This window comes from Gnatocerus cornutus, unplaced genomic scaffold (assembly GCF_029298725.1).
Source record: "Gnatocerus cornutus isolate USDA-ARS CGAHR unplaced genomic scaffold, icGnaCorn1.1 ctg00000023.1, whole genome shotgun sequence".
Taxonomy (NCBI): domain Eukaryota; kingdom Metazoa; phylum Arthropoda; class Insecta; order Coleoptera; family Tenebrionidae; genus Gnatocerus; species Gnatocerus cornutus.
Window position 1 is genome coordinate 369,709 of NW_028275375.1, and position 279,727 is coordinate 649,435.

The 279,727-nt window shown below is 34.5% G+C and overlaps 9 protein-coding genes, 1 long non-coding RNA gene and 1 other non-coding gene across 17 annotated transcripts; 6 read left to right on the forward strand and 5 right to left on the reverse strand.

Moving 5' to 3' along the window:
* The first annotated feature begins 6,384 nt into the window (after positions 1 to 6,384).
* LOC148166168 (small nucleolar RNA SNORD36) lies at positions 6,385 to 6,461 on the forward strand. Its single transcript, XR_015771053.1, has one exon. It is a non-coding gene; the product is annotated as a small nucleolar RNA SNORD36 (small nucleolar RNA).
* Positions 6,462 to 24,037: 17,576 nt separating this feature from the next.
* LOC148166169 (carbonic anhydrase-related protein 10-like) lies at positions 24,038 to 183,676 on the forward strand. Of its 2 annotated transcripts, none has more exons than XM_088049020.1 (10): positions 24,038 to 24,426; positions 93,472 to 93,519; positions 131,044 to 131,180; positions 131,482 to 131,673; positions 143,480 to 143,575; positions 151,485 to 151,551; positions 173,629 to 173,783; positions 174,761 to 174,892; positions 182,630 to 182,672; positions 182,732 to 183,676. In XM_088049020.1, the coding sequence occupies exons 3-10, from the start codon at positions 131,064 to 131,066 to the stop codon at positions 182,797 to 182,799; spliced, it is 870 nt and encodes a 289-aa protein (XP_087905146.1). In that variant the 5' UTR covers positions 24,038 to 24,426; positions 93,472 to 93,519; positions 131,044 to 131,063; the 3' UTR covers positions 182,800 to 183,676. The 2 variants fall into 2 exon arrangements, with proteins under 2 accessions (XP_087905146.1, XP_087905145.1); XM_088049019.1 differs by lacking the exon at positions 24,038 to 24,426 and adding an exon at positions 51,679 to 51,863.
* Positions 183,677 to 190,932: 7,256 nt separating this feature from the next.
* LOC148166170 (double-stranded RNA-binding protein Staufen homolog) lies at positions 190,933 to 193,024 on the reverse strand. Of its 2 annotated transcripts, XM_088048576.1 has the most exons (8): positions 192,827 to 193,024; positions 192,734 to 192,781; positions 192,576 to 192,688; positions 192,268 to 192,525; positions 191,949 to 192,216; positions 191,304 to 191,884; positions 191,133 to 191,254; positions 190,933 to 191,085 (listed from the first exon to the last, which is right to left on the reverse strand). In XM_088048576.1, the coding sequence occupies exons 1-8, from the start codon at positions 192,924 to 192,926 to the stop codon at positions 191,010 to 191,012; spliced, it is 1,566 nt and encodes a 521-aa protein (XP_087904702.1). In that variant the 5' UTR covers positions 192,927 to 193,024; the 3' UTR covers positions 190,933 to 191,009. The 2 variants fall into 2 exon arrangements, with proteins under 2 accessions (XP_087904702.1, XP_087904701.1); XM_088048575.1 differs by having other exon boundaries at positions 192,576 to 192,781.
* An 80-nt stretch (positions 193,025 to 193,104) lies between these two features.
* LOC148166171 (DNA topoisomerase 3-beta-1-like) lies at positions 193,105 to 196,193 on the forward strand. Its single transcript, XM_088048572.1, has 9 exons — positions 193,105 to 193,341; positions 193,388 to 193,795; positions 193,843 to 194,191; positions 194,240 to 194,440; positions 194,487 to 195,084; positions 195,130 to 195,347; positions 195,396 to 195,620; positions 195,668 to 195,823; positions 195,869 to 196,193. The coding sequence occupies exons 1-9, from the start codon at positions 193,251 to 193,253 to the stop codon at positions 196,179 to 196,181; spliced, it is 2,559 nt and encodes an 852-aa protein (XP_087904698.1). The 5' UTR covers positions 193,105 to 193,250; the 3' UTR covers positions 196,182 to 196,193.
* A 250-nt stretch (positions 196,194 to 196,443) lies between these two features.
* Positions 196,444 to 198,525, reverse strand: LOC148166172 (chaperone Ric-8A-like). Of its 2 annotated transcripts, XM_088048574.1 has the most exons (8): positions 198,485 to 198,525; positions 198,305 to 198,390; positions 198,116 to 198,255; positions 197,650 to 198,070; positions 197,249 to 197,596; positions 196,961 to 197,204; positions 196,684 to 196,907; positions 196,444 to 196,636 (listed from the first exon to the last, which is right to left on the reverse strand). In XM_088048574.1, exons 2-8 carry the CDS (start codon positions 198,383 to 198,385, stop codon positions 196,463 to 196,465), a joined length of 1,632 nt encoding a protein of 543 aa, XP_087904700.1. In that variant the 5' UTR covers positions 198,386 to 198,390; positions 198,485 to 198,525; the 3' UTR covers positions 196,444 to 196,462. The 2 variants fall into 2 exon arrangements, with proteins under 2 accessions (XP_087904700.1, XP_087904699.1); XM_088048573.1 differs by having other exon boundaries at positions 198,305 to 198,505.
* A 2,003-nt stretch (positions 198,526 to 200,528) lies between these two features.
* On the forward strand, positions 200,529 to 201,426 carry LOC148166173 (uncharacterized). Its single transcript, XR_015771002.1, has 4 exons — positions 200,529 to 200,620; positions 200,669 to 200,832; positions 200,883 to 201,009; positions 201,262 to 201,426. It is a non-coding gene; the product is annotated as an uncharacterized LOC148166173 (long non-coding RNA).
* A 1,728-nt stretch (positions 201,427 to 203,154) lies between these two features.
* Positions 203,155 to 204,696, reverse strand: LOC148166174 (uncharacterized). Of its 4 annotated transcripts, XR_015771024.1 has the most exons (6): positions 204,450 to 204,696; positions 204,121 to 204,396; positions 203,711 to 204,072; positions 203,558 to 203,663; positions 203,493 to 203,504; positions 203,155 to 203,438 (listed from the first exon to the last, which is right to left on the reverse strand). XR_015771024.1 is itself a non-coding variant. In XM_088048901.1 (4 exons), the coding sequence occupies exons 2-4, from the start codon at positions 204,133 to 204,135 to the stop codon at positions 203,654 to 203,656; spliced, it is 387 nt and encodes a 128-aa protein (XP_087905027.1). In that variant the 5' UTR covers positions 204,136 to 204,396; positions 204,450 to 204,696; the 3' UTR covers positions 203,155 to 203,653. The 4 variants fall into 4 exon arrangements, 1 of the variants encoding a protein (XP_087905027.1); XR_015771023.1 differs by lacking the exon at positions 203,493 to 203,504 and having other exon boundaries at positions 203,155 to 203,492; XR_015771022.1 differs by having other exon boundaries at positions 203,493 to 203,663.
* A 35-nt stretch (positions 204,697 to 204,731) lies between these two features.
* On the reverse strand, positions 204,732 to 208,061 carry LOC148166175 (regulator of telomere elongation helicase 1 homolog). The gene is made up of 8 exons (XM_088049237.1): positions 207,078 to 208,061; positions 206,725 to 206,910; positions 206,595 to 206,680; positions 206,180 to 206,549; positions 205,876 to 206,133; positions 205,227 to 205,829; positions 204,943 to 205,178; positions 204,732 to 204,883 (listed from the first exon to the last, which is right to left on the reverse strand). The coding sequence occupies exons 1-7, from the start codon at positions 208,059 to 208,061 to the stop codon at positions 204,960 to 204,962; spliced, it is 2,706 nt and encodes a 901-aa protein (XP_087905363.1). The 3' UTR covers positions 204,732 to 204,883; positions 204,943 to 204,959.
* A 22,976-nt stretch (positions 208,062 to 231,037) lies between these two features.
* Positions 231,038 to 231,520, reverse strand: LOC148166176 (uncharacterized). The gene is made up of 2 exons (XM_088048809.1): positions 231,441 to 231,520; positions 231,038 to 231,390 (listed from the first exon to the last, which is right to left on the reverse strand). The coding sequence occupies exon 2, from the start codon at positions 231,385 to 231,387 to the stop codon at positions 231,046 to 231,048; it is 342 nt and encodes a 113-aa protein (XP_087904935.1). The 5' UTR covers positions 231,388 to 231,390; positions 231,441 to 231,520; the 3' UTR covers positions 231,038 to 231,045.
* Positions 231,521 to 235,482: 3,962 nt separating this feature from the next.
* On the forward strand, positions 235,483 to 241,703 carry LOC148166177 (fatty acid synthase-like). Its single transcript, XM_088049267.1, has 5 exons — positions 235,483 to 235,516; positions 235,575 to 237,313; positions 237,368 to 238,266; positions 238,318 to 240,060; positions 240,109 to 241,703. Coding segments are annotated over exons 1-5 (5,970 nt in total). The 5' UTR covers positions 235,483 to 235,514; the 3' UTR covers positions 241,696 to 241,703.
* A 1,852-nt stretch (positions 241,704 to 243,555) lies between these two features.
* LOC148166178 (fatty acid synthase-like) lies at positions 243,556 to 249,765 on the forward strand. Its single transcript, XM_088049239.1, has 4 exons — positions 243,556 to 243,567; positions 243,606 to 245,454; positions 245,502 to 248,137; positions 248,182 to 249,765. Exons 1-4 carry the CDS (start codon positions 243,556 to 243,558, stop codon positions 249,763 to 249,765), a joined length of 6,081 nt encoding a protein of 2,026 aa, XP_087905365.1.
* Positions 249,766 to 279,727: the final 29,962 nt, after the last annotated feature.

Consider the following 279,727-nt stretch of genomic DNA (forward strand, 5'->3'; position numbering starts at 1 on the left):
ATTTATTGTGACAAATTTTTGCCGTTTCACTTTTATCTGTTGAATGATGGTACCAACCCTTACTATTACAACGTAGCTCGCAGGTAGTACTCTCAGCGTGTAAACAATCCCGGCCCTGTGGAATATCGGAACAATATGATTTATTGTGGGTACGGTCAGCTCTCGGAGGGCTGTGGTAATGACTAGATAATTTTTATTTCGCTGCCATAAAACCAATTTCTATCTGCAAAACTGTATGACTTAATAAGGTACTTATTACACAAAAAGAGTACATCATCTGAGTTAGTTTTGTTATTTATGAGTATTTATAAGTACCGACATCCACTCCACACCCTTTGTCACCAGAAAAAAAACGACCATCAGACAGGGATAGTCGGGTGGCACATTTTACCGATGTTTTTCATCAATAACAAAATCTGCTATTCGGTAAATTGGTACTATTGTGTAGTGAGTTTTAAAGTAATGCCGACAACTGTTCAAGCGGAGATAAGAAGGAGGTATATGAGAATTGGATAAATAAAAGTGACTTTGCTGTTCGCAATTTTGCATACGCTACGCTTCGCCTTGCTACTACAATTTAATTGCTCGACAAAAAGTAGCACTTTTCTGCCGTCTAAAAAAATCTATTTTTTCAAACGTCAAAAATTTGACAGTTTTCACGACCGAACTATTCTATTCTATACTATTCTCGCTCCTTTTGCCCTTTTGCCGACGAGTTTCCAAACTAACAAAGTGGCGGGTTTTCGTCCTCTTCGGCCGTTTGATTTTAGCAAAATCAATTTTTAAATATCGCGGTACGTCGGTCGTCGCGGGGACAAAACCATAACCATAATGTGGAGAGAGTCATAAAGATCTATCACCGTTCCAAAAAAGGGTCTGATTTTTTGTATACATAACAAGTACGGTAGCTGCTTTTTTTCTCGGCACTTATTTCAATCGGTCCGAGCAACGAAGAAAACATCGGTGGAGATTGATTTATTAATCGAGTTCGGCTTATTTTTAATACAGAATCTTTTTGACCGTCAAGGTATGTATGTGTATCTTACACTTGAACATCTGAAAGCATGTTTCGAAACTCCTCTTTACAAGCGCGAATTAATTGTTCATTTGATGAACAAACATTTGTCGACACTCTGTATAAAAAATTTGCATAGATAGCAAGTATCTAACCAGGTCTTTTTTGAAATTTCGACTATCAAAAAATAGATTGCCGTGATTTTATCGAAAGTCAAGGCAGATCTCCACGGTCCACACCCATCCTCACCTGAAAAAACGACCATCAGACAAGCGACTGGTGAATTTTACCGAATTTGCTAATTTACCGGTTTAATGCTTTTGTGAAGTGAGTACTCTAATTAAGCCATAAAATCACTATTTGGTACCTGCTGTAACTGTAACTTGACAGCGGAGCTTCAAGTGTTGCCCGAGTATTATGACCAGTATTTTTTACCTCTTTTCTTGGGATTTGAAGTGGTATAAACAAACTTGACCGCCCTTTCTCGGTGACGAAGACTTTATTACTTAAAGCATAATCAAAGAACCGAACCTGTAGTGAATTTCGTTTTTCTAAATTTTAATCCATTCCCGACCCACTACAACAAAGTCGTACTTTATTATCTCTGGAAACCGTAGCGTATCGAGACAAATACGATTTTTCATTCATTTTTCGCATATTGGGATATTTCTCGAAACAGTTACCGATGGAAATTTTATTGCAAGCGTGTGATTTTGGTACGAGGAGAAGTTACAAAAAAAAATCTTCAAATGAATCCTAACTTATTCTGTTCTGATGATATAAAAAAATATTCTTCATTGTATAATAATGAATGAACGGATAAACAACTCGAAGAAAACAAAAAATTCTCAAGGAGCCTGTTCGGCGCTTATTTTTAATATGTAGTACACAATATTGATACATTTTCAATGCCAAGTAGCAAGCTATTTTTTTCAAAGTGTCAATTCCGACTAAATATCAACAAACAGATTTGCACAATCTTATCGAAAGTCAAAGCAGACGTAAAAAGGATACTATATACTTGCAGTTAACAATATTTCAACAGATAAATTAAATTGACGCGACGAGTTCAAATTTTGGTGAACATTTACGATTCGGTCAAATTTTTAATCGTTGTGAGACAGCAGATATTAGAGGGATTAAACAAATTAAGCGAATTTTACCGATGTCTTTAACAATGAGAAAATTTTAGAATCTGCTATTTGGTGGTTTTGTTCTATTGGGTAGTGACTACCCCAATTAAGCCATAAAATCATTATTTGGTACCGACAACTAGAAGTTCATAGCCGAGCTTCGAATGTTGTTCGATTCTTTCGCGGGGTCTGTAGTATTTTGAGAGGAACTGATGGAATTAATGATGTACGATCGAATAAAATAATGTTCATTACGATTGAACTGATAAACAAATATGAACTCCAAGAAAACAATAAAATAACAAGAGATAAAGAATGCTAAACCTATATAAAAAATGCGATCGGACGTCCTGATAGTCGTTTTATTTTAGTTTAAAAAAAACAGAATCGTTGAACATAAATACCCCAAAACTAAGTACTATTTACGACTCGGCCGATTTTTAATCGTTCTAAAGCAGTAGATATTAGGGAGACTAAAAATGCAAGTATGTATGGCTTAATTGGGGTACTCATTACACAAAAAGAGTAAACCATCACACTACATGATTCTTAATTAGTTTTGTTATTTACGACAAGTATCGAGATCACTCCACACCCTTTCTCACCAGAAAAAACTGACCATCTTGATGGTCGTTTTATTGTAGTTCAACAAAAAAAAAACAGAACCTTTGGACAAACCCCAAACCGTACATCTACAATTACACGATGTTTATACAAAATGTTTAAATACATAAAATATAGTTTACGGTAGCGGCTTCTTTTCTTTGAAAGAATCTCCACTTATTAAAATCAGTCCGAGCTCTGAAAAAAACATAATTTGACATTAATTAATTACGAAACCGTACTCTCAATTTACAAGAAAATACGATTTTTCATGCATGTTTCGGATACAATTATTTGCTTTGGGTGTGCTAAATGAGTTCTTTAGGTCCTTATTTCGGTAAAAAAAAAGAATATTTTGGAAGGTACAGGCGATTTCTGAGTTGGTGTCCTCTAAACCATAAAATGGAGCTGCTGTAAATCAGTAATAATCACATCCTATTTACCCTTTTCTTTTGTGAATGTGGTACGGGTACGACTCTCGATTAAGTGTTTTTCATCTTCGTTCATAACTTATGATAACAGGGGTTGGAAAAGGAAAACAATAAACCACCTAAACGGTATTGATAATAGAACAGCAGTAACAAAACTTATCCAAAAAAGGTTGTCAAGAATAACAGAATTCGCCTTCTGCCTACATTTTCATATAAACATAGAAATAAAATAATACAAAATAAATAGAATATTGAAGTAGCAATGATGTTATCGGGGATAATTGAAGTTACAAAATTTGTTCAATTTTTTGCTGTCGGTTTTGCGTTTGAGAAGGTGTGAGACCTGTCATGGGTTCCAACCATTTTATGACTTAGCGGACACTAACTTAGAAATCGCCTTAATTACTGTGGAATTCTATGAATTGAACTGTCGTCATAAACAAAAATTATCAACAGCGTAGTACTGTTAAATTTTTAATAGCGAAGTCCGTTGGTTATTTTTTTTAAACCTTTCAGTCTGTTTTTTCTCTAATATTTTCAGAAAATTCTTCATTTTGCCATGCGTAGTTATTTGTATCAGAGTTTCAAAAATCAAAAAACAAAAAATATTTTTAAAACTTTCTTTGCTAAATGTTAAATGACAAAATACAATTAAAATTTTACAAAATGGCCCTCGGAATTCTGTAAAACTCGCCTTTTTTGTTTCTTAATCTAACAAATAAACAATTTCAAATTAATATGCAACGCCACGGAAAAGCGAGGTCCACGAAAAAAGCGAGTCTACAGAATTTCGAGGGCCACCTAGTTTTCAATATAATGTGTTAAAAATATCTCAGTTGTCATTTTAGATTCAATGTAAATTGTCTTCAAAGTTAGAGAAAAAAATGCTGTTTTATCAAGTTAGTTTCCAATTTTATTACGTCAAAATTGATAACTACGTTTACACCCATCTGTCAACTTCTTGTGTCACAAATGACATCTGTCCTTTGGTTCGCTTTAGATTGTAACAAAAGTATTACTTGGTGAAATTGTCGTCTTGTCGATGTAAATTAATGAATTCTGGTGTCCATAAAGTGCAACATGCCCGTGATAATCAAAATTAACCTTTATAAGAGTGAATGAAGTGACTTGTGAAATTTTGGTGTAAACGTAGTTTGCCAATGCGCTGTCATAATATTGAAAACTAACTTGATAAAACAATGTTTATTTCGCAAATTTTAAACACAATTTGCATTAGATTTAAAATAAAAACTCAGATATTTGCATCACAGTTATGTTGAAAAAAAATTGAATTTGCGAATTTTTCCGCAAAAACTCAAAAATCGCTAAAAATTATACTTCTTAGGCGTCGCGACGCCAAACAAACCGTGATAAAAAATAAATTTTTGCGTCAGCTTCTAGAGCTTTGTCAACTATGAGCGTATGCGAAGTTTCAAAATTTTATCTTTAAAATTAAAGACGATTTTAGGGGTGGACACAAGTGTTGCCGGACCCTGTATACAGGATGTCCTAGAACTCATGACCCATAGAGCAAAGGAGGGTGCCGACAGCAATACAGATGGTTAATTTCAAAACAAAAATAGATTAAGTTTAATAGTATTCGAGAGACGATAAAATATTAACAACCAATCCCAGACGCCTATTATAGAGATGGAGTAAAATATCCTAGGCAACCAGAGTGTAATGTTCATTTGACCAATGAAAGATAGTATGTGTCCATAGTTACCGATTTTCAAATACTGTTCTGCTTCGGGATTGGCTACCGTTTTTTCGTCTCAACTCGGTTATTTTTTGAGATAAAAAATTTTTGTTTCGAAACTTTGGTTCAGAATTGTTGCCTCCAAAGCATTTTTTCTTTGAGTCACGAGTTCTGGGACACCTGCATAGGACAGCATAATTTACGACCTATTATTACTATACAGGGTGATTTTGAAATATTGGCGAAAAAATAATCACGCCTTTACGGAAAATTTTATTAATTTTAAGGTAAAGGTAAAAATTCCAAAATCTAGACCTTACTCGGCGCCACTGATATGCACAAAATAACCTTAACAACAACGGCAGAGCATTTTGTTCGTTAATGATGTACATATGTATAGTAACCTTAGTAACCTTAGTAATCATTGGCGTAGCATGAAAGATGGAATCAATTGCTTTAAATTTTTTCTTAAAACTGAGACAGCAATTTAAAAAACGAAACTTGCCAACTTCCTTTATTTACAATAAGCTGTAATAGATTTTTTCCCGCTTCTATTTCAAAATTATCCTGTATACAGGACAATGGGCGGTAATTGGTTAATTCTGATAGTGTGGGCAAGTTTGATCAACAATTTGCATTACGCCTCCGGTCGTTAGAACTGTGCAAATGATCATATTTTGGGAGTGCGTTTTAAGGATCGGTTTTATTGCGGTACCGAGACTGTTATAGAGATATACCGCCATTTTATAACTTTTTTATTCCGTTATATCCAATCCCTTATATTGGATTCTCTCTCTTTGAGAAAGCGCTCGCCCGGGAGATATTGTATAATGCCGAGGGTAGTAAAACAATTTATACTCGTGTAAGTTAGACTGTAGCAGGATGTCATTAGGTCATCATCGAGAAAAGACAGACACTTCATGACTGCGGCAGCGGCCACATTCCATTAGACAACTTTGAACGCAATACCTTGTGAATATTGATGGAGCTTCCAAAGCCAGTCTCGTGCCATGAATACTAAAAGCTTCGAACATTGTCTCTTTTTTTAGCTCGATTTGCTCTTCATCACATGAGACTTGGACGGACGGACGTCTGTTCTCGATAATTTCGCACCGGGAAAAAAGTTAATTATCTTAAGACGAGAGAGAAATTAAAATTTATTCCTTTCTAAATCCAATATCCTGCGGGGTGGTCTATTTAACGTAACATCTGGCGCGTTTCTCAACTTATCAGCTTTGACTTATGCACATTGAAAATGAATACTTAAATTATTTCGAGAGTTAATCCTTTTCTACCGCAGCGTTTTGTACACTTCACTTAATATTAAACGGCGCTGTTACCCTCGAGATCACGATAGGCTATTAAAGCTTCCAGGTTTATCAGCTAAAGACGACAGTAAATCGGTTTATCGCCAGAATGCTTCGGGATGAATAACATAACAGGCTGCAATTGATGGCAGACATCTGCGCCGCGAATAAAATCGACTTTTCAACTCGACCTCAACTATTAGTGATGTCACAAAAACTCCCATTCGACATACACTGAATTACAAAGAACGAGACTTTTTAACACTGAATAAGAGAAAAGAACTCGCACGCTCCTCTGAGAGGCTGCTCCTTTGTCTCTAGCGAAGCGACAAGTCTCTGAATAAAAAAAAATGGAAAAGTCATCTGTAACTGAGAAAAACAGTTTAACTCGGTTATTTGTTGTCGTACGTAAATTTCGAGTACAATTTTAGAAACTGCGCGAAATTTTGGGTAATGTAAGCTCAAATATCGCACGTTTGCCCTAAAAATCAATAAGATATCGACCTCAGTTTTAGTCGTGCATTTTTTCTAAAAAAGTCAAATTTTCGACTTTTGGAAATCTAAGAATTATTTATTATGTAAAAAATCGCGAGAAAAACGATGGAGCAAACCGTATCTCAATATCTTTAATAGTTTCCAAGATATCGAGCACGAATGGTTTCGAACCTTCAAAAATTTGACCCTCCGGCGACAACCCAACATTTCAAACGGCCATAACTTGGTTATTTGTTGAAAATTTTTAAAAAATTATCATATTTTTGGATTCAGAGTGAAATTCTGGGTAAAATGAGACCCAAATTTGTTGAGTTTGCTTAATAAATAAACGAGGTATTGGCCAAAAACTGTTTTGAAAACATTATTTTAGGGTGATTTTCAATCAATGTTTTCAAAATGAAAATGACGTTTAATAGCATTGAATTATACATCAGTCGAAAGAGGAGCTTAAAATCCATCTACTGGCCAAATTTGAGATCTATAGGACAACTAGTTTGCGAGTTATGGCCAAAAATAAAAAAAATGGAAAATTTTCATCGTTTGAGTCGCAACTTTTTTTCGCGAAAAATCGACTATCGAATTTTGGGCTTTTAAGCACTTTTTCTAACGTAAAATGAGCCGAGAAAAACGATGGCGCAAACCGCATCTCAATATCTCTAATAGTTTTCGAGATATTTAACTTTGAAAATTGGGAAAAATGAAAAAAAATGAAAATTAACTATCCGAAACTTTGATCGGGCATAACTCAGTTAATTGTTGTCGGATCTGAATTTAAATCCCAGATTTGAAATCTGCGTAAAATTCTGCGTACACTGGTGTATAATAACTCAAGTTTACTCTAAAAAATAAGCGAGATATCGATATGAGACATTTGGTATAGTTTTAATCATGAATTTTCGCGAAAATTTGCAAATTTTGACTTTTGGAAAATCTGAAAACGATTTCTTATTTAAAAAATTGCGAGAAAAACGATGCCGCAAACCGCATTCCAATATCTCAAATAGTTTCCGAGATATCAAGCATGAATTGTTTCAAACCTTCGAAAATTTGACCCTCTGGCGACAACCCAAAATTTCAAACGGCCATAACTCGGTTATTTATTGACAAATTTTAAAATATTATCATATTTTTGGATTCAGCGTGTAATTCTGCGTAAAATGAGACCCAAATTTGTTGAGTTTGCTTAATAAATAAACGAGGTATTGGCCAAAAACTGTTTTGAAGACATCATTTTAGGGTGATTTTCAATCAATGTTTTCAAAATGAAAACGACGTTTAATAGCATTGAATTACACATCGGTCAAAAGAGGAGTTCGAAATCTATCTACTGGCCAAATTTGAGATCTATCGGACAAATAGTTTACGAGTTATGGCCAAAAATAAAAAAAATGAAAAATTTTCATCGTTTGAGTCGGAATTTTTTTTCGCGAAAAATCGATTATCGTATTTTGGGCTTTTGAAAACATTTTCTTACGTAGAATGAGCTGAGAAAAAGAATGGCGCAAACCGCATCTCAATATCTCAAATGGTTTTCGAGATATTTAACTTTAAAAATTACGAAAAATGAGGAAAAATGAAAATCAACTTTCCGAAACTTTGATCGGCCATAACTAAGTTATCTGTCGTCGGATCTAAATTTAAATCCCAGATTTGGAATCTGGGGAAAATTCTGCGTACACTAGTGTGCAATAACTTAAGTTTACTCTAAAAAATAAGCGAGATATCGATATCAGAAGTTTGGCCATAGTTTTAGCCATCAATTTTTGCGAAAATTTGCAAATTTCGTTTGAGGATAAATCAAAGAACTGTTTCTTATGTAAAAAATTGCGAGAAAAACGATGGCGCAAACCGCATTCCAATATCTCAAATAGTTTCCGAGATATCGAGCATGAATTGTTTCGAACCTTCGAAAATTTGACCCTCTGGCGACAACCCAAAATTTCAAACGGCCATAACTCGGTTATTTATTGACAAATTTTAAAAAACTATCATATTTTTGGATTCAGCGTGAAATTCTGCGTAAAATGAGACCCAAATTTGTTGAGTTTGCTTAGTAAATAAACGAGGTATTGGCCAAAAACTGTTTTGAAAACATTATTTTAGGGTGATTTTCAATCAATGTTTTCAAAATGAAAATGACGCTTAATAGCATTGAATTATACATCAGTCGAAAGAGGAGCTTAAAATCTATCTACTGGCCAAATTTGAGATCTATAGGACAAATAGTTTGCGAGTTATGGCCAAAAATTAAAAAAAATGAAAAATTTTCATCGTCTGAGTCGGAATTTTTTTTCGCGAAAAATCGACAATCGTATTTTGGGCTTTTGAGAACATTTTCTTACGTAAAATGAACTGAGAAAAAGAATGGCGCAAACCGCATCTCAATATCTCAATTGGTTTTCGAGATATTTAACTTTAAAAATTACGAAAAACGAGGAAAAATGAAAATCAACTTTCCGAAACTTTGATCGGCCATAACTCAGTTATTTGTTGTCGGATCTGAATTTAAATCCCAGATTTGGAATCTGCGTAAAATTCTGCGTACACTGATGTATAATAACTCAAGTTTACTCTAAAAAATAAGCGAGATATCAATATCAGAAGTTTGGCATAGTCATAAATTTTTGCAAAAACTTGCAACTTTCAACTATCATAAAATCTAAGAACGATTTCTTATCTAAAAAATCGCGAGAAAAACGATGCCGCAAACCGTTTTGTTTTATCAATTGTAGTTTCAAAGATATCGAGCATTCAAAATTTGAAAAATTAAGTGCGACCATCCAAGACTTTAAACTCGGTTATTTGTTGTCGTACGTAGATTTAGATTCTGCGTAAAATTCTGCGTCAAATGAGCACCCACAACTTGATTATACTCCAAAAATAAACGAGAAATCGACAGATAACTGTATGCGATGAGCAAAAATCTTGTCATTTGATTGTGCCGCCATCTATGAATCAAAATTGACATGTACCCCTTTAAAATTTCGCTCGTTTCCAAAATTGTCCTTTTGTAAATCGGCAAATGGTGAAATTTTTGCGTTAAATATCGGTGGTTATGCAACCAGTAATTCAGGCTTTTCCGGCGATAATCTCGTACTTTATGTACGCGAATGCAGCCTTTAATCGGCTAATGTTTGTATAAAATGCGGTTATCGATTCTTCGTCGGTATTATGATGCAAACAAAGTGGAGTGTGAATTATTCCGTGAATCAGATAAGTCGGAAAAGGAGTGGAGGCGGCTCTAGATCAGCAACACATTATCTCGGTGAATAAGCTAAACATGGCAAAGGGGTTGGTTTGAAAAAGTCGATTTAGAGTATCGAACTCTAAAATATCTAATCTGGAATCTTTGGAGAGTCGTTTAGCGGGCTGCTTTCCCGCTGGAAACGTATATCGTCGGCAATCACTTCCGTTTACGCAGTTTGCATAGGAGTCTTAGTAGCTCTCTTTGCGATCTTTAGAAATCGCGCGTTGCCTCTTTTATTCGCCGGTGGATTGTTGAGGTCGGACGAAAATATTGATAAAACCTCCTTTAATTACTTACAGACTGCAAGTTTTTTAATTTGTGAAAAGTGTGTATCTAAGAAATGTAGTAATTAAAATGTAGCCCAAGTTGGCAAGTAATTATCTCGACACTAATGAGATCCCTGTCTATAATTAACTCGCTCTTCAATAGATAACAGGCATCCACTATTTTTACTCCTGACATTCTGAAAGTAATCAACGTGTAATGGAGTGGAACGATGATAAAAGCAATTTTATTACTGGCGATATACGACGGAATATTCAAATTGAACCAACGACATTAATACCCAACACGCTGCAGTTCCTGGGAAATCCTCGCCGAATTATCCACTCACTGATCGTAAATTCCTAAAATAAATTGGCGGCGGCGATGACTGTTATTATCTCCTCAACCGCCACATATAATAATTTTATATTTTTCCACAGCTCGAGCACACAATTGTACAAGGACCGAAGAAACGCGACTGAAAATTTACGATTCTTCGTCTAGTTACGTCATATTCATTGATTTGCCCACAGTTCGTCAATGTCAATTTTTAGAAAATTCTCGGGTGTAAATCCGGCTTTGAATTAGGGGATTTTTGTCGGTGCTCATTTCGCGCAGAATTTCGTACTTCATGAATACCAAACTATTTCTCGAGTTATGAAATGTCCCTAAATGAGTGAATGATGGCAAAAACTGAAACTTTGTTTCGCCGGCGCTAGTAAAGCAAATTGCGTACAATTCGTTCCCGGCAATTACTCCCCGACTTTTTTGTCCGCGGTCAATTCGTCTACTTGAAAATTATGTTGGCAAATAAATACGTTTAAGGCAACAGAATTATTTGGAACGTTTTTTTAATTTAAAATATATAAAAACTTTAACAAAATGTATCAACATCTTAATAATAACAATTTTAAAAATTAAACGAAATTAAAACTCGACTATTATCAGACATATAGCATAAAAGCAACTATTCTGTAGTAAACAAATCTAGTACTTTCATTTACTTCTTTTTTGGTCTCAAAATTTCCTTTGTCACTTGAGTTTTTAGTTTCCTAAATTATGAAGGTTTTCATTGCAAAAGAATATATTTCAAGCATTTTTTTAAAGTTTGCGAACATTATACTATTCAAAATTGCAAGAAAACAGCAGAATTCTGCACGAAATCATCAAAATTCTTAGAGAAAACCGCATATTTCGATGCAAAACGACGATTTCTCGCCGATTTTCGTTGTTTTCTAGCTTGAATTTGCAAAGAAGATTTCGTGCTCTTTTTTGCGAATTCAAGCCAGAAAACAACGAAAATCAACGAGAAATCGTCGTTTTGTATCGAAATATGCGGTTTTCTGTAAGAATTTTGATGATTTCGTGCAGAATTCTGCTGTTTTCTTGCAATTCAGCCGTTGAATCTTGGTAAAAAGTCATGATTTTGTAGATTTCGTGCTCTTCTTTGCGAATTCAAGCCAGAAAACAACGAAAATCCTCGAGAAATCGTCGTTTTGTATCGAAATATGCGTTTTTTTCTAAGAATTTTGATGATTTCGTGCAGAATTCTGCTGTTTTCTTGCAATTCAGCCGTTGAATCTTGGTAAAAAGTGATGATTTTGTAGATTTCGTGCTCTTCTTTGCGAATTCAAGCCAGAAAACAACGAAAATCGGCGAGAAATCGTCGTTTTGCATCGAAATATGCGATTTTCTCTAAGAATTTTGATGATTTCGTGCAGAATTCTGCTGTTTTCTTGCAATTCAGCCGTTGAATCTTGGTAAAAAGTGATGATTTTGTAGATTTCGTGCTCTTCTTTGCGAATTCAAGCCAGAAAACAACGAAAATCCTCGAGAAATCGTCGTTTTGTATCGAAATATGCGTTTTTTTCTAAGAATTTTGATGATTTCGTGCAGAATTCTGCTGTTTTCTTGCAATTCAGCCGTTGAATCTTGGTAAAAAGTGATGATTTTGTAGATTTCGTGCTCCTCCTTGCGAATTCAAGCCAGAAAACAACGAAAATCGGCGAGAAATCGTCGTTTTGCATCGAAATATGCGGTTTTTTCTAAGAATTTTGATGATTTCGTGCAGAATTCTGCTGTTTTCTTGCAATTCAGCCGTTGAATCTTGGTAAAAAGTGATGATTTAGTAGATTTCGTGCTCTTCTTTGCGAATTCAAGCCAGAAAACAACGAAAATCGGCGAGAAATCGTCGTTTTGCATCGAAATATGCGGTTTTCTGTAAGAATTTTGATGATTTCGTGCAGAATTCTGCTGTTTTCTTGCAATTCAGCCGTTGAATCTTGGTAAAAAGTAATGATTTTGTAGATTTCGTGCTCTTCTTTGCGAATTCAAGCCAGAAAACAACGAAAATCAGCGAGAAATCGTCGTTTTGCATCGAAATATGCGGTTTTCTCTAAGAATTTTTATGATTTTCTTTTTGCTCTCTGCACTGACTTAAATCCCATTAAACTACACCAACTGTTACTGAAATTCCAAATTTTAAGTTTTCTAACATTGGAAGCAAAAGTACGAAGTAGTTGGTCTTTGATTTGTGTGTTTTTTGTAATACACGGCTAATCGAACGAACACTCTTGCACGGATAATCCGCATCCGGATAATCGAGGTTCTACTGTATTGCAGGAAACTAATGCGCGAATTCAAAGTTATTTTTTACACGTTCTTTGCATCCAATCATCAAAATGTTCTTCTTAATATATTACGGATTTACTCCTTTTATGTAATTTTTATTTTTGCGAACATGGAAAAAATTGAAAGTAAAAAATTTATTTGCAGATGTTTGTTCTTAAAAAAACATTTTTTTTTCGGTCATTGAAAAGGATTTAGAATATTTTTCAAACTATAATAATAATTATTTAATCCTTCGTCAGACTCTTATTAATTTGTAATCCATCGTTATTATTATTTTTGTATGTCTTGTATATAAATGTTTTAATTTACCAGAGACAATTATATCATAATTGATTTTTTTAATTGTAATAAAACAAATTTGCTTAGTACTTAGCTACCTTGTGTTGCAGATATCAATTTTAAGTAAAATTATATAAATTACATTCTTCAATTATTACACTGCGCAACAGTACTTTTTTTTTCAAACATGTAAAAGAGGTTTCTGGATATACAGGGCGTTCTGATTACGAAACAGTAATCGTTTTTCAAGATCAGCTCTAGTTTTCGAAAAAATAGCAACATTAATGTCAATATTCAAAATGTAAAAAAATACTGTTTTTTGAAAAAAATCTTCAAATTCATTAAAAATCAAACTGTGCCATTAAATGTTAGAGCAACAGCGCTTAGAAGTGACAATTGTCGAAAACGCAAAAATTGGTCTCTAGGAACATGAAAAATTTTATGATTTAAGACTAAACACCGGAAAGAGATCGATGAAAATCGTAAATTTACACTTAAATAGATTAAATTGGATAGTCTGACTTTTGATTTTCCTTTTCTTGTTGCCAAAATCTCTTCTTCAAAATTTGGAAAAACACTTAAAAATCAAGATAACTAGAGCTGAAAAGATAAATTTTACGACAGATTCTTACACAATAAGGTCTAAATTATGAAGAACCGTTGAGACATTTTTGGAAAAAATTGAAAAGTTAAATTTTGTTGGACTGTAATTTTATAATTATTTGGGAAAAATCAAATCGACAAGTAAAGTGCAACAAATACGTGTTGAATTATTGAAAATGAATGAAGAAAATTTGAAGTTTTCTGAAGGATTTATAAATATATAATTATAAAATTAATAATTATCAAAGATCACACGAGGACGAATTGACCGGGGGACGAATTGTCGAGGGCAAACTGGTCGTATTCCTGTTCATTTTGTGCAAGCTAAGGGCAAGCGAGTGAAAAAATAAAAAACAAATTGCCCTCTCCCTTTTCACATCTTGCAACGGTTTCACATCTGGCGCATATAATTCAAAGACTCTCTGATAGAAGATAATATTTCTTGCGGCCGGGACTCATATCTCTGATGTGACAAACCGCTAGCTCAGCGAGTCCAAAGAGTGGATTAGCCCTTCTTGCGGTGTAATATGCCGTGTGATGAGAATAATAACAATAAGTCAATGGCTGATCCAATCCCGTCCTCTTCCTGCCGGAGATTCGCTTATGTCTTCAACTTCTTTATATGGAATCAATTCGACCGTTAAAAAATTTTATAGCTGGAGATTTAATCTACAGCGCGTCCTTAATTATCATTTCTCCTTTGTTTCAAAACTTTTCCCACAAACGTAATAATAAAATGCTTTATTTCGTGCAAATTTTGTCGCAGCCACCTAATTTCCTAGGTTTAAAAAATTACGACTATAAAAGATAACAACCGCTTGTGAGACTAAAAACTCCCTGATTAAATTGCTGCACTTGAAAAATGTAATATTCATCTACATAAGTAGATTGTGTTTACAACATAGAAACGAAATTGGATCGATGCAGATGTGGAGACATTCGGAAAAACTCGGAGGAGACGATTTTATTTTTTCCAATACGAAGAATTATTCACCAGACTTTAATTTCTTTCTGGTACCAATTACGGGTCTCGCAGTCCTGGAGAAATAATTCTCGGGAAAGAACAAGACCGACCAATTGCTTTTCGACATCAACTATTAACTGCCGAACATGGCGCTGGCTGGCCTAACTTTCATTTCGTTTGCTCTGCACATAAGTGTCGCTTTCGGGGGCTTCTTGGAGAAATATACTCGCTTTTGAGGTTGCTGCTAAACCGTACAGAGATAAAGTCATCTGTTGTGGTCTCAAGCCTTTCATTTATTTTTATTTTTAAAACTGCAAATTTTCAATTATTTTTTATAAAAATTGGTAATTTTGACAATTTTAGCCCTAAAATCATGAAATTTGGGAAGATTGGTATTTAGGACATGCTCATTAATTGTGCTAAATCTCAAAGATATTTAGTGTGAAATACCAATTTTAGAAATGTTCATTTTTCGAAGGAACTGAAAATTTTCAATATTCTTTATAAAAATTTGTAATTTCGACAATTTTAGTCCAAGAGTTATGAAATTTAGAAAGATTGGTATTCCGGACGTGCTCATGAATTGGGCCAAATCTCATAATTATCGAGTAAGAAATACCATTTTTTAAAATTTTTGATTTTTAGAACAAACTGAAAATTTTCAATATTTTTTTAAAGAAAATTGTAATTTTGACAATTTTATTTCTAGAGCCATGAAATTTTGAGATATTAGTATTTAGAACGTGCTAATGAATTGTGCCAAATCTCAGAATTATCAAGTGAAAGACACCAATTTTAGAAATATTAATTTCTAGAGGGAAATGAAAATTTTCAATATTTTTTATAAAAATTTGTAATTTTAACAATTTTAGACCAAGAGCTTTGAAAATTAGAGAGATTGGTATTTCAGACGTGCTCATAAATTGTGCCAAATTTCGAAATTATCGAGTGAAAGAAATCAATTTTAGAATTTTTCTATTTTTGAAGGAACTGAAAATTTTCAATATTTTTTATAAAAATTTGTAATTTTGACAATTTTAGCCCTAAAGTCATAAAATTTGGGGAGATTGGTATTTGGGACGTGCTTAATAATTGTGCCAAATCTAAAAAATATTGAGTGTGAAATACCAATTTTAGAAATTTTCATTTTTAGAAGAAACTGAAAATTTTGAATAAAAAAAAAAAATAACCGTAATTTCGAAAATTTTAGTCCTAGAGTCATAAAATTGAAAGAGATAGGTAATTCGGAGGTGGTCATAAATTGTGAGAAATCTCAAAATTATCAAGTGAAAGACACCAATTATAGAAATTTTCATTTCTAGAAGGAACAAAAAATTTTCAATATTTTTTATAAAAATTTGTAATTTTGACAATTTAATTCGTAGAGTAATAAAATTTTGGAAGGTTGGTATTGCAGACGTGTTCATAAATTGTGCCAAATTTCAAAATTATCAAGTTAGAGATACCAATTTTAGAAGTTTTTATTTTTCGAAGAAATCGAAACTTTTTTAATATTTTTTATAAAAACTTGTAATTTTGACAATTGAAATCGTAGAGTAATAAAATTTTGGAAGGTTGGTATTCCAGACGTGTTCATAAATTGTGCCAAATTTCAAAATTATCTAGTCAGAGTAACCAATTTTAGAAATTTTCGTTTTTTGAAGGAAGTGAAAATCTTTTTTATAAAAATTTGCAATTTTAACAGTTTTAGACAATGAGCCATAAAATTTGGAGAGATTGGTACTTCGGATGTGCTTATAAATTGTGCCAAATCTCAAAATCATCAAGTGAAAGACAACAATTTTAGAAATTTTCATTTTTAGCGAGAACTGAAAATTTTCAATATTTTTTTAAAAAAATTTGTAATTTCGACAATTTTAGTCCAAGAGTTATGAAATTTAGAGAGATTAGTATTTTGGACGTGGTCATAAATTGTGCCAAAGTTCAAAATTATCGAGTGAGATATACCAATTTTAGAAATTTTCATTTCTAGAGATAACTGAAAATTTTCAATATTTTTTATAAAAATTTGTAATTTTAACAATTTTAAACCAAGAGCTATGAAAATTGAAGAGATTGGTATTTTAGACGTACTCATGAATTGTACCAAATCTCAAAAATGTTGGGGGTAAAATACCAATTTTAGAAATTTTCATTTTTCGAAGAAACGGAAAATTTTGAATATTAAAAAAACTTAATCGTAATTCCAAAAATTTTAGTCCTAACGTCATAAAATTTAAAGAGATAGATAATTTAGAGGTGGTCATAAATTGTGCGAAATCTCAAAATTATCAAGTGAAAGACAACAATTTTAAAAATTTTCATTTCCAGAAAGAACTGAAAATTTTCAATATTTTTTATAAAAATTTGCAATTTTGACAATTTTAGTCTTAGAGTTATGAAATTTGGAAATATTAGTTTTTCGGACGTGGTCATAAATTGTGCCAAATTTCAAAATTATCGAGTCAGAGAAACCAATTTTAGAAATTTTCTCTTTTCGAAGGAACTGAAAATTTGCAATATTTTTTATAAAAATGTGTATTTATAACAATTTTAGACTTAGAGCCATGAAATTTGGAGAGATTGGTAGTTCGGACATGCTAATAAATTGTGCCAAATCTCAAAATTATCAAGTGAAAGACACTAATTTTAGAAATTTTCATTTTTAGAGGGAACTGAAAATTGAATATTTTTTATAAAAATTTGTAATTTCGACAATTTTAGTCTTAGAGTTATGAAATTTGGAGAGATTAGTATTTCGGACGTGGTCATAAATTGTGCCAAATTTCAAAATTATCGAGTGAGAGATACAAATTTTAGAAATTAAAAAAAAAATTGTAATTTCGACAGTTTTAGTCCTAGAGTTATGAAATTTGGAAATATTGGTATCTGAAATTGGCAATTTTACTTTTCTTAATGCAATTTTTTTACTAAAGCATTAATAACATAAAATTCCTACAATAGCTATGAGAATAAGAATTCTCTAAAACTAAATTTGAATGTTTGGAAGAGCAGAAAAAAAAATAAAATTCAATTTCCCATTTGCGGAACACCCGGTACTGCAGGTTTTTAGGGTGCAACTATCCACTTCGACAGTTATTTCTTTATGTAAAGTTGGAAACTTGATAAATTAACTTTGGAAATTTGAACATGACAAGGTTGGCATCATTGTTCGTTCCCTCAGAATTTGACATTTGACATGAGATGCGACTGCTGTTTAAAAACAGTATGTAAAAAACAAACTTATTTCCGACACAAAACCGACTTTAGAAATGTAAAAAAAGCGTAAAGATCGCCTTGAAAAAATGCAAAATAATTTGCAGTTTTGATTATTTTTATCAAAAATTTTTTTTCTAAACGTCTGTCTGGGTCCTCGCTATCCCATCGTCGTTTGATTTTTTGTCCCGCGTGTCTGTAGTTTTTGCGCTCTTTGACTTTCCTCCGCGTCTGAAAATCTCCATAAAATCCATTTTCCATTATTAACAGTGGCCTTCGTGTCTGCACAGACAAAGAATTCCATGTTTGCAACCACGTCCTCCCGACTTATTGATAATAAATCTGGGAGTCACGTAAAATATAACTGAAACATTCTACCGGTCTCTTCATTAATCACAATTCTGTTCACGGACGATAACGACTCCGTGTAGACATGAGAAGTCGTTAATATTCGACACTCTTAACGGATTTTTCAGTGTTGGAACTGGTCAATAAAGGAACAGAGAAAAATCCAGCGAAAATATGAGCGGGTTTATGAGCCGGCGGACACACAACATGAACTGCGAACGCTTTGTCAACTGCTCCTGGTTATATCCCATAAATATCGACGGAACACACGGGGTTTGTCGGGACAGCACTAAAAGTGAAAAATTATATTTCTTCGAGTCTGAGACAAAATGGAACATCGCAGAAATGGCGGAGGCGCCGGGACGAATTTTTGCGCAATTTCCACGCAATCAAACGGAAAACTGTTGTCTAATCTTCGGTGATTTATGGGTGGGAATCGGCCACTCTATTTATGGGCATTCACGATATCTCCGGAACATGTAGCTCGAAAGTCAACTTCATAAAATTGTTAAGAAGTTTTGTTATTAAACTTTCTCGCTTATCGTAGGAAAGTAAAAAGCTGCACAATTACGGTTGTGTTTATTTTCTCTTGATAAGAAGTATCCGGCGATAAATCTATGCGACCCACCATAAAAAATCCATCGATTGTACAATAAAACTCCGGGTGTCGCTGCTCCGGTTCAAAAATGCGTTTTGCGAATTTTCGTCGAGATTGTGCAAAAATACTGGCGAAACAATAAAGTTAATGATCAAGATAAATCTTCCGACGAAAAGCAATACTTGAAGTAAGTGATAAACAGCTCTAGTGGATATAAATTATCAATTCCATCAGCTCCTAGACGCGATACCAACCCGTCAACTCTGACAGACATTTATAAATATCGCTTGCGAGCTGAAATAAGAACGTATTTCCATTTATTAGAGTTCTTAAAAGATAAAGCGAAGACATATGCCGGGAGAGTTTGTGCAAAAAATGTTTGTTTACACGGGAAAACGCGAATATTAACTTCGCTTTGTTGTTAATTTCGAGTTGAAAAATTCGCAATTATAATAAAGTCGAGAGGGAGAAAGTTTCAAGTTGAAAGCGATGTTGACTGTTGGCGAACTTTGAACCTCATTACCTCAATTTAGTTAAAACATGATTCGTCATTAGGGAACACAATAACATGGCTCTCAGGCTTACGAAGCCAATTGACTTCTGTCAAACCCATTCTGTGTATTATGAGAACCACTGAATATTTTTATGGGAGTTCAAATTGCTACGAACGTGCGGGAGAATTAAAGCGAGGACGGCTAAAGTGCAGTTAGCGAACGCTAATTTTTATTTCGTCGTTTTCATTTTAAATTATTGCAGGACTTTTTAATAAATAAACACAAAGTTCTCTTGTCGATGCTAACTTTTAACTTATAAATTGTGGAAAACTGGTGCAACATCCATTGGACTATCATTTTCTTCTTTGTTTTTGGCATTTGATTAAAGGAATTGGTGGTCTTGAGGAACACAATTTTACAAGTTTGGAGATATTGATACTTTATAGATAAAGAGATTAGGTTTTTGCCATTGTTTTTCTCGCTATTTTCGGTTTTAAATTTGGTATCTTTCACTTGATAATTTTGGCACATTTCTTTAATACGTCCGAGATACAAATCTCTCCAAATTTCATTACTCTAGAACAAGAATTTTCAAAATTAAAGATTTTAATAAAACATTTTAAATTTTTAGTTCCTTCTAAAAATAAAAATTTTTAAAATTGGTATTTCTTGCTCGACAATTTTAGTCCTGGAGTCATAAAATTTAGAGAGATTGGTACCTCGGATGTGCTCATAAATTGTGCCAAATCTCAAAATTATCGAGTGAGAGACACCAATTTAAGAAATTTTAATTTTTAGAAGGGATTGAAAAATTTCAAATTTTTATTATAAAAAAAATTGTAATTTTGACAATTTTAGTCCTAGAGTAATGAAATTTGGAGAAATTAATATTCTAGACGTGCTTATCAATTGTGTTAAATCTCAAAATTATCGAATGAGAGAAACAAATTTTAGAAATTTTTATTTTTAGAAGGAACTGAAAACTTTCAATATTTTTCATAAAAATTCGTAATTTCGGCAATTTTAGTCCTAGTGTCATTAAATTTGGAGAGATTGGTATTGTAGACGTGCTCATGAATTGTGCCAAATCTCAAAATTATCGAGTCAGAATTACTAATTTTAGAAATTTTTATTTTTAGAGAGAACTGAAAATTTTCAATATTTTTTATAAAAAATTGCAATTTCGACAATTTTAGTCGTAGAGTCACGAAATTTGGAGAGATTGGTCTCTCAAACGTGTTCATAAATTGTGCCAAATTTTAAAATTATCGAGTGAGAGATACCAATTTTAGAAAATTTTATTTTTAGAAGGAACTGAAAACTTTCAATATTTTTTATAAAAATTCGTAATTTCGGCAACTTTAGTCTTAGAGTCACGAAATTTGGAAAGATTGGTCTTTTAAATGTGTTTATAAATTGTGCCAAATTTTAAAATTATCGAGTCAGAATTACCAATTTTAGAAATTTTTATATTTAGAGAGAACTGAAAATTTTCAATATTTTTTATAAAAAATTGCAATTTCGACAATTTTAGTCTTAGAGTCACGAAATTTGGAGAGAGTGGTCTCTCAAACGTGTTCATAAATTGTGCCAAATTTTAAAATTATCGAGTGAGAGTACCAATTTTAGAAAATTTTATTTTTAGAAGGAACTGAAAACTTTAAATATTTTTCATAAAAATTCGTAATTTTGGCAATTTTAGTCCTAGTGTCATGAAATTTGGAGAGATTGGTATTGTGGACGTGGTCATAAATTGTGCCAAATTTTAAAATTATTGAGTGAGAGATACCAATTTTAGAAAATTTTATTTTTAGAAGGAACTGAAAATTTTTAATATTTTTCATAAAAATTCGTAATTTCGACAATTTTAGTCTTAGAGTAACAAAATTTGGAGAGACTGGTCTCTCAAACGTGTTCATAAATTGTGCCAAATTTTAAAATTATCGAGTGAGAGATACCAATTTTAGCAAATTTTATTTTTAGAAGGAACTGAAAACTTTTAATATTTTTCATAAAAATTCGTAATTTTGACAATTTTAGTCTTAGAGTCACGAAATTTGGAGAGATTGGTCTCCCAAACGTGTTCACCAATTGCGTCAAATTTTAAAATTATCGAGTGAGAGATACCAATTTTAGAAATTTTTATTTTTAGAGAGAACTGAAAATTTTCAATATTTTTTATAAAAATTTGTAATTTCGACAATTTTAGTCTTAGAGTCACGAAATTTAGAGAGATTGGTCTCCCAAGTGTGTTCATAAATTGCGCCAAATTTTAAAATTATCGAGTGAGAGATACCAATTTTAGAAAATTTTATTTTTAGAAGGAACTGAAAATTTTTAATATTTTTCATAAAAATTCGTAATTTCGACAATTTTAGTCTTAGAGTAACAAAATTTGGAGAGACTGGTCTCTCAAACGTGTTCATAAATTGTGCCAAATTTTAAAATTATCGAGTGAGAGATACCAATTTTAGCAAATTTTATTTTTAGAAGGAACTGAAAACTTTTAATATTTTTCATAAAAATTCGTAATTTTGACAATTTTAGTCTTAGAGTCACGAAATTTGGAGGGATTGGTCTCCCAAACGTGTTCACCAATTGCGTCAAATTTTAAAATTATCGAGTAAGAGATACCAATTTTAGAAAATTTTATTTTTAGAAGGGACTGAAAATTTTTAATATTTTTTATCAAAATTTGTAATTTTGAAAATTTGAGTCCTAGAGTCACGAAATTTGGAGAGATTGGTCTCTCAAACGTGTTCATAAATTGTGCCAAATTTTAAAATTATCGAGTGAGAGATACCAATTTTAGAAAATTTTATTTTTAGAAGGAACTGAAAACTTTCAATATTTTTTATAAAAATTCGTAATTTTGGCAACTTTAGTCTTAGAGTCACGAAATTTGGAGAAATTGGTCTTTTAAATGTGTTTATAAATTGCGCCAAATTTTAAAATTATCGAGTGAGAGATACCAATTTTAGAAAATTTTATTTTTAGAAGGAACTGAAAATTTTTAATATTTTTTATCAAAATTTGTAATTTTGAAAATTTGAGTCCTAGAGTCATGAAATTTGCAGATATTGGTTTTCCGGACGTGTTCATAAATTATGCCAAATCTCAAAATGATCGAGTGAGAGATACCAATTTTAGAAATTTTTATTTTTAGAAGGAACTGAAAATTTTCGATATTTTTTATCAAAATTTATAATTTCGACAATTTTAGTCTTACAGTCACGAAATTTGGAGAGATTGGTCTCTCAAACGTGTTCATGAACTGTGCCAAATTTTAAAATTATTGAGTGAGAGATACCAATTTTAGAAAATTTTATTTTTAGAAGGAACTGAAAACTTTTAATATTTTTCATAAAAATTCGTAATTTTGGCAATTTTAGTCCTAGTGTTATGAAATTTGGAGAGATTGGTATTGTGGACGTGGTCATGAATTGTGCCAAATTGTAAAATTATTGAGCGAGAGATACCAATTTTAGAAATTTTAATTTTTAGAAGGGATTGAAAAATTTCAAATTTTTATTATAAAAAAAAATTGTAATTTTGACAATTTTAGTCCTAGAGTCATGAAATTTGGAGAGATTGATATTCCGGACGTTCTCATAAATTGTGCCAAATCTCAAAAGTATCGAATGAAAGATACTAATTTTTATTTTTAGAAGAAACTGAAAATTTTCAATATTTTTTATAAAAACTTGTAATTTTGACGATTTTAGTCCTAGAGTCATGAAATGTGGAGAGGTTGATAATTCAAAAGTGCTCATGAATTGTGCCGAATCTCAAAATTATCGTGTAACAGATACCCATTTTAGAAATTTTTATTTTAAGAAGGAACTGAAAAGTTTCAATTTTTTTTATAAAAATTTGTAATTTCGACAATTTTTTCGGGTTTTTCATACTTCATTCTTTTTCTGGAATAGCGCAGAATTGTTCAAAAACACCCAGTATATTTTGAATTTCGCGAAACATCGGTAAACATGGTTAATTTCCCATGACAACGTCACCATCACAACGACCGGACATTCCCGAGACTTCCCGAACCACCGGCGTCTTCCTAACCTTCCGCGTCGTCTCGTGTTCAAAAATCCGTTTTTTGGGTATTTTTTGAGTTTCCACCCGCGAAAAAGTGTTTTTTAGTGCAGGTTTTGTGACAAGAGTGAAGGTGTTGTGTGCAAACCCCAGTGTTATCAGTTTTATCAGTTTAGTGTTCGAATTTGTTTAGTGCTTTGGGGCGGAAGTGTTTCAAGTCTAAACGCGAAAGTGGAAGTGTTCTATCACTAGTTAATCTATTCTGGAGGTTCTGAAATGGAAGGATTCAGCTGGGATTTGTTTATTTTCAAGAATTATCATCAATTTTGGCACATAACTGGTCTATTCGGTGCAGGTGTGACGTCATCACTTCGAAGGGTAAGCGAACCTGTTTTTGTCTGGCGTCTGACCTACTTTGATCATTGCGAATATAAATTGAAAAAGTCGCGTTAGTTTCGACTCCGATTTTCAGGAATTTTCGAAATCAATTTTGGGCTCCGATACATAACACAACTTTTTTCTGCACCCAATGGGGTAACTTGCGCTTTTAATTAGCCAATCGTAAATCACCAAAAATTTTTCTCAATTTTGAATTACGCTCAACATAGTTAAACAATGTTAATTTCCGGTGGCAACGTCACCATTTCAAGAGCCGAACGTTGTCGAGACTTGCCGACAGTCTATGACGTTTGGCTTCTCTACTGCGTCGTCTCGTGTTCAAGTTTCCATTTTTTTGAGTATTTTCGAGTTTCTAACCGCGAAAAAGTGTTGTTTGGTGCAGTTTTTGGTGTTCAGAGTGAAGGTGTCGTGTGAGAACCCCAGTTTTATCAGTTTTATCAGTTTAGTGTTCGAATTTGTTCAGTGCTTTGGTGCGGAAGTGTTTCAAGTCTAAACGGGAAAGTGAAAGTGTTTTATCACAGGTAAAACTCTCCTGGAGGTTCTGGAATGGAAGGATTCAGCTGGGAGTTGGTTATTCTTAAGAATCGTCGCATAAAATCGGCACATAACGGAAAATCAAGTCTGGTCTAGTCGGTGCAGGTGTGACGTCATCACTCCGAAGGGTAAGCGAACCTGTTTTTTGTCTGGCGTCCGACCTACTTTGATCATTGCGAATATTAAAGTACAAGTAGATTTAAAAGTAGGTTAGTTTAGACAAGGTCGGGACAACGTCCTAATTTTCAGTAATACCAACTTCGAAATTGTACACTGCAATATTTATGTCTAAATTCACCAATGTCATATGATAACCTTAATATCTTAAAATTCTCAAAGCAAATTTATCAACATTTTAACTTTTAGTAACGAAAATAATGCAAATTTTTGAATGACGGTGTTATGTGAATTGGGTTTTGGGGTACAAAAGACGATCGCGTAAGTTCCGTCAATGTAATGTGTCAAAATGGCAAATGTCAAATTGTGGGGACAATGGTGCCAACCTTGCCACCTAAAAATTTCCAAATCTATTAAAATTCATCAAGATATAAGAAAATACCGCTAATTAATAATTTGTAATTTTGAAAATTTTAGTACTAGATTCGTGAAATTTGGAGAGATTCGTATTTCGAACGTGCTCATGAGTTGTGCCAAATCTCAAAATTGTCGAGTCGGAGACACCAATTTTAGAAATTTTTATGTTTAGAAGGAACTGAAAATTTTCAATATTTTTTATAAAAATTTGTAGTTTCTACAATTTTAGTCCTAGAGTCATAAAATTTAGAGAGATTGGTATTTCGAACGTGCTCGTGAATTGTGCCAAATCTCAAAATTATCGAGTCAAAGATACCAATTTTAGAAATTTTCATTTTGGAAGGAACTGAAAATTTCCAATATTTTTATAAAAATTTGTAATTTCGACAATTTTAGTCCTAGTGTCATGAAATTTGTATTTATTTCGGACATGCTTATAAATTGTGCCAAATCTCAAAATTATCGAGCAAGAGATACCAATTTGAGATATTTTCATTTTTAGAAGGAACTGAAAATTTTCAATATTTTTTATAAAAATTTGTAATTTTGACAATATTAGTCCTAGAGTTATGAAATTTGAAGAGATTGCTATTTTGGACGTGGTCATAAATTGTGTCAAATCTCAAAATTATCGAGTCAGAAATACCAATTTTAGAAATTTTTATTTTTAGAAGGAACTGAAAAGTTTCAATATTTTTTATAAAAATTTGTATTTTCTATAATTTTAGTCCTAGAGTAATGAAATTTGAAGAGATTCCTATAATGGATGTGCTCATAGATTGTGCCAATTCTCAAAATAATCGTGTGAGAGATACTAATTTTAGAAATTTTCATTTTTAGAAGGAACCGAAAATTTTCAATATTTTTTATAAAAATTTGCAATTTCGACAATTTTAGTCTTAGAGTTATGAAATTTGGAGAGATTAGTACTTTGGACGTAGTCATAAATTGTGCCAAAGTTCAAAATTATCGAGTCAGAGATACCAATTTTAGAAATTTTTATTTTTAGAAGGAACTGAAAAGTTTCAATATTTTTATAAAAATTTGTATTTTCTATAATTTTAGTCCTAGAGTAATGAAATTTGAAGAGATTGCTACAATGGATGTGCTCATAGATTGTGCCAATTCTCAAAATTATCGAGTGAGAGATACTAATTTTAGAAATTTTCATTTTTAGAAGGAACCGAAAATTTTCAATATTTTTTATAAAAATTTGCAATTTCGACAATTTTAGTCTTAGAGTTATGAAATTTGGAGAGATTAGTACTTTGGACGTAGTCATAAATTGTGCCAAAGTTCAAAATTATCGAGTCAGAGATACCAATTTTAGAAATTTTCATTTTTAGAAGGAACCGAAAATTTTCAATATTTTTTATAAAAATTTGTAATTTTGACAATATTAGTCCTAGAGTTATGAAATTTAAAGAGATTGCTATTTTGGACGTGGTCATAAATTGTGTCAAATCTCAAAATTATCGAGTCAGAAATACCAATTTTAGAAATTTTTATTTTTAGAAGGAACTGAAAAGTTTCAATATTTTTATAAAAATTTGTATTTTCTATAATTTTAGTCGTAGAGTAATGAAATTTGAAGAGATTGCTATAATGGATGTGCTCATAGATTGTGCCAATTCTCAAAATAATCGTGTGAGAGATACTAATTTTAGAAATTTTCATTTTTAGAAGGAACCGAAAATTTTCAATATTTTTTATAAAAATTTGCAATTTCGACAATTTTAGTCTTAGAGTTATGAAATTTGGAGAGATTAGTACTTTGGACGTAGTCATAAATTGTGCCAAAGTTCAAAATTATCGAGTCAGAGATACCAATTTTAGAAATTTTCTCTTTTAGAAGGAACTGAAAATTTTCAATATTTTTTATAAAAATTTGTAGTTTCTACAATTTTAGTCCTAGAGTCATAAAATTTAGAGAGATTGGTATTTCGAACGTGCTCATGAATTTTGCCAAATCTCAAAATTATCGAGTAAGAGAAACCAATTTTAGAAATTTTTATTTTTGGCAGGAACCGAAAATTTTCAATTTTAATTTTGACAATTTTAGTCCTAGAGTAATGAAATTTGGAGAGCTTGGTATTCCAGACGTGCAATTTGTAAATTTGCAACCTAAAGCGGCTAATTAACAATAATTTTCGAATTGAAAAGTGAACATTAATCAGGGCTAAATCCGAAAAGCCCGCATTCACATTCGCGTTTCATAATTATGTTAACAAATATTTATGCTCTTCAGACTATTAATTTTAGTTTTTGGGTCACCACAAACGCAATCGGTGCTTGCAAATTAAAAGACACTTGTGTGTTAACATAAAATATTGATACATTTTCTGTCAGTTTCAGTGGTTTATTGTAAATGAGCGCATTGACGAGAATATTGTTTCATGCTGGTCCATTCATTGTGGGTCATTAACAAAATAAATGGAGGTTTATTTATGTCCAGTTATAATGGACTTAAATTAATGGAAATATTAAACAGTGCGTTCTTCTTTATAGTCCATAGCTACACGAAATAACAGAAAATTGCAAATCTGCCATTGCGACTTAACTCGCCCGTTAATCTCGTAGTTTTGAAAGTGAATAAGAAAAAGTTACTCGCATGTATCAAATAACTGAATAAGAGAATATGATGTTAGTGATTGATTCCCGACCAATTCACATTCAATCAAAGTTAGGAGAAGTTCTTGATTCGCAGTGACCGCTAGATTGTGCACGAGTGAGTGTAATGGAATTCCCCGATAGTAACGACTCCAAATCCCTCGGGAACTGACCCGGCACTTCGGTTTGCACTCGCCGCCCCTAACAAAACAATGGTTCCCGTACAAACTAGATCAAATATTTAAACCTACAACTACTTAGTTTGTGCATTAAACGCATCATGCACTCTAATTAAACTGAAAATGGACCTTTCTCGTCGAGGGAAACATTAACGAGCTGGAGTCGGACAAAATTCTGCCTTCTTCGTGCAGCAATGGAGGTCCGAAAAGGGGCGAATTTCAATATTAAACAAGAAAATGGGTAATTCAGCCGGTCCAGACGCTGCGAAGACGAGGGACCTGTCGGGGCACCCATATCAAAGTGTTTATTAGATATTTTTCCAGCGATTTCTCTTTATTCTTTGGAAGGAATATTTTTCATTTGAATGATTTAAATGGTAAATATAAACGCGAACATGATTTCCCCGAGCATTTTTATTTACGTAGTTGCGAAGCCATCACCACCTGCATTTCTACACAAAACTATCGAACCGCCATTCTTCATAAATAGGTCAAAATGTATTTGACAAAGAACGGACGTGTTTGAGTGGCCCACACGAGTGATAATTTGACAGAGCGTGATTTATTGAAATAAAAAACCAGCAGGTGGATTCGCATTCTCCACTTCATTACGCTTTGTTATTCAAATGCTGGAAGTATTTATATTTCATTTTTATGTAAAAGCGATGTGTAACTTGACAGTGAGCCGTCAAGTCGGGAATTCTCCGGCTTGAAGTGGTTAAAATTCAACGTTTTATTTTTGATAGAACGAAAAGTTGGTAACAGGTTTTAAGATTAAATTTAATTTATTTGGAAATGGAGAAACCTAAGATTTCACATTATAGAAGATATTATCGGCTCCGAATGCAATTAACTTTGACAATGAATGCCGCGAATTTCATCTCGAGAAATATTTGTGACAAAGAGTTTAATTTAATATGTTTTATATGCAGAAACTGTCATGGAGGCGAATACGTAAACGCGACACGAGTCGCTCCTTAATTAATTAACTCAGAAAACGAATAAAAGTGACCGTGTGTTGGTAGCACTGATTAACTCGTTGGAATCAAAACACCTCCTGTTTTGGCTATAATGTCCTGTCTAACCAAACGTGCGCGAAATCCAAAAGCAACGAACGATAGAAGCAAAGAAATTAGATTGCAGAGGTCAAGTCGCAACATTGATAGTGGAAGCAGATTGAAGAAATATCTAATGAAATTAAATGAAATTGGGCGAAATAATGACGCTAGTGTCCGTGATGTACGAAGGGGATTTAACCGGAGATAAGATGATTGCCGGAGTTGATTATAGATTTGCGCAAAGAAGCTATAATCCTGATGCCGGACTGTGCAGTCGCTGCTAAATAAATCACTCGACCCAAGTGCTACGGAGCTAACAAGAGATCCGACGTCCTAATGAAATGCCCACTGTGACATTTTTAATCTAAACGCCCTTTTTCGACGGTTATTAAATTTGATCGGCGCAGTTACATATCAAGCTTGTCATACTTTTATGAGATTAAATTCCGGTTTTCTGCTCCTCATCGAAACTGTTCTTCACGCATTTGAACTCGCATCTATGAGGGTACCTGGCAATCAAATTCTCTTTGGGACTGTACTTTGAGGTTATCACTTACCTAAGGGCAAAGTTGAGGGTCCGGTTGATAATTCGTCAAGTCAAAATTACCAAATTCTTGCTCGTTTCTTGAACAAAGTAAAATTTCTGTCGAATTTTTTACACTACAAATGTCAACTGCGCATTTAGTTAGTTACCACTCTCGCCAACTTACGTTTAGGGTGTATTGTTTTCGCCAACCTCAGTAATTTAAATCGACTAAGTATCCATAATTTAGGTCGTAATTCAATTTGGATAGTTCCAAAAAGATGTTTAAAAGAAAAATTGTCTGAAATTAATTCGATTTAAAAATCCCATTTCTAGTACCTTTGTTTGTGTTAAATTTGTGGGTTGGTATAGATCTAGTGACAAAAATGTCAACGGTTTTTCGCGTTGCGCAGTTTGTGGTCATAAATTGTGCCAAATCTCAAAATTAACGAGTAAGAGAAAGTAATTTTAAAAATTTTTATTTTTAGAAGAAATTCAAAATTTTCAATATTTAAAAAAAATTGCAATTTCGACAATTTTAGTCTTAGAGTCACGAAATTTGGAGAGATTGGTCTCTCAAACGTGTTCATACATTGTGCCAAATTTTAAAATTATCGAGTGAGAGATACCAATTTTAGAAAATTTTATTTTTAGAAGGAACTGAAAACTTTTAATATTTTTCATAAAAATTCGTAATTTCGGCAATTTTAGTCCTAGTGTCATGAAATTTGGAGAGATTGGTATTGTAAAGGTGGTCATGAATTGTACCAAATCTCAAAATTATCGAGTCAGAATTACCAATTTTAGAAATTTTTATTTTTAGAAAGAACTGAAAATTTTCAATATTTTTTATAAAAAATTGCAATTTCGACAATTTTAGTCTTAGAGTCACGAAATTTGGAGAGATTGGTCTCTCAAACGTGTTTATAAATTGTGCCAAATTTTAAAATTATCGAGTGAGAGATACCAATTTTAGAAAATTTTATTTTTAGAAGGAACTGAAATCTTTTAATATTTTTCATAAAAATATTGTAATTTCGGCAATTTTAGTCGTAATGTCATGAAATTTGGAGAGATTGGTATTGTTGACGTGGTCATGAATTGTGCCACATCTCAAAATTATCGAGTCAGAGATACCAACTTTAGAAATTTTTATTTTTAGAGAGAACTGAAAATTTTTAATATTTTTTATCAAAATTTGTAATTTTGAAAATTTGAGTCCTAGAGTCATGAAATTTGGAGAGATTGGTTTTCCGGACGTGTTCATAAATTATGCCAAATCTCAAAATGATGGAGTGAGAGATACCAATTTTAGAAATTTTTATTTTTAGACAGAACTGAAAATTTTCAATATTTTTTATAAAAATTTGTAATTTCGACAATTTTAGTCTTAGAGTCACGAAATTTGGAAAGATTGGTCTCTCAAACGTGTTCATAAATTGTGCCAAATTTTAAAATTATCGAGTGAGAGATACCAATTTTAGAAAATTTTATTTTTAGAAGGAACTGAAAACTATTAATATTTTTCATAAAAATTCGTAATTTTGGCAATTTTAGTCTTAGAATCATGAAATTTGGAGAGATTGGTATTGTAAAGGTGGTCATGAATTGTACCAAATCTCAAAATTATCGAGTCAGAATTACCAATTTTAGAAATTTTTATTTTTAGAAAGAACTGAAAATTTTCAATATTTATTATAAAAAATTGCAATTTCGACAATTTTAGTCTTAGAGTCACGAAATTTGGGGAGATTGGTCTCTCAAACGTGTTCATGAATTGTGCCAAATTTTAAAATTATCGAGTGAGAGATACCAATTTTAAAAAATTTTATTTTTAGAAGGAACTGAAAACTATTAATATTTTTCATAAAAATTCGTAATTTTGGCAATTTTAGTCTTAGAATCACGAAATTTGGAGAGATTGGTCCTTTAAATGTGTTTATGAATTGTGCCAAATTTTAAAATTATCGAGTAAGAGATACCAATTTTAGAAATTTTTATTTTTAGAAGGAACTGAAAACTTTTAATATTTTTCATAAAAATTCGTAATTTTGGCAATTTTAGTCCTAGTGTCATGAAATTTGGAGAGATTGGTATTGTGGACGTGGTCATGAATTGTGCCAAATTTTAAAATTATTGAGTGAGAGATACCAATTTTAGAAAATTTTATTTTTAGAAGGAACTGAAAACTTTCAATATTTTTTATAAAAATTCGTAATTTCGGCAACTTTAGTCTTAGAGTCACGAAATTTGGAGAGATTGGTTTTTGTATGTGTTTATGAATTGTGCCAAATTTTAAAATTATCGAGTTAGAGAGACCAATTTTAGAAATTTTAAAATTTTCAATTTCATTCGTATGTATGTTTATTTTGTTATTTTCGATCGCAATCGTATAAAAAGTGTAGTACGTAACTCGAGAGTAAGCGACTATTCTTTAATATTAAAATGTCTGTCCATGTTGTTATTTTCTTGTTCTTATTCTTCAGTTCGCTGTCTTTAAGGGATGTTTTTATAGCTCACGTGTGGGGGTCAGCCGACTGAAAAGCCCGCCTGGACATTGTTGTCGAAGTTGGCTTAATAAAAACCGGTTTATGTCTGCCAATTACTAAAACGGCTCAGAATATAACGTATTTCATTGTCAGTAATGCCCCATTAAAACCGCCATTACCGTCATTAGCAAGTGCTACTATCGGGCATTGAATGACAGTAATAATTGTCGCGGTGTGTGAACCTCGCTTTATGGGTGGCTCATTCGGTCTGACAAGGGATTTCGAGATTTGAGAGAGCCGCTTGAGATAGCTCGAATTTGTATATTTTACGAGGGTATAAAGCGGCCCTGCTGATGTATTTAGAGGGCGCAGGAAGACGGCCGAAGATATCCGTTATCCTGTGGCGGATACACATTCACACGTCTCGGGTGATTTCCACTTTGTGCGGTCCGCGGAGGAAATCTGCATGCACAAATTGCTCTTCGCTCAGACTTGATCCGCAGATCACTCGAGCTCGACATCGCTTTGAAGTTAAAACGTATTTTCATAACACCAACCGACATAACACACACAGACAGGAAAACTGGAACTTGTTCGCGCGGAATGCTGACGCTTCTTCAGATCTTACACCAACCACCTCTCTATTTACGCCCCATTAAAATGCGCCGCAAAACTCACTGACTGATCTCAAACGATGAAATGTTTTTTGATTCTTCTCCGCACGGAATTAACAGAGCCGAATTTTCATATAAATTAGACGGGGTCCCTTGGTGCTTTGCTTTCGGAACTGACCTGTCATCAAATCATTTTAGAGCCACTAAAACAGCCCCGAGGCCTCAACCAATTTAAGGCGCCGGACGGGAAACTTGCTGATACTTTGCCGACTTTACACAACATATTTACTCAATCTCGAAGAGTATAAAAACGTCACGCGCTCTGGGTTACAAGTTACTCCACCATTTTTCATGCTAATACTTGGCTTTATTTCGCTGGTTGGCATCACTGCACAAATGTCAATTGTCGGCTTTCAATTAGGGGAATATTGTTGGTGCTCATTTTGCGCAGAATTTCGCGCTGAATCCAAAACTGGACGACATATCTGCGTACGTCATGAATACCAAACGATTTCCCGGGTGATGAAATGTCCCTAAATCAGTCAATGACGCCAAAAACTAAAATGACTTCGTCCCCGACAGTTTGTCCCGATTAATTCGTCCCCAGTTATTTCGTCCACTTGAAAATTTGTCCCCCGAGAATTTGTCTCTGAAACCTGTGTTTACATGCGATGTAATAATAATAAGAGCATCAACTGCACGTATTTGCGGTCACATACAATGAAAATGTAATCTGTTTTTCATAATTTATTATCTGCCTAGCGTCTGGCAACCCCAAAAAATTGTCGTTAATAATAATAATTTATTTTTTGTCATCCGTGAGAGTTTAAACAACCAGCATTTATTTTATTAATACAGTGCAACCTCGATTATCCGTGCTTCTCGGGACCAAACCCAGCACGGATAATCGAGTTGTTAAATAAACATGCGTTTAATAAGCAAACAGAATTATTTGGAACGTTTTTTTAACTTAAACTATATGTATAAAAACTTTAACAAAATGTATCAACATCTTAATAATAACAATTTTAAAAATTGAACGAAATTAAAACTCAACTCTTATCAGACATACTATTTTGTAGTTAAAAAATCTAGTACTTTCATTTATTATTTTTTTGGTCCCAAAATTTTCTTCGCCACTTGAGTTTTTAGTTTCCTGAATTATGAAGGTTTTCATTGAAAAAATATTTATTTCAAGCATTTTTTTAAAGTATGCGAACATTACTACTCAAAGACAAAAATTTTAACTCATAATTCTGTTTTTGCTCTCTACACGGACTTAAATCTCATTAAACTACACCAACTGTTACTGAAATTCCAAATTTTAAATTTTCCAAGATTGGAAGCAAGAGTACGAACTACTTCGAACCGTCTTCGATTAGTGTGTTTTCTGTAATACACGGATAATCGAACGAACACACTTGCACGGATAATCCGCTCCCGATAATCGAGGTTCTACTGTATTGCAGGAAACTAATGCGCGCATTCAAAGTTATTTTTTAGACGTTCTTTGCATCTGATCATTAAAATGTTTTTCTTAATATATTACGGGTTTACTACTTTTATGTAATTTTTATTTTAGCCGACATAGACAGAGTTAAAAGTTAAAAATTCATTTGCAGATGGTTGTTCTTAAAAAAACATTTTTTTCGATCATTGGAAATTATTAAAAATATTCTTAAACAATAATAATTATTATTTAATTCTAGCCAGATTGTTATTAATTCATGTTTATTATTTTTTGTAAGTCTTCTCTATAAATATTTTCTTAGGCGACGTGAACTGAAAATGGAATTTCTAGGCCTCAAAAGCGGCCTAAAAGTAAGTCTTTTTTGGCCGATCTACAAATTGTGAAGCTTCTAATGTCGAAACTGCAAATGTAAATAAAAAAAAAAAGATTTTTTCTGAAGTATTCATAAATATTTCCAACTATAAATTAATATTAAATCAATAAATCATAAATAAAAATTAATTAACTTGTAAATTTAATGATGTCTAAAAAATCTTGTGTGTATCACGACCAAAAAGTGCCATTTTGCCCTCGCCTTCATTCTGGCCTTGGCTGTCGCTTCTCGGCCATTAAACAAAGGCTCGGCCAAAAAAGAAACACTTTTGGGTCTTGATACACAAATAACTATTATTTACCAGTGACAATTTTATTATATTTAATTTTTTTAGTATGTATACACAGGGTGATTTTGAAATAGTGGCGAAAAACAAATCACGGCTTTACGGAAATGCGTACAAGACGTTTTCGATGATTTTTATTAATTTTAAGGTAAAGGTAAAAATTCCAAAATCCGGACCTTACTCGGCGCTACTGATATGCACAAAATAACCTTAACAACAACCCAGAACATTTTGTTCGTTAATAATGTACCTATGCATGGTAACCTTAGTAACCTTAGTAATCATTGGCGTAGCATAAAAATTGGAATCAATTTCTTTCATTTTTTTCGAAACCTGCCAACTTCCTTCATTTACAACAAGCTGTAATGTATTTTTTGGCCTCATGAATTGTAAACGTCAAATTAACATTCAATTGACATCTTCGGAAACACTAGATTTACAAGCGCCCTGGACGTTTACACACGCCGTGCTGTAAAAATTGCCCAAATCGTCTGCTCTTCACATGCGTTTATAAATTAAAATCACTTTACCATAATGAAGATTGTTCACCAAAATGGAATCTACCTAAATTATTATCTCAATTAAGACAATATTTCTATTTTTAAAGTAATATTAAAACGTTTTTTATACAGCGCCATCTTGTGTACTTTTTGTGCACCAACTACAAAATTGACAGAATTGACAGATGATGAAATTTATAAATGTCAGATGTGACAGTTCTCATCAATTTTGAAAAACCCAATTATTTAAATTAAAACTTTTCGGCCAAAAAGTTTAATACAACTCTTGTGCGTTAACCATTTTACAGCGCTCAATCATTAAAGCATCAAACTGATTTCGCGCTGTAAAATGTAAGTTACCACACGCGACTGTATAATGCATTCACGATCTTTTTAGACCGCGGCAAGCCATGGAAATCTAGTAACTTGGTTGGTAGTCAACCTTTGCGAGATAAAGTTTCCTGAAAATAATTGACATTCGTTCTGTCGATTGGAGTTGTCACATTTTTTTGGTTATGCATTGTGTCTGAAACTTTTCCTCTGTTGCCAGTTTGAACCGAACATTCAGAACTTGAGAATTTTATTGAGAATTTTTATCTAAAACTTTGAAATTATTTTTCAACAAATGCAATATTAATCAGAATGGAAGACATTACTGCTGATACATTCCATTGGCAAAAAATTTACCATTCTCAAGAAGCACTTCTGCCAAGTCTTGATTCTAGTCATAAAACCTTAAAAAAGTTTATTTGATCGAATTAGCATTTGACCCAGGGTTTTATGTTATGGAATCTCACACTAAAACCAAACTTTGGCGAATTTCGTTAACTAAAAAGTGCCGCAATTTAGAATTTAAATTGTTTTTGTTTACATAAAGTCTTGTGATCGTTCACTTCTCTATGTTTGTAACTCATAGACTTAATAATTTTGATAAGTGTTGTTCTTTCGGCTTAAAATTCTAATTGTTGCCGCTTATCAGCCAAAAGTTTTCATCTTTGGTGTCCAGAACTTTGGAAACGGTTGCACACCGCACCTAAAAATATTTTGAAAACAAACGTCTACGGGACTTTGTACCTTACAAAGAAGATATTTGTAACACCTCAGATCATTTGTTCCAGTCTTAAATCAGGCCAATCTTTTCGAAACTGCAAGTAACACTTTTTAAAGGCAAATTTGGTTCGAAAACGAAATCACTTTAGGCATTTTATTGCAATATTTTGAAGATAATGCCTTTACACTGTTACTTTCACGATTAAAAGGAAACACACGATTTTTCCGGTATCAGAAAAGTGGCAAACTAGCATGCATAAAAGACACATGTCAGATGTGACAGTAAAAAAACTACCCCTGTCAGTCATTGTAGCCAACAAAAAGAAAAAAAAACATGGCCTACTCTGGTCTAAAAAGATCGTGAATGCATTATAAATAACTATTTTTTCGTCTCTATTTTAAAATCACTCTATAGATAGCTACCTTGTGTTGCAGATGTCAATTTTAAGTAAAATTATATAAATCACATTCTTCAATTATTGTCAAAGATCATGAATTAAACTGGGGGCAAATTGCATCCGGGACGAATTGTCGGGGACCAAAAAGTTCGATACCAAAAAGTGCGCTTTTCACTAGTGCATAAAAGTGCACGTTCCGTGAAAATTTAGAGCCGTCATTATGGAGCAGTAAAAGCGACGGCAGCGTCTCGTAATTAAAAGACATCTAAACTAAGTTACCGGTCGTGAGTATAGTTGGTGGAACTTGCATATTGAAGACACTCGTAAACCAGAAATATTAAGTTTTAATTCAATTCTTTCGGTTTCATCGCGGTCTGGCAACGACATTTATGGCGTGTTCCGCGGTGAAATACAGAGTTCATTTTCAGCGACATCGCAGCAGGCGACTCCAACTTCCCGAGCTTTTTTTTCACGGAAAATAAAGCGAAATTGCGCCTAATCGGACGTATTTATCGTAATATCGGCAAATCCCATTATCGATATTTTTAAGGGCGCAATTTTTCGGGAGGAAATACATAATAAGTTCAAAGGAAATTGAAAGGCGCCCTCCTTGAATATAATCGCGAGGATTCAGATATAGATACGGATTAGAGTTGGCTAAAAGTAATTCAAGGAAATTAGCTCGATAATCGCGGCCGAGGATCTGACACGAAATTATTTTTTACTCGGAACGCCGTCTCGCATAATTTATTATCTTTTCGCGAGCCGACGGAATCATCAGCGAAAAATTCCTATTTATTATATTTCACTCTTGTAAAGAACATTTAAAATAGCGAGCCTCTTACGGTTTAAAATTTAATTTTCAAGAAACAACTGGAATTTACTACTTCCCGAGATTAAAGAAAAACTCATCACACTAAAGGATATTATAATGCTTGTTTTATACATTTGTGGATTATGCTCAAGTTGTTAAAATGATAAATTGGCCTCTAAATGTCCGCTATAATTACCTTTGTAATGAAAATCGCATTCCAGTGAAATATTGTAGTTTCCGACTCTATAACCTATTAAAGTTTGTTTTAAATTTAATTTCACGCCCGTTATAAGCACAGCCGCGCTTGCTAACTCGACATTAAAACGATCCCGAATTATAACAATGTAAAAATCAAAATCTTTGGCGGAGTCTCGCCGGGTGAGCCAACGCGCGACCTTGACCCCTCAGCGATAGCCATTATCTCCCAAAGCTCGATTTTTGTGTCGTGGATCTCGGAAATCCGACAGTGAGTTGGGCTTGTTTTGGTTTCTGTAAGAAGACGCACTAATATCTCCCACGAGGATTTGTTGAAACTCGACACAGCAAAGTCGGGTCAAAGCGCATTAGATACTTCTCTTAGAAAGTAACTACCACCTATATCCACGACATTTAACTTTAGATAAACCGGTCGTTAAACGAACCACCCGAGTTATAGTCGGCTGCGGTAATTTTTCAAGGTGAGATGTTGGATTCGGCACGTCACAACAGACCTCGTTATGTCACTAAATAACCTCCGTAATTAATTTATGCAGCAAAGCGCGAATTGCTTTATCAAAACCAATCCGTTAATAATATCTGACAGCTGATCTATCATTTACGTCTAATTGACTTCGAGAGTTTGTTGCCATCAACATGGTAGAAAGGAGACTATCAATAATGCAGACTTGTATGCTCGTGGGGACGCCACGTGATAAGGAATTAAACTAATTTTCGCGGTCCGTCCAATTACACACAACTTTGCTTAATCTACTTTGCCATTAGGCGACCGCGAACATGGCCACTGCTTAACACTAATCTGACACTGCGAAATTCTTATTTGATGTTTCGACCGCGTTCATTTGCTGGGGGATGCGACCAGTTCGTCCCTCACCAATTTGTCCCCCGGTCAATTCGTCCCCAATGCAATTTGCCCCCCGTTTAATTCGTCCCGGTGTGATCTTTGATAATAATTGAAGAATGTGAGTTATATAATTTTACTTAAAATTGATAACTGCAACACAACCGGCAACACTTGTGTCCACCCCTAAAATCGTCTTTAATTTTAAAGATAAAATTTTGAAAATTACTACGTTTACATCAAAATTTCACAAGTCACTTCATTCACTCTTATAAAGGTTAATTTTGATTATCACGGGCATGTTGCACTTTATGGACACCAGAATTCATTAATTAACATAGACAAGACGACAATTTCACCAAGTAAGAGTTTTGTAACAATCTAAAGCGAACCAAAGGATGTATGTCATTTGTGACACAAGATGTTGACAGATGGGTGTAAACGTAGTTCCCAATTTTGACGTAATAAAATTGGAAACTAACTTGATAAAACAGCAGTTTTTTCTCAAATTTTGAAGACAATTTGCATTGAATCTAAAATGACAACTGAGATATTTTAGACACATTTATATTGAAAAAAAATTAAATTAGAGGTTGATATCACAAACCCTCACAATTACCTAAAAATTACACTTTTAAGGCGTCGCGACGCCAAAACTATTGGTGATAAAAAACAAATTTTTGCGTCAGCTTTTAGAGCTTTGTCAACTATGTGCGTATGCCAATTTTCAAAATTTTATCTTTAAATTTAAAGACGATTTTGGGGGTGGACACAAGTGTTGCCGAACCCTGTACATATATACAAGGTGTTTATAAATGTTTCTAGAATCAAGGGTGCTCTGGAATTCCTGTCGTACACTATTTTGCCGCTTTGTTTTCATAGTGAATGTAACTATCTAGAAAATTGTTTATAACGTTATTTACGTCAATGACGGTTCAGTTACAATTTTATGTCCAAGTTTTTGATTTTCAGGTTTCAAACCACAACTAGAACAGTTTATTTCTCAAAACTTACTTTGCTCCATATTTGAGGTTAACTGCAAATGTCAGTTGAAAAATGGAAACCCACATTTGTATTAAGCGGCAAAATTTTTTGATATTGCATAGCCACCCTTGATGCTAGAAACATTTATAAACACCTTGTACTATTTTTTTGAATTTGCACCCTTTTTTTAATAAAAAAATTTAATTTTCCAATTCTGAGAGTTTTCGTGTTACACGATTGGTAATGGTTTTGTAGCCACGACTTGCCACTTGATTTTCAAATTCAATTTAAAATTTGACATTTATTGAGTTTCACTATCATTGAGTTTTGACTTAACGTAACCTAACCTCACAGCCAGTATTCACATCTATTATACAGGGTGATTTTTTAAAAACGACAGGCGTTGTAAAATTTTTATTTATAAACCGATTTCAAAAATTTAAAAAACAAATTAAATGGTTTTTAATTTACTATAAACTGATGATTTTAGAATTTTTGTAATCGTCATAGTATCTTTTGGGCGATATTCAACTTTCTTATTTTAAATTGTTTAATTATTTCTTGATTCAGAAATATGTAGTATTTTCTACTTTTACAAAAATATTTTTAAAAAAATTATCAAAAATTAAAAAATTTAGGCAATAAAAGTTAATAAAATCTAGGTGCGTGCTGTCAAATAACACAATATCATTATTGTAATGTCAAAAAGCAGGAAATAACAGAAAGGATTGGCAATCTTTTTTGAAATTATTGATAACAAAATTATTATGATTTTATTAACTTTTATTGCCTAAATTTTTTCATTTTTAATATATTTTTTTAAATATTTTTGGTAAAAGTAGAACATATTACACATTTCTGAATCAAGAAAATTAATATCTTCCAAATTATGAAAAAAAAAATGGGTTCCAATTTAAAATAAGAAAGTTGAGTATCGTCCAAAAGATAATAAGACATTTAGAAAAATTTTAAAATCATCAGTTTATAGTAAATTAAAAACCATTTAATTTGTTTTTTAAATTTTTGAAATCGGTTCATAAATAAAAATTCTACAACGCCTGCCGTTTTAAAAAAATCACCCTGTATTTATAGATACAATTATTGTTGGCCTCAAAGGACAATTCAATTATATTGATACATTTTTTATTCACGCAGCAATTTATTAAACACGAATCGTAAAATCCGTAATGTGAAATTGACCAAGAACTTGACAGGAAACGGGTGACAGCCAGACTAATTAGTTCTGTCAACTTTAAAAACAAAATTTCCTACTTTGAGTTCTCTTATAGATACCTATAAACGACTCCAAATTGAGTACTCTAATGGACCTGTTAAAACGGCAAATTCGTAAAACTAATTTTAGGGGTGCCACAATTGTTGAAATAAAGTAAATAAAATAAATAAAATGAATAAAACTTAAAAAACGGTTTACATTTACGGAAAACAAATACAAATTTGTAGGGGACGAAATAACTGGAGACGAATTGACCGGGCCAAAAGAGTCGGGGACCACTTGCCGGGGACGAACTGTCCGCAAATCGCCGCTAACGTGATGGTTGAATTATAAATTCGAGCGGTGATGAAACCGAGTGCGTCCGGATGTGCGGGTCGTAAAAAAATCGCAAAGCTTTTTCCGGCTCTGCATCGGTGTGGTGGTGGATTCTTTAATTGCAGTTATCGTAAGTGGTGGCATTAGCGCTCGCGATTTAGCGGTTTTCGGTCGCTTTTGATTGGTGACGGCACGTTTCCCGTTATTTTGGTATATGTGTCCGCAATCGCATCACAAATCACAAAACGACGAGATAGCGTGGCGGTTCCGCGCCATGAAACGTGCTGAAACCGGACGATGATCAGGACGGAACAGAATGAGCATCAATTTTAATTTGGTGAAACAATATATATCATAGATGGTTTGCATTTCTGTAAAGCGGAACGAGAGTCCCTATCTCAATCGACGGAAATTAACCGGCCTACCCATTCGTTCGCGTTTTGATTAAGTAGCTCATGCTTGTTTGGGGGCGTGTTCTTCGTCGGGCAATATCTCATGATATCGTGCGCTAGAACTAACCATTTGTGAAAAAGCTCGGTCGAGCTTTTTAATCACTCAAACCTCGACCGGACGCGGAACCTAATTGATTTTCGATTCCTTATTCAATCCGACTTCTTTGCCGACATATTACACCTTTCACCCAGCGCGGATTTTCAGTTTTTATTTCGTCCAAGTTTGAATTTTGCGAAAATCTAAGTAATTTGTCAATGAAATTAGTGGCGTACTGCCATTTGGTTTGAAAAATGAAAATCAAAACTTTTCGATAACATCAGAATTTTGATCAATACAAACATGCAGCCGCTAGAAAAACGATATTTTCACAATTATAAACAAACTACGCCGCTGGTTTTAAAATAATAACTGTCTGTTTGACGTTTATCAAAAAAAAATCCAAAATTTTCGAATATTTTATATCAAAATTCGAATTTCCGTTAATTTTAGGAATTTAAGAATCAAATTTAGGGGCATTACTACTTTTGACACACTTATTCACACTGTCAAATTCCCAATTTTTAGGACGAGAATCAAATTTTTTTTTTAATTTTTGATTTTAAGAACCAAACTTTTCCAATATTTTATATTAAAATTCGTATTTTCGCTAATTTTAGGAATTTAAGATCAAATTTGAAGGAATTACTGTTTTTGACACGCTTATTAACTCCGCCAAATTTCAAAATTTTAGAACAAGAAACAAATTTTTTGTAAATTTTTTATTTAGGGATGAGTAGAAAATTTCCAAATTCCGTCTTAAATTTCGTATTTTCACTAATTTTAGGACTATTTAAATGAATCTTAAAGGCATTACTACTTTTAGCACGCGTATTTATTGTGTCAAATTCCAAAATTTTAGAACCAGAAATATGTAGATTTTTTAGAAATTTTTTCTTTCGGAACGAACTAAAATTTTCCATTATTATATATTAAAATTCGTATTTTGCTAATTTTAGGAATTTAAAGATCAAATTTGAAGGAATTACTGTTTTTGACACGCTTATTAACTCCGCCAAATTTCAAAATTTTAGAACAAGAAACAAATTTTTGGAAATGGTTTATTTTGGGATGAGCTGAAAACGATCAATATTCCATCTTAAATTTCAAAGTTTCCCTAATTTTTGAAATATGAGAATCAAACTTGGAGGAATTATTAATTTTAACACGCGTATTTTGTCTGCCAAATCCCAAAATTGTAGAACCAGAAACAAGTGTTTTAAAATTTTTTTTTTGGGACGAACTAAAATTTTCCGCTATTTTACATTAAAATTCATATTTTCGCTAGTTTTAGGAATTTAAGAATCAAATTTGGACACATTACTACTTTTGACACGCTTATGGACTCCACCAAATTCCAAAATTTTAGAACGAGAAACAAAGTTTTTAGATTTTTTTTAATCGCTCCATTTGCTTCATGTAACTTCTAAATGGTAAGAGGTAATAACTTGTTTGAAATTAGAGCTGTTTATTTTTTCTCAACGGATTGGAATTTTGTAAGGACTAAATAAATCCAGAGTTTAACTTCTTTTGTTTTGTGCGTTTTTATACCATGTGATCTCCAAAATTTGTATATAAGGTAGGCCATGAAGGAGAAAAAAAAAGACCATAGGAAGTCATGTCGAAGTGTAACTTTTGTTTTTGACATAACCTCAAGTCTGTGATAAAAATATCATTACAAAGGTACGAATATAGAGAAAGAGAATTAATTTTTTTCGACTTACGTCTATTTAATAATTAACACCATCCAATGAAGCTTTCTTTGAACACGCCTTAATTAGCTTAGAAATATGTCCAATATAAACATCTGGCCAATGAACGAAGAGTTACGATCGAGTAGGTTGCTTGGGTGCGTTTTTTGTTATAAAAACTACTTTGATAAGGACGACGCCAGCCAATAGATTGAATTCTTTTTTTGGGTTTTAATCCGATTCCAATCACATTCTCCATTTTGTTATGAGAAAAGGTGTCGCCAAACAGCAACGCAAATATTAGGATCAAAAAAATGTTCATCAAAAACTAACTTTCCCGGCGACTTCTATAGTCCGTTCTGAAGCTTATTCAATTAAATTACTTAAATGTTATTAATTAAAATAAATATCCGCAATATCTCCCTCAGATGGCCCTCAACTGTCTTGTCTTGAACAAGCGTTTTCATACGAACCATTTAATTTGGTGTGGCCATCAATTTTTCTATCCAATTTAAAGTAACTGTCGGATCGGTTTTGAGATGACAGGTCTGTTAAGGGAATCTCGTGAAAAATAGGTGCCGAAAGATGCAAGCGCTCAATCACTGCTAAAACAAACATGTAATTGTACGAAAAAATGGTGGCCTCAAAGCGCCTGATCATCACCGAGTCCGTCCCTGTACGTAATCCTGCTTCTTGAAGAGCAAAGTTGTGCCTTTGAGGCGTCGGATCGATGCTGGGGATGTTTTCATCAGTAATCATGGCACCTATCGCACCTATTTTAAGGACGTAAAACCCACACACACCTTCGTAAATAAACGCTTTGAAAGCATCTCGAAAAGTTTTATTGTTGGCAAGTGTTTAACCCGAGTTAATTTACGTAGGAAAAAAGAAACTATCTTAACAAAGAAGAAAATCAATTAGAAGGCCTGCCGAAGACATTTTTGTATTTGTTTTGCCCGCAGTCCCCGATGTGGCTCTGCCATCCTAAACATGCGAGGAATTTTCTTTCACAAATATTTATTTAAATGACAGGATTGTTAATAGTTTCGAACGAACGGCTGGCCTAGATTTCGGGATTTCGCCTGGAGAAATCTGCGAAATTGGCTTCAGACTAGCCAGATCGATCTTTTAATTCCTTTTTAATGAACAGTTGGTATTGAACAAGGAAGAGAGTTTGAAGAAACGAAATTAAATTGTCTAAACAATTTCCAAGTGGGCGCCCACAAACACATTCGGCGTAATTATGATGAGAATTGATTAAGGGTGTAAAAAGCGCCGCGATCGATTTCTAATGGATATTATTTATCGGTTGGCGCAGTCAGTCGATAAGAAATAGGAAGGAGAGAGCATAATGAGCAAAGCTCTATAATATTATCGGCTCATCCGGGTCTCTAGTGGCCGATAAGCCTTCGCGAGAGATTTCACAGCCAGAACCGTCGACAATTCCATTAATTTAACGCGGCCAGCGATGAAACTCCCAAAGACGAGATATTATTGCGCACAGAAAGCAATTAAATGAATACTTTTCTTAATTAGTTTCGAGTTTAACACGCCGTTTTAAATATTAAATATCGCAAATTACACATGACGCGCATCGCTCACACCAAAACCAGAACAAGATTATTCCATTATGTGACTCCCTTATGGTCAGATTAGACAAGTTAATGGCCAGCCAACAGGTTCGAGCCCTTTCAATACAACGTTGCGGACACTGAAACACTGAATTAATGGCGGTACCTTTGCGTTTTCATCGTCCGAAAAGTACAGCAATTAAACGAATTTACAACGAGGAAATGGGATTCCTGAAAATTACACAAAATAAATTTAAATTATTGCATTATCGGATAAATTCTACAATTGGATGAACTTGGTTAAAATATAAAGCGTGCGCTGAATTTTGATGACTTTCTGGTTGACTTCAAAAATTCAATTGTCAAGCTTCATTGTTTCTTGTTCTAAAATTTTAAAACTTCATTTAATAAGCTTGTCAAAAGTAGTAATGCCTCCGAATTTCTTTTTATATTCCTAAAACTGGCAAAATTAGGAATTTTAACATAAAATATTGGAAAATTTCGATTGTCCTAAAATAATTTTTTTTTAAATTTGTTTCATGTTCTAAAATTTTGAAATTTAAAGGAGTTAATAGGCGTGTCAAAAGTAGTAATGCCTTTAAATTTCGTTTTAAAATTCCTAAAACTGGCAAAAATACGAATTTTAAAATAAAACATTGGAAAATTTGGATTGTCCTAAAATAAAAACATTTTGAAAAATTTTGTTTCTTGTTTCAAAATTTTGAAATTTAGAGGAGTTAATAGGCGTGTCAAAATTAGTAATACACCCAAATTTCATTTTAAAATTCCTAAAACTTTCGAAAATACAAGTTTTAATTTAAAATATTGGAAAATTTTAGTTTGTTCTAAAATAAAAAAATTCCAAAAATTGTGTTTCTTGTTCTAAAATTTTCAAATTTGGCGGCATTGATAAGCGTGTCAAAAGTAGTTATGTCTTCAAATTTCAATCTAAAATTCCTAAAACTGGCGAAAATACGAAATTTACATTAAATTATTGAAAAATTTTGGTTCGTTCTAAAATAAAAAATTTCTTAAAAAATTATTTCTCGTTCTATAATTTTAGAACTTGGCATTTAATAAGCTTGTCAATAGCAGTAATGCCTCCAAATTTCATTTTTATATTTCTAAAGCTAGCGAAATTACGAATTTTATTATAAAATATGGTAAAATTTTAGATTGTTCTGAAATAAAAAAAAAAATTTAAAAAATGTGTTTCTTGTTCTAAATTATTGAAATTTAGCGACGTTAATAGGCGTGTCTAAAGAAGTAATGCCTCCAAATTTCATTATAAAATTCCTAAAACTGGCAAAAATACGAATTTAATATAAAATATTGGAAAATTTGGACTTTCCTAAAATAAAATTAAAAAAATGTTTTTTGTTCTAAATTTTTGAAATTTGGCGGAGGGAATAGGCGTGTCAAAAGTAGTAATTTCCCCAATTTTCATTCTAAAATTTCTAAAACTGGCGAAAATACGAATTTTAATTTAAATTATTGTAAAATTTTTGTTCGTTCCAAAATAAAAAATTTCTAAAAAAATTATTTCTCGTTCTATAATTTTAGAACTTGGCATTTAATAAGCTTGTCAAATGCAGTAATGCCTCCAAATTTCATTTTTATATTTCTAAAGCTAGCGAAATTACGAATTTTAATATAAAATATGGTAAAATTTTAGATCGTTCTAAAATAAAAAAAATTCTAAAAAATTTGTTTCTTGTTCTAAAATATTGAAATTTAGCGACGTTAATAGGCGTGTCTAAAGAAGTAATGCCTCCAAATTTCATTATAAAATTCCTAAAACTGGCAAAAATACGAATTTAATATAAAATATTGGAAAATTTGGACTTTCCTAAAATAAAATTAAAAAAATGTTTTTTGTTCTAAATTTTTGAAATTTGGCGGAGGGAATAGGCGTGTCAAAAGTAGTAATTTCCCCAATTTTCATTCTAAAATTTCTAAAACTGGCGAAAATACGAATTTTAATTTAAATTATTGGAAAATTTTTGTTCGTTCCAAAATAAAAAATTTCTAAAAAAATTATTTCTCGTTCTATAATTTTAGAACTTGGCATTTAATAAGCTTGTCAAATGCAGTAATGCCTCCAAATTTCATTTTTATATTTCTAAAGCTAGCGAAATTACGAATTTTAATATAAAATATGGTAAAATTTTAGATCGTTTTAAAATAAAAAAAATTCTAAAAAATTTGTTTCTTGTTCTAAAATATTGAAATTTAGCGACGTTAATAGGCGTGTCTAAAGAAGTAATGCCTCCAAATTTCATTATAAAATTCCTAAAACTGGCAAAAATACGAATTTAATATAAAATATTGGAAAATTTGGACTTTCCTAAAATAAAATTAAAAAAATGTTTTTTGTTCTAAATTTTTGAAATTTGGCGGAGGGAATAGGCGTGTCAAAAGTAGTAATTTCCCCAATTTTCATTCTAAAATTTCTAAAACTGGCGAAAATACGAATTTTAATTTAAATTATTGGAAAATTTTTGTTCGTTCCAAAATAAAAAATTTCTAAAAAAATTATTTCTCGTTCTATAATTTTAGAACTTGGCATTTAATAAGCTTGTCAAATGCAGTAATGCCTCCAAATTTCATTTTTATATTTCTAAAGCTAGCGAAATTACGAATTTTAATATAAAATATGGTAAAATTTTAGATCGTTTTAAAATAAAAAAAATTCTAAAAAATTTGTTTCTTGTTCTAAAATATTGAAATTTAGCGACGTTAATAGGCGTGTCTAAAGAAGTAATGCCTCCAAATTTCATTATAAAATTCCTAAAACTGGCAAAAATACGAATTTAATATAAAATATTGGAAAATTTGGACTTTCCTAAAATAAAATTAAAAAAATGTTTTTTGTTCTAAATTTTTGAAATTTGGCGGAGGGAATAGGCGTGTCAAAAGTAGTAATTTCCCCAATTTTCATTCTAAAATTTCTAAAACTGGCGAAAATACGAATTTTAATTTAAATTATTGGAAAATTTTTGTTCGTTCCAAAATAAAAAATTTCTAAAAAAATTATTTCTCGTTCTATAATTTTAGAACTTGGCATTTAATAAGCTTGTCAAATGCAGTAATGCCTCCAAATTTCATTTTTATATTTCTAAAGCTAGCGAAATTACGAATTTTAATATAAAATATGGTAAAATTTTAGATCGTTTTAAAATAAAAAAAATTCTAAAAAATTTGTTTCTTGTTCTAAAATATTGAAATTTAGCGACGTTAATAGGCGTGTCTAAAGAAGTAATGCCTCCAAATTTCATTATAAAATTCCTAAAACTGGCAAAAATACGAATTTAATATAAAATATTGGAAAATTTGGACTTTCCTAAAATAAAATTAAAAAAATGTTTTTTGTTCTAAATTTTTGAAATTTGGCGGAGGGAATAGGCGTGTCAAAAGTAGTAATTTCCCCAATTTTCATTCTAAAATTTCTAAAACTGGCGAAAATACGAATTTTAATTTAAATTATTGTAAAATTTTTGTTCGTTCCAAAATAAAAAATTTCTAAAAAAATTATTTCTCGTTCTATAATTTTAGAACTTGGCATTTAATAAGCTTGTCAAAAGTAGTAATGCCGCCAAATTTCATTTTTATATTTCTAAAGCTGGCGAAATGCTAATTTTAATATAAAATATTGGAAAATTTTGGATCGTCGTAAAATAAAAAAAAATCTAATCTAATCTAAAAAATTTGTTTTTTGTTCTAGAATTTTGAAATTTGGCGGTGTTAATAAGCGTGTCAAAAGTAGTAGGGCCTCTAAATTTATTTCCTAAATTCTTAAAACTAGCAAAAATACAAATTTTAATACAAAATTTTGGATTGTCCTATAATAAAAAAATTCTAAAAACTTTGTTTCTCGTTTTAAAATTTTGAAATTTGGCGGAGTTAATAAGCGTGTCATAGGTAGTAATACCTCCAAATTTCATTCTTAGATTCTTAAAATTAGCGAAAATTCGAATTTTAGTATAAAATATCAGATAAATTCAACAATTGATGAACTTGGTTAAAATATAAAGCGCGCACTGAATTTTGATGACAAGCCAACACCATTTCTGTATCTGTATTTTCTTCTGTATCTCCATTTCTAATTTATTTTGCCTCTTTATACGCTCTCAAAATTAGTAAACAAACCCCCACAAGTCTCTTTGCTTCACATGCATAACCTCCACCTCTCTCATCTTTGCAAAGTTTTAAATGTTATTTCAGTCCCTGACTACTTTGAAGCCGAGTCGCTTTGAGCCATCCCGATCCTGAGTGTGTTTCAGTTCAGGTCCGTATTCGTTTTTTTTTCCCATCTCAAGGAGCGAGGTCTCCGAAGAGCGCGCATGTTTGTACGAAATCAAACAGAACGCCACTGGAAAGTTGACACGAAAATTTCCCGATTGGGGAGGAAAATGCCAACGTGTGAATTGAATTTATTTCGTCGTGGAATTTTTCGCGTCTTTCATTATAAAGCTCTTGATTCGTCGAATTTAGAATAATAAAGTGAAAAATGGTATTCATCGTCGCATTTAATTAACGAGCCATTTCGTGTCCCCCAAGTATCGGTTGTTTCCCTTGTCGATACGAAACTTATTACGGTTTCGATTTTTCATTAGGGATGCGCTATCTTCACTGCTGCCATGTTTAATGGCAATGGTGCACACTCGGCGTGTTAGAAAGAGTTAAGTGAAAACGCGGAATTTACATAAATACACATTTCGCGGACTGTAATTTGCGGAATTAGCGAAACCGAACACTGCAAAATAGATTTCATTAATGAGAGACTTGCTTGAATTTATCGATTCAGGGAAATTCTATTTGACGCCTTAATTGATGCAGAAAAGAGTTATTTTCAAATTGTCAGTTTCGACTTTATAAAATATTTAATTCAAGCTGAATAATCTAAATTTGGAAATTTTGGAAAAACGAATTAACAAGCATCGTCTGAAAATTTTACGTTTATTTAGCGCCTGACAGTACAAACTGCTCGAGAGCTCGTAAAATTTTCATCTTCACTGACGCAAATCGCACCAAATTCAATAAAATTAAAAAATGCCGCCGCTCTACGAAGATAATGATTTGAACGGTGGTTGTATAACCTCAAAGTACTCAATCTCTGTCTAATTTTGCTGTTTGTTGTTTTATATTCTTCCGGGTTGGGGATTTTGATGTTTGACAAATGAAACTTTTAGTTGATCCCTAAATAAAAAAAATACAAAAAATTTGTTTTTTGTTCTAAAATTTTAAAATTTAATGTAGCTAATAGGCATGTCAAAAGTAGTAATACCTCCAAATTTCATTCCAAAATTCCTAAAACTGGCGGAAATACGAATTTTAATATAAAATATTAGAAAATAAAAAAATTCTAAAAAAGCGGTTTCTGGTTCTAAAATTTTGAAATATGGCAGACTAAATACGCGTGTTAAAAGTAGTAATCCCTCTAAGTTTCATTCTTGTTCTCCTAAAACTAGCGAAAATACGAAATTTAAGACGAAATATTAAAAATTTTCAGTTTATCAATAATAAAAAATTTTCAAAAAAATTGTTTCTTGTTATAAAATTTTGAAATTTGGCAGCGTTAATAAGCCTCGCAACAGGAGTAATGCCTCCAAAATTTATTCTTAAATTTCTAAAACCGGGAATAATATGAATTTTAATTTAAAATATTGGAAAATTTTGTTTCGTTCCAAAATAAAAAATTGATAAAAAAATTGTTTCTGGTTCGAAAAATTCGAAATTTGGCTAAAGTAATAAGCTTGTTAAGGGTAGTAATGCCTCCGAATTTGATTCTTAAATTCCCAAAACTAGCGAAAATACAAATTTTAATATAGAATATTGTAAATTTTTAGTTCGTCCTAAAATAAAAAATTCTAAAAAAGCGATTTCTGGTTCTACAATTTTAAAATTTGGCACACCAATTATGTTAAGAGCAATAATGTTTCCTAATTTGAGTTTTAAATTCCTAAAATTAGCGAAAATACGGATTTTAATATTGAATATTAAAAATTTTTAGTTCGTCCTAAAATAAAAAAAAATTAGAAAAGCGGTTTTTGGTTCTAAAATTTGGAAATTAATTAGACTAAATAGGCGGGCGAAAAGTAGTAACGCCTCCAAGTTTCAATCTTATTTTTCAAAAATTAGCGAAAATACGAATTTTAAGATAAAATACTGGAAAATTTTGGTTCCTCTTGAAATAAAAAAATTCTAAAACATCTGTTTCTGGTTCTAACATTTTGAAATTTGGCAGACTAAATACACGTGTAAAGGACAGTAATGCCCCCAAATTTCATTCAAAAATTCCTAAAACTGGTAAAATACGAAATTTAATATATGTAGATAATTATTAATTACCCACCAGAAAATGGGGGCGAAATCCGCAGTTTTGTGGAAACTCAGTACAAAAATCTTGGCGTTTTGCTCGCTTCAAAAAGTGAGAACGGACTAACAGAAATAAGTATGGCTTAATACAATTGTTCCTCACGTTGAAACTTGAAAAAATCCAATTCAATGCACTTTTTATAAACCGTGATGAGTTTTTCCCATGTGTCGTTATTTCAATTATCGCGTTTTTATAAATTCGGTCGCATATTTTCCGCTCTTTACTGCAATTACGAATTGAAACTTATTACTGTGTTGACAATCAGAGAGGTGATTAGCACGACACAATTTGAAAATTCACTCCAAATGTGAGAATAAAATGACAATTCCGTCGTTGCAAAATCCGCTAATGATACTCCGGTAAACAGAGTCTACAATTACTTAAATTCCAGCGTTGTTGCTTAAATTTATTATGAGTATATTGATCGGATAAGATTCAACTTGTTTACTCATAATAAAATAAAAAAATTCTCCCCTGCTTTGAATCAACTGTCACCTCTTTCATTGAAATGTAATTCGAAAACTTTCGGTCATTTCCCGCCTTACGAAATCCCGACTTTTTAATTTTCCCGGATAATCCAGAAATTAATTCCTACAACTATCATTTAAGCTCCGGCCCAATGTTTCGAAAAAAATCAGGTAAAAAAAATAGATAATCTGCGCGTTATTCTTCGTCCTCATTGGGCGAGGTGTGCTTTCTCCGCCAATCCAAATCCGGGCCGATCTCCGGAGCGCACATTTCTACTCAACTCCGGCAGTTTGCGCCCGGACTCTGTCTGCAAGGGGTGTTTCACCAGATGCTCTGAACACATTTTCACGCGACTGCTATGCTCATCCGGAACACCAACGTGAGAGTTTTTCGTAGGTTAGTTTGTTCTTGAAAAATGTGTCGCTGAAGATGCGAGCTGCGACGAGCTTCGTTCTTCTAGTCACCTGCGTTTTCTACGGTAAGCGAGTTTCTGTTTTCGGTAAAATAAATAAATAAACGATCTTTTCGTGGTGCCGTAATTTCCGAGCTTGATTATTATTGAAATTTAAACGGTTTATTTCGCCGCTTTGCTAAAAATTTAAATAAATTTATGCAGCACGCGACTGTATTAGTGCTTTGTTTAAAATAGGGAATAAATTAAAAGCAGAGGCGGATATTTTCATAAAAAATACCATTATGGTGAGTAACGTGGAATTATTTGATGTTACTTTAGATTTTTCGTGCTTTTGATAGAACCAATCAAGTAATGTACTTTTTAAGTGTTTACACATTTCATTCCCTAAATTACTTATTGATTGTAAGAACTCGAAAAATTTACGTACCAAAACACCAAATTTACTCATTTTTGGTTCAGAAACTGCAACTTTTTAAAACCCTCAAAGTACGCTTTTGCGGTTATTAACATTTTTCCGGGAAACCCCCAAAATCTACATGAAATTGGTGCGACGGCGATTATGAAAATTTTAGGTGCTTTCGAGTTGTTTGTATCCTGTCAGACCCCAAATTAACGACTGTTAAATTTTCAGACGGAGCTTGCTAACTCGTTTTTTCAAATTTTCCAATTTCAGGTATTCGGGTTCAATCAAATGTATTATTTATGTTGGCAGTTTCAAATAAGTACTTAAATTTAAATGTTTAAAAGGGTTAAATATACTCGAAATGTTCAATTTTAGAAGCTCTTTTTGTTTAGGAATCCAAAATGATGTGAAATTTTTCGGATTCAGATTCCGGGAGTCTTTCAGATTCCTAAAATTTTTCGAATTCTCCAGTTCCTTTGCGTTTTGCACATCCGTCAAATAGTTGAGATTCCACTGATGCCGACAGTTCCTTTGCCCTTTCTTATTCTTTAATTTGTCTATTATTCGTTTTATTTATTTACTGTCTAACACTTTAGTTTCTTTATAAACATTTAGATTGTCTAGATTTGACAGATTTTGTAGGCGCCAAATTTAAAATGCGACTCTGTGATTGGTCGTTCAGCAGAGCTAGTTACCCACTGCTGATTTTTTAAACACAATTCCTGTGAAATGTCAAACAAGAACTGTCACATCTGTCAAATTTTTACCAAATTGTGTTATTTTTCCTGCAGGAGGTTTTGAAAGGGAGAAGTTAGATACCTGTAATGACTACATGTCAATTTTGATTAATAGATGGCGCCACGAGCAACTGACCAGTTTTTTAAAATCAAGTGGTAGAGTTCTTGAACGACATTTTCCACTACTGTTGAACTACTAATAGGAGGTTATTTTAACTACCAATAAATGATACTTAATAATTATTGACCTACAAGGGGTAATTTGTGTCTACAATGTAAATGCAGTATGATATGTAACAAGTGTTTAATGTCACATTAGTCACGAGCGGAGCGAGTGTTTAAGTACAAGTGTCTAGATAATTTTAAACGTGTTACATACTATACTTTTTCTACGATCTTAAATTTGAAACCACAAATCAATTTCCAACCAACTGTCAATTTCAACTCGTGACTAAAATGGCAACTTAAAACGGAAGTGGAAAATAGTATATTGTGTAACAAGTTTGTTAGTCACGAGTTTAATTCGGCACGAGCGGAGCGAGTGTTTAAAGTACGAGTGTCTAGAATAGTTTACAAACGTGTCACTTACTATACTTTTTCTACGATTTCAAATTTGATACCACCGGAATCACAAATCAGTGGCTAACTTCAACTCGTGCTAAAGGTATTTTACAGATTGCATAAAAATAAAAAGTAAAATAAAATAAACAAACCGCTCTATAATTAGTCAATGTAATTTTTTCTTTTGTTTTGTTAATGTCATTGATAAACCTACAACAGTCGTCATTATGCTTGAACTTTCAATTTATGAAAAAATGTGGTCCAAGACTTTTTCTTTTTGCCCGCCACTGTCCATCTGCAAATAACAAAAACAAATTTATTGCTGATGCTACTACAGTTTCGTGACAATTTGACAAATGACAGTTCTTGTTTGACATTTTACAGGAATTTAACAAAAACAGCATTGTTTAACTGGCTCTGCTGAACAACCAATCACAGAACCGCATTTTAAATTTGGCGCCCCTGCAGGAAAAGTGAAATTAAGCGATTTCCGTGAAAAATCTGCGAAATGACGACCGAACTGATTTGAAATTCATGATCTCTAGGAATTTTTTAGCTTAGAATCTAGGGATAATTGAAATTTCGATTTGACAACACTGAAAATAACCTACAAATTAAATTCAGTTCACAATCTGACAAATGTGACAGTTCTTCTTTGCCATTCCGCAGATGTTTTTAAAAATCAGGGTTGTGTAATGCGCTCTGATATCGACCAATCACACAGCCGCATTTTAAATTTGACGCCTTAAAAAAATTATCTGCAGGAAGATGGAGGTTAGGTTTAAATAAAATCTGATAGCCATGTATCTTTAATTAAATTAGTTATATTCGTTAGCTCCTGGCTAAGAATGGTCGCGTTTATTTCTGTAGTCTAGTAAAATATTTATTAACTACATAATTTAACATTTCCATTTATCACGGTACAAAGGGAGCAAAAGATAATTTTCTCATGAAAAACAATCCTCGTAATTAGCAAACTGTTGATAGAACAAACATTGTTTTAAAACTAATAGTGAGTTAATTGAGAAGAGAAATAAAAACAAACATTTTGATAGGGATCTACATAAATATGAATAAAGAAACAACACAGACTAATTAAAAGAGTTTATGTTGAAACACCGAACTTTTAATTAGGGACAAAGTATTTGTTTATATAATCGGAAAAATCAATACTAGTGAAACTAGTGAGAGAAAAACGCTTGTGAAAATGTCCACAATTTACTTAGTTTTTCGTCGAGCGAAAGATTTTCTCCGATACCGGCACTCACTTTCCATGATCCGGAGGATTAATATAATTTATTACATCGGAGGAACACGGAATTTTAATTCTTTAATTCTCTCGGCGAACAGTTTGTTTTATTTCTCTCTCGGAACTTATCGACGCCATCCGAATATGTTTGGTTATCTAATAAGTCGTTAATTAATGAGACTCGATAATTTATTTAATTTGAAGAATAAAAAATTCGTTCCAGTTCTGATTTCGAGGATTAATGAACTGTGCGGAATCCTGGCACACAATTGTGATTGCAATGATAAATAATAAACATCGATACTCGTACGCCATAATCAGTATCAACAAAATTTGAACATTCATTTCATTACTAGTCGAATCTACAAAATAATTAATGAGTCATCGATGTTTAGGACTTGCGGAAAAATCATTTCTACTTTCGAAATTCATTTGGATTATTTGGTTATTATGAGTGTAATGGCATATCCCATTAAAATTTATATTCGTATTACCGGCGTTAATTTATTGTGAGCGCTGCAATCAAATCTGCGTCCTAATCGGATTGCGCTTGAAATATTTTTTCCAGTGAGCTTCCAAGGAGTGTGTCATGTCTAGTTTAGTGTTTCAGATAACAAATTAGCAATTCAAATGAGTCTCTTCGCCGTCCTGAGGATTTTAATGTGCATGCATGGTCAGCCTGATTTAATACACTCACAATCTGCATCTACTTAAACTCGCGCAAGGAAAAATCGCAGACTTTATGTCCTCCTAGTAAACACAATAATGGAAATTAAACTTAATGCTGTTGTTCCAGGTAACTAAAACTTTCGTTAGCCGAGAAAGAAACTTCCAACCAAAGCAAACATTTAAAGTTAATTTGCTCCTCGGCCGTCTTAATGACCAATTTTTGCTCTAGTTTCTTTACGAACGCCACGTTTGCTGTCAATGTTTCCCGAAATTGAAGATGACAACTCACAAATAATTCGACGTTTGCATGGAAAAATGTATGACTGTGGGCGATACCTGAATGTTAAGCAGACGCTTATTAACGGTAAAATGATTTTTGTTTGTGCATCAATATTGGTTGCAAATATCTGTCATGCTTTATTAAATATTTAAACAGAATAAATGAACTTCCCGTCGGCGGAAAATTGGTGATGATTTGGAATTTTCATGTCAGCTAGAGCGCTCTCGACGTATGATTTTTCACTCATAGAATATAAACCGCGCGTTTGTTTAATTTAATTACATTAGGCGATACGAAATGTTGTGCTTAAAATTTGTTTTCTATCACTGTTAGTTTGGCTACTCGTTAATTCAAATTCCGGTCTACATGGCTGTGATAAAAATATCTCAGTTTATAATTTAAATTTTATGCAAATTGTGATTTAAATTTGAGAAAAAAGTTTCTAAATCGATTATTTGTTGATATTCGGAAAAAATAAGGACAGTTTTGGAATCAGCGTGAAATTCTGCGTAAAATGAGCTTAAATTTCCTTAACAAATAACCGAGATGTCGACCGAACTAGATTTTCTGAGGGTGTTTTTAGAGTCATTTTTAAGACGCTGTTTCGGGGCGAAAACTGCATGTAATATTATTGAATTATTTATCGATCGAAAGAGGAGCTTGAAATCTATCTACTGGCCAAATTTCAGATCGAAAGGGCAAATAGTTTACGAGGGGCGATCGAAAAACGAAAAATTGAAAATTCTTCATCGATTGAGTCGCAAAATTTATTTGCCCAAAAAAATTACCACCGAATTTTCGACTTTTGACGGCGGATTTTAAAGTAAAATGACTAGAGAAAAACGATGGTGAAAACCGTTTCTCAAAATCTTTCGTAGTTTCGGAGATGAGCTTTGAAAATTTTCCAAAATTTAATATCTGAAACTTTGATTGCTCTCAACTCTGTTATTTTTAGGCCGCTCTTAACGATTCTCACCTTTTTGGATTCTACGTAAAATTCTGCGTAAAATGCGTATTATTATAGATCAAAATTGATTCATTAAATAAACGAGATATCAACTGTATTAATCAGAGACGAAAAGTAGCCAACTTCCAACTGAAAAAAATAAAATTTCGTCATAATTCCGTAGGTATCGAGCGAAAATCTTTTCCGAAGCTTTAAAATTTTGGCCCTCCAATTTCAAACGTCTCTAATTTAGTTATTTGTTGACAGACAAGAAAAATAAGGGCCGTTTTGAAATGAACGTGAAATTCTGCGTAAAATGAGCACTAATAGTTTAAAATTACTTTGAGAATAAGCGAGATGTCGAGTAGTTTACCAGACGCGGTCAATAATCAAAAAATGTATTTTTTTTCATAGTGGGAGCCGTAATTTTTTTTTAACCAAATTGACTATCGAATTTTGGATATCTGCGACCGCTTTCTAGACAAAAACATCGCGAGAAAAACTATGGCAAAGACCGTTTTTTTCTATCTGTCGTACTTTGGAGATATTGAGCATTGGAAATTTCGCAACTAAAATTCATTAACTCAAACTTTAATCGGCCATAACTCAACTATTTCTTGTCGCATATAGATTCTGGGCTCGGATTTGGAATCCTAGTGAAATTCTGCGTAAAATGAGCACTATTAACTTATTTTTTTTCCAAAGATGAGCGAAATATAGACCGAAATCGATTTTTTTGGGCTCAATTTATCAAGATTTATGCACTTTTTAAATTTGGCGGGACCTAATATCCTATTGGAATCTATAATAATAAATAATAATAAATCTGTATTTGTGGTAAAAAAACAACAACAAAAAAACTTAGACAAAATAAAAATAAAATAAAATATTCAAAAAAAAACCTTTTTATCACAAAAAGGGCCAAAAGGCAGTAGAACTGATCAAGGTTTTGACCCTATGACATAATAGAAAATACAAATTTTTTAATAATAACAAAAAAAATATTATGGAGACATGAAAGAGAAAAAAAAATAAACAAATACATAGAAGAAGTATAAACAACAGAAAAATTAATTAATAAACATTCGATATTTTTTTTTAAAATTGCTGATAAAAGTGCTATTCAGGGACATTGTTAATAAAAAATACAAATCCTCACAATCCGTTAAAATTCTAATTTTTAAGGCGTCGCGACGCCAAAACTATTGCCGATACATAAAATTTTTTTTTGCCAGTTACTGATAGTCGGCACGTGGCTTGGCGGTGCCTGTGTACAAATATCCAAAATCCTTCATGTCCATTTTCCGCCTTAGATAACAAACGACGTACTAATTCATAATCCTTTTAAAGCGATGTTTTATGTCACTTAGAATTTAATAATGTGAACGCCGCCGTTAAACATTCTTGCATTTGAGATGACATTGACAAATGCAATAATTTATTTTCGAGAAAAATGCTTCGGCAACAGATTTCCCTGCAAAAAACCAAGTCGTGGTTAATGCAATTTTTGCACTCTAAAGCAGTCAGTTCTGGTGATGTGTTATTAAGTAACAATTCTAGACTGTGCACTTGTCGTCTACAAGTCGTTGAAAGATAAAACTGACATCTTACAGCCTTTGCTTTCGGCTTCAATTTTCGCTCGTTGTTGAATTGCGGTAATAGTTGGGGGCCTCGGAGTCTGTACGATGTCAAACCGACTTCCTGCCAACGATTTATAACAGTTTGGTTGGATATTCGGCGACCAGTTGTGGTTTGCAGATCTTGTTGCAGATGGTGCGGCATTGCGAAGGATCCGGAACTTGAAAAAATCGCGAATTTAGACCGGCGCATCCACCATTTTCGCCCCATGGCTTTGCGCTAATTACGATTCGTATTAACAACGCAATTTCCCCCGAAAAATGCCCCACAACGAAAATAAAAAGAAGCTTCGAATATTACCCTCAAATGACCCGACTTTTGTATAGCAGATTACTCCTATTCAACATTTCGCTCTCATTTTCATGGGGAAATGAAACGGCGGAATAATATTATTTCGTTAAGGTTTAAATAACAGTTGAATTTACTGTGTAAAATAAGAAGTAGGTAATAAAACTGCTTTTAAAAAGACCACCTCGTTTCGTAATTTTCCTTTGCAACATTTTATCTCTTCAGTAGCCAGCTGAGGATCCCAACATTTATCAAACTGCGTTTAACGGGTTGGGGTGGTATTAGATACAAATAAAACAATTTCCATTTTGGCCCAGAAACTGGAAGTTGAAGTGGACGTGGCGCAACTTGGCGAAATTGGGGCGGCGAGGGGGTAAAAATTGGAGAATTAATCATTGAGGACACTACAGTCACCAAAATTTCACCATAATTCCGTTGAAAACTAAAAATGTTGCGCATAGAAAACTTTTTTCCAAGTCTCTGGGAAAGTTATTTGAAAAAATTTCGAAAAGCAAACAATTTAAAAAAAAAATTTGACACTTTTTTGCAAAGAACTCCTAATTGGTCCTTTGATTTTTTTATTGTAATACGTCATTATAAAGGTTGAGATTTCTGCTTTTTAACGCAGTGTTAAACAAATTTTTATCTCTTGCTATCTAGAAGTTACAAGACAAAGAGTGGAGCGATGTTAAAAATGTTTAAAAATGGTGGATGCGCCAGGTTAATTTTTCATTTTAATTAACAAATTTTGGATGGAATTTGTACCGCAGCACTTCAAAGTCATTTCTAAAGCAGAATTGTCTCTTGATTCCAAATCAGGAGCCCGTTTTGTTCTACCAGGTCAGGACTCTGAGATATTTGTAAATTAAATGCCCATCACTTTTGGTTTTTTTAGTTTTGCTTAACAATTCGCAATCTTGTAAAACTCTATTAATACATCATCGGAAAAGTATTAAAATAAGCTTCGCAACAAACTAAAGAAGTTACCGGGAAAGTTAGTTTTGGCCAAGATAATTGAGGAAAACTAATGAAAATTTCGAAAAACGAATAATTTTTGACGCTTTTTTGGAGAAATTGGAACTTCCATTTTTTATTGCAATACGCCTTCATAAAGGCTGAGATCTCTGCTTTCTAATGCGGTGTTAAACAAATTTTTATTTTTTGCCATTTGGAAGATTCAAGTCAGAGATTGGAGTAATGTTAAAAAAAGTTTAAAATTGGTGGAGGCGCCGGATTAATTTATTTTATTTTAGTCAACAAATTTTGCATGGGATTTGTAGCGCAGCAGTCGAAAGTCATTTCTAAAGTAAAATTGTCTCCTGATTCTAAATCTGAAGCCCGTTTTGCTTCATCAGGTCAGGATTCGGAGATATTTGTAAAGTAAGTGCCCCGCGCTTAATTTTGATTTTTTTAGTTTTGCTTAACAACTCGGAGCTTTATGAAACTCTATAATACATCATTACAAAGAGAATGTCCAACAAACTATAGATGTCGTTAGTTTTGGCCAAGATATTTGAGGAAAACTGATGAAAATTTCGAAAAATGAACAGTTTTTGCAAAGAATTCCTGAATTTTTATTGTAATACGTTATTGTAACGGTTGAGTTCTCTGTTTTCTAACGCGGTGTTAAACAAAATTTTTCTTGCCTTTTAGAAGTTGCAAAACAAAAAAAAAAGGTTTTGTTAACTTTCGAAGATTTTTAAAAATTTTGATTTGACCCCACACAAAATTGTACTTTTTTGATAAATTTGATTCACTGCTCATAATGGAAGATCACAGATAAAAATTCTACAGCAACTGTTAAAAAGTTGTTGGTCGCGTTTTTTTATAATTTAATGAAATTTAAACACGTTTTCGTTTCAATTTTGATAAAATTTTCCGTAGAATTTATGATGATTTTCATTGGTTGCTGCCATCAGATTGTCCGGAAAATAAGTTCTAGCAGACACAAATATTAAATTTTTAGTGCCATCCACCTCTTCATTTTGTGCCAACTTTCCAACTGCTTAGCGAATATTTGAGTCTAAAATTCTGAACAATTCTTTTTAAAGATTTCCACAATTTTTTTTGGTCTATAAGCAAACTAAGAGCTATTCATCATCTTCAAGAAGTTTCTAAAATGTGTTTTTCAGTGCTGCGTTAGCATTGAAGTCATTTTAAAACTCAAAATGTGTCTAGAAATTTGAATTTTTTAGGCAACGGCGTTGAGTTTTTAAAAAAATTGTCTCAAAAATAAAAATGTTTTTAATTTTTTGGAAAACTTCTGAATGTTTTTTGTTTTGTAACTTCTAAGCCATAAGAGATATCAATGCATTGGTCGGCGAGTCAAAAAGGCAAGATCTCAGCTTTTTCAATGAAGCATTACAATAAAAAATCGATGTAATAATTCTTGATTTACATGCAAAATTGCATATTAAAATCACTAAAATTAGCGAATTTTTGGACATTTAAAAATACCATGAAAAGTACTCATTCTATCGCTGAGTTTTATAGGTCGTTTAAAAGCCAATTAAATTAGCTTTCAAAAACTTTGTAAGCAATCCCATAACTTTGCAAGTTTCCAAGAAAAAAATGACGAAAATAAAGTTTTGTGCAGTGGAACCTAAAAAAATATTTTTTCAAGATCATCTCTGAATCCAGACCTGTGTTTGTGTTCAAGAAAACGCATAAGTTTGCAAACGTGCAACACGAAAACTCGCAGTAGGTAAATCTAGCAACAATAGAGAATACAGGGGATATGCAGAATATAGGGATTAGAATGTTTCCTAGTTGTAAGCCGTTCCTCTGGGAATGTTCTTCCCTATTATAAATTAATAACAACAGATTTTAAATGGGAGAGAAATGGAAATTTAGTTGATTACAATCAGGGAGTGACCTGCGGCCATTATTGGAAATATTCAGTTCAGTTCATTTTTTTTTAGTTTGAAACCGACATTGCAACGTAATTTCTTAACCGCCATCCCCTCGTAAAGAATTAGCGCGTCCATGGCGCCTTCGATCGCGCCTAAACACATCAGAGGGAAAGTAGATTCCCGAAATAATTGCCGACATACTTAAGAGGAACAGTAAGCAAAGCGGGGTATCTGTAATCTGCACCCTTGTTTCCTTCGCTATTTGCGGCCGACCGAGCCATTTTCAGTCCTTCCTTATCAGCCGCTGGTACTATCCCCCATTCTGTCTTTATCCGTTCTTCCGCCAACACTTCATGCGGAATTTCCATGTATAGTGAAGGCTCTAAGGTGCTCTTAACCCGGAGCTGCTTAAACCACTTGTCAATTTACAAGGTGTGGATTTTGGTTTAAGCAGGAGTTGCTCTGTAAATTGTTGCTTTGAACTTTCTCCATCGGTTTAACTGAATTATTACCGTCTTTGCAACTCCATTTCGATAAATACTTGGCGAGAGATCGATCGTGACGCGTTTTTAGGGAATTTTTGGTTCGTGTCTGCACACATTTTGTGTGCGTATTATCAGTTCTGATACAACAACTTAAACACGATAGTCTTCATAAGTAAATGTACCGGAAGACGGATATCTTTGTGCATGCTTAATTGCTGTTCCTATGTTGCTATTGTAGGCTAGATGTAGATCCTCTGATAACTTTGAGTGAATAATGCGCCCCTAACAAACTTTGGTCAATATACAAGGTGGTACTGGTTAAAGCGCCAGTCTACAAGACAATGCCAGCGAAATGTGCAATTATTTATTATAGTCCAGGCCAAATAAACATGAACTTTGGAATAATTCGCATAAAGCTGAATTTTTGTGTGGACTTTGATTTTATTGTTCTAAACAAATTGTCAAAAGTTTCTGAGCAATTCTTGGTACACAAAATAGCAAAAGTGTGTTTCACGTGTACACTATTTCAGTTTCAGGATAAAAATTTGACAAAGTTACGAAATTTAAGTGAAAGTCATGAAAATTTTTAGTTTGTCTTTGAAATAAAAATTTCTAAAAACTTTATTTTTTGCTTAAAAAATTTGGAATTTAGAGCAATAAATTAGCAAGTCCATAGTAGTAAAACCTCTAAATTTTACAGATTTAAAATGTAATCTGACAAAGTTACGGAATTTAAGTGAAAATCATGAAAATTTTTAGTTCGTCTTCGAAATAAAAATTTCTAAAAACTCTATTTTTTGCTTAAAACATTTGGCATTTAGAACAGTAAATTAGCAAATCTAAAGTAATAAAATCTTTAAATTTCACAGTTTTTAATTGAGGTCTGACAAAGTTACCAAATTTAGGTAAAAGTCATGAAAATTTTTAGTTCGTCTTTGAAATAAAAATTTCTGAAAACTTTATTTTTTGCTTAAAAAATTTGGAATTTAGAGCAGTAAATTAGCAAGTCCATAGTAGTAAAACCTCTAAATTTTACAGATTTAAAATGTAATCTGACAAAGTTACGGAATTTAAGTGAAAGTCATGAAAATTTTTAGTTCGTCTTCGAAATAAAAATTTCTAAAAACTCTATTTTTTGCTTAAAACATTTGGCATTTAGAACAGTAAATTAGCAAATCTAAAGTAATAAAATCTTTAAATTTCACAGTTTTTAATTGAGGTCTGACAAAGTTACCAAATTTAGGTAAAAGTCATGAAAATTTTTAGTTCGTCTTTGAAATAAAAATTTCTGAAAACTTTATTTTTTGCTTAAAAAATTTGGAATTTAGAGCAGTAAATTAGCAAGTCCATAGTAGTAAAACCTCTAAATTTTACAGATTTAAAATGTAATCTGACAAAGTTACGGAATTTAAGTGAAAGTCATGAAAATTTTTAGTTCGTCTTCGAAATAAAAATTTCTAAAAACTCTATTTTTTGCTTAAAACATTTGGCATTTAGAACAGTAAATTAGCAAATCTAAAGTAATAAAATCTTTAAATTTCACAGTTTTTAATTGAGGTCTGACAAAGTTACCAAATTTAGGTAAAAGTCATGAAAATTTTTAGTTCGTCTTTGAAATAAAAATTTCTGAAAACTTTATTTTTTGCTTAAAAAATTTGGAATTTAGAGCAGTAAATTAGCAAGTCCATAGTAGTAAAACCTCTAAATTTTACAGATTTAAAATGTAATCTGACAAAGTTACGGAATTTAAGTGAAAGTCATGAAAATTTTTAGTTCGTCTTCGAAATAAAAATTTCTAAAAACTCTATTTTTTGCTTAAAATATTTGGAATTTAGAACAATAAATTAGCAACTCTAAAGTAATAAAATCTTTAAATTTCACAGTTTTTAAATGAGGTCTGACAAAGTTACCAAATTTAGGTAAAAGTCATGAAAATTTTTAGTTCGTCTTTGAAATAAAAATTTCTAAAAACTTTATTTTTTGCTTAAAAAATTTGGATTTTAGAGCAGTAAATTAGCAAGTCCATAGTAGTAAAACCTCTAAATTTTACAGATTTAAAATGAAATCTGACAAAGTTACGGAATTTAAGTAAAAGCCATGAAAGTTTTTAGTTAGTCTTCAAAATAAAAATTTCTAAAAACTCTATTATTTGCTCTAAAATTTTTAAATTTAGAGCAGTAAATTAGCAAGTTTGAACTAGTAAAACCTCCAAATTTCATAGTTTTAAAATGAAATCTGACAAAGTTACGGATTTTAAGTAAAAGTCGTGAACATTTTTAGTTCGTCTACGAAATAAAAATTTCTAAAAACTCTATTTTTTGCTCTAAAATTTTGGAATTTAAAGCAGTAAATTTGCAAGTCTAAAGTAATAAAACCTCCAAATTTCATTGTTTCAAAATGAAATTTGACAAAGTTACGGAATTTAAAAGTCATGAAAATTTTTAGTTCGTCTTCGAAATAAAAATTTCTAAAAACTCTATTTTTTGCTTAAAAAATTTGGAATTTAGAACAGTAAATTAGCAACTTTAAAGTAATAAAATCTTTAAATTTCACAGTTTTTAAATGAGGTCTGACAAAGTTACCAAATTTAGGTAAAAGTCATGAAAATTTTTAGTTCGTCTTTGAAATAAAAATTTCTAAAAACTTTATTTTTTGCTTAAAAAATTTGGAATTTAGAGCAGTAAATTAGCAAGTCTATAGTAGTAAAACCTCTGAATTTTACAGATTTAAAATGAAATCTGACAATGTTCCGGAATTTAAGTAAAAGCCATGAAAATTCTTAGTTCGTCTTCGAAATAAAAATTTCTAAAAACTCTATTTCTTGCTCTAAAAGTCTAAAGTAATTAAACCTCCAAATTTCACTGCTTTAGGATGAAATCTGACAAAGGTACAGAATTTAATTGAAGTGAAAATGAAAATTTGTAAAAATTTCTTAATTTTTACGTGTCCGAAAACTTTCAAACTTGGCAGTTTTACTAGTTCTGTAATTTGTAATCACTGTAATAAATTACAGAACTTTAGAACAAAAAGGAAAAATTTTAGAATTTTTTTTCAAGAACGAACCGGAAATTTTCTATTACAATTCGTAGCTTAGCTAGTTTTAATGATACAACATTCAGATTTGGAGGTTTTTCTACATTTACCATTCCAATTAACTGAGCTAAATTATGAAATTTTAGAACAAAACAGAACAATTTTAGATTTTATTTTGGAGGACAAATCGAAAAGATGAAAATTTTCTTTACAAACTCATATCTCGGGTATTTTTAATGTTACAACATTCTAATTTAGCGGTTATTCTACTTCTAACATTCTTATTGACTGAGAGAAATTACAAAAATTTAGAACAAAAATGGACAATTTTAGAACTATTTTTTTCGAAAGCAACCCGCATAAATTCAAAATTCCCTTTTCAAACTCGTATCTCGAGTAGTTTTACTATTACAACATTCAAATTTAAAGGTTTTCCTACTTATAGCGTTCCGATTAACTGCGCAAAATTAGAAAATTTTAGAATAAGAGGGAACAGTTTTAGATTTTTTTTTTCAAGGCCAAATCACAAAGATGCAAATTTTTTTTACAAATTCGTATCTCAGTATTTTAATTATTACAACATTCAAATTTTGCGATTTTTATTGACTGAGAAAAATTACATAAATTTAGAACAAAAATGGACAATTTTAGAATTTTCTTTGAGAGCAAACCACAAAAATTCAAAATTCCCTTTTCAAACTCGTATTTCGAGTAGTTTTACTGCTACAACATTCAAAATTGGAGGTTTTCCTACTTTTCTCATTTTTAATAACTGAGCCAAATTACAGAATTTTAGAACAAAGAAGAACAATTTTAGATTTTTTTTTAAACCGACATGATGCAAAATAAATTTACAAACTCGTATCTCGGGTAGTTTTAATGTTACAACATTTCAAAATTGGAGGTTTTTTTTACTTCTACGATTTCTATTAACTGAACAAAATTACAAATTTTTAGATCAAAAAGGAACAATTTTAGATTTTTTGTTGAGGACAAACCGAAAAGATGCAAAATTTTCTTTACAAACTTGTATCTCGGTTATTTTTAAAGTTACAACATTCAAATTTGGCGGTTTTTTTACTTCTTACCTTCCTAGTAACTGAGCAAAATTACAAAATTTTAGAATAAAAAGGAACAATTTTAGATTTTTTTTTCAAAGACAAACCGAGAAGATGCAAAAGTTTTTTTACAAATTCGTATCTGGGGTAGTTTTAACGTTACAACATTTATATTTGGATGTTTTTTTACTTCTAACATTCTTATTGTCTGAAAAAAATTATAGAATTTTAGACCAAAAAGGGACAATTTTAGAATTTTTTTTTCGAGAGTCAAACCGGAAAAATTTAAAATTCTCTTTTTAAACTCATATCTCGAGTAGTTTTACTCTGACAACATTGAAATTTGGACGTTTTCTTACTTCTAACATTCTTATTGTCTGAGAAAAATTACAGAATTTTAGAACAAAAAGAATTTTTTTTAGATTTTTATAAGCACGAGTCAGAAATATCCAAGATGTCTTTTTCAAAGTTGTATTTCGAGTAGTTTTAATTCTACAACATTCAAATTTGATAATTTTACAACTTCCAAAACTCTAATTAACTGCCAAATAGAGAATTATTAATATATATATTATTAAAAAACGTATTAATGACTGATGGTAAAATTGTAAACATTTTGTTTGGAACAATAAAATGAACGTCCACACAAAATTCCGAGCTTTTGAAATTTTTGTGTCTATTTTGCTTAGACTATTACTGATCGTAACCAAAAGGTGGCGTTCGGTAGTTTTAACACTGCCATTTTCGATGTGCTCATAAAGTGTGACAAATCAGAAAATTGTCGAGTCGAGGAAACAAATTTCCCAAATTGTCACAGTTCATGGGATTCGCGTTGGGAAACCCCTCACTCCCCTCCCGTCGCTCACACTCTGTGAAGTACAAGAGCCAATTAAAAGAATTTTCTTGTTTATAAAATATCCACTTAAGTAAGTAGTTGTCTTTATTTAAAGTTTCAATAGAGCTTATTAGAGAAACTCGTTATGTTACCTCACTCAAACTTCGCACAAACTCCGCATTGTGTTGAAACGAATTTTTCTGCAATTTCGCCCTAAATACTACTAAACAGACAGCGACTCGTCGTGTTGACCTGATAATTCGCCGCCTAATCATCGACAGAGGTGCACTTCCGGCTTCAGCTTGCGTATGCACAACTTAGAGCTTAATTTCCCCTTTCAATGGGGCGCTTTTAAGTAATTTATGTTGCATAAAAACATGCAGTGTCTGCACTACGTGCACGTTACTCGCCCATGTGTGAATATGATCCCGAACCGTCCTGATAAGACCTGTTAATATTTCTCATTATCCCGTTTTATGACGGGGAACCCTTGTTAAGGGCTCAGCATTCGGGTTTTACCTCTCTTACTTCCTTATCAGTTTATTCAACCGCGCCGTTGCTTAATCATATTTCTAACATTGGCGTCGCACAAATAAGACGAGGCAACGATTTCAAACAATTATTGGGCGGCGGCTTGGAAGGATTTATTTTAATTCTCTTTGGCGGGCGATGCGGATCGGCTCCATTTTCTTCTTATTTTCAACACTTTTGGAACGAAATTTCAGGGCCGTCTGAAAGAGCAGCTCAAATTCTATGAGTGCATGAAATTTGACAACTATCCGTCAAGTATTTTAGAAGAGATGGGCAAAAAACGAAGAGATTGTTGCTACGGAGTGATTCTTTTCAATATTAATCAAAGGCGGCGTTGAAATTTTTGGTTGACATTTCTTAAACTAAGTTTGTCTGATGACAGGTTCATGACAGTTACTTTTTGGAGGCATTGGCGTAACATTTCGCCCCCAAACCTCAGTTGATTCTACGCTCATGTGTCAACTCTTCAATCAGTGTGGGAATTCGCTAAGACCTACGTGCTAAAATGCAAAGCCACTCTGATTAGAATTAAAAATAATAAGAAATTGTTTGAAAAATGGTGGATGCGCAGAAAACTTTTAATAGTCAAGAAATTTTGAACGAGGTGAAAGTCAATTCTTAAGAAGAATTTTCTCCTAAATCTAAATTTGAAGCCTATTTTGCTCTATTAGGCCAGGAGATATTTGTAAATTAAGTATTTTTTGAATACTCCTTGTTTACTTTTGTATTTTTCGGTTTTGCTCTATACTACTCTATAATAAATTATTGGAAAGGTAATTAAATAAGCTTTCTAACGAACTATACAAGTCCCCGGGAAAGTCAGTTTTAGTCATGATATTTGCAAAATTTAAAAAAAACCTGACACTTGTAATCTTGTAATTTTGACAGTTTTTATACCCGAGTGATAAAATTTAGGGAACTTGGTACCTTTGAGTCATTAATTCTCTGTTCCAAATATCAAAATTTTGGAGCAACGGAGACAATTTTTGGGAATTTTTATTTGTAGAATGGACTAAAACTTTTCAACATTTTCTATTAAATCTTGTAATTTTGACAGTTTTGACGCCAGAGTGTCAAAATTTGGGCAACTTGTTAACTTTAAGTTACTATTTCACAGTTCAAAATTTCAAAATTGTAGAACAACGCGGACGAATTTTAAAAAATTTTATTTATAGAATGGACCAAAAATTTCTAACATTCTAGATTCGCACCTTTCTTTTTGGTAATTTTGTTGCCAGAGCAACAACATTTAGGGAAGTTGCTGCTTTTGAGTTGGTAATTGACCATGCTAAATTTCAAAAATTTAGACCGATGGGGACAAATTTTGGAAATTTTTATTCATCGAGCGGACTAAACATTTCCAACATTTTCTATTGAATTCTAGAATTTCAACAGTTTTGGTGCCACAGCAATGAAATTTTAGGAACTTACTTTTTTTTAGTTGATAATAGATTGCCTTCAATTTCAAAATGTTGAAGCAACAGGAAAAATTTTGAAAATTTTTATTTATAAAATGGACTAAAAATTTTCAACATTTTCTATTGAATCTTGTAATTTTGACAGTTTTGACACCAGAGTGTCAAAATTTGGACAACTTGTTAACTTTAAGCTACTATTTCACTGTTCAAAATTTCAAAATTGTAGAGCAACGCGGACGAATTTTAAAAAATTTTATTTATAGAATGGACCAAAAATTTCTAACATTCTGGATTCGCACCTTTCTTTTTGGTAATTTTGTTGCCAGAGCAACAAAATGTGGGGAAGTTGTTGCTTTTGAGTTGGTAATTGACCATGCTAAATTTCAAAAATTTAGACCGATGGGGACAAATTTTTGAAATTTTTATTTATCGAGCGGACTAAACATTTCTAACATTTTCTATTGAATTCTAGAATTTCAACAGTTTTGGTGCCACAGCAATGAAATTTTAGGAACTTACTTTTTTTTAGTTGATAATGGATTGCCTTCAATTTCAAAATGTTGAAGCAACAGGAAAAAATTTTGAAAATTTTTATTTATAAAATGGACTAAAAATTTTCAACATTTTCTATTGAATTCTAGAATTTTAACAGTTTTGGTGTCATAGCAATAAAATTTGGGAAACTTGCTATTTTTTACTTGGTAATTGATTGCCTTAAATTTCAAAATGTTGAAGCAACGGGAAAAAAATTTGAAAATTTTTATTTATAAAATGGACTAAAAATTTTCAACATTTTCTGTCAAATTTTGTAATTTTGACAGTTTTGACGTCAGAGTATCAAAATTTTGGGAACTTGTTAACTTTAAGTCACTATTTCACTGTTCAAAATTTCAAGATTGTAGAGCAACGCGGACGAATTTTAAAAATTTTTATTTTTAGAATGAACCAAAAATTTCTAACATTCTGGATTCGCACCTGTCTTTTTGGTAATTTTGATGCCAGAGCGACGAAATTTGGGGAAGTTGCTGCTTCTGAGTTGGTAATTGACCATGGAAAATTTCAAAAATTTAGACTGACGGTGACAAATTTTGAAAATTTTTCTTCATCGAACGAACTAACCATTTCCAATATTTTCCATTGGATCTCAGAATTTTGACAGTTTTAGTGCCACTGCAACGAAATTTGGGGAACTTGCTATTTTTAAGTTGATAATTGATCGCCTTAGATCTCAAAATGTTGAAGCAGCGGGGGCAAATTTTAAAAATTTTTATTCATAGAATGGACCAAAAATTTTAAACTTTTACCATTAAATCTTGTAATTTTGACAGTTTTGATGCCATGGTGATAGAATTTGGGGAACTTGTTTTGCTTGAGTCATTTAATTCCTGTTCAAAATCTCAAAATTTTAGAGCGACGTGAGCGAATTTTGAAAATTTTTTTTCATCGAAATAAATAATTTTTGACAGTTATATTCACTATGTCAACAAAGCGGCATGACGAAATTCCAGAGCCACCTCATCAAATTTGGCAGCTATCAGTCCAGTATTTCATCCGAGACGGTCAAAAAACGATTGTTACTAAGCCACCTCATTAATTATTTCGTGCAGCGTTGAATTTTTGTTGATACGAGTATTGATATCCATTACTATCATTGTAAACACAACATTCAGTGCAGTTAATTAATCAACTATAACAATCGTTGTCAGGCTGCATTGTTTTTGCACGTTGCTAGTTGAAAATTCTGACATTTGGGAAATGTCAGTGTTTAACCTCAAACCGGAACACGTATTAAAATTTTAATCATCAACATTACAAAATTAAACAAAATAACGTATTACATTCAAATTGAATGCCTTCATGCGATGTTGGACGTAACAAAGCGGAAAATTTGGAGTAAATTATTTGAATTACAAGACCGTGCATGAACTTATGCAGTTCCATTATATTGTATTCTCTCGCAGAGTAAAAAATTGTTTGTATGCATTAGTTTGCAATGGTTTTTAAACAAATAAATTTTATTTATCTAAGTGATGTATTCCAGCAGGCCTGTTCTCTCTGGATGATTGGCGAAATGAATTTGTTGTGAAATGTTGTTAATAGATGAAAACAAACCATTTGTTACAAATTCACTCACATGTTGAATCCTTATATTAATATTCGAGTAAAATATTTCGATAATTGACGATGTAGATTACCGCAATGTGAGTCTTCATTTGTTCCGGTTATTGCGTTTTAAATAAATAACAATTTCAGTATGGATCAGACAGTTACATGTTCAACAACCTGTTTATTGATTTTGGCGCGAATTTATTAATTATTGATTATGTCTTGGATGATTAATGTTTATCCACTACGTTAGGCAAGATTATATCGGTGGTAATTACGGAAAAAACGTAACCTCATCGGCGGCGGCGGCGTGATTTCACGTCGTACACTCAAATTAAAAAGGGATGGACGTACGATTTGTACCACCATGGTAATATCGTGGGGGTGATTAATTAAAAATTCATGGTTGTTAAAGGTTTACTAGGTAGCTCGCTTCGCTCGCTTGTTCCCAAAAAATGAGCTCAGATAAAAGCCCCAATCACTGAACATGAAATATAAAAACTCGCACAAGAACAATTCAATTAAACGTTCCATATTTTGTCGTCTGGAATTTAAAAACAAGCCCCGACAAAATGTCCGCGCGGCCTTCATCAGCTGAAAAAACATTTCGTATAATGAGAACTGGACACGTGCAATCAATCACAATTAGGGAAACCGTCATAGCTGACATTGCGCGATTGTAAATTAGCACTTAGTGCATCGGAAAAATAATTACCGCAGTTCTGCATTCTTCTTCTTATCGCTCGACTGACAGTGGAATGATCAATATGTCGTATCGCCGATATGAAAAGAGTGAAAAGAAACTCGATCTGGAGATTAGGAAATATAGTCGAATAAACTTGAACAGTTTTCAAGAATTACGGCGAGCTCGGAGTGGAGGTTTAATAACTTCCGTGCACATTTTCGATTATTATTATTGCGGTGCATGACGACGAAGCTTATTGGAATGCACATGGGAATCGAGAGGAATAGGGACACCTAAAAAGTCATAACCTACCTCTAAACACATTTAATCAAAAGCGTAAATATTAGATGCGGCATCAACATAACGTGGCTGAAAATATGGTGCTAAGCCGAAACGGGGAATAAGAAAGTAATCCGCTGAACATGACGACACGGGCGTTCGTTCATTCGGGATGCGCCGTTTGGGGAAAAAAAATTATAAATGAGGAATAATAATAAAGTTCATAAGATTTTGAAAATTTAAGAAGTTGGACGACACTACGTTTACACCAACTTTTTACAGGTCACTTCATTCGTGTGAAGGTCAATTTTGGACACTTAAAATTGATAATTAACATCGAAAAAGCAAGAATTTTACTAAGGATAACTGTTGTTACAATCTAAAGCCAACTAGAGAATAGATGACAAGTTTTCGACAGTTTGGTGTAAACGTAGTTTCTAATTTTGACGTTATAAATTCGGAACTAACTTGATAAAACAGCATTTTCTACTCAAATTTTTAACACAATTTGCATACAATCTAAAATGATAATTGAGATATTTTTCACACATTTATCGTCAAAAAAAATTAAATTAGCAATTGGTTCCACAAACTTTCACAAATCGCTAAAAATTACAATTTTAAAGCGTCGCGACGCTAAAACTACCTGTAATATAAAACAAATTTTTGTCTCGGATTTTAAAAGAGTCTTATTTATGTTAGCTGCCGCGGTTGTGGATAAAATGTTGTATTGGATTCGTGTTTTATTGACTGAAAACGCTCAAGAAAAGGGGGGAACAAGTCGTATCTACTCTTTTATTTTGTGTTTTGTTGACCTAATCAGACACAATAAATAGCTATAAATTATGAGTGCGAAAACAGAAATTTTGGTTCATTCTATAAATAAAAATTTCCAAAATTCGTACCTTTCGCTCTAACATTTTGAGATTTATGGCGATCAATTATCAGCTCAAAAATAGAAAGTTTTCCAAATTTCATTGCAGTGGCACTAAATCTGTCAAAGTTCTGGGATTCAATAGAAAATGTTGGAAATGTTTAGTCTGTTTGATGAATAAAAATGTCCAAAATTTAATCTCGTCACTTCAAAAATTTTGAGATTTTAGGGGTTTAATTATTAACTTAAAAATAGCAAGCTTCTTAAATTTTGTCGCTCTGGCATTAAAACTACCAAAAAAACAGGCGCGAATACAAAAGGTTAGAAATTTTTGGTCTACTTTATAAATAAAAATGTCCTCCGCGTCGCTCCAACATTTTAAAAATCTTTTAAAAATAACAAGTGCGCAAAATTTTATTGCTGTGGCACCAAAACTGTCTAGAATTCAATGGAAAATGTTGGAAATTTTTAGTCCATTCGATGAATAAAATTTTTCAAAATTTGTTGCCGTCGCTCTGAAATTTTAAGATCTAGAGCAGTCAATTACCAACTTAAAAGAATCAAGTTCCCCAAATTTTGTCATTCTGGCATCGAAACCACCAAAAAGACATGTGCGAATACTGAATGTTGGAAATTTTTCGTCCACTTTATATATAAAAATTTCCAAAATTCGTCCCCGTCGTCCTAAAATTTTGAGATTGGGAACAGTACATTAAAGACTCAAAAAAAACAAGTTTCTTAAATTTTATCACTCTGGCATCAAAACTGTCAAAATTACTTGAATTAATGAAAAATGTGTTTAAAAGAGACGAATTATATGGGCGATTTTTTTGTTGCAAACTCATTTAATTACATTTGCAATGACATATTATAGAGTTTTTGATTTTGCAAGTTGTTGAGCAAAACCAAAAAAAAAACAAAAGTGGTGATAGGTTACTCAAAGAAAAACTTATTTTACAAATATCTCTGAGTCCTGACCTGGTGGAGCAAAACAGACTTCGTATTTAGAATCAGAACACATTTTTACTTTAGAAATGATTTTTGACTGTTGCGGTACAAATCTCGTCCAAAATTTGTTGACTTAAATTAAATGAATTAATCCGGCGCCTCCACCATTTTTGAACTTTTTTAACATCACTCCACTCTTTGTCTTGTAACTTCTAAACGGCAAGAGATAAAAATTAGTTTGACACCACATTAGAAAACACAGATCTCAATCTTTATGATGGCGTATTACAATAAAAAATCAAAGTCCTAATTTAGAAGTTATCTGCAAAAATGTGTCAAATTTTTTTAAAAATTGTTCGTTTTTCGAAATTTTTTTTTGTTTTCCTCAAATATCTTGGCCAAAACTAACCTTTTCCGTAAATTCTTTAGTTCGTTGGGAAGCTTATTTTATTACTTTTACAATGATGTATTATATACAAAGCTTCATAATTTTGCGAGTTGCTAAGTAAAGCTGGGAGAATGAAAAGTAAACGTGGAGGACTTAATTTGCAAATATCTTTGAGTCCTGACCTGATGAAATAAAACGAACTTTGGATTTAGAATCCACCATTTTCCAAAAAAAATGTATGCAAAACAATTTAGTTTTCAATAAAATTATAGTAAAATTTTTAGTGTCCTAAAGAGCCATATTTCTGAATGATGCAAATATTGAAAAAAACGACAATTTTAAGAAAATTTAGACACTTTTTGCCAAAATAACGTACCAATATTTCCGAGTCCTGACCTGGTGGAGCAAAACGGCGCATCCCCCATTTTTCAAAAAATATTTTAAACGCAAAATTTTAGATTTGAACGGAATCACTGTGAAATTTTGGTGATTCAAAGTGATCGTTTTAATATAAATCAAAGGTGGCTTAGCAGACTGATTGAAGTATTGACACATGAGCGTAGAATCAACCGGCGTCAGAGGGCATAATTTAACATGATACGCCAATGAATTTTCATTTTTGATTTGACGGATTTTAGTTATTAGAAGTATGAAAGCCGATTTTGGACGAGAGTCTCGTTTCCTAGCGCTTGCTTGCGCTTCCCTCTGCTTTAAAATAGCACGAGTTCATCGCGTGATTAACAATTCGAGTTGATCTCCGATTCCGGAGCGACGATAATGCAAGATTACAGCTTTAGGCGAAGAATTAATCAAAATCCCCGCGCTAATTACAGCGAAATAATTCATTAATTCTGTGCTAATAACGGCGGTAGATTTGTACAATAATTAGTCCGAAAACAGGGAGCGATTAAGAATAGTTGATGTTACGACACCACAGGGACGGATAATTGCAAAACAGGTTGGATACGTGTTCGAACACGTGCGTCGTTTCGAGGATTCCAACTTTTGCCGGGCTTTAGTTAATAGTTCTTTATTTTGTTGGGTTTTATAGCTAGCTAAAGTTGAATGGATTGATCCGGTATAAAGTTTTAACTCGTGCAACACGTGATTCGTAATTTCAACCCAATTAACTAATAAAGACTGTACGAAGGATGATTTGTGCGAGCCGAGGGACTCGTGAAATCACGACTACAATCATTTGCGTTTTACCGCTAAAATATGCGAAACATTTATTGAGAATTTAAATGTAATTAACGTCTCTTTATTATATGAATAAACAGACTCCTTGATTAAATGGAAATCCAGCGGAGGGTCGTCACGCAAGCCACCATTTAGTCCTTATATTAGTAATTACACAGGGCTATATTAATTCCGAGGTTTAGATGGTATTGTATTATTATAATATAACACCCTCAGTCCTTGTTTATCCGGCTGGATTCTGAAGAGGACATTTTTTTAGCGCGCGCCTCGAGAGGATCGTTATGAAATACAAAACAGACGGAACTTGTTGAATTTAATTCATAATTTTAATGGAATTTTCGAGCGCTACCTTGTTTAGAAACCGACGACAAATCACTTGCAAAATCTTCCTCATCAAAAATTGTTAATTCTTAATACAGTTCGTTGCAAAATGATGAATATTATTATTTTAAAACTTACATGCGGATATTTGAAATTTTTATTTTTCCCCAACAATTACACCTCAAAAATTACGAATATACTAGGTGCATTTTATATTATATACGAGTCAAAAATCGATTTTTAGTCGTTGAAAAATGAAGTAATTTACTGCTTTTACTAAACTTTAATATACAAATTTAACAACTTTAATAACCAGGAAAGCCACCCTGCTTTTTAATTAACTTAAAAATTATGTTTTCCATCGAATTATATAGATTTATCAATACATAAATCTTCTCAAAGTTCAATTATAGAGCGTTTTAAATCTTCCGTCTGATAATACTGGATATTTTTGGCTTAAACCTTTCTTGCAATAATTCCCCAAACATTCTCGGTGGGATTTCAATCTAGCCTGTGATAAAATTGCCCCCTAAACGAATAATGATCCACCTTCAAAATTTCGTTTGCTAAAATACAAAAGTTTTTATTTTGAAATCGAACCGAAAAAATCCGAAATATTACTTTAAGATTTGTAATTTTTTGAATTTTGATTGGATTTTAAACAAATTTAGCTAGATTACTAATTTAAACTTTCCAATTAATTAAATCAAATTACCGATCCACCGAGCAAAATAGAACAATTTTAGAAATTTTTATTTTAAAATCGACCAGAAAAAATCCGAAATACTAATTTAATGCTTGTTATTTTTAGAATTTTGATTAGATTTTAACCAAATGTGGGTAGATTACTAATTTGGACATTCCAATTAATTAAACCAAATTACAGACCCACCGAGCAAAATAGAATACATTTAGAAATTTTTATTTTGAAATCAAAGCAAAAAAATCCGAAATATTATAATAATACTTGTAATTCTTAGAATTTTGATTCGATTTTAATTAAATTTGGGTAAATTACTAATTTAGATTTTCCATTTAATTATACTAAATTACAAAACCACAGAACAAAATAGAACAATTTTAGAAATTTTTATTTTAAAATCGACCAGAAAAAATCCGAAATACTATTTAAATACTTGTAATTTTTAGAATTTTAGTTAGATTTTGACCAAATGTGGATAGATTACTAATTTAGACTTTCCAATTAATTAGACGAAATTACAGATCCACAGATCAAAATAGAACAATTTTAGAAATTTTTATTTTGTAATTGAACCGAAAAAATCCGAAATATTATTTTAATACTTATAATTTTTAAAATTTTAATTAGATTTTAACCAAATTTGGTTAGATTACTAATTTGAGCATTCCAATTAATTAGACCAAATTACAGACCCATAGAGCAAAATAGAATAAATTTAGAAATTTTTATTTTGAAATCGAAGCAAAAAAATCCGAAATATTATATTAATGCTTTGTAATTCTTAGAATTTTGATTCGATTTTAATTAAATTTGGGTAAATTACTAATTTAGACTTTGCAATTATTTATACTTAATTACAAAAACACAGAACAAAATAGAACAAATTTAGAAATTTTTATTTTGAAATCGAACCCAATAAAATCCGAAATATCATTTTAATACTTGTAATTTTTAGAATTTTGATTTGTTTTTAACCAAATTTGGGTAGATTACTAATTTGGACTTTCCAATTAATTAGACCAAATTCCAGATCCATAGAGCAAAAAATAACAATTTTAGAAATTTTTATTTTGAAATCGAACCGAAAAAATCCGAAATATTATTTTAATATTTGTATTTTTTAGAATTTTGGTTCAATTTTAACCAAATTTAGGTAAATTACTAATTAAAACTTCAAAATTAATTAGAATAATTAATGATCCAATTAATGATTGTTTTTCTTTACTTTGATCATGCCAGTAGTACCTACTTATTAAAATCTGGTCTATCAAAATTAATTTTTTTTCGTCACTAAATATAACTTGTAAGTCAAAAAAAGAAGAAATTAACTTCTCAGAATCAGAGTTTTAAATCTAATTATTTTATGAATTTATTTTAGATGTAAACTTGAACATACCAGGTTCCATTGAGGTCTCTTGCAAAATTTAACCTTCTAAGTTTGTCATTACGACTCAAGAGAGGCCAGCGAATTTATTTGCTGACGACGAATATGGGGGCTTCTTTTAATTATTCGCCAAACTGTAGTTTTATGACTTCCAAATTCAGCCCTCAACAAATTTGATTCTCACTTTTTAAAGAATTTTCGCAGCACTAGTGCTTCAATTTAGATATTTTTTAACGTACTATTAAAGTTTAATTCTCTGGTGTCTTGTGACAAAACTAAAGCACTAAATTTGTCAGAAAATAAAAAAAAATAAAAAATGGGGGTGCGTCTATTATTATTATGCAACGCACTGTATGTCCATGGACGCCGTTCGCAGATGGCAATTGGACCGTGTGTTCGGTTATGGTGCACAATACAGGTCATGCATATACAATACTCATACATCTAATTTTAGTAATGCAAGGGGTATTCAGGACAGCAAACAAGCCAATTTAATTGAATCGGCTCGTAGCTTCCGAATAAATTATCCCCAGGATATCGAATCCTCATTATAAATCACTGTTTCTTCCACTAAAGAAAGATGTGCGCCACGCCGATTGGAATGTTTATTTAAAACAAAGTTGCAAATCTCGGAGAAAAGAGAGTGAAAAGATGATTGGCTTGGTTAGCGTGCGATTTATATTATGAAGGATTTATCGCGTCTTTTTATTTTTCGACGAGAAATAATGCTCGTTCAAAGTACTAAAGCTGTCATACTACCTCCCTGTATTTGATATCCTTTCAGAATTAAATGTCGTTCACACCCGCGTGGAAAACTTATAAAAATATTTTATATGGTGCTCTAAATTTATAAAAAATGACGCGCCACGCCACATTGTCAAGAGCTAATTTTAGCTTGTCATCTTTTGCGGGGGTGAGCTAATTAATTTTCGGACTGATCTGTTTGAAAGTTAAAATTAGTAAGACATAAAATTTATTGGGTACTTGGGTCCGCGAAACTTCTCAGTTTCTTATTACAAAAGTTAAATGTGTCATTGTTCGCCAGTTTATTTGGGGGTATTTCGCCACAGTTTACTACAACAGACTCATAAAATTTAGTTCCATCCTATTAAGGGATAAAGAGCTCGTTCTAAGTCTGTCTTTCAGAGAATTTCAGCTGCTTGACAGAACCCTTTTTGTGTCCAAATCTGTTTTATCGTCCACAAAATAAAGCGTCTATTATGTTTAAAATTCCCCCCCGAAAACCCCTATTATGTTACATATCGTGTTCGATATTTCCCCCATTTGGCAAAGTTTACGAAAATCTCCATGAAAATTGATCGAGTTTTCGAAAAGTGGCGCATTCCGAGAAATTTAATAGTTGCGAGGAAAGCACTTTGTGCGTTCGATTTTTCGATCGGATCTCAATTAGAGCCGGAAATGGCTAAAGCGAATTTCGTAAACAATATCGTGGGGGCATCGTGGTGCGCCTTTGTGCTGCGTTATTCATGGCGTCGTCCACGACTATTGTCCCACCTGTCCTCGCCATACCGCGCTCAATTAATCACTGCCCGGTTGATGGATGATTTTATTCTGCCCTCTTCATCGAATCTGACGGATTCGAACAACAGCTGAAGATTCGCTCTTATTATATGCAGGCCTCATACACACCCACGGGAAAATTACACGCTAATTCACACGCGTGGAAAGAAAATTTAAAAAATCCGAAAAACTGACTTCTCCGGCGACTAGAGTTTTTTGGTTTTACAAACTTATTTTACCAATATCTCCAAGTCCTGACCTGATGGAGCAAAACGAGCTTCGGATTTGGAATCAGGGGGCAATTCTACTTTAGTAATGACTTTTGACTGGTGGTGTACAAATCCCGTCTAAAATTTGTTGACTAAAATCAAATTAATTAATCCGGCGCCTCCACCATTTTTTAATATTTTCTTGAATATTGCTTTACTTTTTGTCTTGTAGCTTCTTAAGGGCAAGAAATAATAACTTGGTTATTATTGCGATGGGTAGTAGCTATTTCAAGCTTTAAAATGACGTATTACAATAGATCTTCGAAGTACCAACTTAGGAGTTTTTTAAAAGAGTGTCAAAATAAAATTTCAAAATTTGTCTGCGTTGCTCTAAAATTTTGAGATTTAGAACAGTAAATTAGTGACTTAAACGTAACGAGTTCCCCAAATTTTATCACTATGGCATCAAAACTGTCAAAATTACAAGATTTAATGGAAAATGTTCGAAATTTTGAATCCATTCTATAAAGAAAAATTTCCAAAATTTGAACCCTTTGCTCCAACATTTTGAGATTTAAGACGATCAATTATTAACTTAAAAATAACAAGTTTTACAAATATTGTTGCAGTGGCACTAAAACTGTCAAAGCTCTGATTTTCAATGGAAAATATTGGAAATGGTTAGTTCGTTCGATGAGTAAAAATTTTCAAATTTTTTTAAAATTTTCAAATTTGGAACAGTGACTCTAAGGCAACAAGTTTCCCAAATTTCATCACTCTGGCATCAAAACTGTTAAAATTACAAGATTTAATGGAAAATTTTAGAAATTTTTAGTCCATTTTATAAATAAAAATTTACAAAATTCGTACCCTTTGCTCCAACATTTTGAGATTTATGGCCATTAATTATCAACTCAAAAATGTTAAGTTCCCTAAATTTCATTGCAGTGGCTCTAAAACCGGCAAAGTTCTAGGTTTCAATAGAAAATGTTGGAAATGTTTAGTCTGTTTGATGAATAAAAATGCCCAAATTTTGAGATTTTGAGGGTTCAATCATTAACTTAAAAATAGTAAGTTTCCCAAATTTTGTCGCTCTGGCAACAAAACTACCGAAAATACAGGCGCGAATACAAAATGTTAGAAAATTTTGGTCCACTTTATATATAAAAATGTCCAAAATTCCTCCTCGTCGCTCCAACATTTTGAGATTTAATGCGATTAATTAGCAACTCAAAAATAGCAAACTTTCTAAATTTCATTGCTGTGGCAGTAAAACTGTCGAATTTCTTGGATTTAATGGAAAATGTTTGGAAATCTATTTGGTTTTTGGTTTATTCAATGAATAAAAATTTCCAAAATTTGTCCCAGTTGCTCTAAAATTTTGAAATTGGGAACAGTGAAATGGCGACTCAAAGGCAACAAGTTCCCTAAATTTCATTACTCTGGCAACAAACCTGTCAAAATTACAAGATTTACTGGAAAATGTTCGAAATTTTTAATTCATTCTGTAAAGAAATATTTCCAAATTTTGTACCCTTTGTTCCAACATTTTGAGATTTATGGCCATTAATTGTCAACTCAAGAATGTCAAATTCCCTAAATTTCATTGCAGTGGCTCTAAAACTGCCAAAGTTCTGGGTTTCAATAGAAAATGTTTGGTCCGTTTGATGAATAAAAATGTCCAAAATTTGATCTCGTCACTCTAAAATTTTCAGATTTTTGGAGTTTAATCATTAACTTAAAAATAGCAAGTTTCCCAAATTTTGTTGCTCTGGCATCAAAACTGCCAAAAATACAGGCACGAATACAAAATGTTAGAAATTTTTGGTTCACTTTATAAATAAAAATGTCCAAAATTCCTCCCCGTCGCTCCGACATTTTCAGATTTAATGCGAGTTATTACCAACTTAAAGATTGCAAATTTCCCAAATTTTATTGCTGTGGCACCAAAACTGTCGAATTTCTTGGATTTAATGGAAAATGTTTGGAAATCTATTTGGTTTTTGGTTTATTCGATGAATAAAAATTTCCAAAATTCGTCCCAGTTGCTCTAAAATTTTGAAATTGGGAACATTGAAATGGCGACTCAAAGGCAACAAGTTCCCCAAATTTTATCACTCTGGCATCAAAACTGTCAAAATTACAAGATTACAAGTGTCAGTTTTTCGAAATTTGTTGACTTAATTTACAAATATTTTTGAGTCCTGACCTGATAGAGCAAAACGGGTTTTGAATTTAGATTTAGGACACAATTCTCTTTCAGAAATGATTTTCCACCGCTCAAGTACAAATTTCTTGATAAATAAATTTTGGGCGCATCCGCCATTTTTCAAAATGTTTCCTCTGCGCAAAACTTCAGTTTTCAATGGAATTACAGCGAATTTTTGTTTAAAGCGACAATTTGAAGCTCCGTGAATTTTTCCTTGGTTAAAATTGTAAAATAATAACCTCTTGAAATGATATTAACCCTCGTAAAGCCTCGTAAAATCCGCTCATTCGAACTTGTTTATGACCGTAGGAAAGTACAGTAATTAAGTGATTACCTCCACTAATCTCCCTAAAATCGTGTCATCTCCGTTGTTTCGCCGTAATTTTTGACATGGGGAGTTTTATCGGTCGGTGTGCCAACCTGACATCTTATTAGAACCCCGATATCGGCACACCGCAATGTGTAGTAGACGTGCTAATCAAGTCCTCGTTAACTCTCACCCTAATTTGAATTGCATACTGTGGATATTAGCATGCCAGAGCCGGGCTGCCATCGATCTGTAAGTAATCTTCTCGGCCCTGTCTTATTACTCCTTACCTACACAAGGGGCGAGATGGGAAAAGTTTCACGCCGGGGACGCGGACGGGGTGATTCAAACCAAATTGTGGCGACTATTGTATTCTATTGCTCCGCTGAATTTCATTTCTTACTTCTTTAACGGACTCTTATAAACGCTAGACGAGCAATCGTGCAAAAGGTGATAAGCTCTGATTGACGTTTCATAACTTGGAGCTGTCAAACAAGCAGAGTTACCAACCCCCAAGATAAAGCAATCAAAGCCGCTTCTTAAATTTCACACTTGCGTACATTTATTGCTTTTCGCGTGGTTAATTCCCGCCGTATTTTCGTCGCGAATCATAGAAAGCCGTAGACACACACACAAATAAAAAATGATGGCGAAAAACGTGAAATACGCTGTCACTAAAGTGAATAATAAAAGTTGGGAGTGCTGCCTGTGCTAATGGTGCTCTTAGTGGTAAGATTGATTACCGAATTACACGCGAGAAGTCGCAGGCCGTGGAAGAACCTTTAAATTGTAAAAAAGCAAGGATTTTTTCCGTCGCTGGCTTTTGTTGCAAACAACACACCCTAATTAATTAACCTTGCAAGAAAATTTTGTTTGTTGGACCCCGATCAAATCAGAGTTTTATTCAAACAAAAAAACGAGAAGAAACGGACGGAAAAACCGACGCGCTTTATTTTTCTTTGGAAGAGTGTAAACGTGGACACACACTCATCAATGTTGGATGTAGTTCGCAGTTGTTCTTCACGATTGGAGGAGAGACGACCGGTGGTCAGTCTAGAGCTCTGATAACCCTTGGCAAACTTTTAATTGGATTAGAATCTAATTTAGCCGAAGTGACCGCAGCAGGAAGAGGACCAGAACAAATCAATTTATTCGTTAATAAATTATATTCGCATTGTCCGAATGGAGCTTTCACGACCAAAAAAAATCTCATACGGAACATCCAAGGGTTATAAAAAGACCAAATGCGGCTCTGCGATTGGTCGAGCGGCAGAGCGAGATGCGGAATGTCAACAAATTTTTGGTTTTTACGTCATATTTTGCGATTATTAATAAATTTGACATTCAGTTGTCTATCGTCTATTAAAAATAAAATAACTTTACAGGGTTTCGAGTTACTTTTTCTACGATTTTAGAGAATTTTAGAAATTTTTGCTCCGTCTTAAAAACGAAAATTTTTAAAAGTCGTGTCTTTCGCTCCACAATTATGCAAATTGGTGGAGTTAATACTTGTTTCTAAAATAGTAATCTCCCTAAATTTTAAATCTGTAGCACTAAAATTACCAGAATTACGAATTTTAGTGGAGAAGCTAGGAAATTTTTGCTTTGTCCTAAAAATAAAAATTTCCAAAACTCGTGTCTTTTGTTCTACAATTTTGCAATTTGGTGGAGTTAATCCTCGACTTCAAAATAGTAATTTCCCCAAATTTTAAATCTGTAGCACTAAAATTACCAGAATTACGAATTTTAGTGGAAAAGCTAGAAAAATTTTTGCTTTGTCCTAAATATGAAAATTTCTAAAACTCGTGTCTCTTTCTCCACAATTTTACAATTTGGTGGAGTTAATACTTGACTCTAAAATAGTAAATTCCCCAAATTTCAAATCTGTAGCACTAAAATTACTAAAATTACGAATTTTAGTGGAAAAGCTAGAAAATTTTTGCTTTGTCCTAAAAATGAAAATTTTCAAAACTTGTGTCTTTTGCTCTACAATTTTGCAATATGCTGGAGTTAATACTTGACTCCAAAATAGTAATTTCCCCAAATTTCAAATCTGTAGCACTAAAATTACCAAAATTACGAATTTTAGTGGAGAAGCTAGGAAATTTGTGCTTCGTTCTAGAAATAAAAATTTCTAAAACTCGTGTCTTTTGCTCCACAATTTTACAATTTGGTGGAGTTAATACTTGACTCCAAAATAGTAAATTCCCCAAATTTCAAATCTGTAGCACTAAAATTACTAAAGTTACGAATTCTAGTGGAGAAGCTAGGAAATTTTTGCTTCGTAATAAAAATAAAAATTTCTAAAACTCGTGATTTTTGCTCTACAATTTTGCAATTTGGTAGAATTAACGGCTCTAAAATAGTAATTCCCCAAATTTCAACTCTGTAGCACTAAAATTACCAGAATTACGAATTTTGGTGGAGAAGCTAGGAAATTTTTGCTTCGTCCTAAAAATAAAATTTCCAAAACTCGTGTCTTTTGCTCCACAATTTTGCAATTTGGTGGAGTTAATACTCGACTCTAAAATAGTAATTTTCTAAAATTTGAAATCTATAGCACTAAAATTACCAAAATTATGAATTTTAGTGGAGAAGCTAGGAAATTTTTGCTTCGCCCTAAAAATAAAAATTTCTAAAACTCGTGTCTTTTGCTTCACAATTTTACAATTTGGTAGAATTAATGCACGGCTCTAAAATAGTAATTTCCCTAAATTTCTTTCAAATCTGTAGCACTAAAATTACCAGAATTACAAATTTTGGTGGAGGAACTAGGGAATTTTTACGTCGTTTTAAAAATGAAAATTTCTAAAACTCGTGTCTTTCGCGATAAAATTTTGCAATTTGGTGGAGTTAGTAGGTACAGGAGTCTAAAATAGTAATTTCTCTTAATTTAGTTTATAAACGTGTTACATACTATACTTTTTCTAAGATTTTAAATTCGAAATCGCTAATCAATTTCTAACCAACTGTCAATTTCATCAATAGCTTTAACTCGTGACTAAAATAGTAACTTAAAATAGCATTTTAAATACGGCAGTAGAAAATAGTATATTATGTACCAATTTTTATAAACGTTTTTTTAGGCACGAGCGGAGCGAGTGTATAAAGTAGTTTATAGACTATTTACTTATTATACTTTATCTACGATCTGGATTTCTACGATGTATTTTTTGTCTTTTGTTTTATTAGTGATTTATTATCATCATTGTAAGCCGGTTTTATACAACTCAATTTTTGAGAAAATGTGGTCCAAGACTTTTTCATGTTGACTGCCACTGTCAAAAATACCTGTCAATCTGCAAATAACAAAAACAAGTTTATTGCTGATGTTCCGACAATTTCTTGGCAACTTGACAAATGACAGTTCTCGTTTGACATTTCGCAGAAGTTTAAAAGATCAGCATTGTGGAACGCACTCGCCGAACGACCAATCACCGAGCCGCATTTTAAATTTGGCGCTTCTGCAGGAGAAACGAGATTTCGAATTTATCAGGGATTTTTCATGATAGAATCTATTTCGCCTTGACAACACTAAAAATGAAACAGATTCGCCGGCTGAAGGATTTAATTAATTTCAAAACTTTCCGCTTTGATTTTTTACCACGCAAACTTGGTAAACATCACCTCAGACTAAAACTGACCTAGTATAAATAAAATAAAAACAACGAAGAATCGATCGTCGCGGTTAACAACTTTATGCATCCTGTAAGTTGGGTGAGTTTGTGGCTTGGTCTCGCGGCTGTACTAATCATTATTGATTTTTGTTGTGTAAGTTATTTTGTAAAAACTTTCAGAGAGTAATTTTCATACAAGCGTTTCGTACTGAAAACATAATGTTATCTTTAATTACAGCATGGATATTATTTCAGGCGAGCAACGGGAATATTCTACATTAAGTTAGATCTGGCGATGACGTTGGAAATTGATCGAAAGTAAGAAAAACAAGCGGGATTTATTATTCACGGGGGCTGGAGTTGTAGAACAAAACGTTTAGCCAAGGGAGTAAGAAGCAAGATCTAGACACGTTAGTGAAAGTTGTTGAATACGTCTCTGAAAAAGCAAACGTATGAAGTTTGCCGGTTTATTATTCGGTAATATTTCTAGAATCTGTTGGAGCAAAAAGAGAATCGAACAAAGTTTGACAACTCGCGCAAATACACTTGTTTTTGTCGCGTAATGTTTAGCAGAGTTCAAGTTAACGAACGCTCTGATATAGGTGGCAATATTCAGTGAATGTAATCAGAAACTAGTTCTCGTAATTTCCAGTTTTAATCGTCGTGACTCCTTGGCAAATATTTGTTGTAGTAACCAAGTTGAATTAGGTTGGTAACGCAATTGTGATGACGCAATGGTGAGGATGAACATCGCTCGAGTAAATCGGTCGAAACGTCGTGTCAATCAGAAGTTGGAATAATTTCCATAATAGAACAGGGTCGATTATTTTTGCAACCAAAAAAATAGTATTAGGATGAAACCCATTGGAAATGGAAGAAAATATAACAAATATTAAAGGAAAAATAAATTACGTGCGATCTGAGTTCAGGAAGAAGAAGGGGGTGAGTGTTAAGGATAAAAAACGGTTTATCGCGATTTTTGTTTATCATTGTAACATGAAATCTTTCATTTTTCCCGTAATTAAAGTATAAATTTTAATAAACAGCTCAAAATTATGCTTTTGGATTCGCGTTTTTTCGTTTTTCATTTTCTGAGAAAATTTGTCAAAGTAATGTAATTTTTTTTACATCCATTAGAAAGTAGAGATTTCAACGAACAAAAAGCACATCGAGTTTTTTAAAAAAGCAGATATTTTGACGGAAGAATTTTCGATTGAAAATTAGGGTGTTTTTTCGATATTAAGTCAAAATAAGGGGAAAAAATTAATATTTTGAATCAAAAAAATTACAGTGTGTTTGGGTCATAAAAAGCTACATTTCATATTGAAAATAAAATAACTACAGGTTTTTAAAGGCGCCAAATTTAAAATCCGACTCTGTGATTAGCTGTTCAGCAGAGCGAGTTACTTTTTCTACGATTTTAGAGAATTTTGGAAACTTCTGCTTCGTCTTAAAAACGAAAATTTTTAAAACTCGTGTCTTTCGCTCCACAATTTTGCAAATTGCTGGAGTTAATACTGGTCTCTAAAATAGTAATTTCTACAAATTTCAAATCTGTAGCACTAAAATTACCAGAATTACGAATTTCGGTAGGAACTAGGAAATTTTTGCTTCGCTTTAAAAATAAAAATTTTAAAAACTCGTGTCTTTCGATCCACAATTTTACAATTTGGTGGAGTTAATACTCGACTCCAAAATAAGAATTTCCCCAAATTTCAACTCTGTAGCACTAAAACTACCAAAATTACGAATTTTAGTGGAGGAGCTAGGAAATTTCTCCGTCGTTTTAAAAATGAATTATTCTAAAACTCGTGTCTTTCGATCCACAATTTTGCAATTTGGCAGAGTTAATGCACGGCTCTAAAATAGTAAATTCCCCAAATTTCAAATCTGTAGCACTAAAATTACCAGAATTACGAATTTCGGTAGGAGCTAGGAAATTTTTGCTTCGCCCGAAAAATAAAAATTTCCAAAACTCGTGTCTTTTGCTCTACAATTTTGCAATTTGGTGGAGTTAATGCTCGACTCTAAAATAGTAATTTCCCCTGATTTCAAATCTTTAGCACTAAAATTACCAAAATTACAAATTTTGGTGGAGGAGCTAGGATATTTTGTCCTATAAATAAAAATCTCCAAAACCCGTGTCTTTTGCTCTACTATTTTGCAATTTGGTGGAGTTAATACTTGTCTGCAACATAGTAATTTCTCCAAATTTCAACTCTGTAGCACTAAAATTACCAAAATTACGAATTTTGGTGGAGAAAGTGAAAATTTTTGCTTCGTTCTAAAAATAAAAATTTCCAAAACTCGTGTCTTTTGCTCTGCAATTTTGCAATTTGGTGGAGTTAATGCTCGACTCTAAAATAGTAATTTCCCCTAATTTCAAATCTGTAGCACTAAAATTACCAGAAATATGAATTTTGGTGGAGGAGCTAAGAAATTTTGGCTTCGTCCTAAAAATAAAAATTTCTAAAACCCGTGTCTTTTGCTCTACTATTTTGCAATTTGGTGGAGTTAATACTTGACTCTAAAGTAGTAATTTCCCCAAATTTCAAATCTTTAGCACTAAAATTACCAAAATTACAAATTTTGGTGGAGGAGCTAGGAAATTTTGTCCTAAAAATAAAAATCTATAAAACCCGTGTTTTTTGCTCTACTATTTTGCAATTTGGTGGAGTTAATACTCGTCTGCAACATAGTAATTTCCCCAAATTTCAACTCTGTAGCACTAAAATTACCAAAATTACGAATTTTGGTGGAGAAAGTAGAAAATTTTTGCTCCGTTCTAAAAATAAAAATTTCCAAAACTCGTGTTTTTTGCTCTACAATTTTGCAATTTGGTGGAGTTAATACTTGACTCTAAAGTAGTAATTTTTACAAATTTTAAATCTGTAGCACTAAAATTACCATAATTACGAATTTTGGTGGAGAAACTAGAAAATTTTTGCTTCGTCCTAAAAATAAAAATTTTCCAAACTCGTGTCTTTTGCTCTACAATTTTGCAATTTGGTGGTGTTAATACTCGACTCTAAAATAGAAATTTTCCCAAATTTCAAATCTGTAGCACTGAAATTACCAGAATTACGAATTTCTAAAACTTGTCTCTTTCGCTTCACAACAGCTCAAAATTTTACATTTTCTGAAAAATTTGCCATAGTATTGTATATGTTTTTACACCATCAAAAAGTAGAGATTTTAACGAACAAAAAGCACATCGAGTTTTTTAAAAAAGCTGATAATTTGACTGAAGAATTTTCGATTGAAAAATTAGGGTGTTTTTCGTTATTGACTCAAAATAAGAGGAAAAAATAAATGTTTCAAATCAAAAAAATCACAGTGTGTTTGGGACATAATAAGATTAATTATATAATAAATTTCGTGAAAAAAAAATTGTAGAAGATAAAAATATAAAACCGAAAACTCGATTATTTGCATGTTTTGCATACATTTTAAGGTTATGTGAAAAAAGTGTAAAAACAAAAGTGGTAAATTTTGTTATTACCAACAACTTTTTTTCATAGAACTTATAGTTTTGCCGGAAATCGCAATAATCCGTTTTTTAGCGTTTTCAAGGGCTTCGACCCTGGGCTACGAGCGATTGACCTGCGAGTAAATCGGTCGAAACGTCGTGTGAGTCAGAAGTTGGAATAATTTCCATAAGAGACATGTTTTAGTGAGTTAGCATCCAAGCGCGCGTCCTCAAGAGACGGTAAATTCGCCCCGTTCAATACAGTTAGGAGTTTTATTTAACTGTATAACTTTTCAATTTCCCATCGCGCATCACATTGTATATACTATATACATTTTGTCACTAGCCGTACGTATTTGAATTTCAAATTGAAATCAAATATTCAGGAAACGTGCATGTCTGGTTGACATTCCTGTTAAAACATTTATTTCACAGCTTCCATGATTTGATGGAGCACGTCGATTGACCCAATCATAAAATTTCTTGTTCCGACAGCTTAAGAACGCCGGCGCCACTATCGGAACTAAAACCATTTGTTGGGATAGTTTTTGCGAGCGTCGCGGCGCCGAATGTCTGGCGCCGTCGTTGGGTTTAAAATATTTCGAGAATATTTGCCGGAGAGCTTGTTGTTGCACAGATTGGGAGAGATGGGAGCAAATAGAAGCGAGGGCTATGCCAAAGAAGTCACAATGACTCGAGAATGACGTAAAGAAAAGGCGATCGATCAGACTTCTTCCATCTTAAATCCAATTCAATTATAGACTGATAAGATCGGTTGGAAAAATTAGAAGAGGCATTCTCAACCGACTCAAATTTATCTCTTTAAGCCAGCAAAAATGCCCACAGATCCCACCTTGCGAGGAGCTACTTTTATTCTTTCAGGCGAATGACTGACCCGGCTTAGATTTCGGTAAATAACTTTTGATAATTGTTTGTCTTCACTCCCCAATTGATATCCTAGCCAATTTCTAATTGGATTTGACAAAGTGCCTGTACCAATTTTTCAACTAACAAAGTTATGGAATTTAATGGAAAATTTTGCTCTTAAAAAAATTCTAAAATTCTTGTTTTTTGGTCGAAATTTTTGTAAATTGGTACAGTTAATTAGACTGCCGAAACTAGTAATTTCCCTAAATTTTGTAGCTGTAGCACTAAAATTATCAGAATCACGAATTTTGGTGGAGGCGCTTGGAACTTTTTGCGTCGTCTTAAAAATATTTTTTTTTAAATCTTGTGTCTTTCGCTCCACAATTTTACAATTTGGTCAAGTTATTACACGACTATAAAGTAGTAATTTCCCCAAATTTCAGAGTTGTAGCACTAAAATTACCAGAATTATGAATTTTAGTGGAGGATCTTGCAAATTTTGCTTCGTTTTAAAAATAAAAATTTCTAAATCTCGTGTCTTTTGCTCTACAATTTTGAAATTTAGTGGAATTAATAATACCCGACTCTAAAGTAGTAATTTCCCCAAATTTCAAATCTGTAGCAGTAAAATTAGCAGCAGTACGAATTTTAGTGGAGGATTTCGGAAATTTTCTCTTCGTCTTAAAAACAAAAATTTCTAAATCTCGTGTCTTTCGCTCTACAATTTTGAAATTTAGTGGAATTAATTCTCGACTCTAAAGTAGTAATTTCCTCAAATTTCAAATCTGTAACACTAAAATTACCAGATTAACGAATTTTGGTCAAGGAGCTCGTAAATTTCTGCTTTGTCTTAAAATAAAAATTTCTAAATCTCGTGTCTTTAGCTCTACAATTTTGAAATTTTGTGGGGTTAACACACGACTTTAAAATAGTAAATTCCCCAAATTTCGTTTGTAGCACTAAAATCACCAGACTTTTGATGGAGGATTTCGGAAATTTTTGCGTCTCCTCAAAAACGAAAATTTTTAAAACTCGTGTCTTTTGCTTTACAATTTTGCAATTTGCTGGAATTAATAAGCGGCTGTAAAATAGTAATTCCTCAAAATTTCAAAACTGTAGCATTAAAATTACCAGAATTACGAATTTTGCTGGAGGAGCTAGGAAATTTCTGCTTCGTCTCTTAAAAATGATAATTTCTAAAACTTGTGTTTTTCCTTTACAATTTGGAATTTGGTCGAGTTAATACACGACTATAAAGAAGTAATTTTCCCAAAGTTAAAATTTGTAGCACTAAAATTACCAAAATTATGAATTTTAGTGGAGGAGCTAGGAAATTTTTGCGTCGTTTTAAACATGAAAATTTCTTCTAAATCTCGTATCTTTTGCTCCACAATTTTGCAATTTGGCAGAGTTAATGCACGACTCTCAAGTAACAAGTTACTAAAATTTTAAATCTGTAGCACTAAAATTACCAGAATTACGACTTTTGGTGGTGGAGCTTGAAAAGTTCTGGTTTGTCTTAAAAATGAAAATTTCTAAAACTGGTGTTTTTTGCTCTACAATTTTGCAATTTGGTGGAGTTAACACACGAGTTTAAAATAGTAAATTCCCTAAATTTCGTATTTGTAGCACTAAAATTACCAGAATTACGAATTTTGTTGAAGGATTTCGGAAATTTTTGCGGTCGTCTCAAAAACGAAAATTTCTAAAACTCGTGTCTTTTGCTTTACAATTTTGCAATTTGGTGAAATGAATACACGATCCGAAAAGAGTAATTTCCCCAAATTTCGAATCTATAGCACCAAAATTACCAGAATTACGAATTTTGGTGGAGAAGCTCGGAAATTTCTGCTTCTACTCTTAAAAATGAAAATTTCTTAAACTCATGTTTTTTGCTCTACAATTTTAAAATTTGGTGGAGTTAATACACGACTCTAGAATAGTAAATTTCCTAATTTTCGTAAGTGTAGCACTAAAATTACTAAAATTACAAAGGTTGGTGGAGGATCTCGGAAATTTTTGCGTCGTTTTAAAAAAGAAAATTTCTAAAACTCGTGTCTTTTGCTCTAGACTCTTGCAATTGGGTGGAGTTAATACACGACTCTAAAGTAGTAATTTCCCCAAATTTCAAATCTGTAGCACTAAAGTTACAAGAATTACGAATTTTAGTAATAGACATCTTTGGTTCACCTTCAAAATAAAATTCTAAAATTTTTGTTTTTAAATAAAAATGTTTGTAACTTGGTACAGGTAATTAAAATGCCGAAACTAGAAATGCCTCAAATTTCCATTGTTCTGCTGTGAAAACTGACAAAGTTACGAAATTTTACAAAAAAACGCAGATTTTTTTTAATCATGTAAAAAATAAAAAATTCTAAAACCGTTGTTTGTTGCTCTACAATTTTGCAATTTTGGCACAGTTGGTAAACGTGTCGAAATTAGTAACGCTTTCAAATTTCAGTATTCTCCAATTAAAACCAGTAAAGTTACGGAATTTAGTCGCAAAAGGTGAAAATTTTTGGTCTGCCCTTCAAGAAAATTCTAAAATTTTTCTTTCTCACTCAATAATTTTAAAACTTGGTACAGTTAATAAGAATGCTTAAACTAATAAGGTGTCAAAGTTTTACTATTCTCCGATTAAAACCAGTAAAATTAAGGGATTTAGTAGACAAAGGTAGAAATTTTTGGCCCAAAGTAAAACAGAAAAAGGAGCTACTATAGCTACCAAACAAAAAAAAAAGGGATAATGGTACCGTAAAACGCGTCAATAAAAACAACGCGATGTAGAGTTTAACGACAAATGATTCCAATAACTGTTTGAAAAGTCAAGAAATAAAAATTAAATAAAATCAGGTTTTATTTCCACCCGTCCGTAATTTCCATCTTTATCTTTCGATTTCCATGCCATAAATGTGGCGTCGATATTTTCGCAACAAATTAAGCGATAAATGCTTGATTGGTGCCCCACTTTCACCTTCCCCGCGGCTGGTAAACTCATTATTGTATCGTAAAAAAGCGGTTCTTTTTGGAAAAACATTCGTGAATAGAGAGCTTTCCCGCCCGTTTGAAATCCAATTTCCTAAACAATTCGCTTGACCCTCAAACTAGGTGCGAATATTTGCCAAGTATATGAAAGCGTGTTTTTTTCCCGACGTAAATCTCTGCGGTTGAGGATTGACCATGTTAGGGACGAGAATGTTGCCCTTATCGTGGCAAACATACAAACAGCGATAGTAATTCCGTGCATTACACCGTTTGATATGAATAATGGCGCGATTCCTCTTGTACGTTCTGAAATTACAGAGGGCAAAACTGCTCAAACGTCTCTGGTTATTCGTTGTGCCGGCGGGAGTCTGGGTTATGGCTTCTCGTTGAATTGGATTGCGCTTCTTCGACGAGGGGAAATGTGAACTAGCGTCAGCGATCTTGCCCGTCCTCGAACATTTCTTAATACAGCTTCTATAAATTGAATCTGTACTGTTCTTCCTTTCCGATGTGAAGACGAGACATCGACTAAACAACTTGATATTGTAATATTGGACGACCCCTCGTTCGCAACTGGCGCGACGTTACACCACTAATTTATTTTCCTCTGTTTCAGTGGGATGTGACAACTGGCAGGAATGGTGGACTTACGACGGAATTTCCGGTGAGTCGCCTTTTTTTATTCACTAAAACGAAATGCCCCGGCGACGACTTGATCATTTCGAGACAGCGCAAATTCTAGACTACGTTTTTCCTGCAGCGGATTAGAGATGGGCCTCTACAAGTTTATACAGTTTTTACGGCCTCGATAGAGACTATTTTATAGAGTTTGTGCTCGAGGAGTTTTTGCGGGTTTAGTTTCAGACACGCCTCGATACAAATTGAAATTTAATTAAAAGAAAATTTTAAAATCTGTACTTCTTGTTCTCAAATTTTGTAATTTGGCACAGTTAAAGGACACTTTAGAAGAAGTAACCTCCGCAAATTTTATTGCCATAACTAAAAAACTAACAAAGATACGAATTTTAACTAAAAAAAATTGAAAACTTTTGGTTCGCCTTGATATAAAATTTTCTAAAATTTCTACTTTTTGTTCTAAAATTCTGTAATGTGGCGCAGTTAATGGACACTTTAAATGTCATAACTTTTCCAAATTTCATTGCCATAACTAAAAAACTAACAAAGATACAAATTTTTACTAAAAAACGTTGGAAATTTTTGGTTTGTCCTGAAATAAAATTTTCTAAAATCTCTATTTCTTGTTTCAAAATTTTGTAATTTGGCACACTTAATGAACACTTCAGAAGTAGCAACCTGCCCAAATTTCATTGCCATAATTAAAATACTAACAAAGATACGAATTTTGACTAAAAAAGGTTGAAATTTTTTGATTTGTCCTAAAATAATATTTTCTAAAATCTCTATTTCTTGTTCTAAAATTTTGCAATTTGGCACAGTTAATGAACACTTTAGAAGTAGTAACCTCCTCAAATTTCATTGCCATAACTAAAAAACTAACAAAAATACGAATTTTAACTAAAAAAAAATTGGAAATTTTTGGTTCGCCTTGATATAAAATTTTCTAAAATTTCTACTTTTTGTTCTAAAATTCTGTAATGTGGCGCAGTTAATGGACACTTTAAATGTCATAACTTTTCCAAATTTCATTGCCATAACTAAAATACTAACAAAGATACGAATTTTAACTAAAAAAGGTTGAAATTTTTTGATTTGTCCTAAAATAATATTTTCTAAAATCTCTATTTCTTGTTCTAAAATTTTGCAATTTGGCACAGTTAATGAACACTTTAGAAGTAGTAACCTCCTCAAATTTCATTGCCATAACTAAAAAACTAACAAAAATACGAATTTTAACTAAAAAAAAATTGGAAATTTTTGGTTCGCCTTGATATAAAATTTTCTAAAATTTCTACTTTTTGTTCTAAAATTCTGTAATGTGGCGCAGTTAATGGACACTTTAAATGTCATAACTTTTCCAAATTTCATTGCCATAACTAAAAAACTAACAAAGATACAAATTTTTACTAAAAAACGTTGGAAATTTTTGGTTTGTCCTGAAATAAAATTTTCTAAAATCTCTATTTCTTGTTTCAAAATTTTGTAATTTGGCACACTTAATGAACACTTCAGAAGTAGTAACCTGCCCAAATTTCATTGCCATAATTAAAATACTAACAAAGATACGAATTTTGACTAAAAAAGGTTGAAATTTTTTGATTTTTCCTAAAATAATATTTTCTAAAATCTCTATTTCTTGTTTTAAAATTTTGCAATTTGGCACAGTTAATGAACACTTTTGAAGTAGTAACCTGCCCAAATTTCATTGTCTTAACTAAAAAACTAACAAAGATACGAGTTTTAACTAAAAAAAAATGAAAATTTTTGGTTCGCCCTGATATAAAATTTTCTAAAATTTCTACTTTTTGTTCTAAAATTTTGTAATGTGGCGCCGTTAATGGACACTCTAAAAGTAATAACTTTTCCAAATTTCATTGCCATAATTAAAAGACTAACAAAGATACAAATTTTAACTAAAAACCGTTGGAAATTTTTGGTTCGTTCTGAAATAAAACTTTTTTAAATCTCTATTTTTTGTTCTAAAATTTTACAATTTGGCACAGTTAATGAACACTTTAGAAGTAGTAACCTGCCCAAATTTCATTGCCTTAGCTAAAAAACTAACAAAGATACGAATTTTAACTAAAAAAATTGAAAATTTTTGGTTCGCCTTGATATAAAATTTTCTAAAATCTTTACTTCTTGTTCTAAAATTTTGTAATTTGGCGCAGTTAAAGGACACTTTAGAAATAATAACTTTCTCAAATTTCAGTGCCATAACTAAAAAACTAACAAAGATACAATTTTTAACTAAAAAATGTTAAAAATATTACGTTCGTCGTTAAATAAAATTTTCTAAAATCTTTACTTTTTGTTCTAAACTTTTGTAATTTGGCACAAGTTAATGGATTCTTTAAAAGTAATAACTTTCCTTAATTTCATTGTTATAACTAAAGAACTAACAAAGATACGAATTTTAACTAAAAAAATTGGAAAATCTTTGGTGTGTTGTAAAATAAATTTTTTTAACAAATCTACCTCTTGTTCTAAAATTTTGTAAATTAGCACAGTTAATGAACACTTTTAAAGTAGTAACCTTCCCAAATTTCTTTGCCATAACTAAAAAACTAGCAAAGATACAAATTTTAACTAAAAAACATGTGAAATTTTTGGTTCGTCCTGAAATAAATTTTTCTAAAATCTTTAATTCTTGTTCTAAAATTTTGTAATTTAGCACGTTTATTGGTCACTTTAGAAATAGTGACCTTTTAAAATTTTATTGTCAGATCTAATAAACTAACTAATGTTTAAGAATCAGAGAAACTTTGACCTAAAAACTGTACATATTTGTATTTGAAAATGTTTTTCTTGAAATCTGAAAAATCTAAAACCTTAGCTCAACTTTCTGAGTTAAAACATGAGCAATTTAGGCCATTTTGTGCTTTCAGAGGTGTAAAAAAAAACCGAAAAAATCGCATTTTTTGAGTCTTTAGAATCCCATTTCACCAGACGCATTTCCACCAATCCACAACTCATCAGAAACCCACAGCGGAAGTAAATGCACACGTGTGTAAACTAGTTAGGATAATGGCCGTTCCAGAATCGACGCTGTAATCAACGCCCGCCGTAATTGGCAACATTCTTAGATTTATCTCAATCGCGAATTTTTAATCCTCCCGAAATCATTTTCGCGCCAATGCAATCCCCTTTAATTACATCGAAAGAAACGAACTATTCCCAGCTTTAAAAACAGGAACTTTTCAAAACAAAGCGTGGAAGAAAGAAACGCCTCGAGATTTCCACCGTCAATGTTTGAGTTAAATGTAAACCTTGGAGGATATCAACCGGCTAAATAATTCATTTTATTGCTGAAACAAATTTCTGGTAATCTGAGGAGAAGGTAGGTAACTTCGCTGAATTATTAACATGGCCGGTTTCGGCGTCACTTTCGTTTATGACTACAAGAATTGTTTAATTAGATTTTGGGAGTTTCCATGCAGTTATCGATTGACAAACAAAACGTTTGGTCTCAGGAGATGCCGGATTCGGTTAGCAGCAGGATGCGGCCGTTATTCCCCATGTACTTAGGCACGGACGCGACCTGGACTACATTTTTTATTGTTTCACTTCTGTCAGAAAGTTTATTCTTGATTCTTTCTCTGCGTTTGCCCCAACGATCTTGCGAAACTTTTATAAAGTCGTGTACTATTCAAACAGTTTACATCGCAAAATTATGTTGAAATTGGTTTGTTAATTAACATAAATTTCATTTCTGGGAATTATCTAACTGTAGTTCCTCAGATTTAATTGCCAACTCAGCCTTATTTGTATAGAGGCGTGTCTGGAACTAAACACGCAAAAACTACTCGAGCACGCACTCGATAAAATTGTCTCTATCGAGAGCCGTAAAAAATGAGTTTTTTTAATTAATTCGTATCTTTGTTAGTTTTTTAGTTATGGCAATGAAATTTGAGGAGGTAACAACTTCTAAAGTGTCCATTAATTGCGCCAGATTACAAAATTTTAGAACAAGAAGTAGAGATTTTAAAAAAAATTATTTTACAATAAACCAAAAATTTTGCAATCTTTTTAGTTAAAATTCGTATCTTTGTGACATGTATTAAATTAATTCTGTAAAAATTCTCTTATAAGTCAAAACTCTCATTGCAGTCGGTTTAGGTGTCCACTCTAACAATTATTTCGTTGTTTAAGGTTGGAATCTTGACAAATTAACTTTGGAAATTTTAAAATGATGTAGTTGGTAACAAAAAAAAAGATTTTTGACACATCATTGACAGAACGATCGTCTTTTGTACCCTAAAACCTAACACTGCCCTTGCAATATTTGCAACCTAAACCGACTGTACAGTCAATTTTTTTATTCAAAGTTGGAATTTTGGTGAAATAGCTTTGGAAATTTCAAAATATCAAGGTTGGCATCATTGTCCCCCAGAACTTGACGTTTGCCATCTTGATACGTAAATAATGAGTAGAAGCGAACGAATAAGCCAAGTGCGCAGGTATTTATTCCATTTGATGTGATAATAAGTCATTTTCCGCTTAGTATGCCGGGTCGGAAACGATCCAAATTTATGCATTCAATATCCCGTGATAGTATATCTGTTTCTTGTTAGCACGGCGGCTGTCCTGAGATTTGAATATTGTTCTTGAGTGGTGGCGGAACATGTTCGTGTCAGTGTCGGGGCGTCGGGGCGGGCGCCGGGTGCTCCCAACTGGCACACAAAACGTACAGGGCGTTAATGGACGCGGTTAACAATCGACTAGACTCGACAACAATACAGTCCGAGTGGACCGACTAATGCCTCTGTTGTTCTCGTTCTATCGCCTACATTCCCATCTCTTTGACATTTAATTCGTATAATAAGCGATCTATCGAAGAGTGTCAAACCATTGTGGCTCCGTCATGCGGAATCATCAACCAAACTCGCCACCCCAAATACATAACTTACACGAGCGGGTTTCATGTTAACCTAACATTTGCCCGTAAAAGCTCTCAGTTAAATTACAAACGGGACTGAACGGTTCTTACCGCTACCTAAATCTGCAGAACGCCGCTTCATAAACCACTCATCCGCTGGATTATTTCCTACAATATTTATTGACGGATTTCGTACGTTCATATGCGAGCTTTTTCACCGAAATCCGGTTAAGTTACATTCTTGTTGCTCAACAAACGAAACAAGAATTTATTTTTCAACGGCAAAACTACCAATTCTGTCGAAAGGGCCAAAACCAAAGCCTCAGCTAAACTGAAATAAACGAATTCGATTCAGCTCATTTTCTATTTTTCAAGTTTCGCCGTCTTTTATCCAAATTATCCCTACCAAGAGTAGTCATTTGTGCACCAAAACCAGAAAGAAGACGAAGCCAAAATTCACGATTTTTTAGTCGACTTTAATTAATTAATTTTTATTTATGATTTATTGATATAATAATTTAAATTTACTGATTTTGATTTTACTCAAATTATTATAAAATTGGGGGTAGTGTCGGTATCATGATGTGAGTTGAAACATCATCGATAGATGGTGCCACCCTAGGATGGACGAAAATGAAAGCGGCTAAAAAACTAGCTAATTTTTTTGTCCGCTTTTGAGCACTAAAAAGTATTTTTTTCAGAATCTTCATTTCGAGCATCTGAACTTAAAAAAAACTCTTTTTTTTAATAAAAAATTAAAAATTTTCTAATTCTAAGACTTTTCGTTTTACACGATTGGTAATGGTTTTGTAACCACGACTTGCCACTTGATTTTCAAATTCAATTTATAATTTGACATTTATTGAGTTTCACTATCACTGAATTTTGACTTAACGTCAAAGCCAGTATTCACATTTATTATCTTTAGGTACAATTATTGTTGGTCGCAAAGGACACTTCAATTATATTGATACATTTTTTATTCACGCAGCAATTTATTAAACACGAATCGTAAAATCCAAATTGACCAAGAACTGGACAAATTTTCTAAAATCTCTACATCTTGTTCTAAAATTTAGTAAATTAGCACAGTTAATGAACACTTTAGATCTAATAATCACCCAAAATTCCATTGTCCTAACTTAAAAATTAACAAAGATCAGAATTTTATTTTATAAATGTTTAAAATTGTTGGTTCCTCCTGAAAAAAATTTTTCTAAAATGTTTAATTTTTGTTCTAATTTTTTGGAGATTGGCACAGTCAATAAACACGTTAGAGATAGTAATCTCCCAAAATTTTATAGTCAAAACTTAAAAACCAACAAAGATACGAATTTTAATTAAAAAAAATTAAAAATTCGTTCTGAAATAATTTTTTTAAAAATTTTGAACGTTTTTCACAGAATAAACCAGTTAAAAATAGTTTGTTTCGCTCTGAGGTCTTTTCGGCGCTTGTACTGTAACCACCAATTTAATTTCTTTTCATTTGGCTTGCAAAAATAATTGTAATTTCCACATTTTCATAACTAAAAGCGGGCCGCTTCGGGAAAAATATGAAAAAAGCTCATAAACTTTTACTACATCATTCAATAACGCGCGACGGACGGTCTAAACATTTTATGAGTGACAAGTAGTTTGTGCTGTAAACGAAGTAAATATACAGTGTAGTTTTATTAGCAGCTCAAGATGAATAAGTTAAAGCAATATTAGTTTTATTAGATCATGAATTAGCAAAAAAAGCGCTCAATCACGTCTCGACCAAACAATACAGCAAATCCTGCCTACGAGCAAAGAAAGTAATTGGAGATTGGCCCTCAGCGACGTCTACAATTGGATTTTTGCAGAAATTAAGAAAAAAATCCCAGCAAATTGCTATCAATGAAGATCTCGGCAAGAATGATGATGGATGATGTATAAAGTGCAGCACAACCGGAAAATAAATAATTCGTTGTCGCGCGAAAATATGATTAAGTAGTGCATATAAAATGCGATTAATCAGCATTACAAGTGTTGCATATTAAAAGGTTTATTAGCAAGTTTGAAGAGTGGATGATCTCAAACGCGATATGCGGTAATTTTTAATTCCCCCCGACACAATTTGCATGCGTCATTTGATACGATTGATGGAATCCAACTAGGTCAATAGGTTGTAAATGACATTTCACGTGTTTTGCATCATTATGATTACGTGTTGAACACATTCCCGACTATAATCAGATCGTGGACCAGACGGCAATGCGGGAAAATCAACACGCCACTGATGATATTTAATGAAGCTTCGTTCAAGTGATGTTAAACATGCAACATTTCTGTGGACGCTCACCCGGCGAGACCCCTCCACCCGCGCGCTCACTGTCTCCGATGATGAGTGTAGTTGGAGTTTATAGATAATTCTAGTGGCGCAGCACGTAAAGATAATAAAAATAAAGTTGTAAAGTTTGAAAATTCTTGTTGCTTGTTTCCCTCGTTCTAATCGCCGAGACAATTTTACGGTTTCACAGTGCGAAGCGGCAGCAGTTGCTTCGCAACGGTGTTTCCCAGGAGTTATTTTGATTTTTGTCGCAGCGAGTATAAAAACGTCTCGCCGAAAAACTTGTTTTCGTTTAATTAATATCTTCGTTGCGTCTCCATCGATTTTTCGCCTTGAGCTTGCTTGTAAATAAAATTTCGCGCTGAATCTTGAGCTTTGATTCGAGTTTCCGTTTACTACCGGAAATTAAAAAGCTCGAGGTCATGGGCGATGGTCTATGCACCAAATGCCGCTCATACGCGAGCTTGCAGGAACGTCAGGAATCCAGCAGGAACGTCAAGCTACATAAGGCCCACTTTTCACGGCGGCTAAGTGACTTTGCTGTACACGAACCCACATCAACCATAAGCGATTTCATTTTAACATAGTTTTCACGACGGAGCGCGATAAAAATTTTCCTCTTTTTGCCTTCCACTTTCACCCCAAGTACGTTCTATCTAATCTGTACAGTAACGGACAGAGAAAAATCAAATAAAAAGAACTCCCAATTCAATAATTCGATGAGAGGCTATAAAAGATATCAGCGCCGGCTTAGCAGGTGGCAGCAAGAAAAGGCCACAGCTTTGCAGAAAGCCACGTACTGGACTGGACGCCTCCACCGTCAAATAACTGACTTCTTTTTAATGGAATTTTTTGCAGACGAACGAGACGCTCAGAGGGAAGAATGCTCGCTGCAAAAACTCTTATCGATAACTTATTAAAATTATTTTAGTCGCGAAGCTGTATCAGCTTTTATTTCTTCATTTTCACACTACACACGCTTTAATCCACTTAATCCTTTCAACACCTGAATCGTAATTAACTGCAATTTCTACCTGCTAAACTGGAATTACTTATTTTTATGCCAGCGAATTATTCATCAGCAAAGAACACACCGACAGTTCCAATTAATTTCACGTTTCAAAAGTTGATAAAAAAAATCGTATCTTTGGTTGTGTTGGCGCTACTGCAATGAACTTTAGGGACGTTATTACTTTTACCTCATTTATTAACTGTACAAAATTACAACTCTTTAAAGCAAAAGATGCGGATTTTGTAATTTTTTATTTTTAGAGCCAACCAAAAATTTTCTAAATTCTATAAAAAAATTTGTATTTTTGGTTGTGTTGGTGCTACTGCGATGAAATTTAGAGACGTTACTATTTGTACCTTATTAATTAACTGTACAACATTACAAGATTCTAAAGCAAAAAACGCGGATTTTAGAAATTTTTGTTTTTAGAACAAACCAAGAAGTTTTAAAATTTTATAAAAAAATATGTATTTTTGGTTGTGTTGGTGCTACTGCGATGAAATTTAGAGACGTTACTATTTTTACCTCATTTATTGACTGTACCAGATTACAACACTTTAAAGCAAAAGATACAAATTTTGGAAATTTTTATTTGTAAAACCAACCAAACATTTTCTAAATTCTATAAAAAAAATTGTATTTTTGGTTCTGTTGGTGCCACTGAAATGAAATTTAGAGACGTTACTACTTTTACCTCATTTCTTAACTGTGCCAAATTACAACACTTTAAAACAAAAGATGCGGATTTTGCAAATTTTTATTTTAAAGACCAACCAAAAAGATTTAAGGTTTTATAAAAAAAAATTATCTTTGGTTGTGTTGGTGGCACTGCCATGAAATTTAGACACGTTACTATTTTTACCTCGTGTATTAGGTGTACAAAATTTCAACTCTTTACAGCAAAAGATGCGGAATTTGGAAATTTCTATTTATAAGGTCAACCAAAAATTTTAAAAATTCTATAAAAAAAATTGTATTTTTGGTTGTGTTGGTGCTACTGCAATGAAATTTAGAGACGTTACTATTTTTACCTCATTTATTGACTGTACCAAATTACAACACCTTAAAGCAAAAGATGCAAATTTTGGAAATTTTTATTTGTAAAACCAACCAAAAATTTTCAAAATTCTATAAAAAAAAAATTGTATTTTTGATTTGTTGGTGCTACTGCGATGAAATTTGGAGACGTTACTACTTTTACCTCATTTATTAACTGTACAAATTTACAACATTCTAAAACAAAAGATGCGGATTTTAGAAATTTTTATTTTTTTGATGAGCCAAAAAGTTTCAAAATTTTATAAAAAAAGTCACTAAATCCTTTCAACACCTGAATCGTAATTAACTACAATTTCTACCTCCTAAACTGGAATTATTAATTTTTATGCCAGCGAATTATTCATCAGCAAAGAACACACCGACAGTTCCAATTAATTTCACGTTTCAAAAGTTGATAAAAAAAATCGTATCTTTGGTTGTGTTGGCGCTACTGCAATGAACTTTAGGGACGTTACTACTTTTACCTAATTTATTAACCGTACGAAATTACAACACTTTGAAACAAAAGATGCGGATATTGAAAATTTTTATTTTTAAGACCAACCAAAAATTTTCAAAATTCTATAAAAAAATTGTATTTTTGGTTGGTTTGGTTGTTTTGGTTGCGATGAAATTTAGACACGTTACTACTTTTACCTTATTTTTTAACTGTACCAAATTACAACATTTTAAAGCAAAAGATGCGGATTTTGTAATTTTTTATTTTTAGAGCCAACCAAAAATTTTCTAAATTCTATAAAAAAATTGTATTTTTGGTTGTGTTAATGCTACTGCGATAAAATTTAGAGACGTTACTACTTGTACCTTATTAATTAACTGTACAGCATTACAAGATTCTAAAGCAAAAAACGCGGATTTTAGAAATTTTTGTTTTTAGAACAAACCAAGAAGTTTTAAAATTCTATAAAAAAAATTGTATTTTTGGGTGTGTTGGTGCTACTGCGATGAAATTTAAAGACGTTACTACTGTTACTTTATTTATTAACTGTACAAAATTACAACTCTTTAAAGCAAAAGATGCGAATTTTGGAAATATTTATTTTAAAGATCAACCAAAAATTTTCTAAATTCTATAAAAAAAATTGTATTTTTGGTTGTGTTGGTAGCATTGCGATAAAATTTAGAGACGTTACTACTTTTACCTCATTTAATAACTGTACTTTAAAGCAAAACATGCGGATTTTGGAAATTTTTGTTTTTAGAACCAACCAAAATTCTCTAAATTCTATAAAAAAAAATGTATTTTTGGTTGTGTTGGTACCACTGCGATGAAATTTAGAGACGTTACTTTTACCTCATTTATTAACTATACAAATATACAAGATTCTCAAGCAAAAGATGCGGATTTTAGAATTTTTTATTTTTTTGATGAGCCAAAAAGTTTTAAAATTTTATAGAAAAAGTCACTTAATCCTTTCAGCACCTGAATCGTAATTAACTACAATTTCTACCTCCTAAACTGGAATTACTTATTTTTTTGCCAGCGAATTATTCATCAGCAAAGAACACACCGACAGCTCTAATTAATTTCAGGTTTGAACGCCCACGTTGTTCTGAGTTGTTGCTCATTCCAAATGATAAAAAAAATATTTCGACTGCACTAACAAATCCAAACTTCCGCGACACTTATTAAAACTTAAGACTCTCCCGAGATCTTCTAAAAATAACAAATACGAGTGTGTGTTTAATTTAGAAAATTAATGTTCCCTAATGACACGCCACTCCCCGTGCTCGCCGCCACTTTTCCAATAATAAATTATTTCCAGTGAGGTCGTCCACTGATTTTTTCTCTCCTCCCCCAAAAAGTGCAAGGACCCACCGCCACCACCAGACGTGTGATAACCTTTTATTAAATAAATTAGTTTTATCGGACACGAAATCCGAAATGTCGTGCCGAGGTGGAGATTTTCGGAGTTGTTTTATTCGCGATTATGTAACAAATTTAGTCACAAAAGGCTTGTTAACAAGTTGGTGTAGCGACAACTTCAGAGCGGTAAAATTGTAATACCTCGATACGTTGTTTCTGATTGATTGCCAACAGCTTTAGTAAAGCTTTTACTGTACTAAACTAAACAAAAACACATAAATATATAGCAGCGGAAACATTTGTTCAAATCCTTATTCCCGTGAGAATAACAAATAGCTGAACTAAAATGCAATAAATTTCGCGAGACAAAATAAAAAGATCTTTGAGGCGCGATCAATATTTCTGATTTTGGAATAATTTTATTTTCAATTTTGTTATTAATTTATTATTATTATGAGGTTTCAAGCGTTTCTAATTCCATTATTTGGCGATGGACGCTAACATTTTGCACAGTTTTAGATTCTGCTAAATGAGCACCAAAAACTCGAGTTTGATTTACAAATAAATGAGAAATTGACCGAATTAGGTTTTCAGAGGGCTTTTTTAGGGTCTTTTTTTAACCAACTTTTTCGCCGCAAAAATGACGTTTAGTACCTATGAGTTGTACGTCAATCAAAAGAGCAGCTCTAGATCTATTAACAGGCCAAATTTGAGATTGGTAGATCAAATAGTTTACCAGTGGCGGCCAAAAAAACAAATAGCAAAAAAATTTCATCAATTTCTTTTTGCATTTTTTAAGAATCAAATCAAATTTTCGACTTTTTTCAAAATTTAAAAACGAATACCAAATTAAAAAATCGCTAGAAAAACGTCGTAGTTTTCGAGATATTGAGTACAAATTATTTCCAATCTTCAAAAATTCAAGTTATTTGTTGACGTAAGTTAATAATTCGCCTTCTTTTAAATTCCGCGTGAAATTTTGTGTTAAATGAGCCCAAATAACTTGAGTTTGCTGCCGAAATAAACGAAATATTGACCAAAACGTGTTTTCAAGAGATGATTTTCGGGTAATTTTTTCTGGGCGAAAACAACGTTTAGTACCAACTGCCAACTGCCCAAATCTCAGACCGATAAGACAAGTATACCAGAGCTCATTACTATCGGTCCACTTATTAAACAGTTAAGTTGGCAGCAGCCCCTAGCGATTTTTATTAGTAACAATTGGCAGCAAAAGCGTTTGACCTTGACGCAACTGCAGCATGCGTAAAGGAGAAGAAAAAGCTGATCGTCTTTCACATCACTGCCAAAACATCTTAAATCTTAATCTTAATCTTAATCTTTTCAACTAGTCATTGATTAATACACTCAACTTTGACAACGTGTTAACCTCAAAAATCGCTACTTTCAGTTTTCCCCTAATTTTCTCACTAAAAAATTGAAAGCCTGATTTACACCCAAAAATTTTCGAAAATTTACACAGGAGAGTGGACTGATGGCAATGAACTGCACTTTAGTTTAGAAGAGGCGGTCAAAATTCAATTTTTTCAAACGTCAAAAAGTTGTGGAGATATTTATAAGTTCGGCTGGAACTTAAAGGGCCTCGGAAGAGAGCGCTCGCCCCCAAAAAATCGGAGACAGATATTAATGAAAGATAAAGGCTCCTGATGGACGTGCTCAAAAGTGAGGTCAGACAAAGTAACATTGTGCCAATGTGTGGTAAAGTTTGCCACATTGCAGGCTCTCCGGAAATTGATTTTCCCCACGAAGTTGCGGTCACACAGGAGTTGGACCACATGTGCACTGTCCATGATACACTGTTCTTATTCAATAAACAGCATTCCTGCGCTCGACTGACTCCAATGTCTTTAAATAAACAAGTTTTTTTCTGTTGACTGTAAATATATATGTCCGCGAGATTTTATTTTCCTCGCTTTTTTAATATCGTTTGATAAAGTTAGTCGGAAGCGCTTTCAATAGCGCAAAATACAATATTATCTCTAGATATGTATTATTTGGAGGATGTTGACAGAATGTTTTACGGACGAAACGTTGCATGCATTTCCTTGAGCTTTGTACTGTCGACTGTCTGGAAAATATTAAACTTTGTAAATTTAAAAGTGAAGGAAAAGCGCAGTGATGATGTTAACCCAACTGTGAAGAGTGTAACTCGTGAAATCTCAGCGAATTTTTATTATGCACCTCGAGATAAAGTTTTCTAATTTTCGAATTAAACTAACGTGAAAATGTCTGCGAAAATAACACGCTACCTCAGAAGCATAAAGGTCTATTTTCAATTTTCGTGAAAAATTAATTAAATAATGTTTTTTATTACTCTTTACAATTTCTTTAAGGCAGATAAAAATAATCCCCATTTGATGAAAAACAAAAATTATTTGAGAATACTAAAAAAAAATCTGTGTATATGTTTTAAATTTAATTTAAGACCAAAAAAATGGCACCATTTTTTTTAAGATCCTGTAATTTCTTTATTTTTTATGCAATTTTAACGACATTCGTGAAGATTATGACTATCAACTGCCTTATTAAGAGAGTCGATTTATAAAAATTTAGACAAAAAAGAGAATTTTTAGAAATTTTGATTTCGAGGAGCAAAGAAAAATTTTTGTTTTTTGACCAAAGAAAAACGTGGCGCAAAACTTTTAACGACCTGCAAGTTCTTCATTTTTATTGCCACTTTAACCAAATTAGTAGAGTTTACAAGTCTTGACTGTCTTATTAAAAGTACCGATTTAGAATAATTTAGACCATAAAATAGAATATTTAGAAATTCTTATTTAAACAACTGTGAAAATGTCATTTTATTCAACACTGTAATTTCGTTATTTTTAGTGCGACAGGAATAAAAATTTTATATGTTGTTTCTTCTGTTTATTTTAGTAATATCACTGATTTGCTAAAATTTAGATCAAAAAGTCAAATTTTTAGAAATTTTTGTTTAAAGACCAAAAAAATGTCACTATTTTTTTTAAGAATCTGTAATTTCTTTATTTTTAATGTGATTTTAACGAAATTTGTGGAGATTATTACTTTTGACTGTCTTATTTATAGTGCCTATTTACAAAAATTTAGAGCAAAAAGGAGAATTTGTAGAAATTTTTATTTCGAGTAGCTAAGGAAAATGTGACCCAAAATTTTTAACGACCTGTAAGTTCTTCATTTTTAATGCCACTATAACCAAATCAGTGGAGTTTATAAGTCTTGACTGTCTTATTAAGAGTACCGATTTAGAAAAACTTAGACCAAGAAGGAAAATGTTTAGAAATTTTTATTTAAACAACTGTGAAAATGAAATTTTTTTTAACACTGCAATTTCGTTATTTTTAGTGCGACAGGAATAAAAGTTTTACATGTTATTTCTTTTGTTTATTTTAGTATTATCACTAATTTGCTAAAATTTAGATCAAAAAAATAAATTTTTAAAAATGATTGTTTTAAGAACAAAAAAATACCAATTTTTTTTAGATTCTATAATTTCTTTATTTTTTATGTGATTTCAACGAAATTTGTGGAGATTATCAGTTTTGACTGTCTTACTTAGAGTGCCAATTTACAAAAATTTAGAGCGAAAAGGAGAATTTGTAGAAATTTTAATTTTGAGTAGCTAAGAAAAATTTACAAAAAAAACTTGAACACACTTTAATTTCGACATTTTTGGTGTCACAGACACGAAATTAGTGGATGTTTTTTAAGGTTAAATAGTCCATAGAAGTTGCTGAATTTGGGTTATTATCTTAAAAAAATCAAAGGTTACGAGTATTACGCATGATTTGAAATAAATAGTCACCAATAACTCGCGCAATTCGCTCTTAAATTGCATATTTGAAAAGAGACTAATAACACCACCATAATTTTTTAGAATACCTGTTTTGTTAATTTTCTCAAAACTATAATTTACGGAGATAAACCCTCATGCTTCTAAGGTACCGAACAGTCTGCAGAGCCCATTAAAAATTGCAATGCAACAGGGCCAAAATGCAATTTCTTCAAGACGCGAAGTGAAGTGAAGTGAGGCTGCAATAAAAATATGTAAAGTATTCATCCCGTAAGTGGCGCAGATTTGTTTCAATAGCCCGGCCCCGGACTAAGGCGGGAAAATGGCCTTCTGAGTGCAGCCGAAGCCATGAAACAGTTAAGATTGAATTGGAAAACAGGACGGGAGTGCGAATTGCCCATAAGATATTTACAAGGCCAATCTCCTGTGTTTGCCGAGGCTGATTGCAAGTCGCGTTGCGGCCGCATGGATTATGCAAGACGATGGAAATACAGAAACGGAATTAGACTGCAATCAGCTAATTTCCATGATAGAGGGCTCGCAGATGACGGCAGTCGGACTTTTGTCTCTTGTGGAATAATGCATGAAGGTGACGGACAGCGGACGATGTTTATGCATATTGGATGAGGTGTGTACGCGTGCTTTTGACAGACTTGGAGCTGCTCTTTATTTGATTTCCGAGGCCCAAGTTTCGACCAACTTGCGGACTGCACCTGCCAGCGCCCAAAAAATCGACACGTGACGAACGACCAAATTGCCTGCTTTACGGACGCTAAAATCAAGCTTTTTCGGACGCACTCCATGACAACTAATAGAGCGTTTATTTATCATCTATTTCAACGTGAAATTCGAAATCCTTTGTTAGTCCCTGCTGGTTTGTTTATAGTTCGCTTGTTATTAAAGACAACATTGGGTCAAATCAGCCAATAAAATCCACGTTATTCTTGCGTTAATTACAATTTAATTTGAGCGACCTGTGCTGCTTTTTCTTCCGTCGAATAAACTGCCAATATGCCAATGCTCTAGATATTTATAGCCGTAGATAACATAACTGATTTTCTAAATCCGGATCGCCTACGTTTTATCTATGCAAAACCGGATCGAAGCGACGGAGACGCAAATCCTAAAAAATATTCCGCCGGAGAAAAAGCCGAGACAATTAAGGTATCACTTAAAACAATAAACACCGTAATTAGGAGGTTTCTAACTAATTAAAGTCAAGCACTTTGTAAGTGGATATGTTTTCATTTAGTTAACATTCCGAGACGCAAAAACTTCGGAATTTGAGAGACGAGGATCTGGAAGGAAAAAGAGTTGAAATTCACTGTTGCCATTGTCAATATTTTATTACTTATTAGTGCTTTTAATCTATGTTTTACGACATCGTTTAGGGGCCGTAATGATAAAGTAAAACGGCCGCTTGTCAGTGTCACATGACTATATTAAAACTATACAGTCCACAAAGACTAAATTATGTACTTATTACATAAGTAGCTATTATAAGAATGTTTTATGTATCAAAATGGAACTTTCGCGGACTCGAACCGGTCTTTTTTTTCGTTTTTTTTAACGAATTTTTGGAGAGCTTTTCCAAAGTTTTCTTTAAAGATTTTCTTTTTCATCTATTGGTTCTGTATGGATGGCGTCCGTAATGATAAAGTAAAACGTTCGCCTGTCAGTGTCAAATAATTATAAACGGTAAGGCTCGTCCACAAACATCTAAATTAGGTACATAAATAACTATTTTCGAATTTGCCGCTTTAATAGGTCCATTAGAGTACTCAATTTGGAGTAGTTCATAGGTATCTATAAAAGAACTCAAAGTAGGAAGTTTTGTTTTTTAAGAATTGACAGAACTAATTAATCTGGCTGTCACCTGTTTTAGGACGAACCAAAAATTTTCAACTTTTTTGTATTAAAATTTGTATCTTTGTAAGTTTTTAAGTTTCATTGTTTATTGACTGTGCCAATCTGCAAAAAATTAGAACAAATATTAGACATTTTAGAAAAATTTTTTTCAGGATTAACCAAAAATTTTAAACATTTATAAAATAAAATTCTGAACTTTGTTAATTTTTAAGTTAGGACAATTAAATTTTGGGTGAATATTAGATGTAAAGTGTTCATTAACTGTGCTAATTTACAAAATTTTAAAACAAGATGTAGAGATTTTAGAAAATTAATTTTTTTGTGTGTTAAATATTGTTTTACAGTTTTTCCTGATTAATGAACGTCAATAAATGTGACCTTTCCAGCCCACGCAGACAAAGCGCTATTTATGTGTCAACCGGATGCACTTGGAATCAAAACTGCAGTAATAAAAGCAATAATTTCGTAGTGAACTAAATTATACATTACTGCCTCAAATTGAATTATAAATATCGCATTTTATTTTCACATTTACATATTAGTGCTCGATTAGTTTTTCCATGAAAATTTCAATATCGGTCATCATTTATGCATATTGCAAAAGAGCTCCTGTTTATATCGGTTGTTCAATTTCGTTAATAGAGATTTTTAGATGATTATTTAATATAGTTTAAAATCGAACACAACTATTGCACTCCGAATAAATAACCCCAACGCGACGTGCCCATTGTCAGGAGGAATAATCGTCCAGTCATTGAAGTGAATTATCAATGATTTCATTGAATGTCCATCTGGGTTTTTTGCTTCGCCTCGGACGTAATGTTCCGCGCGTCTGCTAACACCCCACTTGTACTTCTCGTGACACAATACACGAATTTTTTTCGTTTAAGAGGTTGCATGCGAAATGCGCATATCTCACGCCATGTCCCGGTTTGTTTATAACCTCACGCGCTAATCAGAACGTGTTATTGTGGAAATAATGCAGATCATCCAGTCGTGATCTCATCAACTACGCTGTTCTGGTTATAATCTGGAGTGCGATCTAAGCATTCGCGTTCGATATTTTTAATTATGTTGGAAGTTTTCCCTCGCTAACTGCAAATTGTTCTCGATAGGTGCAATTTTTTGCTGTAGAAGCGGAGTGCGCGGACCAAACTGTGGTCTAACTTTTCAATTTATAAATTGGATTAATTTTACGTTATTTTTTAACTGTTGCTATTACGGGCGATTTTAATTTTATAGAAATGAAGTGAATCTACCATACGTTTAAAAAATTTCAGATTTAGTTGGCGTTGAGAAGCAATTAAAACAAATTTGTTTAGCGGCGAAATGTTACTACATGATCAAATTTCAACGCCGCCTTTTTTTAATCTTTTTGTAAAATTTGTAACATCGACGTGTTTTGCTCCAAAATCTTGACATTTGTTACAGTTAATTAATGAGTGACAAGTATTAAAGTCTCTAAATTTTATTGCAGTAGCACTAACACAACCAAAAATCCAATTTTTTTTTATAGAATTTTGAAACTTTTTGGTTGGCACTAAAAATAAAAATTTCTAAAATCCGCATCTTTTGTTTTAGAATCTTGTAATTTGATACAGCTAATAAATGAGGTAAAAGTAGGAATCTCCCAAAATTTCATCGCAGTAACACCAACACAACCAAAGAGAACATTTTTTTTATAGAATTTTGAAACTTTTTGGTCCGCCTTAAAAATAAAAGTTTCTAAAATCCGCGTTTTTAGCTTCTGAATTTTGTAATTTGGTACATTTAATAAATAGGTTAAAAGTACTAATGTCTCTAAATTTCATTACAGTAGCACCAACACAACCAACAATACAATTTTTTTATAGAATTTGAAACTTTTTAGCTCATCAAAAAAATAAAAATTTCTAAAATCCGCATCTTTCGTTTTAGAATCTTGTAAATTAGTACAGTTAATAAATGAGGTAAAGGTAGAAACACCTTTAAATTTCATCGCAGTGGCACCAACAAAACCAAAGATACAATTTTTTTTCTAGATTTCGAAGCTTTTTGGTTCGTCTTAAAAATAAAAGTTTCTAATATCCGCCTTTTTTGTTGCAGAATCTTATAATTTAGTACAGTTAATAAATGAGGTAAAAAAAGTAACGATGATAAATTTCATCGCAGTAGCACCAACACCAAAAAAGTTGTGATTTTTTGGGTCAAATTTTGAAATTTTTTGATTTGCTCTAAAAATAAAAATTTCTAAAATCCGCATCTTTTGTTTTAGAATCTTGTAATTTAGTACAGTTAATAAATGAGGTAAAAGTAGTAACGTCTCCAAATTTTATAGCAGTAGCACTAACACAACCAAAGATACAATTTTTTTTATCAAATTTTGAAACTTTTAGATTCGCCTTAAAAAAAAAAATCTAAAATCCGCATCTTTTATTTTAGAATCTTGTAATTTGGAACAGTCAATAAATAAGGCAAAAGTAGTAACATCTCTTAATTTCATCGCAGTAGTACCAACCCCACCAAAGATGCGATTTTTTTTCGAATTTCTAAACTTTTTAGTTCGCCCTAAAAATAAAATTTTAAAATCCGCGTCTTTTGCTACAGAATTTTGTAATTTGGCGAAGTTAATAAACGAGTTAAATGTAGTACTGTCTCCAAATTTCATACTTTTATCGCCAACACAACCAAAGAGAAATGACTCCACTAATTGAATTAGCCTGGCGCCTCCACCATTTTTCGACTTGATAGTTTTTTTACCGAAAATTGTTCAAAACGATGTAGTTTTATGTAAGATTAGACTAAACTTTGTTAAATCGTTTTTCAGATTTATTTACATATGCGTTTTGTCCATAAAATTGGACTAATTATCCTGAGATCTTGTCGCCGCTGACCCAAATAGAACCCAGATGATGATTAAACATTTGCTGTTGTCATAATAAAAAAATCGAACTTGTATCAATACGTAAAAATGTCGCAGTGTCCCCACATCATTAATTTTTAATAAAAGCAGCCATTAAATTTTTACGTCTGTGATAGTTCTAGTGGAGACACTCTACGTAATTATATGTCGCATTTAATATCCATTTTGAAAGTTTGAGGTGGCTATGCATCTCCCACGCCAAGTCTCGAATCCGAAAAACCTTCTTAAAATTTATTAGATCTAGCCAAGTTCCATAAATTCAGTGTGATACCTTTAGAATGTTTCGTCGTCTTTATATAACCGAGTTGCGGAACATTTTTTTAATTGGGTGAAAAAGTTGTTGAGAAAGTCAGCCTTTCATTACGGAAATAAAGTTCAGGTAGAATCGTGCAGTTCGAGATGAGGCATTAGTATTCATACGGCATAACTACTATCCCCCTGTTTGTCTATCTTCTTCTCTAAGTTCTTTAGTTGGGTTATCGCTCAAAATTCTCTGCTCGAACGTAACTAATTCAAGTTTGAGACCATTGTTTTCAGTTTCCCCTCTTTGTGACTCGTTCGCAGAATTGTTAACTCTTCTCCTAAGCTGATTATCGGCTGATATTATTTAGGTGGATCGATTTAACAACGCCGAGGTGTTTATTTGTAAATGTAAGCGATAAACGCGCTTTACTTAACCTCTGCGAAAATGTTTTTCTTCACTACGCTCGTTAAGATAGCAGGATGGGATGCAAAATGGACTCGAGGAAAGGAGCAGAGCTGAACTACCGATTTTATCGCGATACGAGGGCCGGACTTGACGAGTTCCAACTATTGAATCGGTTTTGCAATTTTCATTATTTTGTCATTAGTCGCACTGGTCAAGAATGGGCCGGAAAAGTCTCGAACAAATTTTGAACAGTTATTTAGGCAGTTTTCCGCGAAGAATGAAACTAGTCAACACATTTTGAACGAAACTCTAAAAATGGTGGAAGCGCCGGATTAATTCTATTCATTTTAGACAACAAATTGTGAACAAAAAGTCATTTTTAAAGTAGAATTGCTTCTTTATTCTACGTCTGAAGCCCGTTTTGTCGCATCAGGTCAGGACAGATATTCGTAAAATGCGACAAATTTCTAAGATCTGCGTCTTTTGCTTCAGACTCTTGTAATTTAGTTCAATTCATAAATGAGTTAAAAGTAGTAACGTCTCTAAATTTTATTGCTTTAGGGCCAACACAACTAAAGATATAATTTTTTTTCATAGAATTTTGGTGGAGGATCTAGGAAATTTTTGCTTCCTTTTAAAAATTAAAATTTCTAAATCTCGTGTCTTTTGCTTTACAATTTTGCAATTTGGTGGATTTAATAAGCAACTCTAAAATAGTAATTTTCCCAAACTTCACATCTGTAGCACTAAAATTACCAGAATTACGAATTTTGGTGGAGGAGTTAGGAATTTTTTGCTTCGTTTTAAAAACGAAAATTTCTAAAACTCGTGTCTTTTGCTCTACAATTTTGCAATTTGGTGGAGTTAATACACGACTCTAAAATAGTATTTTCCCCAATTTTCAAATTTGTAGCTCTAAAATTACCAAAATTACGAATTTTAGTGAAGAAGCTAGAAAATTTTTGCTTCGTCCTGAAAATAAAAATTTTCAAAACTCGTGTTTTTTGGTCCACAATTTTGCAATTTAGTGGAGTTAATACTCGACCCTAAAATAGTAATTTCCCCAAATTTCAAATTTGTAGCTCTAAAATTACAAGACTTACGAATTTTAGTCGAGGATCTCAGAAATTTTTGCGTCGTTTTAAAAACGAAAATTTCTAAATTTCGTGTCTTTGGGTCTACAATTTTGCAATTTGGTGGAGTTAATACTCGACTCCAAAATAGTAATTTTCCCAAATTTCAAATCTGCAGCACTAAAATTATCAAAATTACGAATTTTAGGGCAGAAAACTGAAAGTGTTTGATTAGTCTTAAAAACGAAAATTTCTAAATTTTGTGTCTTTTGCTCTACAATTTTGCAATTTGGTAGAGTTAATGCACGGCTCTAAAATAGTAAATTCCCCAAATTTCAAATGTGTAGCACTAAAATTACTAAAATTACGAATTTTAGTGGAAAAGCTAGAAAATTTTTGCTTCGTCCTAAAAATAAAAATTTCCAAAACTCGTGTCTTTCGTTCTACTATTTTGTAATTCGGTGGAGTTAATACTCGCCTCCAAAATAGTAATTTCCTCAAATTTCAACTCTGTAGCACTAAAATTACCAGAATTACGAATTTTGGTGGAGGAGCTCGGAAATTTTTGCTTTGTTTTAAAAATAAAAATTTGAAAATTTCGTGTCTTTTGCTCTACAGTTTTGCAATTTGGCGGAGTTAATACTCGACTTCAAAATAGTAATTTCCCCAAATTTCAACTCTGTAGCACTAAAATTACCAGAATTGCGAATTTTGGTGGAGGATCTAGGAAATTTTTGCTTCGTTTTAAAAATTAAAATTTCTAAATCTCGTGTCTTTCGCTTTACAATTTTGCAATTTGGTGGAGTTAATGCACGGCTCTAAAATAGTAAATTTCCCAAATTTCAGATGTGTAGCATTAAATTTACTAAAATTACTAATTTTAGTGGAGAAGCTAAAAAATTTTTGCTTCGTCTTAAAAATAAAAATTTCCAAAACTCGTATCTTTTGTCCTACAATTTTGCAATTTGGTGGAGTTAATGCACGGCTCTAAAGTAGTAAATTCCCCAAATTTCAAATCTGTAGCACTAAAATTACTAGAATTACGAATTTTAATGGAGAAGCTAGGAAATTTTTGCTTCGTTCTAGAAATAAAAATTTCCAAAACTCGTGCTTTTTGTTCTACAATTTTGCAATGTGGTAGAGTTAATGCACGGCTCTAAAATAGTAATTTCTTTAAATTTCAAACCTGCAGCACTAAAATTGCCAGAATTACGAATTTTGGTGGAGGAGCTAGGAAATTTTTGCTTCATTTTAAAAATAAAAATTTCTAAAACTCGTGTCTTTCGCTCCATAATTTTGCAATTTTGTGGAGTTAGTACACAATTCTAAAATAATAATTTCCCCAAATTTCTTTGCTGTAGCGCCAACACAACCAAAGATACAATTTTTTTTATAAAAATTTCAAAACCATTTGGTTCGTCCTTAAAATAAAAAAATTCAAAAATCCGCGTCTTTTGCTTTAGAATCTTGTAAATTAGTATAGTTAATAAAAGGGTTTTAAATAGTATCTTCCCTAAATTTAATCTTTTTAGGGCCCACACAACCAAAGATACAATTTTTTTTATAGAATCTTGAAACTTTTTGATTCGCCCTAAAAATTGAAATTTCTAAAATTTGCGTTTATTGATGCAGAATCTTGTAATTTGGTACAGTTACTTAATGAGTCCAAGGTAATAACGTGTCTAAATTTCATCGCTGTAGCGCCAACACAACCAAAAATAATTTTTTTTTTTGAAAATTTGAAAATTTTCACTTTAGAAATGTCTTTTTACTTCTCCAGTAGATTTTTTTTCCAAAATTTGTTTTTCGAGATTTTTGAGAAGACAATTGATAATTTCGAAACAGATCCTCAAGCTCAATAGTTTAGATGACACAAATAAATGTTCGTTGCCAAATCTATAATAGATAGAGCAAAATGAACAGTGAAATGGAACGGCATGTTTGAAATTCAATATAAACGCGAGCCTTTCGTAAAATAATGAAATTTTGAGTTGTCCTTTATTAAAATCGCCGTGTCTATTAATAGTCGTCAGCCGTGTGTGTGTCTGTAGTGTGCACTGGCAATATGAAACGTAGATCGGTAAAACACACCGCCACTATCCCGCCAGTAATTCACGCCCATGATTAAATTACACGGCCGCTAAACGAGTCGCTGCACCCACTGAATACGTAATGGAGATTGATTCAGAGAAACTCCAAAAATATGTGAAACTCCGCGAGATTGTTTAGTTTTTGTCTCGACACGGGGCGCGAACTAATCGCACGGGGCGCGTCTACACAATTCCGTTTGATTTAAGCCGCTTTCAGTCAGATTACTCGAAGAGAGAAGCGGTTCCATGGAAAAGATGATCCGGCCATAATTTAAAGAGTTGCGAACGAGGAGTTCTTGCAGGAACCGCGAGCAGCAGCGTCTCACTTTGCGGCTTTAAACCGCTCAATCTCAGTCGGGCTGAGCGATCTCATAGAAACGGCTCATCTCGTTGCTCCCCTTTATCTTCGTGCAAATCACACGATCCGCGCCTCCGAATAGCTTTATTTACTTACCGGAATAACTCCATTGCCACAAGAGCTTTTTTAGGCCTCCCGCAACTTTACACGGACGTAAATTGCATGTTGGATTGAAAATTGTTGATGCCCGAGCATTTTTTTTCCTGCGTGGTGACGGACGACGCTGAGCGGACCGAGGAGAAATATGAGGCTGTCACGCACTCACCGACGACTCACATAAATTTACGGAGCGCGCTATCATTGATATTACGCCTGGATGGATTGAGATGTTTACTCCAATCTGACGGAACGATAAATACGCTCTTACAAAGCTTTTTGACCGTTTCAATGACTTGCGGACTCCCCTGTCCTGTGTGAGTCGGGCTGTCAATTCTTTAGGGAGAAAATTAGGGGAAAATTGAGTGTTGCGATTTTTGACGTTGACACGTTGGCAAAGATGTGTGGATCAACGTGGGGATTTAACACTTGCTCACTTGCTCAGGACGATTAGCTTTTACGCATGTCAGAGTTAAGTCAAGGTCAAGCGATTTTGCTGCCAACTGTTGTCGACAAAAATCGCTAAATGCCAACTTTGATTTTAATGAGTGGACTGATAGTAATGAGCTCCATGACAAAACGGATTCGTTAATTTTGAAACTAGTCAACAAATTTTGGTCTTTTTAACATGAAACTACAATTTTGGAGAATTTCCAGAAAAAAAATATTCAAGTCTAAAAATGGCGGAGGCGCCGGATTAATTTAATACATTTTAGTCAAGAAATTTTGAACGAAATTGATATTGGAGCAGTGGAAAGTCGTTTTTAAAGTAGCATTGCCTCCTGATTCTAAATCCGAAGCTCGTTTTGCTCCATCAGGTCAGGACTCGGAGATATCTGTAAAATCCGAAAAATTTCTAAAATCAGCGCCTTTTGTGTCAAAATCTTGTAATTTGGTACAGTTAATAAATAAATTAAAAGTAGTAATTTCTCTAAATTTTATCGCTGTAGAGCCAACACAACCAAAGATACAATTTTTTTAATAAAATTTTGAAACTTTTTGCTCCGCGATAAAAAAAAATTTATAAAATCTGCGTTTTTTGCTTCTGAATCTTGTAATTTGGTTTAATCAATAAATGAAGTAAAGGTAGTAACGTCTTTAAATTTCAGCTGTTTAGTGTCATCACAACCAAAGATACAATTTTTTTATAGAATTTTAAAACTTCTTGGTTCGCCCTAAAAATTCATTTCTAAAATCCGCGTCTTTTGCTGCAGAATCTTGTAATTTGGTACATTTAATCAATGGGTTAAAAGAAGTAATGTCTCTAAATTTTATTGCAATAGCGCCAGCACATCCAAAAATACAATTTTTTTTTATAGAATTTAAAACTTTTTGGTTCGTCCTTAAAATGAAAATTTCTAAAATCCGCGGCTTTTGCTGCAGAATCTTGTAATTTGGTACAGTTACTAAATGAGTTGAAAGTAATAACTCCTCTAAATTTCATTGCTGTTGGACCAACACAATCACAGATGCAATTTTTTTTATAAAATTTTAAAATTTTTTGGTTTAGTCTAAAAGTAAAAATTTTTTAAATCTGCGTTTTTTGTTTCAGAATATTGTAATTTGATACAAATAATAAACGAGTTAAAAGTAGTAACTTCTCCAAATTTCATCGTTGTAGCACCAACGCAACCAAAGATTCATTTTTTTTTAGTATTTCTAAATTTTTGGTTTTCCCTAAAAATTAAAATTTCTAAAATCTGCGTTTTTTGCTCTAGAATCTTGTAATTTGGTACAGTTACTAAATTGAGTTAAAAGTAGTAACTTCTTTAAATTTCAATGCTGTAGCACCAACAGAATCAAAAATACAAATTTTTTTTACAGAATTTTGAAACTTTTTGGGTCGTTCTAAAAACGAAAATTTTTAAAATCCGCGTCTTTTGCTTTAGGATCTTGTAATTTAATACAGTTAATAAGTAAGTTAAAAGTAGCAACGTCTCTAAATTCCATTGCAGTAGCGCCAACACAACTAAAGATACATTTTTTTTATAGAATTTTAAACTTTTTGGTTCGCCCTAAAAATTAAAATTTCTAAAATCTGCGTTTTTTGCTTTAGGATCTTGTAATTTTGTACAGTTTATAAGTAAGTTAAAAGTAGCAACGTCTCTAAATTTCATCGCAGTAGCACCAACACAACCAAATATACAATTTTTTTTATAAAATTGTGAAACTTTTTGGTCCATCATTGCTTTTTGCTCCAGAATTTTCTAATTAAATTATAAACAAATGCATGTGACATTAACAACAAAGTTTAAAGTACAGTCCCAACGAGAATTCGATTGATGTAGATCGCCAGGTACACTCTCATTCACCAAAACTCTTTTTGTAAATGTAATAATTAGCATGAATTTGGATAAATTCCGATGTAAAATGTGCAGTTTTACAAGTCGTCAGTGGCACCTTTCCGTGTAATTGTCGAAACGAGCCGGATATTGGATATCGAAGTCGGAAGAGAGAAGTAACAAGATGAAAGGATATGAAAAAGCTCTGTCTGTATTAAGCAAGACGTGCTAGTCTCCCGTGTGCCTTAACGAGCTACTTAGCCGCCCCCGCTGTCAACTGCCGACTGTAAATTTACTAGTTACCTAGCGACTCCCGCTCCCGCCACTCGTGTGGATTTAAAAGCTGGAAAAAATCTCAGTCTTAACCGTGATTTACGTTCATTCAAAATGATTTAAACGTTGCGTAAGTAATTTTTATCGAAAGGTTTGCCTGGTTAATTCTTGTCCATTAGCCCTGCATTCCATTCGAGTTTATAATGCAAACGGAGGTTTTGTTCGGCGAACAGAAAAAGACGAATCATCCCTAAGAGACAAAGACGGAGGCGGCACGGTTGACTTGGTGGCCCATTTCATCTTGTCTAAACTGGCTGATGTCGACTAAAGAAAAATGGCCTCGAAAGAAGACATCGCCAAACTGGCCGGACCGCCGCCGCCATGTCACGCCCGTCCGTTGTTTTCAAACTCATTACGGTGTTTCCCAACTTACTGACAAATGACGTGGATCGTGAAAAATGAAGTGGGAACGTCGACAACTTGATAAAAGGCTGTTGACTCGAATCAAGATCTGAAAACTTCCAAAGGGGAGCTCGGCCCTTTTCTTCATGCAGATGCGAGCGCACGAGGAGTTTACTTCTTTTGTGACGCGGGCGATGGTTTAATTAGCACATGCTCAGACAAGCCACAAATATGATCCGCTGAAATCGATTCACTTTTATAACACCTATTATGCTAAAAATATGATGTCGTTTGAAATGAAACCGCTGCTTGTCGAGAGAAATGTTCGCCACATCAAAAACAATGTACAAGCCACATTTTCATGCCTTTTTTTGACTCGACACTGAATTGGAGGTGACAAAACAACCCTTTGAATTATAACGATTTTTCAAATCCCATTTTGAGTAGCGTAATCAGAAAGTGTACTCTTTATGGCGAAGTTTATTTTCGTGCTGTTCTATTTCAACGGCTTCAAGTCGAACTATAATAAAATTCTGCTTACTTGGAAATTGCTTGTTGCATCTCCGAACACTTTTACGTAGTCTTTGTCGTCGCATTCCGGCTAAAAATGGAGATATAAAACCAAATATTTAAGTAAAGAGTTTTAGAAGTAGAAATTTAATAACAAACGTCTGTAAGAGTGCGAAAGTTCATTTATCCTGTTTGCCGATTGGCTGAAGCGGATTAGACTAAAACGGCGTTGATCAGAAGAGTCTCAGAGCAAATCTGGTTAAGTTTCTCCGGTTCTTGTAAGAAGCAAAGATAACCCGGAGTGCAATGTTAAACTAACGTCATCGTAACGAGTGCTCCGCTCCGAGTCAAACTTCAAAGAAGGCATCCCTTTTAAAGGAAATAGACTTTTTCAATCAATAAGCGATGCCATCAAAACGAACTGTATTATACTCGGTATTCGATAAAGTACAGTCGATTCGCTATATACTTGGAAAATTTAAAGATAACCCCCAGCCCGGGCTCCGCTTTAAGTAAAATCACGTGTAAATAATTGCATCGACCCAATAAAAATAAATCGTCCCGAAAGCACTCGTTCACAAATATTTGCCGAAAATTGGGAAGGGCATTTTCCCAGAACTTACAAGAATATCGCACTACATTACCTTCTAACAAAGGGTCTATGGGGTGGCGCAAACACGCTCCAACACCCTTCTTACGATGGCCGACCTCGACCTCTGGCTTCGACACAAACGTTTCTTGCAATTTTTAAGCTGGAAGAGGACTTCTTGTTGTCCACGGAGAAATTCTCGTCTCAACGAGGCAAAAAGTACATTTTCTAGCAGCAATAAAATGTCCAGTACGGAAGTAATTAATCTTTGCTAATAATTATCTGCATCTGATGCGGACCTTTTATCATCAAGACGGGGACTATTTATCTTTAGCAGTTGGCAAAATTCGCCAATAGAACTACACTAGACTTTGGGTTTTTGTTATCAGTGGACGGGAACTTTATTTTCTCGTTTGGCCCATTTTTAACTCGCTTTGAAGTTTGTTGCTAATGTCAGATCCATTTGTTTGTAAATTAATTATGAAATGCTGGAGCGAAAGACACGAATTCTAAAAATTTTTATTTTTAGGAGGGACAAAAAGTGTCAAAATTCGATAAAAAAAATCGTATATGTTGTTGTGTTGGCGCTAATGCGATGAAATTTCGAGAAGTTACTACTTTTACCTCAATTATTAACTGTACCAAATTACGAGATTTTGAAGCAAAAGACGCAGATTTTAGAAATTTTTATTTTTAGGGCGGACTAAAAAGTTTCAAAATTCTCAAAAAAAAAAATTGTATCTTTGGTTGTGTTGGCGCTACTGCGATCAAATTTAGAGACGTTATTACTTTTAATTTATTTAGCGGTTGTACCAAATTACAAGACTCTGAAACAAAAAACGCGAATTTTAGAAATTTTTATTTTTGGGACGAACCAAAATGTTCCAAAATTCTATAAAAAAAAATTATTTTTGGTTTTGTTGGCGCTACTGCGATGAAATTTAAAGACGTTATTGCTTTAAAATCATTTATTAACTGTACGAAATTTCAAAATTCTAAATCAAATAATGCAGATATTAGAAATTTTTATTTTTAGGAGAAACCAAAACATTTTAGAATTCTATTGAAAAACATTGGAGAAATTTTTTAGGTTAGCATCTAGGGATCATTGAAATTTTGATCTGGCAACAGTGCGCCATTTGGTGGCGGTTTTGTGTTGGGTGGCAACCCCAGTTTTATCAGTCAAAGTTAAGTAATTTAAAAAGTGAGGTTAGTTCAGATTTCCAATAGCACCAACTTCGAAATTCCGAGCGGGAAATTTGATTTTTCGAATAACACCGCGATGTGTATCGGCCATTCGCTCCGTTTATTGGACATATCAGTGCTCGATCTTTCAAACAGTCGTTGAACGCATTGTTGCGACACCGTTTAACACACAATGGAATCTATTAAGTAGGTCTAAAAGCGATAATGACCTAACTTCACCCGAATCAATACCAGGTTTGTTTCGTTGACGGTAAAAGACACGCTCACGAGTAGTCCTTTAATCATAAACCAAAACGTCTTCCATTAATTACGTTAACAGCACGAAGGCATGCAAACTTGTTCCTAAATTTAAAAGTTAATCCAGCCAAAGTACGTTTTTTGTTTAAAAATAGGTAGGCCATAAAAATTCTACGTGAATCGCTAGGTGTGGCTCAGAATCACCATACTTTGAAGAGAACGAGGACGCGTCCGGACTTAAAATTCATTCCGACGAAAGACCTCTCTTATGTCTGAAATCTTTGCAAAGTTTAAATTAAATTACAGATATAATTAATAAAAGTAGTGTGGTGTCGTCGCCCGGCGCATCCACCATTTTTGTTCTCCTCTAAATACCTCCCGAAGTTGCGGTTTGCATTTGATTTGCAAACATCAAACAGAATTAAGATCTAAGCCGAGCGTAATAGTAAACTAGTGACAGTTATCTGGAACATTCCTTACAACAAAGTTACACAATTCTCTGTCCGGAGTGAAATTAGACGCACCTCTGGAAAAACATTTCACGTATGGTAAACGTACGACCTTAATGGGAGCACAAACGGTGTAATCCGCAATTCCTCTTTTGTATCATTTGATATTATATGGAGGCAAACTTTTGTCAACCGAACACTTCATTTCAGGCTTCAAACTTCCGTGTTTTGAAGTTTTCGAGTTGATAAACTTGTTAGAAAACTAACGCTAATTTTATATAATTATTCGTTCTATGCTCTGCAGGTGGATGATGGAAATTGGCGAAAGTTTCAACTCCAGATTAGCTTATTATTCCAATCTGAAGGGTATAATTTAAAAATTCACGAAGCTTCAATTGAGAATTTGACAATAACTACTAAAGTTGCAGGTTCGAATTGAAAATGAAAATTTCTGAAATCCGTCCCTGTTGTTCGAAAATTTTGAGATTTGGGTCAGACAGTCAACAGGTCATAAATAGTAACCTCTCCAAAATTCGTTGTGCTAACATCAAAACTACTAAAGTTACCGGCCGGAATTGAAAATATTGGAAACTTTTGGCTCGTCTTGAAAATGAAAATTTCTAAAATCCGTCACTGTTGTTTAAAAAATTTATGATTTGGGCCAGACATTCAACAAGTTATGAATAGTAATCTCTCTAAATTTCATTGTGCTAGTGTTAAAACTACTAAAGTTCCAGGTTCGAACTGAAAATATTGGAAACCTTTAGCTCGTCATGAAAATAAAATTTCTAAAATCCGTCTCTGTTGTTGGAAAAATTTGAAACTTAGGCCAAACAGTCAACAAATTATAAGTAGTAACCTTTTCAAAATTCGTTGTGCTAGAGTCAAAAGTACTAAAGTTACAGGTCCGAATTGAAAATATTGGAAACTTTTGGCTCGTCTTGAAAATAAAAATTCTCAAATCCGTCCCTGTTGTTTGAAAAATTTGAAAATTGGGCCAAACTGTCAACAAATGAGAACTAGTAACCTCTTTAAATTTGATTGAACTAGTGACAAAACTACTAAAGTTACAGGTCCGAATTTAAAATATTGAAAACTTTTGACTCCACTTGAAAATGAAAATTTCTAAAATCCGCCCCTGATATTGGAAAAATTTGAAATTTGGGGCAAACAGTTAACAAGTCAGAAACAATAACCTCTTAAAATTACATTGTGCTAGTGACAAAACTACTAAAGTTCCAGGTCCGAATTGAAAATATTGGAAACTTTTGGCTCGACTTGAAAATGAAAATTTCTAAAATTCGTCCCTGTTTCTTGAAAAATTTGAAATTTGGGGCAAACAGTCAACAAGTCAGAAACAATAACCTCTTAAAATTACATTGTGCTAGTGACAAAACTACTAAAGTTACAGGTCCGAATTGAAAATATTGGAAATTTTTGGCTCGTTTAAAAACGAAAATTTCTAAAATCCGTCCCTGTTGTTAGAAAAATTTGAAATTTAAACCAAACAGTCAACAAGTGAGAAATAGTTACCTCTTCAAATTTCATTAAGCTATTTTTAAAACTCCTAAAGTTCCAGGTCCGAATTGTAAATATTGGAAATATTTGGCTCGTCTTGCAAACGGAAATTTCTAAAATCCGCCCCTGTTGTTGGAAAAATTTGAAATTTGGGCCAGACAGTCAACAGGTCATAAATAGTAACCTCTTCAAATTTAATTGCGCTAGTGTCAAAACTACTGAAGTTACAGGTCCGAATTTAAATTATTGGAAATTTTTGGTTAGTCTTAAAAATGAAAATTTCTAAAATCCGTCCCTGTTGCTCGAAAAATTTGAAATTTTGGCCAGATAGTCAGCAAATTAAAGATAGTAATTCCTCCAAATTTCATTGTGCTAGTAACTAAAGTTACAGGTCCGAATTGAAAATATTGGAAATTTTAGGCTCGTTTGAAAATGAAAATTTCTAAAATGCGTCCCTGTTGTTAGAAAAATTTGAAATTTGGGCCAAACAGTCAACAAGTGAGAAATAGTTACCTCTCCAAATTTCATTAAGTTATTGTCAAAACTACTAAAGTTCCAGGTCCGAATTGTAAATATTGGAAATTTTTTGCCCGTCTTGCAAACGGAAATTTCTAAAATCCGCCCCTGTTGTTTAAAAAATTAGAAATTTGGGCCAAACAGTAAACAAGTCATAAATAGAAACCTCTTCAAATTTCATTGCGCTAGTGTCAAAGCTCCTAAAATTACAGGTCCGAATTGAAATTATTGGAAAGTTATGGCTAGTCTTAAAAATGAAAATTTCTAAAATCCGTCCCTGTTGCTCGAAAAATTTGAAATTTTGGCCAGATAGTCAGCAAGTCAGAGATATTAATTTCTCCAAATTTCATTGTGCTAGTAACTAAAGTTACAGGTCCGAATTGAAAATATTGGAAATTTTGGGTCCGTTTGAAAATGAAAATTTCTAAAATTGGTCCTTGTTGTTAGAAAAATTTGAAATTTGGACCAAACAGTCAACAAGTGAGAAATAGTTACCTCTCCAAATTTCATTAAGTTATTGTCAAAACTACTAAAGTTCCAGGTCCGAATTGTAAATATTGGAAATTTTTTGCTCGTCTTGCAAACGGAAAATTCTAAAATCCGCCCCTGTTGTTTAAAAAATTAAAAATTTGGGCCAAATAGTAAACAAGTCATAAATAGAAACCTCTTCAAATTTCATTGCGCTAGTGTCAAAGCTCCTAAAATTACAGGTCCGAATTGAAAAGTTTTGGCTAGTCTTAAAAATGAAAATTTCTAAAATCCGTCCCTGTTGCTCGAAAAATTTGAAATTTTGGCTAGATAGTCAGCAAATTAAAGATATTAATTCCTCCAAACTTTATTGTGCTAGTAACTAAAGTTACAGGTCCGAATTGAAAATATTAGAAATTTTTTGCCCGTCTTGCAAACGGAAATTTCTAAAATCCGCCCCTGTTGTTTAAAAAATTAGAAATTTGGGCCAAATAGTAAACAAGTCATAAATAGAAACCTCTTCAAATTTCATTGCGCTAGTGTCAAAGCTACTAAAATTACAGATCCGAATTGAAATTATTGGAAAATTTTGGCTAGTCTTAAAAATGAAAATTTCTAAAATCCGTCCCTGTTGCTCGAAAAATTTGAAATTTTGGCCAGATAGTCAGCAAGTCAGAGATATTAATTTCTCCAAATTTCATTGTGCTAGTAACTAAAGTTACAGGTCCGAATTGAAAATATTGGAAATTTTGGGCCCGTTTGAAAATGAAAATTTCTAAAATTGGTCCTTGTTGTTAGAAAAATTTGAAATTTGGACCAAACAGTCAACAAGTGAGAAATAGTTACCTCTCCAAATTTCATTAAGTTATTGTCAAAACTACTAAAGTTCCAGGTCCGAATTGTAAATTTTGGAAATTTTTGCCCGTCTTGGCAAACGGAAATTTCTAAAATCCGCCCCTGTTGTTCGAAAAATTTGAAATCTGGACCAGATAATCAACAAGTCATAGATAGTAACCTCTCCAAATTTCATTGCCCTAGCGTCAAAACTGTCTAAATTATACGTCCGAATGGCAAAAACAGAAAATTTTTGGCTGGGCTTCAAAATAATAGTAACAAACTTGACAACACTGGAAGTTTTTTTCGTTTAGTTCGCGACGGAAAACTGAAACTAAACGACAACACAATGCCATTTTTATTGTCCACCCACCGGAAATTTCCAGAATAATCAATTAATGCATTAAAATCGCATCGCTCACGTTTATCAGTTAGTTTAGTATCAGTAAAAGTTTGGAAACTAGAAAACAAGAACCGAATTTCCTGTTATTGACTCCCACATAAAAATAATTTGTTTCGACGCCAGCGGCTATGAAAAATCCTATGTAAACATAAAGTTTTAATAAAAAAACAGACACGTTTGTAAATTAACCTGAAACAAGGAAAATGTCAAATTTAAAATAGAATCTGTCATATCCAATGGTGGAAATTAATAATCATGTCTGTAAGTTTAAAATGGGCTGTCGAAACTTTGTTTAATGATTGTACATAATTTGCGAGAAAACAGGAAAATCTCTGTCTCTTTTAATTAAACATGGAAATATACCCGTTCTTACGCTTTTTTTACGTTTGAAAAAACTGCTATTTATGTAACAAATTCGAAATATACACGGGTAGCTTGTAAGCCCGATCCTCGTCGTTGAAAAAATAATAAACTCGGGCATCGAGAGGCAGGATTTTTATTTTGATCCAACCTTCATTTATAATACAACGCTTGAAAAAAAAAATCAAACGAATTGGCTTAAATGAAAATGAAGATTTAATTTATTTTTGAGCTAAATGCACTGCAATTTCAAGCCGATTTCTTCAAATATTCATGCTGTTGTCGATACTCAATTGATTGGTCATCGGATAGTGGACAGTTACATGCAAGGGGTGAAAAAATCATGATGAAGTAATCTATTTTCTAAAATTGTTTTTTATTTTAAAGTTTGCGAATCTGCAAAAATTACTGGCAGAGCGTGAAAAAAATTATCTGCGAAATAATAAATCCTAAAAATTGTGTCGTTTGCTTGATAACACTCTAATTTGGACGAGATAATTGGCAAGTCGCAATTAGTAATTTCCCCAAATTTTATTGTTATTGCCTGAAAACGCCCAGAGTTACAAATTTTTATTTTGAAAAATTGGACATTTTTAGATCATATGGGAAATTAAAAATTCTAAAAATTCTATCTTTTGCTCTACAACGTTTTAATTTGGGGGAGTTAATAAGCAGGTCCAGGTTAGTAAACTCCGTAAATTTTATCATTACAGCGAGAAAACTCTCAGAGTTACAAATTTTTATTCTCATGAAAGGGAATTTTTTAATTTATGAGCGAAATAAAAAATTCTAAAATCCGTATTTTTTGGTCTACAATATTCTAATCTGAGGAAGTTGATAAGCAAGTCTAAACTAGTAAACTCCCCAAATTTTTTTATTACAGCGTAGAAACTCCCAGAGTTGCAAATTTTTATTTTGAAAAATTTTTAGATCATAGGGGAAATAAAAAATTCTACAAATGCTGTCTTTTACTCTACAACGTTTTAATAATTTGAGGGAGTTAATAAGCAGGTCCAAGTTAGTAAACTCCTTAAATTTTTAGCGAGAAAACTCCCAGAGTTACAATTTTTTATTCTCATGAAAGGAAAATTTTTAGTTTATCAGCGAAATAAAAAATTCTAAAATCCGTATTTTTTGCTCTACAATATTCTAATTTAAGGGAGTTGATAAGAAAGTTTAAACTAGTAAACTCCCTAAATTTTTTTATCACAGCGTAGAAACTCCCAGAGTTACAAATTTTTATTTTGAAAAATTGGAAATTTTTAGATCATATGGGAAATAAAAAATTCTAAAAATTCTGTCTTTTGCTCTACAACGTTTTAATTTGGGGGAGTTAATAAGCAGGTCCAAGTTAGTAAAGTCCCTACATTTTATCATCACAGCGAGAAAACTCCCAGAGTTACAAATTTTTATTCTCATGAAAGGGAAATTTTTAGTTTATGAGCGAAATAAAAAATTCTAAAATCCGTGTTTTTTGCTCTACAATATTCTAATCTGAGGGAGTTGATAAGCAAGTCTAAACTAGTAAACTCCCCAATTTTTTTTATCACAGCGTAGAAACTTCCAGAGTTACAAATTTTTATTTTGAAAAATTGGAAATTTTTAGATCACATGGGAAATAAAAAATTCTAAAAATTCTGTTTTCTGCTCTACAACGTTTTAATTTGGGGGAGTTGATAAGCAGGTCCAAGTTAGTAAACTTCCTAAATTTTATCATCACAGCAAAAAAAACTCCCAGAGTTACAATTTTTTATTCTCATGAAAGGGAAATTTTTAGTTTATGAGCGAAATAAAAAATTCTAAAATCCGTATTTTTTGCTCTACAATATTCTAATCTGAGGGAGTTGATAAGCAAGTTTAAACTAGTAAACTCCCCAAATTTTTTTATCACAGCGTAGAAACTCCCAGAGTTAAAAATTTTTATTTTGAAAAATTGGAAATTTTTAAATTATATGGGAAATAAAAAATTCTAAAAATTTTGTCTTTTGCTCTACAACGTTTTAATTTGGGAAAGTTAATAAGCATGTCTAAGTTAGTAAACTTCCTAAATTTTATCATCACAGCGAAAAAACTCCCAGAGTTACAATTTTTTATTCTCATGAAAGGGAAATTTTTAGTTTATGAGCAAAATAAAAAATTCTAAAATCCGTATTTTTTTGCTCTACAATATTCTAATCTGAGGGAGTTGATAAGCAAGTCTAAACTAGTAAACTCCCTAAATTTTTTTATCACAGCGTAGAAACTCCCAGAGTTACAAATTTGTATTTTGAAAAATTGGAAATTTTTAGATCATATGGGAAATAAAAAATTCTAAAAATTCTGTCTTTTGCTCTACAACGTTTTAATTTGGGGGAGTTAATAAGCAGGTCCAAGTTATTAAACTCCCTAAATTTTATTATCACAGCGAGAAAACTCGCAGAGTTACAAATTTTTATTCTCATGCAAGGGAAATTTTTAGTTTATCAGCGAAATAAAAAATTCTAAAATCCGTATTTTTTGCTCTACAATATTCTAATTTAAGGGAGTTGATAAGCAAGTTTAAATTAGTAAACTCCCCAAATTTTTTTATACAACGTAGAAACTTCCAGAGTTACAAATTTTTATTTTAAAAAATTGGAAATGTTTATCTGCGAAATAAAAAACTTAAAAAATTGTGTCTTTTGCTCTACAAGATTCTAATTTGAGGAAGTTAATATACAAGCCCAAACTAGTAAACTTTTCAAAATTTATTATCATTGCGTGAAAACTCCCAGAGGTACACATTTTTATTTTTTAAAAATTGGAAATTTTTAATTCATCTGCGAATGAAAAAATTCGAAAAATTGTATCTTTTTTTCTACAACGTTCTAATTTGGAGGATTTAATAAGGAAGTCTAAACTAGTAAACTCCCTAAATTTTATTGTCACAGCGTAAAAACTTCCGGAGTTACAATTTTTTTAATTGGGAAATTTTTAGTTTTAGTTTTTAGAAAAAATTCTTAAATCCGTGTCATTTGCTTCACATTATTCTAATTTGAAGGAGAGTATAAGCAGGTCTAAGCTAGTAAACTCCCTAAATTAGATTTACATTGCGTCAAAACTCCCAGAGTTAGAAATTTTTATTTTTTCAAATTGGAAATTTTTACTTCATCTGCGAAACAAAAAATTCTAAAAACTGTGTTTTTTGCTCTACAACATTCTAATTTAGAGGAGTTGATAGGTACGTCCAAACGAGTAAACTCCCAAAATTTGGTAGTCATAGCGTGAAAACTCCCAGAGTTACAAATTTTGGCGCCCCTTTCACTCGCCCGCCGAAATGAGAAATGTTCGAAAATATCCAATCCGAAAGTATCATCCCATTGCGCCCATTCCTTGAAAGAATAATAACCCCTACCGACCAAAAGTTGTTTTTTCTTCAGTTGCACATTCATTTATAATCCAGCTTATGAAAAAATCAGATCAATCCACCCAAATGAAAATCTAGAATCAATTTCCTCTTGACCCGAATGCACTGCAAGTTCAAGGCACCATCGTCAAATATTCATGGCGATATTGAGACAAATTTGATTTGGCGCCGTGGATGTCAGGTTGTATCTAACTTGTAATGTGACATTGATTTTTCCAGGACCGGGCTACTGGGGACTCATGAACCCCCAATGGAACATGTGCTCGAAAGGAAGGAGACAGTCGCCCATCAACGTAGAGCCCGAGAAATTACTCTTCGATCCGCATCTGCAACGAATACACTTGGACAAGCACAAAGTAAGTAAAAATTGTCGAGCAAAGTTAATGCTTGTCGAAGAGTAAATCCGCTAAATGACTGATTGTTTTTTCGGGTCTTTTTTTTGTTATTCCTTCGGGCTTTGAATAGCAACGTGTAGCAAAAACAAGATGTGATTTAAACTGTATATAATGGTTTTGATCATTAGCGGTGTCCCGCTACGCATACCCTCTGATTGAATGATAGATGACCCTAGTCTGGGGCGCTTTTATCGCGACTCTTTTTGTCAAGGAGCGCCTCCTTCCGACTCGCCCTCAATTAAACCGAACGAATGTTTGGCAGGTGAGCGGCACGTTGCACAACACAGGACAATCGTTGGTGTTTAGAGTAGATAAAGACACCAAACAACACGTCAACATCTCCGGAGGACCTCTGGCTTATCGTTATCAGTTTGAAGAGATTTACATACACTATGGAGTGGAGAATCAGCAAGGATCTGAACACCACATCCATGGATATTCTTTTCCTGCAGAGGTAAGTGACATCGACCAGAAAATTTCTTCACGGCTTTGCTAGCGTTGAATAAATGAACGACAAACTAAAGTTTCCGATACAAACAAAGTAAATATGTAATGAGGGAATCGATAATCGGTAATTACCGCACTTAATTCGGACTACATTATTAATTCGAAGATATTTTTGATTGTGGACAAATCTCGCATTAGAAGCGAGTCGTAATTGATTTGTCGATAGCACTACCAATGACCGAAATAATATTTAAAAATGGTTGTCTATTAGCCGATGAAGGTTTTATTTATATTTTATGAGTAGTTTTCACAGTAAAATTATGACACTAGCGAGTGTCAATCGCTTTGGTCATTGACTATCGGTTTAGAAATTGATTAATAGAAAAAATTTATTTAACATGAAAAGATTGGGATCAGAGAGGTCAATTTCGGAAATTAATCAAAAAGAGGCCACAATTTTTAATCGTGATTAAAAAAAAACGGGGCTTTGAGGGAAAAAAACTTAAATCTTCTGTTTTTTGCTTTACAATTTTCTAATTTAGGGAAGTTGATAAGTAGGTTTAATTTAGTAACTTCCCCAAATTTTATTGCCGTGGTGTAAAACCTCCCAGAGTTACAAATTTTTTATTTAAAAGAATTGGAAATTTTTGGTTCATCAGCGAAATAAAAAATTCTAAAAATTGTGTCTTTTGCTCTATAACATCATAAATTAGAAGAGTTGATAAGCAAGTCTAAACTAATAAACTTCCTAACTTTGATTGTCGCAGCATAAAAAATTCCGGAGTTACAATTTTTTATTTTGAAAAATTGGGAATTTCTAGTTCATCTGCGAAATAAAAAATTCTAAAAACTGCGTCTTTTGCTCTGCAAGTTCAAATTAGTAAACTCTTCAATTTTTATTGTTTTTGCATAAAAACTTCCAAAGTTTTCTAAAATTGAAAATTTTTAGTTCATCTGCGAATTAAAAAATTACAAAATCTGTGTTTTTTGCCCTACAACATTCTAATTTGGAGGAGTTGATAAGCAAGTCTAAACTAGTAAACTCCTTAAAATTGACTGACGCAGCACGAAAACTTCCGAAGTTACAAATTTTTATTTTGAAAAATTAAAAATTTTTGGTTCATCTGCGAAATAAAAAATTCTAAAAATTGTGTTTTTTGCTCTATAACATTCTAATTTGGGGTAGTTGATAAGTGGGTTCAAACTAATAAACTCCCCAAGTTTTATTGCTATTGAGTGAAAACTTCCAGAGTTACAAATTTTAAATTTAAAAAATTGAAAATTTCTTGTTCATCTGCGAAATAAAAAATTCTAAAAATTGTGTTTTTTGCTCTATTAACATTCTAATTTAAAGGAGTTGCAGATAAGCAAGTTCAAGTTAGTAAACTTCCTAAAATTTTATTGTCTTTGCATGAAAACTTCCAAAGTTACAAATTTTTATTTTTCAAACAAATTTCTGATTCATCTGCGAAATAAAAAATTCCAAAATCTGTGTTTTTTACTCTACAGTATTCTAATTTGAAGGAGTTGATAAGCAAGTCCAAACTAGTAAATTCCCTAAGTTTTATTGTTGCAGCATAAAAACTTCCGGAATTACAATTTTTTAATTTCCAAAATTAAAAATTTGTAGTTCATCTGCAAAATAGAAAATTACAAAATCTGCGTCTTTTGCTTTACAACATTCTAATTTGGAGGAGTTGATGAGCAAGTCCAAACTTGTATACTCTCCAACTTTGGTTATCGCAGCATGAAAACTTCCGGAGTTACAATTTTTTATTTTCCAAAATTGAAAATTTATAGTTCATCTGCGAAATAAAAATTTCCAAAATCTGTATTTTTTACTCTACAGTATTCTAATTTGAAGGAGTTGATAAGCAAGTCCAAACTAATAAACTCTCCTAATTTTATTGACGCAGCATAAAAACTTCCGGAGTTACAAATTTTTATTTCGAAAAATTGGAAATTTTTGGTTCATCTGCGAAATAAAAAATTCTAAAAATTGTGTTTTTAGCTCTATAACATTCTAATTTGGGGAAGTTAATAAGTGCGTCTAAACTAATAAACTTCCAAAGTTTTATTGCTTTTGAGTAAAAACTTCCAGAGTTACAAATTTGTATTTCAAAAAATTGAAAATTTTTAGTTCATCTGCGAAATAAAAAATTCTAAAACATCTGTCTTTTGCTCTACAAGATTCTAAATTAGAGAAGTTGATAAAAACTTCTAAAGTTACAAATTTTTCCTTTAAAAAATTGGATATTTTTAGTTCGACAGCGAAATAAAAAATTCTAAATTATTAACCGATGGAATCGCCGAAAATTTTATTTAAATTTTATAACTAGTTTTTCCGCTTCGGTCATTGACCATCCGTTTAGAAATAGAAAATGAAAGAAACCATAAAAATATGATTTAACCTGAAAGGAAAAGCAAAAGATTGAGATCAGAGAGGTCAATTGAGGAAATTATCCGCAGAGAGGCCACAATTTCAAAACTTGATTAAAAGAAACTGCGGCTTTGATGGAAAAGAATTAAAGACAAACATCCCAGCCACATCAAAGCGAAAACATGACTACACTTCTAAACGGTCATTCTCCATATAATTCGGTACGATTTTGACTCTCTGCTTCCTGTGCGCTCCAATTCGTTTCTCCGGCATCTTTTAATTGTACGAATCTTCTTCATATTTAATTAATGGCCACTCTTAATAAGAGGAAACAAGAGGTCGTTTGCATTATTTGTCTCTCAATGAAATCGCTCGTGAAAGCTCTTCGTTTAACCGAGTTAAGCAACAAAAAACGAACAAAACAAGTAAAATTTACTTCCGTCAAATGTAACATAATGTTTTCCGTTTCCAATTGTAAGCGCAAACTGTAAGAAAACGAGCGAGTTTCACATAACGAGCTGTTTGTCTCAACTTTGAAAACTGTTCAATTATCGTGGAATTTTTTAACAATCATGTACATGTCTTTTAGATCTAGTGAGCGATTTGAATGAAGGATTCGGAAAATTGCTTGCTTTGTATGAATGATAATAACGGGAAGTAATGTTCGGTAAAGCAAAATTTTAAATCCATCCAACTTTGGAAACTGTATTAGCGAAAAGAAGTCTTGATATAAAATCGAAACGTTATTTCTTCAGTGTGCGCGGAATGTTAAGTAAGACATCGGAGTTTCTAGACAGTTTGATGTAGTGTTTCGGCCAGGTGAAATGTTCTTGCGCGTACGGGAAGAATTTATATTTTTCAGGGGGCGCTTTGACGGGGAAATTATGCCGGAGCTACGCATGCAAATTGCGATTTCTACTGAAATCTTCAAGTGTGCAAGCAATGCCACACACATGAATAAAATTGATGACCGGCGAGCATCGAATATACACAAACAGGATGAATAAAGAATTTAATATAATGCAAATGGTGTGTCGAAGAGGTAGGAATTCACTCGAGGATGATTGATATTGACAGGCGAACGCTCATAACTACGAGGCTCATTTCAATGTTTTATTAGCTGGGTACTTCCCATACTTACTGTCATTTACGAAAACGCTTTTTATTGAATCAGCAAATTTTAATTAGAAAACTCCTTTAATTTTATTGTTACAGCGTGTAAACTTACGGAGTTAGAAATTTTCGTTTTAAAAATTGAAAATTTTTAAAAATTGTGTCTTTTGCTCTACAAGATTCTAATTTGAGGGCGTCAATATGCAAGTCCAAACTAGTAAACTTCCCAAATTTTATTACCGTTGCGTGAAAACTCCCAAACATTTTTATTTTAGAAAATTTAAAATTTTTAATTCATCTGCGAGTGAAAAAATTCGAAAAATTGTGTCTTTTGCTCTACAACACTTTAATTTGGGGGAGTTGATAATCAGGTTCAAAAGAGTTAATTTCCCCAAATTCTATTGTCACAGCTTGAAAACTCTCAGAGCTAGAAAGTTTTATTTTGAAAAATTGGTTGTTAGTTTTAACTGCAAAATAAAAAATTCTAAAAATTGTGTCTTTTGCTCCACAATGTTCTAACTTGGGGGAGTTTATAAGCAAGTCTAAACAAGTAAACTTCCCAAATTTTACTGTCCCAGCGTAAAAACTTCCGGAGTTACAAATTTTTACTTTAAAAAATTAGAAATTTTTAGATCATTTGCGAAAAAAAAATTCTAAAAACGGTATCTTTTGCTTTACAACATTCTACATTAGGGAAGCTTATAAACACATTTAAACTTGTAAACTTCCCTAACTTTATTATCACAGCGTAAAAACTCCCAGAGTTACAAATTTTTACTTTCAAAATTTGGAAATTTCTACTTCATTTGCGAAATAAAAATTCTAAAAATTCTGTCTTTTGCTTTACAACCTTTTAATTTGGAGGAGTTGATAAGTACGTTCAAACGAATAAACTCCCGAAATTTGATTGTCATTGCGCAAAAACTCCCAGAGTTACAATTTTTTGTCCTAAAAAATTGGAAATTTTTGGTCTATCTGCGAAATAAAAAATTCTAAAATCCGTGTCTTTTGCTTTACAAGATTCTTATTTAGGGGAGTTGGTAAGGATGTCCAAACGAGTAAACTCTCTAAATTTTATTGTCATAGCGTAAAAACTTCCTAAGTTACAAATTTTTATTTTTAAAAATTTAAAATTTTTGGTTCATCTACGGAATAAAAAAATTCTAAAATCTGTGTCTTTTGCTCTACAAGATTCTTATTTGGGGGAGTTGATAAGCAGGTCCATACTAGTATACTCCCTAAATTTTATTATAATGGGGTGAAAACTACTAGAGTTACAAATTTTTATTTTCATAAATTGGATATTTCTGGTTCATCAGTGAAATAAAAAATTCCAAAAAGTGTGTTTTTTGCTCTACAACATTCTTATTTGGAGGAGTTAATAAGTGGGTCCAAACTAGTAAACTCCCCTAATTTTATTGTCGCAGCATAAAAACTTCCGGAGATACAAATTTTTATTTCGAAAAATTGGAAATTTTTGGTTCATCTGCGAAATAAAAATTCTAAAAACGGTATCTTTTGCTTTACAACATTCTAAATTAAGAGAGTTTATAAACACATTTAAACTTGTAAACTCCCTTAACTTTATTATCACAGCGTAAAAACTCCTAGAGTTACAAATTTTTATTCTCAAAAATTGGAAATTTCTATTTCATTTGCGAAATAAAAATTCTAAAAATTCTGACTTTTGCTTTACAACCTTTTAATTTGTAGGAGTTGATAAGTACGTTTAAGCAAATAAATTCCCGAAATTTGATTGTCATTGCGCAAAAACTCCTAGAGTTACAATTTTTTATCTTAAAAAATTGGAAATTTTTGGTCTATCTGCGAAATAAAAAATTCTAAAATCCCTGTCTTTTGCTTTACAAGATTCTAATTTAGGGGAGTTGGTAAGGAAGTCCAAACGAGTAAACTCTTTAAATTTTATTGTCATAGCGTAAAAACTTCCTAAGTTACAAATTTTTATTTTTAAAAATTTAAAATTTTTGGTCTATCTACGAAATAAAAAATTCTAAAATCTGTGTCTTTTGCTCTACAAGATTCTTATTTGGAGGAGTTGATAAGTGGGTCCAAACTAGAAAACTCCCCTAATTTTATTGTCGTAGCATAAAAACTTCCGGAGATACAAATTTTTATTTCGAAAAATTGGAAATTTTTGGTTCATCTGCGAAATAAAAATTCTAAAAACAGTATCTTTTGCTTTACAACATTCTAAATTAAGAGAACTTATAAACACATTTAAACTTGTAAACTCCTTTAACTTTATTATCACAGCGTAAAAACTCCTAGAGTTACAAATTTTTATTTGGAAAAAAATTGGAATTTTGTACTGCATTTGCGAAATAAAATTTATAAAAATTCTGTCTTTTGCTTTACAACCTTCTTATTTGGAGGACTTGATAAGTATATTTAAACAAATAAACTTCCCAAATTTGATTGTTATTGCGCAAAAACTCCTAGAGTTACAAATTTGTATCTTAAAAAATTTGAAATTTTTAGTTTATCTGCGAAATAAAAAATTCTAAAAATTGTGACTTTTGCTCTATAACATTTGAGGGAACTGATAAGCAAGTTCAAATTAGAAAACCCTCAAAATTTTATTGTTTTTGTATAAGAAGGTCCAAAGTTACAAATTTTTGTTTTAAAAATATTGGAAATTTTTTAATTTATTTGCGAATGAAAAAATTCGAAAAATTGTGTCTTTTTTTGCACTGTTTTAATTTGGAGGAAGGAAGAAAGTCCAAATTAGTAAACTTCCAAATTTTATTGTTAAAATGCAAAATCTTCCAGAGTTACAAATTTTTGTTTTGAAAAATTGGAAATTTTTGGTCTATTTGCGAAATAAAAAATTATAAAATCCGTGTCTTTTGCTCTACAAGATTCTAATTTGAAGGAGTTGCCAAGCAAGACCAAACTAGTAAACTCCCAAAATTTGATTGTCGCAGCATGAAAACTTCCGGAGTTACAAATTTTTATTACAAAAAATTGGAAATTTTTGGTTTATCTGCGAAATTAAATATTCTAAAATCCGTGTCTTTTGCTCTACAAAATTCTTATTTGGGGAAGTTGATAAGCCGGTCTAAACTAGTAAACTCCTTAAATTTTATTGTAATCGGGTGAAAACTCCTGGAGTTAAAAATTTTTATTTTAAAAAATTGGGTATTATTTTTAGCTGCAAAAAAAAATTCTAAAAACTGTGTCTTTTGATCCACAAAATTCTATTTGAGGAGTTGATAAGCACAAATTTTATTATTATTGCGTAAAAATTCCCAAAGTTACAAATTTTTATTTTCCAAAAACGGATTTTTTAGTTCATCTTCAAAAATCATCATAAAAAACAGTGCCTTTTGCTCTACAACGTTCGAATTTGGGGGAGTTGATAAGCAAGTCCAAATTAGTAAACTCCCTAAATTTTACTGTTATTTCGTGAAAACTTCCAAAGTTACAAATTTTTATTTTCCAAAATTGCAAATTTTTAGTTCATCTCCGAAATTAAATATTTTAAAATCCGCGTCTTTAGCTCTACAACATTCTAATTTGAGAGAGTTGATGAACAGGTCTAATCTATTATCCTTAATTTTATTGTTATTGGGTGAAAACTCCCAGATTTCCAAATTTTTACTTCGAAAAATTTAAAATTTCTAATTCATCTGGAAAATAAAAAATTCTAATATATGTGTCTTTTGCTCTACAACATTCTAATTTATAGGAATTGATAAGCAAGTTCAAACCAGTAAACTCTCCAAATTTTATTGTTTTTGCATGAAAAGTTAGAAGGTTACAAATTTTGATGTTCTAAAATTGAAAATTTCTAGTTCATCTGCGAAATAAATAAAAATCCAAAAATCTGTTTTTTGCTCTACAACATTATAATTTGGAGGAGTTTATAAGCATGTCCAAACTAGTAAACCCCCCAAATTTGGTTGTTGCAGCATGAAAACTTCCAGAGTTCCAAATTTTTATTTCGAAAAATTGAAAATTTTTGGTTCATCTGCAAAATATATTTTTTTTAAATTGTGCTTTTTGCTCTATAACATTCTAATTTAGGGGAGTTGATAAGCAAGTTCAAACTAGTAAACTTCCTAAATTTTATTGTCATTGCATGAAAACTTCCAAAGTTACAAATTTTTACTTAAAAAAATTGGATATTTTTAGTTCGACTGCAAAATAAAAAATTCTAAATTATTATCTGATGGAATCGCCGAAAATTTGATTTAAATTTTATAACTAGTTTTTCCACCTCAGTGATTGACTATCAGTTTAGAAATAGCAAACGAAAGAAACCAGAAAAATATGATTTCACTCAAAGATGATTAATATTGACAGGCGATCGCTCATAGCTGCGACTCATTTCAATGTTTTATTAGCTGAGTACGAAAAAGCTTTTTACCAACTGTGCGGCGGGAAACTTGAATTTTGAAAAAATGTCGTAGGTAGAATCCGACTTTTATTTATTTCCTTGTGCTTCTTTGTAAATTGCCTTTTCGGCTGACCCACATCGTCCTATTACTTCATATATTGTTTCCGAAACGTATCCTCCAGCAAGTTTCAAAGGTTCCATCTCCATTCCCAAACATAACCGTAATACTATTATCAATATTTCCCCGAAAGTTGTGGCATTCGATTCAATTAAATTCGCCCAAAATGTCCGCCCGCACTCGCATGATTTTACACGCACGTCGAGTTTGTTAATTTAGGTCGGGCGCACTTATTTAACGAAGTGAATTGTCTATTTTTTGTAAACAGTGAATCGGATGTTCTTTGAAAAGGGGGCTACAAAAGAAAAGATTCGAGACTAGAATTTCCCATTAGCAAAGTTGAATGGGGTTGCAACAATGCTTGCTGGCGGAGCTTACATTACGTCGGGATAATGATTGTTATTGTTGTTAATAAAATTTCCAAGTAATGGGTCTTAAAAATTCAAATTTTTCGATACAAAGAAGTGAAATTTTACAGCGCTTGTAGTATTTATGTTTCTAAGCACGTCGTAAGTTTGCGTGTTAAAGAAGATGTACGGGGTCAAACTCTTTGTATTGCACATAATCACTACCATCCACATGCTTAGGGCTCTTTTACGATCTTCGCGATGTATACGGATTACTTTTATTATGAAAATCGCGTCGGAGGATTTAGCATGAGCTATGGAAGATGGGCTTTAGGAAGATAATGATTGGAACGTCGGTTACATAACCTTTAATCACCTTCCAAAAATCATTAATTAGCTGCTAATCTATGCCCAATGATGCGCTGAAAGGATTAAACTGACTCAACCTACGCACAATTTTGTTCATTCTTTGTAAACTCTTCAAGTTTTATTAATATTGGGTAAAAACTTCCAGAGTAGCAAATTTTTATTTTTCAAAAATGGATTTTTTAATTTAATCTTCAAAATAATACTTTGTATACAACAAGTGGCTAAAATAGTGCTTTTTTTAATTTAATTTTATTGTCATTGGATAAAAACTTCCAGATTTACAAATTTTTATTATAAAAAATTTAAAATTTCTAGTTCAGCTGCGAAATAAAAAATTCTAAAATATGTGTCTTTTGCTCTACAACATTCTAATTTATAGGAATTGATAAGCAAGTTCAAGTCAGTAAACTCTCCAAATTTTATTGTTTTTGCGTGAAAATTTCCAAAGTTACAAATTTTTATTTTCCAAAATTAAAGATTTCTAGTTCATCTGCGAAATACAAAATTCCAAAAATCTGTGTTTTTGCTCTACAACCTTATAAATTGGAGGAGTTGATAAGCAAGTCCAAACTAGTAAACTTGCCAAATTTGGTTGTCGCAGCATGAAAACTTCCAGAGTTACAAATTTTTATTTCAAAAAATTGGAAATTTTTGGAAGTTACAAATTTTTATTTTCCAAAATTAAAGATTTCTAGTTCATCTGCGAAATAAAAAATTCCAAAAATCTGTGTTTTTGCTCTACAACCTTAGAATTTGGAGGAGTTGATAAGCAAATCCAAACTAGTAAACTTTCCAAATTTGGTTGTCGCAGCATGAAAACTTCCAGAGTTACAAATTTTTATTTCAAAAAATTGGAAATTTTTGGTTTATCTGCGAAATAAAAAATTCTAAAAATTGTCCTTTTGCCCTATAATAATCTTATTTGGAGGAGCTGATAAGTGGGTTCAAACTAATAAACTCTCTAAGTTTTATTGTTATAGCGTAAAAACTCCCAGAGTTACAAATTTTTATTTCGAAAAATTTCAAATTTCTAGTTCATCTGCGGAATAAATTTTTTTAAAATATGTGTCTTTTGCTCAACAACATTCTAATTTATAAGAATTGATAAGCAAGTTCAAACCAGTAAATTCTCCAAATTTTATTGTTTTTGCGTGAAAACTTCCAAAGTTAAAAATTTTTATTTTCCAGAATTGAAAATTTCTAGTTCATCTGCGAAATAAAAAATTCTAAAAACTGTGTCTTTTGCTCTACAAGTTTCTAATTTGAAGGAATTAATAAGCAAGTCTAACTTAGTAAACTCTCTAATTTTTATTATTATTGCGTAAAAACTCCTAGAATTACAAATTTGTATATTTCAAAAATGTTTTTTTTTAGTTCATTTTCAAAATAAAAAATTCTAAAAACTGTCCTTTTTGCTCTACAACGTTCGACTTTAAGGGAGTTGATAAGCAAGCTCAGATTAGTAAACTCCCTTAATTTTATTGTTATTGCGTGATAACTTCCAAAGTTACAAATTTTTATTTTCCAAAATTGCAAATTTCTAGTTCAGCTGCGAAATAAAAAATTCTAAAATATGTGTCTTTTGCTCTACAACATTCTAATTTATAGGAATTGATAAGCAAGTTCAAGTCAGTAAACTCTCCAAATTTTATTGTTTTTGCGTGAAAATTTCCAAAGTTACAAATTTTTATTTTCCAAAATTAAAAATTTCTAGTTCATCTGCGAAATAAAAAATTCCAAAAATCTGTGTTTTTGCTCTACAACCTTATAATTTGGAGGAGTTGATAAGCAAGTTCAAACTAGTAAACTTTTCAAATTTGGTTGTCGGAGCATGAAAACTTCCGCAGTTACAAATTTTTATTTCGATAAAATTGTAAGTTTTTGGTTCATTTGCGAAATAAAAAATTCTAAAAATTGTGCTTTTTGCTCTATAACATTCTAATTTAGAGAAGTTGATAAGTGAATCCAAAGTAATAAACTCCGCAAGTTTGATTGTTATTGCGTAAAAACAAAATTGATAATTTCTAGTTCATCTGTGAAATAAAAAATTCTAAAATATGTGTTTTTTGCTCTAATTTGGGGAAGTTGGTAAGCAATTACTACTCTGCTACTAATCTATGCGAAATGACGCGGTAAAAGGATTAAACTGACTCAACGTACGCCCAATTTTGCCGTTTGTTCTTTAAATTTCTTCCTTATTGGCGATTTTGACATTTGACAAATGACACTATTGACAGAAATCCAAACTGACATATTAGTGCAAACGCGGTACAACGTAAGCGCCACAATTTGGTTGGTCTATTAACGCGCTCAAAAAAGATAATCGTCTTAAATTAGTTCCATTTTCCACTTAAAATCCAACGTCTAGTGACTTTAGTTGTGCTAAGTTTGTGGGTTGGCAGCAGATCTAGTAACTATTTTGTCGTGCTGCGCAGTTTGCGGCGCAATTTAGTACAATGACGCTGAAGAATGGTAATAAGTGATTTGTTGCCGCCAAGTCGAAGTAAAAGTGAATAAAACAGTGAAAATTGGGGAAGAAAGCGACATAACCTCGTTTACGTGAAATGGTGACACAAGGAATTAATAGTAGGTAATGCGATTTTTGAAAATAACAGCAGGATGCTTTTCCGGCAGTAAATATGAGACGTTGGCAGCATAAGACGCTTCGGAATCGCATGTTTATCTTCAGCTTTTAGCTCGTCTCGTGCAGTTCTTTGAGTACATTTCCGTTAAAGGTTGTAGGGAAGACGCGGGTTTAGCAGTAAAATTATCGCCTCCTTCGTGAACCGAACGCTCAATATTGAACGGAAAAATCTTCTACGTGCCCTAAGCATACATTCATCTTCCCGAATCATCCGGATTCAAATACGACTTATTGAATTTCTTGAAAAGTCAGCGTGATGGACTGGGATATGTATCTATTCTGTGTTATTACTTTATTCCCATCGATTTAGTTTTTCCTTTTATACGCGAGGACGATGGTATACATATTCTATGTGAATACACATCCTCGAGACATTCAAACAACTGCCTCATAAATATTAAGAGAAGATTGCTTCACAATATTTTATTACGAAGCTTTCAAGCCAATCACAATATGAAAGCCTCACCACTTTTTATTTCCAGATTCAACTCTATGGGTTCAACAAACAACTTTACCACAACATGTCGGAGGCCCAGCATAAATCCCAAGGGATCGTGGGCATTTCTTTAATGGTCCAGGTAAGTCAAAACAAATCACATCGCTCATTTCCAAGTTAAAATCATACGAATTTTTGTTTTTCTTGCGGACTGGCCCTCAAAATCATCTATAAATATTTATGGACCAATCCGTTTCCTATTGCTGATTCTTCATACAAGCCTGCGGTCCCCAAGTCCGAAATTACGCCCCAAAATAGCGCAGGCCGGGAAAAAATATGATGCGCCAAATGATAATTATTCTAACGTTTTTACAATTATGCGTTTATTTGACTTTCTTCGCGTTTTATAAGGTGTAGTTTTCACCTCATTTAGGCTCTATTATGGTTTTTTATTTGAATTGTTTTGGAAATTATTATAATTTGCTTCCCAAATCCAAACCGCAACTTTAAACGCCTTTAATTCTATTATTTATTGGCGGATCTAAAGAGTTTAAGCAGTTTTGGATTCGGCGTAAAATGAACATCAATAATTGAAATTTGCTTTGGAAATAAGCGAGAAATCGACCGAATTAGGTTTGAAAAATGAAGACCAATAGTTTCGGATCGAAAAATTTGCTGTCTACAATTTTAAACGCTTCTAATTCCGTTACTTATTACCGGATGTCATAAATTCAAGCAGTTCTGGATTTCGCTTGAGATTCTGCGTAAAATGAGCCCAAATAATTAAAATTTACTCCGGAAATAAGCGATAATCGACCGAATTACATGTGGAAAATTGAGATTATAGTTTCGGAACTATGAATTTATCTCCAACTTTAAACGCTTCTATTTTTGTTAGTCATTGTCGAATGTGAAATATTCAAACAGTTTTGGATTCTGTATGAAATTCTGCGTAAAATGAGCAACAATAATTGAAATTTGCTCCGAAAAAAAAACGAGAAATCGACCGGATTACATTTGAAAAATTGAGATCAAAGAATTCGGAACTAAGAATTTACTATTCACAACTTTAAACGCTTCTATTTTTGTTCTTTATTGACAGATGTGAAAAATTCAACTAGTTTTGGATTTTGCATGAAATTCTACATAAAATGTGCACCAATAATTAAAATTTGCTCTAAAAATAAGCGAAAAATTGACCGAATTAGATTTGGAAAATTGAGATCATAAGATTCGGAACTATGAATTTAGAATCCACAATTTTAAACGCTTCCATTTTGGTTATTCCTTGACGGATGCGAAAAATTCAAGCTGTTTTGGATTCTGCGTGAAATTCTGCGTAAAATGAGCATTAATAATTTAAATTTACTCCGGAAATAAGCGAGAAATCGAACGAATATAGTATATTAAAGAACGTGTTTTATAATGGCCAATTTGGTGCACGAGGTCCCGGTGTACGGGACGAGTGCACCAATGCCATTATAAAACAAGTCCTTTATACTATTTTTTCGAATTTGCACCCCTTTTTTAATAATAAAATTAAATTTTAGAATTCTAATAAGGGTGGGTTTCACCAACCGCAGTTAAATAACTTAACTGTAGAATAACGCTATTTTTTAAATAAATTCAACTTCAGTTAACGTTTATTAATCAAATAAAACCACAAATAAACTAACTGGGCAAAGTTGGTCGGTTAAATCAAAGTTAATTCAATTTTTTGTGCAATGGATTCATTTTCTGTTTTGTAAATCTCAACTTGTATTTAATAAACACACATGTTTTATTTGTTAAGTATTGCAAACTTTGCCAAATTGCCAACTGTAGCATTGCGTGATAAACTTATTCTCTCTTGATACAGACATAACAAGGAGTTTTGGTATATTTTGCTGACTGTTTTCAAAAATGTAAACTTTTGTATAACTGTCAACGATGGCACTTTAATGAACACTCTAGGCTAAAATAACACTCTAGTTAACTATTCGTGAAATAATAAAGCAGACGTCAAAATATTTTCAAATAAAATTTATCTATTGAATAACTAACTGAGCATTTAACTGACGTTGGTGAAACCCACCTTAAGAGTTTTCGTGTTACACGATTGGTAATGGTTTTGTAACCATGACTTGCCACTTGATTTTCAAATTTAATTTAAAATTTGACATTTATTGAGTTTCACTGTCACTGAATTTTGACATAACGTAACCTAACCTCACAGCCAGTATTCATATCTATTATATTTAGGTACAATTATTGTTGGCCGCAAAGGACAGTTCAATTATATTCATACATTTTTATTCACGCAGTAATTTATTAAACACAAATCGTAAAAACCAAATTGACCAAGAACTTGACAGGAAACAGGTGACATCCAGACTAATTAGTTCTGCCAATTCTTAAAAAACAAAATTTCCTACTTTGAGTTCTTTTATAGATACCTATAAACGACTCCAAATTGAGTACTCTAATGGACCTATTAAAGCGGCAAATTCGAAAAAGGGTTTTAAAGAGTCTTTTTGGGATAATTTTGTAAAATGACGTAGAAATTAAAACTTTTTGTTACTTCAACGATATCTTTGCTAAACTGTTTTAAGAAAATTGCTGTTTGTAATCAAGGATCTAACCGATTTTTGATAAAAAAAAATATTTTTTTTAGTTGAGATGATAGTAAACATTCTAAATAAATTTAACCATTTGAAAGGGGACTAAAAGTAGTAATCTTTGCTTTAAATTTCACTAAAATCCGTCTTAGGTGGGCCACTTTGTATAAGTTAAACAAAATGGTGAATGCGCCATGAAAATAAAAAGTCCAATTGAATCGATGGCTCAAATTTTTTTTCTAGTTTTTTTTAGTTTGCAGACAACAGACATGGAGAATATGAAAAATAATCGTAGTTTTGAAACATTTTTAAGACCAAAAGTTTTGTATCAAAAAATTTTCTAACTACAATTTTAAGCGCTTCTAATTCCGTTATTTACTGTCGGATGTCAAGAATTTTTGGTTTTTTTGCGGACTAGCCCTCAAAATCAACTACAAATATTTATGGACTAATCCGTTTCCTATTGATGATTCTTCACCCAAGTCCGAAATTACGCCCCAAAATCTCGCAGGTCGAGAAAAAAAATGATGAATTGATGGCCCGCTGCGCCAAATGATAATTATTCTAAAGTTTTTACAATTACGCGTTTATTTGACTTTCTTCGTGTTTTACGAGTTGGCCGACACAATTTCAAATTCCTTTCATTTAATATCCAGTGGGGCGAGCGGCATTCCGGCGGACCAAAACGAGTTTGTTTAACAACAAATTGCGCGAAACAAAATTGTGAAATTTAAACAAGACGCGTCCAAAATCAGTCTGAATTTTGATGAAAAAAATATTTAGACCCATTAAACCGGAAGCGAAGAAATTCCTGCATTTGTTTCGGTTGCTCTTGAGATTAGGTGGCCGTTCCAAGTGCGGGTCGAATTCTTTGAGGTCTCATGTATATTTAATCCTTTCCAGTGAATGGTCTGTATTAAAAGAGAATTAACAATTTTAACGGACGGACACGGTTAAGAGAACGGGAAGTAATGTCGGAGTAGATTAGCATATTGTGAACGTAGTACAGCTCATTCGTAGCGTTCGGATGGGTTTTACAACGTCCGCCGCTCATGCAGAAGATATCGTCGACGTATATTTTAAACGGGGCGATATGGCCAGTGTCCCTTCCCTTGTTGGTATGCAAAATGCTGCGCATTGCACTTTTCATAGCGACAAACTGGAATGCATTAGGTAGCGTGCGTTTTTCACATTCCCCACCGGTGATAAAAGTCCTAGTAAATGTCCCATCATCACGTACCAAATAGTACCATAAATATGTCAACGAGAGCAATTCCGAGCATTTCGTTTAAAAATAAATGTTGGCGAAAATTATCCACAGACGCTTGCGTCTTCGCAATTTTGAATTAAAATCTCCTTTTTAAAACTGTATCAAAATGAATTCCGGTCTCAAATGTACTTGCAGCAAATGCACAGAGAATACAAAACACAATAATGGCGCCATTCCGCACTGTGGTTCGCTCAATTTACCGTCTTTTCATTGCCAATATTCAATTTCATTAACTAATAAATTATTTACGACCGCCACATCCAATGACCACGTTCCCAGTTCCGTTCGTCTAATTGTTAATTAATCTCACGTTTTAATTATAATAAATGCAAATCGTGTTGAGGTATTGATTCGATCCGCTTAATTCTTTTATTTTTAACACTTGAATCGGTTTTTTTTCCGTAACGGCTTTACAAAAGCCGAGCTAAAAGAATGAATAACGATTTTTATTATTTCAAACTTACGTCATGAAAGCTCCTGTGTTGTATCGGATTGTACAAATCGGAAAAGCATCGTTAATTAAAACAATGCGAAATGGAAATGTGTATTGACGGACAATGTTGGAGGGATGAGTTTTACACCACTATTTAAATCTTCGCGAATTAGGGGCAAAAATGGCGGATGCGCCGGGTTTAGTGTTGCATCATTAGAATTTTTTTGGTTCTTTTAATTTTGCGCTCTTTAAATCGCCGGTTTCCAAAGTGTACATTTTTGGTTTCTACATGTTTATTTATACAGGGTGGCCAACTTAAGATTCCGAGCTCAATATCTTTGTTTTTTGCGAATGGATTTTATTCAAGTTTCAGGCCAAGGTAACTAAAGAGGTGCAAATTGATTTGATTTTAAAGGGTTAATTTAATTAATAAACCGTCTAGTAGGTCTAGTTTACAAGAAAAAGAGCAAAAACAAGCCAACATTTACTTAAGGAACAAAATCATCGGTCTGTCTGTCAATCTGTCGTTTTTGACGTTTCTCAATAAAAGCTCATTTCGGCTCTATTATGGTTTGTTACGAAGAGTTTTGGATTTTGTATGAAATTGTGCGTAAAATGAGCATCACTAATTGAAAGTCGCTTCGAAAATAAGCGAGAAATCGACTGAATTAGATTTGGAAAATGAAGACTAGAAGTTTTGTATCGAAAAATTTGCTGTTTACAATTTTCAACGCTTCCAATTTCGTTATTTACCAACGAATGGGAAGAATTCAAACAGTTTTGGATTTTGCTCAAAATTCTGCGTAAGATGAGCATTAATAATTAAAATTCACTTCGGAAACAAGCGAGAAATCGACCGAATTAGATTTGAAAAATAAAGACCAAAAGATTTGGATAGAAAATTTTGCTATCTACAAATTTAAACTCTTCTAATTCCATTATTTATTGACGGATGTGAAAAGATTAAGCAGTTTTGAATTCTGCGTGAAATTCTGCGTAAAATGAGGATCAATAATTGAAATTCGATCCGGAAATAAGGGAGAAATCGATCAAATTAGATTTGGAAAATTAAGATAGAATTTGGAACTAGAAATTCACTATCCACAACTTTAAAAGCTTCTATTTTTGTTATTCATTGACGGTTTTGAAATAATTAAGCAGTTTTGGATTTTGCATGAAATTCTGCGTGATACGAGCTCCAATAATTTGAAATTTGCTCCGAAAATAAGCGAGAAATCGACCGAATTAGATTTGAAAAATAAAGATCACAAGTTTCTAATTCCTAATATAAGTTATTTATTAATGGATGGTAAGAATTCAAGCAGTTTTGAATTTTGATCGAAATTCTGCGTAAAATGAGCATCAATAATTGAATTCGCTCCGAAAATAAGCGAGAAATCAACCGAATTAAATTTAGAAAAGTGAGATCAAAGGATTCGCGATTAAGAATTATCTATCCACAGTTGTAAACGCTTCTATTTTTGTTATTTAATGACTAATGTGAAATATTCAAGCAATTTTAGATTTTGCATAAAATTCTGCTTAAAATGAGCACTGATAATTGAAATTCGCTCCGGAAATAAGCGAGAAATCGACCGAATTAAATTTGAAAAATTAAGACCAAAAGTTTCGGATCGAAAATTTTGTTATCTACAAATTTAAACTTTTCTAATTCTATTATTTATTGACGGATGTGATAAGTTCAAGCAGTTTTCAATTTTGCGTGAAAATTCTGCGTAAACTGAGTATCAATAATTGAAATTCGCGCCGGAAATAAGGGAGAAATTGATCGAAATAGATTTGGAAAATTGAGATAAAATTTGGAACTAAAAATTCATTATCTACAAATTTTAAAGCTTCTATTTTTGTTATTTATTGACGGATGTGAAATATTCAAGCAGTTTTGGATTATGCATGGGATTCTGTGTAAAATGACTACCAATAATTAAAATTTGATCCAGAAATAAGTGGAAAATCGACGGAATTAAATTTGGAAAATTAAAATCATAGAATTTCAAACTAAGACTTTACTATCCACAAAAGTTAAACGCTTCAATTTTTGTTACTTATTATCGGATGTAAAATATTCAAACAGTTTTGGATTTTATATGAAATTGTGCGTAAAATGAGCATCAATAATCGAAAGTCGCTTCGAAAATAATCGAGAAATCGACCGAATTAGATTTGGAAAATGAAGACTAGAAGTTTTGTATCGAAAAATTTGCTGTTTACAATTTTACACGCTTCCAATTTCGTTATTTACCAACGAATGGGAAGAATTCAAACAGTTTTGGATTTTGCTCAAAATTCTGCGTAAAATGAGCATTAATAATTAAAATTCACTTCGGAAACAAGCGAGAAATCGACCGAATTAGATTTGAAAAATAAAGACCAAAAGATTTGGATAGAAAATTTTGCTATCTACAAATTTAAACTTTTCTAATTCCATTATTCATTGACGGATGTGAAATATTCAAGCAATTTTGGACTTTGCTCAAAATTCTGCGTTAAATGAGCACAATAATGGAAATTCGCTCCAAAAACAAGCGAGAAATCGACCGAATTAGATTTGGTAAATAAAGACTATAGGTTTCGGATCGAAAAATTTGCTATCTACAAATTTAAACTCTTCTAATTCCATTATTTATTGACGGATGTAAAAAGTTTAAACAGTTTTCAATTCTGCGTGAAATTCTGGGTAAAATGACCACGAAAAACTTGAGGTATTGACCGAATTAGGTTTTTAAAGGGTTTTTTGAGATAATTTTTACCTTTTTTTGGTGCAAAAACGATGTAAAAATTCAAACTTCTTGTTATTTCAAAGATATTATTACTAAATTGTTTTAAGAAAATTGCTGTTTTAAATTGAAAAGTGAATAAATTAATTTTTTTTTTAGTTGGGGTGACTAAAAATAGTAATATTCACTTTAAATTTTATTGAAATCCGTCTTATTTGGGCCACCTTGTATGAGTTAAGCAAAATGGTGGAGGCGCCAGGAAAATAAAAAGTCCAATTGGATCAATGAGTCGAATTTTTTTTCTAGTTTTTTTTTTAGTTTGCAGACAACAGATATGGAGAATATGCAAAATAATTGTAGTTTTGAAACATTTTTAATTAAAGCACTCGTTGCGGGAGTTAGAAATTTTAGAAGTAAAACTTTGATAGAATCTTTTTATTTATAGCCGTCCGGATGTTCCAACTCGTTCGCCACTTCTTTATTTCTATCGATAACATAGCAAACGTTTCAAAGATATGCGGAATATGCAGTATATTTATAAAATATGAAAAGAGCGCAGCGTCAGCTTGCTGTCCGTCCGAAGGCTTGCAATATGACAGGGGGCAAAAGTAGTAGCAATAATAAGTGGTCGAAAGAGCGTATAAGTAGAAGGAAGGGGTGATTTAATATAAGTGGTATAGTAGGACGTTCTTCTATCAAGTTCTCGGATCAAGAACACGTAAAGGGGAGAAGCGCCATAAATAGTAGGCCGACAGTAACGGCGTGTTCATGTCTCGGTTTCGATCGTTGCAGCGTTTTGCAGCGTTGAATTTTTTAATTAGGGCGAATGCGATCCATCACAGATAACAAATAGCAACAAGGCACTTATGTTTTTAAATTAGTCGAGAGTAGGTAAATGTATGTAATAAATAGCGTGGCCGAGAGTCGAAAGAGTGATTTGAGTCACGCCACAGATGGGCAAGGCGCATTTCTCGCTGTTCTCTTTGTTTGCTGACCGGATTTTCTTGTTGTAGATCGGAGACGTCCCCAACGCCGAATTAAGGATCATCACAAGCGTTTTCAACCGAGTGACGTACAAAGGTGAGTGAAGAATTTCTAGTTAATCAAAGAAGAGGTCACGCCACCGCCACCGCCGTATTCAGATGATCCAACTAGTTTGCGTGTCACTTTTACCAAACAAGTGCGTGTGGAGATCTAAAGACTATTAAAACTCCATTAGTTATTCCACTTCCGTTAAGAAGTCAACACGTGACACAAACAAGCGTCGCACTGAAACAATTATCAAAGTCGCCCTCGGGTTCATTTATCAAACGATGCTCTGTCACCGCTACACTTCCAAGCATTAAGCGCTATCCATTTACCGACCCCTGCGCCTCTATAAACCGATATCATAATTAATAACAAACAATACGACAATTCATTTAACCTGCGGCGCTGTAAACAATACCTACCAATAACGCCGAGACCGCAAAGACTGCTCAAGATAATAAATCACACTGCCCGATACGCTTGTTTAAATTATTAATAACGATGCGCAACACAATCCGCAGACGCTTAATGCTCAGATATCCCTCTTGGCTTCTGTCTGCTCCAATTTCACCGCCGAAAATAATGCCGAGTGAATCTTTCATTCGCCACACGGGCGATAATCAGAGTGATCATTGTGACCAACGGAAAAAACTGAATTAACACGCTTTGCTTCATTTTAACTGGAGAGGTTTGGACAAGTGAAAAGTCATTTCTAAAGAATTTTTGTTTGGGTTTTAATTCGATTTCAATCACTTTCTGCTTTTTGTAATGAGGAAAACTACTTTAATTGCCTTTCTAATTATACAGGTGTCTCAAAATTCGCGACATTTCGATTTTTCAAAATTTTAATCGGTTGTAATTTGGTTATTTGTTCTCGGATGTGAAATCAGAGGCCAGATTTAATTTGCGGAAAATTCTGCGTAAAATGATTTATAATAACGCAAATTTACTTTAAAAATAAATGAGTTATCGACCTCAGAACTTTGACATAGTTTTAGTCATCAATTTTCGCGAAAAATTGCAACTTTCAACTTTTGGAGAATCTAAAAACTTTTTCTTATGTAAAAAAACGCGAGAAAAACGATGGCGCAAACCGCATCTTAACATCTGAAATAGTTTTTGAGATATTTAACTTTAAAAATTACGAAAAATGAGAAAAAATGAAAATCAACTTTCCAAAATTGGCCATAACTCAGTTATTTGTTGTCGAATTTGAATTTCAATCTCAGTTTTAGAGTCTACACAAAATTCTGTGTAAAATGAGCCATTATATAATTAATTTGCACCAAAAATGAATGAGTTATCGACCTCAGAACTTTGAGATACTTCTATTCTAGTCATGAAATGTTTGTGCGAAGTGCGCTCTGAATTCAGGAATCGTTAATTGTGAAACACCCTGTATATTACAGAGTTTTACGATTTAGCAAGTTGTTGAGAAGTCCTGACCTGATGGAGCAAAAACCGGCCTGGAATTTAAAATCAGGAGGCAATCTACTTTCGAAATGACTTTTGTTGACTGTGTAATTTGCGTATTTTTGAGTAAATTTTCAGAAATGCGGCGAAGAATCGTCGATAACAGTTTGCGAAACTAGTTCTTACTTTACTTCGCCGTTTAATAAATGCAGCAGTTCCGCGAGGAGATTGCAATGGCGCTACTGGCTGCTCCCGCCTTAAGAGCTAAACATAACGTACAAAGTTTGAATAAGGTGGAGAAGTAACAAAAATTCTCTCTCATTTTCCTAAAAACGTCTCCCTCTGAATAAATTATCTCCTCGCATCTTGTTTTCCCACGTATGGTCAGACCGAAATCCATAGTTCTCGTCTAGCGCGCAAAGTCCAAAAGCACACAGAAAGACGAATGCGCTCCTCTCTTTGATTTGTGTGTGGCTTCCTTTAGTAAACATCGTGGACTTTTTAGGTTTGCGTGTCGTTAGAATGCGATGAAAAATGGTGTCGAATTCCGGAGTGAGGTTGTTTATTGGTCGGCTAAGAGCGTCGCTATCTGCACTCAGCAATGCTATGATTTACTACCCGATATAGACGCTACGCTGCGGCGTTGCCGGATAACCGACGCGATTTATGGATCCGTTGCTAAAATACACCAGATTTTAATTATGGCGACCATTAAAATTAAATAGAAACCCAACAAGAGATGTTTGGTGGAGATTAACGTCCGGAATTTGCTGGACTCCCGGATTGTTTTACGCGAATTAACTGACCACGTGCACGTTTCCGGGCGCAATCGATGCGGGGAGCATTTTTGTGTGACGGCAACGGTAACGGTGACATTTATCTTACAGTTGCCAGTAAGAGCCAAGTTTGGAAAAAAAACGCCCACGACTAGTCATTGTTGAATAAAACGAAGCGCGATTTTATTTCATCTGTCGCGTTTGAAGTAACTCGCAATTACTGGATAACGACTACTGGCAAGAAGATAGGCTTCGTTTGTCTAAAAATATTCGCATGATACACAAGATATGAAAGGCACACAAAGCAATTGCAATTAGAGTTTTTGTTGCAACAGATTTGTAATATCCGGATCGGGAAAGACTTATTTGCTTCACTTGCTTGTTCGATATTGATCACATGACGATGTAGTTATAAGACATGTGACTGGGGGATACATTTTGATCAATTCCGTACGTGTTCAGTTTGATTGTTGCGGGCTAATAGGAGACTACTTGTAATGAAAAATTGAGCTGTGGCATTGCGAAACGTCGGTGCACTGTCTGTTTGACAGTTTGAGGTTTACTGTTGACTGATATGCAGTGTTATTGTTGACGTGTTTCTCGCAAGTGTAATGAAACGTCAAACGAGGAGAATCGATACATGACGGAACTTCAAACATTCAATAACACGTGATGTTAAGGCGGATAAGAAGAGGAACCTTTTAGTATTTATTATAAAACGTTGGCAAGTTCGATTCCTTTTTATTTTACTTACATTTCTTACACCATAATTGTGCCCAAATTTTTGTCGGCGTTTACAATAATTAAACATTCTCGCGAAAAGGGCTCAAATTTCTTGTAGGGTCTCAATTCCTTAAAATCAAGAATGAAAATTGAACCCTCTGACCGTTCTTGATTCTACGCTCATGTCTTGAGTCTTTAATTTGTATGGGAATTTACTAAGACTTACGTGCAAAAATGCAAAGCCATCTAACACACTTGCGTGCAAATGTATGCAGCACAAGCAGTTGCTTTACTTGAAACAGGACTCATCAGAAAGATGTGTCTCGTCGCTTAAATTTAAGCCGTGCAACAATTCAAAAACTACAGCAGAGGTACTTAGGAACTAGTGCCTTTACAAGTAGGCCAAAAACTGGAAAACTTGTTGCAACATCTCAACGAAATGATTGATTTATTGGCACGACGTCATTAAAGGATTGGAGATTAAATGCTGTGCAAATAAAACAACGGCTACATGAAGTTCGAAGAGTTGATGTTAGTGAATGAACTGTTTGAAGTTTGAAGGAAAATAATTTGACAGCTTACAAAGTTGCAGCTGGTCCAACATTAACTGCAGCTCACCGACAATCTCGATTGCAATTTGCTAGAGATCATTTAGACTGGATTTTTGAGCAATGAAGTAAAGTTATGTTGTTAGATGAAACCAAACTGTGCTTACACGGAAATAACAGAAGAGTAAAAGTGTACAGAAGACCTGGGGAGCATAAACGAAGGGATCAGTTATGGTGGCGCTTCATGCATGATCTAGAGCGGTTTTTAAGTGAAGGAAAAACAGATTCTGTTTTTGTGAGTGGTTCTCGAATCGGTGAACCCAAAAGGGGTTTAACAGTCCAGAGATACATAGTGGATATTCTGCAAGAACCTGTAATGCCTTATGCTTAATGCGGATGAAATTCTGGTTTTGGAGTGGCCGGCACGGAGTCCCAGTATGAATCCGATTGAACATATATGGGATCATTTAAAAAATGGGTTTTGAGCCAGAAATCCTGCGGCACAGTCACTGTATGGTTTAAATGTTGCGATCGAAGAAGAGTCGAACCGTCTCCCTCAAGAAAAAGTTATTTTATTGATCAGAAGAGTATGGAAGAGGTTATTAAAGCTAATGGTGGCAGCACCCGTTATTAAAAATAAAAAATTCTTTGGTCAATCAATTGTACTTAATGCTGCATGTTTGCTTTTTGTTTAAGTTTTACTAAAAATCCAGAAAACTTATTAAATAATGAATGCACTACTGTATGAATAAGAAATTCTTACATAAGAAAATATAATCTTTCAAATGGTACCATTTTTCCTAAATTCTAATATGCCGTTTTTGAATCATGTTCATTTGAAATTAAATTTTTTAAGTGGCCCGATACATTTGCACGCAAGTGCATATCGAACTTTTAAAATTTTGATAAATAAAAATCAAATTTTCGAAACTTTAATCGGGTTTAGCTCGATTATTTGTTGTCGAACGTGGATTTTGAGCCCGGATTTAGAATCTGCGCGAAATTCTGCGTAAAATGAGCTAAATAACGCGAGTTTACTTCAAAAAATAAGCGTGACATTGCAGAAGTTTGGCATGGGTTTAGTCATGAGTTTCGCAAAAAACTGCAACTTTTGACTTTTCGAAAATCTAAAAACTATTTCTTATGTAAAAAATTGCTAGAAAAACGATGGCGCAAACCGCATCTTAATTTCGGTAATAGTTTCTGAGATATCAAACCCGAATTGTTTAGAACCTTCAAAAATTTGGCCCTCTGGCGACAACTCAAAAATTCAAACGGCCAGAACTCAGTTATTTGTTGACAAGAATTTAAAAATTCTCATGTTTTTGGATTCAGCGTGACATTCTGCGTAAAATGAGACCCAAATTTGTTAAGTTTGCTTAATAAATAAACAAGATTTGACCAAAAACTGTTTTGAAAACGTCATTTTTGGGTGATTTTCAATCAATGTTTTCAAAATAAAAACGACATTTAATAGCTTTAAATTAAACATCAGTCGAAAGAGGAGCTCAAAATCTATTTACTGGCCAAATTTGAGATTTATCGGACAAACAGTTTACGAGTTATGACCAAAAATAAAAAAAATGAAAAATTTCCATCGTTTGAGTCCTTTTTTTTCGCGAAAAATCGACTATCGAATTTTGGGCTTTTGAGAACATTTTCTAACGTAAATTGTGTCGAGAAAAGGAATGGCGCAAACCGCATCTCAATATCTCAAATACTCGTAGTTTCCGAGATATTTAACTTTAAAAATTACGAAAAATAAGGAAAAATGAAAATCAACTTTCCGAAATTTGATCGGCTGTAACTCAGTTATTTGTTGTCGGATCTGAATTTAAATCCCAGATTTGGAATCTGCGGAAAATTTTGCGTAAAATGAGCTATAATAACACCAAAATAAGCGAGATATTGACCTGAGACCTTTGACATAGATCTAGTCGTGCATTTTTCTCAAAAAATCAAATTTTTGACTTTAGAAAAATTTTAAGATCGAATTCTTAGCTAAAAGATCGCAAGAAAAACAAAAAGCTTTGTAGATTTCAGCATTTTGGTGGTGAAGATTTCAATAAACTTTGTAGTTTTCGCGAAAGATCGATTAAAAATGGTGGAGGCGCCCGTCAAACGCGAAACAAAATGAATTTTAATGTAGACATCTCGTTCTTTTATATTTTTATCTCGGCGTAATCGCATTAAAACGAAATTGAGAAAGATCTGAAAAGATTATTGTCCCGTTTATCTTAAACTGACGGCGTCAAGCTTCCGGAGTGTCGGCAGCATATTTTTATTATTCCGTTTGCATCTTGCGCCGATGGGGGATTGTGTCGTCATTTGTCAAAGTTCGCGCTTTAATTAAACAGTTGGTAAAGTGTCAAAACACGCCGCACCTGTCCGTTTTATGCGTTTTTTCGTTGGTGTAATTGAATACATGTTTGGTTCGAATACACGGAACCCTTTTCTTCTGTTGTGCGCGAAGGCATTGAGTAATGATGGTGGCGTTAAACGTCTGAACCGTGGTAACACAATGGATGCAATGGTAGGCGAGGATCTGAAGGCTCTCTCGTATTGTTTTACAATGCGCAATCAATCCTCGTTTTGATTAATGCCAGCGAGTTTGTGATATGACAGGCGCGGAAGCGGGGCACTAATGCAAAAATAAATCACTATCTTATAAATATATTCTCGGAATAAATTCACATGCTGGATGTATATGAGGAGGCCAGAGCTTTGCATTAGTCAGATTGCTCACGATCTGTCTGCCATATAATGGCCGTCATTTTTAAGAGGGTTGAATCCGAACGCAACAACCATTTGTATACGACGACGTGTTGCTATTTATCCAGTTGACAGAGCAGTTGGTACCAACTGCAAGATGAACAAGCGTGATGATGTATCCATGCATGTCGACTGTTGGCTTAATCCGAGGGGATTAGCACCTGCTCGCGGTTGGTGTCGACCCAATGATTAAATGTTAACTACACTGTGTGCGCACGGAACCCAACAATCACAGAGGGAAGCGGGGGATCTCATCAGCAATCACATCCTAGCCTTACTTCACATTGTTCAATTCCGATTGCTTTTGGTACCGCGCGCTAATTTCACGATTCGGCGGGGACGCCGGCAATTAGCATGACACGCAACAGTTTTACTGATAAGAAATCGGCCGAAAAATCTTGCACGGAACGACGCCAAAATCAGAGACGGTCTTCATTTAATAGTTATTTCGGATCGTATTGTGCACGAGTTGCGTACTTTACTTTTTCTACGAGTGCGTACTATTGCAGACTATTTGAGGTGTTTAATTTAATTCGATAGTAAAAAGTGATCATATTTAGTCTAACTTTGCTTTGTCTGTTATTCTTGAATTTAATAAAAATTAGTCACAATTAGTCAATTCGATTTTATCTAACCTTAAAAATTGACCAGAGTTAATCTATTTCGTCTATAAAAATTTTGGATTTTTGATTCATCCTTCAAATAAAAATTTCTAAAATTTCTGCTTTTGCTCTAAAATCCTGCAATTCGGTACACTCAATAATTGCACCAAAACCAATTAGGCCAACAAATTTCATCGCGTTGTAGTTAAAACTCCAGGAATTACAAAATTTACTTAAAAATTTTTGATTTTGATCATCCTTCAAACAAAAAATTCTAAAATTTGCACTCCTTGTTCTAAAATTCTGTAATTTAGTACACTTAGTTGTCTGCTATAAGGCCATCGGTCTACCAAATTTCATAAGGTTAGCCTTAAAAATGTCGGACTTTTAGAATATAATAAACAAAAAATCGAATTTTGGTTTTGTCCCTAGAAAAAAAATCCAAAATTCCTGCTCTTTGTTTTAAAAATTTAAAATTTAATACACTTAATAGTCAAGTTAAGGGCCATTAGTTTACCAAATTTCACGACATTAGCCTTGAAAATGTCAGACTTATGGAGTATAATCAAATAAAAATGAATTTTGGGTTCGTCTCTGAATCGAAAAATTCTAAAATTCGTGTTTTTTGCTCTAAAATCCTGCAATTCAGTACACTGAGTAATTGCACCAAAATCAATTAGTCCACTAAATTTTATTACGTTTTAGTTAAAATTGCCGGAATTACAAAATTTACTTAAAAATTTTGGATTTTGGATTTTGGTTTCATCCTCTCAATAAAAAATTCTAAAATTTGTACTCCTTGCTCTAAAATTCTGTAATTTAGTACACTTAATATTTATTTTTAGGACCATCAGTCCAACAAATTTCTTAACGATAGGCGTAAAAAAGGTGGATTTACAAAGTATAATAAAAAAACATGAATTTTGAGTTCATTGCTCGAAAGAAAAATTCCAAAATTCCTGATATTTGTTCTAAAATTTTTAAATTTAGTACACCTAATGGTCAAATTTATGTCCAAGAAATTTCGTCACATTGGCCTTAAAAATGTCAGACTTATGGAGTATAATTTAAAAAAATTGAATTTAGAGTTTGTCTCTGGAACGAAAAATTCTAAAATTTCTGTTTTTTGGTCTAAAATTCTGCAATTTAGTACACTTAATAATTGCATCAAAACCAATTAATTCATCTAATTTCATTACGTTGTGGTTAAAATTGCCGGACTTACTAAATTTACTTGAAAATTTTGGATTTTAGATTCATCTTTCAAATAAAAATTTCAAAAATTCATACTGTGTTCTAAAATTCTGTAATTTAGCACGATTTAAGGCCATAAGCGCACCAAATTTCATGACATTAGCCTTAAAAATGGCAGACAAATGGAGTGTAATAAAAAAATATGAATTTTGAGTTCGTCTCTGAAACGAAAAATTCTAACATTTCTACTTTTTGCTCTAAAATCCTGCGATTCAGTCCCCTCAATAATTGCACCAAAACCAGTTAGTCTATCACATTTCATTACGTTGTGGTCAAAATTGCCGGAATTACAAAATTTACTATAAAATTTTGAATTTTAGATTTATGCTGCAAATAAAAATGTTTAAAATTTGTATTTCTTGTTCTAAAATTGTGTAATTTAGTTCACTTAATATTTATGTTTAGGACCATCAGTCCAACAAATTTCTTGACGTTAGCCGAAAAAATGGCGGATTTACAAAGTATAATAAAAAAAAACATGAATTTTGGGTTCGTCTCTCGAAAGAAAAATTCCAAAATTTCTGATATTTGTTCTAAAATTTTGAAATTTAGTACACTTAATGGTCTGATTTATGGTCATTAGTCCACCAAATTTTGCGACATTAGCCTTAAAAATCTCAGAGTTATTTTGGGTTTGTGTCTGGAACAAAAAATTCTAAAATTTACACTCAATAATTGCACTAAAATCAATTAATCCACCTAATTTCATTACGTTGTGATTAAAATTACAGAAATTACAAAATTTACTTAAAATTTCTGGATTTTGGATTCATCCTTCAAATAAAAATTTCAAAAATTTATACTCTTTGTTCTAAAATTTTGTAATTTAGTACGATTAATTTTCGGACATAAGGCTATCAGTCCACCAAATTTCATGGGGTTCCCCTTAAGAATGTCGGACTTATAGAATATAATAAAAACAAAAACGCATCTTGAGTTCGTTTCTGGAAAAAAAATCCTGCTTTCTGTTCTAAAATTTTGAAATTTAGTACATCATAGTTGGATTTATGGCCATTAGCCCACTTAATTTTATGACATTAGTCTTAAAAATATCAAACTTATGAAGTATAATAAAAAAAAGTATAAAAAAAATAATTCTAAAATTTCTGCTTTTTGCTCTAAAATCCTGTAATTCAGTAAACTCAACAATCGCACCAAAACCAATTACTCTACCAAATTTCATTACGTTGTGATTAAAATTGCCGGAAACACGAAAATTTTGGATTTTCGATTCATTTTAAAAAAAAAATTCTAAAATTTTGTATTTATATTTCTAAAATTCTGAAATTCAATACACTTAATACTCGAGTTTTGGGTCAACAATCCATGAAATTTCAAGGCAAGTCCCTTAGAAATGTCAGCCTTACAGAACAAAATTAAAAAGAAAAAACAAAATTTCTGCTCTTTGTTCTAAAATTTTGTAATTTAGTACACTTAATAATCGCAGCAAAAGCATCCGAAAAATGAATATAAGAATTTTCCAATCGGCGCTCAGATATGCAAAATTATGTAAAATCCAGATCACGGGCGGCTTTAGTCCTGGCCGTTTCTCATCAGCATCCTCCTATCAATCTCGTCGTTTGCTCTTGAAAATGGCTCACATGAGAATAAAACAGCGAGAAATAGTGTTAGCAATCTAAACCGTATCCGCCTGGTTAGATTGTTACGGATTGTTTAATAATACCCCATTTCGAAATCATAGGCAACACGAAGCATCAATTCGCTTGAAGTGGTTGAGTTGCATGTGTGGATATGTGCAGAGAGCGCAAATTCAATAATGTAAATTAATGGAAACTTTGTAACTGGATCACTTACAAGGTTACAAGTTGACGAGGAGCGAAAGGAGGAAAATGTATAATTACACAAGTTGGTCTAACATTATTGTAAGTGAGAGTGTGCGTCGCTCGGAAAAGGACATTGTAACCTAACCAAGCGAATTGATTCTTAGGCCCGGAGAAAGCGGAGGTGACAACGACCAAATTCTAAGAGGATTGAGGGAGCAAAGAAGCTTTGTTGCAGCCCGAGTTGCATTTTAACGAGGTTTTCTTCATTATTCACAGGTATTAGACGAAATGCTAAATAGTTTTAATAGCTCCAAGAAAAATCTAAATTGGATCAGTCGCGTGTGCAGGCGCGCCGTCGTGCTGCAAAATCTTGTCACATTTCCATACTTCTACGACAAAAATACGCCAATTTCCGTGCGTAAAACTCGAAATGCAATTCTATTATTCAAACAGACCCACTTACATTAACGAAATTACAATATTCAAACTAGAAAAATCATATGCAGCAGCTAAATCATTTAAACATGCGAGATGTTAAACTTTTGCGTGCTGTGTTTCAATTTTACCGTTGATGAATGCAACCTGTTACATTACAATTCATATTTAGTTAATTAAATTTCTCATAAAAATATTCACTTGTAGGCCGAGGAATTTTAAGTGAGTTGGTAGCACTTTTATTCCTTAGATTCTGAGCACCTCAATATCAATGGCGATATTTCCGCAACAAAGCAACACATCCGCTTGAAAGTAAAGTGCATTTCCACTGATTAACATATCGCCAGTACAATTATGACAAATTACCCCCCACAAGCCGAATTAGACTCGATCAATATTGACCGCTCGGTCGTCATAATGTTCCAGCGAAAGTGTTTTCAGTATCGTCGACAAAAACGTGGAAGCCATTATTAGATGCCAATTAACAAACGTATCGATTTATGATAAGAACTGAGACTAAATTCGAGTAATTTAAGACACGCCAACCCGAAAAGTATCGTAAAATGTGACCTCTGCATAGTGGTTGCGTAAAATTCTAATAGGAGATGAGCACGTCTGACAATTTCACGACGAGTGCATTAAGTAAAATGTAGAAATCATAAATGCTTGTTACCGCTCATATATCACTGACTGCATGTCTCGAAGTGGCTTACGATTCCCATTCTGATGCAAATTGAATGAATTCTAGTATTGACATTAAGATTGTGCATTTATTTACATAATAATGACTTACATTATGTATAATGTTAGCGACGGCACAGTAAAAGCGTCTTTTGTAAATATTCCTCATCAAGTCGGCGCGTTTTTACATTTTTTCCCTTTTATGTAAGGGCAGATATTAAAATTTTAGCGACAGAGTTTCGGCGGACTCGAAACACATAAATTCCGAGAGTAATTCAATCTTGTCTCTCGGTCATTGAAGCTTTGTTAAATCTAAAGAATTTGTTTTTGTAAAATTCTACATTTTTATTTTTATTAATTTTTATTATACTTTTGATAACAACAAATTTTGGATTCCAAAAGTGGAATGACCTCCTGAATCCGAACCTGCAGTCCGTTTTGCGCCGTCAGGTCCGGATTCATTCATTTTAGGCTCCAATGCTGTCAAATTTGGTGGACTTGTGACTAAAGTAACGCTTATGAAGTGTACAAAATTACAAAATTTTATATCGTGAATCACGAATTTTGGAATTTTTCATTTCGACCAGGAAGAACTGAAGTTAAAAATAAAAATTTGTAAATCTGACAATTTTGACGCTAATACTGTCAAATTTGGTAGACTTGAAGCTTAAGAGGCGTTTATTGACTGAACAAAATTATAAAATTTTAGATCACAAATTGCGAATTTTAGAAATTTTTATTTCAACTAGGAAAAACTGAAATTTTCAATTTTTCAAAAAATTTGTAAATTTGACAATTTTGACGATAATGCTGTCAAATTTGGTAAACGTTTGACAAAAGAGGCGTTTATTAAATGTACGAAATCACAATATTTTAGATCTCAAATTAGAAATTTTGGAATTTTTTCTTTCAATCAAGAAGAACTTAAATTTAATTTTTTTTAATCTGTAAACTTGACAATTTTGATGCTAATGCTGTCAAATTTGGTAGACGTTTGACAAAAGAGGCGTTTATTAAATGTACAAAATTACAAGATTTTATATTCTAAATTAGAAATTTTGGAGTTTTTTATTTCGACCAGGAAGAACTTAAAAGTCTTTTTTTTTAATTTGTAATTTGACAGTTTTGACGCTAAAGCTGTCAAATTTGGTAGACGTTTGACAAGGTAACCTAAAATAAAAATAAACGAATTAAAGTATTGTGCGTTCAAGTAAAATCCTGTGGGCTGGGGCGGCGTCGGAAACTTGCAACTGTTTTCATTTTTAAAGTGTATATTGACAGATGTAGTGACAACTTGTTGAAAATTTGACAACTAACCTTAAATTTGCGGACTTTAGAAGAGTCAAATTAATTGGAAATTGAATAAATTGGTGGTTCTCAGGCGTTGGCGAGAAATTTATATTTTACACTGTCACAAAGGGTTTACTTTTACCAAAGCTAACTGATTTTTTAAAAAATTTGAAATTTTAGTTTTTCCAAATCAAAATAAAAATTTCTAAAATTCGCAATTTGTTAGCTAAAATTTTGTAATTTCCTACACTCAATGAACGTGTCTTGAGTTTCAACTCCACCAAATTTAACAGCATTAGCGTCAAAACTGTGAAATTTAAAGTTTTAAAAAAAAATCAATTTTTTAATTTTAATTTGAAATTGTTGGCATGCGTTGGCGGGAAATTTGAATTTTACAGTCACAAACGGTTTACTTTTACCAAAGTCAACTCCTCCAAGACATGTATTTGAACGTACGTTACAATCCCAGAGAAAATTAGATTTTACACTCTTGCAAAAAAACCTCCTCGTGTTTCTCTATTTATCCAAAATCGCCGCTTTACTCTTTAGATTTTTCGCCGGCTAAACCGCAAAAACGGCGAATAACGCAGTCTTACGACAGATTTCAGAGTTTTATGTAAAATTTAACATAAACCATCGCTTCGCACTTGACTTCCAGCATAAAATTTTCTTTGTATTCGAAAGACATTTGACACCGGCAGTAACCGCAATGGTTTACGATATCAATGCCTGTAATTCCGTTCTTTATCGTAAATTACAAGTCGCTATTATCTAAAGCGATATCAGCTCGAAAAATAATGCTCAAGTAAATCGATGTTAACAGTTGTGTAGTTCTTGAGTACTAGACGTGCCGGCTACGCTATAAGACCTGATGAAAGCCGTTTCCTTTGGGTGAAATATGGCGGTGGGCTATCAGAGGTTATCGAGGTGGTAATGCTTTTGTTCCGTGCCTTTGTGCAATTATTACACGACGCAGGTGCATGTTTTTGTGATTGCTTCTTAATTTAGGGTGTTTTGTTACAAGGGAATAATTGAATAGATTCATTTGAGTTGCAAATATCTAATCTTGTATTTAGTTTTAGTAGAATCGCGTTTTCCTTATAATGAGAACTTGTTTTACGTATCAAAGCGTAAACATTATGGAAATGCAGACATAAAACATGTTCATTAAAGTCACTGACTTTGTAAATCGCTCAAGAGATAAATATTAAAAGAGAAGATTTTTTTTTGTATATTCACTCCGCATATCTAAATATTCAATGAGGTTTTTTCAGCACATCCACCAAGGATCCTTCGTAATTTACCTACTATGAGTCAATTTATTTAAGTCTGTTTCAGCGCGACTCTTGATTTATTTATCACCGGAACGATGTTTTATTTATATCAAAAAAATATTCGCCCCAAAAATATCAAATGGAATTGTTTGCAAGCTCATCTGCATTCCATCATTTTTCCCAAAGCGAAATTAAAGTGAAGATTACGCGACCGGAAATTACGTGACGTTTGATTTGCGATGATTTATGCCCGCAGTGCTACTAAACACAATTTCAAGGCCGAAGTAAAATTTCGCAGCTTTAAAAGTCCATCTGGGAACAGAAGCGTGTGTCAAAAAGTTGTATTCGAAAGTTGCGAACCGTTCGGTGTTAAACCAAACGCGTTAGCACTCTGAACATTAGAGGCTTGTTTATGTATTAGTCGCATGTGACAGTGTGAAACGATTTTGATACTGAAAAGTGGGGGTGTCCGTTCCAACGTGACAATGACAAGTTGGTCGTATATCCCTTTGGACCACTTGAACAAATACGCTTAAACTGACGCAACCGCTCCAATTGTTATTTATACTTATTTGCGTTATCTGCACACTTGGGACTGATTGATTATTGTTCAAACACGGCGCGATCGTTATGAAATTATTCGATTGTAATTTCAGTTGAGAGGCTTTATAAAACGATCTATTTCAGGTGCAATTCAAACGACTTCGGGTTACATGCGTTTGACGTCAAGCACCAAGAGTTAGGTCAACAGTGACAAAAATTAAATAAGCAAAAGTCTAATCTTACATGAAATAACAAGTAAAAGTGGTGGAGGCGCCGGATTAATTCATTTCAATTTTGGACGAAATTTGTTCTGGAACAGTGGAAACTTAAAAAAAGTAAACGAAACAAAATTTTAAACTAAAAATAGTAATTTGTGTCCAGGGCCGAAAAGTGCTCTTTTTTTTGGCCGAGCCTTGCACTTTTTGCCTGGCACACGATATTTTAGGCGACTTCATTATAAAATTTACAAGTTTATTAAATTTTACTTATGATTTATTGATCTAATTATTTTTAAAAACACTAGTGTCCCGGAACAAAATTTAAAATTTTTAGTTTTTCCTAGTCAAAATGAAAAATTTTAAAATCCGCAATTCGTGATTTAAAATTTTGTAAATTCGTACACTTAATAAACGCCTCTAACCTCTCAATGTAGAAATTATTAATTTCTCTCTTTTTTCTTGCACAAAGTAAAATTCTAGACGAATTTAGAACTTTGAAATTTAACTTTTGACATTAGAAACGTCAGTGTCACGTTTAGGATGTATTGTTTATTGTGTTTTGTTGTGTTTTGCGATTTGGTAATCTTTTACTGGTGAATTAAATTAAACTGATTAATCCCGATTAAATGACAAAATTCTTTCTTAAAAAAAATATTTTTAAGGCGAAATGTTGCTATATGATAGCCCAAGCCTCCAAGGTAACTGTCATAAATTTGTCATCTGTCAAATTTAAATGTCATTCTTGATTTGACGGATTGCGGTTTTAGTGATTTTTGCGAGAATGATGTATTATTGTGGTTCCTCTGTGCCTTGGTAATAATTTTAAAGAAAACGTAAAATGCGTGTAATTACGTGATTCTATAAATGAATTGAGATATTTCTGTGGCACCGATATCGTGTTTGAATTCAATTTATCATAATTTCGCGTGTATTAGCGTTATTTATGTCAAGTTAGGAATGTTTATAACATTATTTAACGGCGCGTTTTTGCAAACTAATTTCATTTCATGGAACAATGATGACAAACATAGCCTCGCCGAATCCCGCCCTTGACGTCGCTTCAAACAATAGAAAAATGATTACATTAATTATGAAGGCAAAACATTGCATTCCTTTTTGCATGATTAATGAAAAAATTCGTGAAAATAAGAACGCATTAATCACTTTCGCGTAATGAAGCAGCCTCATTGAAAACTATGAACCGAGTGGGCTGTAAGAGGTGAAAATTAGGCATTTCCATTTCGTTTACCTGCTCCCAGTTTTCGCTAACGACGGCTCCCGAGGGACCTCTATCTTCACAAAGGGCGACAATCAACGCGTGCAATTAACAAAATTACGTACGTAACGTGCGAACACGCATCCTTCGTGGGAAAAAAGCGGATAATAAACAAAGAGGGAATCATAACACGTACGGTCACTTTTCCACGTAATGGGAATGTTACTGCAGCGTCATGGGAATGCAGTCCATTTGGAAATCTATGAAGTGCAACGCGCTGCATCCGCCGCATTGAAATTGTACCTCGTTCGGATTAACGCGGGCACTCGTTTTGCGGTTATTGGGAATCTAATGAATTGGGACAAGGAAAGGTACAAATTTTCGAGAGGTTTTGATTGTTGAAAACTGATCTTTTATCTGTGAGTGACGTTGAATTTTGACGTTCAATTTTACTAGTGTACGTTTGTGTGGGTATTTTGTTCACGTGTCGGAAATTTAACTTCCCACAAGTGGTTAAGTGCAACTGAATTGTTTCAGATCTACGTGCCGAAGCATCGAAAACGTGCAGCCAACACTATTTTACTGAAATACATGTTCGGGACTTAAATGCAATTTTAATACAGAAAACATTATTACTTCAGATGCTCGGAGAATATAAGCGATTTTAATCACAGAAACTAAAAACCAAAGATGTGAAGAATTTTAGGATTTCTTGGATGAATCAAAGTCTCTTCCCTTCTTTTACGGCTTGTAACTCTGCTAATTTTAACGCCACTGTAATGAAATTTAGGAAGGTTACTAATTTATATCTAGTTACTAAGTGTGTCAAATTTCAAAATTATTGAGCAGAAACGGCCGATTTTAGAAATTTTCACTTTTTGCATGGATCAGAATTTGCGAATTTTTATTTTGAAGCTTGTAGTTCTGGTAATTTTAACGTCACAGCAAAGAAATTTGGGGAGGTTACTAATTTGGTCTTATTTACTAATTGGTTTAAATTTCAAAGTTGAACCAGTATTTCCTAGGAGGGTTATTAATAAATGACCAGCGATTATGTTTGCTGAAAGTCAAAACGGTCAATTCTGCTAATTTTAACTTTTTGGATGAAACAAAATCTGCGAATTTTTCTTTTAGTGTTTGTAACTCTGGTAATTTAAACGCCACAGCAAAGAAGTTTGGGTCTTATTTACTAGTTGGTCTAAATTGCAAAGTTATCGAGCCAAAACGGCCGAGTTTAGAAATTTTAACTTTTTGCATTGATCAAAATCTACGAATTTTTCTTCTAGAGCTTGTAACTCTGGTAATTTTAATGCCACTGCAATGAAATTTGGGGATGTTACTAATTTATATCTAGTTACTAAATGTGTCAAATTTCAAAATTATTGAGCAGAAACGGCCGATTTTAGAAATTTTAACTTTTTGCATGGATCAGAATTTGCGAATTTTTATTTTGAGGCTTGTAGCTCTGGTAATTTTAACGCCACAGCAAATAACTTTGGGGAGGTTACTAACTTGGTCTTATTTACTAATTGGTTTAAATTTAAAAGTTATTAAGTCAAAACGGCCAATTTTGCTAATTTTAACTTTTTGGATGAAACAAAATCTGCGAATTTTTCTTTTAGTGTTTGTAACTCTGGTAATTTAAACGCCACAGCAAAGAAGTTTGGGTCTTATTTACTAATTGGTCTAAATTGCAAAATTATCGAGCCAAAACGGCCGATTTTAGAAATTTTAACTTTTTGCATTGATCAAAATCTACGAATTTTTCTTCTAGAGCTTGTAACTCTGGTAATTTTAATGCCACTGCAATGAAATTTGTGGAGGTTACTAATTTATATCTAGTTACTAAGTGTGTCAAATTTCAAAATTATTGAGCAGAAACGGCCGATTTTAGAAATTTTAACTTTTTGCATGGATCAGAATTTGCAAATTTTTATTTTGAGGCTTGTAGTTCTGGTAATTTTAACGTCACAGCAAAGAAATTTGGGGAGGTTACTAATTTGGTCTTATTTACTAATTGGTCTAAATTGCAAAGTTATTAAGTCAAAACAGTCAATTTTGCTAATTTTAACTTTTTGGATGAATCAAAATCAGCGAATTTCTCTTTTAAAGTTGGTAAATGATAATTTTAACGTCGCAGCAATGAAATTTGAGAAGGTTACTAATTCATACTCAGTGATTAAATGTGTTAAATTTCAAAATTATCGGGCAGAAACGGCCGATTTTAGAAATTTTTTACATTTTGTAAATTTTGAATTATCCAAAAACTGCAATTTTTTTTAGGGCTAGTAACTTTGGTAATTTTAACGCTACAGCAATGAAATTTGGGAAAATTACTAATTTGTAATTGGTTACTAAATCTGCCAAATTTTTAAATTATCGGACAAAAACGACCAATTTTAGAAATTTTTATTTTTTGAATGAACTAAAATCCGTGATTTTTTTTAAAGGCTAGTAACTCGGGTAATTGTAACACCACAATAATAAAATTTGGAGAGGTTATTAATTTATACTTAATTACTAATTGTTCTAAATTTCAAAATTATTAAACAGAAACGGCCAATTTTAGCAATTTTAAATTTTTGGATGAATTAAAATCTGCAAATTTTTCTTTTAAGCTTGTAATTCTAGTAATTTTAATGCCACCGCAATAAAGTTTGAGGATTTTACTAATTTATACTTGGTAACTAAATGTGCTAAGTTTTAAAATGATTGAACAAAAATTGCCGATTTTAGAAATTTTAACTTTTGGATAATTCAAAATTTGCGAATTTTTCTTTTAGTGTCTGTAACTCTGGTACTTTTAACGCTACGGCAATGTAATTTGGGAAGGTTACTAATTTGGTCCTAATTTCTAATTGGTCCAAATTTTAAAATTATCGACAACGTGCAGGCACACTATTTTACAGAAATACATATTCAGCAGAACTTAAACGTAATTTTAATACAGAAAACATTATTAGTTCAGATACTCAGAAAATATAAGCGATTTTAATCACATAAAGTGATGAAATTGAGGATTTTTCAGGTGCATTTTCTTTTCTTGCTCAACGTAAATATAATTACCACCTGCTCGTTTCAACGTTCCGGCAAAAAGAATATTTTCCTAATAAATATTCCAAACCATACAAACACATCCGCCTAAAGTTGAATGCGGTAAAGTAAAATTTAATTAGAAACATAAATATAAACATGAATATAACCTGGCGTTTTGTTTATCAAGAATGAACATTTATACCACTGAAACACAGACCACAAATATTTAACCATGCGCACCAAAACATCGAGTTTCGAGAGAGATTATGAGCGAAAAAAATTAGTTAATAGGAAATTTATTATCACGCTAGAAAGACGACGTGAGTAATCCGCGTTATAAGTCACGGCCTCGCGTAAAAAAGCGTTTCTTTGTGTCTGGTCGCGGCGCTTTGTATTGAAGCAAATGAAATTTTTACCTCTTTCCCCGGGTGAAAAAAGCGCTCTCTAAATATAAAGTAAATAATAATTTGCGTGCTCGCCTCATTTAAAATTCTTAGGGCCAACATGAAGGTAAAAGAGAAAAAGTGGCAGCAATTATGTCAGTCAGTTTCAGCTGGGTCCTGCCAGTTCATAACTTTAACTAGCGTCCCGAGCACATATTTCTCGTTTCAGTTTTTGTTTAGTGAATTAAAGTCGTTGCGGGAGTTTATAAGAAATCTGTTCGTGCTTCGCCTCACTTATTATTCATTTCTGTACGGCGAACGACGATTTGTAAAAGAGAGTGCATGTATGTGGGAACATTTTTCATCGCTGGAGCCGCCCCTGTATCTATTTTTAACCAAGTCTGAGACGTTCGATGAACGCGAGCGCACATATCGTTAATTACCACGTCTAATCAAATGTTAATATCAATTTATTTTCGGGAATATTGTACTACAACTTTGCACAGCTGCGAATTCTCGAGATTTAATTATATGTAAATATTCGAGAAGGCGGACTATTTGTTCATCAATTATTTTAAGTAAATTGTTTCTTCATGGGAAGTGAGGTTTTTTGGGATCATCACAAAACGAATGCTTTCATTTAAATGAACCGCCAACTTTATTAAATTATTCCGGGAATCGCCGGATTTAGTTTTTGTTTTTTTGGGGGCTTTTGATCAAAGACATTCATTATTCCCACGTCGCGATGAATAATGTATCGATCACACACACCTACGTGGCGGCAGTTTTATTCAAAATTGCGTTAATTAGCGTTTTAGGAAATTTATTCTTCCTGGCGTGGCGTGAAAATCTGCGACATTTTTTTCAAGGGCTTGGAAGTCTGGTAATTTTAACGCCACAGCAATAAAATTTGGGGAGGTTACTAATTTACACTTTATTACTAAGTGTGCTTAATATCAAAATTATTGGGCCAAATCGGTCAATTTTAGAAATTTTAACTTTTTGGATGAATCAAAATCTGCAAAATTTATATTTTAGGGTTCGTAACTCTGGTAATTTTAACGCCACGACAATGAAATTTTGGGAGGTTACTAAATTACACTTAGTTACTAAATGTGCCAAACTTCAAAATTATCAAGATAAAATGGCCGATTTTAGAAATTTTAACTTTTTGGATAATTCAAAATTTGCGAATTTTTCGGTTTGGGCTTGTAACTCTGATAATTTTGTTGCTACAGCAATAAAATTTGGGAGAGTTACAAATTTATACTTGATTACTAAATGTGCCAGGTTTTAAAATTATTGAACAGAAATGGACGATTTTAGAAATTTTTGGATAATTCAAAATTTGCGAATTTTTCTTTTAGGGTTTGTAACTAGTAATTTTAACTCCACATTAATAAAATTTGAGGTTACTAATTTATGCTTGGTAACAAATTGTTCCAAATTTCAAAATTATCGAGCCGAAATAACGGATTTTAGAAATTTTAACTTTTTGGGTGAATCAAAATTAGCGATTTTTTTTTTTAAGGTTGGTAACTGTGATAATTTTAACGTCGCAGCAATGAAATTTGAGAAAGTTACTAATTCATACTCAGTGATTAAATGTGTCAAAGTTCAAAATTATCGGGCAGAAACGGCCGATTTTAGACATTTTTTACATTTTGAATTATCCAAAATCTGCAAATTTTTTTTAGGGCTAGTAACTTTGGTAATTTTAACGCTGCAGCAATGAAATTTGGGAAAATTACTAATTAGTAATTGGTTACTAAATGTGCCAAATTTTAAAATTATCGGACAAAAACGACCAATTTTAGAAATTTTCACTTTTTGAATGAACTAAAATCCGTGATTTTTTTAATTGCGAGAGGTTATTAATTTATACTTAGTTACTAATTGTTCAAAATTTCAAAATTATTAAACAGAAACGGCCAATTTTAGCAATTTTAAATTTTTGGATCAATTAAAAATCTGCGAATTTCTTTAAAGCTTGTAATTCTAGTAATTTTAACGCCACAGCAATCAAATTTGAGGAGGTTACTAATTTATACTTGGTTACTAAATATGCCAAGTTTTAAAATTATTGAACAAAAATTGCCGATTTTAGAAATTTTAACTTTTGGATAATTCAAAATTTGCGAATTTTTTTTAGGGTTGGTAACTCTGGTAATTTTAACGCCACAGCAATGAAATTTGAAAAGTTACTAATTTATACTTGTTACTAATTTCAAAATTATTAAACAGAAACGGCCGATTTAGCAAATTTAAATTTTTCGATGAATTAAAAATCTGCGAATTTTTTATTAAGGCTTGTAACTATAGTAATTTTAACGCCACGGCAATGAAATTTGGAATACTTTATACTTGGTTACGATATAAGCCAAATTTTAAAATTATCGTGCCAAAATTGCCGATTGTACGAGTAGAAATACATATTATTATTTTTTTGTATGAATCAAAATCTGCGAATTTTTCTTTTAGGGTTTGTAACTCTGGTAATTTTAACGCCACATTAGTGAAATTAGGGAAGGTTACTAACTTGTGTTAATTTACTAACTGTGCCAAAATTCAATTTTATCGAGCCAAAAGGGTCGATTTTAGAAATTTTTGTTTTTTAGATGAATCAAAATCTGCAAACTTTTCTTTTTTGGAGTCGTAACTCTGGTAATTTTAACGCCACACCAATAAATTGGTTAGGTTGCTAAATAATACTCAGTTACTAAATCTGGCAAATTTTAATGTTATCGAGGTAAAATAGCCAATCTTAGAAATTTTGAGTTAGACGAATCAAAATCTGCGAATTTTTCTTTTTTGGGGTTGTAACTTTGGTAATTTTAACGCCATTGCAATGAAATTTGGGGAGGTTACTAACTGAGACGTTGTTACTAGATGTGCTAAATTTCAAAATTATCGAACTAGAAAGGCCGATTTTAAAAAAAAATATTTTTTAGATGAATCAAAATCTGCGAATTTTTCTTTTTGGGGTTGTAACTCTAGTAATTTTAGTGCCAAATTTGAAAACTGCACTTAAAATAAGTGTAATGAAATTGCTGGAATGTAAAATAAAAACAGTTTTAGTTTAATGAAGTTGGTATGTTTTTCCCCGGCGCATCCACCATTTGGTAGTCGTTGACGTTTAATGTGAAACTTGTGTTCTGATGGGTTTTTGTTCGATTTCAGGAGCTTCCACACCAATAAAACATATATCCCTGAAAAATATGCTGCCAGACACAGAGCACTTCATGACATATGAAGGCTCGACGACTCATCCGGGCTGTTGGGAAACTACTGTTTGGATCATCCTTAATAAGCCCATTTATATTACCAAACACGAGGTAAGAAATCGGTGGTAGAAAACATACAAGGGGGAGCACAGCACTTGTTTTTTGATTTATTACCTCCGAATTGTTATGCCACGAACTGCACACAAACAAAGCTATTAATTCAATTCGTTTTAAACGAATCGATATCCTCGCGCCGCCGATACAACGGAAAAATGATATAACTAAATGCAAACACACACACACACACACGAGGATTTCTATTTGCATTGTATTACGCGATTTTGGGGATGTTTTGAGAGCACGACCCCTCGAAAGCATTACAAATTTACGCAGTGTCATTTATATATTGCTGCAAGATGTAAACGTCACATAAATGTTATGAGTAGAGGAGCTTGAAAGACAGAGTTGGCAGGCACTCACGCTCTGAAGGACAACCTACACCAGCCGCCTCTACTCTTTGGGGTGGCGTCGCGACGCGCCGGATTTTTACCCTCGTAAATTCCATTAAATTCTTGCCGACAATCGCGACGAATTATTTTTATTTTTTTCGGCGCTACTTCTCAAACTGCTGCATGGGGGGTTTCGATGGTCATTGACAACACGCTAGGGACTCGTTCTCGCGACTCAGCTCCACCGAGAATTGATGAATGAGGTCATTAATTTCGTCCATTTAATCAGGAAAAAAATTTAAGCAAACTGCACCGACGCCGTCACCGGTTGCTCCCAACGTCATGCGTTTAATTAACACTTTAAATTAACTTTTGAGAGTTCCCAATCTGAGCAAGAAGTGCTTGAAATTTTCTAATCACAAACTTTCCAGAGTGTCTTTTAATTATTTTTAATTCGACTCGAAACTAATGTAAATATCCCGTTCCGATCATGCAATTACAGTTTCGCCGCAGAAAACTCCTCGAGCTGACAACGCCGAACTTGTCCACTATTCAGTTTCAATTCATTTGCTGATTGAGAAAGATTTCGTTTTAATCCGCACCAGTTCGATTCAACTTTGTTTTTGTCGTTTTTTGCAGTTGTACCAACTCAGGAAGCTGATGCAGGGTTCGAAAGAAGCGCCCAAAGCCCCCTTGGGCAACAACGCCCGTCCGGTCCAACCGCTCCATCAGAGAACTATCAGAACTAACATCAATTTCAAGAATATCGAGGTTAGTATTAGTTGTGGAAGTTCCGCGGGATTTTAATTGAACGCAACAAGTGCAGAGTTGTGCATAAATATGTTAAATTAACTTATTTTTACTATGCTAATATTGATGTAATGTTTTAACTAAATAATATTAAATTTGCGCGGTATTAATGCTAATCTGCATTATTATAAATTTACATGTTGTGTTCAATTATTAAAATTATAATTAGTCATAATTTGTTGCACCTGATTTCAAATCTGAAGTCCGGCTCTGATTTAGAGATGTTCCTGAAAATTTGTTACAAAAACTACGTAATTTGGTTTCTTGAATTTATTTTTATTTTTTTCAGTTTTTCCCAAATATCTTGGCAAAAACTGATTTTTCTGGCGACTTCTATAGGTATTTGAGAAGTGTATTCAATTACCTTTCCAATTATGTTTTAAAGAGTCTTATGATATTGAAAGTTGTTGAGCAAAACTGAAAAATAACAAAAGTGAATATCACAAATATCTCTGAGTCCTGATCTGAAATTTAGTAATTGGGCACACTTTTTCATCCAATAAACAAAATTTGATGAAAAAGTTACTTAACAAATCTAGAGTTTAACTTCTTTTGTTTTTTTTTTGTTGTAATTTTTTTGAATGGATCAAAATTTGCAATTTTTTTTTTTTGAGGTAGTAACTCTAGTAATTTTAATGCCACAGCAATGAAATTTCGGGAAGTTACTAATTTATGTTTGGTTATTAAATAGGCCTAATTTCAAAATTATTGAGCCAAAAGGGCCAATTTTAGAAATTTTAACTTTTTTGAATGAACCAAAATTTGCGTTTTTTTTATTTTTTGTAGTTGTAATTCTGGTAATTTTAATCCCACAGCAATGAAACTTCAGGGGGTTATTAATTTATAATCAGTTACTAAATGTGGCAAATTTCAAAATTATTGAGCCAAAAGAGCCGATTTTAAAAATTTTAACTTTTTAAATGGATCAAAATTCGCGAATTTTTCGTTTTTTGGGGTTGTAACTCTGGTAATTTTAATGCCACAGCAATTAATATTTGGAGAGGTTACTAATATCTATTTGGTTATTAAATGTGCTAAATTTCAAAATTATTGAAACAAAAGGGCCGATTTTAGAAATTTTAACTTTTGAATGGATCAAAATTTGCAAATTTTTAATTTTTTGGAGTTGTAATTCTGGTAATTTTAATGCCACCGCAAAGAAATTTGGGGAGGTTATTAATTTATACTCAGTTACTAAAAGTGGCAAATTTCAAAATTATAGGGCCAAAAGGGCCGATTTTAGAAATTTTAACTTTTTCAATGAATCAAAATTTGGGAATTTATTATTTTTTGGAGTTGTAATTCTGGTAATTTTAATCCCACAGCAATGAAACTTAAGGGGGTTATTAGTTTATACTCTGTTACTAAATGTGGCAAATTTCAAAATTATTGAGCCAAAAAAGCCGATTTTAGAAATTCGCGAATTTTTTTGTTTTTTGGGGTTGTAACTCTGATAATTTTAATGCCACAGCAATTAATATTTGGAGAGGTTACTAATATATATTTGGTTATTAAATGTGCTAAATGTCAAAATTATTGAACCAAAAGGGCCGATTTTAGAAATTTTAACTTTTTGAATGGATCAAAATTTGCAATTTATTTTTTGGTGTTGTAATTCTGGTAATTTTAATGCCACCGCAAAGAAATTTGGGGAGGTTATTAATTTATACTCAGTTACTAAATGTGGCAAATTTCAAAATTATTAAGACAAAAGGGTCGATTTTAGAAATTTTAACTTTTTGAATGGATCAAAATTTGCAAATTTTTTATTTTTTGGAGTTGCAACTCTGGTAATTTAAACACTACAGCACTAAAATTTGAGGAAGTTACTAACTTATACTCAGTAACTAACCAAATTGTAAAATTATTGAGCCGAAACGACTGATTTTAGAAATTTTTGGATAATTCAAAATTTGCGAATTTTTTTTTTTTGGGTTGTAACACTGGTAATTGTAAGGCCACAGCAATGAAATTTAGGGAGGTTACTAACTTATACCTAGCTACTAAATGTACCAAATTTCAAAGTCATCAAGCCAAAGTGGCCGATTTTAGAAATTTTGATTTTTTAGATGATCCAAAACTTGAAAATTTTTCTTTTTGGGGTGGTAACTCTGGTAATTTAGACGCCACAGCAATGAAATTTGGGGAAATTTGGGAATTTGGAAGTTGCTAATTCATACCTAGCTACTAAATGTGTCAAATTGCAAAATTTTCGAGCCCTATCGGGCCGAAACGACCGATTTTAGCAATTTTTACGTTTTGGATTAATCAAAATCTGCCAATTTACCTTTTTAAGGTTGTAACTCTGGTCATTTGAACACCACAGCAATGAAATTTAGGGAGGTTACTAATTCGCATTTAGTCACTAATTGGTCCAAATTTCAAAATTATCGAACCAAAGCGGCCGATTTTAGAAATTTTAACTTTTTCCGTGAATCAAAATCTGCGATTTTTTTTTAAGGTTGGTAACTTTGGTAATTTTAACTCCACAGCATTGAAATTTGGGGAAGTTGCTAATTGATACGCAATTATTAAATGTGCCAAATTTCAAAATTATTGAGTAGAAACGGCCGATTTGAGAAATTTTCACTTTTTAGGTGAATCAAAATCTGCGAATTTTTCTTTTAATTCAGAGTTCAACTTCTTTTGTTTCGTGCGTATTTTATAAATGATCAACATCATCCAATGAATTGACCTTTATTTAGACACGCCTTAATTAGCTTAGAAATACAACAGTTGTAAACATCTAGCCAATGAAAGATTAGTTACGAACGAGTAGGTTGCTTGGGTGCGTTTTTTGTTGTAAAAACTACTTTGATAAGAACAATTCCGGCCAATAGAAAGAATTATTTGTTGGGTTTTAATCACATTCTCCATTTTGTTATGAGGAAAAGGTGGATCTTCAAATGCGAACTAAATTTGATTACTTACTGGAAGTTGAAATTATTTAGGAATAAAAAATTTAGGGATGAAACACCATCAAAAACTTTCCATAGAGCCCTCGTGTGGCAAACAAAGAGCCCATAGCCCCGTCATTACAACTTAAAATCTCGTTTTCATTAGTGCAAGCATTATAACAGCCGCCAAACATTTGAAACCCCACTTTTCCCCCATGATGAATTGCAATTTTCTCCCAAAGTGACTTAACGTGGTAGCAATGGCAAAGTTGGTAGTGGTGTTTCTTTGAGAAGTGGTATCTCGGTCACAAATCGCTCCTTATGTTCGTCTAGTCGGTGCTAATGTGCACTTTGCATGCTTGTAGCCAAGACCTGGGGTGATAGATGACTCTCGGTCTCAGGAGAAAGGCTTAGTTAATGGAAGCCCCCCTTTCAGTTCCGGACTGCCGTCGCCGGAATCAGTAATTGAAACTGAGGTGCCGCCGCAGCTATTATAAGCTACCGACGCGATTATGCGCCCGACCGCAAATTCTCGATAATATGCCCACACTTGTAGCTAAATAAATATTTATAATGGCAGCGAGATGGGCCTTGGCCGAATTGCACGATCAACTAATCGAGATTCTAATGGGAACGGAGGATTTACGGCGATGGGCTAAAGATAGGGCTAATTTGTGAGCGGCCTTAAATAGAACAGATAATTGATTCAAACTGATCGTGAATGTGTGGAAAAATGGAACGCGCGTCGCTGATAAGAAACAACAAGTGTCGCAGCTAACTGCAATATCTCCAGATATGGCCACTATCTCGGCGTGTGTTACAATTTATAAGCCGCTCCGATTGTGTTTTTCGTTTTCTCCCATCCCGCCATCTTCTCACTGAAAAATAGATTAAAGCACGCAGATAAAATTAGTTTATAATATAATATTTAACAGGATTAGGTCTTGCGTCGTTTAAACTGACACTCAGAGCCTCGTGTTGGCACTGTCGAAAATTACATCAAAGCAATGCAGCGAGATTTAATCCGAACAAAGCGCTCAAAGCTCAGAAACGATTATAACGCGCTGTTCCTGTTAAGTTATTGTTATTATTTTATTAATGACTTCTTCGCGGCCGCTTTAGTCACCTGATTAGTTAAAAGCGAGCAATTTGCTTAATTTGCGACGGACCAGTTTCGTTGCTTTTGTCGGCCGCCGTCTAAATCGATACGTGTGAAGATAGCCATTTATTAAATTATTTCAAGCAGCGATCCTCAATCAAACCGTTCGAAAACTGTTGGGGCTTTCCATCCAGCAAACAAACGCGAGTCCAGAGCTCGATTTTTTTTGTTATCAACAAGTTTTTTGTCTTAATTAGCTTGGAAATGTATCCAATAAACAGCCAATCAGGGAATCGAGTTGGTTGTTTCGGTGCGTTTTCTCCATTTTGTTGGGAGGAACGGGTGTCTAGAAAGCGATGAATGAAGTTCGATAAAGTTTCGCCTCGCTCGGCTCGTATCTTCAGCCTCGTTCGACAAACACCCACTTTTCGTCCTTGGTGCGTAAATAACCATTGACTTTTTGCGCTCAAAACTGAAATCCGCGCGCCACAGTTTGGGAATCGCAGAGGCTGTCGGGGCTGTCGGTAATGGCGGTAATTACCCCCTGCAAATGTGTATAAACGCCAGTAATGACGTTAACATTTAAACGTGTTTTTTTTCTCTCGTCGAATTAACGATTTGGTGCTTCCCGTCTAAATAACCGCCGATTTAAAAAGTCAATTGCCTATTTCCGTTCTCACAGATTAATGCTTGAATGACCTCGTGTTTAAATGACATTAACAGAATGCTTTCCCGCCTTCGGCGACGGGGGAAACTCTTAACTTGGCTTGTCTTGAGTACGCCCAAAGCTTCGCTAATGCTCTTGTTGTCGCGTAATTATACAACATCAGAGTGAGCTTGTAAGTTTTAACAAATATTAGACCGCTTTCGACGAGCAATTAATTTGCGCGAAAAAATAATGAGCGCCGCACTCTTTTTGGGGCGTTTAATTGCACCGAGGGTGCAAGAACTCCAATTATTAGATATTAGTGTGGGAGTAAAGGATTTTACACGTGTACGAGGATTTCCACTAAGCCCGGAGGCTCTATAAGAGATATAGAGCGCCCAGGCCGGAAGGATTGTCGTCCCTGGAGGTTTTTCCGGCGATTCACTAGTTTTCGATTTTTTTGGGCGAATTTTGGATTACGATTTCTGATCCCATAATTCATATCAGTTAGATTAAATAAATCTAGTTATCCGTACACCACTTTAGTAATAAATTCGTATTAGGATTATAAGATTAGTTTGTAAACTCGTTCACCCTGTTCACTGTTAATAAATTTCATTAAATTTTCATCCGCAATTTGAAAGTATTCCGCTGCCGTGAATGTTTGATCTCCCATCGAAATTATGTTAAAAATGATCCTTTTTATCACACTTGAATTGCATTAATTAAAATTTGCATAGAAAATGTACAAATCCAAGGCAGCACGTACACAAAATTTGCATTGTCTGGTTTCCAATTTCCTGTATTAAAATCGCGTGAATGTGCGCCGGCATGTTTAGTTACATTAGGTTGGCAATTCCGGCCAGTATGTGCTTCTCATTTCCGGTCACTTCTACTTTACACTTGCAACAGGCGCCCTTCTATATTTTCTGAGCTTATTTTCGGAACTACAGCGACGGCTATTATTCAAGGCACGTACTGCACTCGACTATTAGAGCAAACATATTAAAATGCAACAATTAAAGTGGCTTCTAATGTTATGGGTCAATAAAGTACGATAATTGCCCTGCAGGAAGAAACTGCGCCCCAATTACGAAATTTAAATGGGGATTTAGCACACGTCAAATTGTCAAATTCCAGTAATTTTTCCAAATCGACTAAACTGATATAAATGTAGTCATATGATCATCACTAATCCCCCATTCGTGTAACCCAATAAACATCGATATTCCTACTTCTATTATATTCACAAACCAGCTTAATCCGCCATGTTTAAGTCCGCGATGATATCCAAATTTATTTAAAAATTTTAATAAAGCCCGATAAGTAATCGCCGAACTTGATAAGATCCTCTGGTTATGTATTAATTCCGACCAAACGATAAATTTTTAATTTAATCCGTGAAGGTGGCGCAGAGCGACGCCCTCGCCACATGTCGCGATTTCATTTCAGGCTTCAATTAGCGTCCTCTGGTTATTTATTCCCCACATCGCGATTTTGTGTCGTTCGAGACGTTGCCGGTTCGGAATTACAAATCCTTTTAATTGAAATAGTCGTTTGGAGCACCGCTTAATCGACGAGGGAATGGCAGGCGAATCGAAAGGAATTATTTATTATTCAGTTTTTGCGTGGCCTACATTTTCTAAATAGTCAACAAATTTCAGACGGGATTTCTATTGGGGCAGTGGAAAGTCAAAACGGGCTTCAAATTCGGAATCCGGAGGCCAGAGTTTCTTTTCCGGAATTTCCTGCAAAAAATGTAGAACTTTATTAATAGATGGCGCCACACTAAAAGTTGTCAAGGTTGGTGGTCCTTACATTTAGCCAGCTTGAATTGAAACAACCAATCAACGTTAGCCATTTACTACGTCATAATTACGTTTAAACCAATGATCTGCAAGATTTGCTGACATCACATATTACTTTCTGTCAAGAGATTGACAAATAAAAGCATCTTTAATACCTTTGTTAATTTAGCCTTCTGGCGAAAACCCAAAAATTCAAACGGCCATAACTCAGTTATTTGTTGACGAAAATTCAAAAATTCTTATGTTTTTGGATTCAGCGTGACATTCTGCTTAAAATGAGGCCCAAATTTGTTGAGTTTGCTTAATAAATAAACTAGGCATTGGCCAAAAACTGTTTTAAAAACGTCATTTTAGGGTGATTTTTAATCAATGTTTTCAACATGAAAGCGGCGCTTAATAGCTTTGAATTATAGAGCAGTCGAAAGAGGAGCTCAAAATCTATCTACTGGCTAAATTTGAGATCGATCGGACAAATAGTTTACAAGCTATGGCCAAAAATAAAAAAAATGAAAACTTTTCATCGTTTAAGACGGATTTTTTTTTGCGAAAAATTGACTATCGAATTTTGGGCTTTTGAGAACATTTTCTAACGTAAAATGAGAAAAACAATGGCGCAAACCGCAGCTCAATATCTCAAATAGTTTCCGAGATATTTAACTTTAAAAATTACGAAAAATGAGGAAAATTGAAAATCATCTTTTCGAAACTTTGATCGGCCATAACTCAGTTATTTGTTGTCGGATCGGAATTTAAATCCCAGATTTGAAATCTGCGGAAAATTCTGTGTACACTGATGTATAAAAACGCAAGTGTTTGTTCCAAAAATCTGTGAGAAATCAGCCGAAATAGTCTACAAATTTTAAGCGGAATTTCTATTGGAGCTGTGGAAAGTCAAAACGGACTTGAAATTCGGAATTCCAGTTTAGAAAGTAGAATTTCTCTTCCAAAATTTCCTGCGAAAAATTTAGAATTTTCCCAATAGATGGCGCTACACTAAAAGTTGGCAAGTTTGGTAGAAATTACAATTACTCAGGTTGCCCAAACAATTGAAACAACCAATCAGCGTTCATAATTACGTTTAAACCAATGATTGACAAATAACTCCATTCTACCAACCGTGAAAGTTGTGATATTTTAGACGTGTGCTGGAGCCCCGTCTTGTTGAAATGTCGGTAATGTGGGTGCATAAATGAATAAGAGTGTAAATAGATGAACGATAGCCGCATTGTAGTTTGGGTTTTGTTACAGAACAGCAACTGTCCCAGCATGCACAAGGAGATGTATTACAAAGGTAAATGATACACTCGGGCCGCACGTATGCAGACTGTTAATGGAGCTGTGTTGTTACAGTTAATAAATGGACTACTGACTATGACACGGAGCAGCGTTCGTTGTCTAGACTGCACTCGCTCCATTGAGAAGAAGGCTTTGTAAATACCAAGGACGCATTTGTGATAATGTACGCAATAATGACCAAGTGAAGTGTCTGTAAAAGAGTGTCACCTCTGTCTAAGTGTGTAGGGCGCGCGACTTCCAATAACTCAAATGTCCAGGTACGAATAAGGCAAACAGATATTTTATTATTTGAGAAGAAAGTTAATTACGCTAATAAGAGTTAAATCGTCAGAAGCAAATACTTATATTCATTTCAATCTTGTCTGTATGTCAGCTTGGACGAAATGAAACTCGAAGTCTGAGAATAATCGGGCATCAGCTGGCACTTAATTAAAGTAATGCCCACCTCGGAGCCCTTGATTCACTGAGACTGTGACAAACTGGCAAACTTGGAGATAATCCCGCCAGAATTTCTTTTCGAATTAAAATAGTGATCCACCTAAATCTCGAAATTTAATTCAACTCGTCTTTTCTTAAAAATTTCATTACGAATTCCGGCCGTTTGCGGATAATCATTAAAAGCAAATCTGTGTTTAAATACACATGTGAAACATTAGAGTAAATCAGAAACAACTATACAACTGGAATTATGCCGTTATGCGGGGTAACTTGTACTAAACCTATTATAAACATAGCGACCCTAACTTAAAGACAAATACACGCGAAAACAAAGCGACCAAAACAACTTGCTTTCATGTTGAAAAGTACATCCATTATTCATAAATAAATTCCAAAGCAAAGGCATAGTCTCTACACCATTAATATTTTAATAATTACGATCGATTCTTTATCCCACTAATTATTTCTCAGACTTCGATCGCGTTAAACTTAGCAATGAATTTGTATGCTTCGTAAGTAGCACTTTAATGTATATTGCCAAATTGTAAAATATAGATTAATACTAAATAAACATTTAATAAGAAAACCTCTCTCCCTCAGCTCTTTTTACCTCTCTTTGCATAACACTGAATTTCTTTGTTCTAATGATTAAAGACAAGATCATTTTCTTTTAATAAATGTGCTTGTTTTTTCGCCCGCCAAAGCAAAAAGTGAACGTTCTCTGATAACACTTTAACAAAGGATTCGACAATTGCAGCATTCAAAGCGCGATTGTTTGACAAGCAGAAACATTTTAAGTAAATATAGACAATGCCGACACTTTGAAATGACGATATAAAAAGTCTAAAAGTCCCGGCGCATCCACCATTTGTAAATCAAGGTAAGTAAACCGAAGGTGTGGCCAATTAAAGCTCTTTGTAGTAAAGTTGGCAAAGTCTAAGACAGTACAAATGAAGAAGTTGGTAAATGTTGACAAAACGGAAACGTAAACTAAAATTGTACTCTACTCCATTCAAACGCAAACTATTACACCCCAATTCTCCGCCGCTAATTACACGGATCAATATTCTTTTGTTGGAATTGCCGTTATAAATCACAAAACTACACATTCCCAGCTCGAATAGAGACACATTTAAATTCTTGTATAAAGCTGTAAACGCGTTCCCGAAGAATTTTTCCGCCGCTTTAAGAACATTCCGTTTACGATTCATTATTAAAGAGGCTCCGGGTCTGCGAGGCGAGTTATTAAATCTCTTGTTTTTGCAGGCGGGTGCATACGTTTTGTTTTTGCTTGTTTAGCTGTGTTTGTAATTTACTTGTGGATAAGTTGCGATAACATACACGTGCCGTAATTAAAATTTGTATATGAACCCCGTGTTTACACGCAATTTTATCGAGCAATCTTGGCATGTTTCTCGGGATAAAACTGGCATATTTTTATTGCTCCGTTTTGCATACACTTATTACCATTAATATATTAATTCAATGTGAATATTGAGGAGGCGTGCGTGTCGGGGAAAATGGACCCGAATGAATGAATTCGAAATTATTCTCGTCTAGTTACCTTTGCCGCTCGCTTTGTACAATGTTTGAGCTATTCTGTCAGTTTGGACTTCTGTCAATAGTGTCACTTGGCAAATGTGAAAATTAACAATGAAAAAGAAGTTGGCTGAGATCAGCGCCTACCTTTGAGCTATAATAACGCAAATTTGCTCTAAAAATCAGCGAGAAGTCAACAGAAGCCTTCTTAGTTTTAGAGGTGGATTTCAATTTTTTTGTTTGTCCGGAAAATCAAATACACCTGAACATAAGAAAGCGTGTCGTCGGCATGTAAAATCGAGTTAATTACTGTGCCATTCGGAAGCCATCACTCAGAGGCAAAGGCCATAAATTTCTAGAGCTCCGGAGCCCTATAACGCGCGTTCTAACATTTCCGCAATGCATTCATTAGGCATTATCAGCTTACGAGCCTACATTTAGCACCATTCACCGCCTTGCCTTACCTTTGAACATCGGCGTCGATTTTTTCCCCATTTTCAATAAACACACAAAATCGGAAGACGCGACAGCTCTTTACATAAATCAATCGCAAATAGGTCTAGTGACATTCTAAATGTCAGGATCACAAATTGACTGGATGGAGCGTGTAAAACCCTCATCAACTTCTCGCAAAAATCAGACCGAAACCGCTTCGAACCGAACATTTAAATTAGCGCCAAAGATAGGAAATTCACACGCATTCTCCTTTGGACAAAATCGAAACATTCATTAAGTCCTTTGAAGGAGAAATTCGCTCTCTTAACCGCGAGTCGCTTATTTGATTTGCACATTCGATGCTCGAGCTCAGATTTCAAAAACCTGAGCTCATGTAAAATGAAAATCTAGACGGCTTTGAAGCCGCCAAGTTTTTCGACGGATCAAAGTGGGTAATGTCTACACTCGATTGAGATTTATACTAAACAAAAATTAAATAAAAAAAACGTGTTCAGCGGAAAACACAACTTCAACTGAGAATCTTTCGACTGTCAGAAGGCTGTGAAAGCGTCCAAACTCAGTTTTATCGTGTAAGTTGTTCCTGTTGCAAAGTTGCAATGGTGGTGTAGTGTGAGTTGGGTTTTGGAGTACCGTTTTTAAACAACAATCGCGGGGAAAATTTGAAGGACATGTCAAATTCTGGGGAAACAGTGATGCCAATCTTGACAATTTAAAATGTGTCAAGATTCCAACCTTAAGTAACGAAATAACAGTGAACGGTGGTCTCATGGAGTAATTCGTTCCCTTGCACATTGTCGTGAAGTGTAGCGTTTCTATTTTTATTAACATCATAACGGTGGTAAATCGAAAAATCGTCGTCGGTGGAAGTTGATTAGATCGAAGTCTGCAAACTCGAAGTGTACTTTCGAGTTATTAAAGTACGAAAGAAAACGGCAAATACAGTAAAAATTATAATGAGAGTGCACAGTTGAGAAAGTTTGCATGTTAGAGAAGTTGGGGCCCTAATTAAGAGAAAAAATCAATTTGAAGTAGATCATAACATAATTCGATCTTGTAAGAAGAGCCCCACCTCACCTCCCTCGAAGTAATTATACAAATTCGAAATCGCTCTCGTTAAATTGCAAACATGTTCGGAACACGAACGTCCTGAAAACCAAAGAAATAATCTGTTTCTGGTGAATTAATCCCTTTGATCGCTACTTGAGATTATCATTTTCTTTGTTCCAGTTCTTTATATTCGCGTCTGTAACTAACACATGCCTGATCTTTAAAAGATCAGTGTTATTAAGGACTTGTGCGGTTTGCCGACTGGGAAAGTAATAAAATACAGTGTCGTTGAAGTGTGAAAGGGACGACGTGCTCTTATTTCTTAAAGCGGGAAGGAAGCGGTAAATTACCGATGAGGCGAGAATATAGCCAAGATTTACACAGTACTCAAGTTCACGACTTCATTTTTGTGTTAATTAAGGTGCACCACCAGAATAAATCGATTCTTTGTCGACGCCACACAAACACAAACATCAACTTTCATTGTTTCGGTTTAAACGGTGCTGTAATTCAAATACGACAGGCGAAACAAGAAAAAACAAAGCGAGGGACCTGCTGGTCTTGTTAAAAATTTACTCATTACAAACGCGCGGTGTGTTATTTTAAACAACATTTCTATTCTCTTTTGAAAATATCTATTGCTCGGTGGCTTAATAATGCTGGTGGACACCAAACTTCCTTAAAAACACACTTTGTCAAAAATGGTGGAGGCGCCGGGACAATTCGATTTTACAATCTTTTATGTTCACATTTTAACAGGAAAAACTCACTTCACTTGCACTAATTAACTGCGCATTAAAATTTGGGGGGATGCCAACCTTGTCATCTTAAAATTTCCAAAACTAATTCATCAAGATTATAATTGAACTGAAATAATAAATCAAATGGCAAGTACTTTTAAGATGCTAGATTCCTGTCAACATTTTTACGCTTTACGCGATTTTTTGCAACTCTGAACACATTTATTATTCTCCTGTGTAAATTTCCGTAAATTCTTGGGTGTAAATCAGGCTTTCCATTATTTGTGAAAAAAATAAGGAAAAATTGAATGGAGCAATTTTTGAAGTTGACATCAGAGATTTAAATAAAATTTTTCGTCTTTGTGACCATTTGCACCCTTAACCAACTGTATTTTATTGTTATTTTCCAATTTCAACTCACTCAAATTTCAAAAGTCCCGCGCTAGAGTTTGACTGAGACGGCTGTGGAACTTTCGGCAAGTTTTTAAGTGTCGTTTCAAGCTCTCCAATTTTGTGTAAAAAACGCAGTGTTAGTGTTCCCTCGTAAATTTTGGTGTTCTGGAACATTCATGGAAGTGTTCCAAGTGTTCTACGCGTGTTTACCACCCAAAACAGTGAAAATTAAGGTAAATTTCACGATTTTTCGTCAAAATCGGGTTGGTCTATTATTAACAACGAAAAGGGGAGTCAGGTTGTATCGCCAAATGTCATTTTTTTAAATTGTTTTTCGATAATTCTTGAGTGCAAATTAGTTTAATTCTTTAGGGAGGAAATTAGGGGAAACTTGAATGTAGCGAGTTTTGAGGTTAAGTTGGGTGTATTAATATTACACAAAAATGAAGAATTCATGAAAATATTATTCCAAAAGCAATTTAAATGAGGATTTAACAAATTTTGGTGAAGGTGCGCAGGACGATTAGCTTCTACGCATGTTTTTTGCGTCAAAGTCAAACGCATTTGTTGTCAACTGTTCTTGATCAAAATTGCTAGGGGGTTGCTGTCAACTTTACTTTTCAGTTAGTAGTAATGAGTGAGAGATTGAATAACAGAAAAGTCACTAAATGTACGCGATAAATAGCGTAATATACGCGCGAAATTTAAAATAACAAAATGAGCCTACTTACTGTCAACCCTGTCAGCCCAATTCGCGTAGGAATTGAGTGCTTTTGGGAGTATTTTGTAAAACTGTCAAAATCTTTCTCGCACAAAGTTAATTAAATTCTAGTCGAATTTGAAGCTTTGAAATTTTATTAGCCCGTTGTGTTTTGGGCAACCTTAGTAACTTTGTTTTTAGAATGGATATGAGTTTAGTCGTTTTGGCGATTTGCTCGTATGATTGATGGTCGCAAAGTAATTTCCAAGTGTTAGTTTTTCCAATTTATCTTAATCAAGACAATTCATTGTTCGAAGTAATTAATTCGGCATCCTTTAAAAGTATATTTTCTTAATAACCATTAAGCTCATTTGAATGTTTACGTCTCGGTGCTTCCTGTATCAAAAATAGCTCCAGTTCCTGCATCAAAATAATGAAGTGTAAGATGATCCTTTCCGTGCGTCTTTTTTGCTGAAACAGTATTGAATGCACAACGTCGAGCATAAAATGATGGATAAAGAAAGATGACAATTTATCGGTTGTTCCGGAATTAGCGTCGTTAGTAGCTTTGTTCGTACGTTGGAAAAGCTAATAGAGCAATCTCGTGTTGCAGCGTGTATTGTGGAGTTTGAATTCGGCAAACCGAGACAGAACTCTTTTGATTAATGGATAATGGTTTTCATAGTGTTGAAGACAATTATCTTTAACTGCGGGCCCCTCAAAAAACGAAATAAATGGCTCTAAATTCTGAGCGCAATTTGGATATATGTTTCGCCAAGTCGTAAATTTTAGTAATACTCTTACTCTTTCGGATATTTTACTTTAATAAATTATATCGAGCTGAGGCAAACTGCTTTATTTTGTTTAATGAAGCTGTCATTCTGCGAATTAATTATATCCTGAACGGTATAAATCCTGCAGTTTCAGACGCGATACACAACTTGTGCGTTGAAAACGAACACTTTACAAGTAAACAAGCAAAAAACTGGAGAAACTTGCACAGTTTCAACAAGTTATTACAATTTAGATCGCCATATTGAACTTTGAGAAGAGGTCACTTTGCCGCTGCCCTGCACCTGTGCGCCTTATGCATGTGCAGTGTACATGCACAATATCCAACTCATAATGTAGCAACTTTTCCGGTAAATAAACATTCATTGTCGTGTAATTTGACAGCTCCACAGTCAAGTGTGGTCGCTTTCCAATAAATCAGAACGTAAACTAAAATCGTTAATTATCCGAAGAGCAGATGTGATAATTGGTTTGGGGGAACTTTCAATGGTTTTCCAGAGTCCAACGTGTCTTTTTGCAATTAGGTAGAAATGAGAAAATTATTTGTGGATGTATTAATTTTACGGCTATACAGACGAGTTTATGTCGAAACAAACACTATAACAACGATGTTTCTAAATGAAGCATGTCATCCGAAGTATATGAATAGTTGCGTGCTAAAATGCTCCATAAAATTTAATTATAAACATTGTAAACGCTATAAATAATATTATGCCACGGCGTGAATAGTGGCCACTAAAACGTTCGCTGCAATTCTCTACATTAATTAAAATATAAAACACGTTTACGAGGCTGTAAAAACAAATAAAATAGTCAGAAAATCTTATTTAATTACTATAGATAACCATCTTGATGCCCGTATTTTATTATTTTCGACGAGATCCCCGAACCGATATTCATGAAATTGGTTAAATCCTTTGAAAAGCGCCTTGAATTAGCTTGTGGCTTTGTAGTAGGCTTTATTAACTTTATAATTTGTATGGGTAGTTGGGATTGTATTGAAGAGAGCTGGAAACGGCATAGAAGTAGCAGTAATGTGCGACGTTAGTAATATGCAGTAAATTGTGCTCCTTGCTGAATCCAGGTAATTTCCTTCTTGAAATAGGCGTAAGCTTACCAACTATGCAGAGGATTCACTCGCTGATTACGTTCTCCATCTTTGAAATTTTAGATTTATTCTCGACGTAGATTGCTATTGTTCATTTTACCCACTCTTCGCTAATTTTACCAAAGTTGCATTTCTTCACAGTCGGTTAGGTTGCAAATGTTCACTTTGTTCGTTATTTTTTTTATTTAAAGTCATTTTGTTATTTTTTAATGAAATTTGCACATATACGATCGTCTTTTGTATCCAAAACTTGTGACTCAGATAATTGATACAGTTGCTATTTGTCCATTCCTGAGTAAATTTAAAAAAAAAATTGAGGGTAAATCAGGCTTCCAATTTTTTAGGGAGAAAATTAGTAGAAAACGTCGTCAAAGTTGGGTTTATCAACACCTCAAATTGACTAAAAATTAATCCAAGATTTGCTCCAAAAGAAAGATTTAAATTCGGACTTGTGCAACTCCAACTCTACCAAATTCAAATTTCAAAAGTCCCGCGCTAGAGCTCGACTAATTAGAGGGCTGTGGATTCAAAGTGCCGGCTCTCAAATTCCGTGTAAAAACACATTGTTTAGTGTTCCCCCGTGAATTTTTGTGTTCTAAAACACTCATGGAAGTGTTCCAAGTGTTCTGCGCGTGTTCACCAGCCAAAACTGTGAAAATTAAGGTAAATTTCCCGATTTTTCGTCAAAATTGGTTTGGTCCATTATTAACAACCAAAGGGGAGTTGCGTTGTAGCGCCAAATGTCGCTATTTTAATTTGTTTTTCGAAAATTTCATTTAATTCTTTAGAGAGAAAATTGGGGGAAAATTGAAGGTAGCGATTTTTGCAGTTGACACGTGTTAAAGTTGGGTGTATCAACATCTCACGCTAACAAAAAATTCATTAAAAAAAATGTTCCGAAAGAGATTTTAACAAATTTTCGATGAAAATCGCCAAGGGTTGCTATCAACTTTGCATTTTAAAGAGTCGACTGTTAGTTACGTAATCACAGAGCCGCATTTTAATTTGGCCTCCACTTATTACACAATTTAATAAAAAACGCTTGTCAATAAAAAACGGAATTTATTAATTAATAAAAAGAACACATTTTAGAACAACTCAAAAAACAACTCCCACTCCTCACTTTTCTGTAGCATCGTCCAAATGCTCATACACCACCACTTCGTCTTCCAAAGCGTACTCGGCAATCTCATCACTAAAAACAAAAATTAATAAACAGAACCCCACCACACTTTGACCCACCTGTGGGCGACTTGTGTGAACAGGGCCTTATCGTAAACCCCCGACTTTTGCAAGAATTTGATCCCACGCAAAGCCACAATGTCGTGGGAGGTTTCACGTGTTGCCGCCTTCCCCAAACAAATCTAAAAATTGTCGTTACAAACAACACAAACAAAACGGTAAAATATTCACGTGTGGCGGCTTCACTTCCAGTGCCATCAAAGACACGAATTCATCGCCGTGTTTGCCCAAATCGGTAAATTCTATTGGAATGTTGAGTTTTCTTCCAATTTCCAAGATATTGTCTTTGGGGGATCGATGGACGGAGTTCTTTGGAGTGTTTGGAGTTGAAGCATGTGAGGTAGAGTCGGAGTCGCTCCCCCACACTGACGACATGACAGATGTCATACTTTCTATAATATTTGAGCTGTGAGTGTCTCTAACCATCTTCTTTCGCTTCTTCTTTTTTTTGTTGGACAACCCGTTCACGATGCCGTTTTCGTTAAAGGCACCGAATTTCGCGGATAACGCGGGGAAATGTTTCAACATTCGTTCCGCGGCCACTTTCTTTGATTCCTTCTTGGAATTGCCTTTAGCTTCTGTAACAAAATCACCCAAAGTGCACTGGGTGGTGAAAACTTTTTTGTGGGATTTCCCAGTTTCCCCAATTAAGTCGAACGAAACCGGTAAGTTGTACCTTTGGCCCGCCTCGTGGACGCGCGTTATGGGGGACTTTAAACTCTCTTTTTTCTGCTTGCACTCTTCGGCGGATTCTTAAAAAAACACCACAATTTATTGGTAAGTGTATTATTGGTTGCATATCCACCAGGCGCTCACCATCCTTCGAGCAGACGTTGTCTTTGAAAAGCGCCTCTTTTTCCATAGCTTTGATGGCATTGAACGCCGCATCGTGACGTGCCCCTTGAACAGTGTGTCCGACTCCTTTGGCAACAAAATTCCCCACTTTTACTCGAACTGTGAAGGGTCCAGAAACTTGGGCGTCTTCAATTGGTACTCGCAAGGGATCAAAAGTGCTGTTAATCTTCGGGTACAAACTTTTGGAGCCCCCATAAGCGTCATTATAACCGCCATAGCTATCAATTGACTAAAATAAAGTAAAAGTGAACTCTACAAGTGGTCTGAAGTTGGAACCTACTTGCTCCTCTTGTCCATTAAGTAAATAATAAGACACTGCAACTCCCAACTTCATGGCGATGTTATTAAGTACAACAGTGGGTGTCTGAGATTTCTCCTGCTCATCTTTAATTTTTGTAGGGGGATGTTCAAATGCGGTGTTCTCTAAGGCTAAAGCTGCTGCTGATTGTTTAGCTGTCTTTAGACTCGGACCAGTACCTTCATACGTTTCGTCTCCTAAAGTTAACAGAACAGTGAAGATTCTTGCGTGGGGAAGTCCCTACAACACCATGAGACATTAGCTAGTGCTAGAATTTGTACAAAACTAACTTCTTCAGATATCAACTTGAAGATCACTGCCAAGTTGTTGTACTGTGCCAATTCATGGATTTTCGCTGTAACACCTTGATCAGCCACTGTGGCATTGACAGAAGTGCTAGAGTCTGAAAGCACAGTTAGACTGTTGCACTGAAGAAGTGACGACTTACCTAGGATAATGGGGTCACTTTGCTTCAAAGATATGGAGACCAAAGAGGCTAAAATTGAGATAAGTAACCATTTGGAGTTATCATACGTTTTACCTTCAATGCAGTGTTTGTTGCCAAAAAGTGCTGTCAAGTCTTCAATATCTGTGCAATTTATCACTGAACAACAACAGAGAAGAGCGAAAAAGCGGAACATTTTGGCAAATTTTATAATGAAAAACGACACCACGTGGATTTAGCTCGACTTTTCGCAACATCACGGAAACGGGGACTTTTAAGCCAGGTTGTGCATCTTTACAAAACCAAATTTGTTTCTAGAAAAACAGATGTTTATTGAAATGTGCCCCAGTTTGTTGTAGGTTGTTGTTCTTACCGGTATTAAATAAATAATAAATAAAATGAGCAATCTTCCGTCAGGAAAGCATTTGGAAACTAACTCTAACCTCTCCGTGGTGTCACCTGTCACCTGTCACTCGTGCCCGGTTGATTTTTAGGTTAGATTTCCATTTTCGCTTCCAAAATGAAAACGGTGCTTATGGTGGCGGAAAAGCCGTCACTGGCAGCATCTCTAGCCAGCATTTTAAGCAACGGCTCGAATTCATCTCGCAAAGGTAACTCCAGTTCTTAAGATCCACCAAAATCATTTCAAAATTTTAGGTTCAAATGGAATTTGCTCAGTCCACGAGTGGAACGGCTCTTTCCAAGGAGTCCCCGCTCGTTTTAAAATGACTTCAGTCTGTGGACACGTCATGGGGGTGGATTTTATAAGCAAGTACAATAATTGGGACAGGGTTGACCCAGTGGAGTTGTTCTCTTGTCCCATTGAAAAAAAGGAGGCAACGGCGAAATTTAAGATGCCGTTCTTTTTAAGCAACGAAGCTAAGGGGTGCGAGAATTTAGTACTGTGGTTGGATTGTGATAAAGAAGGGGAGAATATCTGTTTTGAAGTTATGAACGCTGTGGCTAGAAGTATGAGTGGAGATGTTTATTCAAACAAGATTACGTTCAGAGCACGCTTCTCGGCCATCACAGACAAAGATATCAAAGCGGCCTTCAACAACTTATGTAATTTAGTAGTTTCTTTAGATTGCGTGTAATCAAGTCGATTGTAGCTCATCCTAACGAAAACGAGGCGCGAAGTGTCGACGCCCGCCAAGAACTCGATCTGCGAATTGGTTGTGCTTTCACACGATTCCAAACGAAGTTCTTCCAAGGTCGCTACGGCGACTTGGACTCCTCTTTGATTTCGTACGGCCCCTGTCAAACTCCCACTCTTGGTTTCTGCGTGCAGAGACACGATCAGATTCAGACCTTTAAACCGGAGCCTTACTGGGTCATCAAAGTCGCTGTTACCAGCAAAGACGGGGCAGACATCTCTTTAGATTGGAAAAGAGTGCGCTGCTTCGATAAGGAGGTCGCCAACATGTTCCTTCAACAGATTAAGGATCAGAAGGAGGCAAAGTGAGCGCTCTTTCGGTCTGGACTCACTTATTATTGGTGTGTTTGTAGGGTCGTGAGCGTCGTATCGAAAGAAAAAGCGAAAAGTCGCCCCGTGGCTCTTAACACGGTCGAATTGATGCGAGTGGCGAGCTCGGGGCTAGGCATGGGCCCCCATCACGCTATGCAAATCGCCGAAAAACTCTACACGCAAGGGTACATTAGTTATCCGAGGACTGAAACCACTCGTTACCCGGAAAACTTCGATTTAGTGTACTGAGACACTTCTCTTGTTCTTTTTCTTAAAGTCAGTTTATAGGGGGGTCCTGCGGCAACAACAAAACAGTTCGGAATGGGGCGACGAAGTCAAAGAAATCCTTTCCAAAGGTGTCAACCGACCGAAACAAGGCCACGATGCTGGGGACCACCCCCCAATAACCCCCATGAAATTAGCGTCACGCAACGACCTCGACAGTGAGGCTTGGAAGTTGTACGACTACATCGCGCGACATTTTATAGGGACGCTCGCCAGGGATTGTAAATATTTGAGTACGACCGTCACTCTTACCATAAACGAGGAGACTTTTACTGCCACCGGGAAAACTCTCCTGGATCCTGGGTACACGACGGTGATGACATGGCAGGCGTTTGATAAAAACGAAATCGTTCCGAATCTACATGAGAATGAAACGGTTCCAGTGAAAGACATGCGGTTGACGGAGCATCAAACTTGCCCCCCTGACTATCTCACCGAGGCTGAATTGATCACGCTCATGGAGACCCATGGGATTGGGACCGATGCCTCCATTCCAGTCCACATCAATAACATCTCTCAAAGGAACTACGTCACTGTTACGTCGGGGAGGAGGCTCAAACCGACGACTTTAGGAATCGTCCTCGTGCACGGTTACCAAAAAGTCAGTTCTTAGGGGTGTTGGTCAGTTTCTAACGCGCTTTTGTAGATCGATGCTGAGTTGGTACTACCAACCATGAGGTCAGCTGTCGAAGAACAACTCAACTTGATTGCGTTGGGTAAAGCGAACTTCAACGCAGTGTTGAAGCACACTGTGGACATCTTCAAACTGAAGTTTCAATATTTCGTGAAGAACATCGACGGGATGGACCAGTTATTCGAAGTGTCGTTCTCTCCTTTAAGCGCGTCGGGAAAAGCCCACTCAAGGTTGTACTGGAGTGTTGTAATACCCCTCCCAAAACAAAGTAATTTTAGGTGCGGAAAATGCCGAAGATATATGAAATACATTCAGGCGAAACCCCCCAGATTACACTGTCCTCAGTGCGACGAAACGTACAGTTTGCCCCAAAACGGCACAGTCAAACTTTTTAAGGAACTAAAATGCCCTTTGGACGACTTCGAGTTGCTCTCCTGGACCATGGGCAACAAAGGAAAGAGTTTCGTCTTCTGCCCGTACTGTTATAACCACCCTCCGTTCAAGTAAGGGTTTTCGAGGGAGGTGACACGTTCTGATCACGTCTTTTCAGAGACATGAAGAAGGGCAACGGGTGCAACTCCTGCTCGCACCCCACCTGTCCCTACAGTTTAAACAGTAACGGCGTATGCAGTTGCGTTGAGTGCGATTCCGGCGTGTTGGTCCTAGACCCTTCTTCAGGGCCAAAGTGGAAGCTCGGCTGCACCAGGTATAAGGTGGAATTACCTCGCCCCGTTTGATTTTCGTTTTGTAGGTGCGACACAATTATCAATTTCTTTGATGACGCCCAGAAAATGGTCGTTCTTTCGGAGGTTTGTGACTGTGGGGCTCAGTTAGTCAACGTGGAGTACAAACCCGAAAAGAGTAAACTGCCAAACGCGTTGGCGGAGATGAAGGGGTGCGTTTTTTGTACGAGCGATTTCGGGAAACTCGTTGATAAACCCAAAGCTGCTGTTTATACGAGACCGCGGCAGTTTAGGGGTGGGAAAGCGCCGAACAGAGGGAGAGGCCGAGGGAGGCCTAAGCCGAAGGATAAGATGGCGCAACTGGCGGCGTATTTTGTTTAATCTGTGCACTTGGATCAGTTTTTTATTTATTACAGTACATCCATATAATTGCTGTTACTAGTTGACACAATATTTGTACACGAAAGAGTTTGAAGAATCGTTAGTTTCGTAATATACAATAAAAATATTATAGAAAAAATATTATAAGACGCCATTTTATACAAGGCGATATAAAACACAAACTTTAAGAATGTGAAACTTCAATAATTAACACGTGCTTCAGACTAGTTTAAGACATGCAACATGCCAAAAAAATCACAAAATTTGCTTCTTCCGGAAGCTTAATCGCTGTCACTGTTGGTGTCAACCTGTTGAGCTTTCAACCCTTCTTGTAGCTGAAGGACGTGTTCAATGGGGTGCGGTTTCCCATCAGCTCCAACCCTGCAGGGTTGAATCACCCCACATTTCGTCAAATTGTCTATCAACTCAACCAGTTTCATCGCCTCGTATTCTTTCTACAAGTAAAGACAGGTAGAGAACGAACACCACCAGTCCAACAAACCTGTTCTTCGGTCATATTTTCCATGGGACTTGCATGGGGCTCCTCGTAGCACCCCGTCACTGGATTAATGCCATGTTTAAGATTCGCGTACTCCTCAGTCTCGCTGTCTTCACTTTCCGAGCTAAAATCCGCCTCTCCTGCATACGAGCGACCACTCAACAACCCCTTTTGGACGAAGAGACCAGCGGCGTTACCATACCCGGTATATTTGATCATCCTCTTGACTAAAACGAGCAATGATGATAATTCAAACCACGCAGTGAAAGAAGAAACTCACCGCTCTTTTTACACAGGAGGAATAAAAGCTCGGCGACTAAATCGCGCAGTTGCGTTATGGGGGTTGTTAGAAGCCGACACAGGTAGTTTCTTAGAGTGGTCCCTTGCTCTGGTCGCGTCCTCACATCCTTCAACGGTGGTAAGATTTGCACCCGCAGATATTTGCGGATTTCTCGATGGTTCGAGGCCCCTTTCAACAACACGGTTATGACAGGCGAGAGGGACTCGTACTGTTGAGACACCCCCTGAAATTGAACGTGAAAAGTGACCACGAAGATACCGAACTCACGTTTTCGTCGCACAACTCCGACTGGAGAAACAAGAGAATCTCTTGGATCGCGGTCATGTTGTGACCCTCGAATTGGAGCTTCTGGGGGACTTTCTGCCCCGGTTGAGCCACCGTCATCAAGTCTTTGTAATACTCCTCGGGGATGTTAGTCAAGAGGTTGATGACGTTGTTCTTAATCTCGCGAGACTTCTCGGGGCTGACGGTCGGCATGAGGAGGTACAATCGCAGATTGACCACCAGATGTGCGCACTGCTCGTCTTCGACTTTGTCGCTGTTGTTACCGTAACAGTTGAGGGTAAGGTTGAACAGAGCCTTCAGGATTTCACACACCAAGTCGGCTTGTTGGTTCTAGAAAATCACCTTTTTAACGCGATTGGTTTTGGATGAGAAACTCCAATTACATTAAGAGCAAGTTTATCTTTCCCTACATTCTCCGCTACTTTTTTGAGCGTCGCGTCCAGGAGCTTCATCAGCGAGAGAATGCCGCCCAGCTCAGTCCGGACCTGGTTGCGAATTTCCGAACGCAGGGCCGTCAGCAAGAAAATGTGTTTAACATCAAAGAAGACGATTTCTTCGGGGATTTTTTTCTCCTCTGCCAGTTTTAGGCGTTCGGCAATCTGTTGCAACATGCCGTTTTTGCAGCACATCTTCGCCGCCACGGAACTGTTGAAAACGACGTTGCAGAGACATTTCTGGAACTCGATGGCCACACCGGTGGTCGTTTCATCGAAAACGAAGTCGGGATTGTTGAGCCCTGAGTGTGTTGTCCCCAATTGCAACCAGTCTTCTGTTATCAAAGCGTTTAATTCGGCCTTATCGCGACTAAAATAAGAGTATTGATTGTTGGATTAACATTAACAATTGTACCTTAAAATGCGAATTGCAAAAAAGCAATTCATAAGAACTGTGGGGTCTTTGGTGGAATTCGCCAATGTAAATAGAGCTTCCCACAGCTGTTTGCGTTGATTATTTTCGTTGAGTTCGGGGAACGAGAACGTTTGCGAAGCCTTGAAAAGGACGATAAGGAATAGAAGTTAATAAAAGTGCTTTGTTTACCTCTTTAACGAAGTCCCGTAAAGCTTTCGCGGATTCATTTGGGTCCCCATTTATTATGGCGTTGATTTGAGCACTCATCATCAAACCTAAAAAATAGGATCACTCAATTCTCTTGTTTGTTTATATTGGGTGTGATGTGAGTAATCTAAACAAAATTAAATGCAATCTGGGGTTTCTAACCTCAAATAATTTTACGACGTTTGGGGGATTTTTTTTTTCAGTTTTGTCAAGTTTGAACACAAGTCCAGTGGAATTTGAAGACGAAGCCAACTAAAATAAGGAATGGGATTTGAAAGTGAAGCGCAATAGTGACGCGAAGCTTCTTCATGAAATTACTTCAAATTGAGACAAGATCTTGGGCCCCCTTATGGAGATTTAAAAATAGGTAAGTCCCCAATTGTTTACATCACAGTTTACTGGTCTTCTACGTAAATCTAGGTTTTGTTGGTGGGAGCAAAAGTGTTTCATATGTTTCAACCCAAAATTGCAAGTTTCTGGAAAATTAGAATTACCTGAAGCCTTTTATTAGTTTCAAAGTCGCTATTCGTATCATTAGAATGGAGAATTACAAGTCATTTTGTAAATAATGGAAGATTGAAGAAATTTTGGGATAAGAATGAATGGTTGCTTCTTTTCGATGTATTTGCTTCCTTCTTTAACTCGTGGATTTGATGCATCATGCTAGAAAATTGAGCAGTTGATATGGATGTTGATGCAGAAACGTGCTTAAGACTAAGCAAGACACAGTGGTACTTCTGGGAACGAAGTTGTGCTCATTGTAAAAGGTTTGTTTCGCTTTTCTAAATTTGCTGTGTTTAGTTTCTCAAAAAACAACAAAAAATGTGGTTCTGCTACTTATAAATGTTGCAAGATGTTTTTTTATAATTTAACTTGTCTTCTGCTTTTAGGGACAAGAATGGAAGTGACTTCAAATGGAGAAGTAACAAGAGGACAGCGCGTAACCTGCACAAAGTCGAGTTATAGTGCCGAAGTCTGAAGAAAATGAGAGATGTCAGTTCTATTTATTTCACCAGATAAGTTTTAAGAATAACTTCAGGTTTGTTATTGAATCTCAAATTCGAATTTCCCTCCTCTTTGTTCAATTTTCACTATTGAAGTTGTCAAATCATGCTTACTTTTGGTTGGTTGAACGAATAGTCCGACTTGTCATCAACCTAAGAATACAAAAATTACTATATTGTCACGAATTCACTAAGGTGTATTATTGGTCGCCTATGTGCCGCATGTTCAAACGTTGACATTTTTTTACTAATAAGACTTGTTTTCAGAGCTTTAAGAGTCCAAATGATCCCAAACGAAGCTACTTGGACAAGAAACCAACAAAATTCTTTACTGGTGAACCGTTATAGTCGATTTCTTATTCTTCAGGAAATGGTTTGAAAGAAATTATGCAAGTTAAGTTCATTTGAATCTCTTTGAAGTTGATGATGCTGGTGGAATGGATTTGTGACAAATTTATGGGTCTACTTTAAAATGATTGAACGCAGGTAAGCTAAAATTACTAGAGTCACAGACTTTAAAATGTTGTTGTGTTGTTTCAGGTACCAACTACATGTTTACCACTAGAAATGTTGAAGTAGTAAAGAAAGAAAATGCCATCAGGATTGTGGACGATATCTGCTGTCTTTTGAGCTATTTTGTGAAGTTAAGAAAACATCAGGAAACGGAAATTTATGAAGAATTTTCATTGGTTTCTGGAAAACGCGTGATCCTACAATACTGATTGCTATGCTGCTTGTTTATGAAGGATGGAAGGTTTGTTTGTTGTCTTTTTTCGTCAATCATGGTCTTATCTTCATCTGTCTATTGCAGCTGAAGAAGAATTTGTTGTACTTAGAGTCTGGAGCAGATGCAGTCAATTGACAGTTTTACCTGACGTTAACAAGCAACAACTGCACAGAATGAGCAAGTTCCAGTTGCTTTTGCATGACGAAACCAACAAAATTCTTTACTGTCAATTTTTCTATTTCTTTAGGAATGGTACAACAGAACTTATGCAAGTTGGGAACTTCACTTGGAGTTGGTGTTTGTTGGTGAAACTAAGTTTGCACAAATTTATGAGTCACTGAAATTCTTAAATGCAGGTAAGCAGAAAATTGTTGGAATCACAGCTTTAAAATGCTTTGTGGTATTTTAGGAGTGTTGAAGTTGTCAAGAAAGAAAATGCATACTGCAAAGGCTGTGGAGGAAGTCTGCTAGCTTTTGAGCTATTTTATGAAATTATGAAAACATCAATAAGTGGGAGTTTGTGGAGGATGAAAATGTTCATTGCTACTTAATTAGGAAGGATGAAAGGTTGGTTTTCTTTTCACTCCATTGATCATTTTTATTTTTCTCTTGCAGCTAAACAAGATTTTGTTGTACTTTCGGTAGAAGCAGGCGTGAACAAATGAAAGCTTTGCCTGATATGTACAACCAACCAACAACTACACACAGTGAGAGAAGTACAGCTGCTTCTGCATCAACATCAAGAAAGGCTGCATTTACATTGAAAAAATCTTTCTCAGGCAAGTTAACAAAATGTTCCTAATGAAACTTTTTCACACTTCTCATCTAGTGGAGAAGGAGAACATGCAAGAGTGCAGAATTTGGGATGATTGGGATGTGGACGCAGAAATGTGACATGCACAGTCAGCTAAAGTCTGAAGGAAATGCGAGATCCCAATTATTCCTATTTTAACCGAGTGAGTTTCAAAAATCATTTTAGGTTATGTTACTAAAATTTGAATTTCCCTCTTTTGTGTTCAATTTCCACTAGACTTGAAGTAGTCAAAACTTGCTTATTTTTGATTGGTTGAACGATTAGTGCAAACTGGCATCAACCTAAGAAAACAAAAGTTACTATAATACCACGAAATTATTAAGATGTATTATTGGTTGCCTATATGATGCATGTTCAAGCGTCACAGTTTTTACTAATTAAAATTTATTTTCAGAATTCAACAGATGATTAACAATGATGCTGCTTGCAAACCACCAGAATTCTTCACTATTCACTTTCTTCATTTTCCGGGAGTGCTAAGAAATTGCGCAAGTTAAGAACTTCATTTGGAGTTGGATTTGCAACAAATTTATGGGTCTTCATTGAAATTTTTAAACGCAGGTAAGCCGAAAATTGTTTGAATCACAGCTTTAAAATGTTTTCTGGTATTTCAGGTTCCGACTTCATTACCAGAGTTGATTATTAAGAGACAGAATCTATGGATGATGGTCTTCTTATGACTACACACAGCTTGCAGCATCTTGATGGTACTACCTATAGCCTAAGAAGTCCAAAAGGCGGTTGTCGTCGCTCAACGTTGAAGGAGTCTGCAAATTATTGCACAGAATTGAAGAAACCACTCATTCACCGCTCCCATAGTACAGTGAAGTGACCCAGGAGCATGACATCACGAAAAAGGTAAACAATTCAACCATGTTTTAAGTCAAAGTCAAATGTTCTTTTTCCAGTGGTTGAAGATGTCGTTCAGTGACTAGGAGATGTTCAAGGTGTTGCTGATTTCATTGCGGGAGCACGAAGTTTGCAACATTTTCAAACCTGATGAGTCTACGAGCAGAAAACGAGTGTTGCTTCAGAGAACACCCAAGGGAACTCAACCAACGCAAACAGAGCATGAAGAAGCAGTTGTCAAAAAAGAAAATACTACAAAGACTCTGAAGGTCATCTGGTGTCTTGTGAGCTATTTTGTGAAGTCAAGGAAACATCAGGGAACGGAAGTTTATGGAGAATTTTCATTGGTTTTTTAGAAACGCGCGATCCTGAGATCTTACAATGGTGAATGCTTTGCTGCTTGTTCAGGACGGATAGAAGGTTTGTTGAACACGACTTTGTTATCCTTCCTCTTGGTCAAAGAAGCAGGCGCAATTGAAAGCTTTGCCGAGAAGAAACAGCAATTAACTACAGAGTGGCAGTTCAGGTAAGCGAACATGTATGTTCCTGATGAAACTTTTTTACACTTCTTGCAGTAAGATGATGGTGGGGAGGAAAGAGAGGAAGACATGGCACAGTGTAGGGTTTGGAGTGTATTTTTTTGCTCACATTATTATGTTGTTAGTCAAAATGATGTAATTTGCTGTTTTGTACCATTTAGAATTTGCTCATTTGATTATATACATAAAGTTTAAGGATTTTGTTTTCTTTCCTTTTTCCGGTTAGTCGTTTTCATCCAAAAATGTGTCCAAGTTGCAAGAATGCTTGAACTAAATAGTTCGGCATTATTCCACCAGGTGGCGCTTACTCAAAAAAAAATTGTGGTAAAACTCCGTGCTAAATCGGTTAGTCAAGTTTCAAACCACAAATTTAGCCCTCTGGTGAGAGAATGCTTGAACTAAATAGTTCAGCGTTATTCCGCCAGGTGGCGCTTACTCAAGAAAATTGTGGTAAAAATCCGTGCTAAATCGGTTAGTCAAGTTTCAAACCATAAATTTAGCCCTCTGGTGAGAGAATGCTTGAACTAAATAGTTCAGCGTTATTCCGCCAGGTGGCGCTTACTCAAGAAAATTGTGGTAAAAATCCGTGCTAAATCGGTTAGTCAAGTTTCAAACCATAAATTTAGCCCTCTGGTGAGAGAATGCTTGAACTAAATAGTTCAGCGTTATTCCGCCAGGTGGCGCTTACTCAAAAAATTGTGGTAAAAATCCGTGCTAAATTGATTAGCTAAGTTTCAAACCACAAATTTAGCCCTCTGGTGGAAGAATGCTTGAACTAAAAACGGCCCACAAAAAATAAGTCAAAATTTGAGAAACAAAGTTTCTATTGTCGAAAATTTTGCAATTTCCAAAAATGGCAAAGAGTTTATAAAAGGTTAATCATAAAAAAAACAATTGAATGGCCAGAAAAAGCTTAAGTCTCAATAAAAATTCTCCTACAATGATCACAAAAACAATCGAATTGGCTACAAAAACTGTAAATCGAATACCATGTTAAAAAAAACCTAAAATTGACTTCTAAATGAAGGAGAAGACTCATCCAAGACCCTAGATCAATCTTCTTATCTGACAGCTGTCCTTCCTTCATTGAGCCGATTGGTTAAGTCCACTTGGTCTTTAATCTTGCTTTCACATCCTTGTCACTCTACACGTTTTCATGTCCTTCTCTTCTTCATTCTAGTCCCTACCAGAAGTATGAAATAGTTAAGTTTCCTGAAGAACATGTTTGTTACCTCACCTGAAAAAAACTCTTCAATGTTTGTTGCCTTTCTCAAGTTTTATGTATAGTTAGTTAGGACTGACTTTCTCATTCTGTTCAGTTGCTGGTTCTTCACGTTAGGCGAAGTTTTCAATTGTTTGCGCCTGTTTCTTCACCAAGAGAGTAGAACAAGGTCTTGTTCAGCTGCAACTGAAAGATTAAGGTGAGACCATGAATGGAGAGAAAAGAAAACAAACCTTCCATTCCTCCTGAACAAGCAGCAAACCATACAGCATTGTAAGATTTCAAAATCTCGCGTTTTCAAGAGACCAATGAAAATTCTCCATAAACTTCCGTTCCCTGATGTTTCCTTGACTTCACAAAATATCTCACAAGACACCAGATGACCTTCAGAGCCTTTGTAGTATTTTCTTTCTTGACAACTGCATCTCGATGATGCTGTTTCCGTTGGTTGAGTTCCTTTGGGCCTTCTCTGGAGAAACACTCGTTTTCTGCTCGTAGACTCATCAGGTTTGAAAACGTTGCAAACTTCGTGCTCTCGCAATGCAATCAGCAACACTCTGAACATTTCCCAGTCACTGAACGACATCTTCAACCACTGGAAAAAGAACATTTGACTTTGACTTAAAACATGTTTAAATTTAACCTTTTTCCTCCACATTGCAATAAAGCAGCACCTTTTTCGTGATGTTAAGCTCCTGGATCACTTCACTGTACTATACTTCACTGTGCTGAATGAGTGGTTTCTTCAATTCTGTGCAATAACTTGCAGACTCCTTCAACGTTGAGCGACGACAACCGCCATTTGGATATTGGCTGTGGGTGGTGCCATCCAGATGCTGCAAGATGTGTGTAGTCATGAGAAGACCATCATCTATAGACTCAGTCTCTTAATAATAAACTCTGGTAATTAAGTTGGAACCTGAAATACCACGAAACATTTTAAAGCTGTGATTCAAACAATTTTCAGCTTACCTGCGTTAAAAAATTTCAATCAAGACCCATAAATTTGTTGCAAATCCAACTCCAAACAGCTTCAAATGAAGCTCTTAACTTGTGTAATTTGTTTCGTAGCATTCCGAAAAGAACGAGGAAGTGAACAGTAAAGAATTTTGGTGTTTTTTTGTGAAAGCAGCATCGTTGTTAATCATTTGTTGTACTCTGAAAATAAATTTTAATTAGTAAAAATTGTGAGTCTTGAACATGCAGCATGTAGGCAACCAATAATACACCTTAGTAATTTTGTGGTAGGATAGTAACTTTTCTTTTCTTAGGGTGATGCCAGTTCGAACTAACCGTTCAACCAAAAAAACTCGAATAAAACTCAGTAAACATAATTAAAATAGAAAAACACAAACTCAACACTATCCCTCCTTCCGGCAAAGTGTGAAGAAGTTTCATTAGCTCACCTAAAAAAGACGAGAGGCAAACACTGAAATGGACAAAACCATCTTACTTAATTACTTACTTAACGGTAATTGATTACTACTGTAATTCTAAATGATTACAGTAGCTTAGAAATTCCATTTGATGGCTATCTAAAACGTGCGGTGCCAGTGCTTTAGCAAATCTGCGCAAGTGGCGCTTCCTCAAAAATATCTCATTTAACGACTTCTTCAGTTCTTGTAGATCATTGCTGTTTTTATATGCTACCGTAACCGCAGCCAACTCCTCGGACATTTCAGGGCTCATTTCTTTTTCCGACTAAAACAAACCAAACAGTTTTACGTGTTAATTTTCCTCTAATACTACCATAGTCATGACATCATAAAGCCCGCGATCGAAAATCCTCGTGTCCTGACTCGCTTCAATAACCTTCGCGCTCTTTGGACTATCTGGATGAATTTCCGCCAATCTCTTACTCGTCGAAGGCAGAGAAACAGTCGTGGCCTGACTCGTCTCAATGGGAAAAGTCGTCGTTTCCTGACTCGCCTCAAGAAACTTCGCTTTTTTTGAACTATTGTTCAACTCCTCTCTTTTTCTTTTATGGATTTTCATCCAGCCTCCGCTTGTTGAAGGCAAGGAAATGGCAGTGGTGCTGCCACCGGAATTACCACACTCCTTGGGCGTCGGCGGTGGTGTACTTTCATCCCTGATTTGAGATTGTATAGGCACTCTAGTCGCTGCGTTCTCAAAAAACTGTTTTAGCCCCCGCACAGTCACTCCAAAACTCTGTGGAGCTTGAAGGTGTTTTTGTATCCACTTCGATAAATTTTGTTTGATTGGCAACTGTGCGAATCTGCTATCAAGAAGAATGATGGCGCCGTAATCATTTTTGTGTCTTATAACCCTCCCAATGGCTTGGTTGATGGCGCGTGTTGCCTCAAGTCGATACCATTCGTCGCCGGTGAGGTACTGAAACTCAAAAATTCTAATAGTGTCTTTGTTTAAAGCTCCTTACTTCGGGATTTTTGGTGTTGCGAACATCAAGATAACGTTTCTTCAGTATGATCTTTGCGTCTTTCAACGGAGGATACGGTAAGCCGATGATAAACACCGCGCGTCCGTTTTGATCGGCGAAATCCAACCCTTCAGACACTTTTCCTCTGCAGACTCCCATGAAGATAGCCCCCTTCAAGTTGCGGTCGTTAATTTTCGCATAATACTCCTTCATGGTGGTGGTGAAGGTGATTTTATCTTTCGGCTCCACGAAAATCGGCTGAAATCGTAGAATTATTTGCGTTTCATTTCAACGTCGTTTTTACTTTGGTATCGTTGATGGCCCGCCAAATTCCGCAGTGCTGCCAGGAGCGTTGGCAATTGAGCATTATGGGGTACGACGGGAAGAAAACCAGGACTCCACCCGGGATATTCCGGATGAAATTCATGAGGACTTGTCCCAAGGACCTCAGATATCTGGAGTTGTCTCTATTTTGGTAGTTACAGATGAGGAGCTCATTATCAGGACCGTTCGTCACGACTTTGACGCAAATTTGATGGTCTTGGATGATGTGCGGGTTCTCAATGGATACGTCCACTTGGAGTCCCAGCTCCGAAATTAATGGTTTTAAGGGGGCCAAAGTCCCACTGGTGACAATGACACAGTGGACCCCTTGTTCCATTAGCATGTTCATCCTAAAACCAAAAATTAAAAATGGGAATTATCATCTGAGAAATTACCCAAATCCAGGACTGAAACACCAACAACTCAGGACTTTATTTTTAAATGTTGTACTTGGTGAGCCCTCCTCATAACCAACGTGCACCTGGAAAAGAGAAATTACCACAAAACAACGAAAATTCAACTCACCTTATATGACTTGCGGACGTTGTCTCTGAACTCCGCAGACGAGCTGGCGAAGACTATGGACAATAGGTCTGCAAATAATTGCAGTCCAGCGCCTTTGCGTCCACTAGAACCTTCATCTCTGGTTGTTAGAAATAGCACAATCTTGTCAATAATGGCACGAATCGAGTCTAAATTCGTGTCTGTGATCTGCAAGAAAATGATTTTTTTGTGTAGTGGCGGCCAAAATCGAGACTACTAATAGGGTATTAACTGAACTACTAATAATAGTCACTTAATGATTATGAACCTACTTTGAAAGCCGGTTTAACACAGCGCAATTTTTGAAAAAATATGGCCCAGACTCTTTGACTTACCCCAGCTTTAGCAAACAATTCATAAATGTAGGATCCCTCAAAATACGTCCCTTCGTTGAAAGAACTTTTAACAACAATGGCGTTCAACGCCTTTTCAAAATTTAAAAAAATGTCTCTTAGGGAGGAAAGCTCTACACCAGTAAAGTCTTTTGGGGCTTTCATTGCCGACATGATTTCTTCAATGCAAAGTGTAAGATCGGACGATTTAAGTTGGATGGATGCAGACTCTTCACAAGCTTTTTCGATGTTATGACCTTCATCAAAAATCACGATGTTGTTGGCCAACTCCAGCCCCAACGCTGTTCGAGTTTTTGGATCAAGCAGGTAGTTGTAAGGAACGAAAATCACTTCTTTGTCATGCTTGAGTTCCTTAGCCATGTAATAAGGGCAAAAACAGTGGTCCTGTCCCAATTTCACTAAATCTTCTATGTCTATAACGTTTAGATCTGTGATTGTCTTATGCGTTTTCACCGCCTCGACTTCGTTATAATACACGCATGATTCCTCCCTGACTTTCTTTCGGCATACTTGCACCTTCATCATCTTGTTTTTTACATTAACCACTTCTTCTAAGACGCACATTTGTTCGCGAGATCCAATAACCAAAGCTTTGACATGATTGTAGTTCGATCTTTTCAACTCCTGGACGGCTTGAGTCAACTGGGTGTGTGTCCGTGACGCGTAGATAATCGTTGGAGTTCCCAAGGAAACTGTCTCGGTGCTGCTTGTACCCCCTATTGACTTCAGTTGGTCTAGGATGCCAAAAGACTGTCGTGAGGCTCGAACTTCGGCTTTCTTGGCTTCCAACCACGCCAAGGAAGCGCAGAGGAGGGATAGGGTCTTTCCGGTTCCTGTGGGAGACTCAAGGACTCCGTTTTTGCGGTCTTGGAGGCATTCGATCACTTTTTCCATGTAGTTTACCTGGATGTCGTAAGGAGGGAAGGGGAACGACACCGGGATGCCTTTAATAGTGGTCACAGGCATGTTGAGGGTCACTAAAAAAAGATTTCAAATATTAAGGTCAACGCGGGATTTCCCGCCGACTGCTGTTACCTAAGACACACGGCACTTCAATCGCTACAGTTGCCAAGGAAACTCTTTCGGTGCTGGTTGACCTAGGTTGGTCTAGGATACTAAAAGACTGTCGTGGGGCTTAAATTTCGGATATCTTAGCTTCTAACCAGGCCAAGGAGACGCAGAGGAGGGATAGGGTTTTTCCGGTTGCTGTAGCCGACTCGAGGACTTCGTGTTTGCGATCCTGGAGGCAATTAATCACTTTTTCCATGTAATTTACTGGATGTCGTAAGGGCGGAACGGGGACGACACAGGGATGCCTTTTAAAGTGGTCACAGGATGTTAAGGGAGTTCACTAAAAAAAGATTTCAAAGATTAAGATCAGCGCTAGATTTTCAGCTGAAGAGTGTTGTTACCTAAGACACGTCACTTCAATCCTTGCAGTCCCCAAGGAAACTCTCTCGGTGCTGGTTGACCTAGGTTGGTCTAGGATACTAAAAGACTGTCGTGGGGCTTAAATTTCGGATTTCTTAGCTTCTAACCACGCCAAGGAGACGCAGAGGAGGGATAAGGTTTTTCCGGTTGCTGTGGCCGACTCGAGGACTTCGTTTTTGCGATCCTGAAGGAATTCGATCACTTTTTCCATGTAGTTTACATGGATGTCGTACGGGCGGAACGAGAACGACACCGGGATGCCTTTAAAAGTGGTCACAGGATGTTGAGGAAGATCACTAAAAAAAGATTCCAAAGGTTAAGGTTAGCGCGGGATTTCCCGCTGAAGAGTGCTGTTACCTAAGACACACACCACTTCAATCGTTGCAGTTCCCAAGGAATCTCTCGGTGTTGGTTGCACCCCCTACTGACCTCAGTTGCTCTAGGATACCAAAAGGCTGTAGTGGGGCTTAAATTTCGGATTTCTTAGCTTCTAACTAAGCCAAGGAGACGAAGAGGAGGGATAGGGTCTTTCCGGTTGCTGTGGCCGACTCGAGGACTTCGTTTTTGCGATCCTGAAGGAATTCGATCACTTTTTCCATGTAGTTTACCTGGATGTCGTACAGGCGGAACGGGAACGACACAGGGATGTCTTTTAAAGTGGTCAGAATGTTGAGAAAGTTCACTAAAAAAAGACTTCAAAGATTAAGATCAGCGCGGGATTTCCGCTGGGGAGTGCTGTTACCTAAGACACACGGCACTTCAATCGTTGCAGTCCCCAAGGAAACTTTCTCGGTGGTGGTTGCACCCCCTACTGACCTCAGTTGGTCTAGGATACCAAAAGACTGTCGTGGGGCTTAAATTCCGAATTTCTTAACTTCTAACCACGCCAAGGAGACGCAGAGGAGGGATAGGGTTTTTCCGGTTGCTGTGGCCGACTCGAGAAATTCGTTTTTGCGATCCTAAAGGCATTCCATCACTTTTTCCATGTAGTTTACCTGGATGTCGTACGGGAGGAACGGGAACGACACAGGAATGCCTTTTAAAATGGTCACAGCATGTTGAGGGACTTCACTAAAAAAAAGATTTAAAAGATTAAGGTTAGCGCGGGATTTCGCGCCGAAGTGCGCTGTTAGCTAAGACACACGGCACACGGTGCATTGTTGGTTTCATATTGTTTTAGGCATTTACGCTCTTTTAAAACAGTTGACGTTTATAAAAATGTACAAAATTTCCATATTTGTATGTGTAATTGTTTTCTTGAATAAAAAGTCGTTGGTTAAACGAATTTATTTCAAATTTTAACATTTTTGGTTGATCGCCATCTAGCGGCATAACGCCGAAGTTGTTAGTTCAAAGGTTCTCTCAAGAGAGGTCTTGAAACTTGAACAACCAATTTGGCTGATCTTTTTAATATCTGAGAGCAAAAGCAAGGCAAAAACACAACAAGAAAAATGGAGAACGCCGTATCTTTCTGGCGTAGTTGAGAGATATGGAACATTCTGTTTACAGTGGTGGCTCGTACCCTGACATATATTACTGGTTGCATAACTCACTCCTTAGTCAATTTCGAGTAGAAAATTGGCTCAACTTAATAGAATCTGAATTATTTCATATTGATATGTATTGTGGATAGTAATTTCATAATAATTAAAGGACATTTATTTATATAACAAAACGAGAATCAATACAGTGGTGTCCTTACAAAGTCACCCAGTAAAACAGTTTCATCAAGAATGGATCTCAGTGAGACACCTCGAAATTTTGAAGTAAAAGTCACTAATTACCCTAAAGGTAAATCTCACGTTTTATATCAAGCCCTTAAACCCTCAAATTTTCAGAGGATACTTTAGGAATTATAAGATTCTTTTCCTTCGACATTTTCCAAACAAAACCTGTAAACTTTATAGTGATTTTAAATCTTCAAACTAACATGTTGGTCGTCGCAATACAAATCTACTTGTTTCTGAAGAACTTCGACGTTCAGTACTTTCTAAATTACGGTCCGAGTTCTTTTCTTCTCGTGGTTGTACGTCCCGGTACTGATTTCTTTAAGCTTCATGTAGTTTTCAGGTGATTATCAGCTACACCAACATTTTAAAAATGGGCAGTTATATCAAACAACCACTGACTGAATTACAAGTCTGGATGCCTCAAGATACTCACAAACTCACGAAAGAGATACGAAAAGAAGCCAACTTTCTTAATCGTTTGATAGTTTTGCATATTATTTGTGGAATCATCAGCGGTTTTATTTTTTTCTACCCTACAGAAGCTGATGAAGACATGTTTATTGTACACGTTTTGGTAAAAAATTACGTTTTACCAGAGTGGAAGAACGGAGTGGCGTTTTTCTTTGGGTTTTGTTGCGCGTTTGCTACTTGTGTTGGTTTGGGGACTGCGTATCAGATTATATACGATATGTTTCATTTTAAAAGTCAGTGCCAAGTACTGATGGCCCTTTCAGAGATGTTAAATTTTGTTGATATTGAGGATGGTAGTGATGAATTGTACAACAGCGAGCTTCAAGAACAAATTAAAAATATGCTCAAAGTAGTGGTGGACCGGCACAACGACTTAATTAAGTGAGGACATCGAAGATTATAAACAGACTTAAAGTAAACTTTTTCAGGATTATAAATGAAACACTAAAGAAAATTTGGGGGGTTATTATCGCCTACACATTGGCTGGTTTGTTTTTCGCAATTTGTTTCCTTTTCTTTGTTCTGAGTGTAAGTTAATTTAAAGTGTTACTTCAATTCTAATCTATTTCAAGTTTAAAGGACCAAGTTTTGCGTCTTTACGACTGGTTCCTCTTTGCTCGACCACCATTGTCGTTGGAGTTCTTGCGTTAATTTATGGACAATTATTTGAAAATATTGTGAGTTCATTTAAATAATTACGGTTGGTTTAGGTTGCAAATGTCCCAAGGTCAACAATTTTACAATGCGCAAACCGCATCTCAATATCTTAAATAGTTGCCGAAATATTTAACTTTAAAAATTAGGAAAAATGAAAATCAACTTTCCGAAACTTTGATCGGCCATAGCTCAGTTATTTGTTGTCGGATCTGAATTTAAATCCCAGATTTGGAATCTGCGGAAAATTCTGCGTTACACTGATGTAAATAACTCATGTTGAGTGTCCTAAAACAGACATTTGCAACCGAAAATGTTATAAAATTAATATACTTCTTCGTAGACGCACGACATGTACCACACTCTCTACTCATTAAAATGGTACAAGTGGAACAAGGAAAATAAACTATCCTACTTGATCATGCTAGCAAACTTCATGCGGCCATTTCGCATCGGTATAACTGAAAGAGTCGCACTCAACAGTGAACTGGGAATCCAAGTAAGATTACTCAACACCCTGATAATGATTCATAGAGTGATTTATTTAATTTAGGCCATCAAAACCGTTTACTCTGTGGTTTCCGTGCTTATACAGATGCGAAACTGAACGAAAATTAACATCCGGCGCCTCCACCAATTTTACATCAAGAGCACGCACACTTGACTGTAGAAATCTGCACGAGAAGAATGAAAAAATCCACAGAGGGCGGCGCACTTTCATACACGAAAGTTTTAAATGTTGCACACAATCTAAATGAGTTGCATTAGAATTTAAATGTACGAAATGCATTTTCGGCTCATTTCCATCCCCTCGATTTGAAGAAGCTCCATTTCATTAATGGTCATTTGATAATATAAAAAGGAAAGTCGGCCCAGCTCCGATAAAAGATGAGAGCAAAGATTGTTAAACACGAATAGAGAGGGAGAAAAGGAAGAAGGACATTAAGGTTGAGATAGGTTAGAAGGTTTATTGCTGCGATTACGAGGTATTCTAACAAGAAAGCTCGGATAAGACGTATTGTTGATGAAATTTTAAAGGACGGAATTTATTGATCACGTTCGATATCAAAGTAATGAGTAAAGGTAATAATAAAACTGCTCGAATTGTCCATCGTTAGATCAGCACTGATTTTAGTCGGCGAGTAAGATAAAATGTCACACACAAAACAAGCCTAGGACTGTGTTAATTGGTCATTAAAAGTTTGCTAATGATCGTGTCAGTTAGTTGACTTTAATAATAATTCGCCGACCGTTTGTATCTCGGGATTAGATATAATAACAACGTTAACAAAAGTGCCGACGAAGCATTTACTTATCAATAAATCTCATTGTTTCTTTCCAACACTGAATCTCCCTCGAGAACAGTAAAACAGCGTCAAATAGACATCCTTTATTAATATTCAAAGTGTTTGTAACTTTGTAAAGTTGTAAATTAGAAATAAGGTTTTAAGCTGTGCGGCCTGAATTAATACTAACATAAAATGAATATGTGGGGTAATTCTCTCATTCTCCCGGCGCACAAAAACACCTCCTTCTTCCCTATTTAAAATTCATTCCATACAAAGTACTTAACAACATAATTGAGAAACTTTAAATACGAAATGACGTTATTACCCATTTCAGAATGGCGCGCACTTCGCCATAACTAGGCTTGCGAAATTGGAAAATGCGCGGAAAACTGTTGATCATTTTTAAGGAAATTTCGTCAAGTTAACACGTTCTATACTCACCTGATTCTAACATTTCCTGGCGGCGTTTTCTTTTAAAGCTTACAAACGAAAAAAAACGTGAAATTGAATCGCAAAGTTGATATTCATGGTATACAATGAATATGCACTTGTTTTATTTCTGTCTTCATGGTCACCTTGACCAAAAATTAGAGCTTGTTTTACTAATTTAGGTGACTCACTTAAACTGACTTTCTCGGTTTTATAAACTTTAATTTAAAATTATATAGTTGCGAATCTGAAGTCCGTTTTGCTCCATCAGGTCCGGATTCAGAGATATTGTTGCACAGTCATCTCTTTAGGTTCTACTGTACAAAATAGTTATTTGTGTACCAAGACCAAAAAGTGTTTCTTTTTTGGCCGAGTCCTATTTTAATCGCCGACGCCAGAAAAAAGACGAGGGTGGCACTTTTGTAATCATTTATAACAACAGAATAATTGTAAATATTTATGGATCCTTCAGAAAACTTTATATTTTCTTTATTTTCATTTGTAATTTCGGCAGTGCTAAACTTGTTCGTTCATCTGTAATAATTCAACACGTCTTTGTTGAACTTTACAGCAATTTCTCGATTTGATTTTATCCGAATTATGTATCATGAATTATGTATTATATGAATTATCATTATGTAATTTTAAAAAATAACGATAGATGGCGCTACCCCAAAACGGACAAAAATGAAAGCGACCAGAAAATGATGATTTTTCGTCCGCATTTGAGAAGTGAAAATTCAGTTTTTAGTTAAGGTTGCCTACAAATTTATTTTTCAAATATCTCTGAGTCCTGATCTGATGAAGCAAAACGGATTTCGGATTTAGAATTATTAGACAATTCTTCTTTAGAATTGATTTTCCAAAGCTGCAGTACAAATCCCGTCCAAAATTTATTGACTAAAATGAAATGAATAACCCGGCGCCTCCACCATATTTAAACATTTTTTTCTAAAAGTCGTAACTTTTAAATGACAAGAGATAAAAATTTGTTTAACACCGCGTTAGAAAGCAGAGATATCAACCTTTAAAGCGACGTGTTACAATAAAAAATCAAAAAATTAATTGAGAAGTTCTCTACAAAAAAGTGTCAAAATTTTTTGAAAACCGTTCTTTTTTGAAATTTTGATCAGTTTTTTCGAATATTTCGGCTAAAACTAACTTTCCTGCCAACTTCTATAGTTCAATGGGCAGCTTATTTAATTCTCTTTCCAATGATACATTATAGAGTTTCATAAAATTGCAAGTTGTTGAGCAAATCTGAGAATAGACGCGGAACACTTAATTTACAAATATCTCCGAGTCCTGACCTGATGGAGCAAAACGGACTCCGGATTACGAATCAGGAGACAATTCTACTTTAGAAATGACTTTCGACAGCTGCGGTACAAATTCCGTTCAAAATTGGTTGACCAAAATAAAATTAATTCATCCGGCGCCTCCACCATTTTTAAACTTTTTTTTTGAACATCACTCCACTCTTTGTCTTATAACTTCTTAATGACAAAGGGTACAAATTTGTTTAACACCGCGTTAAAAAAGAGAGATCTCAACCTTTACAATGACGTATCACAAAAAAAATTCAAGGTACCAATTTAAGAGCTCTCTGCAAAAAAGTGCCAAAAAGTTTCAAAAATCGCGCGTTTTTCGAAATTTTCATCAGTTTTCCTCAAATATCTTGGCTAAAACCAACTCTCCCGGCAACTTCTATAGTTCGTTGAGAAGCTTATTGAATTTCCTAATCAATGATGTATTATAGAGTTTTATAAGGTTGCGAGTTGTTAAGCAAAACTGAAACAACCAAAAATGGACACCTAATTTACAAATATCTCTGAGTCCTGACCTGACGGAGCAGGAGACAATTCTACCTTAGAAATGACTTTCGACAGCTGCGGTACAAATTCCGGCCAAAATCTGTTGACCAAAATAATTAATTAATCCGGCGCCTCCACCATTTTTAAACTTTTTTTTTTTTTTTACATCACTCCACTCTTTGTCTTGTAACTTTTTAAACGTAAGAGATAAAAATTTCTTTAACACCGCGTTAGAAAGCAGAGATCTCGTTTTACAATAAAAAATGTCAAAAAGAAAAAAAAATTGTCATTAGTTTTGCTCAAATATCATGGCAAAAACTAGCTCTCTACAGTTATTCTTAACAAGATCTAAGAATCTGAAGTCTGTGGGAAAATGTGTATAAAACATGCAAATTTCCTAGAAGCGCGACCCTGTCCCTTGACCTTTTCTTTATTCATACGCATTCTGACCCGATCACAATTTTTACCAACAAAAATTATAATAATTATTTAACAAGGAAATTCCACAAATGCAAAACTCAAATTCAATGAGTAACCTGAATAAATAATTTTGGTAATAAAGTGCTACCAACTTGTAAAAACTCCTCGTAAGAAGTGAATTTGAGCTCATTGAAATGATCTGGATTGATTACAACTGATTAGTGGCAGTCTCGCTTTTCCAATTTCGCCTCCGAATTATCGAAAACTTTTAATAAATGACGTCGATCAATTAAAGAAGTTTGAATGTAAGTGACAAAGAAAAATGTAATTAAGAAAAATCCTCGGATTAAAATTCCCAACAGCCAAACCGAACACTCTTAAGCACAGATCTAATTGATTGATAACTTAAATTTACTTAATATAAAAACAGAGAGAGAGAGAAATCCGGAAGTTCGACTTCGATTAACGTCCCTTCGAAGCTAATCCTTCATTGTTATACCAGAGACAATGATTGTCTTTGCGTGGAAATAAATTTCTCCGAGTACGTAATATCCTAAGACTTCATGGTCCGAAATTACAAAAATCCCGAACGAAGACAATAAAACCTTTGCAATACTAGCCGGGATTAGAGATTGGCGTTGTTTTATTTTAGAAGCTCGTTTCATACTACTTCGCTGCGATATTGCACGTCTAACTTGCATTGTATTGGTTTTTAATCCGATCAGATTTATAGTCTTAAGACAACAAAAATATGATAAGTGTACATGTCGAGACGCGAAATTCAATTACAAAATGCACCGCAAGAGAACGAATTAAATGTCGCCAGTTTCCCAAGAATTTGTCTGCAGATGTACGGTCAGACAGGCGCACTATTGCAATTCGAGATGTTGAGAAGAGCGCTGAATTAACAAAAAGATAATAAAATTGCGATTGTAGTGGAAGTTGGAAGGTTTTGTACTGTTTACTTCGATAAGTGGTTTTTGTTAAAAAGAGTCGTTTTATTGACTGATAGTTTTTAACATAGAAACCGTTTTTAAATTAGTTTGCGTGTGGCTGAATGAAAATATTTGGCGATTTGTTGATTGGAAATATCGCAATTTCAAAATTTAATTGCACAAAAATGTCGTTTTTAATTAGAGCTTTTTCACTGGATATCTGACTATACAGGGTGTTATGTCAGTAAAGCACGTGCCGCCCCTGACTAATCGTGTCAAATGTGACAGACGTTTGTCACTCTCGTTTTTGTCATTACCAAGCCACTATGTTTTCAGTCAATCTTTAATAATTTTATCCTTGCAAAAAATGCTTTGTAAATTTCAACGCCGCCTCTTACTAACAGTGAAAAGATTCACTCTGCATTATACAAGGTGTTTATAAATGATTCTAGCATCATGAGTGGCTCTGGAATTCCTGTCATTCACTGTTTTGCCGCTTGGTTTTTATAGTGTATTTAGCTTTTTGAGAATGACATTAGTGACAAGTAAAAACTATGCAGGTGCCCGGAGGATTTCCAATTATTTTCAGCAACTCCTCATTGCTCACATGAAAAATTGGCCCTACTGAAATTGTTTTTAGAGTAGAATTGTTCGCCGAAACCCTGCAAATGCTTCATCAAAAGCAACTTTTTCATAAATTGAGTTGAATTATTTTTTTTAATCAGTAAAGTTAGGTTAGAAATACAATTAGTAAAGTGCCATTTCAATATGAGCCATAGATGACAGTAGTGAGAGAATGGGGAGGCAAACGAGGTCATCCCAAGGCCATTCTAAGGCCACCTCCCACCCTAGTTTTTCCCCAAGGTCAATTGCGGCAGTGTCCACCCGACCACCGACCAGGGACAGTCTCCCTTAACTCTCCATCTAGTCATGCGCTATTTCCGTTTTACGTGTACTGGTGGTAGTTTGTTCAGTGAAACTTGTTATTTCAATCAATTGGGCCATTTGGACTTGGATGGTAGTTCCCTGCAAAGATTTTTTACTTTGTCAGATTATTGCAAGTGTTGCTACGATAAAAGAAAAGAAGAAGCAAGTCGTGTGACGCCCCCATGTGAAACGTTTGATAGTACCGAATTTACCATCGACGTCATTTGTGATGAGAAGAAATTGAGGGAATGCATTCAAGAATATGGAAAACCGTGTAAGGATTGTAAGGAGATATTTTTCAAAGTGACTTCAGTGGAACCTTACAATACAACACCATTAGTGACAACATGGCAGTGATTACCAAATTATTATCGACATACATTGATTTGGGTCTCCTAACAGTTGAACGCCACAGAATAGTTTATTTGGCCTTGAACCCAGTGCTCACCAGTCTCGCTCTCCGTCATTAATTGATGAGTAATCACCATGACCGAAGATATTATCGAATACCCGTTGAAACAAATGAAGTGTTTTGAAGATCGGTTGTTGACATTTCACGATTGGCCGCTAAAAGATGTTGATCCATTAAAATTAGCCAACAACGGGTTTTACTACCTCAAGAAGTTCGATATTGTGCGCTGTTTTCATTGCAACATCGAGCTGGGATCATTTCGTTCAACGGATGTAATTTCCGAAGAACATCTCAAGTATTCAAAGGATTGTGGTTTTGCAAAACTCTGTGTTAGTAATAAAAAGTTTTATAGGATTGAATATATTGTGATCATCCTACTTATTACAAAAATTGTATGTATAATGTTGACTTATAATAAATACTGTTAAAGAAATGTTGTTGACCTTGCGGAGACGTTGACCGAATAATGCACACCTATGACTCGTCATTGCAGCCTGCAGCTCTACGGTTTCTTTTTAAGATCGATTCTCGATCTTCAGAAAAACCTTTCAAGTTTTTCAGCAGCAGTTGCTGCTTAAAAATGACGGAAAAGTTAAGCAAAGCTGAGTGAAAAAAAGTGGCTTTGAACACCACAGAGTTAAGCAAAGCTGAGTGACCTTGAAAAAAAAAGTGACCTTGGAAAAAAGTGGCCTTGAAAGAAAATGTAACCTTGAAACTAAAAAAATGCTATCGTGTATAAATTGAGTGGTGTAATGGAATAGAGGGTTAGTTCAAGATGTGTTCCGAAGAAAATACCGTTGACTATGTGTGTCCTCCATATGCAAACCCCATGTTGGTGGGTGAGCGTATGTTCTTTTTAAACAAGAGCAAATCAAAGTATGTGAGTGTCGGTTTAGATGTGAACGTTCGTTTTACCCCAATTATCCATTTGGGTAAAATACTTGGTGTACCAACGGGTGTGGAGCTGACGAAGGAAGAATTTCTCACTTTTTTGCAACACAAAGAGTGGATCTTCAGCGCTTTGGATGGAAAACAACCAATGAATATCATGAAGTCAACACCCACATTCACCCTCCGAGTAATCGAACAGCAATACAAGATGTTGTTGATCCAAAAGAACAATGGTATCGATCATTATTTATATTTTGGAAAAGAGTCGCTACAAAAATTATTTCAACTGAAACCAGTACTTAATGATTATTTGGGGAAACTAGGACAACACCAATTTGAGGAATTCTTTGAAAACACCAAACGAAGGGTAATTTCTAAGCAGGGTGGTGACCCTCTTAAACATATAGAAGAGTTGACATTTGACAACACCCCTAACAACAACATATTGATGGAGTTGCGATACAGATATCCCGAGTTTATTATATCACAACTAAATGAGTTTTATAGATGTAAAATGCCTTTTTGATGTATCAATAAACAAATGATTATATATATATTTATTTTATTAAAAAAACATTTAAGTAAGGATGTTTGATAGATTAATCCAAGAGTTGTGCTTATCATCCATTTGCCACCATTTCACATAAGCCTTTTTACCTTTCCTGCGAAGTATTTTTTCAACCAAGTGTACACCGTGTAATGAAGGTGGTACTAATTGTAATTCTTGCTCGTAAAAACTCCCGGCTATGTTTTCATTAAACATGTCGCGTAATAAATATGTACGTGGGTAGGTGTTGTTTACCTTATAAACGGTAAAGACCTCATTTGAATATTTTGGTAAGTAACCCTTTTGAAAAATCGACCTATATTTGCTAATTCTAACGACATCATTCAGGTGAAAGCGAGGTGTTTTAGGGTCGACAGTTTTTAATTTATCGTATACATTATGTAAGATGTTTTTAGCATTTCTTTTATTAACTTTTCGGGGCTCCATTTGAATCGTTCTGTGTTTGGTAGCATTGTATTTTTCCACTATTGAATCTAAAATATCTATCCATTTATAGTTGCCTCTATAGCTGAATTCTTTCCATAATTTATTTTTTAATGTGCGGTTAACTCTTTCTACAATACTGGCTTTTAAATTTGAGAATGTACGATAGTGTTGTATTCCATGCTTTTCCATTAAAGCTTGAAAATGTGTATTTAAAAATTCTTTTCCATCATCAGATTGAATTTTTGAAACGGGATATTTTATTCTATCCAAAATGGTACTCATCGCTTTGGTTACTTCAAGACCAGTTTTAGTTTTTAGGGGGATACAATCAACAGATTTTGAAAACACATTTATGTATACTAAAATGTAATTATATCCTTTATTGGTTTTTGAATAATCACGCATATCAATGAGATCAACTTGACCCAAATCTGTTAAGCCTTTAATTATTACATGTCTACGAGGATAATGGACCCTGGCTGGTTTGTGTAATAAATTAACCAATTGTCTCTTGAGACTTGTTTTGTTGACCTCCTTTTTGCGCTGTTTTGGAGTGGGTTTCTTCATTTAAAAGTTCCAGTCGTATGAGTAGTTCGAAAAATAACGTAGTGTCCTGCGTGGCCGAAACTTGTCTGAACCAAATCAAATCTCCTTTGTTTAAAATTGATCCTTTCTTCAAATTTGCTTTTGTGTTGTGCACGACTTCAACTCCAGATGGTTTGCAAGTATAATTTATCACTGTGGCTTTATCGTAAGGAAAAATGTAATGTTGTGATTTATGCGGAAACAATTTATAAATAATTTCTGAGTCTTCACGGGTTGCATATAAATGTATGTGGGTTGTTGAATAAAGTTTTTCTGATGGTTGTAAAACTTTTGTAGAGTTTTTCTCAAACAATCGTTCAAACTGATGTTCCGAAATGTGATTGTAGAATTTATCTATCGTCATGGTAGCTGGTATACTAAACAATTTTCCATTACTGATCCATTAATATATTATTTTTGCTTCGCGTAACTCATCGATAATTTCATTAATCTCATTCGTGTGATTGGTATTTCCAGCTTTTTTCGATGCCATCAAGAGTCGTAAGCGATTTACCAATTTGTTAGGGTTTTTCCACGGTACAAATTCGACATTTTTTTTCAAATCATCCAGACGCATTCCTTTACCTCTGCGTACCGGTGTTTCATGATATATCGTTGACACGCTACCACTACGGGGACGTGATTGAATAATATTTTTATACTTGTATCCAACATTGCCACTAATCTGTGATGTGGGATCGTAATTCTTTCTATTAGCATTTGTGGCTTGAACAATAGAGATGTAATGATTATGATCTAATATTGTGTATCCATGTGGAATCTTTTTAAACAATAATTCCATTAATCCAACTGTTTGTGGAAATTTGAGTCCTTTGACGTAAATCATAGTATCATCAAAATCAATCTCAGAGTCACCAATATAACATTTAGCCAATTCATGATCAAAGCGTACTCCATATTTATGATCAAACGCATCTTCAGTGTCTGTAATCATTTGTTCAATATAGTCTCTAGCTAGACCACCCCACTGATCTAAAAACTCTTGGAATTCCTTGGAATTTTGCAATGTTAGTACTTGGCTTTTAAATTCATCGATACTTGGGGATTCAGGTGAGTCAGGTTTAAATTCGGTCACTGGAACACTTTTTAAAAATTCCGGAGTTTTAGAGGTCGTTTGTTGTTGTTGTTTAATCGGTACGGCGGGTGTGGATGTAGTGAAAGATGTCGGTAATTCGGTTTTAACCATTGGTTTTTCTCGTTTGAGTTCAGTTAATAAACTGTGAATGGGGTCAGTAATTGGTTGATATTGACGTTGTATTTTAGACTGAGACATAACTATATCAGTATTAAGGGATCGTAACTTTTGTTTAACATTGCGTCTTGCTTTGTCTAACGCGAGAGCGGTATGTTTATCCATATTGCAACGACTACACTGAGTTGAAAATGCTTTTCAAGGATTAATAAATGTATCAAACTTTTGTCTATAACGACCTTTCATCACATCACTTTCTTTATCAATCACAAGAAAACTAAACGGTTCGATCCAACACTTTTGCGCCATTTTTTTAAACTGAATAAATGATAAACCTGTTTGATTCCCGTGATCATTATATATATGTTTTAAATTTGTTTCATCTTGGGGGAAAATCACTAGAAAATTCGCATTATCTCGAATAATCTGTTTTGGAATTGCCGAATATGTTTGAGCTAAATAGAATGGATCCAAGTTATAATGTCTACCATATGCAAAGTAGTCGCGAATAATATTTTGATTACTTGTAAGAACATCATCAAATATAACAACACTATAAGGTTCAGCTTCTTGTGGTGGTATGATGTCTTCATGATTCTCGTACTCGATGTATCCAATTTCAGGAATTGCTTCAAAGACCTTTTTTAAAAACTGATACTTGGGTTGATTAATAGTCTTACTATATAAATAAATATTACGATAGCGTAGACCATTATTTTCTGTTAAAAGACTAATTAAAGCATTAGTCTTTCCTGAACCGGATTTTCCAATAATTAATCCTCTTTTGGAATTGGCACCAATTAGAGCACTATGTCGTATAAAAGAAGGAATATCACACACATAATCATGGTTAACAACTTTTAATTTTTCCTTTTGTTTTACAAGCTCCATTCTTACGACTAACTATATACAAAGTAAACATATTAATTTATACAGATTTTAATGCTAATTCTAGAAAGGTGTCAAACCTAATTTGACGATCTATATCGAAATGACCCCAAGCGAGTGTTTTTGGTGATTTTTTTATTAAAAACCTTTTATCGTCCAAACCAGAAAGAGCGACCTTGTTTCGTAATTCAGAAAACATTTCGTGTAAATAAGATTTAAAAACAGACATACAACAAATAATTGTAGCATTTGTTTCAACAACTTTTACATAATCCAAAAGTTGTAATTTAGTTTCGGTGATGTGTTTACTAATACCTTTAGCTCTTTTAATTAGTTTATTTTCTAATTCAACACAATAAGCTTTTGCACCCGTTCCATAAAACGCTTTCACCGCCTGTTCACAAAATTCCACTTTAAAATTTCCTAGTTTTGATTTATTTGGGGTAATACCATAAGGGTTATTGCGTGGGAAATTTGATAAATCAAAGCGTTCACTGCTTGCTTGAATATCTTGGTAAACATCATCACAGAAAATCTCTAAAATGAATGAATCGGTGTCGGTGTATAATAAATTTAGATTATTTCTATATTGGGGTTGTAAAAAGTCATAATAAAAACCATACATGACATACTTGGCCAATTCTAAAATACAAAATCCAACATAAACAGGTTTATCATACACGATTTTCACTCTATTCATTTGAATTGCAACCAGTTCTTCACAAAAAATTGTACAATTTTTAAAACTTGCTTTAGATATCCAAGTTTCAGTTCCAAATTGTTTCCCTCTCTTACCCCAGTGTGAAGCCAATTTTATATCAACACGTTTATCAACATTTTCTATACATTTACCATACACGCTATTAACGAGTAATTTAAATAAATCTTTTTCAAATTTTGTTTGTGCTTTATTGCGTAAATTTGTATTCAAAGCAACATACTTTTGAAGCCAATTGGATTGTTTAAATTTTAATATTCTATGAATTTTTATCAACTGTAAGCCATGTTTAAGACACTGCTTTAAATTTTTATAATGAATAATATAGTTAGTTTTGTTATATAAATTTGGAATTAATTTTGGATATTTACTATTGGGTGGTAATATGCTTTCGGGGCAAAACGGCATATCATTATGCAAATCATGTAAATCTTCGGGATACTGCAAATCAACTTCCAAAACGTATCCGATATCCGACTCATCTTCAAGTGTAAAAATATCGAAAAGCTGAATTTCTTCATCAGTTAAAAATTCGAACGCACCAAAGGGTAGTTTTTGTATCATTGAAAAGCCATAGAGATTTGTAGCGTCAAAATAAGTTATATAACTTGTTGGAAGCGAGTCATCATAATTTTTTAAATATTTATTATTGGCGGTGGCATATCGTTTGATACAAGAACTAACACCACCTCGAATACCTTTTTTAAAAAAATGAAGCATATCTATATCGGTTAAAAGTTCCAATTTTACTTTAGTAGATTTTAGCATTGCATCCCAACTAAGCGATGGAGCGGTTACATAATGAGCAGGATCTAATTTATAATGTTCCAAACAAATACTTCTAAAATTTTCAAAAATATCAGCCAATAGTAACACATCAGTTTTTAAATAAATATCAGAGTAATCAGCCAAATTTGTACATTTAAAAACATTCCATACTTTTTGAGCTCTCTCATAATCCGAATCAGATATTGGTTGTTCTCTAAGGTTATCGAAAAATTCATCTTTTGTTGGTAAATTTGGATAATTTAATTTTGAAAAATCATCAATGAAGGAATAGGGGAAAACACCCTTTTGTCTAATCAAACAAAATTCCTCATCAATACTAAAATATTTGTTTACAATATTACATTGGTGTGATTCCAATGTATTTGCCAATTTTTCCAATGATGTAGCTAAAAATTGAAATGAATCCACGAATCGTAATTTTAAATATTTTGGTTGAATTTTGCCTGTTGCATCTGGATAGTTACCGACATGAACATACTTTCCAAAAGTTATATATTTTTCGGTAGTTTTACCAATTACATCCAACTTTTCTTCATGACAAGCTAATCTTTTGATAAATAAATGACAATCATAATTTGATAAATTGTGAAATACTACTGGTATAAAATTTGGAATCTGATACTGCAAGTTACATGATTGGTGGGCTGTACCGTTAAAACTACCTGTAAAATGATTGTGATCGCGAACTTTTACATCATTTTGTTTAAAGGGTTGTTCACATAAATAGCATTCCGTTGCCATGAAATGTTGATATTGTTGTTCTGGAGTTAGAGGAATCATTGGTTTTATAACACTAAAATAATTTTCGTATAAATGACGAACTTCAGCATCCAAAGCTGCTACAAAGTCATCAATACACTTTTCACCACGAAACAGTACAAATTTGGATAGAGAATCATTAAACGAACAGTGCAAGTAATATGCACAAGAGTATGGAATGTGTTTAAACGTTTTCATAGAAAATGATTCAGTTGGATTAGGTGAAACTGTACTTAAAGGTGTCAACATGGCTTCACAATCGCAATAGAAAATAAATGGGATTGGTAATTGACGTTGGAAAGCAGTAAATTCTAAAATATCTTCCCGAACTGTTTTACCAAATTTATTAATAACTGGATCTTTTGAGGGTAATTTCGTAACAATGTGGTTGCAATCATTTTCTAAATGTCTATCAAGTAATTTTTGAGTAGTGAACGATTGTAAACAACCATCGCAGAAAAATATTTTACCCTTATGTCTTGACATTTGACTTCTAACAAGTTTAGGTAAATTTATTATTGTGGCATAATGTTGATTACCACAACCATCTTCCAATAATAAGAGATTGATATGAGTAGCTCTTTTATTTGTTGTATAGTATAAAGGTCCGACTATATCATGAGTTCTCTCACCCTGGTTTGAACACGCTTCTAATCCATAAACATTTATAGAAATATTGTTTTGAGATTCAAAAATTTTTATCTGATCTAATTTAACCGGAAATTCAATATTACTAAAATCACATACGCTATTAAAGTCTTCGTAAGATGTTGTTAAGGTCTTTTTCCCATTTGGTTTTCTTAGCGCAGCCACTATGGCCCAGGCGAAGCAAAATACATCTCTGTTGACTACGTTTAAAACTGCCTGCTTTTTCGCAATGTACGGTGGAAGTCTGATGTAAGAGGAAGCTCGTAGTGGGTTGTAATAGTTGATTTTAATATCGAGGTGTAATAATTTAATTAAAGACCATCCTAAAATAATAGAAAATTAATTCTACAAACATGATGTAATGCTTCTTACCAGATTGTCTCTCTGCAAACTCCAACATTTTTTCATGCAGTTGCTCCCTCTGATCATTTATGTAGTCTGTTAAATCTAAACCAAAAGTGATAATCTTGTTTGGAGTCGTAAACGATTTGACCTCAAACTCATCCTCAGCATCCGACTGCTTTACGTAAAACCCAAACAATTCTAGATTCACTTTTAACGTTTTCATTTTCTGTAAATGTAACTTTAGTAACTGTTTGAATTTTGAATCAATGCTCGCAAAAAACTGTTTCAAATCTATATAATCCATATCGGGGTAAAGTCGGTAGGTCGCAATTCTACTTTTAAACGCACTCTGAATTAACGCCACACCATCTTCTACTTTAAACAAACTTTTTTGTAGATGTTGAGCACTTTTGTAATGGTTGCAAAGAGATGTCTGAGGAATGGTGATTTGACAGCTTTCACAAAATGCTAAAAGTAAAACATAAATTAATAATTATTAACAACTTGTTAATTACCGGTTGATCTTTTTGAATTGGGTACTGAATCAACCGCTCTCTTCCTTTTCCCTTGACTACTCTGTAAACGTCTGTTGCAAGCAGCTTCACTATGCTTCAAACGGGTTTCTTTGGTTTTGAATAGAAAACCACATTTTTCACATGGGAACTTGATCTTTAATTAAAACCAATTAGTACCCATTATTTGATAAAAATTATCACATACCTCCTTTGTAAAGAGAGTATCCTTTATAAACAATGAAAAAACATGATAATTTTGATTTATACTCCTCCAACATTAAACATAAAAACAAGACATAAAAGTGTCGATTAAAAAATATCTTTTTTACGCAATTTAATCAAACACTTTCTTTTTGATATGGCAGCTTTACGTTTTCTTTCAATTCTTTTAATAATTTTGTCATCTAATTCTTCATGTACTGGGGAAGGAATATTGGCATATAGGTCATCTTCCTCATCAGGAAAGGGATTAGGAGAAGGAGGAGGAGGAGGAGGAGTATTTATAAACATTGTTGGAGGTGTTAATAATTTTTCCAAATTAGAAGTGTTACTATCGAATAAGTTTGGTGAAAAAATAATTTCAGATTTTGGGGTAGATGTTATAGAGGGATTAAAATCGAACGACTCATCGGAGGAGGGGGCTGCCTTTCCCCACGACTCGTTAAAGTCAGATTTATTAAATGAAAATGATAAAACACTCTCACTTTTCGACTTTACTGATGGATCTGAATTTGAGCGACGTGAGATTATATATGTTTTTGAAAGTGGAGAAGGACTATCAACAGTTTCAACCAATGAATCTGATAAAACGGGTAACGATTTGTCAGGGGTGGAAGGGTTTGGAAAAAACGATTCAATTAGTTCTTGAGTTTCAAGGTTTAGCATTTTCGAAATATAATTTTGAATATCAGACTCATGTTTTATATCTAATATTGTAGGAGTCGTCACACTTCGTTTAATGTCTAAAGTGGTGGGTGGTTGCACCAAAATATTTTCAAGAATAACTATTTTTTTGTAAGGGTTACAACCAGGTTCACCCTCCAGACATCTTTGTAAAAGCGTGGTACTTACGGGTTCTGATGAAGAATGCTGTGTTTCAACATGTGGAGTAGAGGGTGGATTCTCTACGTTCTGTTGTGAACACTTATGACACTCACACCCTCTCGACGTAGAGGGTTGACTACACGGTTGAAAAGATTCTATAAATTTTTTCATTGTTTATGGTATAATGTTTACAGTGCTAACGAGAAAGCAAACTGAAGTAGGACTGTACTCCTTAATCTTTTATATGCAACTGCAACCATGCAATTCTACAACCCCCCTCTTTTCAGGAAATCACAAGGTTAACCTTGTTTTAAACATTATTTTGAACAAAGGAAATAAATCTATTTTAATTTTTTTTATTAACATCGATATTAAAAAATGCCTTCGCTAACATCTTAACATTGCTTAGAGCACAGATACAATTTTGTGATGTATGACTCATACAGGAAGGGATACCGTATTGAAGACTTGGATTTTCGGGAAGTAGAATTAAATCCTTGTTTAAAAATGTTCGAAGATAATTAGCTTTTTCAAGTCCTTTAACATAAATCTTCTTAACATTCTTCACCACTGTTTGTAGAATAACCTTGAACTTTTCCTGTTCAATCCATCCGGTCTGCCACTTTATACAATGGTGGAACTTCATAAGCCATTTAGCTTGTCTTTTTCGATCGTTGGATAATTTTGAAAATTTAAAGGGTTCTTGGAAAACATAATGTTCCATTTGTAGATGGTTATTTAAAATTGCCAATTCTTTAACAATAAATGTTTTCTTTCCCACATAAAAACCTTGAACGTCCACAATCACACTATCGGTCTCCATTTCACACTCCTTTTACAGCTTTCGTTAGAGGATTATATGAAAACATTCGATCTGATATTAAAAGGGCAAAGATATTTGTATTTGCTTCGATAGGTTTTTCTGTTTCTAACTCTATTCTAACAGATACAGCTTGTTGTGCTAAATTGCTTCGTTGATTACTGGTATCGATGTGAATCAGTGGATATTTTGTTATAAACTGCTGTAGTGTAATGTTGACTTCACTTTTATTGATATTATAAAAAGTTGATCTAAATTGAGTGAACATTTCATATAATGTTGACACTTGATTCTGCTCAAATGAAACATTAATGTTTTCATATGGATATACCTCATTGTTTAGATAAACTCGAATATTTGTGATATTACAATTATCAAATTCACTGAAATCTTTTTTTAAATTCCCTTCTCTATCAGTTTGGAAGGCTATTAAAATGTGTCTAGGCGTTTCAAAAGTGGTTGTTGTTTTTACTGGCCAATTATGTTTTTTTGTTCCTGGTATGAGAGGACATGTATGTAAATCCCACGTTCTAAAGCCGACCATCAAATCTTTTCCTTTTTCAATTATTTTTGTTAGAGCTAATTCTTCTTTTAAATTTGGTGTAATATGTTTGTTTCTCCATACAATCTTATCAATGACAACGGTAGCTTCCTCGGTTGAATTTTCTTTTTTGTTAATTAGTGCGTTTTTATCGGTATTACTTCTAATTAATATTAGTTCTTGAGGCATATTTACAAGAACTTTATCAAAATCTTCCATCATACCGAAAATCATACTTAATGGTATGCAAGCATTAAATTTCCCATTTTTTACAATCGTACAAGGTTTATCTGGGAACCATCCTGCATTTCCTAATTTAATACTTTCAGCTTGATTAAACGAAACCAATCCTTTTATGGTTGAAGTTATTCCTGGTTTTGTACAAGAATCAATCTTATGACCATTGAGCTCTAGTCGAATTTCGTTAAATAGGGATAATATACCGTTTGACACTAACTCTGTATCTGTTGCAATTTGTGAAGTATCATTTGCCTTGACTATTTTTCCCGAGATATAAAGATAACTGTCTTTTGGAAAAACACACAAATCTTCCTTGAGACTTATTCTGATTTCATCATTGTGATTAAAATTAGAAAAATAACTTAGCGAAGATTGAAATTCCTTTCTAGTTATACTATCATCGATAGATATTGGATCTTGAACATTCAACATTTTACACGAGTTTAAATCCAAGACTTATTAAAAATTGTTTGTTAGTTGTAGTTAACACTTCCACACACTTCTTCTTACTAACTAGTTTCTTACATGAATAGGGTTTATAAGGTTTGAACAAAAGACCCATACCTTAACCTTGCTTCTGTAAATTTACTACCACTGTCACGGTTTCGTTTTGGAAATTGATGAGTTTCCCCTCTTGATCTACTATTTTAAGGGTTATATTTCGAATCTTATCGGTATTGAGTGGGAGGTATGTTACATGTTCAGGGGCCTCTATTATTTTGAACCCTGGTGGGACAGAGATACTAAATAAATGTAGGGTATGCGATTCTTTTCCGTTTTTAAAACTACCCACTGTCACATTAGATTCTATACAAATACTAGACACTCTCATTATTTCCGCTATGTTATCTGATTCAAGCCCGGTATTTTTTTTAATTTTTTTCGTTGAAGTGAAACCAAAAAGTGGTCCGATTGAGTTAGGTATATTAAAATCTATTTCATGTGTTGACTTAATATGTGTGTGGAGAGTATTTGGATTTCCATATAATTCCAAAACAGCGTCGGGAAAATCTTTTCCAATTTGTTTATTTAAATAGTTCGAAATATCTTGTAACTGATAACACCCAATAGGAATTGTATACACCTTTCCACCAAACTTGAACACATTAATGTCTGAATCTACATTTGGAATACTATTGAACGCTTCAAATGAAACTAATCCTAACACATATGTCCCATCTTCAATTTCCACGGGTGGGTTGAAATCAGCACTTAAAACAGATGATTTTCCAGTAAATACAAACAACATTTTGCTTCACTTATTTCTCCTTTAATGATCGATTTCTTCTCCGAACATTTGTATATAAAAAGTTTACACACAATTGTCCACAATTATGTGATTCAAATTTTTGATATCTATCATGATTATATCTGATTTTATTCATCCGATTATCACTTTTAAAATATTTCACAGCTTCTCTTGGGGGTGGTAATTGTCCCATACTGTCGAAATAGATTACATTGTTTCGTCGTTTTATATAAGCTGTCCAATGTGTTCCTTCACCTTTAGAATGATCCATATTGATGATACCAGTTTCATATAATTTAATCCGGTGGGGTAGTTTTGTTCTCATAAAAATCCCACGGAAATATGGAATTTTTAATTTTTTTACTATTGTAGCGAGTTCAATATTATTTAACGCCCGTTGCGTTTTCCAGAATTTTTTAAATACCATTGATAAGGTCCTAGATATAAACCTTTTCCACTTTTCTTTCCCAACCCTTTCCCTGTACTAAGAGTATTTAGGCTTTCCATAGCTTTATTATGGCGTTGTGTTTCTTCCAACATTTGTTTATCTGATTTAGCTTTATTTACCGCTGTAGCAATACCTGCAGCTCCACCCCCTAACGCTCCAAGAGCCCCTAATAATGGAAGAAGAAAGGGTAGAAACCCTCCACGTTTTGCTGCTGTAAAGTTGGGTGCTTTTACTACCCGAGTTTTACGCGATTTTCGTTTACTCTTCTTCACACCTAAACCGATCTTCACTTTACCCTTCATTATATTTTTAACTAAAAAAGCTGCTGCTTTTTCACCTACTGAGGCGTCTTTTGATTTAAGTCTTTCACTCGCTTGTTGAATTAATTCACGATCAGCCTGATGTCGGGTTGGTAAATCGGTGGATTTACTGTATACAATGTCGTGTTTTTTACAATACTCGTCTAGTGGATTAATACCCTTATCACCTCTTGCTAATCTTTTATCTAATTGAGTTCTGGGACCGCAGAAGCTTTTAGAGGAAAGAATATTGTATTGGGATGGTATATATTTTTTTAACTTACTTATATGAAGGAATATGCCACTCTATATTCTTTATTTTATCTAATGTTCTTTTAATAATTGAACCTCCTGTTTTCTTCTTAGTAACACACGATTTTCTTTTCATGCTTTTAATCTCTACACATATTCAAGACTAATACAATATATGTTTTCACATGCCTTATATACCTCTAATCACTACTTATCTCATCATCGGACCAAGATTCAAAACAGGTTTCATCCCCCAATCCACTATCACTACTACTTTCGAATTCTTCATCAGTGTCATAATATATTTCACTTCGCACTGCAGAAGTATAGTCTATATAATACATAATTTGACACTCCTCTTCACCCCTACAACTTCTTGGTCCCTCATCACATATAATTAAATTACAGTGATGGCACTGATAATGAGTTGGTCCGACTGAATGGATATGATAAAGCGTCAACCAATTTTTTTGTTGAAGCTTAATGCACCATTTACAGATGAAATCTTCCTCTTCATCTTCCCAAACTTTGTAACAATACATATTCTAAAAAATAATAATTACTTCTGGTACCCATAAATTACTCACTTGTTAACCTTTTTCACTTTCACGTATGCGGATGCAACTAAACTGCATGAAGGTGCATCCGACAGCAATAAGGAAAACTAAAAGACCTTGAACCGTCTGGCTAAAGTCCTTCGTAATAAAGGAGGGGACTTCTTATAAAACACCGTCAATCATATCAGTTGATAGTTAGTCGCAACAATGGGTAGGAAGCTGTTCTGTAAGTATTCTTTCAATTATTAACAATTGTTAATTACTTTATTTTTAACAGTGGTTCAATGTGGTTTGGTAAAAAACCATTGGGTGAAGCCCAAAAACTTGGCTAAACATTTAGCCAAGTGTCGGGCTGCCTTGGTCGCGCCGCCTCCACTGCCAGAGGACCCATGGCAGCCACCATTTGAACCTAAGGAGGAGCGGTATAAGTTTGTACAACTCCCCATCTTCTTTTGGGATGAGGAGTTGTGGGCTTAAGACCCTAAATATGTATAGTTTTTTTTTTATAATAAAAAACTTTTTTTTTAATCAACTGTTTATTTAACCCAACTCGTAAGTATGATAACAAATATCCATCCTGTATATGATCTACAATTAAAGAATATCCATCCTGAAGAAATGAGTAAAAAATATCCATCCATTCTTTACATGAGTGGCGTTCAAGGTTAAGGAGATCCTGCATAGACATCAAATTAAACAATCCATTCTGTGGTGTTCAAAGCCACTTTTTTTCACTCAGCTTTGCTTAACTTTTCCGTCATTTTTAAGCAGCAACTGCTGCTGAAAAACTTGAAAGGTTTTTCTGAAGATCGAGAATCGATCTTAAAAAGAAACCGTAGAGCTGCAGGCTGCAATGACGAGTCATAGGTGTGCATTATTCGGTCAACGTCTCCGCAAGGTCAACAACATTTCTTTAACAGTATTTATTATAAGTCAACATTATACATACAATTTTTGTAATAAGTAGGATGATCACAATATATTCAATCCTATAAAACTTTTTATTACTAACACAGAGTTTTGCAAAACCACAATCCTTTGAATACTTGAGATGTTCTTCGGAAATTACATCCGTTGAACGAAATGATCCCAGCTCGATGTTGCAATGAAAACAGCGCACAATATCGAACTTCTTGAGGTAGTAAAACCCGTTGTTGGCTAATTTTAATGGATCAACATCTTTTAGCGGCCAATCGTGAAATGTCAACAACCGATCTTCAAAACACTTCATTTGTCTCAACGGGTATTCGATAATATCTTCGGTCATGGTGATTACTCATCAATTAATGACGGAGAGCGAGACTGGTGAGCACTGGGTTCAAGGCCAAATAAACTATTCTGTGGCGTTCAACTGTTAGGAGACCCAAATCAATGTATGTCGATAATAATTTGGTAACAAGTTATCACTGCCATGTTGTCACTAATGGTGTTGTATTGTAAGGTTCCACTGAAGTCACTTTGAAAAATATCTCCTTACAATCCTTACACGGTTTTCCATATTCTTGAATGCATTCCCTCAATTTCTTCTCATCACAAATGACGTCGATGGTAAATTCGGTACTATCAAACGTTTCACATGGGGGCGTCACACGACTTGCTTCTTCTTTTCTTTTATCGTAGCAACACTTGCAATAATCTGACAAAGTAAAAAATCTTTGCAGGGAACTACCATCCAAGTCCAAATGGCCCAATTGATTGAAATAACAAGTTTCACTAAACAAACTACCACCAGTACACGTAAAACGGAAATAGCGCATGACTAGATGGAGAGTTAAGGGAGACTGTCCCTGGTCGGTGGTCGGGTGGACACTGCCGCAATTGACCTTGGGGAAAAACTAGGGTGGGAGGTGGCCTTAGAATGGCCTTGGGATGACCTCGTTTGCCTCCCCATTCTCTCACTACTGATGACCTGATTCGTTTTTTTTTTAACGCTCGATATGTTAAAAATTATTGAATATGTCACTTACGTCAACGACGTTCCAGTGGCGGTTTCAAGTTTTTGATTTTCAGGCTTCAAACCACAACTAGAACGGTTTCTTGCCAAAATTAACTTCGCTCCTCGACTGAGGTTGACTGCAAATGTCATGTAAAAAAATCTACACCCACAATTTCTTTTTTATTTCATAGCCGCCATTGATGCTAAAATCATTTATAAACACCCTGTATTTAACTGAAATCTTCAATTCAAAAGGTCTAAATGTAATGTGATGGTAATTTGGAAAGACAATGCGAAAATTAAAATGACAATTACGAATTTTTTTTACGTCAAATAAATGCATCACTGTTATGACGTCCTTGGGACAATTTCCTATTAGTCACCCCACATCATTGTTTTTAAAGAAAATGAGTAATGGAGAAAAATCGCATTACATATTGCATTGTATTCATCACAATTAACATGGAATATCATGTCTGCTTTGAATTAATGTCATTTTTTTTGTTTCTGTATAAATAGTCTGAAATTTATGTCCATTTATTGAATACATTTCCGAGAAGTTGGCTTCGGTTGCAAATGGCGACCCAAGGTCGCAAATTTTTTGTAATCATGCGAATCACGTTTTGGGGTACAAAAGACGATCGCGGATTAGTTCTGTCGGAAATTCATTTGTTTGTTACATACCGTTTAGAAATTTGGAGAGAAAACTTCACTTAACTTAAGATGGAAAGTCTCACTAATTCATCGCAATGCGATCTTAAAGTTGACAGTTCTGGGGGACAATAACAGGGTTGCCACATCAAAATTTTAGTGATCCCTTAAAAAAATCCCTAGACACCACGAATTAAAATCAAAACGTTTTGGAAATCGTAAGCGAAAAAACAGAGTTGTTATAAATCCTACCTTGGTGTTCGGCCAAAAATTCCGTTTCTTCTCCTTCAAAAGTCCCTAGATTCGGGAAACATCTCTGGCAACGCTGGACATTAATACCAACCCTGTAAACTTAAAATTCCCAAAGTTACTTATCAAGAATCCAACCTCAAAAACGAAAAAATGTCAAATTGGCCCTTTGCAGCCTAAACCGACTAATTAAATAGAGAAGAATCGGCCCTGTTGGTAAATAATTATCATTGCCCCTTCAGGAAAGGATTTGTTTCTTTTATTAATAGGTCCGGGAGAAATAAAGGCAATCAATATCAAGAAGGGTAACAAATGCTGGCAATCTGCAGCAATTATTCAGGCGTTAGATAAACGGCAGGATCAATTTTGTTTCACTGCTAACCGAACTTGGGGTCATTTTGTCCATATTGTTCAATGGAGTGAAAATTAGAAATATCCTCCGCTGCACTGTGGCGGCCACTTATTTTCGTCGTTGTTTCCATTAACTGAGGAGGAATAATAATTAATCCTCGCTCAATATTCATCGTTGCAAAAAAAAGAAGCGAAAGCCGCGGTTTTTTTTCTCGCCATATTTTATTTAAAAATAGGCCTCTCATGTGTTGAAACAAAATAAGAAATGATGCTTGGAAGCGCGTGGAAAGACCGGAGTCGACTCCGGGACAGTAAGAGCAACCGGATCTTTGATAGATGCTTTACGCCTCAGCCGAATACTAAGTGGTTAGCATTAAGCCTCCTCTCTAGACCCCATACTAGCATAAGTTATTGCATATATCAGTTATATTTCTACTTTCGCTTGTGTGAACACTGATAACATTACGTTTTCTAACTTTTGGATAATTTATGTTTCGCCTGGAGATTTCGGTTTTATTGCCGGCGAGGGAGGGAAGATCTGATTTTTTTTAAAAAACGAAAAATTATCTCAACTCTCGTCTGCATTTTTTCCTCATTTCTATGCACGGATTAGTCTAGTCTTTAAAATGCATGCATTCACGGCATTAGCATTGTTGCGCATTGCAAAATCGAAGAATAATGAATAATAAAAAAAGGCTGAGTTTGCACAAAATAAATATAACATGATTGATATCGTCAGATAATGAATTAATAATAAATGAATTAGAACAATGAATTTTGCAAAAATGAAAACCTTGTGCCTATTATTGTAAATTTGCCCTCTAACCCGAAAAAATTATTCATCCACTGAGTATATATTCGGGCGAGAAATTGTAAAAATCACTTTAGTCCCAGTGTTGAGTGCCTCTGTAGGTAAAAACGCAAAATGTAAGTCAACCAACTAAACCACCCCCTCGAAGTCAAATTCTCCCCCTTTTTCTTCAAGGCCGATTGACGCGGGTAATGTAGCCATCACCGGTATCGCCGGGCGCTTCCCCAACTGCTCCAACGTGGCCGAACTCCAAGAAGCCCTCTTCGCTGGTGTGGATCTAGTCTCCAACTCCCATAACCGATGGTCTGCTGAAGCTCTAGGTACCCCAGAACGTTTAGGCATTATGCACGACTTCGGTTCCTTCGACGCTGCTTTCTTCGGTATCAACCCCAAGGAAGCCAACACCAACGATCCTAGATTGCGCAAGATTCTCGAAGTCACCTACGAAGCACTCGCCGATGCTGGTTTGAACCCCACGGAACTACGTGGGGCTAATGTTGGTGTGTTTTTGGCCGTCACTCAGAACGACATCTCTGATTTGAGCTACCGAGGAGGGATCATCGCGAGATCGGCGGCTATCATGGCGAATGTTGTCTCGTTCTGTTTTGATTTCAAAGGACCAAGTCTTGCGGTTAACACGGCTTGTTCCAGCGGGTTTTATGCGCTGGTGGACGCGGTGGATAATCTCTTGGCCGGGAGGTGCGATATTGCTGTGGTTGGAGCAGTACAGCACCAGTTTGATCCTGCGGAGAGTGTTGAATTGATCAAGATTGGAGTTCTTCATCAGGAAGGAGTCAGCAGATCCTTCGATGCCAACAGGAAAGGATACGTGAAATCAGAAGCGGTCGCCGCCCTCGTCTTGCAGAAAGTACCAGACGCCAATAGAATTTACGCCACGTTTGCTGGACTTGGAACGACCGTCGAAGGGTTCAAGAGAGACGGATTCGCGCACCCTTCCCACGCCATGCAAACCGCTATGTTCAAACAAGTCTTCGGACAATTCAACATCGATCCTCTGGAGGTCAACTACGTGGAGACCCACTGCACGGGAACCAAAGTTGGAGACGTGGAGGAAGTCACAGCGATTGATAACTTTTACACAAAAGGAAGAAAAGGACCTCTGTTGATTGGTTCCATTAAGAGTAACATTGGTCACACGGAAACCACCTCTGGGCTTGTTTCCATAATCAAAGCAATCTTGGCGATCCGCGAAGGAGTCATCCCCGGGAATTTACACTTCAAGTCGCCGGATCCTCTCATGAGAGGCCTCGTCGAAGGGCGCTTGAAAGTCATCGACAGAAACACTCCTCTCCCTAATGGTCTCATCGCAATCGACTCTTTTGGTTTCGGCGGCGCCAACGCCCTCGTCATCCTAAAACCGTACAACGAAAAGAAACAAGTCACCAACAACCACTCCCACCGGTTGGTCCACGTCTCTGGAAGAACCGAAGAAGGCGTCCAACTCATGCTGGACAACGTCATCAAGAACAAGTCTAATGAGGAATTCCTCTCCTTGATCGACAGCATCCACAAGAAGCCCATCGACAACCACAACTATCGGGGTTACGCGGTGTTGTCCAACGACAGCCACACCGAAATTAACCAAGTGGCCTCTTCGAAGAAGCGCCCCATCTGGTATGTCTATGCTGGGTTTGGCGCGCAATGGCCCGGAATGGCAAAAGAAATGATGAAGTTCGAAGTGTTCAAAAACACAATCAAGAAGTGCGCCAACGCCTTGAAACCCTACGGCGTGGACTTGGAGGACGTCGTCATCAACGGAACTGAAGAGACTCTAGACAACATGATCAACACCTTTACGGGCATCACCGCCGTTTCAGTGGCCTTAACAGACATGCTAACTTATTTGAACATCCAACCTGCTGGGATCATTGGACACTCGCTGGGTGAAATCGGTAAGTCTCCCACAACTCCTCCACTTCTTTTCTAATTCTAATTTGTCGCTCCAGCGTGTGCCTATGCTGATGGTTTAATCACCGCCGAACAAGCCGTGCTGATCGCCTACGGCCGCAGCCTCGCCACCAGCACCTCCAACTTACCCCCAGGCTTGATGGCAGCTGTTGGTCTTTCCGCCGAAGAGTGCGCGAAAATCCTCCCAGAAGGAGTCTACATAGCTTGTGATAACTACGACCAGAACGTCACCATCTCGGGGCCGGAAAAGACAGTCCGCGACTTCCTCCACCAACTTACCGTCCGGGGAATCTTCAACAGACTGATTAACAACGCGCACTACGCCCTCCACTCGCCTCACTTACAACCCGCTGGTCAGAAAATGTACAGTTTCGTGAAGAAAGTCTTACCTGACGTCAAACCCAGAAGCAGCAGGTGGTTGCCGTCGGCGCTCCCAGAGTCCGAGTGGAACACGGATTTGGGGAGAAACAACTCCGCGGAGTACCACTACCACAACTACTTACATAGAGTCGAGTTCAGACAGCTGTTGGCTCATGTCCCCAAAGACGCGATTGTTATTGAGGTTGCACCTAGAGGTCTTCTTCAGGCGATTTTGAAACGGGGGCTCGATCAGAATGTCTCAATCCTGTCTCTTCTGAAACCTGGAGTTGATAACGTCGACTTCTTCCTCTCTAGCTTGGGAAGGTTCTACACCAACGGCGGTCAATTCGATCTGCAGAAGTTGTACAAACCCGTGCAATTTCCAGTTAGTGTTAACACGCCCTTCATTTCGAACTTGGTCAAATGGGACCATCGAGTAAAATGGCACACTTTAAGATTCAACCCTAGTGGTTATTACGGGTCGAGACACGAAATCGACATGAACGATCAAGCCAACGCGTACTTGGAAGGCCACAGTGTTAACGGGAAAATTATTCTTCCGGCTTCCGGTTACATTGTAAGTACTGATGAGGATGAATGACCCCCGAAACTTTGAGTTTGTTTTTAGTTCATGGTCTGGCAAGCCTTCGCCCGCATGATGGAAATCCCCTTCCCCAAGTGCCCTGTGGTTTTCGAAAACGTAAAAACCCTTCGCCCTATTTTACTCCACAAGAACGAAACTTCGGCTCTCGTCATCAACATCTTCAAGTCCACTGGGAATTTCGAAATCTGTCTTGAAAGCGACATCCAAAACGTGTTATCCAGTGGAAAGATCTCGCTGGCTCAAGACATCGACCGCGAGTTCTTAGAATACCCTCCACTCCCCAAGACCAACCAGTACAAAATCAAGATCGGTCTCGACGACTTCTACACCTGCATGCATTTGCGCGGTTTCGACTACACCGGCCTCTTCATGGGTGTGCAACAATGCGACATCGATGGAACTTCGGCGACTTTGAAATGGAACGACAACTGGGTGGCGTTCTTGGACACGGTGACCCATTACATCCTCAGCGTGGAGGCGACAGGCCACAGTCTCCCAACCACGTTCGAGAAAATTGTGATAAACCCAGAGCTGCACTTGAAGAGTGTTGACGCCAACTCCAATGTGGAATTGGTTTACAATAAGTACCTGAGAGCCGCGAAATGCGGGGGAGTTGAGTTGAGGACTATTGGAGTTACGAATGTTAAGAGGAGAGTCAACGACACTCCCGCCACGTTGAGGAAGTACACGTTCGTCCCCAACACTGACACGCAGAGAGAAGGTGATGCCTACGCCCACGCTTTAGACTTGGCCTCGCAGATCGTGGTGGAGAACGTCACCGGAGAGTTGAACGTCTCAATTGCAGAACTGCAGTCAGATGTGAGCTTACAGATGCTGAAGTCGATGATTGAAAGAGTGAACTTGAAGAAGACCACGTTCGAACAAATCTCGTCTCTTGACCAGAAGGTTGATAAGACGTACGACCTCTTGGTGGTACCGGAAATCACTCAAGACAACGTAATTGATTGTACCCGCAGAGGCCGCTTCGCGTTTGGTAAAATCCAAGGCAACGGCTTCGAAGACATTGAGATTATCTACCAACACGTCAGTAAATCAGGGACTTATGCTCTGATACGTCGCACCCAAATCCTCCCCGAGAAGTACACCGTCATCACCGCAAGCAACACTAATTATAATTGGGTGCGCGACTTGAAACAAGCCGTAAAGAAGAGCACCTCTCCCGACTCCCGGATCTACCTAATCAACGAAGATTTCAACTCTGGAATCATCGGTCTCTTCAATACGATGCGTCTGGAGCAGTACGGTCCAACAGTTCGCGCCTTCCTCATCAGAAACTACAAAGAAACGGAGCGATTCTCCTTTAAGTCCAAGTTTTATTTGGACCAACTGAAGAAAGACTTGACTGTGAACATCTTCCAGGATGGTTCGTGGGGTACCTACCGCTTGATGGGGTTACCAACGTTCGCCCCTCGTCTCTACAGTGAGGCGTGTCTTCTCAAAGACAACAAGGGGGTGAGGTGGGTGCAGAAATCCCCTTATCACAGCTGCAAGGAGATCTCTGTCCACTACGCCAGCATCTGCAACTGGGACTTGACCACCGTCAACGGCAAAGTGGGGATTGACGTGAACGAAGAACAACTCGGCTTGGAGTTCTCTGGGATTGATAAAAACGGAAATAACGTCATGGGGTTGGTGCAAGGAGGAGCCATCGCGACGTCCGTACTGTCTCACCCCAAACTAACGTGGAGCTTCCCCAGCAAGTTCACTTTTGAAGAAGCGGCAACCATCCCGGTCGCCTACACTCTGGTGAGTTGACTTCACTGTTGAAACTACTTCTTACTTGGGAGTTTTCAGAGCCACTACGCCTTGTTTATTGAGACACATCTTTCACCAAAAGACTCGATTCTTATCCATGACTGCAAGAACGACTTTAGTTTAGCTGCGATGGCGTTGGCGTCCCATCGTGGAAGTAGCGTCTTCGTGGTGGCAGAACCTGGAGATCGCGACTTCGTCAGGAAGACTTTCCCCAAGCTCCAGAACGTCACCGTGATAACCCACACTGAAAGCACTCCGTTTTATGAAACTCTAATGAAACTTACTAATGGAAGAGGTGTTAACACCATCCTCAACTGTGGTTCTTTGGAACTCCTGAAGTTATCGCGCAAGTGCGCTGTTAAAAACGGTCGGTTTATCGAAATCAGCAACACCAACGCCGATTTCGCCACCGCCGACAATCTCATGGAGAAAAACTGCACGTTGCACAACATCCACATCGGCGACATCTTCGAAGAGAAAGACGACATCCTCGACATCATCGCCGAAGACATGAACAAGTATCTCAAAGACGGAGTTGTGGTGCCTCTCCAGTACTCTCTGTACGACAAAACCGACGTGGACATCGCCCTCAAGCACCTGGAGGAGAAGTACCACGGCAGCAAGTGTTTGATTAAGATCAAAGAAAACGGACGATTCTTCGCGAAGCCCGAAACGCGCGTCCTCGCCTATCCGCGCACTTACATGGACCCCAACAAATGCTACATTGTTGTGGGAGGCCTCGGTGGGTTCGGCTTCGAATTCTCCCGCTGGTTGATCGAAAGAGGAGCAACCAAACTCATTCTTAACTCAAGACGTGAGGTGCGGTCAGGTTACCACGCGCAGTGGCTGCAGAAGTGGAACAACCAAGGCATCACTGTTGTTGCCAACACGTTTGATACCTGCACTCTCGATGGGGCGGAAGGTTTGATTAACTTCGCCGCCAACATAGCTCCTGTTGGTGGGATTTTCAACACCGCTCTTCATATTAAGGATGACGCGATGGTTGACCAGAACCCTGAAGACTTTGCTGCGGTCGCTTCGAAGATTTACAGCGCTCAAAACACTGATATCGCCTCCAGGAAGTTGTGTAAGAAACTCGACTATTTCGTTATGTTCTCTTCAATTGCTTCGAGTATTGGTAACTCGTACCAACCCAACTACGCTTATGCTAACTCGGCTGTTGAAAGAATCTGCGAAACGAGAAAAGCGGAAGGTTTACCGAGCATGGCTATAGAATGGGGCCCCCTAGCCGATGTCGGTATCTTGGTGAGAATGAAGACCAACATTCAGTTGTTGGAAACTCAACGACAGACCCTCCCGTCGTGTCTGGATGCTGTTGACCAATTCTTGCAACAGAACGAACCAGTTTTTGCCAGTTGTGTCTATGGGGATGTCTTAAGTGAGGCTGCTGATACTCAGAACGTCGCCGAAGCTGTCGCTGGATTGTTTGGAATCAAGAATATTGATGAGATTGAAGATAACAAGACTTTGCTCGACTTGGGAATGGACTCGCTGCTTGGGTTTGAAATCAAACACATTCTTGAGAAGGAGGCTGGGCTTGATGTCACTGTTAATGACGTCAGAAATATGACGTGGGAGAAGATCAAGAGTTTGGCACAAGCGTAAAGATTGCACTAAATGACGTGGGTTATGAGGTGAATAAACGATTAATTGTTTCCTGTTTTTTTTTTTATTTACGAATCCAGTCACAACATTGTTGTGTTGACGAAAATTTATGAATGAAACATAAATTCCTCGGTGCTTCGATTAACATTTCTTTTGTTATTAATATTTACACAGAGGCTGTAAATCCAACAATTTAATTATTTTTCTGCCAAGAAATCTGCGATAACAATCGTCACCTTTCGCACTAGGAATATTTATCATGAGAGAGCATGCAAAAGTTTAATTATAGCAGTCAGATATTTGCATTTGAGCCTATAATTCAGTCAGTTGGGGCCATAATTCTACTGCATAAAATAAAGTTTGAAAAATATGTGATATTTTATATGCAATTAAGAAATGACGACACATTTTTTGCCCTGCAAAATACGTCCATTTCATATAATATGCTCAATTTAATTTTAAATTCTAAATAATACAGTTGATTTAGGTTGCAAATCACCCAAGGTCACACTAATTTTGAAATTGCAAACGCTGCAATGGCGTTGTGTGAAATAAGTTTTGGGGTACAAAAGACAGTCGTTTCTTACCGTTTTTAAACAGCGATCGCCTCTAAATAGAATTTCACTTCACTTCACAACACATTAATGATTCACTTCACTTCACTATGTATTAATGGCGTAATTAGCCACCTTGATGGATAGCAATTTTGATGTCAAAATTAGAAAATGACAATAACGCCAACTTTATCATCTAAAAATGTCCAAAGTTCATCTAGATTCCAACTTTAAATAATAAAATAACAGTCAAATTGGACACTTAACTTAAATCGACTATAGGTAATTCAAAGCAAAATTAATTTATTATTAATAAAAATTGCACATTATTCTGATAGCGTAAGATTCATTCAAATTAATTTTATTCCTGTGTAAATTTTCGAATCTTCTTGGGTGTAAATTAGGCTTTGAATTTTTTAGGGAGAAAACTAGGGGGAAGTTAAAATATAGTAATTTTGCGTTTAACACGTTTTCAAAGTCATTTAATCAAAAATTTGATACAAAATAGAAATTTAAATAAAAATGTAACAAGTTTTGCGCAAAACGATTAGCTTTTACGGGCTATTTTTCCCGCAGAACTTTTTTGTAGGCGCCAAATTTAAAATGTCGCTCTGTGATTGGTTGATTGGCAGAGCGGGTTACGCAAGACTGTTTTTTTAAGCTCCTGCAACAAGAGCAACAAGTAACTAATTTTGGTTATCACTAAAAATAACTAAAAAGTAACTAAAAAACGTGAAGAGCCATCTATTGATCAAAATTGACATGTATCCATTACAGGAATCTAACTTATCTCTTTTAAATCCCGCTGATTTCAAAAATTGCGTCTTTGTGAATCGGTAAATTCTGCCAACTGTTGGTGTTAAAAATGGCTAGTCACTGCTGCCAACTGTGCTAATTAATAAGTTATTTTCTGCCGACAGTTTAGTATTTTTTATGTGTTTCAAGTAATTTCGAGCTCTAAAAAATGGTAACTGCGGACTTCCGTTCGAGCTCAAAAAAGAAGCGGAAACCACAAGCCTCGAGGTCAAGCCATTTTTACGCAGACGAAATTAATTCGCGGTATTCTAGTCTATTCAATTCAAGCAAAGTTTTCCATCATTCGCTTGCATAATCAAAAGTTTCATCAGATTTTGTCGCCTCGACACAATAAAGTTTAATGTCATTGCCGTTCTGTCAATGACAGTGACATTTCCCATTGCCCTACTAATAAAAAAAATGATAAAAAAGATAACAAAGCTTTGTTACGCAAAATTGAAAATACTCTTTAGATAATCATCACAAGACTAATTAAAAATTTGCGAAAACAATGGTCTGGACTGTGGTCTCGATCTTTAACCCACGTATTTCTAGTTTTAGGACTATAAATACCGGGATAAAGCTAAACACGGTAGTTTAGTTCCAACACTAAACAAACAAAATGTAAGATCGTTTCCTCAACACTTAAGTGCAGACTTAACTTTTTTCCTCAGGCCCATGGACACAGAATCTATCGCAATCACCGGAGTTGCCGGCCGATTCCCCAATTGCGAGAACGTGGAGGAGCTCGAAAAGGCCCTCTATGGTGGCGTGGACTGCGTCACCACCAACCACACGAGATGGTCGTACGAAGCCCTCGACACCTCGCACCGCCTGGGGTTGATCCACGACTTTGAATACTTCGATGCCGCCTTCTTTGGAATCAACCCGAAAGAAGCGAACGTGAATGATCCCCGCGTCCGGAAGATCCTCGAAGTGACGTACGAAGCCATCGTAGACGCCGGTCTCAACACCACGGAACTCCGAGGAACCAAAGTCGGAGTCTTCCTTGGTATCAGTCCGAATGATATCTCCGATTTGAGCTACAAAGGTGGCATTCTGGGGCGCTCGGCGGCTATCATGGCCAATATTGTCTCTTATTGCTTTGATTTTAAGGGGCCGAGTCTTGCGGTTAACACTGCTTGCTCTAGTTCGCTCTTCGCCTTCAATCATGCTGTTGAAAGCATAGTTTGTGGGAGGTGCGACACTGCGATTGTTGGCGCGGTGCAGCACCAGGTGGACCCGGCGGAGAGCATTGAATTGTTAAAATTTGGAGTTCTTCACCGGGAGGGAGTGTGCAGGCCGTTTGATGCCAACAGGAAAGGATACGTGAAATCGGAAGCCATCGCCGCTATCGTTTTACAGAAGGTAGAAAACAGCAAACGCATCTACGCCACCATTGCTGCTGTTGGTACGAACGTCGAAGGCTTCAAAAGAGACGGAATGGCGCATCCGTCCCATAAAATGCAAAGAGCGATGTTCGAAGACGTTCATGGTCAATTCAACATCGATCCTCTGGAAGTCGACTACGTGGAGACGCACTGCACGGGCACCATCGTCGGAGACGTCGAAGAAGTCCAAGCTATTGACGAGTTTTACACCAAAGGCCGCAAAACCCCCATCCTCATCGGCTCAGTTAAAGGGAATCTTGGTCACACCGAAACCACCTCGGGGTTGGTGTCCGTCATCAAAACCATCATGGCCATCCGTGAAGGAATCATCCCCGGAAACTTACACTTCAAGACGCCCGACCCCCAAATGAGTGGAGTCATCGAAGGCCGCATCAAAGTGATCGACCGAAACTTACCACTTCCTCCGGGTCTCATCGTGGTAAACTCGTTCGGTTTCGGCGGCGCCAACGCCATGGTAATTCTTCGGCCCTTCACAGACCGTCGCCAAACCCCCAACACTCTTTCCCATCGGCTGGTGCACGTCTCCGGACGAACCGAAGAAGGCCTCAAACTCATGCTCGAACAAGTCATCAAGAATAAGAACAACGCACAGTTACTCTCATTGATTGATTCGACTTATTATCGGACCATCGACAACCACAACCATCGCGGCTACGCGGTGCTCTCCAACGACAGTCATTACCACGTCGCGCAATCTTCCTCCAAGAAACGTCAAGTTTGGTTCGTGTACGCCGGATTCGGCTCGCAGTGGCCTTCCATGGCCAAAGAAATGATGAAGTTTGAGATTTTCCGTGACACCATCAAGAAGTGCAGTGAGGCGTTGAAACCCTTCGACTTAGACCTGGAGGATATTGTCACCAATGCGAACGAAGAAGCACTCAATGATTTGTCGAAGACGTTTCCGGCAATCACTGCTGTTTCCGTGGCGCTCACTAATCTTCTCAAAGCGATGAATGTCCATCCTGATGCTATCATCGGACACTCTTTGGGGGAAGTTGGTAAGAATCTCAACACTTTGGAGTTGTTGTTTTTAACACCATTGCAGGTTGCGCATATGCCGATGGTCTTTTAACGGAAGAAGAAGCGACTCTGTTGGCATTCTCACGAGGAAACGCCGCAGTGACCGGCGATCTCATCCCCGGAGCTATGGCCGCTGTTGGACTCTCCGCCGAAGAATGCGGGAAGTTGCTCCCCGACGAAGTCTACATCGCGTGTGATAATTCCGATGAGAACGTAACAATTTCAGGGCCCCGGAAGATCGTCCAAGACTTCCTCGCGGAGTTGGACTCCAGAGGGGTCTTCAACAGACTTATTACTAACGCGAATTACGCTCTACACAGTCCACACTTGGCGAAGGCTGGTCCGATCATGTTCGAAATTGCCCAGAAGGCGGTCACCGAGAAGAAGTTGAGATCCAAGAGGTGGCTATCGTCCGCGTTCCCTGAAAGCCAGTGGTCGACGGATCTGGCGAAGTACAACTCGGCGGAGTACCACTACTACAACTTCCTGAACAGAGTTAATTTCAACCAGCTGTTGAAACACGTGCCGAAAGACGCCATCGTGGTGGAGGTGGCACCTAGGGGTCTCCTCCAAAGCATTCTGAAGAGAGCTCTGGACTCTAATGTGACCTTATTAACTTTGATGAAGCCCGGAGAAGACAACGTCGACTTCTTCTTATCCAGCGTTGGTAGGTTCCACAACAGTGGAGGACAGATTGATCTGAGGAGCTTCAACGGCCCTGTGAGTTTCCCTGTTAGCATCAACACCCCCATGATCTCCAGTTGGGTCAAATGGGACCACCGCGTCAAATGGTACGGGTTGAAATACAACGCCGCCAGCTCCTTCGGACAAAGAGTGGACATCGACATGTCAGAAAAAGAAAACCACTATTTGTACGGCCACGTCGCTGATGGTAGAGTGATTCTTCCAGCTGCTGGGTACATCGTTTTGGTCTGGGACACCTTCGCGAAGATGTTGGAGACGACGCACTCCAAACTCCCTGTTGTTTTCGAGAACGTGAAGACTTTAAGACCTGTTTTGTTACACGACAACGAAACCACCACTCTTATTATTAACATCTTCAAGTCAACGGGACACTTCGAGGTGTGTTTAGAAAACGACGAGCAAAACGTGTTGTCTTCGGGTAAGATCACCGTCCCTGAAGACGTCAGTAAGGAGTTCCTAGACTTGAGCAGTCCGTCGAGGAATCAGTACAAACTCAAAATCAACGTGGATGAGTTCTACAACTGCATGCGCCTCCGTGGGTTTGATTACAGTGGTATTTTCATGGGAGTCCAAGAGTGCGATCTCGATGGCCGCTGGGCGACTCTCAAATGGAACAACAACTGGGTGGCGTTCATGGACTCGATGGTACAATACGTCTTGAGCTTAGAAGCTACCGGTCACAGTCTCCCAACTGTTTTTGACAAGATAACAATCAACCCGCTGCAGCACCTGGAGGCGGTGACCAACAGCTCCACCATGACCATGACGTACGACAAAGACCTCAGCGCCGCGCGATGCGGTGGGGTTGAGATCCGCAACATCTCAGTAACCAACGTGAAGAAGCGCACTCCGGTAACTCCACCAGCGTTGCGGAGGTACACTTTCGTACCGAACAACGACACGCAAAGAGGTGTTGATCCGTTCCAACACAGCGTTAACGTGGCGGCGCAGATCGCGTACGACAACACTCCGGAGTTGAACATGAAGATTGCGGAGCTTGGCGACGACGACGCCGCCATCCAACTCCTCAAGACGACGATTGATAGAGTGAATCTGAAGAAAACCACGTTCGTGCAGATGAAATCGCTCGCGGATGACGTCGAAAATATCGATCTTTTGATCACCGGTGATGAGCTCTCGGATAAGAATGTTGACTTGTACACGGACAAGGCGAGGTTCGTGTTTGGGAAAGTCCACAACTCCGACTTGAAGGAGAGGATTCTCTACCAGCATCTTTCCAAGGCCGGAACGTTTGTGTTGGTGGGGCGGCCTCAAGACCCTCCGGAGTCTCACACTGTTATTGTCGCTAACAATAACAATTTTGTTTGGGTCAACGAACTTAAAGCTGCGGTGAAGAAGAACAGATCTTCGCGAGCGCGGATTTATTTAATCAACGAAGACTTCAACTCTGGAATTGTTGGTTTGTTCAACTCCATTCGTCTGGAGCAGTACTGTCCGATCCTAAGAGTCTTCCTCTTCAGAAGCTACGAGAAACTCCCACCTTTCAGTGTTACGGCGGAGTTTTACCTCAAGCAAATACGAAAAGACTTGAGTGTTAATGTCTACCAGGATGGGTGCTGGGGGACTCTGCGCCGCCTCCCCTTCGAACCACTCCAACCAGTTCTGCAGAGTGACGCGTGTCTTATCAAAGAACCCAAAGGAGTCTCCTGGGTGCAGAAATCTTCCTACACCAAACGCAACATCTTCGTGCACTTCGCCAGCATAAGCAAATGGGATTCTTTGGTGGTCAATGAACGCGCCGGCATTGATGTGGATAGGGCTGAATTCCTCGGGCTCGAATTCTCAGGGGTTGACAGCAACGGAAACAACGTCATGGGGTTGGTACCCAGAGGAGCCCTCGCGACTTCATTACAAGCGCATCCTCAACTCTCCTGGAACTTTACCAATGGGTTAACATCTGAAGAAGCGGCCACGATGCCACTCGCGTACTCTATGGTAAGTCACCACGTGAATCCTCAAGCTTGATTGTTCTTTTTCAGGCTTATTACAGTCTCTTCGTGCAGAACTGCTTGAGTCCGAAGGACTCGATTCTGGTGCACAACAGCACCAGTGATTTTAGTTTGGCGGCGATCGCTTTGTGCCTCGGCAAGAAGTGTTCGGTCTATCCAGTTGTAGAGGCGTCGCAGCGTCGGATGTTAGAAACAATGTTTCCTCTTTTGGATCCGAACAACATCATCACAGACACGAAGAACGGGCAATTCTACAAAACTCTAATGAAGAAGACTAGTGGTAAAGGCACTAATGTTGTCTTCAATTGTAACTCTTTGGATCTCGTGAAATTGTCGAAGAAGTGCGCGGCGAAGAACGGGCGCTTTATCGAGATCGCCAACAACGCCATCGACTTCTTGGTCGCGGATGACCTTATGGAGAAGAACTGTTCCTTCCACAACATCACCATCTCGGAGTTGTTCAACGAGAGCACCGAAACTCTTCGCGAAATCTCCGCGGTTATTGCACAACTGGTTAAAGACCACACCATCGTCCCTCTTCCACACACTCTCTTCGACAAGGAGAGCATCGAAGAAGCTGTTAAGAACCTGGAGGAGCCGCACCACACCAAATCCGTGATTAAAATCCGAGAAAACGGCCGTTTCTTCACGAAACCCGAGAGCAGAGTTCTTGCAAACCAACGCACGTATTTCAACCCCAACAAGTCTTATGTTATCATCGGAGGACTTGGAGGATTCGGTTTTGAATTAGCCAAATGGATGATTGAGCGTGGTGCCACGACTTTAATCCTCAACTCCCGCAATGAAGTTCGTTCAGGTTACCACGCCTCGTGTCTGCAGAAGTGGAACAACCAAGGGCTTGTCGTGTTGACGAACACTTCAGACACCAGCACTCCTGAAGGTGCGGAGAGTCTGTTGAACTTCGCGTCGAACATCGCCCCCGTTGGAGGGATTTTCAACACTGCGCTCCACGTCAAAGACGAGTTTATGGCGGACGTGACTCCTGAAGACTTCGCTGTTGTTGCCGGTTCGAAGATCTTCAGCGCGCAGAACATGGACGTGTTATCAAGGAAACTCTGTCCAGAGTTGGACTTCTTCGTGATGTTCTCCTCCATTGCGTCGAGTATTGGGAATCCGATTCAAGGGAACTACGCCTTCGTCAACTCTGCAGTTGAGAGACTTTGCGAAATGAGGAAAGCTGAAGGACTACCGGGGCTGTCGATCGAATGGGGGCCTCTCGCAGACGTTGGAATTTTAGTCAGAATGAAACTAAGCGTCCAGTACTTGGAGACACAGCGACAGAAGTTGTCATCGCAGTTGGAGGTTCTCGATCAGTTCTTGCAGCAGAACGACGCGGTGGTGTCGAGCTGCGTCTACGCGAATGAAGAGGATGAGGTCAGCGAGAAGAAGACGCTGGTTGAGATGGTGGCGCAGTTGTTCGGGATCAAGGATGTTGATGAGATTGAAGATTCGAAGACTTTGTTGGAATTGGGGATGGACTCGCTTCTTGGGTTTGAGATTAAGCACATTTTGTCGAAGGAGTCGGGGGTTGAGATTAATATTAATGATATTAGGAACATGACGTTTGATAAGATTCGAGAAATTTCGACTTAAATGTGTGTTTTATCGATAAGAAATTCCAATACTCTGACGAGGTGTTCATTTTATAATCATGTTTTGTGAATAAAGCTCAAGCATTCAATGTTTATTGGTTACTTTTCCTGCAGAAAATTCGCCGATTTACAAAGGAGCAAATTTTGAAATGGTTGGGATTCTTATGTAAAAAGACGCGAAAAAAATATCGAGCTTTAAATTTGCTCTAAAAATTAGAATTAGATTTGGACAAATTAAATCCAAAGATATATGGCGCAAACCGTTTCAATTGATCTCTTTTAGTTTCGAAGATATCGGGGTTAAAATATTTGGAGAAAATTCGAAAATCCAAAAATTTAAACGGCTATAACTCGGTTATTTGTTTGCCGATTTTAACTAAACTTACGTTTTTGGATTCTCCGTGAAATTCTACGTAAAATGACATCAACAGACTCCAATTTACTCCAAAAAATAAGCGAGATATCGATATCAGAAGTTTAGCACAGCTTTAGTCACAAATTTTTGCGAAAATTTGCAAATTTTGACTTTTAAAAAATCTAAAAACTACTTCTTATGTAAAAAGTCGGGAGAAAAACGATGGCGCAAACCGCATCTCAATATCTGTAATAGTTTCAGAAATATTGAGCACGAATTGTTTCGAACCTTCAAAAATTTGGCCCTCTGGCGACAACACAAAAATTCAAACGGCCATAACTCAGTTATTTGTTGACGAAAATTAAAAATTCTGATGTTTTTGGATTCAGCGTGACATTCTGCGTGAAATAAGACCCAAATTTGTTGAGTTTGCTTAATAAATAAACGAGGTATTGGCCAAAAACTGTTTTGAAAACGTCATTTTAGGGTGATTTTCAATCAATGTTTTCAAATGAAAACGACGTTTAATAGCTTTGAATTAAACATCAGTCGAAAGAGGAGCTTAAAATCTATCTACTGCCCAAATTTGAGATCTATAGGACAAATAGTTTGCGAGTTATGGCCAAAAATTAAAAAAAATGAAAAATTTTCATCGTTTGAGTCGCAATTTTTTTTCGCGAAAAATCGACTATCGAATTTTGGGCTTTTAAGCACTTTTTCTAACGTAAAATGACCCGAGAAAAACGATGGCGCAAACCGCATCTCAATATCTCAAATAGTTTCCGAGATATTTAACTTTGAAAATTGGGAAAAATGAGAAAAAATTAAAATCAACTTACCGAAACTTTGATCGACCATAACTCAGTTATTTGTTGTCGGATCTGAATTTAAATCCCAGATTTGGAATCTGCGTAAAATTCTGCGTTCACTGATGTATAATAACTCAAGTTTACTCGAAAAAATAAGCGAGATATCAATATGAGAAATTTGGTATAGTTTTAATCATGAATTTTCGCGAAAATTTGCAAATTTTGACTATTGGAAAATCTAAAAACGATTTCTTATGTAAAAAATCGCGAGAAAAACGATGCCGCAAACCGCATTCCAATATCTGAAATAGTTTCCGAGATATCGACCATGAATTGTTTCGAATCTTCGAAAATTTGACCCTCTGGCGACAACCCAAAATTTCAAACGGCCATAACTCGGTTATTTATTTAAAAATATTAAACAATTATCATGTTTTTGGATTTAGCGTGAAATTCTGAGTAAAATGAGACCAAATTTGTTGAGTTTGCTTAATAAATAAATGAGGTATTGGAAAAAAACTGTTTTGAAAACATCATTTTAGGGTGATTTTCAATCAATGTTTTCAAAATAAAATCGACGTTTAACAGCATTGAATTATACATCAGTCAAAAGAGGAGCTTAAAATCTATCTTCTGCCCAAATTTGAGATCTATAGAACAAATAGTTTGCGAGTTATGGCCAAAAATTAAAAAAAATGAAAAATTTTTATCGTTTGAGTCGCAATTTTTTTTCGCGAAAAATCGACTATCGAATTTTGGACTTTTAAGCACTTTTTCTGACGTAAAATGAGCCGAAAAAAACGATGGCGCAAACCGCATCTCAATATCTCTATTAGTTTCCGAGATATTTAACTTTAAAAATTACGAAAAATGAGGAAAAACGAAAATCAACTTTCCGAAACTTTGATCGGCCATAACTCAGTTATTTGTTGTCGGATCTGATTTTCAATCCCAGATTTGGAATCTGCGTAAAATTCTGCGTTCACTGATGTATAATAACTTAAGTTTACTAAAAAAATAAGCAACATATCGATCTCACTTCTTTGGCATACTTTTAGTCACAAATTTTTGCGAAAATTTGCAAATTTCGACTGCAGAAAAATCAAAAAACTGTTTCTTATGTAAAAAATCGCGAGAAAAACGATGCCGCAAACCACATCTCAATATCTGAAATAGTTTCCAAGATATCGAGCACGATTTGTTTTGGACCTTCAAAAATTTGGCCCCCTGGCCACAACCCAAAATTTCAAACGGCCAGAACTCGGTTATTTGTTGACGAAAATTAAAACTTCTTCCGGATTCGGATTCAGCGAGACGTTCTGCGTAAAATGAGCTAAATTTTGTTGAGTTTGCTTAATAAATAAACGAGGCATTGGTCAAAAACTGTTTTGAAATGGTCATTTTGAAGAAATTTTTAATCACTATTTTCAAGGTGAAAACGACGTTTGATATCTTTATGTTTACATCAGTCGCAAGAGGAGCTCGAAATCTATCTACTGGCCAAATTTGATGTCGATCGGGCAAATAGTTTTCGAGTTATGGCAAAAAATAAAAAAAATGAAAAATTTTCATCGTTTGAGTCGGATTTTTTTTTCGCAAAAAATCGACTATTGAATTTTGGACTTTTGAGAACATTTTCGGACGTAAAATGAGGCGAGAAAAAGAATGGCGCAAACCGCATCTCAATATCTCAAATAGTTTCCGAGATATTTAACTTTAAAAATTACGAAAAATGAGGAAAAACGAAAATCAACTTTCCGAGACTTTGATCGGCCATAACTCAGTTATTTGTTGTCGGATCTGAATTTAAATCCCAGATTTGCAATCTACGGAAAATTCTGCGTACACTGATGTATAATAACTCAAGTTTACTCAAAAAAATAAGCAACATATCGATCTCACTTCTCTGGCATACTTTTAGTCACGAATTTTCTCGAATTTTTGAAAAATCGAAAAATTATTTTTTATGTAAAATATTGCGAGAAAAACGATGGCGGAAACCACATCTCAATATCTGAAATAGTTTCCAAGATATCGAGCACGAATTGTTTTGGACGATCAAAAATTTGCCCCCCTGGCAACAACTCAAAATTTCAAACGGCCATAACTCGGTTATTTGTTGACGAAAATTGGAAATTCTCACGTTTTTGAATTCAGCGTGACATTCTGCGTAAAATGAAACCCAAATTTGTTGAGTTTGCTTAATAAATAAACGATTTATTGACCCAAAACTGTTTTGAAAACATTATTTTAAAGTGATTTTCAGTCAATGTTTTTATAATAAAAACGACATTTAATAGCATTGAATTATACATCGGTCGAAAGAGGAGCTCATAGTCTATCTACTGGCCAAATTTGAGATCTATAGAATAAATAGTTTGCGAGTTATGGCCAAAAATTAAAAAAAATGAAAAATTTTTATCGTTTGAGTCGCAATTTTTTTTCGCGAAAAATCGACTATCGAATTTTGGACTTTTAAGCACTTTTTCTGACGTAAAATGAGCCGAAAAAAACGATGGCGCACACCGCATCTCAATATCTCTAATAGTTTCCGAGATATTTAACTTTGAAAATTGGGAAAAATGAGAAAAAATGAAAATCAACTATCCGAAAATGTGATCGGCCATAACTCAGTTATTTGTTGTCGGATCTGAATTTAAATCCCAGATTTGGAATCTGCGTAAAATTCTGCGTTCACTGTTGTATAATAACTCAAGTTTACTCTAAAAAACAAGCGAGATATCGATATGAGAAGTTTGGCCATAGTTTTAGTCATGAATTTTCTCGAAAATTTGCAAATTTCGACTTTTGAAAAATCTAAAAACTATTTCTTATGTAAAAAATCGCGAGAAAAACGATGGCGCAAACCACATCTCAATATCTGAAACAGTTTCCAAGATATCCAGCACGAATTGTTTCGAACCTTCGAAAATTTGACCCCCTGGCCACAACCCAAAATTTCAAACGGCCATAACTCGGTTATTTGTTGACTAAAACTAAAAACTCTTGCAACTTTGGATTCAGCGTGACATTCTTCCTTATTGTTGATCCTCCGGCTGCCGCGTCCACAGCCAGTTTTAATTAGTAAAGAGCCCACTCGAACACGAGGCTTTAACTGCGGCCATATTTCAGATGAACGGTGAAGTGAAACAGGCTTAATCCCGTGTTTTGCAAGAGATTTAGGCAGGACTGTGGGGCCGCCGCCGAGCTCAGCAGTTGTGGTCGGAGGTCAAATTCAACAATAAAGAAGCCGCCGACGCTGGTCATTCGAGCTTAACCAAGCTAAGCTTAAATTATAGTGGAGATGTCGTTGCTCCGGTCCTGCTGTTCCAGCAGCTTTTAGCACTAATTCCACTGGTTGTCTCGCGAATATCAATTAGATATCGACGGAGCGAGAAGGTGAAAGAAGTTTGCAGATTTTAACACTATCAAAACAGACCGCATTTTCATTCATAACAGGTTTCAACCCGACACAGGTAACTTTTAATTGTGGAAAGTTTTAGTGGGGTTGGGAATGGTACACAACTTGGTTTAATGACAATATGGTAATGTATTAAGTGGCTGGGATTCGGGGATTTTCCAAAAAATTAATTTTGGTAAAGGAGGTTTATCGTTCTTACAGTTTAACTGGGAAATTGTTTCTCTGAATTATGGAGGAGACCACCTGTAACGGAAATACCAACATTTGTTTTAATTTAATTAGTTCCTATGTAGCAAACGCGCGTTTAGTGCATTGAAATATACAAGAGTTGAGCTATAGGTTATTTTTACTCCTAATAATTTGTCGATTTATAATAGAAATTCTGCGTAAAATGATCAGATTTGTTGTGTTTTCAAAAATGTCCGAAATTTTAATCGGCCGTCGTATCTGAATTTAAATCCCAGATTTGGAATCTGTGGAAAATTCTGCGTACACTGATGTATAATAACTTAAGTTTACTCTAAAAAAGAAGCGAGATATCGATATCAAAAGTTTGCCATAGTTTTAGTCATGAATTTTTGCGAAAATTTGTAAATTTCGACTGTAGAAAAATCAAAAAACTATTTTTTATGTAAAAAATCGCGAGAAAAACGATGGCACAAACCGCGTCTCGATATCTGAAATAGTTTTTGAGATATCGAGCACGAATTGTTTTGATCCTTCAAAAATTTGGCCCTCTGGCGACAACCCAAAATTTCAAACGGCCATAACTCGGTTAGCTGTTGACAAAAATGCAAAAATTCTTATGTTTTCGGATTCAGCGTGAAATTCTGCGTAAAATGAGAACCAAAGTTGTTGAGTTTTCTTAATAAATAAACAAGGTATCGGCCAAAAACTGTTTTGGAGACATCATTTTAGAGTGATTTTCAATCAATGTTTTCAAAATGAAACCGACGTTTAATAGCATTGAATTATACATCGGTCGAAAGAGGAGCTCAAAATATACCTAGTGTCCAAATTTGAGACCTATCGGACAAATAGTTTACGAGTTATGGCCAAAAATAAAAAAAATTAAAAATTTTCATCGATTGAGTCGGAATTTTTTTTCGCGAAAAAACGACTATCGAATTTTGGGGTTTTGAGAACATTTTCTATCGTAAAATGAGCCGAGAAAAACGATGGCGCAAACCGCATCTCAATATCTCAAATAGTTTGCGAGATATTTAACTTTAAAAATTACGAAAAATGAGGAAAAATGAAAATCAACTTACCGAAACTTTGATCGGCGATAACTCAGTTATTTGTTGTCGGATCTAAATTTAAATCCCAGATTTGGAATCTACGGAAAATTCTGCGTACACTGATGTATAATAACTTAAGTTTACTCTAAAAAATTAGCGAGACATCAATATCAAAATTTTGCCATAGTTTGAGTCATGAATTTTTGCGAAAATTTATAAATCTGGACTATAGAAAAATCAAAGAACTTTTTCTTATGTAAAATCTTGCGAGAAAAACGATGGCGCAAACCGCATCTCAATATCTCAAATAGTTTGCGAGATATTTAACTTTAAAAATTACGAAAAATGAGGAAAAATGAAAATCAACTTACCGAAACTTTGATCGGCCATAACTCAGTTATTTGTTGTCGGATCTGAATTTAAATCCCAGATTTGGAATCTGTGGAAAATTCTGCGTACACTGATGTAAATAACTTAAGTTTACTCTAAAAAATAAGCGAGATATCAATATCAAAAGTTTGCCATAGTTTTAGTCATGAATTTTTGCGAAAATTTGTAAATCTCGACTGTAGAAAAATCAAAAAACTATTTCTTATGTAAAAATCGCGAGAAAAACGATGGCACAAACCGCGTCTCGATATCTGAAATAGTTTTTGAGATATCGAGCACGAATTGTTTTGATCCTTCAAAAATTTGGCCCTCTGGCGACAACCCAAAATTTCAAACGGCCATAACTCGGTTATCTGTTGACAAAAATGCAAAAATTCTTATGTTTTCGGATTCAGCGTGAAATTCTGCGTAAAATGAGAACCAAAGTTGTTGAGTTTTCTTAATAAATAAACAAGGTATCGGCCAAAAACTGTTTTGGAGACATCATTTTAGAGTGATTTTCAATCAATGTTTTCAAAATGAAACCGACGTTTAATAGCATTGAATTATACATCGGTCGAAAGAGGAGCTCAAAATATATCTAGTGTCCAAATTTGAGACCTATCGGACAAATAGTTTACGAGTTATGGCCAAAAATAAAAAAAATTAAAAATTTTCATCGATTGAGTCGGAATTTTTTTTCGCGAAAAAACGACTATCGAATTTTGGGGTTTTGAGAACATTTTCTATCGTAAAATGAGCCGAGAAAAACGATGGCGCAAACCGCATCTCAATATCTCAAATAGTTTGCGAGATATTTAACTTTAAAAATTACGAAAAATGAGGAAAAATGAAAATCAACTTACCGAAACTTTGATCGGCGAAAACTCAGTTATTTGTTGTCGGATCTAAATTTAAATCCCAGATTTGGAATCTACGGAAAATTCTGCGTACACTGATGTATAATAACTTAAGTTTACTCTAAAAAATTAGCGAGACATCAATATCAAAATTTTGCCATAGTTTGAGTCATAAATTTTTGCGAAAATTTATAAATCTGGACTATAGAAAAATCAAAGAACTTTTTCTTATGTAAAATCTTGCGAGAAAAACGATGGCGCAAACCGCATCTCGATATCTGAAATAGTTTTTGAGATATCAAGCACAAGTTGTTTTGAACCTTCAAAAATTTGGCCCTCTGGCGACAACCCAAAATTTCAAACGGCCATAACTCGGTTATTTGTTGACGAAATTTCAAAAATTCTTATGTCTTCGGATTCAGCGTAAAATTCTGCGTAAAATGAGATCCAAATTTGTTTAGTTTTCTTAATAAATAAACGAGGTATCGGCCAAAAACAGTTTTGGAAATATCATTTTAGGGTGATTTTCAATCAATGTTTTCAAAATGAAACCGACGTTTAATAGCATTGAATTATACATCAGTCGAAATAGGAGCTCAAAGTCTATCTACTGGCCAAATTTGAGACCTATCGGACAAATAGTTTACGAGTTATGGCCAAAAATAAAAAAAATGAAAAATTTTCATCGATTGAGTCGGAATTTTTTTTTGCGAAAAAACGACTATCGAATTTTGGGCTTTTGAGAACATTTTCTAACGTAAAATGAGCCGAGAAAAACAATGGCGCAAACCGCATCTCAATGTCTCAAATAGTTTGCGAGATATTTAACTTTAAAAATTAGGAAAAATGAGGAAAAATGAAAATCAACTTACCGAAACTTTGATCGGCCATAACTCAGTTATTTGTTGTCGGATCTGAATTTAAATCCCAGATTTGGAATCTGTGGAAAATTCTGCGTACACTGATGTATAATAACTTAAGTTTACTCTAAAAAAGAAGCGAGACATCGATATCAAAAGTTTGCCATAGTTTTAGTCATGAATTTTTGCGAAAATTTGTAAATTTCGACTGTAGAAAAATCAAAAAACTATTTCTTATGTAAAAAATCGCGAGAAAAACGATGGCACAAACCGCATCTCGATATCTGAAATAGTTTTTGAGATATCGAGCACGAATTGTTTTGATCCTTCAAAAATTTGGCCCTCTCGCGACAACCCAAAATTTCAAACGGCCATAACTCGGTTATCTGTTGACAAAAATGCAAAAATTCTTATGTTTTCGGATTCAGCGTGAAATTCTGCGTAAAATGAGAGCCAAATTTGTTTAGTTTTCTTAATAAATAAACGAGGTATCGGCCAAAAACTGTTTTGGAGACATCATTTTAGAGTGATTTTCAATCAATGTTTTCAAAATGAAACCGACGTTTAATAACATTGAATTATACATCGGTTGAAAGAGGAGCTCAAAATCTATTTAGTGTCCAAATTTGAGACCTATCGGACAAATAGTTTACGAGTTATGGCCAAAAATGAAAAAAATTAAAAATTTTCATCGATTGAGTCGGCATTTTTTTTCGCGAAAAAACGACTATCGAATTTTGGGCTTTTGAAAACATTTTCTAACGTAAAATGAGCCGAGAAAAACGATGGCGCAAACCGCATCTCAATATCTCAAATAGTTTGCGAGATATTTAACTTTAAAAATTACGAAAAATGAGGAAAAATGAAAATCAACTTACCGAAACTTTGATCGGCGATAACTCAGTTATTTGTTGTCGGATCTAAATTTAAATCCCAGATTTGGAATCTACGGAAAATTCTGCGTTCACTGATGTATGATAACTTAAGTTTTCTCTAAAAAATAAGTGAGATTTCGATATCAAGTGTTTGCCATAGTTTAGTCATGAATTTGAAAAACGAAAAACAACTATTCGAAACTTTATTCAGCTATAACTCGGTTATTTGTTGCCGTACTGGAATATTTCACTCAGTTTTGAATTCTGCGTGAAATTCTGCGTAAAATGAGCACCAATAGTTTAAAATTGCGTCATAAACACGCGAGATATCGACCGAATTAGATGCTCTCGAAAAAATGTCATTTAGTAACCTTGAAAACAAATCAGCATTGTGCTCTTTTGAACTGTCCAATCACAGAGTGTCATTTTGAGTTTGGCGCCTACAGAAATTCTCTGCGCATTTAATTTTTTTAACCAATGATAAAATTACGCAGCCTTTTTAGCGTTTATTTTGTTATCACCACCCAATAAAATTGCAAATTTTTTAGTCACGTGTGACAATAGAACAGTCGTTTATTCATGTGGGCGGAGTTAAGCCAAACTTGCAATAATTGTTTAGAAATGCATCTAATAAACACCCATTGTAAAGATCCAGCCAATCAATGACGAGCTTCGATTTTTTGCAATAAAAACCCGTTTGATAAGCCAATGATCGCACTCTTTTTTGCGTCGTCCATTTTGTTGTCCCCGGTCGATGCGGCGATCAGATTTATTAATTAGCGAAATTAGCAATCTCTTGCGTTTCGGTTTCCGTCACGAGTGCTTAACATCCTGTCCGTGTATCCTTTAATGAGCTGTAGTAATCAGGATAAAGGAGGCGGGTATATAAGCCGGACCTTTTTAGGGGGCCATCGGTGGTGCATATTGATGTTGATTTGCGTTGAAGGGTTAGCAAGAGAGGCGTGTGGCATTTCGCAGCTACAGAAGCCTTTGTGCGAGGTATTGGCGGCTCTGAGGGCGGGTTATTGCTTATTCCGGTCGGTCTTCCAACAGACCTAATGAACTGCAGACCACCACGTCGAGGATTGGGAGGACTAATATATGCTAATGGTGACTTATACTAGTTCACTCTAGCACACACACACTGATTTCCGCACTGAAACACTCGATTGCTTAATTAAAAAACTTTCACGGAAAACGGAAAGAAGAGAAAGAGTGGAAATGTCGTTATAATTGGGACAGAATGGGAGGAAGTTTCTGGATTTTGGAACGTAGTACAGATTAATCATTCAGATTGGATCTTGTAATTATGACGCGGAGATGCTGAAAAATGCCAACGAGGATATTGGGAATGCTTGAAAAAGACACTTTTTATTACAAAGTGAGGAAAACTTGAATTAATCAGCGGTTTTAACGCGGATGCACGCTTTTATGGAAAAACCTAATCAAGCTAATGCATGTGGAAAACTTGCCTCTTGTTTTCAGATGCTTGCACTACATAAACACCATCAACACTAAATTGAGTTTTTATCCTAAACAACACCAGAGTTTTTCAGTTCTCCTTTAGCTGTGTTTAAAAATAAAAACATTAATAATAACAATTTTTGGTCGCGCCAAATTTGAAATGCGGCTTTGTAATTGGTCGTTTATTCTGCAAAATGTCAAACAAGTACTGTCACATTTGACAGATTGTAGGAGCCTCACCAATAAATTTGTTTGTGTTATTTTCAGTGCATCAGATTAGCAGATAATTTATTATAATTTTTCACTTTATTGTGAAAATTCATCAGTGTAAATCAGGCTTTCAATCCCATGGTTACCTGGTCTAGAAAGCGGTTGCTAACCTGGCGCCTCCACCATTTATTAGGACACCGCACATCTGGTAGCCTATGATTTTTACTCAAATTTTGACAGATGTAGATGTCGCTTTAGAAATTACTTTGTGTCCAGTCGATAAAAAGTTTGTTCCCACTACGACTTTCTAGGGATTTATCTCCATGCAGTTGGATGAAGTAATTTTCGTAAATTTTAAATTTAGACGAGAATTATTTTGACGTTTTTAAAATTCAGATCTAAAGTGAATTGCAAGTAAACCAGATGGAATTAAACAAACTACTCAAAAATGCCACTTTAAATTGTTATCAACTATCACAAATTGTTTATAGCCAGAGTCACACCAAACAATTTTTGGACATTTACACTAGAGAGTTTTTTTTTGTAGGCGCCAAATTTAAAATGCGGTTTTGTGATTTGTCGTTTATACTGCGAAATGTCAAACAAAAACTGTCACATTTGACAGTTCGTCACTAAATCGTAGCAATAAATTTATTTGTGTTATTTCCAGTGAAGATTAGCAGACAGTTTATTATAATTATTCACTCTCCTGTGTATTTTTTTTAAATTCTTGGGTGTAAATGAGGCTTTTAATTCCAGTGTTTCCTGATCTAGAAGGCGGTTGCTAACCTGGCGCCTCCACCATTTGTTAGTGCACCGTACATCTAGTCGCCTATGATTTGTAACGTTGGTTACATAACCTCGAAACACTTTTCAAAAATTATTAGCAGTGTTGCCAGGTCTAGGGATTTTTTGAAGTATTGGACAAGAAAAGAGATTTTTTTCAGTTTCTAGACGATACTAAGGGAATTTAGTGTTTAACTACAACTTAAAATTCGAAAGCATAAATTATAAAAAAAACATTTATTGATGCTGACAAAAGTAATTCTGGGAATATTTGGATTTCTTTCCGTACTTTTGGTTTTATTGAAATACTATTGAAAATTCTGCCGAATTGTGGATTTATTTTGTGATTTAAAGGAATTTCATGGAATTAGTTTGACTTTTTACTCAAATTTTGACAGATGTAGATCTTCAGTCATTTACTGTGTCCACTTGATTGACACTTCAACTTTCTAAGAATTTATTTTTACGCAGTTGGAAAACGTGTCTTTCGTAAATTTTAAATTTAGACGAATTATTTTAGCGTGTTTTAAAATGAATTGCAAGGAAACCAGATGCAATTGAACAAACGATTATAAAATGCCACTGGAAAATGTCACCAAACATCACAAATTGTCTATAGCCGGATTTACACCCAACAATTTTTGAACATTTACACTAGAGAGTTTTTCTGACGGCGCCAAATTTAAAATGTGAGTCTGTGATTGGTCGTTTGCTGACCAAATTACACAATGCTGATTTCTTAAAACATCTGCAACTCCTGAAGTCCTGCGGCATGTCAAACGAGAACTGTCACACTTGTCAAACTGTCACCAAATTGGCAGAGTAGAATCATACAAGCTAATTTTGTTATTTTTGGTACAGATAGTATGCGTCTATTTTCCTGAGTAAATTTTCGAATATATTTGGGTGTAAATCAGACTTTCAATCCTATAGGGAGAAAATGAAAGATCACTTTTCTGGGGAAAATTTTTGATGGCGCCAAATTCAAATTTGGTGATTGGTCGTTCAGCAGAGCGGGTCACACGATGCTGATTTTTTACACTCGAATTTGTTAGATTGTCACCAAATTAAGCACAATTTACTTGTTTTTGTTATGTTTAGAGCAGATTAGCAGGAATTTGATGTTTTTTATTACTACACTTTGCGATTATTATTAAACTTGACATTTTGGTTGTGGCGCCATCTGTTAATCAAAACTGACATTTATCCACTACAGGAATCTAACTTATCCCTTTCAAATCTTGCTGTCCAAAATTGCAGTAAGACCGCATTACACGATAAAATTTCAGAATTCGTGACCTTAGTACTCCAAACCAACTGTAAATGAAGCGCTTGCAAAATCCGAGCGAAATTCTCAACATCGCCTCTTTTCAGAAGTGCGTTATTAATGCCCAATCATGCTCGCTTTTATAGCTTCATTAAGACCTTTATTTATTATTCCCTCTGTTGCGCCACTAACTTTATATACATGCACTTACTAGATGTGGGTCCCTTGTTCCGTTCCGCATGGTTTTTTTTAATTGTTTTCTGAACGTTATCAAAGTGTGTTTGGATCCACATAAAATGGAAATGATTTCTCGTTGCGGTGTTGTGAAGGCAATTTCAATGTTTGAATCGAAGTGTGACCTCAGGGACCACGCAATCATCTTCAAATTATAATGACATTTTCACTCTTTTCCGTTTCCACTTCGTGCTCATCGATTTCCTTCTTGCTTCGGTGCGTGAAACTTTTTTAATTAAGCAATCTGTTGTTTCTGGGCGAAAATCAAACAAGTTTTATTCCAGCGGTGTCACTTTGTGGTGAAATTAGTCCGACATGCACCATATATAATTCCGGCCGTCATGGCGAAAAACAATAGGAAATCATAATTAAACAGGCTTCTCTGCGAATTAATTCAGTAAAAAGCGATCCCTGAATTAGACAGTTGCGAGCGCGAGCTTTCCCACAAAAGCGTCTCGGCTTGACAGACCATATATTCCGTTTTAAGGACGCGAGCGTCTGTCAGGGATGAAATAGACACACACGCAGTTATATACGAGTGTTAACTCGTTACAATTTGGCTCATTTAGCAAGCGTTTGACGACTGTCACCGCAACTAGAGAACTCTGCAACTCGTGAGGTTAAGATTTAATTAACGTAAGAAGTTCTGAAGGCCGGAATTGCGGCAAATATTACAACAAATAAGCTACATCTAGAGTGAGGACGTCTCCTTTGGGACTGCAGACTTCTTATCTGGGAACACAGAAAATTCCGCTCGTAAAGTTTGCGGGACAAAAGTGCAGCTGTCGAAAAATGACGCGAACTTTATTAAAGACACGAGTTGGAATTCAATGAGAAAGTGCGAACCGTTTAGATCTTGTCTCTCCTGTAAGTATTAATTTGATCAAATCGATGGTTTCCTGCAGCGTAATATTATAAGCAGGATTACGTCGCCGATCGTATAAAGCGTGCTTTCCCCCAGTAACAAATACTCCAGCAACCTCCTTAGCTCAGAGTTTGTTAACTTTGCTGCTTCATCTTCTCCTCTTGACGGTTCTCGATTAAGCATTGTCCCTAAAACTAACTCCCAGTGAGAGCATTCTGCCCCCATTAATGCCGATAAGGAGATATTCGTTTTAACGTCCTCACATAACACGGGAATTTTTCCACGGAAAATCGTTAGAGTGTTGTCGGAAAATCAAGTCCCTGACACGTCCGAACTTTAAAAGAATCATTTCATGTAGCTGTTCGCAAGCAACATAACCGATACGCGCTCCTATAAAAAACTTTGTTGGTTTAATCAGATTATGGTTACAAAGCGGAGTTGAAGCGCGGATCTGAGGGTTGCAGCGTGAAACAGTTTCTGCTCTTGAAAGCCTTTGTGGGATATCGACAGCTCATGCTTTTGTGCGGAATTGTTGGAAATCTTTTCAATATCTTCTTGAAATTATTCAACGACTTACTGCTATGAAATGTTCGGTAATTTTATTGCCGACTTACAAAGGAACATTGTTATTAGCGGCGCCAAGACCAATCTTCTCAAACAAACTCGCTCTAATAATAACTGCACCCTTCAGACGACGATAACGATGCCCACAAATTGCATTAAACTCGTCAAATCCGCTCCGCAACTAAAACTACAAATAGGATTTTTACAAAGAGCACAACAGATCAATAAAACATATTTGTACAACAATCTTACATACGCACAAAGAAATCTGGTTCGTTTCAGTATGTATAATATTACGCTTGAAATTCATCTCGAATACAAGTTTGATATACGATGAAAGAAAACCAATACTGTTGAAAATATTGTAATGTCTATATTTTATAATACCTCACAAGCTAAACGTTCGAAATTTATTACATGCGTTGAAAGCGACCTTTCGAAATTCTATCAAAAATATTGGAGCAATAAATCAATTTATAACTAAAAATTAGGCTTTTTAGGAACTTTAATTACGCGCGGTTTCAAAAACACGATTGTTCGGGTTATGTTGCTGTGACAGATTGGATTGGGAAAGTTTGGATAAATTTAGATTTTATTGGAGTTGAGCGCGTCACAAATGTGACAGCGAAATTTTTACCCAAACGTTTGTCTAATTAATTAATTAAACTACACTCGCTGACAATACAAATAAAATTGGGCTCATTAAAAAATGCAGTTGGCAGCAGTCCCTAGAAATTTTTACCCGTAGCAGTTGGCAGTAAAAGCGTTTGACCTTGACGCAACTGTGACAAGCACAGAATTAATATTAATGAGCCTTAAAAAAAACATGTAACTTGACAACGTTTTAACCTCAAAAAAAATTATTTTTCATGCAGAGAATTTACCGATTTACAAAGGAGTAATTTTAGACAACTGCAGGATTTGAACGAGATAAATTGGATTTCTGTAGTGGATATATGTCAACTTTTATTAATAAATGGCGCCAAATTTTTATTTAAATAAAAGCCATGAAAATTTTCCAAAAGCTCTATTGTTTGCTCTAAAATTTTAAAATTTAGACCAGTAAATTAGCAAGTCTTAAGTAGTAAAACCTACAAATGTCACAGTTTTAAAATTAAATCTAACAAAGTTACGGAATTTAAATAAAAGTCATGAAAATTTCTAAAACCTCTATTTCTTGCTCTACAATTTTGAAATATAAAGCAATAAATTAACAAGTCTTAAGTAATAAAACCCTCAAATTTCACAGTTTTAGAATGAAATCTGACCAAGGTACGCAATTTAAGTGAAAATCATAAAAATTTTTAGTTCGTCTTCAAAATAAAAATTTCAAAAAGCTCTATTTTTTGCTCTAAAATTTTGAAATTTAGAGCAGTAAATTATCAAGTTTAAAGTAATAAAACCTCCAAATTTTACAGTTTTAAAATAAAGTCTGTCAAAGTTACGGCATTTAAGTGAAAGTCATGAAAAATTTTAGTTCGCCTTCGAAATAAAAATTTCTAAAAGCTCTATTGTTTGCTCTAAAATTTTGAAATTTAAAGCAGTAAATTAACAAATGTAAAGTAGTAAAACGTGTCAATTTCACAGTCTTAAAATAAAATCTGACAAAGTTACAGAATTTAAATAAAAGCCATGAAAATTTTTAGTTCATCTTCAAAATACAAATTTCTAAAAGCTCTATTGTTTGCTCTAAAATTTTGAAATTTAGAGCAGTAAATTAACAAACTAAAAGTAGTAAAACCTTTTAATTTCACAGTCTTAAAATAAAATCTGACAAAGTTACAGAATTTAAATGAAAGCCATAAAAATTTTTAGTTCATCTTCAAAATAAAAATTTCTAAAAGCTCTATTTTTGCTCTAAAATTTTGAAAATTATAGCAGTAAGTTATCCAGTTTAAAGTAATAAAACCTTCAAATTTCAAAGTTTTAGGATGAAATCTGACAAAGTTACGGAATTTAAATGAAAATCATAAAGATTTTTAGTTCGTCTTCAAAATAAAAATTTCTAAAAGCTCTATTTTTTGCTCTAAAATTTTGAAATTTAGAGCAGTAAATTATCAAGTTTAAAGTAATAAAACCTCCAAATTTTACAGTTTTAAAATAAAGTCTGACAAAGTTACGGCATTTAAATGAAAGTCATGAAAAATTTTAGTTCGTCTTCGAAATAAAAATTTCTAAAAGCTCTATTTCTTGCTCTACAATTTTGAACTATGAAGCAATAAATTAACAAGTCTTAAGTAATAAAATCCTCAAATTTCACAGTTTTAGAATGAAATCTGACCAAGGTACGCAATTTAAGTGAAAATCATAAAAATTTTTAGTTCGTCTTCAAAATAAAAATTTCAAAAAGCTCTATTTTTGGCTCTAAAATTTTGAAATTTAGAGCAGTAAATTATCAAGTTTAAAGTAATAAAACCTCCAAATTTTACAGTTTTAAAATAAAGTTTGACAAAGTTACGGCATTTAAGTGAAAGTCATGAAAAATTTTAGTTCGTCTTCGAAATAAAAATTTCTAAAAGCTCTATTGTTTGCTCTAAAATTTTGAAATTTAAAGCAGTAAATTAACAAATTTAAAGTAGTAAAACGTGTCAATTTCACAGTCTTAAAATAAAATCTGACAAAGTTACAGAATTTAAATAAAAGCCATGAAAATTTTTAGTTGATCTTCAAAATAAAAATTTCTAAAAGCTCTATTTTTGCTTTAAAATTTTGAAAATTATAGCAGTAAGTTATCCAGTTTAAAGTAATAAAACCTTCAAATTTCACAATTTTAGGATGAATTCTGACAAAGTTACGGAATTTAAATAAAAATCATAAAAATTTTTAGTTCGTCTTCGAAATAAAAAATTCTACAAACTTTATTTTTGGCAATAAAATGTTGGAATTTAGAGCAGTAAATTAGCAAGTCTTTTAATTAGTGAAACCTACAAATTTCACGGTTTTAAAATGAAATCCGAAAAAGTTACGGGATTTAAATAAAAGCCATAAAAATTTTTAGCTCGTCGTCAAAATAAAAATTTCTAAAAACTCTATCTTTTGCTCTAAAATTTTGAAATTTAAAGCAGTAAATTAACAAGTCTTAAGTAATAAAACCCCCAAATTTAACAGTTTTAGAATGAAATCTGACCAAGGTACGGAATTTAATCAAAAGTGATTTCATGCATGGACTATTATTGAGGAGCTGATTCATGCTTTATTGTTGCGTAAAAGGTGTTTTTAAGCCTACTTACGACTAGTTCAAACTCTATAATATTCGAAAGAGTGCGCAATTTACCTCCGACGCCCCCAGGATCAAATAATTGCGCAAAGGATAACAATAAACAACGTTATATTACACGGAAATGAAATGTGGCAACGAATGTAAAAGGAAAGTTGAATATACGAATAGGAAACGTATTATATAGTTCGCAGGGACAATAAGGAAGAAGTGAATCCTAAAATATTATCCGCACGAAAATGGAGGGAAATATCAAAAAGTAATCGAACATAAAAAAGGATAACAGGACGAGCGATCTTTTGGTTATTCTTGCGCATCGTCGGAAAATTCGATCGCGGTGATTAACCAGGAAAACTTGCCTCATTTTTCTGTATAGATTTAACATAAATTATAAAAAAATACTGTGGAGCGTCTTTGTTCTAAATTTCGAGGCGCACTTTGTATCGCCATTGTCTCTGATATGAATAAAGGTTAGAAGGGCGAACCCGAAAAAATCCTCCGACATCTATAAATTCTTTATCGGAAATGCTAACTCACCCGCGCTGTAAAAATCCCGGCCCGAAAATGTGTCACGTAAATAATAGCGGTTTCAGACGCCGCTGCAGATTATTTACAGCCAACGATTTCAAATACATAAGAGAATCTCCACAGACCATAAGCAAACAATCGAATTTATATTGTCAAAAGCAGAAAACCACCACTTATCGTTCGGTTTTTTTTCTCTTCTTTTAATGGTTTTGGTGTCATGTGCAAAGTTCATCTTTATTAATGCCGCTCACGACTAATTACCGCTTTGGTTGTTGCATTTTTGTGTTGACCACCGGAAGTAACGATGAGGGGCAGATGCTGTTCTAACTATTTAATTAAGTGGCAAGTTTAACTCGCAACTGACACGTTTTTCCGACGTTTTAATCGTCACAATGCATATGTGGCCGCTTTTTTGCGAGGGTTTCGGATAAGCTGGTTCACGGCTTTGTTGGCATTCTTGCGGTAATTGAACAGGAAAATAATAACCCGTTCTCATAGGTTTTTAGCACAGAATTAACTACAGCGTGCTCCAAAATTATTTTCAATAAACCATTTTTCCTGCAAGAGCATCCGGGATACGTTAAATCTGACACATGTTGGTTTTAAAAATTAGTATCGTGTAACGCGTTCTGCTGCACGACCAATCACAGAGCCGCATTTTAAATTTGGCGCCAACAAAAATGCCACTGCAAAATGTCAGCAATCAATTTATTTGTGTCGTTTTCAGTGCAGATTAGCAGATAGTTTATTATAATTTTTCACTCTTTTGTATAAAATTCTGAACATTTTTGTGTGTAAATCAGGCTTTTAATTGCAGTGTTGCCTAGTCTAGAGAGCGGTTGCTAACCTGGCGCCTCCACCATTTGTTAGTACACCGTACATCTAGTCGCCTATGATTTTCCGTACAAACAAAAAATGTCGCTTTACGATGATAATGATTAGAACGTTGGTTACATAACCTCACAACACTTTTTAAAAATGATTAGCAGTGTTACCAGGTCTAGAGATTTTCGAATAATTGAAGGGGAAATGAGATTTTTTCAGCTTCTAGACAAAACTAGAAAAATTTAGTGTTTAAGTACAACTTAAAATTTGAAGGCCTAAATTCTAAATCGTCGTTTTGCGTCGAAATATGCGGTTTTCTCTAAGAATTTTGATGATTTCGTGCAGAATTCTGCTGTTTTCTTGCAATTCAGCCGTTAAATCTTGATAAAAAGTGATGGTTTTGTAGATTTCGTGCTCTTCTTTGCGAATTCAAGCCAGAAAACAACGAAAATCGGCGAGAAATCGTCGTTTTGCATCGAAATATGCGGTTTTCTCTAAAAATTTTGATGATTTCGTGCAGAATTCTGCTGTTTTCATGCAATTCAGCCGTTAAATCTTGATAAAAAGTGACGATTTTGTAGATTTCGTGCTCTTCTTTGCGAATTCAAGCCAGAAAACAACGAAAATCGGCGAGAAATCGTCGTTTTGCGTCGAAATATGCGGTTTTCTCTAAGAATTTTGATGATTTCGTGCAGAATTCTGCTGTTTTCTTGCAATTCAGCCGTTAAATCTTGACAAATAGTGACGATTTTGTAGATTTCGTGCTCTGTTTTGCGAATTCAAGCCAGAAAACAACGAAAATCGGCGAGAAATCGTCGTTTTGCATCGAAATATGCGGTTTTCTCCAAGAATTTTGATGATTTCGTGCAGAATTCTGCTGTTTTCAGGCAATTCAGCCGTTAAAGCTTGATAAAAAGTAACGATTTTGTAGATTTCGTGCTCTTTTTGCGAATTCAAGCCAGAAAACAACGAAAATCGGCGAGAAATTGTCGTTTTGCATCGAAATATGCGGTTTTCTCTAAGAATTTTGATGATTTTCTGCAGAATTCTGCTGTTTTCAGGCAATTCAGCCGTTAAATCTTGATAAAAAGTGACGATTTTGTAGATTTCGTGCTCTTTTTTGCGAATTCAAGCCAGAAAACAACGAAAATCGGCGAGAAATCGTCGTTTTGCGTCGAAATATGCGGTTTTCTCTAAGAATTTTGATGATTTCGTGCAGAATTCTGCTGTTTTCTTGCAATTCAGCCGTTAAATCTTGATAAAAAGTGACGATTTTGTAGATTTCGTGCTCTTTTTTGCGAATTCAAGCCAGAAAACAACGAAAATCGGCGAGAAATCGTCGTTTTGCGTCGAAATATGCGGTTTTCTCTAAGAATTTTGATGATTTCGTGCAGAATTCTGCTGTTTTCTTGCAATTCAGCCGTTAAATCTTAATAAAAAGTGACGATTTTGTAGATTTCGTGCTCTTTTTTGCGAATTCAAGCCAGAAAACAACGAAAATCGGCGAGAAATCGTCGTTTTGCATCGAAATATGCGGTTTTCTCTAAGAATTTTGATAATTTCGTGCAGAATTCTGCTGTTTTCAGGCAATTCAGCCGTTAAATCTTGATAAAAAGTGATGATTTTGTAGATTTCGTGCTCTTTTTTGCGAATTCAAGCCAGAAAACAACGAAAATCGGCGAGAAATCGTCGTTTTGTATCTAAATATGGGAATATTTGATTTTTCTTCCGTATCTTTGATTCTTTTGGAAATACTTCCTAATTGTTGCATTTATTTTGTGATTTAAAGGAATTTGATGAAATTAGTTTGACTTTTCACTTAAATTTTGACAGATGTCGATGTCGCTTCAGTCATTTACTTTGCCACTTGATAAAAAGTTCAGTTGGCACTACAACTTTCTAGGGATTTATTTTTACGCAGTTTGGAAGAAGTGTCTTTCGTAAATTTTAAATTTAAACGAGATTTATCGTACGAATTTAAACGAGATCCGTACCTTTGTCAAATTTCATCCTGAAACTCTGAAATTTGGAGATTTTACTACTATAGACTTGTTCATCAACTGTTCCAAATTTCGAAATTTTAGAGCAAAAAATACACTTAAAACGCACTTCTGTCATTTTGTACACAAAGAATTACTCAAATATTTTAAACTATCGTTTAAGGTAACTAAATTACTATGTTATTACCTATCAATGGGGACTTTTGACAATTTGTTTAGAACAATAAAATCAAGGTCCACAGACAAAATAAGCCTCATGCGAATTATTCCAAGGTTCATGTTTATTCTGCCTGGACTATAAAGAGATTATCGCAAGACCGAACTGTCAAATGGCAAACGTAAACTGCAAAAATTCCCAACATTCGCTTTGGCTAATCTCCGGCGTGCGAAACGTTGATACATCATAATTCCAATTCTTCGAACTGCACTGTTTTCGCAATAGCTTAACCGTAATCTTCGTTTCAACAGATCGAAAGGCGGATTGAAATTACACTTTGAAAATGTAAAATCCCAAAGAACCACACTCGAATTGAATTTGTATCTACAAGACTGTGACTCCTAGATGGGTTTGTAACTTTCAAGTTTCAATAAGATGAAAAGTAGTGCGGCTAAAATCGGACGTCTTTTTTCCTCCTTTGGAACTCGTGCGCGGCTTGTCACTCTAATAATATTCAGACGGTCTTGATTCTCACATATCTGAGGCGAGCAAGAGGATAAAGAGCCTTTCCTTATGTTAACATGAAAATCAGCAGGATATTTGCACGCCGGAGACTGTTTGGTATGCATTAAAAGTGTCTTACCGCCTTCTCAGCAACGCGATGTAACCTGAAAACTTTCAAATTTATGATTAAAGTATGGCTAGGGGGACACAAGTTTCTTAATTGTTTGAATTGAAGCAAACCACAGCAACAACGCGTCGAGCGGGGAACGAAGAATCAGAAATATTTATAACATTCAGATTAAAACTGCTGCGACAAGCAACAGAAAACAGAAAATCAAGTTGCCACTTTGACAGTTATTTCATTAATTAAGGTTACTTTGACAATTTTAGGGTTGACAGCACTGTCCCTCAAAATTTGACATTTGCCAATTTTGACCGTCACAAATGACAAATGTCAAATTCTGGGGGACAACGATGCCAAACCTGTCATCTCAAAAGTTTTTTAATAAAGATTGCAACTTTAAAATAAAAACTATCAAATAAGTGATTCATTGTAGGCACCGAAATCCCTAAATTAAGGAAAAATTCCTAGACCTAGCAAAACTGCTAATAATTTTTAAAAAATATTCCAATCAAGATCATCGCAAAGCGGAAATGTTAAGTTTGTACGGAAAATCATAGGCGACTAGATGTACGGTGTACTAATAAATGGTGGATGCGCCGGGTTAGCAACCGCCTTCTAGACCATGCTGGAATTAAAGACCTGATTTACACCCAAGAAAAGAGAATAGACTTATAGGAATTTGCACTAAAAATAACACAAATCAATTTATTGCTGATACTCCTACAATTTGATGACAATCTGTCAAATATGACAGTTTTTATTTGACATTTCCCAGAGAGTGCAGGAGTTTAAAAAATTTGCGTTGTGTAGCTTGTTCTGCTAAACGACTAATCACAAAGCCAAATCCATCAAATAAATACAGCAATTCTGCCAACAGTTCTAGAAAATCCCACAAAAATTCCTAGTCATTGTACAAAAAAATTCCTTCCAAGCTGGGGAACAACATTACCAATCTTGTCATCTTAAAACGACTGTCCCTAGATCTGGCAAAACTGCTAACAATTTTTGAAAAACATTGTGAGGTTATGTAACCAACGTTCTAATTATTATCATCGTACAGCGGCATTTTTTATTCGTGCGGAAAATCATAGGCGGCTAGACGTACGGTGTACTAATAAATGGTGGATGCGCCAGGTTAGTAATCGCCCTCTAGATCAAGCAACACTAGAATTGAAAGCCTGATTTACACCCAAGAATTTTCAAAAATTTGCACAGAAAAGTGGCTCTAAAATTATAATAACCTTTGCTAATGTGCACTGAAAATAACAATTTAGTGACAATCTGGCAAATGTGCCAATTCTAGTTTGACATTTCGCAGAAATTGCAGGAGTTTAAAAAATCAGCTCTGTTAAACGACTAATCACAGAGCCAATTCCTTCAATTAAATCCAGCAATTCTACCAACAGTTCTAGAAAATTTAACAAAAATTCCTAGTGGTTGTAAAAAAATTCTAAGAGCACACACCGTCAAAACTGGCAAATATCAAATACTGGGGCACAACAATGCCAACAATGTCACCTCAAAATTTCCAAAACTAGTTTCTCAAGATTCCAACTTTAAATAAAAAAAATAACTGTCAAAGTAAACGTTTGCAACCTAAACCGACTGTAGGCACCAAATTTAAAATGCGATTTTGTGACTGGTCGTTCATCTAAGCGAAATGTCAAACACGAACTGTCATATTTGTCAAATTGTTACTAAATGGTGGTACTTCAAAAATCTCTAGACCTGGGAAAACTGCTAATAATTTTTGAAAAGTATTGTGAGGTTATGAAACCAACGTTTCAATCTTTTATCATTGTAAAGCGGCAATATTAAGTTTGTACGAAAAATCATAGGCGGCTATACGGTGTAAAAATAAATGGTGGATGCGCTAGGTTAGCAACGGCCATCTAGATCAGCCAACACTGAAATTAAAAAGCCTGATTTAAACTTAATAATTTTCAAAAATTTGCTCAGAAGAGTGGACTAACAGAAATAAGATCTAAAAGTATAATAAACTCTGCTAATCTGCACTGAAAATAACGCAAATCAATTTATTGCTGCTGCTCCAATTTGGTGACAATCTGTCAAATGTGACAGTTCTTGTTTGACATGCCGCAAAAATTCCAGAAGTTTAGAAAATCAGCACTGTGTAGCTTGATCTGTTGAACGACCAATCACAGAGCCAATTCCATCAAACAAATTCAGCAATTCTGCCAACAGTTCTAAAAAATTTCACAAAAATTCCTAGTGGTTGCACAAAAATTCTAAGAGCACAACCCCACAGACTGTCAAAACTGGCAAATGTCAAATACTGGGAAACAACAATGCCAACCTTGTCACCTCAAAATTTCCAAAACCTAAGCCGACTGTGGGCACCAAATTTAAAATGCGATTTTGTGAGTGGTCGTTCAACAGAGCGAAATGTCAAACACGAACTGTCATATTTGTCAAATTGTTACTAAATGGTGGTACTTTAAAAATCTCTAGACCTGGGAAAACTGCTAATAATTTTTGAAAAGTATTGTGAGGTTATGAAACCAACGTTCCAATCATTTATCATCGTAAAGCGGCAATATTAAGTTTGTACGAAAGATTATAGGCGGTGTACCAATAAATGGTGGATGCGCCAGGTTAGCAACCGCCCTCTAGATCAGACAACACTGGAATTAAAAAGCCTGATTTAAACTTAATGACTTTCAAAAATTTGCTCAGAGGAGTGGACTAACAGAAATAAGATCTAAAATTATAACAAACTTTGCTAATCTGCACTGAAAATAACAATTTGGTGACAATCTGTCAAGTGTGCCAATTCTAGTTTGACATTTCGCAGAAATTGAAGAAGTTTAAAAAATCAGCACTAAAAAATTTCACAAAAATTCCTAGTGATGGCACAAAAATTCTAAGAGCACAACCCCACAGACCGTAAGAATTGGCAAATGTCAAATTCTGGGGGATAACGATACCAACCTTGTCATCTCAAAATTTCCATTAAGTTCATCAAGATTGCAAATTTAAATAAAAAAATAACTGTCAAAGTAGACGTTTTTTCGAAATGCGACTTTGTGATTGGTCGTTCAGCAGAACGAAACGTCAATTTCAAACTGTCATATTTGCCTGTCACCAAATGGTGGGTGGCACTTCAAAAATCCCTAGATTCGGGAAAAACGCTAATAAATGTTTAAAAACTATTGTGAGGTTACGTACGTCAAAATCTTTTTGAACCACCGTGTAGTAATAAATGGCGGATGCGCCGGGTCGGCGACCGCACCTCTTTTTCAGCCATTTAATCCAACGATGTTTCTGTCTTTGGCAAGATTCCTCTCAAAGTTCTCAGTATTTTATTAAAAACCTCCTCCCCGTTTCTCTTCGTTGTTTTTAATCTCGTTGTTCCAAACAATTATCTTTATTAACCTCGAGTAAAAATGTTATTCTCTCTCATCTCGTTCGCATTTAAACAAACGATGTCGGTTTGGCCAAGAAATGTGGTGGAGGCGAACAGTTGTTCGTACCCGTAAGCTAAGTTTTCGCCAAGACTAACAGTTTGAATTGGGCTCCCAGGTGAGTCGTATAGCCTAGGTCGGTTTTAACTGTGCAGAATTCAACGACCACGGGAATGTCGTGGCCTCGATTTATTGCATAATTAAATCGGCGCACACTTCATTAATATCTATTATGAGGCCATAAGTCTGTTTACGACGATTGCGAAATTAGGACTGTCCGGATTGCTTTCACTTGCCACTTCATATTTCATTTTTCTTTAGCAATTTGTTGAGGGAAGTAACACAAACATGCCGCTGTAAACACTGAATTTACGGATAAATAAAAGAAACGCCGTCTCGGGTTCTGACAATAAATATAACAAATGACACATTAAAGAGACAGTAAAATGGAACACGAGCCAAAATTATAATGACAATAAAACACCACACAACGCTGAAGGTGCAAATGAAAATTTTTATCATTATTAAAACGCATTAATTAGAATTACGACCACAATTAACAGGCCTCAACTAATGAGCCAAAATTACGAAAACGCAAAACAACTTTCGTTATTACTCTTCCACATTCAAATTTTATTAAGGACAAAAATAAGGCATTCATCGTAAGGAATTGAATTAATTCAAAAGGAGGAAAGAGGCGATACATCAGGGATTAAAAATGGTGGAGGCGCCGGGTATTTACAGAATGATTCTTTTTTAATGTTAATCAAAGGTAGCTTTGTATCATAAGAACTTTAAAGGCATGGAAAAGACGAATTTAGATCTAAATTTGTCAATATAAAAATTCTAAATTTTTATTAAAAATGTTGTATAATTTGTTTTTTTTTTTATTCTAAATTGTTGAAACTTGGTACACTTTATTAGTATGGAAAAGGTACTTAACCCTCTAAATTTCATTATTGTACCATTAAAATTGTTAGATTTATGGAATTAAATCGAAAAAAATTAACATTTTGAGTGCGCTTTATGAATAAAAATTTGCATAAATTGTCTTTCTTATCCTAGAATGTTGAAATTTGATAGACTTTATCAATTTAAAAAGGGCACTTAAGTCTCTAAATTTCGTTATTGTACTATTAAAATTGTTTGAGATATTTAACCAATTAGAAAAAACATGATATTTTTTGTTCACTCAAAAAATAAAATTTTTAAAAATTTGTTTTTCTTATTCTATAATGTTGAAATTTGGTACACTTTTTTAGCATAACAAAGATACTTACTCCTCCAAATTTCATTATTGTCTCATTAAAATTGTTTGAGTTATTTAAACAAATAGAAAAAAATAGATATTTTTTGTTCAGTGGAAAAATAAAAATTAGTAAAACTTGTCTTTCTTTTTCTAAAGTAATGAAACTTGACACACTTCATTAGCATAACAAAAGCAGTTAACTGTCCAAATTTCATTATTGTACCATTAAAAAAATTAGATTTATGAAAATAAATCGGAAAAATTGGAAATTTTAGGTGCACTTTGAAAATAAAAATTTGCATAAATTGTTTCTCTTGGTCAAGAATGTTGAAATTTGACACACTTTATCAGCATAAAGAAGGTATTTAACCCTTTAAATTTCATTATTGTACCATCAAAATTGTTTGACTTATTGAACCAAATAGAAAAAATTAGAAACTGTATGTTCACTCAAAAAATAAAAATTTGTAAAATTCGTCTTTCTTGTTTTAAAATGTTGAAACTTGGTACACTTTATTAGCATGAGAAAAGTACTGGCCCCTCTAAATTTCATTATTGTACCATTAAAATTATTAAATTTATAGAATTAAATAAAAACAAATGTAAATTTTAGGTGTACTTTAATAATAAAAATTTGCATAATTCGTCTTATTTGTTCTAAAATGTTGAAATTTGGTACACTTTATCAGCATAAAAAAAATACTAAACCTTACAAATTTCATTATTGTACCATTAAAATTATTAGACTTGTAGAATTAAATAAAAAAAGTGAAAAATTTAGGTGCACTTAAAGAATAAAAAATTGCAAATTTTGTATTTCTTGTTCTAGAATATTGAACTTTGGTACACTTTATTAGCAGAAATAAGGTAATTAATCCTCCAAATTTTATTATTGCAGCATTATAATTGCTTGAATTATTGAACCAAATATAAAAACCTAGAAATTCTGTTCACTCAAAAAATAAAAATTTGTAAAATTCGTCTTTCTTGTTTTAAAATGTTGAAACTTGGTACACTTTATTAGCATGAGAAAAGTACTGGACCCTCTAAATTTCATTATTGTACCATTAAAATTATTAGACTTATAGAATTAAATAAAAAAAGTGAAAAATTTAGGTGCACTTAAAGAATAAAAAATTGCAAATTTTGTATTTCTTGTTCTAGAATATTGAACTTTGGTACACTTTATTAGCAGAAATAAGGTAATTAATCCTCCAAATTTTATTATTGCAGCATTATAATTGCTTGAATTATTGAACCAAATATAAAAACCTAGAAATTCTGTTCACTCAAAAAATAAAAATTTGTAAAATTCGTCTTTCTTGTTTTAAAATGTTGAAACTTGGTACACTTTATTAGCATGAGAAAAGTATTGGACCCTCCAAATTTCATTATTGTACCATTAAAATTGTTTGAGTTATTGAATTAAATTAATAAAAGAAATCGAAATTCTATGTTCACTCAAAAAATAAAAATTTTTAAAATTTGTCTTTCTTGTTCTATAGTGTTGAAATTTGGTACACTTCATCAGCATGACGATAGTATTTAACCCTTCAAGTTTCAATATAGTACCACTAAAATTATTAGACTTTTGGAATTAAATCGAAAAATATGTAAATTTTAGATGCGCTTTAAAAATAAAAATTTGCATAAACTGTCTTCCTTGTTCTATTTAAAATGCAAGTGCATAAATCTTCACAATCATAATACAAATGAAACGTAATACGAGTTTTGACTAGCAACAAGTACCTTCCATCCCCGTCTCGTTTCCAAATAACAAAGTAAACTTCCGCCATCAGTCCCAACTCAATTCCTCCCTTGTACGTTTTTGTGTTGAAATTAAATTCGCCTATTGGAAAGCCGCCCGATGAGATCTCAAGGCAATAAATCGCCTTAATAAATTCCAACAAAGCAAAAACAAAAGCTGGTCCTCCCGAGCACGGAATAAAAAGGCATAAAATGCAGATATAATAATATATTTTCCAGGCAACGCTGCGCAAGCGGAGTTATCGCCCTTAAGTGGACGAAGCTCCGGTCTCCTATCATCGCCCGGAGTATAACAATGAATAACGGTTCTGGAAAGAACGGAGGAACCGTGGGAACATGGCGACCTGCATCCAGATGCTCTTAATATGGCTGCATATCCGGCCTTAATGCAATGTATTTATTTTCAGGGAGCCACTTCGCCGGGCGAGCAACAGGCGAGGATTCGTTTAATTTCAGCAAGGGAGTGACGGCAGGCGGGGGAGGGGTTGCTTGACTTTGCGATTTTCTAATTGGAAATAGTTGGATTTGACGGACACCCTCCGCATTACATTGACTTATAAAAACAAGAGAAAAATTTTTGGGTGTAAATCAGGCTTCTAGGGAGAAAGTTAGGGGATTTTAAAGTTGACCTTTGTGCCCATTTGCAACCTAAACCAACTGTGGATTATTATTTTCCAACTCCAACTCATCACCTTCAAATTTTAAAAGTCCCGCGCTAGAGCTCGACTAATAGACGGCTGTGGAACTGTCGGTAAGTTCGCATGTGCTGTGATTCAAAGTGTCGGCTCTCCAAAACCGCGTAAAAACGCAGTGTTTAGTGCTCCCACGGGAATTTTGGTGTTCTGAAACATTCATGGAAGTGTTCCCAGTGTTCTGCGCGTGTTCACCGGTCAAAACAGTGGAAATTAAGGTAAATTTTGCGATTTTTCTGTCAAAATCGGGTTAGTTCATTATTAGCAACAAAGGGGAGTTGGGTAGTAGCGCCAAATGTCAAAATTTTTCGGTGCAAATCAACTTAATGCTTTAGGGGCAAAATTACAATTAATTGGACCAAATTACAGAATCACAGAGCAAGAGATAGCGCCAAATGTCAATATCATTTTTAGAAAATTCTTGTAGCGATTTAGCGATTGAAGTTAACACGCGTCAAGGTCGACCGCTCCTGCCAACTGTTATCGATAAAAATCACCAACGACCAACTTTACATTTCCGCATGACTTAAACTTATAAAGACAAAAGATAATAACGAAGTTAGCCCATAAAACTTTTAACCCCCCCAATTAAAAATTAATGCTTTAGCCCCATAAAAATTGCATACAAATCGCCCCATCTTTAAACTGGCGCCATAAACTTTAAGCCTGCTAATAACTTTACAGACTACGTGTCAATTATTATTTTTATTAAAGCTTGAATGAGTGTACTTTAACACAACGTCTATTCTTGAATAGCTCGCCTAATACCCCGAATTCCAGGCCATTTACTGCGACCCTTTTAATGATATGCGGCCGTGATTGCTCCCAAAGAATTTTTCCTTCCTTTGTAATAGAAATCCCTTTTATTGTCCGGTGCTAAATGCGAAGGGCTTGTTACAGAGTGTAAAATAAATTAAAGGTGGAACTGCAGTGCGACGAGGTAATTATGTGGCACTAAAACTGTTTATGAGAAGACCACCAACACAACTGGAAGGGATTAAGGTTCCGGGATGTAATAAAACGGGGGTTGGCAATAAATGAAACGAGAGAGAGATTTTTGAAAATCCGTTCAATAAACAATATATTTCAACGAAAAACATCGATTTTATACATAGTTATTTACAAATAGGATAGTGACATTTTGGTTATACACTAAGAGGCACTGTTATGTTCAGTTTCGTGGCGTCGTATACATAAATTTACAACAACTGAGTTATTCTAGGATTCGATCATAAATCAGAACGAGGACAATGTAAACAAGCGTTATTTATTGGTAAACTGAATCACAGAGTATT

Coding starts and splice junctions, on each gene's coding strand:
- LOC148166176 (XM_088048809.1), bottom strand. CDS start 231,387: ATGTATTGTTACAAAGTTTGGGAAGATGAAGAGGAAGATTTCATCTGT.
- LOC148166171 (XM_088048572.1), top strand. CDS start 193,251: ATGAAAACGGTGCTTATGGTGGCGGAAAAGCCGTCACTGGCAGCATCT. Junction 193,342..193,387: donor CTCGAATTCATCTCGCAAAG/GTAACTCCAGTT, acceptor TCAAAATTTTAG/GTTCAAATGGAATTTGCTCA. Junction 195,348..195,395: donor TCGGGAAAAGCCCACTCAAG/GTTGTACTGGAG, acceptor AAGTAATTTTAG/GTGCGGAAAATGCCGAAGAT.
- LOC148166178 (XM_088049239.1), top strand. Junction 245,455..245,501: donor ACACTCTTTGGGGGAAGTTG/GTAAGAATCTCA, acceptor ACACCATTGCAG/GTTGCGCATATGCCGATGGT. Junction 248,138..248,181: donor TGCCACTCGCGTACTCTATG/GTAAGTCACCAC, acceptor GTTCTTTTTCAG/GCTTATTACAGTCTCTTCGT.
- LOC148166172 (XM_088048574.1), bottom strand. CDS start 198,385: ATGATGAGTGCTCAAATCAACGCCATAATAAATGGGGACCCAAATGAA. Junction 198,071..198,115: donor TTTGCAATTCGCATTTTAAG/GTACAATTGTTA, acceptor CTCTTATTTTAG/TCGCGATAAGGCCGAATTAA. Junction 196,637..196,683: donor AAAATATGACCGAAGAACAG/GTTTGTTGGACT, acceptor CTTTACTTGTAG/AAAGAATACGAGGCGATGAA.
- LOC148166175 (XM_088049237.1), bottom strand. CDS start 208,061: ATGCCTGTGACCACTATTAAAGGCATCCCGGTGTCGTTCCCCTTCCCT. Junction 206,911..207,077: donor AATTGTTTGCTAAAGCTGGG/GTAAGTCAAAGA, acceptor ATTTTCTTGCAG/ATCACAGACACGAATTTAGA. Junction 206,550..206,594: donor TGTTTCAGTCCTGGATTTGG/GTAATTTCTCAG, acceptor TTTTGGTTTTAG/GATGAACATGCTAATGGAAC.
- LOC148166177 (XM_088049267.1), top strand. Junction 238,267..238,317: donor TTCCGGCTTCCGGTTACATT/GTAAGTACTGAT, acceptor GTTTGTTTTTAG/TTCATGGTCTGGCAAGCCTT. Junction 240,061..240,108: donor TCCCGGTCGCCTACACTCTG/GTGAGTTGACTT, acceptor GGGAGTTTTCAG/AGCCACTACGCCTTGTTTAT.
- LOC148166169 (XM_088049019.1), top strand. CDS start 51,815: ATGCGAGCTGCGACGAGCTTCGTTCTTCTAGTCACCTGCGTTTTCTAC. Junction 51,864..93,471: donor AGTCACCTGCGTTTTCTACG/GTAAGCGAGTTT, acceptor CCTCTGTTTCAG/TGGGATGTGACAACTGGCAG. Junction 143,576..151,484: donor GCATTTCTTTAATGGTCCAG/GTAAGTCAAAAC, acceptor TTCTTGTTGTAG/ATCGGAGACGTCCCCAACGC.
- LOC148166170 (XM_088048575.1), bottom strand. CDS start 192,926: ATGTTCCGCTTTTTCGCTCTTCTCTGTTGTTGTTCAGTGATAAATTGC. Junction 191,885..191,948: donor CAACGTCTGCTCGAAGGATG/GTGAGCGCCTGG, acceptor TGTTTTTTTAAG/AATCCGCCGAAGAGTGCAAG. Junction 191,255..191,303: donor TGGAAGTGAAGCCGCCACAC/GTGAATATTTTA, acceptor GACAATTTTTAG/ATTTGTTTGGGGAAGGCGGC.